Source organism: Macaca nemestrina, chromosome 8 (genome assembly GCF_043159975.1).
Source record: "Macaca nemestrina isolate mMacNem1 chromosome 8, mMacNem.hap1, whole genome shotgun sequence".
Taxonomy (NCBI): Eukaryota; Metazoa; Chordata; class Mammalia; order Primates; family Cercopithecidae; genus Macaca; species Macaca nemestrina.
In genome coordinates, this window is record NC_092132.1 from 50,177,876 (window position 1) to 50,415,657 (window position 237,782).

The 237,782-nt window shown below is 42.4% G+C and overlaps 2 protein-coding genes, 3 long non-coding RNA genes and 1 other non-coding gene across 19 annotated transcripts; 2 read left to right on the forward strand and 4 right to left on the reverse strand.

Moving 5' to 3' along the window:
- Positions 1–12,475: 12,475 nt before the first annotated feature.
- LOC105476115 (uncharacterized) lies at positions 12,476–39,769 on the reverse strand. The gene is made up of 10 exons (XR_983871.3): positions 39,355–39,769; positions 39,091–39,215; positions 36,669–36,807; positions 26,399–26,444; positions 23,640–26,229; positions 21,840–22,336; positions 21,425–21,484; positions 19,397–19,868; positions 19,008–19,060; positions 12,476–17,661 (listed from the first exon to the last, which is right to left on the reverse strand). It is a non-coding gene; the product is annotated as an uncharacterized lncRNA (long non-coding RNA).
- A 25,873-nt stretch (positions 39,770–65,642) lies between these two features.
- Positions 65,643–101,962, reverse strand: LOC105476119 (pleckstrin homology and FYVE domain containing 2). 2 transcript variants are annotated; one of them, XM_011731782.3, is made up of 2 exons: positions 101,862–101,962; positions 65,643–68,301 (listed from the first exon to the last, which is right to left on the reverse strand). In XM_011731782.3, exon 2 carries the CDS (start codon positions 68,285–68,287, stop codon positions 67,538–67,540), a length of 750 nt encoding a protein of 249 aa, XP_011730084.1. In that variant the 5' UTR covers positions 68,288–68,301; positions 101,862–101,962; the 3' UTR covers positions 65,643–67,537. The 2 variants fall into 2 exon arrangements, with proteins under 2 accessions (XP_011730084.1, XP_011730083.1); XM_011731781.2 differs by lacking the exon at positions 101,862–101,962 and adding an exon at positions 89,434–89,677.
- On the reverse strand, positions 93,294–200,295 carry LOC105476118 (NADH:ubiquinone oxidoreductase complex assembly factor 6). 9 transcript variants are annotated; one of them, XM_024791020.2, is made up of 12 exons: positions 199,199–199,334; positions 197,313–197,771; positions 191,619–191,718; positions 188,138–188,260; positions 181,621–181,677; positions 177,572–177,674; positions 176,117–176,250; positions 174,370–174,471; positions 170,668–170,724; positions 101,862–101,983; positions 95,976–96,076; positions 93,294–93,310 (listed from the first exon to the last, which is right to left on the reverse strand). In XM_024791020.2, coding segments are annotated over exons 2-12 (1,098 nt in total). In that variant the 5' UTR covers positions 197,510–197,771; positions 199,199–199,334; the 3' UTR covers positions 93,294–93,308. The 9 variants fall into 9 exon arrangements, with proteins under 9 accessions (XP_024646788.1, XP_070924091.1, XP_024646787.1 ...); XM_071067990.1 differs by lacking the exon at positions 93,294–93,310 and having other exon boundaries at positions 95,850–96,076; positions 199,199–200,295; XM_024791022.2 differs by lacking the exons at positions 93,294–93,310; positions 95,976–96,076 and adding an exon at positions 98,617–100,707.
- LOC139355804 (uncharacterized) lies at positions 130,983–141,576 on the forward strand. 5 transcript variants are annotated; one of them, XR_011606870.1, is made up of 5 exons: positions 130,983–131,058; positions 135,281–135,439; positions 135,725–135,763; positions 136,297–136,458; positions 138,945–141,576. It is a non-coding gene; the product is annotated as an uncharacterized lncRNA (long non-coding RNA). The 5 variants fall into 5 exon arrangements; XR_011606866.1 differs by having other exon boundaries at positions 135,281–135,763; XR_011606867.1 differs by lacking the exon at positions 135,725–135,763.
- On the reverse strand, positions 164,873–164,975 carry LOC112425632 (U6 spliceosomal RNA). Its single transcript, XR_003016753.1, has one exon. It is a non-coding gene; the product is annotated as a U6 spliceosomal RNA (small nuclear RNA).
- On the forward strand, positions 180,975–210,200 carry LOC105476116 (uncharacterized). The gene is made up of 3 exons (XR_011606871.1): positions 180,975–181,098; positions 181,204–181,302; positions 210,036–210,200. It is a non-coding gene; the product is annotated as an uncharacterized lncRNA (long non-coding RNA).
- Positions 210,201–237,782: the final 27,582 nt, after the last annotated feature.

Sequence of the window (237,782 nt, forward strand, 5' to 3'; positions counted from 1 at the left end):
AAAGTGCCTGTAAGGAATCACCCCAAAACTCTGGCCAGGGCAGAAAGGATGGAAAAAAAAGAGGGAGTCAAGAGATGTTTAGGAGGTGATACATAGGGCCTTATGATTAACTACATGTGACAGACAAAAGGAAAGAAGGCTTCAAACTTGACCCAGGGTTCCAGCCTGGGCAGCTGGCTGGCTTGTGGTGTCATTCTGGAGGCTGAGAACAAGAGAGAGAGAAGTTTGCAGAAGAGAAGAGCTCACTTTGGGTTTGAGGTCTGGGATATCTAAGGCAACACGCCCAAGAGGTGTGGATATCAGGAAAGAAAGCCAGTCTGGAGAGAGAGATTGGGAGTCAGCTGACTATAAGAAGGCACATTTCCCAGGCAACAGGAGCCTGGAGTCAAAAATAGCATGACAATGAGTCACTCAGGACAGCCTTTCTCTGCTTCTGCCTCCTCCCACTCTTAGGGAACTCCAGCCCCTCTCAACATATTCCAGGGAATCCTGGCAAACCCTGGTATATGTGGGGGGTGGGGGAGGGGGAACAGGAGGTTACATAAACTTACTTCTTGAACTAGACTTCTGTGCCACCTGCTATCCATGGTTCCCCCTTCCCTGCTCCTGCTCACTGTGGTGGTGTCTTGGACCACCCAAGACTCAGAGCCATGCCTAGGTCCAGATGCTCATTCCAGGAGCCACCACAATTGCCCTGTCTCACTGGGACCAATGTACCCACTGTCGAGGGCATTGCTGTCTGCATTGAAAAGGAACAAATGCACAAAAAGCATGTGAAGTATGACCACAATTAGAAGTAGCTTCTTTGAAAACCAGCAGAACCCAGCCCAACCCTAGTCCCTCACCAGCCAAGCCTTTTCTAGGTCCTGGTCTGCCTCTAGATCAGGACTAATTCGTTCAGCATCCACCCCCACCATCACCAACAACACCAACACCACCATCACCAGGAAGGTCCCCAGCATCTCTGCCCCAGTCCCCACTGATACCCTGGCCCCTATCCAAGCATGCCTCTCCTCCTACCTCAGGATTAACATCTTTCCACAATGACTGACATTGGGAACATCCATTTGCTACAAGGAAAAAAGACCCTAATCCCACACTGTGCAATCTGAAGGCACAGCCCAAGTAGACAATAACACCTACAGACTGGATTACTCTGTCTTAAATAGCATCATCTGTGGATCCACTATGAGCAAATTCTGTTGCTGCTACTGTTTTGTTTTGTTTTTGTTTTTTTGTTTTTTGTTTTTTGTTTTTTGTTTTTGAGACAGAGTCTTACTCTGTCGCCCAGGCTGGAGTGCAGTGGCACGATCTCGGCTCACTGCAAGCTCCGCCTCCCGGGGTCACGCCATTCTCCTGCCTCAGCCTCCAAGTAGCTGGGACTACAGGTGCCCGCCATCATGCCTGGCTAATTTTTTATATTTTTAGTAGAGACAGGGTTTCACCGTGTTAGCCAGGATGGTCTCGATCTCCCGACCTCATGGTCCACCCGCGTTGGCCTCCCAAAGTGCTGGGATTACAGGCATGAGCCACCACCCCGGCCGGTGCTACTCTTAAAAAGGTAGCAGATTCTAGTCTCTTCTTACTACCTCCGTTGCTCCCAGCCCAGACCCAGCCACCATTTTCTCTTGCCTGGATTATTGTCATAGGTCTGTTTCTGCCCTTTGGCGTATTCTCAACAGTGAGCCTTTAAAAACATCAATCAGAACACATCACTCCTCTGCTCAGAACCCTCCCTAGTCTTCCTACCTTAGAGTAAAACCCAAGTTTTTACAAAACCCTAAATTATCAGCCCTAATACCCCCACCCTACACACACACACACACACACACACACACACACACACACACACCCCTCCACCACTATTGGTCTGACTTGTCTTGGGGGTTAGTCTAATTCACTCTGCTTCCTTCAGTTCTCAAGCAAAGAATTTTTGCTGTTCTCTCAGGACTATTATAAAAAATCTTTTTAAAAAAAATTAGTTGAAAGATCTACTTGGCTTTTATTAGCAATTCATGAATCGGGCAGCATCCCATCTACAGATTTAGAACAGGTACTCTGATGCACTGAGGTGGGGGGCGGGGCTTATAGGCAGAAGAGGGCTGAAGAAGCAGAAATGGAGCACAAAGAGGGATGCTCGTTTCAAAGTGACTTTCCTGATAGTGTTAAAACAGTGGGGTTTTCCTTATCATGCCTGCTCAGGTAAGCTGGTGCCCTTCTGATTATTTTCCTATTTTTAAGAAAATGGGCCCATTTTAGAGTTAAGTTTAATTATATAGCAAGCTAGCACAAGTGGCTCCATTCTGGCTTGGTCTGGTCTGTTGGACCTAGTGCAAGAGCTCAGCCCAAAGCAATGGCCTCCTATAAGCTTCATTACACCTGCTGTCCCCCAACCTGGAATACTCTCCATGCACATGATCACACACCAACCCTTCAGTCTCTGCTCAAATGTCACCATCTCAGTGAGTGCCCTATTGTAAATGTCAACATGCACACACAGACAGACAGACAGACACACACACACACACACATCCTATCCCTTCACCCTGCTTTTTCTCCTCGGCATTTCTTGCAATGTGATCTTACTTATCTTGTGTCTGTCTGCCTCCATGAAGACCAGAATTGTGCCTGTTTTGTTCCCTGCTGTACCCCCAGTTTCTAGAAGAGTGTTTATTAATGTGTGTTGAGTTAAATATGTTGATCAGTTGTCACTGAGGAGGCAAAACAACAGGCTGGTTCTTTCCTGGGACACTGCTAGTTCCCTTACAAATAGACCTGGGTGCGTCCGTTCACCAGGTCCCCAGACATGCCCAGACCTGCCTGAGGCCTGGCGAGCTCAGCTCCACTCAAACCAGAAAGCGCTGCTGGGGGTAAGCAGCAGCTGACATCCTGGGTGTGAAAGATTACTGCGGGGAGGAAGATGGGCCCTGCGAAGAGAAGAGCCATGGGCTGCGGGAACGCTGGGAGGACAGCATTCCCAAGACACCCAGATGAAAGGGGCTGGCCTGGGAGACAACAGAGAAAGAGTCGTGCCAGGAAAACTAGGGGAGCAGAGGGGTGGGGTATGGCTGATGGTGTCTCCTGCCCCAGGGAAGTCTGTAAGTAGAGCCCCGGAAAGCCCATCTAAGTAGAAGCCTTCGCCCAGTTTCCAGGAAATTGTGAGAGGAGAAGCCAGAGAGGAAAGAGTGGGAGCCCGAATGGTTGGAGAAGTGGATAAAGGGAGCAAAGACAACTTTCTCAACAAACTTTGCTGCAAAACAATCTATATAGGCCAAGAGAGCAGGATACGCAGAGGACTTTTGTAATTTGAAAGAGATCTTCGTATTCCTTTTCAGGGAGGAAGAAGCCGATGAAGAAGAGGTTGAAGGCACAGGCGATGGAAGGATACTCAAAGGAGTAATAATCCAGAGAAGGCAGGAGGATGAGAGGCTTACCACCTGTGGACGGTTCAGTCTTAGCTCAGCAGACGGACCACCCTTCCTCGGAGAAGGGGACAGAGAGGAGAACACGAGCAGAGAAGTTCGCTGGTGACAGGGCAGGAAGTGGCGGCGGCCACACTGAGGACATCTCTTCCAAAAAACAGGAAGCAGTCATGGATGGGAGGCAGGGAGGCTTGCAGAAAGCACTAGGGTCTGAAAGGGCTGTGAAGGGAAATGGGAGAAGGAGCTGACAGAGTCCATGTGAGAGGCTTTGGGAGCAGCATCTCCCAAAATGAAGCAACAGCAACAAAACATGTAACTTCTGTTTGGGATGCAGCTGCTGACTGAGGCTGTGTGATCTGCGCAGCAGAGGAGGGGGCTCAGCCGGTGAGGGCAAGGGCTGGCTCAGCCAGAAGCAGGAGCAGGGAGTGTGTGCACAAGGACGGGAGACGATGAGGACGCCAGGCCGGCAGGCAGAGGGGCAGAAACAGCAGTGCATTGAGGATGGGCTCTTTTACTTGGTAAGTGGGGAGGAGGCCAGGAACTCAAGATCCCCATGAGATCCTAGAAGAGGTTTCGTGGGAGAGAGGGGCAAGCAGGAAGGAGAAGAGTTCAGTGAGCTGGATACTTCAGAGTTGGGATGACAAGCTCCCTGCTGTGGCCTTGAGGATAGGAGGCTGGATGGAGGGAGAGCTTGGATGGAGGTATCAAGAGATGGCTGATGCAGTGCTGAGGACTCCCAAGATGATGGCACAGTTTGAGGGAAACGAGCAGTGAAGTCCTCAGACCTTGTGAGGGGAGACCTAAGATATGTGGAGGCCAGTAATGAGGGTGATGTGGGAGAGACTGAGACTTCCCTCCCATATCCATCAGCCCCTTCTTCCTTAGCAAGAAGAGGTTAGATTTTTAGCCACAGCCATTGCCACCCAGACTCTTTAAGATCACATGGCTCATCCTAGCCGGTCGCTGGGAGTGGCTGTGTCCCTGCTCTAGGGTGCTCTGGAAGCCCTTCCTGCTCCCTTCTCTCTGTGGCCGACCTGGAGCTCTGACGTGGTGGCTGAGGTGTGAGCCACATCTTGGGCCATAAGACGAGGCTTCCACCTTAAGAATGGGAGAACCATGAGCGGGAAAAAGCGTGGGTCCCTGAAGACTTCATGAAGCCAAATTACCTGCTCGGGACGTTCTGCCTCAGAGACTTCTTTAACGTAAAAAACAAAATCTCGAGTGTTTGAGATACTGTTATTTTGGGTTTTCTGTCAGCAAATGAACTAATTCTAAACATGACAGATGGTCGAGGAGGATGGCACAGATCTCAGCAGAGAAGCGTTTTCTAGAGGAGGGTGAACACATATTTGCCTGTAAACAGCAGTAAGAAGCTTCAAGATGCCAACAGTGGGTTCCAGGCCTTAGGTAAACGGGGGGCAGGAGAATGAGCAGCCTCCACTCGCAAGGGAGTGGAGGACACCCATTGTGTCCTCAGCTCCAGTGAGAAGGAGGAGAGGGCCCTAGCCATGGGGAACTCCCGTCAACGGAACAAGCTTTCCAGAAGGCAAAGCCAAAAGCCTTGAGAGCCAGGGAGTGCTGTAGTAGGAAGAGTTGGGAGCTGTGGAGTCAGAATACTGTATGGCTGAGTATAAGAAGGGTCCGTATTGGAGATAAAGGTCAAAAATGAGGCCCAGGATCTCCGAGACCCAAAATTTCCCAAGAGAGTTTAGCCATTTCCTGCTGTGATTGTCAGACTGAAGCCGACTCCGGTTCCTTCCTGCAGCTGACTCCTGAGGGCAGGAGAGGGAGCTGGCCTGGGCTGGAAGGCAGGAGAGAGGACGTCCCCTCCTGCAGTGGGGGCCAGCATGCCTGGGACCAGGCAGGGGAGCAGCCCAGAGCTGAGAGCTCTTGAGGCTGGGATGGCCATATCCTTTCCAGGGGTCATGATCTTAGTCTCAGGTTTCCCATTTTCTTTCCTCAAGTATTTTAGTCTTGTTTTTCTAATCGAATTTCCGTGTTAACTTCAGAGGAGCCTACTGTATGTTTCTATTTTGATGGGCAAATCCTATTTAACATTGGAAATGTAGATTCTGGACAAGTGTGTGGGCCTTGAAGAGGGACTTTTTTTTGTTTTTGTTTTCTTTGAGACAGAGTCTCACTCTGTCACCCAGGCTGGAGTGCAGTGGCACAATCTCAGCTCACTGCAACCTCCACCTCCCAGGTTCAAGCGACTCTCCCACCTCAGCCTCTAGAGTAGCTGGGATTACAGGCACATGCCACCATGTACAGGTAATTTTGTACTTTTAGTAGAGATGGGGATTTCAACATGTTGGCCAGGCTGGTCTCGAACTCCTGATCTCAGGTGATCCACCCGCCTCAGCTTCCCAAAGTCCTGGGATTACAGGCATGAGCCACTACACCCCACCAAAGAGGGATATTTTATAGGAGGCAGCCTGCCAGGGGGACTGCAATGCAAAACTGGTCTGAGGAAGACCTGCCTAGTCAAGCACGGTGGTGGGAAAGGAATTAAAGACTAAAATAGAAAGGGGCAGCTCCGGGGATCAAAGGCTAACAGGAAGACAAGATTCCCCTTCACTAAGTGAAATGCAGGGGCCACATGTGAGAAGGGAGCCAGGTTCCTGATGAGATCCTAAGCCCGGAGGAGCTGGACAGGCCTGCAGTTACCTTAACCAGCTTCACAGTGCAGACCACAACCTGCTTATAGGATCCCAATGTTGGCGTGGGTGGATTAATAATCAGGAATTCTTGCTGTTGGCACACACTCTTGAGCTACGGCTGCCTTGATTCCCCCCACCCAGGGTGAGAATTGGGCTGTGGGCTTGGGGCAGAATGGGCGAGGTGGGGTGGAACTGGACTGGGACTGAGGTCAGGTTTCCAGCTGTGGGGAAGAAAAGGCCAGCAGAGGCCGAAGATCAGACAGGGCCAGATAGATTGTGCAGGAGCCTGCAGCCACAGCCATTGTCCTGAAACTCATTCGCCTTCTCTCTGTTAACCCCAGATGGAGGAATTTAGCCATGCTGCCAGGGACAGCTACCCAAGTCACAGGGATGGTACCAGGCAAGAAGTAAATAGCCTCTTTAATGTAAACATGGACTCTAGAGCCAGGGTTCTTATTAGAATCCCCTGTGTGCTATGAAAAAAAAACAAAACCCAAAGCTTGTGCTCTGGCTGCACCCCAAAGCAATAAAATCAGACTCTCCAGGGATGGGAACAAGGCAGCAGTGGCTTTTAAAGCTCTCCAGGTAGGCTGGGTGCGGTGGCTCATGCCTGTAATACCAGCACTTTGGGAGGCTGAGGCAAGCGGATCACAAAGTCAGGAGTTTGAGACCAGCCTGACCAACATGGTGACACCTCATCTCTACTAAAAATACAAAACTTACAAAAATTAGCCTGGTGTAGTGGTGCGCACCTGTAATCCCAGCCACTCAGGAGCCTGAGGCAGGAGAATCACTTGAACCCAGGAGGCAGAGGTTGCAGTGAGCCGAGATCCCGCCATTGCACTCCAGCCTGGGCGACAGGCTCATGTGAGCACTGAATGTGCTTAAGCAGGCCCTGGCTCAGAAGAGCTCTTCAGCAAGTGCAAGCTGCCGTTATTTGTGGTAGTAAGGATTCAGTTTGCAAACGCAAACCTGAATAGTGATGGCTCTCCTGTTTAGCTCTTTTGGGATTTGTCAAATCTCACCCTTTTCCGAAGTTGAGTGATTTGTGGGGTGGGGAGCAGTCAGGTTCTGTGGTGCTGATGGGAAACGCATGCTGATGTTTCTAAACAGGACAGGCTCGGAGAGAAAAGCAGGTCCCACACAGGCTGATAATTACATCTTAAAATGAGAAACTACCTTTCCAGGAAATCATCTACTTTTCAGCATTTAATTTTTTTTTTGTAAAAGTTTTGTTGAGATATAATTCACATACCATACAATTCACTCACTTAAAGTGTATAATTCAATGGTTTTTAGTATATTCACAGAATTACACATTTTGTTGTTTTGTTTTCATAAATCGTCTTCTGAGGGCTTGTTACATTTCTACTATATTTGGTGTTCCTGGTGTAGTCCTAGAAAAACACTGTTTATCCAGCACTGATCTGCTCCAAACTTCAACATGCCCAGAATAGATGGTTCTTCAGGATGTGACCTGTGACCATTTGAGCAGGGCACTGCTCTGAGTGTTATTTTCAAGTCCCTGTTACAGAGATCACATCAGAAGACTAAGGCACCACCAGCAGCACCGGGCTGGGTAAGCAAAGCTGCCCCTTGGCAGCCAGCTCCATGGCGGAGACACAAAGAAGGTTTACAGAATCATCCTTAGAAAGACCTGGGAGGGCAGGGGCAAGAACAGCAGCCTCTCCCTAGCTGACATCTCACCAGGGTTGGCTAAGCAGTCCTCCCCTTGCCCCACGAGTGGCAGGACAGCTCCCAACACTTCTTTAGGCTTGAAGCACATGGGGAAGGGCGAGCCTCCCAGGATTCTCAGATGGAAGCAGCCTGCGAGGCTGAACCATCTAGAAGGCGAGAGCTCCACGTGGGGACTGCTGGCTTTCAGTCAGGGGCCTCCCTGACTGAAACTCCCTGACTCAGTTCAGAGTCCCAGAGTTCAGGGACTCTGAACTGAGTCTCCTATTCTCCCCATCTGTCCATGGGACCCCTCCTCATCCTTTGTTTCTATTTAGTGTTAGAGATAAAGTTCCTCTGAGCACTGTGTTGGCCCTTAACTTCTACAGTTTTAGTCAGTTCTTTTTTCCTGCCATCATCGAGGTGGTTTTCAGAAGTGTGAGTCTGTGTGCACGCTTACATGAACACATACACAGACCGACGAAGACTGTGCTTTGCAATCTCCAAACACGACTAGCAGGCTCCACACCATGAGTGACACTTCCCTCCTCGATAGAGGTGGCATCATCACAAGGAATTGTGGGTAACAGGGGAGACGGCCTCGGCTGGTCAGGGTGGCACCAAAACCTCTCTCAACCACAGTGGGTTAAACTCACTTTAAACCAGCGCTTCCTTAATTGCTGAAAAGTTAAGAAGCACCTGATTAAAAATGCAAGTTCCAAGAACCCATCTCCAACACCCAAAGCAGAATTTTCCGGAGAGGCCAGGCCATGTCTTCAAGTGCCCTGGGTGATTCTTGCCATAGGAAAGCTTCCTCTTCTTCAAAAAATTCAGACACCCCCTACTAGAGATTCCTCTGGTTTCACAGGTGGGAGGGAAGGATGGGGAAGGCATAAGACTGGGGAGGGGCCACTAGACTGATGTTTTCCAAACACTCCCCAGGAGGGTCTGATGTGCAGGAGAGCTTCAGCTGGGCTTTGTAATGATGATTTCTGTGAAGTTTTCTTTCTTCAGAATAAGGTTTTCATCATCATACCTTTTTGAAAAAGTTCTGAGTTATCAAACGCTGTGCTATGCACCGATGAGGCATTTCATGCACATGCCGGCATTCAGTCTTCTCAACACTTTTTATTGGTTCTATTTGTGTCCCCATTATCCAGATGAGGAAATCGAGACAGCTTAAATCGTTTGCTTCAGGCCACTTGGCTGAGAAGCAGCAAACCTATTTCCACCGAATCCCAGGCCAGCCGCTGAGTGCCACACTGCTGTGCTCAGCCTGCCCGCGAGGGCCCATGGGGACAGGGATGTTCTGAGAGCTATGGGGCACTATTGGTCATATCCCAAGGCCAGTTCCCCAGGAGAAAATGGGGATCCTTCCAAAAGTGTGCACACCTGCTTTGTACTGGCATGGTGGGCTGTGTTGGAAGTACCTTTAGGCCAGTAATTCTTAGGTGATGATACATCAGCATCATCTGGGATCTTATTAAAAATGCAGATATCTAGGTCCTAGCCACAGAGATTCGAACTCAGTCTGTCTGGGAGGCAGTTCAGGAATCCGCTTTTGTATAAGTATAGCCAGTGATTCTGAGGCAAGCAGTTGGAGGGGACTGTGCTGAAGAGAAGAAAGGAAAGAGAAAGCCCTGAGTGAGGAAACCTCCCCCGCCATCAGGATAAGCACCCCTCTTTGAGGGCGGCAGAGGCTGCATCCTGTGTGATATTTTGTCCTTTCTCCCATATCCGGAGAGTTTTGCTTCTCCTTTAAGACCCGCCTCCCATGTCACTCTTGCTCTGTGCCGTCCTTCTCCACGGCTCCGGAAAGAATTCACCTCAGGAATTTCATAGACCTTTAAATCCAGGCTGTCCCTGGACTTAAAGGCAAAATCCAGGCAAGTGCCTCCTACACCCAAGGAGGATACCAATAATCACCCTCAGTATCCCTTCTGGGGAACCCGGCGCCACCCCGATCCTGCCCACAGAGTCCTCCGGCAGCTGCTGCCACATGACTGGAGCTGCCACACTCCATGCTGTGATTTAGTGCTCACCACGTCCCTAACACTGGACTAGGCTCAGGCAGTTCAGAAAACGGTCTGGCAGGGCCACTATTCTCAAGGGGCCTGGAGTCGGCCTGTGTGGGTGTGGGGCGTGGGCACATCACCTCTGGAGCATGAACAGTGCCTGCCACTCCTTCTTTCTGGAGCCATGGAGAAGGACTGGTGCATTTTCTTTATCCAGTTGGCTCAAATGGTAGTTTTCTCTGCCTAAATCTCTGTGGGTGATTCACCCTAAGGTGAATAAGTTACAAGTCCTAGGCTGCTGTCTGCTGAGCTGCAGCTGGACGGCCCGAAAGCTGGAGAAAGCCCAGTTGCTGAGCTGAGGCTGGGTGGCCTGAGCAGATGTCCAGAGACTGGCAGGCACTGTTCATGCTCCAGAGGTGATGTGCCCACGCCCCACACCCACACAGGCCAAGACTCCAGGCCCCTCGAGAACAGTGGCCCTGCCAGACCCTTTTCTGAACTGCCTGAGCCTAGTCCAGTGTTAGGGACGTGGTGAGCACTAAATCACAGCATGGAGCGTGGCAGCTCCAGTCGTGTGGCAGCAGCTGCCGGAGGGCTCTGTGGGCAGGATCAGGGGTGGCGCCGGGTACCCCAGAAGGGATACCGAGGGTGATTATTGGCATCCTCCTTGGATGTAGGAGGCACTTGCCTGCTACATGTTTGCCAGCTGTGTTCATTCCCTGGGGCTGCGGCAACAAATTACCACAAACTTGGTGGTTCCTAACCACAGAAATTTATTCTGTCACGGTTCTGGAAGCCAGAAGTCCAAAATTAGCATCACTGAGCCAAAATCAAGGTGTTAGGAGGGCCACACTCCCTCCAAAGCCTCTAGGGGAGAAGCTTCCTTGCCTTTTCCAGCTCCTGGGAACCCTAGGCATTCCTGGATTGGTGGCTGCATCACCCCAATCTCTGTCCCCGTTTTCCCATGGCCATCTTCCCCATGTGTCACAGTTCCCTCTTCTTTCTCTTATAAAGACAGTAGATTCAGGCTGGGTGCGGTGGCTCATGTCTGTAATCCCAATACTTTGGGAGGCTGAGATGGGCACAGGAATTAGAGACCAGCCTGGGCAACATGGTGAAACCCCAACTCTACACAAAATACAAAAATTAGCCAGGCCTGGTGGTGCACACCTGTAGTCCCAGCTGCTCAGGAGGCTAAGGTGGGAGGATCTCTTGAGCTCAGGAGGTGGAGGCTGTGGTGAGCTGAGATGGTGCCACTGCACTCCAGCCTGGGCAACAGAGTGACCATGTCTCAAACAAACAAACAAACCAAAAAAAAGAGACACTAGATTTAGAACCACCCTAAATCCAAGATGATTTCATCTCGAGATTCTTAACTACATCTGCAGAGACCCTTTTTCTTTTCCAGATAAGCTCATATTCACAGTTACTGGGACATATTTGGTGGTGGGGGGGACACAATTCAACCCACTGGGCCAGCCTTGCACTAAATAAACGTCAGTGGTTAAGTACTTCCTCCCCCCATCCCTTCCCCACGCAAACCTTTCAACACCTAATGCCAGCACACCTCTGCTTTTACCATGGATGGGCCTGCCTTGGTGTCAGTTTTGCCTCATCACAGGCCTCCTCTCCAGCCATGAGGACAGCAGGGGATGTGGAGGGCCAAGAGGGCCAGAAATCCTCCTGCTCCAAAAGGATGATACAATGAGCACCAAACCAGCTCACTCTGTTGAGTGTGCCCAAGTTTGCGCCAGAGTCGGAAGCCAGTGCATGCACGGAGGCCAAGGCCATGGTCAGGTGCCCTTGCCCCATGGACTCATGTAGTCCCCTGTGAGCAGCATGTGCCACCGGAAGCTAAGCCTCTCCTGCTCAAAGGTCACCCACATCACAAAAGGCAGTTGTGGTATACACCAGGCTGCAAAGGCCTGCCCTTCAATCCCCCTCCACCACCTTTTGTGCAATCCGGCCTGCTACCACTCATTTCACTTCTCTGAACCTCACTGTAAAATCAGCCTGGTAGTAATACCTATAGGCTTAAATCCTTTCTGCAGCCAAGCATCAATAAGTAAATGCATTCTTCCTCCAAGGTTCATGGAGCAGGGTAAATGAGTGAGTGTGAAAACTCCAGGCCCACAGTAGGCATTGCATCAACTTCTCATATGGAATAAAAAGCATTTGACAACACCGCAGGTGTGTCATTCGGTATTCACTGGCTTTGGACACACTCCTTATCTTTAACCTGCACCTGCACACTGGTAACTCCAAAATCTTTATCTGCCTCCTGCGTATCTGACTGCCTGGCCCACCTCCATAGTCAAACGCCTTATCCCCTACCCCTCACCTGCTCCTTCCCCTATCAGCTGGTTCTAAAGGAGTAACACTGCCAGTCCAAACACCTCACTGTCCCATCACCTTTTCCTTCACCCCCAAATCAGTCACCAAGTGCTATTGATTCTTTTTCCTTAATATTCCTCCAACCTCTTTCCACCTCCTTATGTCCACCTTGTCTTCACATGTTTAAGGCCACATCATTTCTCACCTGACATATTGCAACAGCTTCCCTTCTTAGTCCCTTCCCTAACTTATGTTGACAAGACTGACATTTCTAAGATACGGATCTGATCATCTGCCAGGATGGTATAGAGCCTGTGGGCAAAAGCCCAAATTCGTCAGCAGGGCTGCTAGGCCCTTGTGACTAGCCCAGCCTACCCCTCCAGCTGAATCTCCCCTCCTCCCCCTAAACCACAGCCACACTGAGCCCCACCCGCCCTCATTTCTGCATGACTTTGCTAAGCTGTTGCCTTTGCCTAGAACATTGTTTTATCCATTCCTCATGATTAATGTTATTGACCCTTATTCAACCTCTAACACTCAGCTCCTTCAGAAGGCCTTCCTCGCCTTCTCTCTCCAGGCTCCTATAGCATCTCGTTCTGTGCTTCACACAACATTTACCAAATTATGTCAGAAATGCCTATTACTTATCTGCCTCACAAGCCACACATCCCTATCCCCTGCCCCAGAATGTGAGCTCTTGGAAGTTAGAGACTGTGTCTCTTCTCTCTATATTCCCACCAAGCATCTGGCCCAGTATCTGTCAATAGTCAGTGCCTTAATAAATGTTTGCTGAAGTCCTGAATGCCAAGGACAGAGCAACAGGATGTGGCAAGATATAGAGCCTGTGGTTGATTTTTATTTAAAAATACCATGTTATACCATGAACAAAATGTGAGCAACATCCTCAATAATGTTTTATTGGAACATACCAAAGTGTTCTTCTTGTGGCCATCTCTTCCAAGAGCTTAACATGAAACTCAACATAGTGAAGGTCTTCTGCTAGGAGACTGGGCTAATGTAGTCCTTCATAGAACTTTCTGGGATCAGCATCAATACATACAAGAATCATTGCTAAAAAAGTAGTCAAATAGCATACCCTTAGGAAGCCGAGATTTTGATAGGATCTAGATCACTATCAGCTCAAGGTTAAATTTCCTGAGTAGGGCTCAGAGAACACACATCCTGTGTGGTCGGTTAGAGAAGAATCAAGTGTTTTGGATAACAAGTGTACAGGTGGCATGGATACATTCTATTTGGAAGGCTGAGCAGCCTGTTAAAGAGATGAAGCCTGCCCTATCTCCACCTGTAGGTAGGTCACAACCTCCTTTACAGAAACCCTACACTTCAGTTATGCTGGATATTCACTTTCTCTAAATACATCTTGCACCTTTCCTTACCTCTGACATTTTCTGGAAGGCAGCTGAATGCCCTCTCATTCTAATTTTTACTTAGCAAGGCTCTATTTATATGCCAAGGTCCAACTCATTGTGATAGAGTAATGGAGATAATAATACCTATTATCTGTTTCTTCCACATTAAACTTTTGGCTGGGCACTTGGCCACCTGGCTATCGACTACATTTCCCCATCTCCTTTGTAACTAGATGTGCTAAATGACCAACTTCTGGCCAACAGGATATGTGAGCCATTTCTGGGTCCGGGCCTTAAAACACCTATTGTATATTCCTCCATCCTCTCCACCTAGCCCAGAAGCTGGAACACTAATGTGGCAATGACCAAGTTTTAGCCATACAGATGAGGCCAACACCTTGTGGAACACTGGAGCAAAGTAACAAGATAGAGCAGAACTGAGTCCCTGAATGACCTTGTGGAGCTGAGCTATCCCAGCAGCCTCAACTGCCACCTACATCTGCACGATCACAGGAGAGAGAAATACAATTATATCTTAAGATTGATCTTATATAAATCACTGTGTTTTGGGGGTCTCTGCACTTTAACTTAGTTAATTATACATAATTTCCTCTGGGAAGCTTCCCTAAGAGTTCTGTCCGAAGTCCCAATATGCCTGTTTGGTGCTAATGCTTTCACCACACTCCACGTGGCATCACAGTGACCTCCGTGCATGTTGGTATGTCCCTAGTGGACTATAAGATTCCTGAGGGCAAAGGCCACACCAGTTTCATTTTTCATATCCCCCAGAGTAGTTAGCACAGTGTCCTGTGCATGGAAGTCACATTTGTTGAAGAAATGAGAGAATAAACAGTACTTGCCACTCGAATACTCTTTTTAGTGGTGAAACAAAGATAGCAGCAGCAAAGTCAATACACACCATAGTTAAACAGAAACCAGAGAGAAAGCAGCTGGCAAATAAGAGGCCTGGTGCACTGAACTGGGGATGGTAGTTCTCCAAAAATAAATGTATTGTGGCAACAAAGCCTGAGGAGACTTAGGGAAAAATACAGATGGTTACTGCAGCCCTGGATCGGAGTCTTCCTTCCACTCAGTGGCCCTGTGTCCCTCAGAAGACCCAGATGGAGGTGGCCACGTGCTCTCAGCACCTGGGTTATCACTTCTGCAGACTGGACAACCACGCTGTGGGCACTTGTCCATAGAGCCAGATCTGGAAATAGAGTTTCTCGGAGGTACCCGGAGAGGGGCACCAACTGTATTCTCCCAGGCCATCCCAGAAAAGTGGAAGAAGAGAGTATTTCACAGACCATCAGTAAAACACTCAACCATAAGGGTGTGGGGCTTGGGGCCAGACTGTCGGGTTTGAACCCCAGCTCTGCCACTTACCAGCTGAGCAACCTAGGATGAGTGACTTCACCTCTCTAAACCTCCATATCCTCATAGAAATGATAATACTGCCTAGTCGTGAGGTTGTTGCAGGATTGAGTTTATACATTAAGGCACCTTTTGTTCCCAAAATGGGTATTTTGAGTACAAAATACTCAAAATGGGTATTTTGGGTAACCCTTTGTACAATACAGCAAACAAAATACCAATTTTCCAGGTTTTAAAAAAAGAACCCAAGGCTCAAAAAGATTACATGATTTGCCAGAGGTCTCGGTCAGAGAACAGGTTCCAGGCTCTCCCTCTAAACCATGTGCTAATGGGGAGCTCTGCAGCCTTTACCTGGGTGCTCTCATCCTGGGTCCTGGCCTCAGAAGGGAGCAGGCCCAGGAGGCTGAGAGCTGAGGGTGCTGTAATGCCCCCTCCTGTTTCAGTGGTTTCTCAGGAGTCGAGGGTGAGGAGCCCGACCTCTGCGGGCACCACCTACCTGTCGCCCATCCCCAGCAGGCCCCAAGGAGCTGAAACCTCTGTCAGCCTGGGTCTGGACCAAGAGGATGGGATGGGGCACCAGGAAGATGCCTGGATGTTTGCTGATAAAAACGGATGAAAATATGTGAGGGGACCTGAAAGGCACGGATGACATTGTGAGCAAGTGTTAAAGGATGGGATGCATGAGGAAGTGTAAAGGAGAACACGGACAAAGTGTGCTTGGGCAGGGCCGGAGCACAGGTGCTTCCTGAGGTGTCCTGACCCTTCAGCTGAGGTAATAGGAATAAAGCCAGGCTCTCTGTGTGAGAGACAGCAAGAGAGAGAGAGAAGAAGAGACACAGATGTAAGCGGTGGACAGAGAGTCCTGATGTCAAGGAGACATACAGTGAGAAAGGAAGGATGGAGGGAGAAGAGAGAAAGAAGGGAAGGGGAAGAGAGGGGACGAGAAGAAAGAGAGAAACAGAGGAGGGAAGAGAGACAGAGAACCACCCAGCACCCCCAAAGCTGTGGCTGCCTTCGCCATGTCTGACTTTCAAAGTGCCATCCCCTTTGCCCCCACAAACAAACAAAAAGAGAACAGCGGCTTCTCTTCCTGAGGAATGTGCTGGAATGTTCTGATCAATGGGTGCTGACTGGAATCCTCAGCCTTGGGTCCTGGCTAAGGACTTCACTCCCCACTTTCCTTCCTCTTCCTGACAAGACCCCCTCCCTCTTCCCTGAGCTCTGTTTCTTCCATGAGGTTGAAGAAAAATGCCGTCGTGGTCCCCTGTCTGCTTACTCGGTGTGTCAAGCAGGAGTTCTCGGCTCCAGTGTGCCATGGAGGGCCTTGGGGAGAGGTCACATACCATTCCCATCCCCAGGTGAGAGTCACATAAAAACCAAGATCCAGACCACACCGCATGCCCACCAGGGGTGGAGAGGCCTGGAAGCTCCTCTGTCCCTCAGGGACTCCACCATCTTCCAGGGCCCAGCAGACACAGCAGTGACTGCAATCATGGCTCCCCTCTAGCCTGAAAGAGTGCCATCCTGGAAAGGGCTGGCAGCTCTCTGGCCAGCTATTTCCAGTCCCCACTCCACACCCTCGGCTGCAGGTCTCTGAGGCCCCTGGAGCTTGGCAGCTTCACACTTCACCCCATGAACTTCCTTCCGGGTCAGGCTGGACTCCAGGCCAGGTTCCTCCACTGCCCTTGTGTTGAGTACAGGAGAAACTTGAGCCAACACCTGACCTTGGGTTAGCTCCCTCCTCACATCTGCTTTGGAGATTCCAGTCTCCTCCTGCCCAGGCCTGCCTCTTAGCAGGGCCAGCAGGCTGAGCTGGAGAATTCCTGCACCCCAACAGCTGCATCCCCAGCTCAGTACCTGGACAACATGAATCCACCCCCTTCGTCAATAAGGTTCTTTCAGAGCTGCCAGCTCCCTCTGGAGAAGGCCTTTTCCACCCCTGTTCTTTGAGGCCCACAGCTAATTCTGAGTCTTATTATAACTGTATTCCCAACAGGTGTGACACACAGCACGTGCATAATAAAGATTCCTGGATGGATGACTCAATTTCTGACTCCTGGAATTCTATAGACCATTTTTTGAAAGTACTCTTTTTGTGTAACTGCAGTGCAGCTCAGCCTTTTCCTACCATTTCTGCCACAGGCACAGGAGCACTGAGGACCCTCCTTGACCTCCTGGATCAGAAAGGCAGAGGAAATGCTGTGCAGAAGTCAAGGTGTCAGTGGGCTGCCCTCCTTCCAGAGGCTCCAGGGGAGAATCTATTCCTCGCCTCTTCCAATTGCTGGTGGCTGCTGGCACACCTTGGCTTGTGGCCACATTACTCCAATCTCGGCCTCCATGGTCACATTGACTTCATTTCTTCTATGTGCATCAAATCTCTCTCTGCTCCCTCTTATAAAAATACATGTGATTGCATTTAGGGCCCATGGATCAGCAATGTCATAAAAGACCCCAGTTCTTTCCCTGTCTCCTCTCTGCCATCTTTGGTGTGTTGACTTGACCCTGAAACTAATTTTCCTTATGGTCACAAGATAGCTGCCACTGCGCCAAATATTACGTGCAGTCTCAATGAAGGCCAAAGATGAAATAGAATCATCTCATCCTCGCCTCTGCCTTAAGAATAAGGAAACCTTTCTCAGAAGCCCTCTAGAAGAATGCCCCTTTCGTGCTTCCTTGGCCCTAATGGGTCACATGTCTATTCCTCAGCCAGTCCCTGGCAAGGAGAATGGAACAACCACCTTTGGCTTCCATTATGAGGATTCGCACTGTGGAGTGGGAACATCCATGCACTTATGTCAAGGAGAACAGATACCTGTTGGGAAGGAGGAAAGAGGGACATGTGTTGGGCAGGCCACCCAGGGACCCTTCAACAGTCTCTGTGACAGCTTCTCTTCCTGCTTCCTCTGCTACTCTGATCATTGTTTCTTGGTGTTGTCTTTCTCTGAAGGTCTGAATTTTTATTTCCCTGAGTGTTTTATGCCCAGATGTTTTCTGGTCTTACTCCACACGCTCTCCCTGGCAGTCTCATTCACCCCTATCACTTTAATTTCCATGTATAATCAAGTGTTCCTGAATGACAGCAATGGGGATACATTCTGAGAGAGGAGTTGTTAGGTGATTTCACTGCTGTGTGAACATCATAGAGTGAATTTACACAGACCTAGATGTTATAGTTTCCTACACACTAGGCTGTGTGGTGTAGCCTAGTGTTCCTAGGCTACAAACCTGTACAACATGTTACTGAGCTGAATACTGTAGGCAACTTTAACACAGTGGTAAGTTTTTGTGTATCTAAATGGAGATAAACATAGAAATGGCCCAGCAAAAATATGGTAGCATCATCCTATAGGACCATATGCAGTCTGTCATTGAGCAAAATGTTGTTATGTGGCACATAACTGTGTATGTCCCAAAGTCCAAATCTATATCTCCTGCTCTTACTTCTCTTTTGAGCTTTGGTGCCAAATATAAAACTATATGCTTCTGACATGAAGCCCCAAGAGATCCTCAAACTCCATGTGTCTAAAACATAACCGCCTTTCCCTTCCCAATTTTCTCAAAGTTGTTCTTTTTCTGTCTTGTGTCTGTGGTTTGTGTTAGTGGAATCACCTTCCACTCTTGACTACTCCTTCTACCACATCAAATTAGTCATCAAGCCCTGGGACTCACGCCTGAAATCTCGAACTCATCCATCCTCCCTATCCTCATACTGTGCATAGGTTGGAGCCTCATCACGTCTCTCCTGGTGCATCACAACAGCTTCTCACCGGCCACTCTACACAGCCACCAGAACAATATTTCCAAACCACAGGTCACATTAAGCCCCTCCTTACCCACATCCCCTGGCTTCTGAAAACACCCACTGGACCTTCCATGAGCAGGTCACGTTTTGGCCACACCTTCGCCTCACCCCTTGCCCCCCTCACTCTGCATTCCAACAACAGTGAGCTTCCATAAGACGTCGCCTCTCTGAGCCTTTGTGCATGCTGTTTCCACTGCCTGGTATGCCCTGCAAACTTCTATTCTTCCATTAAAACCTGGCTTAGTCAGCACCTCCTCCAGAAAACCTTCCCAGATTCCCCCCTTTTAAGTGAACCAGTGCCTCCTCTGTGCAACAGCTTCTTTCATTCATTCAATAAACATTTCCTGGGTACTTACCATGTGCCAGGCACTGGGTTACAACAAGGAACAAGACTGACACAGTTCCTGCCCTGCAGGAGGGAGAGGAAAAGGAATCACAGGTTTATAAGATTGTCGAACAAGAGCAATTGGCATAATGAAGGGAAGGGCCTCGGGGAAGACTTTCAGGGACACCTGAAGTACAACTAGGAGCTTATCAGAGGAAGGGGAAAAAGGGGTTCAGGCAGAGGGAACAGCAAGTGGCAAGGCCTTGAAGTGGGAAGGAACATGGTACATCTGGGAAATATCAAGATGACAAGTCTGAACCTTGTACACACCTAACTTGTTGGGCTCCTCGTAACGGGTTCACCTGCCCACCTGCCCTACCAGGAGGAAGCCCTAGAGGGTGGGCTTCACATCTGACTCACCTCTGCCTCTTACCAGCCGCAGGACAGTGCCCAGGGAGAGCTCAGGACATTTCTGATGAAGGAAGTGAAAATGGACCTAACAAAAGTATCGCTTGTTGTTACACTCAGGGTTGGGGTCCAGCCCCAGCTGAGGTCCGAAAGGTGTGGGTGGATGAGCAGATAGCTGAAAGAACATTCGGGGGGCTGAAGGCAGGTGAAATGTAATTTTATTCAGGAGCTCTCTCGTCAGCAGCTTACACTAGCTCTTTTACACTGTTCACCTTTATTTTGGCTGCCTGCTCCGGCTCAGCGGTTCCTCTCAGCAGCCAGCTCCCACACACACCTGCGTGGCCAGCTCTCCCTTGCCTTCAGGGTCAGCAGCTGAACTCCTTCTCTCTCTGGGTATGAGTAGGCTAAGCTGTGTCCTGGTTCCCCCTGTCCATCTGCAAAGTCGGACAGCTCTGGCGCTCTCTCTCTCTGGGTGCAAGTGCGCCTGTACGGAGTCAGCAGGCCAATTAAGCTTTTACAGACAATAGTGGCATAGGGCCAAGGCATGGCCTTCGCATGTTATGGCTACATGGCTGTGATAACAAGCAGAGCTATATGCCTGCACTCTAAACTCACTGAGTCATGCAGGCCTGGTTATCCACCTCAGCCTATTCTTAACCAAAGCACATCCATATACCTTACCCATGTAAACTGGGAGGCTCTCTGCCCAGGCAAGCTTATCCTCAGGGAAGGGGTTGGGATGGAACTCCCTTTCCCCAACTCATGTTCATGCCAGACTCCCCAGCAGGCATCCGGCCTCATGGGCAGCGGGAGTGACACTGCCACCACTGACCAGCTCCCTTCAGGTTTCCATCCCCTTGGTGAGTGTGGCAGATAGCCACCTCCTGATCCCCACTACCTGTAGCTGCCACCAATACCGAAAAGAGGGAGGGGCACTTTGCTACTGCATCCAGGATTCTGAAATGAGGAGTTGATCCCGGATTATCCAGGTGGCCCTAATAAGGCGGAGGCACACACAGGAGAGGAGAAGGCGATGTGGCCGTGGGGGCAGAGACTGTGACCACAGCCAAGAAACGCCGCAGCTGCCGCAGCCATCAGAGGCTGGCTCCCCTAGAGCCTCCAGAGGGAGCGCAGCCTGCCAGCACCTTGATTTCAGCCAGCAACACTGATTGTGGACTTCCGGCCTTCAGAACGGTAAGAGAAAAAAATGCATACTGTTATAAGCCACCAGGTTTGCAGTATATGTTACAGGAGCACAGGAAGCTAAGTCAGTGAGTGGCCTCACAGGATTCAACAAACATTTAGCAAGTGCCATACATGGCAGGCACTGTCATAGGTGCCAAGATGCAGCTGTGAACAGGACAGGGCAGGGCCTGCCCCATGGAGCTGCAACCCGGTCAGATTACTTCCTGAAAGAGTGGTGCTTCCAATAATTACGGATGAGCATCACAGGTAAGCAGGAAGCAAAACTGGTAGCTCAAAAAAACCACACAGACCTCCATAAAATAGTGCCAATTCCTGTGCAAATTACATACAAATGCATTTGTTAAGACAGATGTCACCTTCAGAGAAAACACAAGGCTATCTAGATCCCAGCTGCACGCCAGAACGCCCGAGGGAACAGTACAGGTCAGAGGGAGCGGGCAGAGTCCTAGACACACTGCCTTTCTTCCCCTTTAGGGGGTTCAGCCTCCTGCAGAGGAGTCAGGTACAGTCATCACCATTGCAGCTGCAGCCCCACAGAAATGGCCTAACCCCTCAGGGAGGGCCCCTAAAGGAAAGTGCCCTGAAAGAGCGGCTTTCCAATGTTTACACAGAGATTGCATGGAATTTACACCAAACTTCAGGGTGAGGTCATGACCCTGGGCGAAGGCTTGCTTCAGACGAGTCAACACATGTTGGACCTCAGAGACTCCAGCAAACAGCTTGCTTTCCCACAAGTAAGTTGGTTACATCAGGCGGGCAGTGACCTCATGTAATCGCCCAGTGTGGTGAACTCCACAACAACCATCCCCGTACAACCCAGGCATTACCAGATACCTGATGCTGCAAAATATCTGCTGATCTTCTTGGCCACAGGACTCGCTCTGTCTGAACAACCTGGGAGGAGGAGTCAGAGTGGGGCAGGGTGAGGGAAGTGGCCAGGACCCTCCTCATGCTGCTTCTGCTCCCTCATCCCATGACCCTGGTGAGCTCCAACCTCCAGGCCAGGCTTAACAACACCCCTTCTTTCCATCTCTTTTGAGGATTAAATGAGACAACAGATGAAAATACACTGAAAAGTGTTAGGTGCTAAACCCAGGCCGAGTGATGCTTTTAACCTGGAACTACTCAGTTGCCTCTGAAAGCAATGAACTCTATGCTGTCTTTGCAGGTACAAAAAGAAATCTTCCACTAAATTGTGTTTCAGTGGCTACAACTATGTGTTAGCTAATTCTTCCACCCTCTCACCTACCTCCAACTGCTCCAGGTGTGCAGCTCTGTGGCAGTTTCAAGAGTCGGGTACTATGTAGTAAAGAATTGACCTTATCCAGAGATGTCCGGCAATTGCCGGAGGTTCCTGGGAGGTACCTCTAAGCCCTGGGGATGTCCTGCCTGATAAGAGTATCTTTGTTTGCTTGGGGAGTCTTGAACCATATTGAAAAGCCTAACAGCGTGATTTATACTGGGGGTTTTCAGCCACAAAGCATCAGCTTGACCTGCAGAAGGGCTGGAGATGAACGGTCAGTCACATAGGGAGTCCACCATGTCTACCTGCCTGAGACCCAGTAAAAGCTCTGTACACAAAGGCTCGGGTGAGCTCCCTGGGGGGCAGTATTCCACGTGTACTGTCACATATCCTGGCCAGGAAAAGTTGGCGCTGCCCATGAGTCTACTGGGAGAGGACAGCCGGAAGCTTCCCTTTCGGGACTTTCTGCTCCATGCACTTCTTCCTTTGGCCCATTCCTTCCACTGAAATAAAAAATAAGTGTAACAGCTTTCAATTGGGAAGTCCTCCTGCTGATTTATCAGATCTGAGTGTGATCAGACCTGATCCCCTCCCACTCTCACCACCCCTCAACAAACAATTGGTGTCAGAAGTGAGGTGATCCTGGGGACAGCCTTGCACTCTGTAACTTCTTAACTCTTTTTGTACCACGGACGCCTTTGGCAGTCTGGTGAAGCTGTGAACTTTTCTGAAGATGATTATTAAATGCACAAAATAAGATATATAGTATCCAAAAAAAACCAGTTATGTTGAAATGTATCAAAATATGTGCTTCTTTATTAAGATATTAAATAATAAGTTATAGTGGAGATTTACTATCTACCATAATTTTGAAGTAGCAACGAACAGCCAATATTTCGAGATATCTGCAACAACTATAAAGAGATGCAGATTTAAACCAGGCATGGTGGCTCACGCCTGTAATACCAGCACTTTGGGAGGCCAAGGCAGGCAGATCACTTGAGGTCAGGAGTTTGAGACCAGCCTGGCCAACATGGCAGAACCCAGTCTCTACTAAAAACACAAAAATTAGTCAGGCATGGTCATGGGTACCTGTAATTTTAACTATTCGGGAGGGTGAGGCAGGAGAATCGCTTGAACCCAGGAGGCAGAAGTTACAGTGAGCCGAGATGGCACCACCGCACCACTCCAGCCTGGGTGACAGAGTGAGAGACTGTCTCAAAAAAAAAAAAAAAGATGTAGATGTATATTAGTGTCAGCATCACAGGTGATGTATTTTGTTTCCTATATTCATAATTGAAATTAATTCTAAATTTCAATTAGAGGTCAGTGGAAATAAAGGTCTAATGTTTTTTTCTCATCCACAGTCACAAACCCCATAAATTCTATCCCTAGACCACCAACGGGTCCAGGGGCACCAGATTAAGAAGCCTAATCTAGGACTTGGATGATTATCTCACCCTTCCTAGCAGCTTAAGTTGAGCTGTCGTTGTCAATGTTGTTTTTAATGATAATAATTGTAGCTAATCCTCATTGAGCATTTGCTCTATGCCCAGCATAATGAATGTGAAAGTGCCATACACATATGAACCATTATTTTTATGTCATATCACTTAACGAGCTTTCTGATTGAGTTAGGAAAACAAGAGCTATCAATTTCGGCATGCTTAATATGGGTGAGGCACATACCAAGCACTTACAATGCATGCTTTCATTAGGCCTCACAGCAACCTGATGAGGTGGAACTGTCATTCCTCCCATTTTATAGACAAGGAAAGTGAGGCTTTGAGAGTTTAAGCAGCTTACCCAAATGATAAGGCTAGTAATTGGTGGAGCAAGAAATTCAAATCAGGTGTCTGACTCAAGACAGAGCACAGTTCACAAAAGTTAGCAGAATGGCACTCGGCAAACCAGGATGGCCATGGCGGTGCCACTGGATGACCTGACCACAGTGGTCCTGTGTCCAGACAGAAAAGACTGACCACTGAATGGAAATAGAGATAACTCAGCACAAGGTCCTGAACTGCATGGATTAATAAGTCAATGATTACTGAGGCTGTGGGGAAGTTTCTGTGCTAATCATTAGTGTTCCGATTCCAGAACCATAGGGGTCACAAAGATTAACCTGCTCAGTGAAGATCTTCCTGGTTTCTCTAAGGGTGCCCTTGATTGGCACACAAAGGATCCTGTGGGTGCTTCACAGCCTAGCAGCATCCTCAGTATCAGGCCATGTGGTCTTTGCTCTCTCCAAAATCATCATTATCATCATCATCATCATCTCAGAAGGTTCTTACTTGGAATGGACTGCACCTTCTACAGAGCAGCGATTGGCATCCAAGCCCATTCAAGGACCAGGATGCCCTACAAAGGCAAAGGCAGATGGGGAGGGGAGGGCTGAGACAGAGGCAGGGAAAAACAAACCTTACAACAAGACAAAATACAATACAGGAATGGAAATGATGTGGCACCAATGCCACCACTCCCCATTACCGCATTCAGTAGCAGAGATGCTACTCATAGTAACACTCGTAGGACACTATATAATTTCCCCTTAAATGAGCTCGATGCGGCCTCAGAATCCTTCTCAACACAGCTCTCTAGGTAGCTACAACCAATTGGTTGAACTTGACATACAGGTTGCAACCTATTTTTCATTGGATCCATGATACCAAAAGGAAAGAAGAAAAGTTATACTCTTGAAACAATGACATAAAACAAGAGTAGCTAACACTTATTGAGCATTTATTCATGCCAATTCCTGTTCGAAGCACTTTACATGTATTACTCACATTTTCTTCTCACTACAACAATCTTATGATGTGAATACTATTATCAGCCCCATTTTCCATAAGAGAAACCTGAGGCACGAATCGGTTGTTCCATATGACTTGTTCCATGTCACCTAGTGAGAAGGGAGTAAAGTTAGGTTTTGAATCCAGGTGGTCTGGGTCTAAAACTTGCATATTTAATTAGCCACTATGCTGTACTCATCCTGTCCATGTGCTGGGGGTGTTTTTAGCTATTGATCATTGCAAAAGACAAAGATGAAATGGCTTTATAGTTTTGCATCTTGATATAAGCAGAAGTGACATATAACATTCTAAAAGACTGTTCTCTAAAGTTTTCAGAGAGATGCTTTTGTCAGTCAATGCACTTTGCTCTGGTCCTGCTTCTCAATGTGGCCAATCTCTTCACTTTTTACTTCCCCAATGCAGCTCATCTGTACGCCCAGAGCTGGCCATACCAGAGCCCAGCACACAGCATCTACATTGAAGACTCCTGGCTGAGGCAGGGCCTCCCCGCTCTCCCTCCTCACCTTGTCAGGTCCTCCAGTGCCTGTGTATTTTCCCGACCCAACTGCTTGCCTATTTACAGATCCCTGGCACAGTCTAAAGTGGCCCAGCTAGACCTGGAAGCCCCCAGAATCCAGGTATTCTGTTAACATCAGGTGTAGAGGAGAACAGAGGCAGAGAAAGCCAGCTCCACCCCTGCCCATCGTGCTGATGGCAACAAGTCAAACCTCCAAGAAAACAAGTTCAGTGCCAGAATCCAAGCACTTAACTCGGCCACCATATTACATCTTTTATAGACAGAACTGAGGGGAGCTTTAGGAGAGGGATACAACCCGTCTCAGCAACGGAAAAAAACCCATACACGCCCTTGTAGGTAGCTGCTCTTGGCAGCAGAAACAGGTGTGTCCTTTGAGATGGCCCCAAGGTCACTTCCAATCCCCCTCAAGGCTCCAAGCTCAGTGACTGCTGGCCAAGGCAGCCAGCAGGTGGCCGTGGCAGAGCGGGTGAGGTGCTGTCCACTTTGCCTCCGTTTCTGCTCAGACCAAGAGCACGGCCTCTTCTATGGGTGTAGGGGTAGAAATAAGAACTAGACCAGCAGCTCTGCATGATTAGTACTGGCGGTTCTAGTTATGACCCAGATTGGCATGGGGCCCACTAGGCTCCCACACCCAAATCCTGACAGGGAGTGAAGTAGAAGCAGAGTACGGGCGGGTTGGAGGATCTGGCTGGCTCAGTCCATCAAAACCAAGTCAGCATCAGCCACCATTTGGAATTAACTCGACTTCCTCTCTTCCTACCACCCATGCAAAAGGCAAATTTTCAGAAACCCTATTTAAAGCTCTCCAAGCACTTTCAATACATTTTGTAGAGTGCTTTGCAGTATATAATATTTTTCCTTTTGTATGTAGTATTTTATTTATTCTTATATGAAGTCTGAGAGCATGAGGGCAGATCTCTATGAGGAAGACAGAGTGGAAAAGCCACCAGCACACAGCAAGAAAGATAGCAGAAAAAAAATCCTAACCCAGATCGGACCCACTGCACCAAGCCAACTCCCCGCTGTGTTGATACCCCACAGGTGGTTCATTCATCCTGTAGAGTTCCTGGGTGTATAAGAAGCAGACGCAGAATTAGACATGGATCTCTGGGATCCCCTAACCCTTCCCTAATTGGCTGCCTGGCCCTTTGCCTCCCTCTTCCCTCACTCCCTCCACCTCCTCCCATCCTGGTAATTACCACTGGAGCAAATAAGTTAGGCCATTAGACACTCACCAACATTTGGTCAGCTTGCACCTAGCACTGGCAAGGCAGGGAGCAGCTGAAATGAGAGGGTTAGGCAACCCCGTCTCTACTGGGATTATAAATGTATAATTCTCTGCACTTATCTCTAACTTTTTTGTAGAGAAAGCATTTCACAAATAGGTCAGGCTTAGGGTGAGTCAGACAGACAGAAGCCATTCACATCTGCTGAGGTCAAGAAAACCAGGTGGAGAGAAACATTCTCAGCAGTTCCCTGTGGCCAACGTGATCATGGTCATGTGCAATTCTGGTGAACCCCTTGCTTTGGGAAGTTTTCCCAGAAGCTGTCCAGAGGGCTCCAGGCACAGAACTTTGAAAGCACCCCATATTTTTCTTTTTGATGGTAGAACTTGGGATTGGTTCACCAAGCTGCTCAGGTCCAGTCTCAAGAGATGCCCAGGCCCCCAGAGGTCACCAGGTTCATAGGGGTCCTTATTCTTGAGGTGCCCTCCACCCTCACTGTGGTGCCCAACCATTCTCCCTGGCACAGAAAAAAAGCAATACAGTAAAATGATGGCATAGTAAGATGTGGGTGTCACTCTTCCCAGAAATGATGCATCCACTTCAATAGAGGACACAGCAGGGATGGGTAAGAACTGGTAACTGGCTTATTGACCATTCTGGGCTCCTGGTTGTATAACTGGGTATTGCCTTTACCTTTCCTCTCTGCCTTTCAGACCTTCCCTCTCGGTTTTCTCTTCCCCAGCTGGGATGATATCTTGATAAGATTCTGAAACATTTTGGTCACTTTCAGATATTAACCAATGATGTTTATTTTTAGATATTAAAATTTCCAGGCCAATCTAAGTGAAAACTTGAATCACTTGGCCCATGCAAGTTTTATTCCCTCTCCTTCATCTTCCCCCGTTTTCTACCTCCATGCCTGACCCAGAGAGCAAAAACCTGCCATGGGGAGGGTCACAGTCTCTTCTTTGTCTCTCCCCACATTTCTACTCCTCCTCACGTGTTTACCACCCACTTCAGGCTCTCCAGGTTCAGGGCAGGGAGGAGAGATGGAAAACAAAGGATAAAAGTGTTCTTTAAATAAGTTGGTTGGTTTTCTTCTCTCTTCTGGCTTCGAGTTACCAGATTTTGCCAAAAAAAAAAAAAAAAAAAAAATTAAAGGATGTCAAGTTAAATTGGAATGGCAGATAAACAACAAATACTCTTTTAGTATAAGAATGTCCCATGCACTACTTGGGCGTCCTGCGTTTTCTCTAGCAGCGCTCCACAGCTGCTGGCTATCTCCAGAGCAGGGCAGGTGGATTCGTTTCTCATGGCTGCTGAATTGTCTCAAACTCAGATGCATAAAATAACACACATTTGTTTTCTTGTAGTTCTGGAGGTCAGAAGTCTGACACAGGTAAGCAGGGCTGCATTCCTTCCAGAGGCTCCAGGGGGTAATCCCTTGCCTTGCTTTTTTCAGCTTCTAGAAGCCACCTGCATTCTTTGGCTTGTAATCCCTTCTCTATCTTTAAAGCCAGCAGCTTAGCATCTTCTCTCCTCTCTGACTTCTGCCTCCATCCTTGTATCTTATAGCAACCTGTGACTCTTATCACAACTCTTCTCTCTTATAGCAACTCTGTGACTGCACTGGGACCACCCAGATCATTCAGGATAATTTTCTCACCTCCAGATCTTTAACTTAAACACATCAGCAAAGTCCCTCTGGTCAGGTAAAACAGTATATTCAGAGGTTCTGGGATTAAAATTTGAATATCTTTGGGGGGCTGTTGTTCCGTAACTGTCTGGGCAGGCTCTTTCCCTATCCCTCAAGGAGAGGATTTTTGTGGATTTTTGGAGACCTGCTTGCTGGGGATCCCCAGCGTGCCCCATTCTCTGATCTAAGCAGCATGGGCCATACCCTCTCCAGCTGACTGCCTACAATTCCTCAGCTCTTGCTTGTAGGTACCCCCCACCGGGGCTCCTTCTGCTGGGGTCTCCTCTCCTTGGCAGACAGAAATCTTGAGTGGAGTGCTTTCAAGTCCCTGGGGCCTGGATACCACCCAAGGGATCATGTCACCTCGGACCCCAAAGAAACATTCCAGCCCTGGCCCCAACAAATCGTGGATGTGCATGCCACTCCCAAGCGTTTAATGCTCAGATTCGGGAGGGAGCCACAGCGGGGAGCTACAGCAGGGAGTCGACACTCTTTCTCATTAAAGAAGTCTGCTTTGAGCAATCTTTAGCCTTTGATTAAATCTAGACTGGAGGTGGATGAAGTGCCAAGACCAGGACTTGCAGGACCAGTTGGAATACTTCTTAGCAACTTCTGCCTGGATGGTCTAGCACCTGTCTTTAAAATGTGTGTGTTGCAGGAAAAGAGGGGCGTGGCAAGGGAGATTGACTGTTGTTCTAAGCTTTGGGTTTCAGCCAGTACCCCCAGACAACTGGAAAACTCTAGCGTATCCTTCTGGACAAAAAAATTAAAGAAAAAAAAAATCCAAAAGATAAATTTGCAGTAAAGTACAGGTGTTACCTATCCCAGAGGTACTTATGTCTCAAAAAAGGAGAGGGCAATGATTGACTCACATATATGGATTGCTAATGAAAAAACTCCCCACATCAACAATAAATCCTCACAGGAAATGGTGACTCTTTCCCTGCATGCCTATACCTGGCCCTGCCTACCTGAACCAGGCATCAGAATTCTGCAGAGGAGCTGGGCCCTAAAACCCATGTGAGCTGACACAAAGAGCCCAACAACGGCAGGTGGAAGGCAGTATGAATGGTGCTGGGATGGCCCACAGGCTTGGTTTGCATGCCCACTCTTAGTCCATGCAGGCTGCTGCAACCAAATACCATAACACGCTGACTTAAAGACAGCAGAAAAATATTTCTCGCAGTTCTGGAGGCTGGGAGATCCAAGATCAAAGCACCGGTAGGTTGGGTGTCTGGTGAGGGCCCATTTTCTGGTTCATAGATGGTGCTTCTTGCTGTGCGCCAACATGGTAGAAGGGACCAGGGGTCTCTCTGGGGCTCCTTGGATAAGGGCACTAATCCCATTCAGGAGGGCTCCACTCCCATGATCTAATCACCTCCCAAAGCCCCCACCTCCTAATGCCACCTTGGGAGTTAGGATTTCAGCATATGAATTTTGGGGGGAAACAAGTGTTCAGATCACAGCCCCCACCCTGCAGGTTGGTGGTGGCCGGCTATATTTGGAAGAGTACTAAGGCTGCCTCCTGATGCAGCAAGAAAGAGTGCCACAATCAGTGTACAGCATCTGCCACGGCATGGGGGACAGAGCAGTGGCTTGAGGCCCTCTGTGGCCACAGAGTCAGTCTTGGGTATGAATTCTGGCTCCCTCAGTTACAATTGCATGACACTGGGGGAGTTGCTTAACCTCTGAGCACCCATTTCTATAAACTGATAAAACCTGTCTATGATACAGGGTTCTAATGAAGTTTGAACAAAGTGATGTTTACAGAGCACCTGGGGCCTAGTTGCACCCAAGAAATGTCATTTCCCTTCTTTCCACATCTAGGATGCCCACATGTCAGCGTTTTGGGGCACCTTTTCTTGGTGGCTATATATTGGTGGTCACAGAAACAAGAAGGAGTACTTACCATTTAAACTCTACATCACACAGATGCTAACCCATCTGTAACTGAGGACAGAGGCATCATTACATTAATCACTAGCCCTTCCCAGGTGTGACAAAATTCCTCTGGCGTCGTTTTTTGGGTGTGCCGGCTAGTTGGAATTCTGCAGAGACAGGTTTTCAGCTTCTAAAAGTCAGGTGGTGGTTTTGCTGTGAGATAGTATCACCCTGTCCATACTACACACACACACACACACACACACACACTCATACACGCTTCCTGGAGGCCAGGGGGAGGGGAGCAGGAACTGGAGCCCACCCCTCATCCCCCAGGACATCTACACAAAGCATGGCTTCATGGAAATCTTTTCAGCTTACTTAAGAGAAGCCATTTCCACCTGACTCCAGATCAGCCTTTGCCTTCTCTTATTAATATTTGTTTCTAGACTAGGCGGTTCTGTTGCATCTTTTCATTGTATCTTCCAGCAACCCCATGAATTGGGCATTTTATTATACAGATTTGCAGACAGAAAACTGGGGCATAAAGAAGTGCTGATCTGAGGTCACACCGGAGCTGGATCCAGGTCTATACCCCTGGGCGTTTGTTCTCCCCTTGGGAGAGCCACTCAACTATCCACCTACATGTCACCCTGATACAAGTTTGTAAAAAGCTTGACGTACATCGGTAACTTCTCCCCTCCTAAAGGTGACTGAGAGCTTTGCAAGGTGTCTTTCCCTCCAGTTCAAGCACTTCAAAAAGGCAGAAGGAGAGTTCACTTGCACCCATCTGCTGACATCCCACTGTCATCCACTCGGGCAGGTGGGTCATCACTCACCCAGCTGGCGGGTAGGTCTCCCAGCCACAGAGTGAGACCTTCCTTTGCGTCAACAGGCCAGCAAGATCCAGGAGGTAGCGGGTGGACAGTGCAGGTATCTGCAGTCCCTCTCCCTGTTCAGGAGACACAGCAGACACAGCACCCAGGGAATATCTGAAGGTGTGGGCCCGGGCTGCCATCTGCCCTCTCCCTTTATAATTCGGAAGGCCCCAAAAAGGCATCTCCACAAGAGGCAGACAGGAGGGGCTCATGCCTTCAGGGGAGCCAGAATAAAGTGCTGACTCATAGTCAGGTGTGAGGAGAGCTCGAGAGGGGCGCAGGTTGGGGATGCAGCTTTGCAAGCATGGAGGTGCTAATCCCCTGTGCACCACTTGGCCCTCCCAGAGACCCAGAGGAAGGTGACGGATTAAGCTCTACATTAAGCTCCTGAAATGGATCAAACGCCGTCCTGGAGTTTCCAGGCTAAAAGGAGGCCCTGAACCTGAATGGTCACCATAATACCAACAGCTCACAGTTGAACAGCCCTCGACCCTTGCCAGGGTGTTTCATAACACAAGCTCAAGCCCGAAAACTTGGTGAATCTATGTCCTTGGCCTTTGTGCATCTTCTGTACCAGCCCAACAAGCATGTGTTGATTGAATGAGTTCATGGAAATTAATGAGACCCTCACAATGAACCAGAAGATGGTCAGGGTTACAAATTCATGTGTACACATGATAAGCAGGGAAGGAATGATATTTGTTGGAGGCAAGAGTACCAGTTTTAGCAAAGAAAATGATAAGATTTCCAGTAAATTTGAATTTCAGGAAAACAGCAAATAATTTTTTTGTCTTTTTTATGTTAGATTTACTGTGCTCTTCTATCAAAACAAATAATTTTTTTAGTATAAGAATGTTCTGTGAATATTTGGGGTATATTTGTACTAAAAAGGCCCATTGTTTATCTAAAATTGTAAACATTGTTTACAAATTCATGTGTACACATGATAAGCAGGGAAGGAATGATATTTGTTGGAGGCAAGAGTACCAGTTTTAGCAAAGAAAATGATAAGATTTCCAGTAAATTTGAATTTCAGGAAAACAGCAAATAATTTTTTTGTCTTTTTTATGTTAGATTTACTGTGCTCTTCTATCAAAACAAATAATTTTTTTAGTATAAGAATGTTCTGTGAATATTTGGGGTATATTTGTACTAAAAAGGCCCATTGTTTATCTAAAATTCAGATGTAACTGGGTGTCCTGCATTTATCTGGTGACTCCACTTGGGGGGTCTACTGTGCATCAGATGCTGTCTGCACATCTCTCCTTCTGTCCTTATACAGCCCTAGGAGGGAGCGAAAGTTAGTTATGTTGACCCAACTGTGTGGATGAGCGAAAGAATACATTGAGAGGTAACCTGATTTGCTTAAGGTCCCACAGTTCAGGAAGGCTGGGTGGGCACTGGAACCTTGAGCCTCTGATCTCCCTGTCGAGGGCTGCTTCCCCAACCCTTCTTTTTGGTGGGAAGGGGGTTTATAAACCAAGAAGAGACTGTGGTTGGCGCTGAGCTGTGGGGGATCCCACATCACTATGGACAGGAGCGCAGGTACCTGAGCCAAGTCCGCCAGCATTCCCGCGGGCAGCACCACACAGGCAGGTGGGGCACAGGTCCGAGACCCCTGCCACCACAGTTCACAATGAGTGCCTTTGTACCCAAGTGGTTTAGGGTCCTGTGTGGAATGCCTGGATGCTACACTAATAATAACAACCTCAATAATAATAACAATACAGTGACAACAATAACAATAGGTCATATGTGCCAGGCACATAACTCTTTGTATCCATTACCTGTTCAATCCCCACCACCACCAAAAAACATTAATCTTATTAGTATTGCTAATAGCTACCATTTGTTAAGTATGACCATGTGCCAGACCTACACTGATCTTTTGTGTTATTATCTCACTTAACAAAAACAACAATCTTATCAGGGAAGTACCATTATCCATGTCTCAGACGAAGATCAGAGAAGTTAAGAAATGTGCCCAAGATCACACAGCCATCACAAATCAAACCTAGGTCTGCCTCATTCAGAGGCCTATTGCCTTCTGCTTCTCCACCAAACCCTGGTGGGATTTCAAAGAGGCCCGTGGAGCTCTTACCAAGGCAGTTTGTCCCTATCGAGGGCAGGGAGATGGAATAAGGCAATGACAGTTCCAGCCTGCTCTTCCACGCCCCTTCACCCAGACCAAGGGATCTGTGTCAAAACACACCTCACTTCCCCGTGGGCAAATCCATCCTGGAGTAAAACTTCAAAATAAGCCTGTGGCCCATAATGCCACTAGTTTGTAAATTCTCACAGGGAGTGACCCTGCCTCTCATGATTGCTAGCACCTTCCTTACATAAACCAGGATAGTGAGGGCCTGTCATGGGTCTCATGGCCACCTTCCCATTGAGGTCAATTTCCAGCTCCATGCCCTATGGCCTGGTTGGATTAATGAGCAAAATGATATGACCAAGAACCCATAGGTTTCCTGAGAATTAGAAACCAATGTGTCAATCTTCCCAAATTAATTTATGGCTTCATTAATTTCATTTAAAATTCAAATGGGATATTTTTAGTGAAATCTCACAAATTTGGAAGAATAAACAAGAAATGTAGGGAGAAAATAGTATTGATTAGTGACTGGTGCTTCTTCCTTTTAGTATGTATTAAATTAAAACTGCAAGTATAAGCAAGTCATAGGCAGACACATTAACAGAGCAGAATTAAGAATCTAGAATTATATCTTATACAAAGAACTTGACATATGATAAAGGGTACACTTCAGATCAACAGTGAAGTGATGAATTATTTAACAAAAGGTTGCGAGGAAATGAAAACTTGGAAAAATACTAATTTAAAATACCGTGTCACTTCACAATCAAAACCCTTCCAGGTAATTGTCAAAATGTAAAAAAATTAAAAAAGGGAAGAACTACATAAGCATAAAAGAAATCACAAAGAAAATGATCAATTAATTTAACCACCACCAACTTAAAATTCATACATGGCAAAACCATAACAGTAACTCAGAATTTGCGTGCTTGGCCAATTATCTCCTCAGGATGCAGTCAGATGACAGGACTCTCTAGGTCAATGAATACACCTATTTCCATGGTAACACATGCTGGCAAGCTGCCCTCCAGAAAGTCTGAGCCAATTACACCCCCAGCAACAGTTTCTTTGAACCCACTGCTCTTACACCGACCATACCTGATAACTGTGAATCTACCATCACCACCAACTCGGCAGCAAATCGTGGACTACATTGTTTTAATCTGTATTCCCTTAATTATGAGTGAGAATGAATATATTTTCATATACTTATTTCTCATTTGTTTTTTTCTTTTATGAACTGTCTCTTTATGTCTTTTGATCACTTTTTAATTAAATAACTTGTCTTTGTCAAATTAATTTGTAAATTTCTTTTGTATTATCGAGATATTAACCCAGTGTCACATGTATGGTTAACTTTTAAACTTTCTTTAGTTCATCATTTGTATTTCAACTTTGTTCATTCCCTTTTTTTTTTTTTTTTTTTTTTTTGTTGAGATGGAGTCTCGCTCTGCCGCCCAGGCTGGAGCACAGTGGTGCAATCTCAGCTCACTGCAAGCTCTGCCTTCTGGGTTCACGCCATTCTCCTACCTCAGCCTCCTGAGTAGCTGGGACTACAGGTGCCCGCCACCACACCCAGCTAATTTTTTTGTATTTTTAGTAGAGACGGGGTTTCACTGTATTAGCCAGGATGGTCTCAATCTCCTGACCTCGTGATCTGCCCGCTTCGGCCTCCCAAAGTGCTGGGATTACAGGCGTGAGCCACCACGCCTGGCCTGTTCATTACTCTTAATATGCAAAAGGACTTTTAGAAAATGTTGCTTATGTGAATCCATAAAATACTATTTTATAGTTGCTCCCCATTTGGTATCATGACTTACGCACTTTAAGGCTAAAAATAGTCACCTATATTTTAGCATTTTATGGTTTCATTTTTCATATTTGAATTTTTTATTATTTTCCATTTATTTTGGCATAAAAAATGAGATAAGGATCCAGCTTTATGGTTTTCCTATTAATAAACAGTTGCTCTGGCTGGGAGTGGTGGCTCACACTTGTAATCCCAGCACTTTGGGAGGCCAAGGCAGAAGGATGGCTTGAGCTCAGGAGTTTGAGACCAGCCTGGGCAACATGGCAAAACCTCGTATTTACTAAAAAGACAAAAATTAGCGTGTGCCTGTTGTCCCAGCTACTTGGGAGGCAGAGGTGGGAGGATCACTTGAGCCCAGGAGGTCGAGGCTACAATGAGCCAAGCTTACACCACTGCACTCCAGCACAGAGAGACCCCGTTTCAAAAACAAAACCAAAAAAGACAGTTACTCCAAACATTTGAGATGCCCCCTCTATCAGATACTAAATTCTGATATATATATATATATATATTTATATGCAAACGTACCCACACATATACATGCATGCTCACACACTCACTCACTCGGATCTTTCTGAACTAATTTGTTCCGTTGACCTGTCTTTTCCTGTATTAGTATCATACACACTTAGTTACTATAGCTTTGTTTTAATATGTGGTAGTCATTCACTACAATGGCAGGCTTAGAACAAAGAGTAATAATAATGACAATAATAATAACATTTACTGCGAGGAGTACCCCCATTTTACTTGTCTTTTCCATAATGGTCCTGGCTATTCTCATGCTGAGTTTCAGAATTCACTTGGAATCCCTTAGGGATTCCTCTTGAGACTACATAGGATTTAGAGATCTGTTGGAGACTGTGCCTCTTTCTGACACTGGGGCTTCCCATCCAGTAACAAGACTTGTCTGTCAGTTCATTCTAGTCTTATTTCTCTCAGAACGGGTGCATAAAGATTTGATTTGACTTTGTTTTGCTTTTGACTTTGGTTACATGTATTCTTAGGTGTTTTATTTTATTGCTGCTGATTAATGAACAGAATATATTTTTCATTTTACTTTTAAGTGGTTATTGCTGATATATAAGAAACTCTAAATTTTTACATGTGATTTTAAATATATATTAAATATATGATTTTAAATATTTGTTTTACATATTTTTCCAATATTTATTTTATATATTTATTTTGTACAGTCTATTGAACTATGTTATTTCTAATATTTCTTAGGATTCCCTTTGAAAGCAATCATATTATCTTCAAGTGAAGATAATTTGGCCTCTTTCTTGTCAATGTTTAGACATCTTGTTTAATTATCTGGCTCGTTGTGTTGACTAGGATTTTTAGAACAAGAAAATAATGATGACACTCGTCTTTTTAGACTTTAATGTGACTATGTTTAATTAAACATAATGCTGACTATTTGTTTGAGATTTTTTTTAATCACATGAATCTTCATATGACTTTTCAGTATCAGGATGATCATACAGGGTTTTTATATAAGGTTAGTTACATTAACAGATTTCCAAACAAGTTCTAATCTCTGCATTCCTGAAATGAATTTCACCTGGTCATGATACATTTCTTAAACCATATTACTGGATTCTATTGTCAATATTTTGTTTGATATTTTTCATCAAGGTCTATAAGCAAGATTGAGATATAGGACTTATGTGTGTGCTCTGTGTGCTACTGTTTCTGTCTTGTGCAATTAAAGTGTGTGCCATGTTTTTTTGTTCAGGAAAATGCTTACACTGTAATGTAAATTTAGTATTTGACTTTATATGCAAAGCAAAAAAACAAATGGCATCATAATAGCAACACTGGTTATCTGAGTGGTGGCATTAAAAGTGTTTTTCCTTCAATTCTATAATAACTGAGTATTATGTTTATAACAAAATGTTTGAAATACGTACCATTAAAAGAGGCTTGATAGAAATATATTAGCAGTTATCACTAGGAAGGCGAAATGAGGCACGATCTGGACCTTCTTCATCCTCTTGTAGATCTCTTCAGCTATCAGCACTTCCACCTTCCTGCCCATCTCCTGCCCTGCTGAACCCAAAATCAAAGTACATGTTACATAAAATATAATTCCTTTTTTAAATGCTACAAACTCGAGTCTTCTTAAATTATAATAAGCCAGTACAAACAGATCCAAACTAGATACCATGAACAGGAAATTCTGTGGCTACAGAGTCCTAGCAAGATGGAAAAGGCTGTTAACTCTAAACATTGCATTTTGGAAACTAGAGTCAGGTATAAGCCATGCATTTGCTCCTATGAAAGCAGATTATTTGTCTAGGGATCTAAGCAAAACTAGGAGGTATCGCTTCTATAGAAAGTTAGCATTTTAAGTTGTGTGGAACAAGAAGGATTTTAAACAGCCTACAGCCACACTGATGCACCTGCAGCTTCATGCCACACACCTGCAGCCTCGCACGATGTAGCTGTGTCCTCACACAGTGCACCTGAGACCTTACACAATGCACCTGGGCCTTCACGCAGTGCACTAGTACATAGATACTGGCATCTTTTTTCCAAAGTTCCCTAAGCACTTTGACTAACTTCCTTGAGATGTTTAAAAAAATGTTGACATGAGTCATAAAAAGCAAAACTTTTTCTTTCTTTGGCATATTCCACTTTAACCAAATGATAAAGTTGTTCCTCAACCAAAGACAAGGGTAAGGCTTGGTTGGACTAGGAGTGCCCTCCGGCTCCTGAAAACATTTCATCAGCCCGCCAGAGGGCTGCACTGATGATTACAGGAGAAAAATTAATCGCTCACGCCGCAGAGGACTCTGTTTTTTCCCATCTCTATAGGACATCAGAGCTTATCAATTCATTGTTGTTGGGCCAATTACAAAAGGTGCAGCACAACAATTTTTCTTCCCAAGGACGTCACAGTCTGGGGAAGAGACAGATTTTTAAAAGCAATTCCACTGAGATGATGACTCACAGAAAGACTTGTACAGGGAGGGCATGATGAGAGTGCAGAGGACGGGCCCCTCCCCAGCTTCTCCAGAGCCCCTCCCCAGAGGAGCTGGTGTTCATGCTGAAAACAGCACTTGGAGATGGCGAGGCCAGGAAGGCCCAATACAGAGCTCAGAACCCCAGCCCTTGGGGGAACTGCGCCCACTGTATTTCCTCAATTCTAAGATGCTGTGGATTATAAACCATATCGTGGACTTCTCAACCCTTTAGCCTTGTACCGGCACAACCCCAAGAATGCGCATCTCCTTCCTTTTGCACCCCAGGTATCTTGTTCACCTCTCCTGAGTCCTGTCCTTGTTTAACTTATGCATTTTTAAAGACTTTATGTTTTAAAGCATTTTAGGTTCACAGCAAAATTAAGAGGAAGATACAGAGATTTCCCATCTATTCCCTGTCCCCAAACACACATAGCCTTCCCATTATCAACACTCCCCGCCCAACCCCAGAGTGTTACAGTTGTTACAATTGATGAACCTACATTGACACATCATAATTACCTAGTTTACATTAGGGTTCACTCTTTTTGGTGTACCTTCTATGGGTTTGGGCAAATTTATAATGACATGTATCATCCACCATTATTGTATCATACAAAGTAGTTTTATGGCTCTAAAAATCCTCTGTACTCAACTGTCAATAGCATACGTTTATCAAAACACTAACACATCACTTTCTTCTTTAGTATCATAATCAACATTTAAGTCTAAGCCTGCTTTGTATTCTGCGTCTGGAGATCTTTGGGAATAATACTGGATCATCAGTAGCTTTGCAAAACATCCTCAGTGGCATACTGCTTTCCATAACCAGGACTTGTGCCCTTGACCTCTAAAATACTTCCAAAATGTGAATTCAAGGCCTGCTCAAGAATCCCAAGTTTGCCTGCATTTTCTAGTTTCCCTTGAAGTTTCTTCTTTCCTTAGTGGTATTTCACATTATGGAAATTACATGACTTCTCCTGAAAGTCAACCAGAAGTTTTTGACAAACTGTCCATTACTCTAACTTTCTGAATTTTGGAAATTCCGGGATCTATTCTGAGAAATTTGGCCATCTCTACTGCCATCAATTCCACTGCCTGGTGTGTGCAAGCCATCTTCTGAAATTGCATTTCAATGCTACACCATTGTGTGACCTTTTTGAAGATATGAGGTAATAATTAAGATTCTAAATTTAAGTTAAAATATCATTCGGGCCAGGCGAGTTGGCTCACACCTGTAATCTCGGCAATTTGGGAGGCTGAGGCAGGTGGGTTGCTTGAGTTCAGGAGTTTGAGACCAGCCTGGGCAACATGGCGAAACCCCATCTCTAAAAAAAGACAAAAATTAGCCAGGCATGACGGTGTGTACCTGTAGTCTGTAGTCCCAGCTACTTGGGAGGCAGAAGCAGGAGGATCACTTGAGTCTGGTAAGTCATGGCTGCAGTAAGGTGAGATCGTGCCACTGCACTCCAGCCCGGATGACAAAGTAAGATCCTGTCCAAAAAAAAAAAAAATCAGTCATTCAAAATGCTATCTAAACAAATAACTCAGTGAAGTGCACATGGGATAAGCAGATAACCCAAGCCAGGTCAAGGTCACGGGTGTACAGAGGCCAAGCTTTATTAAAACACACTTATTCCCTGGTTCCTGCCTGGACAGGAAAAAGGACGCATCAAAATACTGCCAGTGTAGATCCCCAAGCCACAAACAAGCCATCAAGCTGCATCTCTGGCTCCCAGTTGCAGTGCCTTGCTGGGGTTAGATGTTCTTTGTCAGTGGCCTGAGCCAACTTCCCTTTGCAAAGCAGTCACACCATGAAGCTGGTGGTGCGAGACACCATGTGACTGGGGGCTTGTTTTATTTCCGAGCTGCCACTATCACGAGATCTGCCACTGTTGAATTGCTTCATCTCTTTCATCCCAATTTCGTGCTTTCATGTGAGTGCCACCGTCCTGTCCTCCCCATTGTCTGCTAGAGTACTGAGGAAGAAATGCTCCCTCCAGCTTTGACAAGTCATATCAGAAGGCATAGTCCACGGTTCCCCGAAAGCTGAAGGTGGAGGCATTTATAGACACATCCACTTGGCAGAGGGCCTCTGTTGTGGGCGAGGAGGAAGTGGTAACCCCCGGACAGCTGGGCCCCCTCCATGTGACTCGGCTATCACCTGCCATCAGCCAGTTGGCGGGGATGAGATGCAAACCACCATCCTTTTGGAGAGAAGCCAGGATACAACTTCCCGGCTGCAGCTTTATTTTGATGTCACACTCCAGAGGCCCCCTGGCCACAATAATAGCCCATGTTATCCCAGCAGCTACACTTGGGTACCTCCCAGTGTCGCTGGCGTTTCCCTTTTGCTTGTTTGACCTCTTGGAAATGTTCTTAAATACACTCTTGAACCCCAAGCAAGTCATCGAGTCTCACTGTCTTTGTTTTTCTTTTATTCCATGGCAGGGATATCATTAGTGTTAAAATTCTGAGTTTCTATTTCCTTAGAATCTTTCCTGAGATTCCGCATTTCCTTAGAATCACCCAGTTTCAGTGGTGGAAGGATGTTCGATATCATCTGATTTCCTAAGGGAAAATTTCCACAGGAAAAAGGCTGAAAACTCTGCATAAAAGTCTTAGAATTGGCAGTATAGGTTTTAATGAGGAAGCAGTGCCTTGTGTAGACAAAGCTTTCACCAGGAATAGCGAGGCCCCTGACTGTGGGGCCACAGGCTCTCTGCTCCTGTGTTAACTCACCCGAAAACTAGGAGGTGAGGCAGTCTAGCAGTCAGGAATGTGGGCTTCGGGGTCGGACCAATATGGGTTTAAGACATAGTTCAACCAGTTATAAACCGTGTAAACTTGCATGACTTACTTGACCTTCTTCATCTGTAAAGTGAGGACATAAGGATTTGCACAAGTTACTTAACCCCCTTAAGTCTTCAGTTCCCGCAGATGTAAACTGATTATACCTAACCTCTCTTTCTCTAGCTCTGTCTCTCTTGACTCTCATATAAACACACTTACGCATCTCCTATCTAAAAAATATAAGAAAGGCATCAGCAAATAAACTCCTCTTTGACTTTTATCTCTCTCTAGCTACTGTCCCATCTCTCTGCATCCCTTCTGTCTAAACATCAGAGGAGAGGGTAGATACTTCCCATTCCCTTATCAGTTCCATCCAAAGACATTATTGCTTTTCACACTGAACTATTTCTAAAATTGGACTGTGTATCTTTTGCACTGGTAACAACTCCAAATTTCAGTGGCTGAAAACACAACAGCAGATTTCCTGCTCATGCAACATGCCCATCACAGTCCACCAGGATTCTGCTCTGTGTCATCCCCAGAAGATTACCAGTGACTGCGGCAGAGGAACGGAGCATCCTGGAGGGTCTCGCAACACCCACTGAATGCCCTGGCCCTGGCCCAGAGTGGCACACACCACCATTCCCAGCTCTTTGACCAGAACCAACCAGAATTCCCCTGACCCCACCCAACTGTTTAGTGCAACCCCACCGTGCAGTATTTGGCAAACCACACAAATGGTCTTCAGCTACATTATTATAACAGCAAATAGACTGTAGACCACCAGCTGTATTATAGCTTCAGTATGCTTTTGTGGGCTAGCTTGGAAACCTGACCACTATTCAAAACAGTGTTCCTATGAGAACACACGTGCCAAGATCCAAGCTGCTGACTTATAAAACAAGTTGGAACACAATCTGTTAGTAAGTTGAGGCTTCTTATACTTAAGAAATTATTTTTGAAACATGGCCCCAGAATTTGACAGGCTGGATTGAATTATTCAGCCATAGCTATGAGATCCAGAACCAGCCACATAATTCGTGGGGCCCAATGGTGGGGCTCCTTGTTCAAAAAGCAGGGGGAAAATGCAGTTAAAGGTACTAAAATATAAAGCTTTTTTCTTTCCCCAACAGTTTCTCTCTTGATTTATCATGGTATTTTTTATTTGCTATTTAGACTGGGCATGGTGGCTAATGCCTGTAATCCCAACACTTTGGGAGGCCATGGCAGGAGGATCGCTTCAGCCCAGGAGTTCAAGACCAGCCTGGGAACATAGCAGGATCCTGTCTCAAATATTTTTTAAAAAATAATATGATCAAAAAAATGCTATTTATCGTTGTTCTCAGTAAAGAAAAAGTAAATTTTTAAATGATTAGAATAAACTGTTCTGTTCATTTTTATATTGTGCTATACCAGGTTTCAATGCAAGGATAACAGCATCTTATACACTTCCTATTTCAGAGTTGGTACATGCTTACGTAGTTCATTCTCTTTTTTAAGAGATAAGGTCTCACTCTGTTGCTCAGACTGTAGTGCAGTGGCACAATTTTATCTCACTGCAGCCTCAGACTCCTGGGTTCAAATGATTCTCCTGCCTCAGCCTAAGCAGCTGGAACTACAGGCACCCACCACTGCACTGGGCCAATTTTTTTTTTTTTTTTTTTTTAGAATTGGGGTCTTGCTTCATTGCCCAGGCTGGTCTCGAACTCCTGGCTTCAAGTGATCCTCCCACTTCAGCCTCCCAAAGTGCTGAGATTGTAGGTGTGAACCACTGAACCCAGTCTGCAGTTCATTTTTGTTTTGTTTTTTTTTTTAAGTCTCACTCTGTCACCCAGGCTGGAGTGCAGTGTTGAAATCTCAGCTCACTGCAAGTTCCGCCTCCCAGCTTCACGCCGTTCTCCTGCCTCAGCCTCCTGAGTAGCTGGGACTACAGGTGCCCGCCACCACACCCAGCTAATTTTTTTATATTTTTAGTAGAGAGGGGGTTTCACCACGTTGGCCACGATGGTCTCAATCTCCTGATGTCGTGATCTGCCCGCCTTGGCCTCTCAAAGTGCTGGGATTACAGGAGTGAGCCACCATGCCCAGCCTGTTCATTCTTAATAGAACAGTGGAAATGGTGCACCAAACTAACTCAACTAATTTCAGCTCACTTCCTAATACAAATCAGAGAACTAACATTCTACTTTCAGCTTACTGACAAGTAAGGAAGGGCTAAAGGAAAAGGTATTATTGGTTGCTGTATCTTTCCCTCTCCTTCTATGTCATCATTTTCAGTGTTAGTGGCTAACACAGAAAAGGAACAGGAGTAAGAGCAGATGATAGTGTTCCTTGATCATTTGTGTTTCTTGCTTTATTTCTATGTTCAAAGCAAATTCTGATTCAGACAAAAAGCATGGGCTCTTAGGCTGTGACAGCCCCTGCTGACTCAGGCATAGACACAACACCCTTAAAACAAAAAAAGTAGACAAATTAAATTTGGCAGTGTTTATTTGAGCAAAGAACAATTCATGAATTGAGCAGCAGTCTGAACCAGGAGGGGTTCAGAGAGCTCCACTCAGCAATGCAGGCAGTATCTACAGACACAGAAAGAAAGTGATGTACAGAAACAGTAGATCGATTGGTTACAGCTCTGCATCACGTTATATGGACATGGTCTGATCAGCTGGCAGCCTGTGAGTGGTTGAAGCTCAGCTGCTGTGATTGGCTAAGACTCAGTTATTTGTTATAAGAATATAACAATTAAGTTAGGTTAGGTTAAGTTAGGTTACAATTTGTTTACTTATTAAGTTACATTGCAGTTTGCTACGTATAGATGCAGCTGTAGGTCAAATTTAATTTAACACATTGTACCTGCTTTGAGCCTCACTAAACTCCCACAGATTGTGAGTTCACCAGATTTTTGTGTTCCTGGGGTGTCATGAATGTTGTATGCAAATGGAGTGGCAAAGAATAGAGTTGGACACTCAGATTACATGTGTCTCTCTCTCACCTGTGTGTTTGGTTATCCCATTAGATGTCACTGACAAAGCAGAAGTTCAAAGGAAAAATTATTAAGAATTTTTGGCAGTGACAGCAGAGCATTAAGCCAAGTATGGGACCCTTTTGAGTCCCTCTGCAACTGCACAGCATACCCCCATGAGGACAACTATATCTCCAACAACCCTGCCGTAAAATCAACTAGACCCATATTTAGCAACCGGACCTCTGAGTAACACTGGACTAAGAGGTATGAAGTGGGTTAAGCTATAGGGTCTGCCATTATTCATTCATTCCACAAGTATTTGTTGAGCATCTATGAGGTGCCAGGTAGTGATTTAGGTATTGAGATAAAATAATAAACAACACAGCCTGGGTGCAGTAGCTCATACCTGTAATGCCAGTACTTTGGGAGGCCAAGGCGGGTGGATCACTTGAGGGCAGGAGTTCAAGACCAGCCTAGCCAACATGGTGAAACCCCATCTGTACTAAAAATACTAAAATTGGCCAGGCATGATAGCACATGCCCGTAGTCCCAGCTACTTGGGAGGCTGAGGCAGGAGAATCGCTTGAAACTGGGAGGCAGAGGTTGTAGTGAGCCAAGATTGCACCACTGCACTCCAGCCTGGGTGACAGAGTGAAACACCATCTCAAAAAGAAGAAGAAGAAGAAAGAAGAAAGAAGAAGAAGAAGAGGAAGAAGAAGAAGAAGAAGAAGAAGAAGAAGAAGAAGAAGAAGAAGAAGAAGAAGAAGAAGAAGAAGAAGAAGAAGAGGAGGAGGAGGAGGAGGAGGAGGAGGAGGAGGAGGAGGAGGAGGAGGAGGAGGAGGAGGAGGAAGAGGAAGAGGAAGAAGGAAGAAGGAAGAAGGAAGAAGAAACACAAATGCCCTCAGCCTAATGAAGCTTACTCTCTAGCAGGAGAGAGAGACAATAATAAAGAAAATGTTTAAATAAAATAAATAGTATGTTAGATGGTGATAAGTGGCAAGGAAGAAAAAAATAAACCAGAGAAGGGGTAGAAAGGATTGAATTGGGGGTACAGCTTTAGATGTTAATGTATTTATGTTTTTACAGCCATTTACCAAAACAGATGGTCAATGAAAAGGGTCAAAATCTGTAACATATTTTAAGAGATTTATTCTGAGGCAACTATGAGTAACCAATGGCCTGTGACAGCATCCTCAGGAGGTCCTGAGAACATGTGCCCAAGGTAGTAGGGCCACAACTTGGTTTTATACATTTTAGGATGACTTAGGCATCAATACATGTAAGATATACATTGGTTTGGTCCAGAAAGGTGGGACAACTGGAAGGGGTTGGGGGGCGCGGGGGGCCTTCAAAGTCACAGGCAGATTCAAAGATTTTCTTATTGGCAATTGGTTGAAAGAGTTATCAACAGAAAGGAGAGTCTGGGTTACAATAAGGGGTTGTAGAGACCAGGGTTTTGTAACGCAGATGAAGCCTCCAGGTAGCAGGCTTCAGAGAGAATAGATCATAATTTTTTTTTTTTTTTTTTTGAGATGGAGCCTCACTCTGTCACTCACGCTGGAGTGCAGTGGCATGATCTTGGCTCATTGCAACCTCCGCCTCCTGGGTTCAAGCGATTCTCCTGTCTCAGCCTCCTGAGTAGCTGGGATTACAGGTGTGTGCCACCACGCCTGGCTAACTTGTATTTTTCAGTAGAGGCAGGGTTTCACCATGTTGGCCAGGCTGCTCTTGAACTCCTGACCTCAGGTGATCTGCTCACCTCAGCATCCCAAAGTGCTGGGATTACAGGCATGAGCCACCATGCGTGGCCAGTTTCTCATGAGACTTAAAGGGTCTGTTCTATCAGTAATTCCAAAAGGGAATAGGGCATAATGAGGCATGTCCAGCTCCTCTTTCCCATCATGGCCTGAGCTAGTTTTTCAGGTTAGCTTTGGAATGCCCTTGCCAAGAGGAGGGGTCAATTCAGATGGTCGGGGGCTCTGAATTTGATTTTTGGTTTACAAGGTAAAAGTAGAAAAATTATCACAGGAGAAAGCTGATAGGGAAAATGGAAGATGCTGGTAGTTAGAGAATTGGAAGCTTTCCAGCAGAGGGGGACCCTGTCTGCAATCACACTGGCCCCCTTTCACTGTGGGCCTGCACAGGCAGCCTCCTGCCCTTTCCAGCCAATCTGGTCCCGTTTGTGTAATGTGAAACACGGTTCATTAAAAAAGAGAGTTTCACTGAATGTAATGGTTGAACAAATTATCAGTTCTTGTAGCCCCAGGAAAGTTCAGTAGCCCACATTTAAATAAGCTTTTCAACCTTTCACATTCATGGTTAAATGAGCCAGTTGATGATGAAGCAACATACGGTAAGCCAAAAGCGGTCTAGGTTTTGTGTGCGTGTTTTGTTTCCCAGTTCTGTAAATCAGATGTCCACTTTGCCTAAGTGAAAGGCAGAGGGTGAGGTGTCTTCCGTCTGTTGGGGCTGTTTTATTCTGCCCAGCTGAACACAGACCATCACCAGACCTACAAAAACATCAGGCAGGTAAGTCTGTCTTTTGAAACATCGCTGGAAACTACTCCAGTTATTCTCCAAGAGAATTGCTTCATAAGTTCTGTTTATTTTTTAAAATGAGGTTATAATGCATTTCTTGACAAAATACTTGACAATAGACATGAAGATGGAAAAGTCTAAAAAAATGAAGATTTCCTCTTCATCTTTTGTTTTTATGATGTTTTTCTCCCTCTTTTAGTAAATCAATAGGCAAAAGTTACCAGGAGGCTTTCAGAGACCTTGTTCTTGGCTCATTTTTACATCTCAGGTTCAAATTCCACTTCTATTAACTTTTAAAACATCTGGTTGTTTGGAGAGAAGAAATAATATTATCACTTCTATAACTAATAGCATGGTGACCTTGCAAAAAAGAAATCAACGTGGAATATGCTGACCATCCAGACACGGGTCTGAGAACTCTCTATACCCCGTCCCTCTCTTTAATTTGGGCAGAGCTGAATTTGGAAGTTAATGCTTAGCCACGTCTTCCTGCCTGATTCTACACGCTTGTGCCGGAGTGCTGGCCAGAGGAGTGGGCCCTGGGGCAGCTGGGTTGAGGAAACAATAACTGGAGGTTGGGATCGTTGCAGCCCCAGCATGGTTTATTCTGTGCTATCATGCAGAATGAAGAGGGCTGCTGGGGACACTAGTTACTCATTCACCACTCCCACTGGGACCTCGCTCGGGCTCAATGGACTCTGGTGTGATTATTTGTTGGCGGATTCTGCCCACGTCCCTTCAGCGTAAACACTGGCATCTCTGAAGCTGGCTTTGTCTCCCACCCCATTGTCGGGTTCCTGCTGCATTTCTGCATTTTGAGGCCCTTAAAGAACTTCATAAAGGAGAAGAGACAAGAAAAGGGACAGTCAGACAGGACACACTGGTTATACTATTCTAACCAGTCCATCCAATTCCAAGGAGCTCCTGCATCTTGAAGAGACAATGAAAGGTTAAGATGCGGCTGTGCCCCTTTGACCTGCTACCTTATTCTCAGAGTATTATGATTGAGAAAATAAAAAGCCATTTGTAGGTTCATCGATTGTAAAAATGGACCACTCTTGTGCAGGATATTGATAGTGGGGGAGGAGGGAGGTGGCAGGGACAGGGAGTGTATAGGAAATCTTTGTATTTTCTGCTCGATTTTGCTGGAAACCTAACATTGCTCTGAAAAACAAAGTCCATTAAAGACTAAAAGAAATAAAAAGATATGAGGAAATCTCCCTACTCAAAATAGTTTAGCCCAACCCCAAATGTTCCGTGGGGATGAAATAACATGAGATGATAACTAACAATAAAAATATTCTTTATCTTCAGGCAGCAGCAATTGGCATGTAATTTAGAATGCAAGTATTATGTTAAAAACTGAACATCTGGCCGGGCGCTGTGGTTCACGCCTGTAATCCCAGCACTTTGGGAGGCCGAGGAGGGTGAATCATGAGGTCAGGAGATCGAGACCATCCTGGCTGACACGGTGAAACCCCGTCTCTACTAAAAATGCAAAAATCTAGCCGGGCGAGGCGGCGGGCGCCTGTAGTCCCAGCTACTTGGGAGGTTGAGGCAGGAGAAGGGCATGAACCCGGGAGGTGGAGCTTGCAGTGAGCCGATATCGTGCCACTGCACTCCAGCCTGGGCAACAGAGCGAAATTCCGTCTCAAAAAAAAAAAAAAAACTTAACATCTTAGTAGTTGCCATTAATTAAACATTTGCTGTACTAGATCAGTCTGCTCTGATCGCTTTAATTATTTTATCGACTTCATAAAAACAACTATGAGAAAAGTGCTGTTATCATCCCTCCTTTACAAAAGAGAAGCAGGCTTCAATAAGTTAAGAAAATTGTGTCAGCCAGGAGCGGTGGCTCACACCTGAAATCCCAACACTTTGGAAGGCCAAGGCAGGGGGCATAGCTTGAGCCCAGGAATTCAAGACAAGCCTGGGCAAGCACAGTGAGACCCCATCTCTCCAAAAGATACAAAAATCAACCAGCCACTTGGGAGGCTTCAGTGGGAGGATCGCTTGAACCTAGGAGGAAGAGGCTGCAGTGAGCCATGACTGTGCCACTGCACTCCAGCCTGGGCAACAGAGACTTTGTCTCAAAAAAAAAAAAAAAAAAAAAAAAGTGTCAAAACAAAAAATAAAAAAAAAATTAAACAAAGTGTCAAATCACACTGCCAATAAATGACTGAGCTGGGAAATTAGCATAATTGAATAGAGGAAAAATTGAAGGAGGGGGAAGTCATTAAACATGTTTTATCTAAACACACCTCCAAGATAAACAAGTAAAACAATTTTTTTAATTAAAAAAAAAAGCCCTTACCCTTACCTGTAAAGAGTAAACAAGCTGTAGCCGACAAGCTTAGAGAAGGGAATAGACAAAAACGTAAACAGAAGGACATAGAAAGTGAGTGTCATTTTCTAAACAATATACATTTAGAAGGAGTTAGCGGGTGTTTAAAATAATTCCACTAAAAAAAATAGAAGCTAAGTTTGGCAAAAGTAAGTAAGTGGTGGGAAGAAAGTACATAAAAGAAGAGAGAAGTCTGTTGACAGACTGGGACAATCTCATTTAGATGACTTTTGTATTGGAATTAATTGGTTTCAACAAAATAATAATCTATGGTGGCACTGACCATGCAAATATGCTTTTAAATTATTTAAATACAGTTATCCGATTACAATTTAAAACCTCTAAAGAGTTTTTCGTTTTCATGTAGCATAGATGCCACTGTCTGCCCTGCTCCCTCTGAGCTTAGTCCAGAGTAAGCTGGGATGGAGACTGACCCTACTATCGCCTCAGTTAGCCATGGACCACGGGCCTCTGGAAGGGTGAGCGTCTCATTGCTCAGCGGCAAAAGAGATGTGTGTTTGGGGCACACCATGGCCCCTAAATGCAAACCAGTGACTTCCCCCAGTGCTTCCATGAAGAAACAGTCACCTGTCCTATGTGGGAGGAAATGCTAGCTGTCTTCCTGAGACACTATGCCAGTCTCTTCCTAAAATATTTTCAACGGGAGGCCTTCACTTTGCTACATTTCTGCCTTGTGTGCTATTCTAGAATGTAGCCCCCATGTATGGATGTCACGATGAGGGAGGGTGCCTTTCCCCTCCAGGGCCGATGGCACCCAAACACCAGAAACATCCAGGCCTGTGAGATGAGCCCATAGGAGAAGCTCCACCCAATGCCCAGTTCTTCTGCTGTCTATTCTCTTCCTTAAAATATTTATTTTAAAGGACAAATCTTCATTCCTGCATTCTTTATCAAAATTACAACAGTGTCTCGATTATCCTGATTCACAGATGCAAACCGAGTAACTGTGAGGTCAAGAAATGTGAGTTCTGGTCCTGCTCTGTCTCACTGCCTCTCCATGACTTCGGGCAAGGAGAATAGCATGGATCAGATGACCTAAGGCCCCTCCAGCTACAAACTTTATTATCATGTCTGCATAACACCTCACAGCAGGTGGAAGCTGGAATTACAGAGAACTCTTAGGTTTCAAATTCTGACTTTGAATATTTGACCCAGGACCAGTTCACTCACATGTACAAATACACACACACTGGCATGCAAGCACACAGACACACACGTATATAGATGGTCTGTACTCAATTTGTCATCACGCAGGTTAAGGAACTTAGACCACAGAGATATACAATAAGAAAAACAGTCTCTGTTACTGTATTGGGCTCTAGAATGTAAACAAGTGGCTTCTAGTAAGATGGAATAACAAGACTTTTAAAATGAAAGCAATGAACAAGCAAATGTTCATTCAACTGGAGAGTGACCACTAGTGAAAAATCTTGTAAAATAAAGACGTTTGCTCCAACTTGGAGACAATGGTCATGAAAACATCGTAAGACAAACTAATGATCAGGAGGTCAGCAAAAATAATCTACCTATTATCCATCATGGGACTGAACTTCCCAATCTATACAGACTCCTGTTTTGTTTTGTTTTTTTCTTTTTCTTCTTTTTTTTTTTTTTTTTTTGAGATAGTTTCACTCTTGTTGCCCAGGCTAGAGTGCAATGGCATGATCTCGGCTCACTGCAACCTCCATCTCCCGGGTACAAGCGATTCTCCTGCCTCAGCCTCCCAAATAGTTGGGATTACAGGCATGTGCCACCCCGCCCGGCTAATTGTTAGTAGAGACAGGGTTTCTCTATGTTGGTCAGGCTGGTCTCAAACTCCCGACCTCAGGTGATCCACTCGCCTCAGCCTCCCAAACTGTTGGGATTACAGGCATGAGCCACTATGCCCGGCCAGACTCCTGTTATTATCACAGGAGAACAAAAGGAATAAAATAGTGATGAGTTAATATTAAATAGTTTTGTCAATTTCCATCATGGAGAAACCCAGATAAATTCAGAATGTTTAAACAACCCAAGGATCAACAACTGAGAATTTTGCATCTAATATTCACCGTGTGAATTCATTAATCTCCGTAGTTCTTCAGAGCACTAAATCTTACCTTAGGTCCCTACTTAGACTTTTATTTTAGTTACCTTTTACTTCTCTAGTCTATCCTCGTGATTCTGAATTACTGTTCCCTGGAATCTTTAATTAAAGAAGACATGGCATGAATAAATTTACAAATCAAGAATAATGATGTCTCATTTAAGGATTTTCAGGTGATGTGGTCACTGCAGCATCAATGATGTGCATATATTTGGTTTCTAAGTGATGCAGGATCTGAATCTAAATTGCAGGAGGTTTATGACAGTTGATAATCATTTATTAAAAGGAAGCATAACAAACAGCTACTATACCTACCTGTTCACATCTGATGCAAAAAAGCAAAATGTACAAAAAGATCTGTTCCTTAGTACCTGTGTTACTGTTCAGATGCTCCCATGGTATAAGCCTGGGCAGACCTTAGTGTTCTGAAGTTTTCTCCCTCTTCTCAGCACCTTCTCTCTCTGTCTCTCTCTCTTATGTCTCTCTCTCTCTCTCACCTATCTCTCTACCCCATCCGCTTATTTCTCTCTCTCTCTGTCTCTCTCATTCTCTCCTATCTTTCTTTTCTTCTTTTTTTTTTTTGTTTGTTTTTTGTTTTTTTGGTTTTTTTGAGATAGAGTCTCACTCTGTCGCCCAGGCTGGAGTGCAGTGGTGTGATCTCAGCTCACTGCAGCCTCCACCTCCTGGGTTCAAGCGATTTTCTGCCTTAGCCTCCCGAGTAGCTAGGACTACAGGCGAGCATCACTACAGCTGGCTAACTTTTTTATTTTTTAGTAGAGACGGGATTTTATCATGTTGGCCAGGCTGGTCTTGAATTTCTGACCTCAAGTGATCCGCCCATCTTGGCCTCCCAAAATGCTGGGACTATAGGCATGAGCCTCCACACCTGGCCTCTCTCCTACCTGTCTCTCCTCTCTTCCCCTGCCACTTTGTCTCTCTTTCTCTCTCTGTCATTGGGTATCACTTCTGACTCCTCTGTAGCCCTCATTACTTTATGTCCTCCTGACCAAACCTCCATCCGATGCCAGGAATGTCCATGCTCCTGGTCTCCTGTCTGGTCTGCACTCAGCCCACCCTTCTCACTGGCATCAGGGAACTCTTATTGTGTCACATCTCTGCATAAAGTCTAAAGTCTTGAGTAAGTGCTGCAAGGCCTCTCATAATCTGGCCCCACCTGACAGGCAGGCACTCTTCCACAAACACTGCATCCCAGCGGCACTGACCTACTTAGTTTCTGGACCCGGGTAGCGTGAAACTCCCTCTGTGCCTCTGACCATGCTCTTTGTTCTGTGGGAAAATCGTTCCTCCTCAGTCCAAGGAAGGCTGCCTCCTTCCAGAAGATCTGGAGTCCTCCTCTACCTCCTCCCATGCACTAGAAGACGTCTGGAACTCACTCGTTTAGAAAACTTGTAGCCAGCTAGTGTCTCCAAACACCAAATTCCCATTTTCTTTAGTCAATGGCCAAAATGCAAGCTTCTCAGGTTGTCTCTTTGGCTACACTCTAACCTCCAAAGAGCTCTGATCTTCCTCACCATTGACCATCCTCTCATTGCTCCCTCTCTGCATAACCTTTATCTGAGCCCTCTAGAACCGCATTCCATGGCAAAAATCTCTCATCCACAGTCATGTCACCAATGGATCCTTCTCTCCACCTTGCTCATCCTTGCACAGACATTGTGTCTCCTCTGTTCTCCTCCCAAGGGGATGCCACTTATTCTCCCTCACCCCACAGACTGTACCTAAGAGTTGAGAGGAGAATCATAATGTCAGTTCCAGGTGACAGTTCCTCTATTCATTCAGGCTGATGCTAAATCACCCTTTAAAGTCCACATTGCCAGTGTCAGATGCCAACCTCCAGTCGTTCCTCCTCCTTATTCCGAAGCCTTTGGCACCTTGTCCAGTCTTCCTTTTTACACCAGGTCCTTTATAGCTTCAAGATTTCAGTTATTTGATTTCAAAGGAGTGTCCTCTCAATGACACCTAAACCACCCTTTCTTTCACTACTCCCTGGACCTTGTCACCACCCACAATTTCTCTCTCTGAAGCCTTTAATTCAGCAGTCTACTCAGATCACAAGCTGCCACCTTTCATTCCAATGACTGCTACCACACCTGTATTTTATTTCAGCAAGAGTTTTAATATCTTGACTCCTGTACTGTCTCCTTTTCTATCAGCCCCTTCCTGTTTTTACTTCCTTCCCTATCAGACTCCACAGTGCATCTGTCTTATAAATCTCTTTAACTCCCCTGCCACGTACATTATCTTTACATTGCACTCACCTGGCAAAACCCCAAACCTGGATAACTCCAGCTTCCTCATCCCCAACTCCCACTTCTAAACTTTGGTTCAAAAGGAATCTGCACAAATGCCCCTCCATCTCATGGTTGGGCAGTTACAAGTTCATGGTCTCCAACTGCAAGGGTCCCCAGGGCAGTCCAGCCACCCCTCTGGGTATCCCCATCAGCTCTCCCTGCCAGTCTCCATGGGAGCCAGTTCAAATTCTTCCAATTCCTCAAATCTCTTGTCCCACCACTTCTTTCCAGAGTATGGAAGGAACCACACTCTGTTCCTTCCAAAGAATATCACACTCCCAACTTCACAAGAAATGAGAAGTCATGGGAAGGGAGCTGTTCCTGTCTACATCTATACCCTGGGGGGTCTCCTCCCTCCAGGCACAATGGAAGTGCTGTTTCTCCTCTAGTATTCCCACCTTTCCTGCCTCCTTGGGCTTAAAGACCCATCAGTTACCCCCTACCTCAGTCCCTCTCTCTCCACTGGCAGAGGGGCTCACTTCCAGAGATTTGCCCTCTGACTTTGAGGATGGCATTCCTTAACGAGATTAGTCCACTTCTGTGCTCTATTTTCTGAAATTACCAACTGGTCACAGTCTTGGCCCCTTTGACCCAAAAGCCAACCATAAGCTTTTGGCTTCTCACTTCATAGGAAACATAGTAGATATAAGTAAACAGATTCAAATTGCTCCCAAAGAAAATTTAGTAGAAACATCTTCCCTTCTGAGAGGCAGTGGAAATCAATTTGAAGTTGGCCTAATGTTTAGTATTCTTAGACTTGCCTAGGAAAAAATTGCGAGTAACCAAAGTAAGAGAGCGGGAAAGAGGTGATAAGGAGTGGAAGAAACATTCTTCACCTTTGCTAACACAGTCCATCTGTCACTTGCAAAGCTCACTTTAACAAGGAAAACCCTGCTGACTCTTCTTTTTGAGGATATGTGAAAATCAAGAAATGGCCCTTGCAAGCAAGTGGCTTGGGCAGTTGAGCAAAGGCAGAGCATAGAACAGTGAAGTGGCACAGATGTCTTTTCAAAGGGAAATCCCTACCACTGTGGGCTTGTCCTTCTGGCACTTGGAACACAAGGCCGGTCGGGCCACCCCTCCTGTCACACCCGCAGGGCCCACCCGTTAAGCAGGAGCAGGTGGCCAGGCGTGCCTTGGCACTTGCACTCGGAGAATTGAGTATCAACAAGCAGCAGGGCTTCATTTCTGCTTCCAATGTCTGCTTTAAGAAGATAATGTAGGCCACAGACTCGAAGGCACTTCCTTTCTCCTAAGAGAGTATGCTCAAGTGGACCCTTTGATCAAACTCAATTCCACAAGAAATTATTAAGAACCTACCATATGTCAGGCGCTGTGAGCTGCTGGGGATAACAGGATGGACAAGGCAGCTCCCAGTCCTGAATGGGTCCCAAAGTAGCTTAAGGAGGGGGCACAGATAAAGCAGCACTAATACAACAGGAGCAGAGCTCGCCCAGGGTATGAATGCGGCTCTGCGGGGAGGGGGTGTGGAGGAGGCAAGGGGTGAAGAGGTGAGCGCCCGGAAGGCTCTCAGAAGTGGTAACACTGGAGTTGGGTGTCCTCCAAACTTCCAGTGCCAGGATGCAAACCCCAATCTTTCAAAGTTCATTGTTCTAAGAAGAACTGGCAAAGGCGTGGAAACAGCTACATCTTTAGATACATAACGTCCTAATTAGTGGTTGTCCTCCAACGCCAAACAAAGCAGCCGAGAAGCAGGCTTCAAAGCAGCTCTTCTGATGACAGACTAGGACACAGAATGACTTTAAATGAGAATGAGCCCTGGCTGAGCTACATTTTGGCTAGCTTCCCAATTATCACCATTGCTGGCATGTCTAATTTATTCACTCAGAGAAGTCTTTTTCCCTGTCATCCTAGAGCCAGCTAAATCCTTCTTCAGGTCCCTGAAGGAAAATATTAACAAATTCATTATTTAAAAGATGGGTGTAAACTTGACCCTGAAAACTATCATTCTGTTTTAATTCAGTAAGTGAGCAAGTTCTTGAATTCAAGTCAAATATTTCCTAGCAGGGCTGAGCTTTATCTAGGACTGGAGCCTGACTTTATTTTTAAGCATGAATTACTTTAAAAAATATTCATCCTTCAGAATGGAATTACAACATTATAGTTCATTCTAGTTTGGGACAGTAAACTTGATGTCTATCTTGAGCTTTAACTTTAATTCATTCCAGCTTTTTAAAATATTTTATTTTATTTTATTTTATTTATTTTGAGACAGGGTCTTGCTCAGTCAGCCAGGCTGACGTGTAGTGGTGTGATCTTGGCTCATTGCAACCTCCACCTCCCTGGCTCAAGCCATCCTCCTGCCTCAGCCCCCAAAGTAGCTGGGACTACAGGCGCACACCACCATGCCCAGTTAATTTTTGTATTTTGTGTGGAGACAGGGTTTTGCCATGTTGCCCAGGCTGGTCTCGAACTCCTGGGCTCAGCATTTTTGAGGCACCCAGTATGTACATAGTAGGCAGTCAAAACTGAGCTCTCTCTAGCACTTTCAATCCCCAGCACCCTTCTTCATTTTCTGTCATAGCACTAAGACTACCTGACATTGTATTATAAATTATAACAAGCTTCCCGAGGGCAGACACTTCAAACTGTTTTGATGCCTGCTATAATCCCACCACCTAAAACAGTGCCTGGCAAGGAAGGAAGTACTTGTTCGAGGAAAGCACTTGCTCTTTCACGCAGGTGAGTGAATGAGCCAGGCATTGTGCTGGAATGTAGCTGACATAAGGTTGCAGAATCTAGTAGCATCTACTCATTCCATATAAAAGGAGTTGACAGGTCCCAGTCTAGAATGGGAAGGAATACATTTGCCTAAAAGCTGGTGTGCAAGGCCAGCACATTGTTTCTAGTTAGATCGTGATTTAGGTTGATATGTTGAGAAAAATGGATTCTCAATTCCTGCCCTCCCATGGTCTCACATTTACTAGTCAAGTCCCATTTACTAGGTAGACAGACATGTAAATGGACACATTAGGATCAACATGGTGGATGCAAAACATACATAAATTAAGTGCTAGGCAAGCCCCAGGAAATCAACAACCAAATGGGGAAGACAGATGAGGCCCTTTGAGCTGGTGCTTACTGTAAAAGTAGGAATCTGCCGGTGTTACTCATTTGCTCAAAAATCTTTGGTAGTTCCTTCAAACATACACAGGGACTTTCTTGACTTTGAATACCCTCTTTAACTTACACACTGGTGCATGAACTCTGCAGCCAGACTTCCTGGGTTCACATCCTGGGCCTGCCCCTTATTAAATATGAGACCTACCTCTCTATGCCTGTAAGTGAAGGATAATAATATTATACCTACCACACAGGGTTCACATAAGAATCCAATTGACTTAATAAATGTACTTAGAACAGGGCCTGACATACAGAGTGAAATTAAGTGTTAGTCCAGGCACAGTGGCTCATGCCTGTAATCCCAGTACTTTGGGAGGCCGAGGTGGGTGGATCACTTGAGCTCAGGAATTCAAGACCAGCCTGGGCAACAATGTGAAACTCCATCTCTACAAAAAAATATAAAAATTGCCAGGCATGGTGGCACACGTCTGTAGTCCCATCTACTCAGGAGACTGAGGTGGGAGAATCGCTTAAACCTAGGAGGCAGAGGTTGCAGTAAGCCAAGATTGTGCTACTGCACTGCAGCCTGGGTGACAGAGCGAGACCCTGTCTTAAAAAAAGCAAAGACCAAAAAAATAAAAAATAAAAAATAAAATAAAAAACTACCAACTATGATCTAAAGGTAGTTCTACTTTCCACCATAGGCAGTGAGGGCAACTGGGACTCCAAATAAGGGCCTAACCAGAGAGAAGGCCAATTTTAACAGTGCGAGTAAATCTTGCCCCTAAAACACCAGCACAGCTTTTAATGTAAAGGTAAATCAAATTGAATGATTCTTAAATCCACAGCACGGCAACACAGAAGCAATGAAGGAGCAAGGAATGGACTTTTGGCACTGTGCAAGAAACTTCATAAGGCTCAATAAGTAATAATAATAATAACAAATGTTTTGGTTTTTGAGACGGAGTCTTGCTCTGTTGTTCAGGCTGAAGCACAGTGGCACAAACTTGGCTCACTGCAACCTCCGCCTCCCAGGTTCAAGCGACTCTCCTGCTTCAGCCTCCCAAGTAGCTGGGATTATAAGTATGTGCCACCACACCTAGCTAATTTTTGTATTATTAGTAGAGACAGGGGTTTCACCATGTTGCCCAGGCTGGTATTGAACTCCTAACCTCAAGTGATCCGCCTGCCTCAGTCTCCCAAAGTGCTGGATTACAGGCACAAGCCACCACACCTGACCCACTATTTGTTTATAAAGTGTTTTAGGCAGATCTGACACGGCCTATCACCAACCCATAAATTGGAATGGTCCCCTGTTTTTCTTTCAATATTCTTACTGCCATATTCATTTAATTAAGAATACCCTAAATGTTTGTTATATATCAAAGCACATGAATACTTTAGAGAGAAAAAAATACATAATTTTTTTTTTGGTCCTAAGAAAACAAATGTTTATTCATTTATCCAAATGTTATAAAGCCATTTTTATGTGCAAGCTGCTGGCTTATAAGGTATTTTAATGCACCATACTTTTGTTAAAGGGCTGGCAGCAAGAAGAAATAGTTACAACTGGCCAGGCGCAGTGGCTCACGCCTGTAGCCCCAGGACTTTGGGAGGCCAAGGAGGGCAGATTACCTGAACTCAGGAGTTCGAGACCAGCCTGGCCAACATGGTGAAACCCTGTCTCTATGAAAAATACAAAAAATAAAAATATAAAAAGAAATAGCTACAACTAAGCATAAATTACAAGGTAAGGCAGAACACATTGTCAGAGGGATTATTTCAGCTCTGAAGGAGGGAGGACAGCTTCAAGGAGGTAGTGTCTGAGGAGGGAAAAAATGGGGTAAATACACAAGGGTTGCATAAGCAGTGGCACTGCCATGAGAAGAACAGTGTGAGCAGGAAACAGAGGTGAGAACACTTCAGAGCATATTCAGGGGCAACAATAATTCCAGTTCACCTGAAACCTAGGTGTACAGTGAAGGAAAATACTGTGCAAAATCGGATTCAGGCATAACATCACAAAAACCAAAGTATGAGTTTAAAGATGCAATTCAGCCTTGGCAACATGGTGAAACCCTGTCTCTACAAATACGAAATAAAAAAGGCGGGGCATGGTGGCGCATGCCTGTGGTCCCAGCTACCGGGGAGGCAGAGGTGGAGGATCGCTTGAGCCCAGGAGGTAGAGGCTACAGTGAGCCAAGATCATGCTACTGCATCCAGCCTGGGCAACAGAGTGAGACCCCGTCTCAAAAAAGAAAAAAAAAGCAACGTCAGACATTTTTCCTCATTCACTTTTGCAAACACATATTACCTCTAAACATTTCAAAAAAGTTTTCTATCTTAGGTATAAACAGTTAATTAAATTTTAAAATAACATCTTTACAATGATTACTATAACCAAAATAAGTGTCTATAGCCAGAAAACAGAGACAATATATTCATTACAATAATCACAACTACTTTTATGGAGCTTTTTGTTGATAAAATACAAATTTTCCCTTATCCACCATAGGAAAAATCCACATTAAAAAATGCTTTTAACTTCCTTTTTCTACTTTACAAGTAACCCAAATATCACATTCCTAGCATCTCATGCTTTCTAAACTGAGGTAACTCAATGAAACCTCAGTTACTCTGCACGAAATTAAAACTTCACAAATAGAAGTGAATTTAATTCAGTTACAACACACACATATATATCATGAGCATAGATAATAGTTGTACACATTACATAGAAGAGAAGCTCCTGGTGAAAATAAGGAATTATATTAATCTACCATTTAGCCTAGACTCTACAACTTGCTCTGGTTAAAGTTAATTTGGCATCTTAGCCAAGTGAAAGCTGCTTTTAACATTTTGCCATTGATTCTTTCTGCTTTGAAGACCTTAAAAGCTAGTATTAGGTTGATGCAAAAGTAAATGCAATTTTTGCCATTAAAAGTAATGGAAATTGCTTTTGCACAAACCTAATACGAAAATATTCCAAATCACAGAAGTTATTTCTAAATCACTGGATGTAAAATATTAAATTATCACTGTAAACTTTATGATGTTACCATTGACACTTCCCTATTATGAAACATACACTTCAGATAATCAGTAAAAACTTTCTAAGTCATTTATGTTCACACATGAGGCATGCTTTTCACACTTCTATTCACACAAAGGAACAAGAAAAACCTTGACCTTTATTAGCATAGGCCTCAGCGTCTATGCTCAGAGATTTAGATGTTAAGATATCCCCCAGATTCTTGGAGATATTTTCTTGTAATAAAATATTTTTAAAACTTAAGTTATCCCACAGAAATGCTTTTAAAAGATAGAAGTCTTTGAAATTTGGAGTCGTTACACCTCAAAAACAACCATATCCTTTATTATACCAAGTTAAAAGTAAACTGGTTTTCAAAAAAACAAATTTTTCAAATGTAATCTCTTTTAAACTAATTCTAAGTTTGCTGTTTTTTCTATGCTTCAATGACACTGTATTCTCTGTAATTATTATCACTATGTTTTTGAGACAGGGTCTCAATCTGCTGCCCAGGCTGGAATGCAGTGGCACAATCTTGGCTCACTGCATCCTCAACCTCCTGGGCTTAAGCAATCCTCCTATCTCAGCCTCCCAACCAGCTGGGACTACAGGCATGCCACCACAACTGGCTAATTTCTGTATTTTTTGTAGGGACGGCGTTTCGCCATGTTTCCCAGACTGGTCTCGAACTCCTGGGCTTAAGCAGTCTGTCTGCCTCATCCTCCCAAAGTGCTGGGATTACAGGCATAAGCCACCACATCCAGCCTGTATAATTATTTTAATTTAACTAGCAATATTCCCTTTGTACTTTAACATATGGATAACAAAATTTTTATTTACAGATTTTATTTTTTTGAAATATGCCATGATTTCCCATGCTGGCCCAAACACAAATATAGAATTGTATACAATAGTGGCTACTTTTTTTCACATCACAAAAATTAATTTTCAAATAATTTCTGCAGAGTTATGTACTTGATTTTTGATTCATTTCACTAAAACTCTCTTAAAAATCCAATAAATTCCATTCATGAATTCCTCATCTACCTCAAGATCCTAAGTCTCCTCCTTCTAGCCTACTTTATGTCTAAAAAAATACAAAAATTAGCCAGGTGTGGTGGCAGACACCTGTCATCCCAGCTATTTGGCAGAGGCTGAGGCACGAGAATAGCTTGAACCTGGGAGGCGGAGGTTGCAGTGAGCCGAGATCGCACCACTGCACTCCAGCCTGGTAGACAGAATGAGACTCCACCTCCAAAAAAAAAAAAAAAAAACCTCTCTCCTTTCCTTTACTTCTCTTCCCTTCCTCCCTTCTTCCTTCCCTCCCTCCTCCCAGGTGAATTTGTTTTAAAAATATATTCTCCTGGCCGGGTGTGGTGACTCACACCTGTAATCCCAGCACTTTGGGAGGCCAAGGTGGGCAGATCACTTGAGGTCAGGAGTTCAAGACCAGCCTGGCCAAGATGGTGAAACCCCGTCTCTACTAAAACTTAGCCGGGCTTGGTGGTGGGCACCTGTAATCCCAGCTACTTGGAGGCTGAGGCAGGAGAATCGCTTGAACCTGGGAGGCAGAGGTTGCAGTGAGCTGAGATTGCACCACTGCACTCTAGCCTGGGCAACAGAGCAAGACTCCACCTCAAAAAAATATATATATATAATTATTATAATATATAATATATATAACATATTATATATAATATAGTAATATATTATATATAATTATTATATAATATATGTGTATCTATTATATAATTATAATTATATTTTATTATATACATATATTTATATGTATTTTTATTATATACATATATACATATATTTTTATTATATACATATATACATATATTTTTATTATATACAGACATATATTATATATTATATACTTATATATTTTGAGATAATTATATATGATATGATATATAATTATATTATATAATTTTAATATTATATATTATATATTTATATAATTATATATAATTGTATAATATATAATTACATATAATTGTATAATGTATAATTATATATTATAATTGTATGATACAATTATATGTAATTATATACTATATATACATATTTTTTCTTTCTTCCTTCCTCTCTTGGTTCTCCAATCCTTTCTTCAGGCAGAACAGCCTGAGAGCTCTGGTTTTATCTGTCTTATTTGTTTATGCTGCCAGGTGAGTTTGTTTTAAAAAGATCATCTCTCCCTCCCCCACTCCCAGGTGAGTTTGTTAGAAAAATATATTCTCCTGGCTGGGCGCGGTGGCCCACGCCCGTAATCCTAGCACTTTGGGAGGTCAAGGTGGGTGGATCACCTGAGTTCGGATGTTTGAGACCAGCCTGACCAACATGGAGAAACCCCATCTCTACCAAAAATACAAAATTAGCCTGGCATGGTGGTGCATGCCTGTAATCCCAGCTACCCAGAAGGTGGAGGTTGTAGTGAGCTGAGATTGCGCCACTGCACTCCAGCCTGGGCAACAAAAGTGAAACTCCGTCTCAAAAAAAAAAAAAATATATATATACACACACACACACACACACACACACACACATATACACACACATACTTTTTTTTCTCCTTCCTTCCAGGTGAGTTTGTTTTAAAAAGACATTTTTTCTCCTTTTTTCTCTTTCCTTCTCTCTTTCTAAGACTATTAGGTATATAATATTATGGCCATAACCCTTCCCTTCTCCTTCTGAACAACTCAGCCCTAAAGCCGTTAGGTGGGCCAGACAAAGGCAGGCACCTATGCGGAGACGCAGCATGGTGTGAGGGGTCAGAGCCAGAGCTGGCTGAAGAGAAGAGCAATGGTGACAGGTATAAGGTGGGGGTGGCATTGGGATGGTGCAGCCAGTGTAGAGTCAGAGCCCAAAGAGAGTCAGGTGTCTGCATGGGGGAGCAGCCTGACATGCTGGTTCAAGCCTCAGCAGACGGAATGGGGAGGGCACCCTTCTACGTGGGCAGCTTGGTGCACAGTTCTAGATCCCACACAGAGGACTGTGAGGACATCCACACAGAGGAAAGGCTCAGGGCCTGGTGTCAAGGCTCATGCAGGGTGAGGAGGGCACTCAGATGTGTGGCTGACACAGTGAGAGTAATCAGAGATCAAGCAGGGTAAAATGTGCTCACATGTAGGTAGCCCAGAGTGGTGGGTCAGAGCCAGGCAGGGTGAGGAGAGCATCCCCATGCCACAGAGGAGGTCCAGTGTTGAGTGCTGGAGCCCAAGTGAGGTGTGGAGAGCATCCATCTGTGAGGGCTGCCTAGAATGCAGTACTAGAGAAAAAGATATCCATGGCAGTGTGGGCAAGCCAGCAGAAGGTGTTGGAGCTCAAATAGGATAAAGGGGGCATCTATGATAGAAGCAACCAGGTGTGAAGTGTCAGAGACTTAAGAGTGCAAAGAGGATGTCCATGTGGGAGAGGGGCAGCAGTAGTGATGAGAGATTGGTTACATACAGGGAGATTGATCAAATAATTTAAATATCTTAAAGCTGGTGAGACCCAGTTCCTCAATGTCAAGAAAGAAGCCCTACAGTATTGTTAGAATTGGAGGCATCTGTATGATGTCATGGATTTCAATAGATATAGAAGTTTAAATAGGAACGTGTAGGTATGTATATACTAACGTTCTCTAAATTTATCCCCTGAAAAGGTGTGGGAGTGGTACTTTTCCCAAGGCAATGAGCACACCTGGTGCTCAGATCTTGGCTTCTAAGTACCACTTAGCACTAAAAGAAACCAGGGATCCTTGAAGAAATGGCCAATTCCAGGGTTGGGGCAGGGAAAGTACAAGATGAGCCTGGAACATCTTGCTGTAGCAGAAAAGTAAAGAAGCGTTCAAATAATGATTTGTCAATAGGCCACAGAAGCCAGTTGGCCACTGACCAAATTAGAGACAGTCTGAGCATCAAAATAATGACAATAACAAGTAACAAAATGTGGTCCCTGGACCAGCAGCACTAACAGTACCACTTGGAAACTTGTTCGAAATGCACATTCTCAGGTCTTACTCCATAACTACAGAATCAGGAACTCTAGAGATGGGACCTGGCAGTCTGTTTTAACAAGCCCTCCAAAAGATTCTGATGCACACTCAAGTTTGAGAACCAGTGAATCAGGAAACTGAGTTCATATTGAAAACTAAATGACCTGAAAGTTTGAGGAGGAGCATAATATTTACATAATCTCAAAAGTACCACCTCAAAAATACTATAAAGAGAGTAACTCTACAATGAATTCTGGGATACACCACCTTAATCAAGTGATCAAAGTGAACATAAGCCATGAAACAAATTGAAATTGGGTACCATCTGATGTGATGATACAACCTCTGTGATATTTCTGCTACACAGATGCATAACCTGAATTTACTAATGAGAAGACATCAAATCCTAATCAAGGGTTATTCTACAAAATCGCTGGTGCATGATCTTTAAAAAATATCAAGGTCATGAAAATAAGGGAAAGAACGAATTGCTGTTCTTATTCTAATGATAGTAGACTTATTAAAAGTGTTCAATACGGCCAGGTACTGTGTGGTTTGTGCCTGTAGTCCAAGCTACTCAGGAGACTGAGGTAGGAGGATCGCTTGATGCCAGGATTCTGAAGCTGCAGTATGCTAAGATCACACCTGTGAACAGCCATTGCACTCCAGCCTGGGTGTCAGAGCAAGACTTCATCTCAGGAAAAAAAAAAAAAAAAAAGTACTCAATACATATTTATTGAGTGAAATGGTTTATGTAGCTCTGGAATTTTGGTTTCGAGTCATTAGAATATTTCTGTAAGAAGGCAGGATCTACATCAAAAATCTAAACTTGGCCGGGCACGGTGGCTCACACCTGTAATCCCAGCACTTTGGGAGGCTGAGGCGGGCAGATCACAAGGTCAGGAGATTGAGACCATCCTGGCTAACACGGTGAAACCCCGTCTCTACTAAAAATATAAAAAAAACTAGCTGGGCATGGTGGCGGGCGCCTGTAGTCCCAGCTGCTCAGGAGGCTGAGGCAGGAGAATGGCGTGAACCCGGGAGGCGGAGGTTTCAGTGAGCCGAGATCGTGCCACTGCACTCCAGGCTGGGCGACAGAGCGAGACTCCATCTCAAAAAAAAAAAAAAAAATCTAAACTTACGATTTTACCCTATTACTTTTGTAATGATTTAAGTCAAAATAGTATGAGTCATTCTTTTGAAATGTACTCATTTTGTGAGTCTTGTTCTGTTGCCCAGGCTGGAGTGCAGTGATATGAGCACAGCTCACAGCAGCCTCAACTTCCTGGGCTCAAGCTATCATCCCACCTCAGTCTCCATGTAGCTATGTAGCTGGGACCACAGGTGCATGCCACCATGACCAGTTAATTTTTTATTTTTTGTAGTGTTGGGGTCTTGCCATGTTAGGCTGGTCTTGAACTCCTGGGCTCAAGTGATCCTTCCACCTTGGCCTCCCAAGTGCTGGGATTACAGGTGTGAGCCACTGCATCTGGCCTATTTTTTAAAAAACTGACAAAAATTTATATATATCTAATATGGTACTGTGTAATATATAATTATACATATCATTATACATTTTATATATATGGTACTGTGGATTTGTTTTGAAAGATGGATACACTGCAGAATGGCCAAATTGAGGGAATTAACATCACATACTCATCAGTTTCTGTGGTGAGAATACAAAATCTACTCTGATTTCCAAGGATACACTCTTAGCTATAGAAATCATATTGTACAATAGATTTCTTGAATTTATTTCTCCTAACTGAAATTTTGTCCTTTGGCCAGCATCTCCCACCCCCACACCCTCAACCAGCCCCTGGTAACCATCATTCTACTCCTGGTTCTATGAGCTCAACTTTTTTAGATTCCACATATAAGCAAGATCATGAAGTATTTGTCTTTCTGTGCCTGGCATATTTCACTTAACATAACGTCCATCAGTTCCATCCATGTTGTCACAAGTAACAGGATTTAATTTTTTATGGCTGAATAATATTCCACTGTGTACACAGACCACCTTTTCTTTATCCATTCATTTGCTGATAGACACTTAGGTTGCTTCCATATCTTGGCTACTGTGAATGCTGCTGCAATGAACATGGGAGTGCAGATTCTCTCTTCAATATATTCATTTCGTTTTTTTCAGATATTAATATATACTTAGCAGTGGGATTGCTAGATGCTACAGGTAGTTCTATTTTCACCTTCTGAGGAACCTCTACTGTTTTTCGTAATCGCTGTGCTACTTTACATTCCCACCAACAGTGTGCAAGGGTCTCCTTTTCTGCATCTCCTTGCCAACGCTTCTTTCAACTTTTTGATAACAGCCATTCAACAGGTGTCAGGTATTATTATCTCATTGTGGTTTTAATTTGCATTTCCCTGATGATTAGTGATCTTGGACATTTCTTCACATACCTGTCAGCCACATGTCTGTTTCCTTCTGAGACATGTCAATTCAGGTCAAGTCATTCCTTCTAACAGTAATTAGACAGCAAAGCCAAATTATATTAAGGCACTTCCCCATAACATTAAGCCATATCTTCAGCATTTGGAAGAATGCTTGTTTTCTGGGCCTTCATGCAGTAAATCCAAAGGGGAGTTTTGTTCACTGCTCTAACCTACTGCCTAGAACAATGCCTGGCACACAGCAGGAACTCACAGCTGTTGAATTATTAGGCAAAATATGCATAATATGTTTATTATCTTAGCAAAGGGGGGAAATCCTCAAGTCACAATATACAGAGAACAGAAAGTAAGTTGTAAAATATTTTTTATTGTAAAAACAAAGTCAATAAAGGTTGACAATGTAAATGTTATCTCAGAACATTTCCCCTTGGTTCCTGAATTTGCTAGATTCCTATGTACCAGCAAGTCTCCATTAGCATTTCTCAGGTTTCATGATCCTTTTCAGATATGTTGGTTGATTATATGTATATATTGCTTACAAACAAAAATCCACCTGATATTAAAACAAACCAAAAAAAAAAACCCATAAAAGCAAGCAAACGAACAGAAAACCCTAGTTTTGTTGTGCTTTTCTTTCACATTTCCTACAGGGAGATTTGTATATCTCAGATGCTTTCAAAATCTAATAGGTAAGTAAAATTAGTGCCCTAACTAAACAGTAAGATACCAAAGAATCCTCCATCACAAATTACTGAATCAAACTTCTCATGACATTTGCAGTATATTCAGATTTGAAGATTTTTTTTTATTTAGAATTTAAAACAAACTTTAGACTGCTGATTTTCCATATTTCAAAGACTGTAGCTGTTTGCAGCATATAAATGGAGAGAGTAGTGCAAAACACATCAAGTTTTATATGATAAATATATACTTTCAACCTAATGGCTGCCTCAAAAGTAAAGAGTGAGCAATTACTTGTCAAATAAATCTAGATTGACTTTCAGTTCACAATTTAGAAATAGCAATTGCTACTCTATTTCCATAGATTGCAAACTGATTTCAGATACAGATTACACATACAATTGTTTTACAAAAATAGAAATATTGTTTGGGATTTTACAAAACTTTATAAAATATAACACTATATTTGCAAATTCAAGATAGTTTCACACTGAAATAGATAATACTTCCACGATATGAAGTCTAGCCAGACTTAAAGTGGTCTGCCTTGAGACCATCCTTACACATTATTTCTTCCAAATCTTCAAGCCTAGGTAAACCTGTGCTCTAACACAGGCTTTGTAAAAAAGAGATTGTTTATTTTCAAGGGTTTTATAAGATTTTCAATCCAGAAATAATGTTAAAGCAGATGAATTTATATCTAAAAATATGTCTTACTAAAGGTGGAAGCTAATGCAGTATAATTCTATGTAACTGATAAATTTCAAACCAAATTCCTAAGAATGACAACCTATTATTAATTTAAAATATATATTTGACAATTATAATTTGGGACCTATATAAAACAAATATATAATCACAACTATTTTATGGAAAAATATTTATTCATATAGAGTGAAAATACCTCCAAACTTAGTTATTTGTAGCTGTCGGATGAGAAGTATTTCCTAATTACACCCAATCATAAACACTCACTTTATCACTTCAAAGAGCACCAGTGTATTTTTTCGAAAACCAGAAAGTAAGAAGGTAGGGGGCTTATTTCATGTAACAGTGCTATTATGATAAGGCACCACTAGGTATATGAAAAAGCCAAACAAAGTATTTCCAAATCATGTGTTTTTGTTACTGGTGTTTTAACCATTAGACACGATGGTTAGAAAAAAGCTACTAACATATTAATGAACCACATTATAACCCCTTTCCCACCATTCTGTGCTTTTAGTTTTACCTGTAACAGAAATGAAAACAACACAGTAGTACATGATCTGTTAAACAAACATCTTTTCCCAACCTTCCGAGAAAATAACCTAAAAATAAACAAGAATAAGAAATAAAAAATGTATCTGATATATTCGCAAAAGTCTATCCCTGTAGAAGAGTGCGAGGAGTGGGAGAAGGCAGGGGACCTACTTTCTATGGAATATATTGAGGCACATAGGTTACAAGTTTCTCAGGCAAATTCATGGCTAGAACAAAACAGAGAGCCCAGAATCTTACATTTCCCCCAAAGCTGATTTCTCAGATAGCCACACCTGATTAAATACTCCCAAATGTGTCCTTAGTCACTGCTGTCATCATCATCATCATCATCAGACATATCATTTAAAGGAGACTTCAATGACTGACTGTAAGAGTCTGATCTAGCAGGTTGGCATGTGGCCATGTCCCCAGTAGAAAGCAGGTCATAGCAGAAGTCACAAATCCGCACAGGCTTAGAGGACTGGCTGGGAAGAAGAAATCTCTTTTCAGAGCAGGGCCCACAGACAACAAAACCACATTTGCGGCAATGGTGGCGACGATTAACAGGTGTGAACTTTGCTTTCTGACAACGCATACATACAGTTGCCTCAGAGTCAGGAACCCAGACAGCAGCATGTTCATTACTGGGTGTCTTCCCACTTTTGGAGAGTAAATCAGTAACACATTTATTTATGTGATTCATCCATTCTGATTTCTCCGTAGCAGTGGCAGCATAAACTGCAAAAGATTTAGTTGGTGTCTTGATTAGCCATCCATTCCTTAAGTCTCCCTCATCTTTGATGGAATCAATAGTGACATTTTCCAGGGGAATAATATGTTGTTTGTTATATTTTTTCTTCTGGATGACAATATTGCCATATACAAGAATATCATTAAATAAGAAAAACTGCCTTGCTTTGGGTTTTTTTCTGCACAACTTAGTCAATACTCCTTCTCCAATAAGAACTCGTCCAGGTATAGTTAAAGGTTGACCAGCTGCTCCGAAACAGTTTTCCACTATGCTTATACGTCTAGTATTTGCTTCACTGTTTGCCAAGCGATCCACCATCTTTCACTAATAGCCTTTAAAAAAAGAAAAAGAAAAAGAAATTAGCACATATAAATTATAAATTCCTATAATTATATATAAATTTAAGCTAACAAATCATTGCTTCTACACAAAGGCAAAATGTTCTAAAATTCTTTCCCTCTAAGATAATCACTAAGCACATCAAAAGGGCTAACATTTCTCAATTTTTAAAATCATCAAAAACACTTATTTGTCATCTCCATGTAGCACCACACTAGTTAAGCAGGTATTTGTAAAAGTATAAACTTCCTACAGACATAATTGAAAGATGATTGAATAATTAACATAACTTATCTCTGCAAAATAATGTTCAATGAAATGTAATCTCAATGGGATTCTGAACAATAGAGAACAAAATATTACATAAACTAAGAAAAATGACTACTATTTTCCCAGTAAGCTATTACCACTGAGCTACAGCCTTAATTATCTCACCCGGATTACTAGAACTGTTTCCCAATATGTCTCCTGGCCTTCAGTCTTGTCCCCAAATCATCTTTTGGCGGTGATCTCTAAAATGCTATTTTGACCCCATCACTGCTCAAAATGATCCCTTAGCCTATTAAATACAGGGTGTTCAAGGCCTTTCATTACTTGGTTCTTACTTGTCACTGCAGCCTCACCATAAGTCACTCTTCACCTCAAATGTCACATTCTAAGAACACTCTGCTACTTGTAGTCCATTTCACTGTTGTTCCTTTTACTACTTACTACTGCAGCTAACTCAAACTCATCCTTCAAGACTTAGTTTAGGTTATCGTACCTCTTCCAGGAAGCCTTCTTTAAACTCCCATGCTAGACTAAAACCCTTCCTGTGAGCTATCCATATTCCATGTATATTCTAGCTTCACTTTTACCAAAGGACTGAAATCTGTTCCTCCACAGACCACTGCAGAACCTAAAAAGCAGAGATCATCTGATAGCTATGTTTGAAACTGATATGGTCTGACACAGCAAAGGTACTAAAAAATGTTAATAACATTTTAACAATGTACAAAACACCATATTAATCTAAACATTTAATCTATAAGTCCAATATTAACTTCACTCAAGTCCCAGAGTTGTATCCTATTTCAAACCTACTAAACTAATACTACTATACTATAACCAAGTCATATTAAAGAACAACAAGCCTTGAGAAGAAGAAAATTTAAAGTTTAAAGACTAACAGCATAGTACAAGTTCCAGTATTCAGCTCAAAAACTGACACTCTAACCCTTCTTGGCCTCCATTATAAAGGACACTAGAATTCTGGTTATTCCTGAATTCTGTCTCCCCCCAAATCTTGGGTCTTTATAAAGCCCTTTTGTCCTCCACAAAGGTAGGACGTGGCAGGCCTAAAAGTTGTTCCCAAGAATTAATAGGATAACCCATGGTTCCAAACTGGAAAGGTTTCTCTTTCTAATTAGGACTAATATGCCAGCCAATTAAAAGTCTACTATCCTATGCACAAGTATATCACAGAAAAGGAAATAAAAACAGCTAATAAACAGGAAAAGAGGCTCAATCTCTATCATAAAGAAATGATATTAAACATTAGTATATTTTTCACTTAGATTAATAGAAATTTTTAAACTTAGGTGCAGTACTCATAAAGGTATAGGGAAATAGGTACCCTTGTACACTACAGAGAATATGTGCATTCACCAATCTAAAGAAATTTCACTCACATGCATGAAGATATGTACAAGGATAATCAGTACAGCATTGTTTATAACAGGAAAACAATTGGAAAAGCTGCAAATATCCATCAAGAGGAATTGGTTGAAAAAGTTACGACATACCTTTAATCACATCTCTTGAGAATAAGATAGATCTAAAACTAGTGACAAGGAAAATGCTCAAGATCTTCAGGTGGGGAAAAGAGATGCATATCCTGATCTCATTGTTATTTCAAATAAATACCATATTTCATCATATCTAAGATGCTATAGATTTTAAGACATATTTATGTGCAACTCATAAAGAGAAAAATGTTGCCAATTAAACCACAGCATACCACTGATTATAAGACAGCCCAATTTCAAAGACATAAAATATACTAAAAAATGTTTCTCTTTAGACTCAATGGAATACATATTTCAAAAGCATAATCATAGACATCTGTATATGTAAGCACACACAGAACATAAAGTTAGAAAATATATACTATACTATCAACAATGGTAGTTTATCTCCAGATACTATGGATCATTTTTTCATATTTTACATTATATTCAGGCATTCAACAAGTATTTGTCAGGCACTTAGGATCTAGGTGCAGGAAAAGTAAAAATAAACAACACAGGTGATCATACTTGAGTATGTGACATTAGATAAAGATTTTTAAAAGTAATGAACAATACAGGAAAGGTCCCTGCTCTTCAGGGTTTACATTCTATTTGGGGAGGAGGAAAGAGAAAACAAAATCGAGAATCTAGTACTAATCAATGCTATGATTTTTTTAAAGCAATTTTTAAAAGAAACTGAGAGTCACTATTCAGACTAGATGGTCAGGAAAGGCCTTTCTACAGTGGTGTCATTTCAGCTGTACTAGATGGGCAGACATAAGAAGGAGTAAGGATAGGGGAGAATATTCTAGACAAAAGGAGTAACTGCAAAGGCCCTAAAGCAGGAAAAGATATTGGCACTTTAAAAAAAAAACTCACAGATCTATTTATCTCCACCTGAATCAACTACTGAGTCTACCCATTTCGACATATTAATTAACTCATATACGACACAGATTTCCTATTATTGCTACTATGAAAATTAATACTATCATAAATTTGTAGAGTGCTTTTCATATTATTTTCTGATTTGAACTGTTTGAAATGTCTATAAAGTCACTAGAGAGGTTTTTATTGTCCCCCAAAGAAGCATCTAATAATATTAGCTGAACTGTGAGCTGATGAAGACATTAAGGCACAAAGATATTTAATAATGTAAAAGCAAAACTTAACCTGGAATGAACTCTACTCATAGGGAGTCCAACCAATGTGCTGAGCACTTTGCACTTATTACTGTATTTCCCTCTTGCAGCAACCTTGTGATACATGCACTATTAGCTCCATTTTATGGATGAGTAAACAGACAAAGAGGGGTTAAATAACTTGCCCAAGGCTGTCACAGCAGACCAGGCCTCAAATCTGATTTCTCTGTGATGTTACAGTATATTATGGTACACTAATTGTTCCTTCGAACTCCACTGACTCTACAAGAACTCTAAGGAAGCTATTAACTAACCTGTGGACCTTCACTGCAAACCCTAAAAATACTGAAGATAAGGGAATACTATCTTGAACAAATCACCTGAAAGGATGGATATGTCATGATTTACCCAGCTAGTCTCTTGATAATCTTTTGTTGTCCAAATCTTTCAATATATTAAGTCTAAATCTTTGTTCATAAATCTTTCTCCCTGTTTAAGAATGATGCAACTTAAGCGAGGTTTGGGGCATTATTATTTAGTATATGGCTGCAGCAAAGCAAATAGCTTTCAAAGTTTGACAATGACCAACATAAACACATTTTATATTGCAAGGTTACAAACACTCGTATAATTATTTCAACAATGATCGATGCATTATTTTATCTTCATTTATTTTAATGATTCTGGCAGCCCACTTGATTGATTGATGGGTTGTCACCTATATCGGAAAAACAATGGGCATACACAAAACCTAAGGCCTTTGGCCTTAAGCAGCCTCTTCCATTATCCTCTTTCATTTTCTGTTTGTGTCAGACATAAAAAAAAGATAGTAAGCACTGAACTAAAAAACCCAAGAATACACAAATGCTGCCCTGCACACACACACACACACACACACACACACAAGAGAGAGAAAGAGAGAATGGTGGTAGGGAAATAAGAAGCAGCAAGGAAAGAAAGGAGTGGGGAGAGGTTATCAAAAGGGAAATCAAAGTGCCACTTTTTTCTGGGTTACAGATAGATACCCCAAATGTTCTTTGGTAAACTGGATTAGGGCACTACCATTTGGCTCAGGGCCTAAGCAAGGCCTCCCCCTTCCCCTAAAGCCCAAATCTAAATTTAATTCCAGCACACTCAGGTGCCCCAAGCAGAAAGAATGCTATACTTTTGTGAGAGGACTAGAATACAAGATTACAGGGCCTAGCCAAGGACTGAGTCCTTCCCATATCCTACTCATTGAGGGGCACCAAAAGAGGAAGCAGAAGAGAACTATAAACATGGTTCAATTTGAGTAATGTCTACTTTTCTTGGGAAAGAATATCAGTGAATATAGGAAGAACTAAAAAGAAAGCTTTCCCATCCCTTCGCAGAAGTGGCTTCATAGAACAAATTCTAAGAAGTAAATAAAATTACTGGGTCAAAAGGCAGAAATAAAGAATCTTGCTACCTTTTACAAAATTTCCATTCTGGAAGTAACACCAATTTACCAAGCAGCACAAAGACAGTATCCGTTCCATCTTGTCCTACATATGGTACTTTTCTTTAAAAATTTCAGCAAGCATGACAGATTTTTAAAAGCATCTTGCTTTATTCATTTGACTCACTTTTATTTAGTGTTTATTCATCCAACAATTATTCACTGAGCACTCTCTAGATGCTGGGTATTACGCTTTTCTTCTTAGAGTTTAGAGGCCAGTGGAAGAGCAAGACAATAAATAAATAGGTAATTCCAAAAGATGAAGTACAATGAAGGAAATAAGCCGGTTGTCAAGATACAGGGGGAAACTCATTTAGATTGAGTAGTACAAAAAGGTCTCACTGAGGTAGTATGATAAACTGAGTCTTAAGGGATGAGGAGTCAGCCATGCAAAGGAAATACTATAAACAAAGGTCCTAAGACAGGAAGGAAAAGTACTTTTAATTGAATGTTTTATTCCGTAGCTACCTAACGAGGTCAATGATTTTCTAATGTGTTTATTAATCAATTGCATTTTAAAACTATATATTTAGAGGTTATTAATCTGAGTGTGTTACATATAAAAGCTATTAATCCTTTGTTTTCCTAATATATTAATCTATAGTTTTATGGTATTTGACACGAAGTCAGTTGTATTTCTTAAGCAGTTAAACTTACAGATCTTTTCTTGGTGACTTTTCTTCCATCACTCCTAAGCTTCCCTTTCCAGATATCAGATGCACCTATTTATTATCTATGCTTTATGACACAAACTCTACATTTAATCATTTTATCCACCTAAAATGTATTCTGGCATAGGTAAAAATACTTTTTTGCTTTTCAAATATTTGCATTCTAAAAGAGCTAACTAATTGTTCCAGAAACACCAAGAACTGTGACCTCAGATATCCTTACTTGTAAATGGAAGTAATAGCAGATACATCAAGGAAAAGATTAATGACATAACGCATATAAAATGTTCAGCAAGTAGTCAACGAGTGGTAGCTTGCATTAATGCTATTAGTAATCTAACCTACTGATTGATGTCACTCTCATATTAAATTTTTACCTATTCTAAAATCTGCTTCTGGACTATCTGCTTTAATCCATTAACCTGTTTCATAATTCCTATGTCAGTACCATATATCTGGTAGCTCTATTCTAGACCATTACTCAACTTTCTTAAAAACATTTTAACTAATCTTGTTTATCTGTCCGGATAAAATCTACTTAGAATAGTGGTTCTCAACCTTAGCTTCACATTGGAATCACAAGGCAGATTTAACCTTTGGCATATCAGGAAAAAAAATGTTCAATTCAATTGACTATCTGGGTCCAAAATACCTTTTATTTTTAACATTTTAAGTAATTTTATGACTAATTTACAAAAATAATAAAGTAGTTTTTTTAAAAAACTAAGAGAAAGCTTCATAAAAACTTAAACATAACAGAATTTTTAATTTCATCTTTCTCTGATTTTAAAGGTATATATATCCGAAATAAGAAACATCCTTTGAAAGAAACTTTGAATGCACGAACGTGTATTATTTCCATTTTTTGTCCTTAGAAATATTGTTAATTCTTGAGTTTGAAAAAAACTCATCTAGGAAATCATCATTTGAAGACTCACAGTCTAAGATTTCACTTATACAATTAAATTCACTATCATTATTAAGTGTTGTTTCTTTGCATTTATCTTCTGACTTGTCTAATAGTTTTGAAATGTCTTCCTTTGTCTTTTTTTTGCTATTAAAGACAGAAAATAAAAAATGAAAAAATATGAATTCTCAAATATGTTAAATGAAAGTTTAGAACAAAAACGCTAAAAAGGATGATCTCAAAACTGTTTTCGTATCTTTTTGAGAAATGATACAGTAGTGATGCTATATTTCACCATTGCGTCATCCTTCTTGGCAATTCTATCACTCTTCCATTTTCTTCTTTTTGGCATAATTGGAGGAAATTAATGAATAATGATTAAATAATTCGCAGGATAATGAAATAGCAAAATGCTTCAAGATATAGGAAAAGTAAAATCACTAAGATCCCATAATATATCTTAGATTTATGAATACCCAAAGAAACCATATGGTAACTGCACGCTAGAATAAGTTTTATTTTACTTTTTAAAATAAGTAAATTTTGTTTTTGTTCTTTGGAAGACTTTAAGAAATGAGTTATAGAATATGAATCAATATAATAATTAGAACTACTCAGAAAAGAAACTGAAAACCTAAAATTAAGATTAATGAATTCTGCTGATAAATATCAAGGGTTAAGAAACATCAATACCTAGATTCTTCCCCAGATAGTCTAATTTTATTGGTCCGGGGTATGCAGGGTAAGACCTGTGCACCAGAATATTTTTAAAGCTCCTCAGATAATTGTAACGTGTAGCTAAGCTTTAGAACCATTTTTTAATTACGATAAATAAATAAAAGAATAAAATCCCACTGAAATGTTGATGAAACTTATGTTATATCCATACATTAATTTAGAATTAACATCTTTACAGTTTGGAGCATTTAAGGGTGATAGTATCTCTTCCCAAGGCTTCAAATCTTTTATGGCATAGTAATTTTGTATGCTTCTTCTGTAAGATAGTTACACTTCTTAAATAGGCTCCCAGATTTTGTATACTTTTTGTTGCCACTTTGAATCTAAGCTCTTTTTCACAGCATGTTTTCTAATTAGTTAAAACTGTTAATAGGAAAACTATGGATACTTGTTTCTTTTCACATTCAGGTACTTCATAGAATTCTATTAATTTCAACAGTTTTCCACTTGACTTTTTTTTTTTCTTTTTTTCTTTTTTTTTTACATTGTCTTCTTTTCCAGCGGTGCCTGGCAGTGTTAATTCACAGTTAAAATGTAAAAATTAGAGCAGAAGCATATCTTTTATAAAGCCAGCTTTTATATACCAATTTTTAAAAATAATCAAAGGTTTCAAGTTATCTTCTTCACACTGCAGACAAGAACTGCATTTACATTGTCTAAACTCCATCCTAGTCTTTTGGTAACAACCTGCTTTTAAAGTAGCATGTTCTTCAGTGGGGTGTTTACCACCTGTTAAAAATGTAATTAGAAGAGCAAAAACTCTTTTTTAAAAAAAAAAATGACACAGAATCCTACCTACAATTGAGAAGAAAGACCAACTGTCATAGACTACTATGTCCTAGTTCTCCCTACTGGAAAATCAATACTTCTTATCTCATCCTTACAGGTCAGTTTAAAATGAAAACAAATCTAATTTTATTTCTTACATATACCCATGATATCTGTTATCAGTGAGCTTCAGTATTCAACCGTGCATTATAGTGGAAAACCAATGAACTATGAACTAAAGGACCTGGATTCTAATCTTGGTTCAGACACTAAATAAGTGATTTCATACGAATTACTTACATTTTTTTTTAAAGGAAGAAAACATAATTTTTAAAGCTCTTTCAGTCCTTAAAATAGTGAGTCTTTGATAGTAAATGGGCCATATTTTCTAGTTTACTGTAGACTTACTTGTCTATAAGTTAATTTTTAATCAAATTTATGACTCTTTTAATCTCAATCAAGATTTTAAAATCCGTGTTACTGCTGGACTGAAACTTTACAGAAAATGTAAAAGGAAAGGAAGAAGCTAACAAGCAACTGGAGAATAGAGGTAAAAACAAACAGCAATAAACTATCAGAGGTACATCCTCCTGAGCAAATGTATAATATCAAAGCAAACTTTCTTAATACATCTAAGTCAAATGAACAAATATTCTGAGTACCTACCATCTGCAAGGGACAAGACAGTTCTTACTTTCAAAAGTTCTACAGTTTAGTAACCAGAATAATAATCAGGGAATTCTTGGTAAGAGTCTCAATAAATCAGTAAGATGATAAAGCAAAAAAAGAAATACTTGAAAATTTAGCAAATTGCATTTGGAATTTTAGTAAACTCTACTTATTCCATCAAAAAGAGAGGTCAAGATTTTTTCTGTCCCTTTCCACCAGGATTTCTGCCACCGTGGCCAACCAACTACACAATATGTGTTGTAGAAATTACTAGTGATAAAAGGAAGAGGTTCATTTCTTTGGTAAGACAAAACTTTCATATGTTAATTTTAAATTTATTAAAACTGGATTAAGAAAAATGGAAACTTCAAAATTCTGAATCACATTTAGACAGAGGTCATTTTTTTTTTTCTTTAAATCTCTCATAGGTACCAAATATGCCTATTACGGAAAAGTAGACTTATTCTACAATCTCAGCCAAGAAAGAAAAAAAGGAAGTAACGTTTACTGGGCACCTACACATGTGCATAATAGCACATCCACATTATACTCTTTCATTTAATAATCTCGATTTTGTTGTGATCATTACTTTAATTTTACAAAAAAACTGAGTCATGAACTAACTAGCTAAGCAATTATCAAATGGCCTCACAGTTTTGTTTTTTGTTTTTTTTCCTGTGTTTTTTGTTTTTTGCTTTTTCTTGAGACAGAGTTTCACTTCTATCACCCAGGCTGGATGGAGTGCAATGGCAAAATCTCAGCTCACTGCAACCTCTGCCTCCCGAGTTCAAGCAATTCTCCTGCCTCAGCCTCCCGAGTAGCTGGGATTACAGGCAGCCACCACCATACCCTAATGATTTTTGTATTTTTAGTAGAGACGAGGTTTCACCAAGTTGGCCAGGCTGGTCTTGAACTCCTGACCTCAGGTGATCCATCCGCCTCGCCTCCCACAGTGCGGGGATTACAGGCTGATTGGTGCGTAGTTTGAGTTTAATGCTCACCCTGATCATAAAATGGAGTAGACAGCTAAGCTGGATGTAGCTAGAATAAAAGGCCTAGGCTGAAATTAATTAGGGGGTTGGGAATAGGAAGGGGGGTTCACAGGAGAAGGGCAATAGAAAAGGCTAAGGTTGGGGCAGTAATACAGAGGATAATGGTAGATGTTGAGGGTTTTCAGGGTTCTTTAGTGAAGAGTTTTACTGCGTTGGCGAAGGGTTGTAATAGCCCACAGGGGCCTACAATGTTAGATCCTTTGCGTAGTTGCATGTAGCCTAGTATTTTTCGTTCAATAAGTGTGAGGAATGCTATGGCGGCTAGTACGGGTGCAATAAGAAGTAGAAGGTTTGTTACAGTCATGGTGTTAAGAAGAGGAGTTGAACCTCTGATTATAAAGTTTTAAGTTTTATGCAATTACCAGGCTCTGCCATCTTAACAAACCCTGTTCTTGGATTGGGTGTGTGATATTCTATTAGATTAAGATTATATCATCTATGGAGAGAGGGCGCTTTGTGAAGTGGGCCCTATTTCTCTTATCCTTTCGTACAGGGAGAAATATAGAATAGACAGAAACCGACCTGGATTGCTCCGGTCTGAACTCAGATCACACGGGACTTTAATCGTTGAACAAATGAACCTTTGATACCTGCTGCACCATTAGGATGTCCTGATCCAACATCGAGGTCGTAAACCCTATTGTCGATATGGACTCTAGAATAGGATTGCGCTATTATCCCTAGGGTAACTTGTTTCATTGGTCAAGTTATTGGGTCAGTTGTGCATATTGATTCGCTTTGGCTGGTGTGGCCTTAGCATAGGTTGTTCGGAGGCTGGGTTATGCTCCGAGGTCACCCCAACCAAAATTTTTAATGCAGGTGCAGTAATTTAAAATCCGTAGATTTGTATAGTTTTGATTGCATTAGTAAATTAAAGCTCCATAGGGTCTTCTCGTCTTATTGTTTTATGTCCGCTTCTTCATGGGCAGGTCAATTTCACTGGTTAAAAGTAAGAGACAGTTGAACCCTTGTGGTGCCATTCATACAAGTCCCTATTTAAGGAACAAGTGATTATGCTATCTTTGCATGGTCATGGTACCGCAGCCGTTAAACAAGTGTCACTGGGCAGGCAGTGCCTCTAATACTGGTAATGCTAGAGGTGATGTTTTTGGTAAACAGGCGGGGTGTTAAGTTTGCCGAGTTCCTTTTACTTTTTTTAAACTTTCCTTAAGAGCATGCAGGTGTTGGGTTAACAGTATGAGTAGTATTGGGTTTGTTTTTTGTTTGTTAATATTAGGCTGTGCCACCGTGCCCAGCCTTTTTTTTTTTTTTTTAATGCATATTCTTTCCATTATACCTTCACCTTCAGAAATAAATACGGCAGTATTTTTTGCATATGCACCTATATTATGTATTTGGAATAGCCACTGACAAAATAAGAGGAAAAGAAATTACATATCTACGGTAATAACCATAAGATACACTCAAAATGATTCTTCAAATACTAAAAAGAAGTAAAAGGCAAAGCTATGACTAATTTAGGGTACTAGTAAAGGCAGTTTCATATAGGTAAGATTTGATAGCGAAATAGTATGTAAGAACAAGTAAGTCATAGTTGAAGATTTTAGAAAATGAGTTTGGAAAATCAGAACAGTCACACTGGAGGTTTAAAAACATCTTTAGAGAGGTAGGAGAGAGGGAACGAATATGGATTTCAAGTTCTAAACAAGCCCTTTAAATTTTTACTATTTAAATCTTTTGGCTTCCCTGGGCCACGCTGGAAGAACTGTCTTGGGCCACACATAAAATACACTAACACTAATGATAGCTAATGAGCTAAAGAAAATAAGAAAAGAAAAAAATGAAAAAGAAAAAAAATCACACACACAAAAAATCTCAAAATGTTTTAAGAAAGTTTACGAATTTATATTGGGCACATTCCAAGCTGTGCCCCGTGGGCTGCAGATTGGACAAGTTTGATTTAAATCATCCTACACAAGGCAAGATTTAATATTCTTTAACCATTGCTATAATCAAGTAAGTCTATTCAGAAACCAGATTCCTTGGGCAACAGAATCAAATCTAAAATCCTTAACCTGGTATTCAAGGCCCTTCACAGTCAAGTCCTAACTTGTTGCAATCTATCCTTCCAGTTTTACCTCTTTCTATACATTTTCTTTGTTATAGTCAAATCAGACTACTAACTATTAGCAGAATATGCTCAGGGCTTCCTTCCCTACCTCTAAGCTCGGCATGTCCTCCCTCCTTTGTTCTTCTCTATTTACTGAAATCTCACCAATTCTTTAAGACACTCAGTTCAATCGCCTCACAGCCAAATATTGTGGCTGGGTATATCCTGTGGCCAGGTATATCCTCATACCATTTTATTTGTACCACTTTATAGCACTTATAGTCTATTTGTTTCATAAAAATATGTGTACTTGCTCATTCCCAACAGATGTGGAGGTTCCTTTAAAAAAGATTATTTCCTTCAACTTTGTACTTGCAACAGCACCTAAAAAAATGCTTGTATAAATGGCATCAATGTGCACTGAACTGAATATGATCAGCAGTTAGAAGTGGCAGCAGCTCTCAATCTTGAGTTTGATGAAAATCAAAAACTTCATTTTTAACGTCTACATTAATTTTCACAGAAAACAGGAACCACATCCTACCCATCAACTGCTTCACTAGACCCACAGATTTTAAATTTACAAGCAAATGTTGTGGCCCATTTCAGTACAGTATATAATTAAAAATTCTAAGTATTGAGCAAGGCATATCCTGTTTTTTAAAAAATTTCAATCTCATGATAATATATATAAATGATTTCTTCTTTCTCCAAAAAGCACAGCTGTTTAGTTAGTAAATAAAAAATGATGATTACGTGCATATTTTCATCATCACAAAACTCAGATTCAAAAACTCACATCATTTCTAAAAGTATTTGTACAGGGGCAGCTGTACAGTGCTGACAGCTGTAAAGAAAGTATTGGATAATATCTAAAAAATAGCTTGGGCACAATTGCACAAGCCTGTAATCCAGCACTTTGGGAGGCCGTGGCAGGTAGATCACTTGAGCCCAGGAGTTCAAGACCAGCCCGGCCAACATGGTGAAACCCCATTTCTACCAAAATTACATAAATCAGCCAGGTATGGTAGTGTGCACTTGTGGTCCCAGCTACTCGGGAGGCTGAGGTGGGAGGATAGCTTGAGCCTGGGAGGCCAAGGCTACAGTGAATCATGACTACACCACTGCACTGCAGCCTGGACCACAGAGCGAGAACCTGTCTCAACAAAAAAAAATTAATTAAATAATATCTGAAAAATAAACCTGGTAAAGCTCAACTAAAACACTACTGAGGAATTAGTTATCCTGTCACATCCCTGGCCAATTTTCTTTAGTATCATTCAAAACAGTTACAACCTGTTCACTGCATTCAAGGTTTATATGTTTGGTGGAAAAAAGAACAAAGAAGACACTAGGAAATAAAATATATGCCACAAGGTTTAATACAAAACACAAGGAGGTAAGTATTATAATAAAAATATTAGCAAAGTAGTAAGGAAGCAAAAAAAGCAAAGAGTGAGGGCATGGCACAGAGAATACAGCATTTGAACACTGAAAACAGGTTGTGAAGAATGAGTGGAATTTAAGAAGGCAAAAAAAATGGCTAAATAAAGGCACAAAGCTTTGCAAGTAAAAACCCACATAAAAAGTCACACTGGGCGGGGCGCAGTGGCTCACGCCTGTAACCCCAGCACTTTAGGAGGCTGAGGCAGGTAGATCACTTGAGGTCAGGAGTTCGAGACCAGCCTGGCCAACAGTGAAACCCCATTTCTACCAAATAAAAAATAAAAAAAATTAGTCCGGTGTGGTGGCATGCACCTGTAGTCCCAGCTACTTGAGAGGCTGAGGCAAGAGAATTGCTTGAAACCAGAAGGCAGAAGTTACAGTGAGCCAAGATCATACCACTGCACTCCAGCCTGAGCCACAGAGCAAGACTCCCTCTCAAAAAAAAAAAAAAAGTCACACTGTACAGCTGCAGCAGAAGCTGTAGGGGAGTTATTTAGTGGGAAAAGAGGGGAAAAATAAGACAAAATCTTGTTAATATCTGAGACTTCCTTCTGAAACTTTCGGAAGGAGTGACCTGATCTGATCTGGATTTTTCTAAGATAACTGTAGAAACGATGAAAGATAAATTGAGAAGGAAGAGACTGAAAACAGGATCCGGTTGAAAAGTAACTGCAAAAATAGAGGGGAAAGTTGATGAAGAGTCTGAAGCTTACAATAGGAAAAGAAAGGATGGGTCAGATTCAGAACTGCAGACTGGATATAGAAGAGTAAAGCTTATAAAGATGGCTGAGCTGACAAATAAAGGAAGGTAACGCAACCCAGGAACTGGCAACTGCTGGAAGTCTCCACTTCCACAAACTGCAAGGACATACTGGGGCCTGGAGCCCAGGATCACCAGGTAGAGGCTGCAGTCATAGACTTTGTCTGTCTGCCAGACATGCCTCCTAGGACAGAACTGGAGAGGAAGAAGTAACCGGACTTCTTGGAATCACCTGCTCGCCAGTCCTGAGCCAGTGCTTGCCATAGGCATAACCCAGAGAAAAGTAAGGTGACATGGGAGACAGATACAGAAAACCTCTAGCGTTCAGGCCCCTGAGACACTGAGCAGAGATGAGGAAGGGCAAGGAATAAATAGGAGGCAAACTGACCCCCATGTTAACTGAAATTACAGATAAATCTACTAAGATGAATGCTGAAAAACATTCCATGTACATTACTAGGTATCATAAAAAATAAAAATACTTGAAAATTTGAAAAAAAAAAAAAAAAAAAAAAAAGAAGAGTAAAGCTAAAATTAATCTCCAGGGTTTTAGTCTAAGTGATTAATTCAGAAAAGCAAATGAAACCATTAACTTTTAATGAATTCCAAGTAGCCAAACATTTATTATCACTTGCTCTGTGCAAAGCAGTATTAAAGGACAGAAGATACTCAAAACTGAAAATCTTTGTGGAAGAGAAAGACAGCTATATTCTCATGTTCATATAGACAAGTATATATACTTCAGTTGTATTTCTATAGGAAAGATGATTATGGGAGTATCTGACAAGGAAAAAACCGAAACAAGGAAGGGGTTTGGTATCCCTATAGTGTGCTATAAACTGAGGTATACAATTAACTTAAATCTGTGCAAAGACTAACACAGCAGAGGAAAAACAAGCCCAAAACTTTTTTTTTTAACTTAAAAAAAAAAAAAAACCAACAGTGATGAAGGTCCCAGGGCCAAGGAGTTGAGGTGGGATGTAATTTTGACCAGGTAGAACATCTAGGAACATGTCTTGTAAGAACTAGAAATTCAAGCTGGGCCTTAAAGCAAAAGTAGTAGCTCAAACTATCTGGGGTTTGGGTATGGATAATGGTACACAAGTCTATTCGCCCAGAGAGGAAATAATGGAACCTAGGTCAGAAGAGGCAGGGTCAGGAGAAGGCATAGTGATAAGAAGTCTGGTAAAACAGGAATGAGAAAAACTGCAAAAGAAAGCAAACATCAGATAAAGAGTTTACACTTTATTACACAGGCCATGGGAAGACAAAGGTTTTTAAATAGGAAAATATTAATCAGACACAAAAGCAGTACACAGGATGGACTGAAGAGAATATGGAGAAGAATGAAGACAAAGAAACCAGTCATATGAGGATTACAACAATCTCTAAATGAAAGGTAAGAAAAGCCTGAACCACAATAATTGGCAGATAACGGAGGCATAGCAGACAGGATTTAGGAAATAACTGAATACGTGGATGAAAAGGGACTGTAAGATGACTTCAAAGGCTTAAGGGTAAGCCACTGGGCAGATGCTAGCTTTGTTTCAGGAGAGAGAAGAAATCAGTCTGGGACATATTTGTCTTGAAGTCCTCCAGGGCATCCACAAGATGGCAGGATGGGCAGGGGGCTCCAGGACAGAGAGATTTGGTAGTCACCCACCTAGAGATGCTGGCTGATGCTGGAAGAAAAACAAGGGCGGAGGACTAAACTTTGGGGAACCCCTAGTTTAGAAAGCAGGAGGAAAATTAAGAGAAAAAAGAATGGGACACAAAGGAGCACAAAGCACCTTTTCAACCTGCTCTCACACGTTTCACAACTCTCAGAGACTAAATAACCTGCCAAAAGGTCACAATCAGCAGTGGGACACACGGAAAAAACAAAAACAAAAACAAAAACAAAAAAAAACAAGGATTAATGGCAATGTATAACAATAAAATATTTGAAATTTTTACCCACAAAAATTTATCCTGGAGAAATAAACTGAAGGAAGGGGGTGGAGGGGGTGTGGCATATAAAACGTTTTCCCACTATTAACTCTAATAGTGAAAAACAAAACCTAAATTTCTAGCTGAGGAATAGTTAAATATATCACAAAAAGCTATCATAAAAGAAAAATTTTACTACCTAAACTTTTAAAACTTCATCATTGGGGGAAGAATATTAAAGTAATACGGCAAAGGGTCAACATTTACTGATTGACTGATGGGACAGGGTCTTGCTTTGTCACCCAGGCTGGAGTGCAGCGGCACAATCTCAATTCATTGCAACCTCTACCTCCCAGTCTCAAGTGATCCTCCCACCTCAGCCTCCTGAGTAGTTGGGACTACAGGCGTGCCACCATGCCCAACTAATTTTTGTATATTTTATAGAGACGGGGTTTTGCCATGTTGCCCAGGCTGGTCTCAAACTCCTGGACTCGAGCAATCTGATCTGCCCACCTTGGCCTCCTGAAGTGCTGGGATTACAGGTGTGAGCCACCACACCCAGCCAACATTTTTAATATACAAAGGGCTCCTGTAAATACACAAGAAAAAAGGAAAATATCCCAACAGAAAAATAAGAAACAAATGTCAATTTAAAAAATGAAAATGACCAGAAAATTTTAAAAATGACTCTCAATCCCAATCAAAGAAATAAAAATTAAAATGATATTCATATATTACTCACCTCTCTAAGATGTGGTAAAAATGGGCCCTCATATCCTTGACAATACTGTATACACACTGGAACAACTTTTCTAAATGCCATTTTGGCAATATAAATGCTTTAGAAAGTTTATACAACAGTTCTATTTCCAATAATATATACAAAAATTAAAAGTGTACAAAGTTGTTCACATGAAGTTCACGGTAGCTTTGTCTATAATATGGAAAAGCTGTAAACAATCTAAATATTTAACAATAGGAGACTAATAAATTATAGCACATCCATTAATTTTTAGGCAGTTTTTTTGGAAACATAATATTCAATGTGAAAAATTGTTAAATAAAGCATTTTATTAAATAAAAGTTTCTAAACAGCACATATAGTATAAGCCGATTTGTTATTTAAAAGTGGTTGATATGCACCAAAAAGTTAGTAGTGGTTATCTCTAAGTACTAGACTAATAATATTTTGATGTGCCTAATTATCTTATAATGAACACATTCTCTCATAGACAAAAAAAGCCTTCTAGTTTGGGAAGAAAACACAAAGAAGAATGTGTAGAAAAATATAAGTATAAAAAGCAAAATATAGCTATATGTACATTTAATAAAAATATGAGCAAAGAACACAAAAATCTTTTTCCCCAACTATTGTTTAAATGAAGCAAGTATAAAGAATTAAAAATAGTTCCACTTCTGAAAATGGGGGGGGAAAAAAAGATGAAGTTGGTGCAGAGAAGAAAATAGAAAATTCACATCATAAAATCTTAATCATTTTAGAAGGAAGCAAGGTTAAAGTCAAGTGTTTCAAGACTGGGGTTAGCAACCTGACTCGAGTGAAAAAGCAACAGAGAAAATAAGTCAACTTGGGGATAAGAAAAAGATTAGAAAGTGACTAGTATATAGCAGGTAGAAAACAAGTACATAACAATCACCAAAAGCGTGACTTTGGGAGAGAGTGTGGGGCAGGGACAAAAGTAGAAAACTGACCAGTTATACCCAGCAAAGGTCAAGGAGAGGAGGGACTATGTGGTCTAGTGAGTTCATAGTTAGAACATGAACTACAGAGTTCAAGGTTGAAAAGAAGGAAGACAACTAATGGCCTAGGAGGGAATAGAGGTGACAATAAGGACAAAAAGCTGCTTCACCAGTTATGACAGAAAAAGAGAAACAGACCTTTGCATCGCCATCTGGCCACAAGGTTTAAGACTTGAGGTAGAGTGGTTCTGAATGATGACAAGTAACATGGTCATAACATGCAGGCTGCTGTTGCAGAGTAGCAGTGAGGGTCACTGGAATTAGTGTAGTTCCAAATGTGGCCATTCTGGCCAGAAATGAATGTAACCCTTACTTAACCTCTATGCACTTCGCCTTCCTCAGTTCCAAGTATTTAATACATCCTTTCTAGCCTGACTGATAGGAATGTGGCTGGCAGCTAACCCCTCTGCATTTTATTCAACTACAAAACGAAGAGCATAAGAAAGGAGATGGGAAATGGAGTTAAATAAAAGGTTCTCCACCTGACTGAACACTAAAGTCAGGGGTGCTTTTAAAAAGAGGCAAAATTACCTATGTTCTGTCCCCAAACCCAGTAATTCTGATGTATTTGTCCTGGGGTGGGATCCAGGCAATATTATTTCTAAGTACCTCCTCAGGAGATTTTAATGTGCAGCCAAGGCTGAAAACTGAACTAGGTATTCCTACAGGCTGCTTCCCTTTAAAAGTTTTTAAATTCTATGATTCTATATAATTCACTGTCATTCTGTTCATTTGTTAAAATAATACCTAAAATAATACCTTATCGTATTCCAGGCCCTTCCACAAACATCGAATCTTGGGTGATCCTCACGATAACACTGAGGCAAATATTTCTGTGCCCATTTCACAAATGAGTCCAGAGAAGCTTACAGAAGTGAAGCGGCTTTTTCAAGAGTCACAAGCTAGCAAGGAGCTGAGCCAGGACAAGGTTTATTTCTTCCAGTCCATCCTACATGCAACTTGCTTTCTTTCCAGTGCACTCACAGCAACCATCTGAATGCCTTTTATTCCCTTCCCAGGACCTCCCTAAATCGAGCACATTAGTTTGTGGTTTACAGTTTGACAGGGAAGAAAGTTATCTTGGGTGGGCGCAGGAAATAAACCCCGAATTCTACAGTCTAAATTACAGAATTACAAAACACCTTAACCTAGAGAGGTTTTCCAACTTAAAACAGCACTGTGAAAGTGTATCCATCAAGTATTTTTAATTCAGTTAAGTCAACCCATACATTGCTTTTAAATATAAGCAGGCAGCTCATGTACAAAGCTGGTTCATCAAAGATAAACAACAGAAAAAAAAATTTCATATACTTTCTATTAAGCAGAGCATTCTAAAACTTCTAAGACAATTCCGGCAAAACAATACTTGATAGAGCTATATGGGATTTGTTCCAAGAGCTTAAATGTACAAATATGACCTTTAAAATTTTCAAGCATTAACAATATTTCCATCAAGTTCAAATACATTCAATCACACTTAAAATTATGATTATAATCCTTTTGATGACCCATGGTTTCTCTCTCATACATCAGTAATTATACTTTAATCCATTATCTACTTAGAAATTTCATAAATATTCAAGTTCTGTACTCCCAGGTCAAAATTCACTCAGTTACTGAGGTAAATTATCAACAAAACAACAACAAAACATATATATATATATGTGCGTGTGTGTGTGTATACATATATATAAAATAAACCAATTTGTGGATTTAATGGAGTTGATGGCATGTACTGGGAAAAAGGCTACAAAGAAGATTTAACTATGATGCTCATGGAATTTACAATTTCATAAGAAATTCATGAAGCATATTTACAAGGAACAAACATATGTGTACTCATCCATTCAAACCTTTCCTGAGCATCTGCTATGTTCTTGGCATACAGGGAATGAAGAGGCAAATCAGCCCCGATGTGTTGCCTGCTGTCACGGAGATGTCATGACAGATCTATGCGATATTTACAGTAATACCATGGGAGAAATTAATTGATTTCTGGGGAGAGAAAGGGAGTGGAATGAGAGAACAGAGCAGAAAAGGCTTCAAAGAGTATAGGCTTAAGTATTTTTAAGGAAAAATTTCATCACAAGGATCACCTGTAAATCAGCTCGCTGGGAAATAAGTATACTGAAGAACCAAATTCAAGTCAGAGCAGTGATAAGAGCAAACGAGATCGACAGATTGCTCCAGAAAACTGAGTTATGTATCCTACAAAGTTATGCTATAGGAAAAATGAAAAGGTTTCAGAGTCATAAGATCCCAGTTAAATACCAGCTTGGCTGCTACATTTGTGAAATTAGTTTATTTCATTTCTAAATAAAAAATAAATATTATAATGGCATTTACTTGACAATGAAGCAAAGCTAAAAGAATTCTTAAGAACAACAGAAACTGGCAATAGAGCCTGAGCAACATGGCAAAACCTTGTCTCCACAAAATTCAAACAAAAATTAGCCAGGTGTGGTGATGCGCGCCTGTATTCCTAACTACTCAGGAGGCCGAGGTGGATCACCTGAGCCCCGGAGGTCGAGGCTGCAGTGAGCCGAGATGACACCACTGCACTCCAGCCTGGGCGACAGAGAGACCCTGTCTAGGAAAAGGAAAAGGAAGGGAGAAAAAAGGAAAAAGAAATTGACAATCAAATATGAGCAGAAGCTGTATTTTTAGATCTAAAAAGTAAAATTCTCCAAGAACTTGGGGTTTTAGGGCTTACTGTATTTAAGAGGCTTTTCAGTTCATTTAACAGAATTTTAAAGCAAGATGTCTTCATTTAAAAATCATTTAGATTCAGTTACTGAAGCTGAATCTTTTCTTTTGATGCTTAGTCACTACACCACTTTTATTTAGAGGCCAATTACGTGTGCTTTCCAAATAAATAGCTTAATACCATTCACCCCCTGTGCGGTCGGGACCCAAAGAGATTATAATGAAGCCTTCGTTAATACTGAATTAACGTGAAGACCCCACGAGCTACCAGAGTATTAAAAAAAGGTAAATGCTCAAAACACGGTAGGCATTCACCCTTAAGAAACTAAAGGGAGGGGAAAAAAACTTCAAACTGTCAGGATCACTTCTCCTTATTCTTAAAAGAACACATGCCTTTAAGACTCTCAAAGTTAGTGTCTAAATTTTTCTTTAATGAGTCTCTTCAGCAACGTACTACACAACACGACAAAGAAGGCATTTATCAACAACGTGTTTTGTGAGTCTATGAATTACCAAGGAGGGCTTAGGTATCTGTAACCTTCATACCCACTTCCACCGCACACTCAAGTTATTGCTGGAATGTACGGAGAGCACACAAGGCTATTCAAGCAACACCAGCAGCGCGCTCTCGGCCTTCAATCACGTTTTTAAAAAGAAAAATAAATTCGGCAAAGGATCATAAAACTTTAAAAGGCTCCAAATAAACCATCGCTTCTATCACAGCAAGTTCTGCGGGGCCATTTTTTTCTCCCAATTGACATACAAATACGTAGTTCAGGTCACAATGTCCCCAACATGCAGACCCTGCAAACTTTTCGGACAGAAATTTGTTGCGACCCTGAGACGCCCCCGGCCGTGTCCGGGACCCCCGTCACCAGGCGCCAAAACTTCTCGCCCGACCTCGGGGCTTCTTCCCGCGTCCGCCGGCCCCCGCCCCGCAGACCCGTGGACCGGACCCTCCCCGGCGGCCCCCGTTTCCCCGCGGCGGCGGCGGCGTCCTGCGGGCGGGCGCGGGTTGCTCCCGGGCTGGCGGGACGGCGGCGGCGACTGGCCTGCGGGCCGGCCCCGGCGAGAGGGGAGCGGCTGGGAGCGCCCCGTTTCTCACAGACCCCAACATGGCGTCGGCCGCCACCGCCCGCGACGACGACACCTCCCAGCGCCGCGACGGCTCCGGGACCGCGGGAGGAAGCGCCCGGAAAGTTTCACGTCTCCTCTCCCGGCCAGCCAGAAGCCGGCGGACCACCCACTCGGGCTTCACCTACCCCGACGGCCGCGGGCGGCGGCGGCAACGAAGGCGAAGGTCCGATTCTCCTGGTCGCGGACGCAGGGCGCGGACTCTGCCCGTTCCCCGCCCGGGCCTCCCAGGGTGTGTGCGGTCCGCAGCCCCGCTCAGCCGGCGCGATCCAGACGCGGTGGGCGGGCGGGACGCCAGCGCAGCCGCTCGCAGGTGACTCCCCCGCCCCTCCAGTCGAACCCGACAACGGCTGCCTGGGCTGGCCTCTCCCCTGCGCGCGCACGGGCGCGCCCCCGCCCACACTCCGGGCGCGAGCGCGCGGTCACGAGCACACCCACACCGCTCGCTCCCCGCCCTTTCTTGCCAGTTCCCTCGCCCCGCCCCTCGCGCCCCTCGCGACGCGCTCTAGGGGCGGGGCCTTTGGCGGAGGCCACACCCACCCAGGCCTGCCGCGGGCGGAGCTTGTGCATGTGTGATGTCTGGACGCGCTCCCGCGACGCGTTGAGGTGCACGTGGGGCGCCTTACCTGACTTTCCTGACTCCGACCAGCCCTTAGAAAGTATTGCTCAACTGTCTACCAAGTTCTTAGGGAGACTGGAAGAATAGAAGGAAGACACCTCCCCACCCACAGCAGGCCTCCCCAGGGAACTGAAGATCGAGAAAGGCAGGCTTTGGATTTAGATGCCCAAAGGCGTCGGTACTGGCATTTGCTGCTCCCATTTAGCACAGTAATCCTTCCCGTCACACTTTCCCTTTGCTTTACCTAAAATCCCTCCTCTTGAAACCTAGGGAACTGCGGCGACACACACATACCCCACGTGCTCCAGCCAGCCCTTTCTTTTAAATGCATACTTTAGAATTCTGGTCTTTCCAAAACTTTGACGACACAAAACCCCATCAGCCTACTTCACATACCTAGAAACTGTAATTATAGCATAGTATATAAGGTTAAATGTGCCCTAATTAATCTGATAGCTAATTGCTCTGGTGGGTGCGTGGAGAGGTAAAGAAGTTGCTTAGGGTAGACCAGGGATGGGGGCGAGGTGGGGAGAACAGCATACTTATTTTAAACAAAGTGTGTGTGGTGTGTAGGAGAAAATTGAGTTTTGGTAAATTTTATATTTCTTATTCATCTATTATTTCAGTAAGTTGTTTTAACCTGCGTTTGATTGCTGTTGAATTAGAGTCACTACCAGCCAAGCTGCACGTGGATGAGCACCTAGGGAAGAGAGCAGACTTGGGTTCCGCCCTGCTGTTCCACCTGGGATCCTCCTCCTCCAGGCTTGCTGCCTCCCATCCTCCTCTATTTCAATAGAGTTTGTCTCTGAAACAAGTCTTTTTTTTTCTTTAATTAATAATTAGAACAAAATTGGCAAAGATGAACTTTTTTTAAATGGGGAAAGTTGTATGATCACACACACACAATCTTTCGTGTGTTAGAGTTGTCTCTAGATGAGTACGGAAGTCGCCAGGGCCAGTCGCTTGTCTGTACCATCATTCTACCTCATTCACCTCTACATGCACAGAATATCTATCAGTGGGGAAAAGGCAGGACTAAATAATGCCTAGAGTCCTTTTAAATTTGGAAAGTAGGAATTGCTATGTCTGGTTGTCTAAGGTCAAGCCTAGAGCATTAGTTATCAAATATTTTTGGTCACTCACTCTCATTAGTAAAAATGTTTGCCCCCCTCACTTCTCATGTACTTATTTAGCTCAAATAAAGTGCATAGATAGAAGCCAGAATGACTGTAATCAAACATTGGCTTTGCCTCTAACAACCTTGGCACATCCAAGTATGACTTTGGTTTTTTTCACTTGTAAAATGGAGATAATAAAAGTATATATCACAGAGTCATTATGCAGATTAAATGAATTAATATATGTAAATCATATACCTGGCACACAGTGCTTTACAAGTGTGAAATAAAATTATTACATATATAATATACACACTTATATAGTGTTACATAAGTGTGAAATAAAAATTCTTACATATGGCCAGGTGCGGTGGCTCACGCCTGTAATCCCAGCATTTTGGGAGCAGATCACAAGGTCAGGAGATAGAGACCAACCTGGCAAACACGGTGAAACCCCATCTCTACTAAAAATACACAAAATTAGCCGGGCGTGGTGGTGGGCACCTGTAGTACCAGCTAATTGGGAGGCTGAGGCAGGAGAACAGCGTAAGTAAACCTGGGAGGCGGAGCTTGCAGTGATCCTAGATCACACCACTGCACTCCAGCCTGGGCGACAGAGCGAGACTCCATCTCAAAAAATAAAAAAAAAAAATTTTTTTTAATTGTTACATATGTAATATACCCAGCTACTCAGGAGGCTGAGGCTGGAGGATCACTTGAGGTCAGGAGTTTGAATCCAGCCTGGGCAGCATAGCAAGACCCAGTCACACATACACACAGAATTATATGTATAATATATGTAGGGTATATTTATATACACACATACACCTATTATAATGTACCTAGTATGTTAGGTACATTAAAAAACAACATACACACACAAAAAAATCAGAAATAATGATTTTAAATATATATTATATATATATGTATGTTTTCTTTCTGTACTGTTCATAGTCTGTGCCCTCTCTGGGCTGTATGCACCCCAATTTGGAGACCGTTGATTTAGATCTATGCTAACAAACACAGTAGCCACTAGCCACATGTCTTAATTAAATGTAAATTTATTTGTTAAAAATTTAGTTTCTCAGTCACACTGACCACATTTCAAGTGCTTAATAGCCACGTGACTATTGGACAATGCACATATGAAATATTTCCATCACTGCAGAAAGTTCTATTGGATAGCACTGACCAAGTTGGAACAAAGCAGGGAACTCAAAGTCACTGAAAGGGAGTAAGAGTCACTCCTACTCGACCCTGTAACTGTGGTACCCTTTTCAAGTCAAGTGTTAAGACAGCTCTTTGAGCCTCACATCTCAACTGTAAAATGAAGATAAAAATAGGAATTACTGGCCAGGCACGTGGCTCACGCCCAGCCCCACCCTCCCACCCACCCAGTTTTTTTTCTTTTCTTTTTTTTTTTTTTTTTTTTGAGTCTCACTCTGTTGCCCAGACTGGAGTACAGTGGCATGATCTTGGCTCACTGCAACCTCCACCTCCCAGGTTCAAGTGATTCTCCTGCCTCAGCCTCCCAAGCAGCTGGGATTACAGGCATGTGCCACCATGCCTGGATATGTTTTGTGTTTTCTTTTTAGTAGAGATGAGTTTTCACCATGTTGGCCAGGCTGGTCTCAAACTCCTGACCACAAGTGATCCACCTGCCTCGGCCTCCCAAAGTGTTGGGATTACAGGTGTAAGCCACCACACCCAGCCTGTAATCCCAGCACTTTGGGAGGTTGAGGCAGGAGGATTGCTTGAAGCCAGGAGTTCAAGACCAGCCTGGGCAACATAGTGATACTGTGTCTCTACAAAACAATTTTTTAATTAGCTGGGCACTTGGAGTCGCATCTCCTCAGGAGGCTGACATGGAAAGATTCCTTGAGCCCAGAAGGTCAAGGCTGCAGTGCAGTGCAGTGAACAATGATCCAGTCACTGCACTCCAGCCTGAATGATGGAAGGACACCCTTTCTCTTAGAAAAAAAAAAGGAACTTCCTCATAAACTGCTGAATGGAGGAAATAAGATAATGTGTGAAGTGTATGACATACTGCTAAAACATAGAGGAACTTGAAAAGATTAGTAAAACTTGAGTTTATATTTCCCCAATTTCTTTTTTAATTTTTTACAGTTGAGAATAAAAGATTGGGTCTTGCTTTGCTGCCCACGCTGGATTCAAACTTCTGGGCTCAAGGGATCCTCCCTCTCAGCCTGTTCAGCAGCTGGGATTACAGGCACGCACCGCCAAGACTGACTAACCTGATTTTTAATCCTGAAAGGCAAAAAAGATCACGTTATTGTTCTTGAATCTAATGTGTATTTTGTAAAAGTGAATAGTTTGATTAACTTTTAATTGAAAACAGAACATTCAAGAAGAGATAGGATAGCAAATACCTGGATTTTAATTACTCCTTGATTTCTTTGTCCCCTCCACCTTTAAAGGCTGGTCTTTTCCCAGTTTTGCCCATCTCAGTAAAACGGCACTGCCATCCACAAACCTGATGAGTCACCATCCTGTCATCAATCTCTTTATCTCCAAAATATTGTAGGATCTACCTTCAAAACACTTCATCTCATCTATTCTCCTCTCCTCCTGGCCCCTCCACACAGGAGCCACATAGGATTGTGTCACTCCCTGAAGAAACATTTCCATGGCTCCCCACCAAGGCTGCCATATAGAATTGTACAGTTGTAGTAGAACAACCCTATGGGAGAGTGTGTTCACATTGGAGGCACTGGAAATTTAATATTTATTATGAATATTTTCTGGCAGATTTTAGTGAAGTGATTCATTCTAACAAAATTATCTTACAACAATTTTCCAACAAGATGGACATCTAATTTGCCCAAACATGCCACATAGAATAAGAGAATTTCTCTTTCACTTAGTACAAAATGCCAGCTCATCACCAGGTCCTACAAGGCCCAGCACAATTCAGCCCCTGCCATCCCCTCCAACTTAAAATGATGCTACACTCCATCAACTGCCATTCACATTGACCTTCCGTCATTTCCTAAAATAAATCAAGCTCTTTTCTGCTGTGGGGTTCACTGCCCTGGACATCTCTCTACCTGGATAGACACAACCCCACAGTCTCTGTCCTTCACATAGCTGTGGCTCCTTGTCATGTTTCAGGACTCTGAGAGGCCTTTCCCGGACACTATGTCCGAGAGAGTGCCTCAGTTACTCTCAGTCACAGCCCTTTGCTTGTTTCCCTCCCAAAACTTATAGGTCTCCCTGGAGTCTGAAATCTGCACGAGGCCAGGGACCTCATTGTCCTCTCCCTTCTACCCATAGGTCCCAACAGGAGCATGTGTCAGCTTGTCAGTGATCAACTTGGCATGATTGCCACCCCCTTCTACATTCTCCTCTGCACCTATAGGGAGACAGGCTAGCACTCTATTTTCCACAGAACTTACCCTAAATGTTTCCAGGTTAAATTGTGCCAGTGGAGACACATATATAAGAATTGAAAGGCAGAAGAAAAGCAGAACCCGTCATTCTCCAGTTGCTATGTTCTGAATGTTTGTGTCCCTCTAAAATTCATGTGCTGAAATATAATCCCCAACGGATTGGTTTTAAGAGGTGGGCCTTTGGGATGTGGTTAGTTCGTAAAGATAGAGCTCTAGTGAATGGGATTAGTGCCCTTAAAGAAAAGGCCTGAGAAAGCCTGTGTGCCCTTCCACCATGTGAGAACACAGTGAGAAATGTGCCATCTGTAAGGAACAGGCCCTCAGCAGACACCAATTCTTCTGGGTCATTAATCTTGGATTTCCCAGTCTCCAGAACTGTGAGCAATACATTTCCATTGTTTATAAATTACCCAGTCTAAGACATTTTGTTGTAGCAGTCCAAATGGACTAAGATACTCATATACATTGAACATGCAGCTCAAATCCTAAGGGGCTATTTTCCTGAACTCCTGGAAAAATATTAGATACAAAAAAACACAAAAAGGTGGGCATGCTGGCTCATGCTTATAATCCTACCATTTTGGGAGGCCAAGGTGGGAAGACTGTTTGAGCTCAGGAGTTCAAGACCAGCCTAGGCAACATGGCAAAACCCGGTGTCCACAACAAATACAAAAATTAGCTGGGTGTGATGGCACACACCTGTGTTTCCAGCTACTCGGGAGGCTGAGGTGGGAGAATTGCTTGAGCCCAGGAGGTCAGGGCTGCAGTGAGCCATGATCATGCCACTGTACTCCAGCCTGGGTGACAGTGTGAGACCCTGTCTCAAAAAAAAAAAAAAAAAAAAAGCAAAAAACTGAATATTCTACTTTTTAAAGGGTAGGGGGCTGTATTCTTAAAAAAAAAGCAATACCTGCCCCTAGACTGGACCCTGTACTATAAGAGGAGGGTGCTATAAAGGATGATATCGGGTCAACTGACAAAATTAAACGTGAATGGAAAATTAGATAAAAGTGTTGTGTCAAAGTTAAATTTACTGTTCTGGTTATATAAGAGAATATACCTATTCTTAGGATGTATGCACTAGTGTATTTAGGGGTAAATGATGTGTGTATAAATGTTATATATAACATAATTTAAATATTACATATAAAGGAGAAAACTCACATACATAAAGATAAAGCAAATGGAGTAAAATGTTAGTGGGTAAATCTGGGTAAAGGGTATATGAATGTTCCTTATACTATTTCTACTTTTGCAACCTGTCTGTAAGTTTGAAACTATTTCCCAGAAAAGTTAAAATATATATAAAGCACTAAATAAACTACTCTGAATAATGCAAGACAAACTAAGATAGTTGTCGTAAATATTCAGTCTCAAAATGGACCTAAACTGACTGCTATATGATTAAACAGCAATACGTTGTACACTTTTTTCTAATTCCCCAGAGAACAGAAAGCGAATTTACTGTTCTTACAGAAGACAAGATATTCCCTGGCTATGGGAAAATAACCCATCGTACTCACAGCATCTTTCGGAGCATTTCAATATGCGACATTTGTGACTTTGCTGCCCACTGTGACCTGCAAACCAGTTTGGCACAACCACATTTGCTGCAAATCCTGGACTGCAAGAAGTGGGATCAGATATTATATTCCTTCTAAAATTCATTATGTAAAGAGAATAATTCGACATATAACCTCATCGCCAAATTGCAGCATCACATACTTTTTGCTTTGAAGCAAGAAGACCCTGGGCTTGGAAATACAGTTCTGTGCCCTTTTTTTTTTTTTTTTTTTTTTTTTTTTTTTTTTTTTTGAGACAGAGTCTCGCTCTTTGCCTAGGCTGGAGTGCAGTGGCAGATATTGGCTCACTGCAACTTCCACCTTCCAGGTTCAAGTCTCCCAAGTAGCTGGGATTATAGGTGCTCTCCACAATGCCCAGCTAATTTATTTTTTGTATTTTTAGTAGAGACAGGGTTTCACCATGTTGGCCAGGCTGGTCTCAAACTCCTGACTTAAGTGATCTGCCTGCCTCAGCCTCCCAAAGTGCTGGGATTACAGGTGTGAGTCACAGTGCCCGGCCAGTTCTGTGCCATCTTATCAAAGACCCTTACAGTCAGCTCTTAGAAAACCATTTAGAAAAGCTTCCCAGTTAAATGACATAGAAATTTCCTTTAAATATATTGCGGAGCCAGGCATGGTGGCTTGTACCTGTGATCCCAGCTACTCAGAAGGCTGGGGTGAAGGATCTCTTGAGCCCGGGAGTTCAAGTTCAGCCTGAGCAATGTAAGAGATTCTGTCTCTAAAATATATACGTATTGCAAGACCCTGTCTCTAATATAGATATCTATATTAGATATCTATATTAGATATATATACTATTAGATATTTATAATTATTAGATATATATAATTATATATAATTAGATGTATAGATGTATATATCTAATTATTATTAGATATATACAATTTAGATACATAGATATAGATATCTAAAAATATATATATTACATATCTAATATAGATATATAAAATAGCAAAAAAAATCCTCTGTGCTCTACCTATTCACCTCTCCCTTCCCCCAACACCTCGCAACCACTGATCTTTTCACCGTCTTGCTATATATATAAAATATATATAGGGATATATGTATGCTATACATATATAATATATAGCACCCCTATATATAGCATATATAGCATATATGTACACCCCTATATATAGCATATATATACCCCATATATAAAGCATATATATAGCATATATATACCCCTATATATAAAGCATATATATCCATATATATATATATATATATCAAGACAGTGAAAAGATCAGTGGTTGCCAGGTGTTGGGGGAAGGGAGAGGTGAATAGGCAGAGCACAGAGGATTTTTTTTGTTTTTTTTTTTTTTTTTGAGACAGAGTTCTGCTCTTGTTGCCCAGGCTGGAGTGCAATGGCATAAGCTCGGCTCACCGCAACCTCCACCTCCTGGGTTCAAGCGATTCTCTGGCCTCAGCCTCCCAAGTAGCTGGGATTACAGGCATGCCCCACCACGCCCAGCCAATTTTGTGTTTTTAGTAGAAATGGGGTTTCTCCATGTTGGTCAGGCTGATCTCAAACTCTTGACCTCACGTGATCAGCCCACCTCGGCCTCCCAGAGTGTTGGGATTACAGGCGTGAGCCACCGTGCCCAGCCGCACAGAGGATTTTTAATAAAACAACTCCATATGATACTGTAATGGTAAACACATACCATCAGACATTTGTCCAAACCCACAGAATGTACACTACTAAGAGTGAACCCTAACATAAACTATGGACTTTAGGTAATATTGACTTGTCAGTGTAGATTCATAGATTGTATGAATAACAACTGTATCACTCTGGTGCAGGATGTTGATAGTAGAGGAGGCTGTGTGTGTTAGGGGTCAGGGGATATAATGGGAATTCTGAACTTTCTGCTCAATATTACTGTGAACATAAAACTGCTCCAAAAATAAAATCCATTCAAACAAAAATGCGCATGTCTCTTGGAGAGGTTGAAATTTAAACTGGGAGAGTTATTTGAGAAATTTTTGGCAGGCAATTAAATTCATCTCTTGAAAGATTTATTGTAAATCATTTTCCTTAGGCAACTGCTCTTTTAACCATCTGTCAAGCTATCTCACCTTAGAATCAAAAAGTGATGTTGAGATACTTATCAATATTTTTAAAAATTAAATCTTCTTGGCAGAAATTTGATCTTGATCTTGGGAGTTTTAACATATAAATCTAGTATACATTGCATCCTGTGAATTTTCCCAACAATCAATATAAATTGAGCATTTGCCTTACTGCAAACTAAGTTTATATCTAACAGGGACATCATTTACTTGTCATATTGGAAACTAAGGAACTAGGTTTATAATCACCTCTGTTCTATCAGAAACACAAGGCTTAACACCCTACAATAAAATGCATTCTAAGTAAATTAGTAAATTACATGTAAAATATGTAAACTTGAGTATAAAAAATCCATATAAAACACACTGCTGTATTACTGTTTTTTCTTTGACTAGCATGCTTCTTTTCCTTTTTTCTTCTTTGTATCTAGCCAATCTTCTGTAATAAGTATGTATTGTTCTATTTTTTAGAAAAACACAAGGCACAATCATGGGTACGTTTTGGATCCAATTCAAATACTCATACACAAAAATACACAGTGGTTGCTTTATTAGTCCATTTTCACTTTGCTGATAAAGACATACCCAAGACTGGGAAGAAAAAGAGGTTTGATTGGACTTACAGTTCCACATAGCTGGGGAGGCCTCAGAATCATGGAGGGAGGCAAAAGGCACTTCTTACATGGCAGCAGCAAGAGAAAATGAGGAAAATGCAAAAGCGTAAACCTCTGATAAAACCATCAGATCTCATTAGACTTATTCACTACCACAAAAACAGTATGGAGGAACCACCCCCAGGATTCAAACTATCTCCCACCGGGTTTCTCCTACAATACATGGGAATTCTGGGAGTACAATTCAAGATGATATTTGGGTGGAGACAAAGCCAAACCATATCATTCTGCCCCTGGAACCTCTAAATCTCATGTCCTCACATTTCAAAACCAATCATGCCTTCCCAACGGTCCCTCAAAGTCTTAACTCATTTCAGCCTTAACTCAAAAGTCCTCAGTCCAAAGTCTCATCTGAGACAAGGCAAGTGCCTTCCACCTATGAGCCTGCAAAATCAAAAGCAAGCCAGTTACTTCCTAGATACAATGGGGGTACAACGTTGGGTAAATCTGTTCCAAATGGGAGAAATTGACCAAAACAAAGGGATTACAAAGCCCATGCAAGTCTGAAACCCAGCAGGGCAGTTTAAAGCTTCAGAATGATCTCCTTTGACTCCAGGTCTCACATTCAGGTCATGCTGATGCAAAAGGTGGGTTCCCATCGTCTTTGGCAGCTCCACCCCTGTGGCTTTGCAGGGTAAGCTTCCCTCCTGGCTGCTTTCAGGTGCTGGCATTGAGTGTCTGTGGCTTTTCCAGGTGCATGGTGCAAGCTGCCAGTGGATCTACCATCCTGGGATCTGCAGAATGGTGGCCCTCTTCTCAGAGCTCCACTAGGCAGTGCCCCAGTGGGGACTCTGTGTCGGGGCTCCAATCCCACATTTCCCTTCTGCACTGCCCTAGCAGAGATTCTCCTTGAGGGCCCCTCCCCTGCAGCAAACTTCTGCCTGGGCATCCAAGCATTTCCATAATCCTCTGAAATCTAGGTGGAGGTTCCCAAATCTCAATTCTTGACTTCTGTGCACCCACAGACTCAACACCACATGGAAGCTGCCACAGCTAGGGGCTTCCACCCTCTGAAGCCACAGCCCAAGCTCTACATTGGCCCCTTTCAGTCATGGCTGGAGTGGCTGAAACACAGGGCACCAAGTCCCTAGGCTGCACACAGCATGGGAACCCTGGGCCTGGCCCATGAAACCACATTTTCCTCCTTGGCCTCTGGGCCTGTGATGGGAGGGGCTGCTGTGAAGGTCTCTGACATGGCCTGGAGATATTTTCCCTATGGTCTTGGGGATCGACATTAGGCTCCTTGCTACTTATGCAAATTTCTGCAGCCAGCTTGAATTTTTCCTCAAAAACTGGGTTTTTCTTTTCTACTGCAGCATCAGGCTGCAAATTTTCTGAACTTTTATGCTCTGTTTCCTGTATAAAACTGAATGCCTTTTATAGTATCGAAGTCACCCCTTGTGTGCTTTGCTACTTAGAAATTTCTTCCACCAGACACGCTAAATCATCCCTCTCAAGTTCAAAGTTCCACAAATCTCTAGGGCAGGGGCAAAATGCCACCAGTCTCTTTGCTAAAACATAAGAGTCACCTTTGCTCCAGTTCCCAGCAAGTTTGTCATCTCCATCTGAGGCCACCTCAGCCTGGACCTTACTGTTCGTATCATTATCAGCATTTTGGGCAAAGCCATTCAACAAGTTTCTAGGAAGTTCCAAACTTTCCCACATTTTCCTGTTGTCTTCTGAGCCCTCCAAACTGTTCCAACCCTCTGTCTGTTACCCACTTCCAAAGTCGCTTGCACATTTTCCGGTATCTTTTCAGCAATGCTCCACTCTACTGGTACCAATTTAGTGTATTAGTCCGTTTTCATACTGCTGATAAAGACACACCCGAGACTGGGAAGAAAAAGAGGTTTCATTGGACTCCCAGTTCCACATGGCTGGGGAGGCCTCAGAATCACAGTGGGAGGCAAAAGGCACTTCTTCTATGGCAACGGCAAGAGAAAATGAGAAGGAAGCAAAAGTGAAAACCCCTGATAAACCCATCAGATCTTATGAGACTTATTGACTATCAAGAGAATACCACAGGAAAGACCGGCCCCCGTGATTCAGTTACCTCCCCCTGGGTCCCTCCCACAACACATGGGAATCCTGGGAGATATAATTCAAGTTGAGATTTGGGTGGGAACACAGCCACACCATACCAGCTGCTTTCTTACATAGAAAATTTCTAAATTATTGGAACATTACCTCCCCTGCCATTAGAGGAAAAATATACAGCAAATGCTGTATTCCTCAACATTAAATCCTATAAATGGCAAAACATTAACCTCAACAAGCAGTTATTTAACAAGCTTATGTCCTATGAAACTAGCTCAAAATAAGCATAAAATCTGCAAAGTTAGAACACTGTATTAGGTTTTTAAAAATTGGTGCAAGATTAAACAAAATTCAACAGAAACCTTAAATTCAAACGTTGCCAAGTGAATCTATTTAAAAAGCAAGCCGGGCTGGGTGCGGTGGCTCATGCCTGTAATCCCAGCACTTTGGGAGGCTGGGGTGGGCAAATCATGAGGTCAGGAGATCAAGACCGTCCTGGCCAACATGGTGAAACATGTGCGTGGTGGCACATGCCTGTAATCCCAGCTACTCAGGAGGCTGAGGCAGGAGAATCACTTGAACCCAGGAGGTGGAGGTTGCAGTAAGCCAAGATCGCGCCACTGCACTCCAGCCTGGTGACAGAGCTAGACTCCATCTCAAAAATAATAATAATTCAAAATGAATTATTATTCTGATTCTGTAAGTTTTTAGTTGGCTAACTCTGTGTAAGTGGCTTAATTGCTCTGCACCTCAATTTCTTTCTTTCTTTCTTTTTTTTTTTTTTCAGCCTCCCAAAGTGTTGGGATTACAGGCGTGAGCCACCATGCCCAGCCTGTACCTCAATATCTTTATTTGTAAAATTTATAAAATGAGGAAAACAATCCCTATCCCCTAGGATTATAAAGATTAGTGATAATATTAAGTAAAACACACAGCACGGCACCTAGCAAATAGATGCTCAATAAACAGAGGATGTGTTGGCAATAGTTGTAGCAAATGTTGCTGCTCTTGAAATTACTAAGAAAATATAAATTTTTACCACTCATGTGGAAAGGCAGGAAGTGGTATATTAATCCTTGACACGTCTGATTCACAGGTCCCTGGCCAATTCTTGCAAAGGTCTTTCCACCATCTTTGTGCCTCTTCAATGACTTTATATTCCTGAAATTGAGAACACAAAAGGCCTGTTCACAAACAGGACAAATACCATGTGAACACACTGTCATTCAGTTGCAGCCACCCAGTCCCACTCCTCACCTGGTCTCCCTTTGACTGTATGAAGCTATCTCCTACACTCATCTCCAGCCCTGACTTCTACCCAGATTCGCCCACATGTTTCTCCACTCCTTAGCTCAAGTTCAGCCACCAGGCCTGGTGGGCACCAAGACAGACAGGCATGGCTGGATAGAGGGGAAGGTGGCTGGACCAAGAGTGCCCCAGAGAAGGGTCTGTGCTCCTTGCAGAGCAGTTTCCCCGTTCTACCTCAATTGGGCCTCAGCACATACAATCGCCATTGCATTATGACTCATACATAAGGCAAGTCATCTTTTAGGAAAGGAAACCAAAATTTGGAAATGAAACTAAGGGCAAGGAAGCCAAAAAACAGGGAACAGAGGCAAGAGGCAGAGAGGCTCATAGCCAGAGACCACAGGACTTGGTGCAAAGATCTGTTTCTAAAACGAGGGCCAAAATTCCTAAGTGTTAGAAAGGAAATTTTGATCTGGAAAACACTAAATTAAATAGCTTTCTGATAGCGACGCAAAGTTATGAATGACCTCTTCCCACTATGCAACACTTTCTCCGTTTACTGAACTTTTCTCCTGTTGTTTCTCTCCCGTATCATCTCCAGCGTATCTGCTTTCCTACAAGAAGAGTCCTGACACACATTCAGCTTTCCCAGAAATGGAGTACTGTAGATATAAAGAGAAATAAAAATATGTTCGTCATGGATTTGAAGACCAAAATTATCACGGAAATCTTCCACTGGGGGATAAGGTTGGAGTGGAAAGAAAATATAGAGTGAATTCATCTTGTTTATTTATATATCAATTCCTTCATTTATTTACAAATATCTATTGCCTGCTATTAACTAAGTATTGTTCCTAGAGTTGGGGATGGCCTGGTAGAAGAAACAGACAGAGTCCCTGTCTTCATGGAGCTCACATTCTAGCAAGGAGAAAAAACACAGACAGTGGTGAGTACAATAAAGGAAATAAAGATGATAGGCAGCATGATGTCACAGGAATCAAGAATCATTTGACATACTTAGTTTGAAACATCTATTAGTGATCTCACATAGCAATATCAAGTCTAGAGCAAGGAGAGAGATCAGGACTGAAAATACAAATTTGACCATTGTCTACAAAGAGATGGGGAATGAGAGTAGAGTTAAGGGTGCTTGCAAGAAAATTTTAAGAATAAAATCTTTCAAAATCAAAGATACAAAGATGAACGAATATAATCTGTCTGTTATGAACTGAATGTTTGTGTCACCCCCAAATTCATGTTAGAATCCTAACCCCCAAAGTGATAGAATTAGGAGTTTGAGCCTTTGAGAGTTAATGAGGTCATGAGAATGGAGTACTCATAAATGGGACTAGCGCCCTTAATAAAAGGACCCCAGAGAATTCTCTCAGCCTCTTTCCACGATGGGAGGATACAAGAGGCAGGTAGTGTACAACTCTCACCATAACCCAACTATGCTGGCACCCTGATTTGAGACTTCCAACTTCCAGAAGTGTAAAAATATATTTCTGTTGTTGATAAGCCACCCAGTTCATGGTATTTTGTTATAGGAGCCCAAACTAAGAAACTATTATAAGAAATGGTGCTTTATGCTCAAAGATGTTTATTGCAGTATTCTAATACCATTAATAAGTGGGAAACACTAAACGTCTGTTTGAGAGCAGTTTAATACTTTGTCACAATGAAATATTATTCAATAATTCAAAGTCTTTACTAAGACTTCTTGATAGAAAAGGGATACATTTATATTATAATGCTAAGTGATAAAAACTACAAACCTATCTATATAGCATGATAACAACATATTAAAAATATGTGTAAAAAAGAACAGGACAGCTCCTTGAAAGGCTGAGTCAGAAGAATCACTTGAACCTGGGAGGCAGAGGTTGCAGTGAGCCGAGATTGTGCTACTGCACTCTGAACAGGCGACAGACAGAGACTCTATCTCAAAAAAAAAAAAAAAAAAGAACAGGAGAAATTACATAAAAGGGTAACCATAGTCTTTTTCTTTTCTTTTTTTTTTTTTTAGTCTTTTCTATATTGTCTACAATTCCCATTTTATTAATCAGCTTAGGCTAGGCTGATGGTGAGGCAACAAAAATTGCTGGACATCTCAATGGCTTAACACATAAAATTTATCTCTCACCCAAAGTCAGCTGTAAGTCAGGTGTAGTAGATAATAAAAGATAACCATTATTAATACTTTCCTGCTCTGTGGCATATGCTACTCACTGCACTAATGGTAAAAGTCTAATTCCCCTCCCTTTGAACCTGAACTGGCCTTAGTGACTTGCCTTGACCAACAGAACATGGCAGCAGTGATGTTCCAGGACATCCAGGGGTAGCTTGTAAGAAGCTTTTTGAATCCCATCTAGGTCTCTTGGAATACTCACTCTTGGGATGCATCTGGTAGGAACCCAGAACCCATGCAGTGAAACTCTAAAGCCACATAGGTGCTCCAATTGACAGCTTCCTTATACCCAGTCAATAGCCAGCATTAATTCCAGCCAGATGAGTGAGCCATTTTGGAGATCCAGCTCCGATGAGTTGTTAGGGGGACTGCAGCTCCAGTTAACACCTGACTGCAATCAGATGAAAGACCCAAGCAAGAACCGCCCAGCTTAGCCCAGTCAGCTGACACAGAATCATAAGAGATAATAGTAAATTGTTGCTTGAAACTACTACATTTTTGGGGGGTTGAACACACAGAAATCAATAACCAGAACATCTGCTGGTTCTCCAAAGCAACTGACATTCATGCAGTGACTCAGTGATCCAGGCTGCTTCGTTCTTACACCTCCACCATCTTAATATCCGGCCTCCACTATCACTCTGAAGGAGAAGAGAGAACTGAAAGTTTGCATGGGAATTTTTGCTGCCTTGGCCTGGAAGAGACATATGTCATTTTTGTCCACAGCCAAGTCATACGGCCTAACTGAAAGGCAAGCTAAGAAATGCAGTCTTCCTGCAGTCTTCCTGCACCCAGGAAGGAGAAAAATGATACACTGGTGAACAGTGGTAATGTCTGTCAAGGCTGTGCATTGCTTTCACTTTTTAATTGTGAAATATTCCAAACATAACAAAAGTGCAATGCCTAAAATAACAGGCATTCATCTACTCACTATCCAGACATCTAACTTGTACAACCACACACACAAAAAGCTTTATTTGTAAAAAGATTATTGGATATTAAATATCCCTGGAGAGCTTTCTGTGGATGTTGAGTGATAATTGCTGACTAAAGTCTTTCAAAGATTTCAAGTTCAGACTCTTTAAAATCCACTCTCACTCCTCAGCCCACCTTTCCAGGGACCTCACAGTTTTTCTACCAGTACACTCAATAGATAGTGTTGGTATTTTTTGCCTCCTTGCGTCCATTTACTCTTTCTAAAACAACATCCTAATTTTCCTTTGCATAACCATTCAACCCCACTCTTAGCAAGACAAGCATAATCTGGATGGGATTAATTCCCCCGTAACTCCAGTGATGAGCTGATCTATGCTCTGCAGGGTAACCCATGCTCCTGGATACAGCCACCAGTCCCATTAGCATAAAGCCCAGGAATTTATCTGACATCTGAGAGCAGAGAGTTTCTCTCTCTTGCTGACATGAACAAGGAATCATATGATCCCAGGACTGTTGGCATCTGCTTTGGGACTGTGAAGGAAGACTGCCCTAGGATGCAGTTCATACAGTGGAAGCCAGAACAGAGACAGGAAAAGAAACAAGATCCTTAATCAAGCCTTTAGAGCCTGAACTACCTCCGGACTTTTTAGGTGACACCATGAATTCTTTTCATTGTTTAAGTCAGCGTAAGTTGGGTTTTCTGTTGATTTCAACCAAGGCTTCTAACTAATAAGTGCCAACGCAATAATCCAGTCACACAGTCACTTTCAGTTCTCTTAAATACATGTACTTTTTACTTCAAAATATGGTTAAACTCATCCTTCAATGTGGTTAGGCTGGGCACAGTGGCTCACACCTGTAATTCCAGCACTTTGGAAGGCAGAGGCAGGAGGATCACTTGAGTGCAGAAATTCAAGACCAGCCTGAGCAACACAGCAAGACCCCCTCTCTAAAAAAAGAAAACTTCGCTGGTTGTGTTGGCATGCACCTGTAGTCCCAGCTACTTGGGGAGATGAGGAGGGAGGATCGCTTGAGCCCAGGAGGCTGAGGCTATAGTGAGCCATCATAGCACCACTGAACTCCAGCCTGGATGACAGAGCAAGATCCTGTCTCAAACAAAACAAAACAAAAAAGTAGCGAGTATAGTCACTTGTAAAAAGCATGATCCAGGCCCCGATGATCATGGCTGAAGAATAAATCACCCTCTGCAGAATCTAGAAAAAAAAAAAAAACTTTAAAAACTGAGAATATTCCAGATTTCCAGCTGATGAGCATTCCTTAAGCGTTGACTTGTAGACATCTGTCACTTTTTTTGTTTGTTTTTTGTTTTTTTGAGATGGAGTTTCGCTCTTTCACCCAGGCTGGAGTTCAGTGGTGCCATCTCCGCTCACTGCAACCTCCGCCTGCCGGTTTAAAGCAATTCTTCCGCCTCAGTGTCCCAGGTAGCTGGGATTACAGGCACGTGCCACCACACCTGGCTAATTTGTGCGTTTTTAGTAGAGACGGGTTTTCACCATGTTGGCCAGGCTGGTCTCTAACTTCTGACCTCAGGGGATCCGCCCGCCTCAGCCTCCCAAAGTGCTGGGATTACAGGCGTGAGCCACCGCGCGACGGACATGTGTCATCATAGGGCATCTGCCTGAACAAGTGGGCAGCTCTCATACTCTGAGGTCCAACCTCCTTAGAACTATCTGCCAAGAAGTCATGTCTGGAGCAGCTGAAAAGAAATCTTGAAGCTGCGTAAAGACCCTCATCCGAGGTCTGACAGCTCATATATGTGAAATATGTGGATAGAAAAGCCTCCGCTGAGTCAAAGTTATGCTTGTAACTTCCCGATGCGGTCATTTGAATGGAGAAGTGTGTGTTCCTCTGAGTATGTGCAACAGAACTCCAACCCATGTGGCCGAGTCAACTGGAGAAAGTTTCAAGGATTGAAAAAAAAGAAAAAGAAAAAGAAGGGAAATGGAGAAACAGTTTTCAATCAGAGAAGCAAGACTCTTCCTTCTCCTGTTATAACTCTCTCATCTTCTCACCACATTTGAACAGCTAGAGAAGTCTCCAAGAAATGATAATATAACATTTAAAAGTTGCCAAGGGAATGCCTTCCAGAAATAGCACAGTAAGTGGAACATGTGGTTTGCAGTCATCTCAGTCATACAAATCCATCTTTTCTTGGGTCACTATAATTTTTCCCTCTCTCCTTCCTGAAAAAGACCCTTCAGCCTTCTTGGTGCTGACAAATATTGAGGTGTTCAAGACAAACTTTGTAGACTCCAGTAGAAATAATGAATGAATTAGATTCATTAAACATAAAAAGAATTTTTGAAGAGTTGGCACTTTGCCAAGTTGAGTACATGATTTGCTTGGCCCTTCAAATGCAAGACTATCTCAATAGACACTTTTGTGTGTGTGTGTGTGTGTGTGTGTTTTGTTTTGTTTGTTTGTTTGTTTTTTGAAACAGTCTCGCTCTACCCCAGGCTGGAGTGTAGTGGCGTGATAGCTCACTGCAACCTCCACCTCTCAGATTCAGGTGATTCACCTGCCTAAGCCTCCTGAGTAGCTGGGATTACAAGCACCTGCCACCACGCCTGGCTAATTTTGAGACACTTTCACATATTCTTTTCTGCAGATCTCAGGAGAACATTTATATGAGCTTATTTTTCATTTCAGATCTAATTTGAAGCACTGGTATCAAAGTCCATTTTATAAATCTCAGCGATATGTTAAAGAAAACCATACCTGCCTTTTTTGTTGATGTTGCTATTTTAATCTCACAGAAAGAAAAATGTAGGAAAAGGAAAGAACATAATTATCACCTGTATATACCGGGTGAATGAAAGAGATTATAGAACAGTGGTAGAAAATATATACAGAAAGTCAGCAAGATGACTCATAAGTACAGTCTCTGAAATAGCTCAGCTTTTGTATACAGTGTGACAGATCTGCCAACAACTAACTAATGTAATAGAATAATGAATCACTTGGGACTAAAGTTATTTAAAAGTTCCTGTGAAGTACACCTCCACAGGCAGTTCCAGAAAATGCCATTGACTTTCAGCAAACATGGCTTTTGGCATAAGGGGGGAATCACAAGAAAGTCACCTACTGGTAAACTCACAGCACCAGCTGCTTTTGCAGTCCTGTGGGCCTCCCTCACATTCGCCTCCACCTGCCTGTCAGGGAACCGCTGGAGTTCAGTGATTAAACTCCCGGGACCATGCCTCTGGCTAAGGGTAAGGTACCCACTCCCCATCCTTCTCCTTTCTTCTCTTGTGCAAGCTCAGGCCACTTAGGGCCCTTCTCTCTTTAAAGCCAACACCATTCATTTTTTGTTTGTTTTTGAAACGGAGTCTCTCTGTCCCCCAGGCTGGAGGGCAGTCTTGCCACCTCAGCTCACCACAATCTCTCTGCCTCCTGGGTTCATGTGATTCTTGCCACTGTCACTCATCATATCTCTGGCTTCACTTCTCTAGTCCAAGGGTGGAGGTACAGATTGCTTGTTCAATGCAGTCTTTGCTCTTCCCAAACAAAAGCACTTATTTCCTTTCCCGACTAAGCCTTCACTGCAGATGACCTCAGGAAGGCAAGCAGGGAAAGAAGAGTCAATGCAGGAAGGCTCAGGGCTTAAGAAATCCCACCAAGTTCTCACCTTCCAGGACCTGGATACAATTCCTGACCCCTGGGAGGTCCCGCAGAATTTGTGTAGTCCACACCTCACTGTATCATAAGCTCTGAGGTCTCCTCTCCCTGGGATGGGGATGGGGCAGAGTTGATCATTCCTCCATGAGGCCTCCCTCCCAGCAATTAAACCTGCAGCTCCAGTGGGGACTGAATGGTGAGTCAGCTACTATCTCCTCTGGCACCATTTGTCTGAAGTAAATAATTTAATTTCCGAAGGCCCCTAGACTGGATGACACATCTTTTTTAAGTATTCCCTATTCCATAGAGAAATTATTCTCTCCAGGCTTTTCCTCACACTCCCGACAAAAAATCAGACTAAACTCAGGCCGCCAGGTTTCCAGCCCTTCCTCTGCCACTTGCTTGCAACCTGCGTGACCTCCGGCACATCACTGAACTTCAGTCAGTCTCAGTTTCCTCACCTGTAGGACTGTGGTGGTCTCAAAGAGATCGTTACTCAGCACAGACCCTGGTATACAGTAAGAATTAACACCAGGAGTCTTGTCAATATCTGCTGGCCAGGATCCAGCACCTAAGGGGGCAATGCCTGGCCTGGCAGTGGGCCATCTGGACTTTGCTCCAGCGTGGCAGCTGGCATCCATTCAGATTGGTCAGCCCATGGGACATCCTGGTTGCTAAACATTTTTAATCTTAGTGCTGTTTGTTTTTAATCTTAATGTTTGTACTGTGTGTGCTAAAAGCAAAGTCATACAGAGAAATATATACTAATGGGTCATCAAAGCATTGGGGAGGAGAGAGAGGAATCGGCAGAAGCATGGAGGGATGGGAGGGAGGAGGACGGCAAGGTGTCTTTTGTCTGCAACATGGTAGGCAAACAGGATCTTAATGGCTTATGGTGTAACAGAGAAGTGCAGGGAAGACTGTTGTGTTAGTTTCCTGTGGCTGCCGGAACAGATTGTCACAAACTGAATGGCTTAAAGACAACAGAAATCAACTCTCTCATAGTTTTAGACGCCAGAAGGTTCAAGCTCTCTCTGAAGGCTCCAGGAGAGAATCCTTCCTTGCCTTTCTAGCTTCTGGTGACTCTAGGAGTTCACTGGCTTGTGTCAGTGGAGCTCCAGTCTCCCCTGTGTGTCTCTGCGTCTTCAATGTCCGCTGCCTTTTTCTTATAAGGACACCTGTCACTAGATTAGCGCCCACCCTAAACCCATGATGATCTTATTTTGAGACCTTTCATGTCATTGTATCTGCAAAGAATGGCTTTTGAAGTAAGGTCGAATCACAGGTTCTGGGAGTTCAGACTTGAACATATATTTCTGGGGACCACTATTCAACCCATTACAATTATACACAAAAGCAGAGGCCTTTGCACACTTAATATTAAACTTAAGCACATCAGCAAAACCCCTTTGGCCATGTAAAATAGCACAATCAGGTTCCAAGGATTAGGAGGTGGACATCTTTGAGGGGCCATTATTCTGTCCGCCGTAGTTGGAAGCACGGATTTCTTTCTAAGAGCAGTAGGAATCAATGGGAGGTTTTAAGCAGGGGAGTGAAACCAGCAGAATCAGGATGCAAAAGCAGAAGAATCATACTGGAAGCAGGGACAAAAGGCTTATCCGTAGTTGGAGGATACAAAGTGAACATAGGAGCCCGCTAAATGGTATTTTAAAACTGACGTAATATATGGTCATGTGTATGATAATGGTAAATAATATGTTTTTATTGTTTCATAGTCTGGGCTTGGTCTTTCTCAATTAATCCTCTGAGGTTTTTATAAGGTCCTGAGTTCCAGGACCCCTTTGGTTGTTGTTAGAAGTGGACAGCTGGCCATGATGGATCCCAGATGACTATTTTGGTCAAGATTCTGGTGCCCACAATGAGCAGGCAGGTGTGCGAGTGCCTGAAGGCATGCTGCTTTGGCAGGCACATTTCCACAACACCTTACCAAGGCACTACCTACACGAGCAAGATGCTGGAACCATCTCAAGAACAAGCAAATGGCTAAACAGCAAGAGGAAAGAATGTCATCAAACTATAATCCAGGAATGTGCAGTACGTGGCTTCTTGGAAACACTTTATAAACACCAAGTAAAAAGAGTGCACAGAATCAATCATACTGAGATGACGCATGTATTTAAAGGATACATATGTCAGTAAGGATTTGAATAGAGTTTTATATTTTCTGTGATGTTTGTGAAGTGTATTCCAACCTGTCTGTGCTTCTGGCAACAGCTTCCTGTCTCTGATCTTGCATTGGTTGCTCAGAATTGCCTGGAATGCCTTCCAATTACTCCTTTCGGCTTGCCTCTTTTTGCTCCTGCTGTCTTCACTGGTCTTCTAATCTCATCCCTCCCTGCTTCATCTTTCCCTACCTACCTCAATGCTACTTGTTAAAATAAAAGCCTTGAGTTTGCTGGCTACCCCTGGCTGCACTGGGTGTCTTGGCTTCCCTGTCATAAGTGTGGGTAAGAACCTCTGGCTTCCTGCCCAGGCCTTTAGGGTCAATCGAGCCAGGCCAGCCCACCAGGCTTCACCTCCAAGCAGGGGATCAGAGAGTTGGGATAATAATTCCTTTCTAGCAATGCATCACTTGTAGAAGGTACAAGTGATTTACCAATCAGCATAGGAAAGACTGCATTCAGCCAGAACTTTTCCATAGCAACAGAAATCTTGGAGCTGACTCTGAATTGTGGGGACCGGAAAGGACATTATCCAATAACACCTTGATGGAGCAAAATAAAGGGGGGAGGCAAATTTTCCTTCAGGAGATTGGATAGCAACATGGTTCTAATGTAGAATTATCCATTATATCAATTTAACAGTTACAGAGGAGGCAGAAGAACATAAAAATTTAAAAGCACAGACTCTGGGCCCAGATTTTCCAGATTCAAATCCCAGCTTTGCTACTTACTGGCTGTTGTTTTTGAATCAGTGGCTTAACTTCTCTTTATCTTTGTGGCTGCTACACCTCCACAATCAGGATAAGAATAGTATCTGCCTTATCGGGTTGTTTTGAAGATTATAGAAAGCACTTAGAATAGTGCCTGGAACATAGAAGCACTCAATGTGTGTTAGCTAACTTATTTTTACTGGAATGTGTCCAACACTCCACACCACTGATATTTGCTATGGGTTTTGCTAGCCCATCTGGCTTCTTAAGTAAGTAGCACCCATGAACCATACCTTACAGAGCAACGAAACTGTGCCTGCAGATAAAGAGCTCCACAAAGGCATCTTGACAGTTGCTGGGTAAGAAGCTGAAGCATGTTCTGCCTGGTGCAGTTTGTTGGTTAGGCGAGATGCTAATGAGATCACAGCTGTAGAATCAAATATATTCACTCTGTTCTATGACTCCAAACTAAAGTTTTTCCTCCTCCAACCATCTCTCAGGCAGATGCCACTGCTCGTAAGGACAGCCAGTCACCATCATTGGCTATTATTGGACTAAGAGCACCATTATTGGAGAAACTGCCACAGGTCCACAGATAACACATAATGAGTCATTAGAATATTCCCCCTAAATTAATAAGAATGGTTTTCACCACAATCCAGGGGATTCAATTAAGGTAATTCAAAGATGATAAAGAGGAGAAGGATACTTATAAGGACATACTGGTACGCAACTTTACAAATTTTTTGGAAGTATAGCAAAATAGTCCATAAAAGAGGCAGAAACAGACTCACCTGCATGATCTTGGATAAGTCACTTTCACTTTACCAATCTGAATTTCAGTTTCCTTATCAGGAAAGCAGGCAGGGGCTGGTCTAGGTGACCCAATGTAATCACAAGGGTCCTTATAAGAGAGAGGTAGGAAGTCCAGAGTCAGAGAAGGAAGATGCGACGATAGAAGAAGAGGCCAAAGTGATATGGGGTCATGAGAAGACAAATGATGGACATATGGGTTCGTCATGAAGGCATCTATCTGTCTGTCTATCTATCTATCTATCTATCTATCTATCTATCTATCTATCTATCGCTGCATCTCTATCTATGATTACATTTTCTGAAAAATCCAACCATTTATACATCTTATCATGGAATTGTAAGGCATTCTCTGAAGAGTACAATGATTTCCAGATGCTCTTCCAATGGATAAGCAGCCTGCATGGGAAGAAGTTAGATGAAGCTAAGAAAGAAGTTTGACTCAGGCCGTAAGACCACACAGACCTTAGAGGCGTCTCTGGATATTATTCTGTTGAGCACAAATCCATCAAATGTTTTAAATTTGTTAATCATTTATTTTGCTTTGTGAATTCTAAAAAGGTTATAAAAGGACATGCCTGTACATTATGTTGGACAGATAGACTTTGATTTTTATTGCCCAACTAATTAATATTAAAGTTTTTGGAAGGACATTTTTAACAAGCGAGCTGAGAAGCTTTGGGGGGATTTAGTCTGCGTCGTTTGTTATCCTGAAAGATCTTGGAGCTGGGAAAAAAAACCTGCAAATGGGGTAAACTGTAAATTGTTTCTATATCTAATTCCACCCAAACATCACAAAATTTTTCACATATTGAGAAATATGAAAGAATAGTACAATGAATACCTGTATATTCTCCACTTCAGTACAATGATTAAAATGTTGCTACATCCACTCTATTTATCTATCTATTTTTATTGTGGTAAATTTTAACCATTTAACTAATCAATATTGGAATCCCTGCTTTCAGTTCTTTTGTGTGCATACTCAGAAGTGGAATTACTAGATAAAACTGTAATTCTACATTTAATTTTTTGAGGAACTGCCATACTGTTTTTCATAGTAGCTGTACCACTTTACATCCCACCAGCAAAGCACAAAGCTTCCAGTTTCCCCATATCCATGCCAACACTGGTTGTTAAATGTACAGTTTGGTGGTCTTAAATACAATCACACTGTGTGCAACCATCACCACTATTCATCTCCAGAACTTTTTCACCATCCCAAACAGAAACTTTCTACCCATTAAACAATAACTCCCAATTTGTCCCTTCCCCCAGGCCCTGGTAAGCACTGTTCTACTTTTTGTCTCTACGTATTTGACTATTCTTCATAGCTTATATAGGTGGAACCATACCATATTTGTCCTTTTGTATCTGGCTTATTTTACTTAGTACAATGTCTTCAAGGCTCATCCATAATATGGCATGTATCAGAATTCCATTCCTTTTTAAGGCTAGGAAATATCCCATAGTATGTACGTACCACATTTTATTTAGCCAGTTATTCATCAATAGATATTTGGGTTGTTTCCAAAACATTCCAAATAGTGCTGCTATGAACATGGGTGTAAAATATTTGAGTCCCTGCTTTCAGTTCTTTTGTGTACAGACCCAGAAGTGGAATTACTAGATAAAACTGGAATTCTATATTTAATTTTTTGAGTAACTGCCATACTGCTTTCCATAGCAGTTGTACCATTTTACATCCCACCAGCAAAGTACAAGGATTCCAACTGCCCCATATCCACACCAACACTGGTTATGTTCTGGCTTTTTGTTGTTGTTTTTTTTCTATAACAGCCATCCTAATGGGTGTGAAGTGCCAGCCGATGTTTCCAAGATCATTTGGATGAGAGGACTTGCCAACACAGCCTAACCAAACTCATGCAGCCCAGACGGTTGAATAGCAGGAGCGCATCTTTCTCCATCTACTTCTGGTACTATCCAAGCTCCTAGGTCACAAATCCAAATGACTCCAGGTCATTCAGTTATACCCTCCCAAGCTCCTCTAGCTCCTGAAAGGCAGACTCATTCTGTCCCTTACATATGTCCTTGATGACTTCCTTGGTACCTTTAAAAACTCAATAATCTGTACTTACGTTAACATTTTTAAAAAACTATTTTTAATAATAGCTTTATTCAGATACAATTATCGTAAGATAAAATCCACCTTTTCAGAGTAACACTTTTTTTTATTATACTTTAAGTTCTGGGATACATGTGCAGAATGTGCAGGCTTTTTACATAGGTATACACGTGCCATAGTGGTTTGCTGCACCCATCAACCCGTCATCTACATTAGGTATTTCTCCTAATGCTATCCCTTCCCTGTCCCCCTACTCCCTGACAGGCCCTGTTGTGTGATGTTCCCCTCCCTGTGTCCAGGTGTTCTCATTGTTCAACTCCCACTTATTAGTGAGAACATGCGATGTTTGGTTTTCTTTTCTTGTGTTAGTTTGCTGAGAATGATGGTTTCCAGCTTCATCCATGTCCCTGCAAAGGACATAAACTCATCCTTTTTTATGGCTGCATAGTATTCCATGATGTACATTGCCACATTTTCTTTATCCAGTCTATCATTGACGGGCATTTGGGTTGGTTCCAAGTCTTTGGTATTGTGAACAGTGCTTCAATAAACATATGTGTTCATGTGTCTTTATAGCACAATGATTTATAATCCTTTGGGTATATACCCAGTAATGGATTGCTGGGTCAAATGATATTCCGGTTCTAGATCCTTGAGGAATCACCACACTGTCTTCCACAATGGTTGATCTAATTTATACTCCCACCAACAGTGTAAAAGCGTTCCTATGTCTCCACATCCTCTTCAGCATCTGTTGCTTCCCAACTTTTTAATGATTGCCATCCTAACTGGGATGAGATGGTATCTCATTTTGGTTTTGATTTGCATTTCTCTAATGACCAGTGATGATGAACTTTTTTTCATATGTTTTTTGGCCACATAAGTGTCTTTTTTTGAGAAGTGTCTCTTCATATCCTTTGCCCAGTTTTTGATGGGGTTGTTTTTTTCTTGTAAATTTGTTTAAGTTCCTTGTAGATTCTGGATATTAGCCTTTTTTCAGATGGATAGATTGCAAAAATTTTCTCCCATTCTGTAGGTTGCCTGTTCACTCTGATGATAGTTTCTTTTGCTGTGCAGAAGCTCTTAGGTTTAATTAGATCCTATTTGTCAATTTTGGCTTTTGTTGCCATTGCTTTTGGTGTTTTAGTCATGAAGTCTTTGCCCATGCCTATGTCCTGAATAGTATTGCCGAGGTTTTTCTTCAAGGGTTCTTATGGTTTTAGGTCTTATGTTTAAGTCTTTACTCCATCTTGAGTTAATTTTTGTATAAGGTGTAAGGAAGGGGTCCAGTTTCAGTTTTCTACATATGACTAGCCAGTTTTCCCAACACCGTTTATTAAATAGGAATCCTTTCCCCATTGCTTGTTTTTGTCAGGTTTGTCAAAGATCAGATGGCTGTAGATGTGCAGTGTTATTTCTGAGGCCCCTGTTCTGTTCCATACACTTTTTTTTTTTTTTTTGAGACACAGTCTAGCTCTGTTGCCCAGGCTGGAGTACAGTGGCACAATCTCGGCTCACTGGAAGCTCCGCCTCCCGGGTTCACGCCATTCTCCTGCCTCAGCCTCCCAAGTAGCTGGGACCACAGGTGCTGCCACCATGCCTGGCTAATTTTTTGTATTTTTAGAAGAGACGGGGTTTCACTGTGTTAGCCAGGATGGTCTTGATCTCCTGACCTTGTGATCCACCTGCCTTGGCCTTCCAAAGTGCTGGGATTACAGGCATGAGCCACTGCACCCGGCCCATACACATATTTTTAAAGACAACTTTCTAGTTCCTATGATTAAGATGGTTGCCCTTAGGCCAGGCAAGGTGACTCGTGCCTGTAATCCCCGCACTTCAGGAGGTCAAGGCAGGAGGATCACTTAAGCATAGCAGTTTGAGACCAGCCTGGGCAACATGGCAAAACTCCATCTCTACAAAAAAATACAAAAATTGGCCAGGTGTGATGGCTCACACCTGTAATCCCAGCAATTTGGGAAGCCAAGGCAAGCAGATCACGTAATCAGGAGTTTGAGACCAGCCTGGCCAACATGGTGAAACCCCATCTCTACTAAAAATACAAAAAATTAGCCAAACATGGTGGCGCATGTCTGCAATCCCAGCTACTCGCAAGGCTGAGGCAGGAGAATTGCTTGAACCCAGGAGGCAGAGGTTGCAGTGAGCCAAGATCATGCCACTGCATTCCAGCCTGGGCAATAGAGTGAGACTCCGTCTCAAAAACAAAACAAAACAAGACACAAATTAGCTGGGTGTGGTGGCACGCACCTGTAATCCCAGCTACTTGGGTTGCTGAGATGGGAAGATCGCTGGAGTCCAGAAGGTTGAGGCTGCAGTGAGCCATGATTGCACCACTGCACTCCAGCCTGGGCAACAGAGTGAGACCCTGTCTCAAAAAAAGAAAAAAAAAGCCCCTAAATTCAGGGTCACTTTTTAGAAGAGGAGTATTTTGTGATAGAGCAACAGTGTGCTATATCTCAACTAGACATCTGCTTACAGGCATGGCCAGCTGTCTTGGTCAGGCTCTCTTGGTTGATGGAAACAAAGACTCATTTATTCCTTAGAAAAAGGCCATTTATGATAAAGATCTTTGTGAACAGAAGCTAGGAAGCCATCTGGAACTGAGGCTACTTTTTCTTTCTTTTGGGGTACGTGATCTCTCTCTCTCTCTCTCTCTCTCTCTCTGTCTCTGTGTGTGTATGTGTGTGTGTGTGCGCACGTGTGTTGGTGTGTGTTTCTCATAGCATCATTGCTTCTCTGTGTGCTTCTGTTACACTCAAAAGTTTGACTTGCTCTTACCCTCCATGGCCCCAATTTCTAATCTCCTCTCTTTCTGGGCATCCTTTTTGTTTCCTGATCCTGTCACTAACAACTTTATTCTCTCAGAGAGAAACTCTGGCTGCCACAGCTCATCTTTCCCAGCCAGGCCAGATGATCAGTGCTGACCAGCTGATATAGTGCTGCTCGAGGGCCAGCTGCCCAGCCCGGAACAATCTACCTTGCTGTGAGGGGGCTGCAATCACATAACAAAAGAAACGCAGAGGACAGGGTGAAGAGAGCCCAATGGCAACTGCACACACAATGGAGTGTGTTACAATGGGATGAGGAAGCCGAAGATTAGGAAGCATGACTCTTTTAGAATGGGCAGTTATAATGTAATGCTCTTTGCTCCAGAGGGGACACTGTATCTTCCAAGGCTGTTCACTACATTAACATCCTTAGACGAGGCTGAGAAAGACAGTCCAGAACAAAAGGGAAGTCAGTACCTTTGTGTTTAAGTGCAACTGTAAGATGCCTACTTGCATTTTATTCTTTTAAGTCATAGAAATAGGCCAGCTTTTGCCTGGGCCCTTCTAGGCTCTACTTGGTAAGTGTCCACCAGCCCTACCTAAAAGAGTACAGAAGGATGTCCACCTGGTTGAACCAAGCCATCCAGAATGGTAGGGAAGGCACCAACCATAGGGACATAGCACAGGGAGTTACAAATGTAAATGTGTACAGGGGCCAGGCAGGTAGATGTATGAGCGAGGTGACTAGATATAAGAATTGGGAGTAGTGGGAATTGCACTAGACAGGAGAGGCCATGCTCTATTTGAAACTGGGAGCCAATACTTAGTTCCAGTTGATTATTTCCATGGAAGAACGAGGGTCCCAAGTTGTTTGACCTCTTTTTTCCCAAAAGAACTAGGAAACATGAATTTTTATGTGCTATGTCACCCAGCCTTTAAATGCTGGTAATGAATTAGAATTTAAAATACAGGTGCAATGGCTTACAGCTTAATCCCAGTACTTTGGGAGGTGGAGGCAGGAGGATTGCTTGAAGTCAGGAGTTTGAGACCAGCCTGGGCAACATAGTGAGACCTTGTCTTTATCACATTAAAAAATAAAAATAAGCTGGAAACCATCATTCTCAGCAAACTATCGCAAGAACAGAAAACCAAACACCACATGTTCTCACTCATAGGTGGGAACTGAACAATGAGATCACTTGGACTCGGGAAGGGGAACATCACACACTGGGGCCTATCATGGGGAGGGGGGAGGGGGAGGGATTGCATTGGGAGTTATACCTGATGTAAATGACAAGTTGATGGGTGCTGACGAGTTGATGGGTGCAGCACACCAACATGGCACAAGTATACATATGTAACAAACCTGCATGTTATGCACATGTACCCTAGAACTTAAAGTATAATAATAATAAAATAATAATAATAATAATAAAATAAATAAATAAAAATAAAATAATGTAAGTGGCCAGGAGAAAACCCAAAGAAGCTGTGGTTGGAACTGATGCAGCAGCCTTATAAAGGAAGAAGCAGGCTCTGATAGACACCTGATCTGCCCCCACAAGTGGGTAGTTAAAGCCCTGGTTGATCACAGTCTTAATGGGTAAGCTCATTCAATTAAGAGAACAAAAAGCTAGGGATTGTGGAGAGTACTCTGTTAGAATCACAATCCCGTCCTCTTGCCCTACTCCAACTTCTTCTCCAAGAAAGAAAGAATAGCTTATTTTATTGGGAGTTCAGACAAAAGAACCATGCATGCCTGGACTGGCTCACTCCTATCCTTCTCTTTGAGTTTTGCCTATCTCCAAAGAAAGTTGCTGGATGTCTATGCCGTATGTTTTACAGCAGCCAATCTACATGGCAAGAGGGGCAGGAGGTTGGGGAACAGGATCCTGTGGGCTGTTTAACACTACCAGAGACCATGACACAGGGTCAGCCCCTGAATGTTATTCAATATGAACTTTTCTCAGTAATAAAGCTGACATTTTATTTGCCATCCTACTGATTTTTGAGTCAGTTTCTCAATTGTTTCTAAATTTGGTTAAGAAAAAGGTGTGGCATTTATTTATCTGTTCCAACTCAAACAGGCATTATTATTATTTACACTTTACAGGGGAGAAAACAGTCATTGGTTGATCAAGCTGTATCTGGCCCTATACTCTCTGTTCCTAATAACCACCCATGCAGTAGATTTCTGCCTGCCTATCAGTCATTTCTCTCTCTTCTGGTATCAACAGGTTGATATTCCTTGGAATTTCCTCTGTACATTTGATAGGGGTAAGGTTGACTCACTCCCAAGGGCTGACCAATCGGAGCCACTAAACCACCTGAACACTGTGATTGGCTCAGGAACAAACATGTGACACATGCTTGGCAAAACAGAGTCAAACTTAATCTGGCGTAATGCTGGGGGACAAAAGTACTCTCTTTGCATTGGGGTCACTGAAATGAAGGGTTAAAAGCCTGGAGTTGCCACCCACCATCTTGTCATCATAAGATACATGACTGTAGAGCCTATAGAGAAAAAAAGGAATGCAAAGGTGGTGTGCTGGTCTCAGCCTATTGCCTCTCAGCTCCATATTTACCCTTCATTGTTTGTTGAGCAAAAATCTAGCTGGGCCCTTAAGTATTTCTCTTTTACTATTTGTCATGTTATTAAACTTTTTCAGTAGAGGGCGCTGAAGAGACACTGCAGAAGACATACGGTTTGCTTCCTGGTTCCAGTGTGTTCACTGGGAGCATGGGCTGCTTCTCCAGTGTCCAGCTCTTGCAACACTGACAGCTCCTCTACCACCTGGCTCCTTCAGTACCAGCAGCTTACCAGGGCACCTCCCTCAGGTACCCTCAGTGAAATACTTTCTCATGAATTGCTTTTCTGAGCATCCTAGAAGATGAATTTCCAGCAAGTTCCAGGGAATAGATTTCTAGCAAGTTCCACTGACACTGCATGACAGCAACTTTGTTAGCAACTCTGTCAATCAATGAGACACAGCCATGTGCTCTTTGACAAGTTCTGGGTCTTAACCCAGGGGGTCAGAAGTGGGGGGCCAGGAGTGGCAGATTCTTCCTTAGGTGCTCTATCTCAGCCCTAAGAGAAGTAGTACTCCTTAAATCTGCTATTTGTGCATCCTTTCAAATTCTCTTTATCTCTTACTAGCCAATCCATTGTTGCCCCAGTCCCCTGTTAATAGTTAATAATTCTTTAGATTGGCTGGGTGTGGTGGCTCCTGCCTGTAATCTCAGCACTTTGGGAAGCCAAGGCAGGTGGATCACCTGAAGTCAGGAGTTCGAGACCAGCCCGGTCAACATGGTGAAACCCCAACTCTAGTACAAATACAAAATTAGCTGGTTTGGTGGCAGGCACCTGTAATCCCAACTACTCGGGAAGCTGAGGCAGGAGAATCACGTGAACCCGGGAGGCGGAGGTTGCAGTGAGCTAAGATCGTGCCATTGCATGCCAGCCTGGGCAACAAGAGTGAGACTCCATCTCAAAAAAAAAAAAAAATACTTTTTTAGGTTACGCTTTTCCTAATGTTCAAACAATCGCGTGGCTGCTCACTCTTGATGGAACTGTGAATGACACAGATGGCTGGTGACACCAGGCCCTGATGGCACTGGCTAAACCTGGATCTGGATCCAGCTGGATCAGAAGCTGCCTCTTCCTCTGGACTTTTTCAATTACAGAAGCCAATTTTTTTTTCTTTACTTGAGTCATTTTGAGTTGGGTTTTCTGCCTCTGTTAAACCGAAGAATCCTGATTACAGAAGCCACAAAAGGGGAACGAACAATTGAAATAACAAGAAATGTTTACCCGGGAAGAGTCATCTTCCGAGGGGACAATATGAAAACTATGCATGTGTCCATCACGTGAAAGCAGAATTTCAATGTTAGGGTGCACTTGAATTATATGACTGTAATATAATTTAAATATAATATAAATATGATGACCAAATTAGGGCCAAGGGGTGGAAGTTACAGAGACAGTTCATCATGACAGCATGAGGAAGAGCCTTCTAGTAATTCAGCGTTCAATAATGGAATGAACTGCCCTGCCCAGCTGTGAGTGCCCTGTCTCTGGAAGTTGGGAGACAAGGAGTGCCCACCACCTTCAGGTACGTTGTGGAAGAGATGATTGCATTGGGTGGGAATTGCAACCAAGTAACCTATAAAGTCCCTTCCAAATCTAAGTTTCTACTATTATCCTTGCAGAAATTCCTTAGCCTAAATCCCATTCGATGGTCCCAGCTGAGAGAAAACCAGACAAGGGCAACATTGTGCATTATGTGAATCACTTGGGAACTTAGGGTGCTGCCAGATGTTATCATCAGATGTAAAGAAAATGGACTAAGTCACCAGATAGGGGTGTTTAAATAAAGCCTTCTTTGCCCTGTTAAGAACACAGTGTATTGCCGGAAAGAAATTACTATAAATAAAATCATTCTGAAAATAAGCACATTAAACACTTGGTTTTAATTTGACTCAAGCATATTTACCTAACTCAGATTGCTTAAACAAGTAGGTAAATGAAAAGTGCTCTGAGATTGGCTCAACCCAAGAAATGGAACATTAAGCTGGGAGGCAGCCAACACTGATTCTATTCCCACTTTTTACAGTGACCTTGGGGTGAGGCGGGTCAGGAGGGAAGAGGGCAAAATAACTTGATTTTGCTGAGCTTTGGTTTGTCCAACTGCAAGAACAAACAAAGTAATAGGCACACCTACTTTACAGAGTATGTGAAAGTTAAACAGGAAATGTCTACAAAAATAGAAAACAATGTATTAGTCTATGGACACAATAGATATTTTGAGTCAGAATCTTCATGCAAAGGTTTCTGGGTATAAATCATACTGGAAGTTGCGTCATTTAGCCAATACTTTCCCACCCTTTCTGAATTAATATAACTTCTAAAGATGTCCAATCCAAAACTAAGTTCACTCTGGCATACAGGATAAATTGGTTTAACATAAACAAACATAGAAAGTGAAACTAAGACCTACAGTAAATCAGTATATTCAAAGGCATAATATATTCAGGAAGCAGAGGCAACTTTGCCTCTGACATGGAGTAGCCCTCTAGACCAAACATTTCAGATAATTTCCTTTTCATTATCAAAAATTTTTTCCTCTTCTTTAAGAGGAAAAAAATATAGCCATACCTCCACCACAGTTTTTGTGGAGCAGAGCCTGCTTTCAAGTTATTCACATTGTCTTCTATTTATGGTTGCTCTATTTATTTTTTTGCACGCAGACTGCATCCTGAGGAGGAAATCATTTTTAAAACCTAATTCTTACGGGTATCCTCATTTCAGGAACATTTGTGATTGCTCGTTTATTCCTTACACAGCAAGAACTAAGGCAGGAATTGATTAAGAGAGGAGAAAGGTAGAGAGAGCCCTGGATTGAGTCCCCACTTGGTTTAAATCAATTTCTAGATGAGATAGGCTAATCCATGTTCAACTCACTACAAGCCTCACTTATGATTTAAGGATCATTATCTGTAGCCCAGACCAATACTAAAGAGCCTAGACACGTCTATGCATGTTCTCCCAAAGCCTGGAGCAATGAAAAGGCACCAGAGAAAACATTTAGAAGCTAAACTTCCACTAATGAAGGATTATTTTATAGGCACTTGCAGATGCTGTATTATAGGAAATGATTTAGTGATGAGACAACAGTAGTGGGGTAGTTAGGAATGAGGAGAGCTAAACTTCAAGATGGCTTTGTGCCCCCACCAAGCCCCAGTGAGATGAAGGCTGAGGCTCCAAACCAGGGGTGAGGAGAAAGAAAAAGTAGAACATCCAAGAAGCATCTGGTCTCCAGAAACTACTGCTAGGGGAGCTCTCCTCTCTGCTAGGGACAAGGTAAACACTAGGAATCCTTTGTTTATTCTTTTTCTTTCTTTCTTTTTTTCAATTTTTGAGATAGGCTCTTGCTATGTTGCCTAGGCTGATCTTAAACTCCTGGGCTCAAGGGACCCTCCTGCCTCAGCCTCTTTAGTAGCCGGGATTATACCATACCTGGCATAAGAACTCTTTACACTCAACCCCTTGCATGAACTATTAGCAGTTTTGGCCAGGCAACAGAAGTGGGTACACGCAGAGAATATGGAGGAAGGCACAGAGGAGAGTGGCCGATTTTTTTTCTTTTCTTTTCTTTTCTTTTCTTTTTTTCCAGCTGGAAGCCTGAGATAACTGGTGGTCTCTGGTGGTGGCCCAGAAGAAAGAATGTACTCTGAAAGAGAAACCAGCTTTTGTTTTATTTTGTTTTGTTTTGTTTTGTTTTTTGAGATGGGGTCTTGCTCTGTCACCCAGGCTGGAGTACAGTAGGGCAATCACAGCTCACTGCAGCCTCGACATCCTGGATCAAGCAATTTTCCCACCTCAGCCTCCAGATTAGCTGGGACTACAGCACCTGCCACCACACCCAGCTAATTTTTGTATTTTTAGTAGAGATAGGGTTTCACCATATTGACCAGGTTGGTCTCAAACTCCTGACCTCAGGTGATCTGCCCGCCTCGGCCTCCCAAAGTGCTGGGATTACAGGCATGAGCCACTGCGCCCAGCCTAGCAGCCAGTGTTTTGTTTTTTGATTTTTGTTTTTGAGACAGAGTCTCACTCTGTCGCCCAGGCTGGAGTGCAGTGGTGCAAACTCAACTCGCTGCAACCTCCACCTCCCAGGGTAAAGCGATTCTCCTGCCTCAGCTTCCTGAGTAGCTGGGAGGGATTACAGGTGTGTGCCACCCCACCTCCCCCGGCTAAGTTTTGTATTTTTAGTAGAGACGGGGTTTCACCATGTTGGTCAGGCTGGTGTTAAGCTCCTGACCTTATGATCTGCCCGCCTCAGCCTCCCAAAGTGCTAGGATTACAGGCGTGAGCCACCAGCCCGGCCAGAAGCTAGTTTTTAAAGAAAACGGATCACTCCAGATTGGGGTATCCATTGCTTTAAACATCTTTCCATTAGGAACGCTCCAGATGTAGCAGTAGAGATTCATTTTGCTTACACTGTTAAGAAAATTCACTTTCGGAAAGCAGAAGGGACTCCAGATCAAAACATCACCACCAAGACATGAGCTGCTCTCAACAGAAACCAGTTGCAAATGAGGAGCTATAGAAAATAAGGAAACTCCTCTCACCTCTCTTACCGTTGCGTAGCAACCCCAGACAAAGGGGTCCAGAACCAACCACAAATCTCCCTCAAATGGCTGCATGCTACCCTCTGCTCCAGTAGGCCTAGAGATCCCTCACTAGCCACAGATGAGGAATTTGCAAGGTATCTGATAGTCATCAGATCCTAAGCTGGCCAGTGCCTTTGCATTTTAGAAGTTAGCTCATTTGGGAGCATACCAATTTCTAAATGCTTAATTTCAACTTAAAAGCCAACAATATAGACAGAAGATGGATTCTGTCACTGTATTTTATTTTATTTTATTTTATTTTATTTTATTTATTTTGAGATGGAATTTTGCTCTTGTTGCCCAGGCTGGAGCACAATGGCGTGATCTCGGCTCACTGCAACCTCTGCCTTCCCAGTTCAAGCGATACTCCTAACTCAGCCTCCGGAGTAGCTGAGATTACAGGCATATGCCACCACGCCCGGCTAATTTTCTGTATTTTTAGTAGAGACAGGGTTTCACCACACTGGCCAGACTGGTCTCAAACTCCTGACCTCAGATGATTCACCCGCCTCAGCCTCCCAAAGTCCTGGGATTACAGGCATAAGCCACCACACCCGGCCAACAGTATTTTAATATATACTATTTTACATCTATTGTTGAACATTTAGGTTGTTTCCAATTATCTGCTTTTACCAAATAGGCTGTTACCAATAAGGGGTGTACTTTTGCTACGTGAAGTTGAGATGTCTTGATTTATTCTTTTGTTATTCATTCTTAGTCTCATTTCATTTGTTGTCAAGGAATGAAGGCTATACCGTTCTCCATTTGGAAATTTGAGGCCAGGGGCATCATGTATTTTGGTAATTTCCCATGGACAGTTGACAAGATGGGACGTTCTCTCTAAGTTCATAATGTACATTTCCAGCCAGAGATAAAACTGTACAAATGACTCTGCTCATTGGCCCAGGGGCCCAGAGAGTGCGCTTCTCTCCTTAATTCCCTGTTAGGCCTCGTTAGGTGGGATCCCACCAGCATTGCTACTGATGAGCTGCTAGAAGTCCCTGCCTAGCCCCTGGAGGTCTCCTCTCTGAAATTGTACAACATCACTGCCTCCACTTTGGCAATTACAAGGAAAACGGTAAACACAGAACCAACCCCTTCCTGCTGTTTTTCTTGTGAGAAATTCACAAAATCAGACTTGCATGTTCTCGCCCCACAGAAACTCAGGTAATGAACCTGGTATGGCAGTTTTGAAAAAAGTCAGTGTGGACTAAGGGCTGAGAGAATATGATACAGGTGAAAACATGGCGATATGATCTGCTTTGAATCAGAGCCAATCCTTTTGCAAGATGTTCATAGTTTTTAATAAGACATACATACTGCAAATATTGTCAGAATGAATTCAGTCTCCTCTACTTACTACTTGTGTGGCTTTGAGGTGCAATTTTTACATCCATAAAATGAGAAGAATGATACTAACCTCATCAGGTCATAGGGAGTGCTCAATAATATTAATTCTGTCTTTTATCAGCTATTGTTTCTTGCTGTATTAACTAAGGACTCTTTTTCATCTCCCCATTCATTTTTGTCACTTAGATTGTTTATAAAACCCGAAGGTGGTTTCAGGTCTGGACCTGTGCAGTCCTGGCCAGTGACTTGCCCCAGGCACTGAGTGATGTTGCAGTGGGGCTGAGAAACAGAACTTCTCTGCCTGACCTCCCAAAAAGGCCAATAATTTTGTTGAAGTCCTGTCTCCAGTGCCTCTTGCCCAGCAGTCTCCTGGCTGTCGCTGTCTCTGCTCAGCCAGTGCTCTCTCACTCCAATTTTCCATACCCACTGCCCCCAGTCCCTAAACTTTCATGTCCTTCTAAATAACGGGAACCCTTGCATCTTGATTTGACTCCTTGTCAGCAAATAAACTATTTGTAAATTGGGCTAGGTATCAAAGGCCCCTTAACAGTGATTGCTAAAACCTGCTACACTTAAACAAATTATGTGTAAACTTAAAAACTGAAGGAGCTAGGCTTTAGAAGTTATTATGATAATAAATGGAATATTCATTTGAAACTTCAAAAAAAGCGCTAAATCAGCCGGGCATGTGGCTCACGCCTGTAATCTCAGTACTCCCGGAGGCCAAGGCAGGCGGATTGCTTGAGGCCAGGAGTTCGAGACCAGCCTGGCCAACATTGCAAAATCCCATCTCTACTAAAAATACAAAAATTAGCCAAGCATGGTGACAGGTGCCTGTAATCTCAGCTACTTGGAAGGCTGAGGCACAAGAATCGCTTGAACCCAGGGGGCGGAGGTTGCAGTGAGCTGAGATCATGCCACTGCACTCCAGACTGGGAGATAGAGTGAGACTTGGTCTCCAAAAAGAAAAAAAAAAAGCTAAATGACCTTTTTTAGACCCAAGAAAACTCTTGTATTGGCTAATGGGGGTGGGTGAGCATGGAGTGCACAAAATTTAGGAGAGACTCAGGAGCAATCAGCCCCAGGAGATTTAACAGCCTCAGGCCAGAATGAGAAGGTCTTGGGGGCAGACCTTCCCAGGTGTGCTGGCTGCCCCTGCACTCCACCCTGAGGTTCAGGGTGAATTGCCTTTAGGTTGCACCTTGGTTGAGAGGAGGCCACTGGGCACAGAGAGTGGCCAAGGATTAATGACCTGGATTCCTTTCCCCATTCAGATAACTGTGTCCCACCCAACCCTTACATCCTTCCTTCTCCAGCAGTACTAAGGTAACTATCTTCTCAGCTAGCTTCACCCTCATCTCTGGGTTGGTCAAACCACCAGATTTTCTCCTCACTCACCCCCTGAGGCACATTGTGCAAATTAATCATAGATGCCTGTCTGTGAGAGGGAAGGAATCCTCTACAACCATGGGTCAAACTCAAACCTATGGAGTCCATGCCTTTTTCTTTTTTTAATCTTTCTCCTATCTAACTGCGTGATGGTTAGTATCTGTTCAGTGCCAACAAACAAACTTAGGTGAGGATCAATAGAAAAATGCGGGCCAGGCATGGTGGCCACCTCACTGTGGGAGGAGAGTTTGAGGCCAGTAGTTCAAGACCAGCCTGGGCAACACAGTGAGACCCCCCCCACCCCCAAACTCTGCAAAAAATTAAGAAATTCGCTGGGCGTGGTGGCGTGCACTTGTAGTCTTAGCTACTCAGGAAGCTGATGCAGGAGGATGTCTTGGGCCAAGGAGTTCAAAATTGCTATGAGCTGTGATTATGACACTGCACTTCAGTCTGGGTAACAGACAAAGACCCTATTTCTTAAAAAGAAGGAGAAGAAGAAGAAGAGGAAGAAGAAAAAGAGGAAGAAGAAGAAGGAGAAGAAAGAAGAAGAAAGAAGAAGAAAAAAGAAAAAGAAAGAGGCCGGACGCAGTGACCCACGCCTGTAATCCCAACACTTTGGGAGGCCGAGGTGGGCAGATCACCTACAGTCAGGAGTTCAAGACCAGCCTGGCCAACATGGCGAAAACCTGTCTCTACTGAAAATACAAAAATTAGCCAAGCGTGGTGGTGCATGCCTGTAATCCCAGCTACTAGGGAGGCTGAGGCAGGAGAATCACTTGAACCCAGGAAGCAGAGGTTGCAGTGAGCCAAGATCACGCCACTACACTCCAGTCTGGGCAACAGAGTGAGACTCTGTCTCAAAAAAAACAACAAAAAAAGGAAGTATTTATTTCAGGTCTAAAGAAGGCCTTGAGGAAGAGAAAGCAAAAAAAAAAAAAAAAAAAGAAAAAAGAAAAGAAGGTAGCTAATTAAGTAAGGGAAGAACAACTGTGGACCCTTTGCAGGGAAGATGTGTGGCAACCATACCACCGGCTACCTAACATTAACTGAACACTTAATATGTGTTAATAATTGTTTTAAGGACATTGCCTATATTGTCTCATCTAAGCCTTCTAACTGTTGACCTAAGGAAAGAAACTGAGGCAAAATTAATATAGTTTGTTTGGGCCAGGGTTGAGGACTGTAGCCCAGGACACTTCCAATTTGCCTTGGGGAATGCTGCCTTTGGCCTTTGTTACTTTGTTACAAGCAGGTTTTAAAGACAAAAAGGGAACAGGGAGTGGTCTGATAAAAAATAGTTTGGAATCCTCATTAGTTTACAGAAGTAACACTGACCAGTGATTGGGTATACATTGTTGAACTATAGGGTAAGAGTTATGGTGTCCAGCGTATGCAATTTTATGTGTCTTGGCATCAGATAATCTAGAGCTCACATAAGCAAGTGGCTTCAAGAAGTAATTATTTGGCTCAAGGGGGAGTGAGATATGACTTCTGTCACACATTGTCATGTTTCAGTGCTTCTTTGGGCCTGATAATGAAAGGAGCCTGTATTCCTCAGATAAAAAGTTTCTTTCTGACAATCCCAAAGATAGATAGTATCATTCTGATTTTGCTGATGAGGAACCCAAGACATAGATAAAATAGATTCAAGGTCCTGAAACTAGTGGTGGGTCACAATGCAAATCCACCAAGGCAGACTCTAGAACCCAAGTTACATCTCCACCCCTCCCACCCACCCCTTACACTCCCAAGGGATTAGAAGAGCTACCCAGTGAGAAGCATATGGTGAGCACCATGATAATGAATTCCGCTGAAACTGACTCAGGGAACTCGACATATGTTTTCTGTAATTCAGATTCTTAGGGACAATTGTTCTCATGAAATTGCCGATCAGTAGAGAAACCGGATTTATTTTGGATACTGTTTCTGCAAATGCGAATGGATATAGGACTTTGTATTGCCCTTAAAAGGCTTCAGGAGGCTGGGCACGGTGGCTCGCGCCTATAATCCCAGCACTTTGGGAGGCCGAGGCAGGCAGATCATGAGGTAAGGAGATCAAGACCATCCTGTCTAACACAGTGAAACCTCATCTCTACTAAAAATACAAAAAATTAGCCAAGTGTGGTGGCACACACCTGTAGTCCCAGCTACTCAGGAGGCTGAGGCAGGAGAATCACTTGAACCTGGGAGGTGGAGGTTGCAGTGAGCTGAGATGGTGCCACTGCCCTCCAGCCTGGGTGACAGAGCAAGACTCCATCTCAAAAAAAAAAAAAGGCTTCATGAGATATTAAATAGCTCTAGTGAAAAATGCTGACCAGTTTGGGGTTTGGCCTGAAGACAATTAGTGTGGAATCGAATTATGTCACAGGGGGCCAGGCGCGGTGGCTCATACCTGTAATTCCAGCACTTTGGGAGGCTGAGGCGGGTGGCTCACCTGAGGTCAGGAGTTCAAGGCCAGCCTGATCAACATGGTGAAACCTCATCTCTACTGAAAATACAAAAATTAGCCGGGCATGATGGCAGGTGTCTGTAATCTCAGCTACTCAGGAGGCTGAGGCGGAAGAATCACTTGAACCCGAGAAGCGGAGATTGCAGTGAGCCAAGATTGTGCCTTTGCACTCCAGCCTGGGTGACAGAGCGAGACTTCTATTTAAAAAAAATATATATATATATATATAAAAATATATATATATATATAAATATATATATAAATATATATATATAAATATATATATATATATATATATATATATATATAATGTCAAAGGGGAATTTGAAGTTAACCACATGGTAGATAATTTCATTTAGAGACAGCAGAAGACACACAGGTGTGACTCAAAACTCGGAGTGCAGTGTGAAGTTGGGAACACTAGTCCTGATATAAATAAATGAGAAAGGAGTAAAGTAAAAATGACAGGTAAATGACATCTGCCCTTTACGGTTAACATGCACTTAGGCAGTTTATCCCAGAGCATAATATTATATAATGGAGGTAAACAGTTGGGCTTGCCTTAAAGGAATTCAGAAAGAGGAAAAGGCCTGTAGCAGTCATGGTGGAAGGATCGCTTGAGACCAAGAGTTTGAGTCCAGCCTGAGCAACATAGGAGATCCCTGTCTCTACAAAAAAAAAAAAAATTTAGCCAGGGGCAGTAGCACACACTTGTAGTCCCAGCTACTCAGGAGGCTGAGCTGGGGGGACCGCTGGAGCCCAAGAGGTCAAGGCTGCAGTGAGCCAGGATGGTGCCACTGCACTCCAGCATGGGTGCAGGACTCTGTCTCAAAAGAGAGAGCAAGAGAGAGAGATGAACAATTGAGTTATTTTCTTCTGCTTGAATAAATGCAGGGAAGAGCTTTTTACAGAAAAGAGAGGGTATCATAAGAGACTGAGAAGGTTTTTTTGGAAGAGCTTCAGCACGAACATAAAATAGAGTTCAGCCATGGTGGGTGATATGGTTAGACTCTGTGTCTCCACCCAAATCTCATCTTGAATTGTAACCCCCGTAATGCCCATGTGTCTAGGGAGAGACCTGGTGGGAGGTGATTGTATCATAGAGGCAGTTTCCTCCAGGCTGTTCTCATGACAGTGAATGAGTTCTCATGAGATCCGATAGTTTTGTAACGGGCTCTTCTCCCTTCCCTCCTCACTCTTCTTCCTCCTGCCGCCATATGAGGAGGTCCCCTTCACCTTCCGCCATGATTATAAGTTTCCTGAGGTCTTCCCAGCCATGTGGAACTGTGAGTCAATTAAACTTCTTTCCTTTATAAATTACCCAGTCTCGCGTATTTCTTTATAGCAGTGTGAAAATGGACTAATACAGTGGGTGTTTGGCGAATGGAAAGGTCACCCTCTGTATTAGTCAAGGTTCTCTAGAGGGACAGAATAGGATATATATATATATATGGGAGTTTGTTAAGTATTAACTTACATGATCACAAGGTTCCATAATAGGCTGTCTGCAAGCTTGAGGAGCAAGGAGAGGCAGTCCAAGTCTCAAAACTCAAGACCTTGGACTTCAATGTTAGAGGACAGGAAGCATCCAGCTCGGGAGAAAAGTGTGGGCTGGGAGGCTAGGCCAGTCAGTCTCTCCTTTTTGTGTTTTTCTGACTGCTTTATATTAGCTGGAAGCTGATTAGATTGCGCCCACCATTGATTAAGGGTGGATCTGCCTTCCCCAGTCCACTGACTCAAATGTTAATCTCTTTTGGCAACACCTCACAGACGCAGGATCAATACTTTGCATGCTTCAATCCAATCAAGTTGACTGACACTCACTATTAACCATCACACCTTGCTAGTATTAAACAGTCCACAAGAGGGGACAGTAAGAAACGGCAGGGAGAAGACAGAGGAAATGGGAGAACCATGACTCAACTTTATCTGAAGCTTGTAGAGGAGAAAAGCAGGGAGGGGAGAGCAGAAAGTTCACGGCAAAGAATCTCAAGTCTCCTAGAAAGGAGAAATGTCAGAACATAGAGCTGGAGACAAGGAAAGACATGAGATAAAGGCAGAACCCAAGAAGTCAAAAACAAGAGAAGGGGAGCTCAGACCATGAACTAAAGAATGAAGTAAGCACAATCATACAACTCACGTTATCATACTTAAGTCGCAGATGTGGGCATGCTAGGTAAATGGCCTAGGAATGTGAAATTGTAGAGTTAGAGGGAGGAGAACCCTGATTTGATATACAGAAGCCACTTCCTGTGCACAGAGGCAGCTGTGGGGTTCTCCCCACAACGGGTGATTTGGGAAAGGGGCCACACTGAATAGAACCAGACATAATATGAAATATTTGATAAGGAGCGCCCACCTTAAGGTGTCTCTTAAGAAGAGACACCTGATGAGGTGCAGGGTCCTGGAAACTGTCCCTCCCACCTCTTGCCAGGATGCCAAAAATGTGGGAAGTCATTTGGAGGAGGGGCTTGGAAGAACCTGGGGTAGAGGACTCGCAGGGCAGCAGATATTTACCCAAACAGTAGGAAAGTACAGTAAAACCCATAATAGTGAGGTAAGTGGAGTCTACTATGAAAACACAACACATGGGCCCCACTGTTGTGACGCTAACTAAAAATAGTATTTTTCAACCTCTCTGGGATTTCTCAAAAAGCACATAAGATAGAGAAAGTTAGTCTGCGCCCACTGACTCCACAATGAACTGAGCAAGTGCAAATGACCACTAGGCAGTGAACCAGTGACCTCACCTCACACCCAAGATAGGAATTTGGGTCCACTTGGAAGAGGGGTACCCATTGCCAATTGTGGCATATCCTAGTCTGTGTTATGGAGGGTTTCACTGGGTTTAAGGCAGTGAGTGGCTGATACCACCATACCAGAAACTTCCTGGATAATTACTGCTTCCATCCACTCTGTAAAGCTCTGAGGTCATGGAAAGGAAAATCCTATTTATGAGATGTGAAAAGTAAGAATATTGATAATCTTGTCCTCTCCCTACTATCTATCTATCTATCTATCTATATATATATATATATATATATATAGAGAGAGAGAGAGAGAGAGAGATAGTTTACACTGTGTATATGTATGTCTTCTATATACAGTGATACTGGATGGGAATTTCAAACAAATCTTCAGAAATGTGATTTGGAGGCTGGGTACAGTGGCTGACATCTGTAATCCCAGCACTATGGGAGGCGGAGGCAGAGGCAGAAGGATTGCTTGAGTTCATGAATTCAAGACCAGCCTGGGCAGTGTAGTGAAACCCCATCTCCACACAAGTACAAAAATTAGCTGGACGAGGTGGTGTGTGCCTGTAGTTCCAGCTACTCAGGAGGCTGAGGTAGGAGGATGGCTTGAGCCTTGGAGGCAGAGGTTGCAGTGGCGGAGATTGCACCACTGCACTACAGCCTGGGCGACAGAGCTAGACCTTGTCTCAAAAAAAAAGAAAAAAAGGCTGGTCGTGGTGGTTCACGCCTGTAATCCCAGCACTTTGGGAAGCCAAGACCGGTGAATCATTTGAGGTCAGGAGTTCAAGACCAGCCTGGCCAACATGGTGAAACCCCCGTCTCTACAAAAAAATACAAAAATTAGCCAGGCAGTAGTGGTGCACCTGTAATCCCAGCTACTCAGGAGGCTGAGGCAGGAGAATCACTTGAGCCTCGGAGGCAGAGGTTGCAGTGAGCCGCGATCGTGCCACCGCACTCCAGTCTGTGTGACAGAGTGAGACCCTGTCTCAAAAAATAAAATAAAATAAAATAAAATCAAGAAAAGAAAAAGAAACACACACACATACACACACACACACACACACAACCAAAAAAGTGACTTGGCTGAAATTAACCTAAAATTGACTTCTGAAGCCAAAGCCTGAGATCACTATGTGAGAATACAGGGTCTAATCTCCAGTGTACATGTCAAAAAGGAGAATGGGCTGCAGCATCTAGAGAAGAGACCCTCCTGTAGACCCATCCTGTTGCTTTACAAAGTGTGGGAAACCATTGATGGGGTAGGTATGTTTTGGGTAGAGAAGAAAAGGCAGGGTAGAAGAGAGCAGAATCCAGCCAGGTAACCCCCAATGGAAGAATATTCAACTCTAGCTCATCGTGGGGAAGGTAATGACTTTGATCCTTTCAGTTACCTTCTCTAGAGGGAATATGGAAAAAATCCAGAGTGGACAAGGGCAGCCTCACATTAGGACCCCATCCAATGGGCATATCTGTCACTTTCCAGCGCACCAGGACTCTAGGGGCCCAGGATGGGCGTAGCTGTGGCAGAGGTGAGAGACAGCCTGTGGGAGGCTGTGAGCCCAGGTGGCCGCCTGGGACACTATGGTCCTTATAGCCATGAGGTTTGCAGGCAGTGCCTCAAGCGTGGCAGCAGCTGCAGTGCAGGCACCTGACTGTGGTCGACCTCATGGGGGTGGTGAGCAGCTAGCTGGCCCAAGGTGCCAGGGCCAGCGTGGCATCTGCAGGGTCAGCTAGTCTTCAGCGCTGCCAAGGAGAGTTTATGAGCTGCCCCTCCTCTGCTACCGGGAAACAGCCTGATGGGGCAGGTAGGGGTTGAAGTTTCCACATTTAGCTGGAGGAAGAGGGGATCTTGAGAAACAGTGGGTTTTGCTGTAATTGTATGTGTGCCACTCCCCGGCCCTGAAGGGCAAGAGCAAGAAAGACTGAAAGTTGTGAAATGTACCAGGGAAGACACTGCTGTTCAGCATATAGATGCAAGGAAGCTTGTCGCTCCTCCTGTTGCTGGGTAACAGTGGTGACAGTGGAAATGAAGGTCTCAAAAGCTGGGTGATGGTTCAGCTGGACCCAGCATGTTAGCAACCCCGTGTTTGAACAGAAGGAAATGAAAAATACAGTAGAAGGACAAGGGAGGGAAATTGGGATCTCTTTTCACGGAGGCACAGAATGGTGAGAAATATCGTTAAATGTTTTAAAGTAAAAGTACTTTTGGAAAGGAGGAAACCAAAGAGAAGTTTTATACTGCAAATAGAGTTGGCTGTATGGAAGTTTAAATGAAAGGCATGGATGCAGGAAACAGGTAGAGAAGTGAACCAGCAGCCAGAAAAATGCAAAAGAACAACTGCTACAGCCAAATGATGAGATGAAAAAAAGTCCCAGGAAACTTTGGGGGAAATAAAAGGGGGAACTTCAGTCATGACGAAACAGAGCCTCTTGCTCCAAGAAAGGAAAAAGTACAAAGAATCACAGATACGGGTATAAAAAAATCCTTGGGGATGCCTGTAAATGTATAAGAAGCGGTCAGCGGGTGAGGAGGGAAAACCGTTACAGGAAAGAAAAAACGTAAGATGCAAGTATGAAAAGTTGTATTTGTGGATCTTTCTAGACGTTTCATCTGTTGGCTACTCTTTAAGAACGAGAGCACTGTGTGTGTGTATCCGCCACTATAAGCTTTCTATATTTCTGAAAATTTTAACGATAAATATGCTCCATGCAGAATTTTTAAAAAAAGAAAAAGAAAAGTTGTATTTGGTCACAGGTAACTCACAAACTGCTAATGGTGCACCCAGTGGACAGCTTGCCCCTCCCTCAGATGACGGCACCATCACCTCTGCAGGGACTGGAGGATGTGTTGACCTGATCACACAGAGAGAAGGCACTCAAGAGACAAAAGGAAGGAGGGAAGTGCTTTTGTCAGGTTTGCCTTCCCACTGAGGGATTCTGAGGAGGGTTTAAGGGACGGAGGGTTTAAGGGAAGGAGGTCATTTCTGACGGTTTGCTATTTCCAAGAACAGGATCAGGAAAAGCAGAGATTAACTAGGGACTGGGTGCTGCCATGGGGCTAAGCAATAGATCCACAGTAACAAATGAAAATAGGAAAGTGCGTCTGGGGTGCCATTGGTACAAATCAGTAATCATTCAAAGACAGGATTGTGGCACGTTACAGCCTTGAGGGGAACACTGTTTTCTGTTTATTTTGCAGTTGGCTTTACCTGTCACTATCCTCACAGCCTGATTAAAGGTAGGGCTGCTTTTTTCTTTCTCAGTTTGAGCCGATTTTTATTCTTTCAGTCCTGGTCAGATTTTTCTCTTTCAGTCCCCTGTTTTGGCCATGGGTAGACAGGACGTTATTCTAGATTTTGAGAACACAGCCTATAGATGCAAGGAAGCTTGTCGCTCCTCCTGTTGCTGGGTAAGCTGTGGATCATGTGACAGGACAATGGCTTTGTGTTAACATTTGGGACTCTGGAGGTCACATATTTAAACACTGCAACACAAAAACACTAGGAGAATAGATCACGATCAGAGTTTGTAGTTCGTTTCTAAACCAAGACTCAAGTTTACTCTAATTAACAAAGCCCCATCCCTAATCCGCAGCACCTGCAGAACCAGATATGGGGTATTATGTAAATTATTGAATCTGATTTTCATGTTTATGTCTTGAATCTTTTTAGAAATGTTAAAGAGTCTAGAGAGGTCTGTGGAAATGCAAGCAAAGTCTTCTTTTTTTAAAGTATAGTTTTAAAAATATCTCTTAATTTTTTTTTGTTTTAGGAATGAGGTCTCACCGTATTGCCCAGGCTGGAGTGCAGTGGCTATTCACAGGCACGAGCACAGCACACTACAGTCTCAAGCCTCCCGAGTAGCAAGGACTACAGGCAAGTGCCAACGTGCCTGGCAAAGTGGCATATGCTTTGCCTTAAGAGGCCTTTTCAGGTATCTAGAAGAGTTCTGTTTCTAACCACCACATGTCTAATTTTATGAGTGTCCTGGCTGAGGTTTTCTATGACCATGGTGACATTGACAAGCTCTCCTGCTATTCTTGAACCATGGTACACAGGATTTTCTCATTCTTTAAGCCTTTTGTAAAGTGTAGAATGAAGAGGCATGGGAGGAGGAGGAGACGGCCCACAATTGCTCTTCAGTAGTTAGTTTTTGAACTTAGATCAAGGTCTAACTTTTCTCATCTTGGATCACGTTATCTAAAGGTTTCTTTTTCCAGAACTTTCTTAAACCCTCCCATCCCAACAGCAGCAGCACAGCACCCACCCCATTTCCTACTACCACTACACTATTAGTTTTTCTTTTTTTTTTTTTTTTTTGAAACAGGGTCTTGTCATATTACCCAGGCTGGACTCAAACTCCTGGGCTCAAGCTATCCTCCTGCCTCAGCCTCCCAAAGTGCTGGGATAACAGGCGTGAGCCACCGCACCCAGTCTAATTCTTTTCTGGTTTCTACCACATGCCTCTTATTCCTCTTAATTCAGTTATTTCCACTAGCTTCGGGTCTGTTTCTCTCTTTTTCAGATTTTATCTGCGATAGGAGTTCTTAAACTAAGATGTATGGATAAAATTCAGGGGTTCTGTGATCTTGGATGGGAAAACATTATGCTTTTCTTTTTACTAGACTCTAACTAAAATGTAGCATTTTCATTTGTCTCTTCCCTTCATGTTGATTAATTTCTTTATATTTGTGCTGTTGAGTATTATCAGAGTCTGTGGCTCATTAAACGTTTTCCTCAACCATCATCCTTCCTCACCAAGGCCACCAATCAGGGTATCAGGATAGCCGAGTAAGCTGACAAAGAAGGTGGACTGGGACCTAGATTTTTGGAATGAGGAATGCAAGACTAGCCAGGCACGGTGGCTCAGGCCTGTAATCCCAGTACTTTGGGAGGCAGAGGTGGGCAGATCACCTGAGGTCAGGAGTTAGGGACCAGCCTGGCCAACATGGTAAAACCTCATCTCTACTAAAACTACAAAAATTAACTGGACATGGTGGTGCACTGTAGTCCCAGCGGCTCCAGAGGCTGAGAGGCTGAGGCAGGAGAATCGCTTTAAATCGGGAGGCAGAGGTTGTAGTGAGCTAAGATCGCACCACTGCACTCCAGCCTGGGCGACAGGGAAAGACTCCACCTCAAAAAAAAAAAAAAAAAAAAAAAAAAGATGCAGGACTCAGGACTCCATGTAAACTCCCAGAGGGCAGAACCTGTGCCCACTTTTGTTCACTCTTTTGTTCCCAGAGCCTAAGACAGTGCAGCCACCAACATGCACACTCAGTATTTGTGGAAAAGATGCATGAAGAAGAAGCTGGAAGATTAGCACTCTGTCCTTGAGTACGAGGCTAGGTGGGCTAACGTGGGGTGAGACCACAGTGGGTGAACTGAGACATATTGGCCCAAGGGTCCAGCATCATATCCTGGGACAACACAGCTTGGCCCAAAGCTAAGGCTCTGGTTGCTGTGCTCAAATAGCTTGCTCCAAGAAAAGAAAATAAGTCATTTGGCTGGGCACAGTGGCTCGTGCCTATAATCTCAGCACTTTGGGAGGCCAAAGCGGGAGGATTGCTTGAGCCCAGGAGTTTGAGACCAGAGGGCAACATGATGAAACCCCATCTCTACAAAAAATACAAAAATTAGCCAGGCATGGTGATGGGCACCTGTGGTCCCAGCTACTCGGAAGGCTGAGGTGGGAGGACCACGTGAGCCTGGGAGACGGAGGTTGCAATGGGCTGAGATTGCAGCACTGTACTCCAGCCTGGGCGACAAAGCGAGACCCAGTCTCAAAAAAAAAAAGAAAAGAAAAGTCTAAACAAATTAAAATGAAGTTATTTCTTCTTCCTTCAAGAATCAGTTTTTATTTTCCTCTATTAAGAGTTTGGCCCTATAGTTTAATTATTATCAATAAATTTCCTCCTCCTCCCACCCAGTTTTCTCACTGCATCTTCTTTAGTTCAATGGTTTTCAAACTTTCATCTTTAGAGACTTAGTGATTCCACAAATCGTTGAATGGAATGTCATGGGTACTGAAACCAACTGAAGAGCAAAATCATGGAGCTCTCTGATCAAAGCAACCTCGCTTATCTCCGTGATTTACTTAAAAATAAAGACCTGCTATTCTTGGGGATTTACAAAGTAGATTTAGCCCAATAAGATATCCTTAATGTTTTTTTGTGTATTGCAAATTTTACAAAATGTTTTATTTTAAAAAGAATTTATTGCCCCAAACTGGAAGCAATCAAGATGTCCTTCAATAGGGCCGGGTACAATGGCTCACGGTGACTCCCAGCACTTTGGGAGGTTGAGGCGGGCGGATTACCTGAGGTCGGGAGTTTGAGACCAGTCTGACCAACATGGAGAAATCCGTCTCTACTAAAAATACAAAAATTAGCCGGCCGTGGTGGCACGTGCCTGTAATTCCAGGTGCTCGGGAGGCTGAGGCAGGAGAATTTCTTGAACCCAGGAGATGGAGGTTGCAGTGAGCCAAGATCACACCACTGCAGTTCAGCCTAGTGGACAGAGTGAGACTCCCTCTCAAAAAAAAAAAAAAAAGATGTCCTTCAATAGGTGAGTAGACAGACAAACTGTGCTGCATCCATACAATGGACACCTGCATGTGTTTTTTATTCATCAATAAAAAAGAATGGGCTATCAAGTCACACAAAAACGTGGACAAATCTGAACTGCACACTGCAAAGTGAAAGAAGCCAGGTTTAGAGGCCTGCAAACTTCATGATTCCATTTATATGACATTCTAATTAATGCAAAACTAAAGAAACAGTAAGCAGATGAGTGATTGCCAGAGGTTCTGGGGAAGAGGGGAAGGCTTGAATAGGTGGAGCACAGGTGATTTTTTTTTTTTTTAATAGAGACAGGGTCTCACTGTGTCTCCCAGGGTGGAATGCGGTGGCACAATCATAGCTCACTGCAGCCTGAAACTCCTGGGCTCAAGCAGTCCTCCCCACTGAGCCTCCAGAGTAGCTGGGACCACAGGTATGTGCCATCATGCCCGGCTAATTCTCTTTTTCTTTTTGTAGAGACAGGGTCTCGTTGTGTTGCCCAGGCTGATCTTGAACTTCTGGGCTCAAGCGATCCTCCTGTCCTGGCCTCACAAAGTGCTGGGATCACAAGTATGAGCCACTGGGCCCAGCCTGGGATTTTTTAAAGGCAGTGAAACTATTCTGCATGATTCTGTGGTGGTGGATACATGACATGACGCATTTGCCAAAACCATAGAAGTTGTCCACACCAAGAACCCACACCAAGTTCTCCACACTCAGTGCATGCAAACGTATCAGCTGCAGAGCCACGCCTCAGGGGACCGACCCTGGCCAGAACCCTCTGAAGTTCTCTCCACTCCAGTGGCCCCATGATGCCTGTGGCCTCCATCTCCACCTTTGATTCTCTCCATGGGCTCCTCTGTCCCATGCTGACTACTTATCCCAGCCTCTTCTCTGCCTCCTGGGTCTGCTTAATGAGTGGCCTTATATCTGTGGTCCTGTGGCTGCTGCTCACCGCCTTCCTTCCGCGGCTCTCAGCTTCTTCCCCCACTGCTGGCTCCATCTGCCAAGGCAGATATGATTGGCTTGGTTGGTCCCTCTCCATGAGCTCCATCTCAGGGGGCCGGCCATGCACCTGAAACTGGCTTGCCTTTGGCTCAGGTAGAAGCAGGATGGTGAGATCCACAGCAAGCCCACCCCTATCTAAGGGCTTGCTTCTGGTCACCCTTGCACCTTTGCAGGGACAGGCACTTCTCATGACTTTTACAACCCCGAATAACATCCCCCTGGGAAATGTCCCAACACTCCTCCTCATCTCCCACAATTGAGAGTTCTGTGCTTCTCCTGTCATGGAAGAGTAGTCCCCTCTTGTCCAAGGTTTTGCTTTCTGCAGTGTCAGTTACCCATGGTCAACTGCATCTGAAAGTACTAAATGGAAAATTACAGACATAAAGACTTGGTGAGTTTTAAACTGAGTGCTGTTCTGAGTTCTGAAATCTCCTGCCATTCTGCTCTGTCCTACCTGAGACATGAATCGTCCTTTCATCCAGTATCTCCACATTGTAGATGTTCCCATCCCTTCTTCATTTAGTAGTCATCTCAGTTACCGGATAGAGAAAAACATAGCATATATAGCATTTGGAACTATCCAAGGTTTCAGACATCCACTGGGAGTCTTGGAACGTATTCCCCATGGAGAAGGGGAAATGACTGTGCTTACAAGGCTGTGCTGTTCTTGCTTCTTTTCTTATTTGTCTCCCTCCCCAGACTGTAAGCCCCATGTATTCATTTACTAAGGCTGCCATAACAAAATACCACAGGCTGGGTGGTCTAAACAGAAATTTATTCCTCACAGTTGTGGAAGGTAGAAGTCCAAGATCAAGGTGTCCACAGGGTTGATTTTTTCAAAGGCCTCCCTCCTTGTCTTGTAGATGGCCATCTTCGCCGGGTGTCTTCACATGTGTGCACGTCTGTGGCTTCATCTCCTCTTCTTATGACATCATTCGTAGTAGATTGGGGCCCACCCATATGGTTTCACCTCAATCACTTCTTCAAAGGCTCTGTCTCCAAATATGGTCACACTGTGAGGTAGTGAGGGTTCAGACTTCAACAAAGGCAAAAACCAGATGCTATGAATCTTTTTTTTTTCTTTTTTTTTTTTTGAGAAGGAGTTTCACTCTTGTTGCCCAGGCTGGAGTGCACGATCTTGGCTTACTGCAACTTCTGCCTCCTGGGTTCAAGCGATTCTCCTGCCTCAGCCTCCCGAGGAGCTGGGATTAGAGGCATCGGCCACCACACCTGGCTAATTTTGTATTCTTAGTAGAGATGGGGTTTCTCCATGTTGGTCAGGCTGGTCTCGAACTCCAGACCTCAGGTGATCCGCCTGCCTCAGCCTCCCAAAGTGCTGGGATTATAGGTGTCAGCCACCGTGCCCAGCCTATGAGTCATTTTGTATTCAGCACTCAGGGCTGTGTCTGGCACACAGTGAGCACTCAATTTTTTAAAAGGAAGAAAAAGAAAGACAAAGAGAAAGAACACAGGCAGGAGGGACAGTTCAGGGCAGCTTACACTAAGATGTGGAAAAGGAGTGAGCAGGACTCGTGTAAAGGAAACACAGAGACCGGCATGACCAGGGCAAAGTGTTCATTCTGGAGTGGGAAATGATGTTGATGGCTAAGGTAAGGCCCAATTCTTGAAGCCCTGAGTGCCTGGGTGAGGTGTTTGGAATTTACCCTGTGAGTACCACGGCTGCTCTGAGAGGTCAGGAGCAGAGGAGGAACTTGAGGGAAATTATATGTGAATTTTAGTGAAAAATCTGGCATTGGAGAGCTTCTGCTTAGAGATATGTAATTTTTATTAATAATTCCAGAAAATTGTGAATTGTGTGAGGAAGGAGGGAACTGCCTCTTTCTAGTCAAAGGTTGATTTTTCTAACGATGTAACATTAAGTAAAAAGACCATTGAGACCTCATGTAAAAATTGAACCCTTTTATGATATAACCAGGGCAACTTCTAGGAGAGCTGAGTCACCACTCTTGTTTAGAGATTTCAAAGCCCCGGAGTCCTCTCCTTTCCTGATTTTGATTTTGTGTAGTTACCCAGTCTGGCTCACACTAACATCGACCTGTGTTTGTCAAAGATTCTCCTCTGGTAATTCAAAATAGCACAAGGAGAAGTGTGTGAGTGTTGGAGTGAAGCAAGATTGGCCTAGAGCTAGTTAAGCAAGAAGGTTTCCAAGCTCAAGTACCTGGAGAAGTGGGCATGGCTAGAATCAGAGACTCCAGTTCTTCAAATCTCTCTCCCAGTTGGCTTCATTTTCCCAGGCTGGCTGGCTGTGCAAGACACATGCCCTGACTGTCTGCATCCCTAATTTCCTCCAGAGAGGAAGGAGGACCCTTACTCACCAAGCCAACTAGAAAATTCTAGGGAAACATTGCTTGGGTCATTTACCCACCCCTGTTCCGAGAGATGCTTATCATTGGCCTGGGGAGGATAAAATCCCAGCTCCAAAAAGGGAGTGCTAATCTAGGCTGACAAAATAATAAATGTCTGTTTGGGGGCATCAGAGAAATATTGTTTTCATTCCAAGCATTTTGAGACTGTGTATTTGGCCCTGGTGACCTAACAGACTGAATTTTCCTAGATGGTCCTAATTTTATTTAATGTATTTTTTTCTTAATAAAGATGATTTTAAGTGTATGACTAAAAATGACTTATTATTGGACACCTTTGTAAACTTCATCTGAATGAATAAATTCACATATCTGAAAGTCACGTCATTTGTCACGTCTTTGTCACGTCTCGTGTCCATGGTTTAGAAACCTGGTATATCACATATTTGTCACGTTTCGTGTCCATGGTTTAGAAACCTGGTGTATCGCTCCATTTTAGAGCACGCTAGAAAAATCAGCAGGAATCTCTGGACTGTTCTGTCATTTGAGCTCTTTCATTTGTCTGTTGACCCACATGAATGGGATCCTTATGACCCTGGGTTCTGCTTGTCAACTGTCCAAGTCTGGGCTGTTGTTGACCTACCAACAGTCAGTGAGGGATGTGTTTGCTTAACAATTGAGAAATAATGTTTTTCACTTTAGACTCTATTTGAGGGGTGGGGTTGCTAGATGCCTGATAATCATTCCTGCTTTCTTTGAATGAAATTTTTGAGGTTGTAAGAGAAGGAATTTGAAGTTTGCAAAGCCTAATCATAACATGAGGCCCTTGATCTAAAGGCTCTCCTGTGGGCAGCGGCAGGTGGGATTGCTGGAAGGAGGACTCTAAGGACAGGAAACCAGCGAGGAAGTAAATGTAACAGAGAAAATCCACAACTGGGATTAGACAATAGCAATGAGAGTGGAGAGGAAGAGATGAGTCCGAGAAACAGTGAACAAGGAATCCATAGAACTTGGTGACTAAGTGGAGAGGCAGAGAAAAGAGGAGGGGGAAGTCAAAGATGGCTAGATGTCTTCTAGTCTGTGACAGAGGCAGAGGAAATGCTCTGCTATTCATAGAAATGGGGAAGTTAGGAGGTAGTGCATAAGACTGTACAGTTTTAGACATAGGACATTGGAGGAGATGGAAAGTCATCTTCAGGTGGTTAGAAATCCAGGGCCACTTTTGGTAAGTGTTCAGGAAGGAAAGTGCAGAGAGGTAGAAATCTCAGCCACAGGTCAAACACTTCCCTGGCCCCAGATTAAAGACCAATCCAATTAAGCATGAGAACACACGAGCCACACAAGTCACACAAGTCAGTAACAAAAAGGACTCCCAGGTGATCTTAAGTCACATAATTAACATATTTTCAGGACCCTACTTGTATATGGCCCTGAAAACGTTGAGACTAATCAGCTGGAATATATCCATTTTTTTTCTTTTCTCCTTCTTTTTAAATCATTATAGAGAATTTTAAAAATATACAAGAGTAGAAAGAATTCTAGAATGAGCTCCCATGTTTTCATTACCCAGTCTCAACAATGATCAAATCATAGCCAACCTTGTTCCATCCCAACCCTTACCCACTTCTCCCTGCGTTATTTTGAAGCTAATTCCAGACATAAATATTTCAGTCTGAATTTCTAAAAATAAGGACTCTATCCTTTAAAAATAAGCACAATGCCATTATCATGCCTTAAAAAAAAAACCTATGATTTCTTACATCAAATATCAAGTCAAGTTCAAATTTCCACTAAAGTTTTAAGTTTCCATTAAAAACAGTTGATTTTAATCAGGATTCAAATTAGGACAACAGGTTGGGATTGGTTGGCAGGTTTTTAAGTCTCTTTTACTGTTTGGGTTTCTGCCCTTCATCACACTCTGGTTTTCCCACCCTCTGGAGAGAGCTCCCCACACCCTGGCTTTGCTGATTGCCTTCCTTGGGTGGACTTTCACTTGTGCCTCTGTCCTCTACATGTCCTGTAAGCTGGAAGCCGGGATCAGATTCAGATCCATTTTTATTTTAAATGTTATGCAAAAAGACACCCAGTGAAGGTGTTAGAATGAGCCACTGCAGTGGATGGGGTTCGCAGGAAATGTAAACTGAAAAGGGTCTGTCGGACCCCTGCGGCAGTGGGACGTTTAAGGGGCATGCAGAAAAGGAGACACCTGGAAATGGGGGAGGAGGAGCAGCCGGGCGAGGCGGCGGCGGTGCCGCGTGGGCTGCTAGCCCGGATATACCCTGGGGAGCGCACCTGCGACTTCACCTCCAGTCCCTCCCCGGCTGGTGCAGCGGCGCGCGGGCACGCGGGAGAGGTGGCGCTGCCTACTGGGCCTCATCTTGCTGAGAATGCGACGGGGCGATAGCTTCCTGTCTTTTCCAGTGACTTTTAGCATCCCCAGAGGAAAAAACGGGGAGACACGCTTTGGCCTCGTGAAGCGCAGCAACACTGCGCTGGCTGCGCGCTCAAGGGCGAGAGCCTAGGGGACCCGCCTAAAGCGCCGTTGGGGCTGAGCACCCGACTCGCACAGCCCCGGGCATCGATCCGCGATCCGCGATCCGCGATCCGCGATCCGCGATGCAGCGTCCCTCCGCCCGGTGGGGGCCCTCCTAGCCCTTAGCGCGTCTGTCCCTAGCTTCGGTCCCTGCAGCCACTTATGATAGCAATGACACCCTTGCCCACTCGCCTGCCAGCCTGGCCAGCTCCCTGCAGAGGGCTCACACTTCTCCAGGAGTTGTAAGAAAAGGAGGGAAAGCAGGCCAACGTCCAGGATCTCCCCAGCCTTGGCGTTCAGATGCTGAGAAGATCCTCAAGGTTGGCCTGCTTTCCCCTCACTCCTCCGGCCTTGCTCTTCTCCCAGGTGCCCACTGCCCTCCCGGCTGTGTACCACTTTCTTGCTGCCGGTGAAGGTGTGTGTCCTCACTCTTGTGCTGGTCCTTAAACGATAGAACTTTAGGACTTTCTCATCCAACAGCACCAGCCTGAAAAGGCAGTGACTTGCACCACCACACGCATACCTGGTCTCAGGTGGGTGGATCAGGGCAACTTGGCCACTAGTACCCCAGTAATGCCCATCTGCCCAACCTCAATGCAGGAGCAACAAGTTGCAGGAGCAGCAAGTATTTCTCTGTCTTGGAGAGATCTAGAAAAAGGCTGAACATACCATGAGGGTGTTGCTTCAGAAGAAAATGCTGGTCAGGGCTTCCAAACCATCATAGGAACTTGTGAGTTGAGAAACATGGTCAATTCTTCTCTCTTTCTCTTCTCTACCTACCCAGGCAGCCACAAATCTCAATGTCAGTCACTGCTTTGGTTAGATATCTAAGGGCTCTGTTACAAAGGTAACTAAGATGAGTACCAGTAGATGCCCAATGACACTTGTAAACACCAAAATGTATACCAGTATAAAGGATGTTGCAGCCTCAGCCTTGAAAAGTAAGACTTTTAGGGAATGAAACAAAGGATAGCCAGGTTCTTCTGGGGACAGGGAGGGTTCTGGCATGGGGAGCAGCCCTGGGCAGGTCTGGGGGTGCTGTGAAGTAGGGCACCCCGACATAAAGGCCCTGTGTCTTAGTAGGTGGCCAGCAAGGGAAAGGCAGGAGATACAGGAGGAAAGGAAACTAACATTTTATTGAGACAGGCATTGTGCTGGTCCTGAAGTTTGTGCAAAGATTAATTTCTGGGGGTGAGAAGGTAAAAAATGATGAGGTGGAAACCAGCATCCTCTGTTACTCCAATCTGTGCAGAGCTAAAGAAAACTTGAAAGAAGGGGATGTGAGTGGCAGGAAAATCCCCAGTGACAGGCCCGGAACCTTCTGCCAGCGCAGCTCACCTCCTCCCCAGTGCCTCCCAATAGGATCTCAGCCCTAAACAAGCACGGGGCGTGGGGTGCTACAGATGATGATGTAGCTGCTTCTGAGATGCCCCTGGGCACTGCTGGAGCTGAGCCCTGGGACTGGAATGACTTTTGCCCACTGCCCTCAAGATTCCCACAGGCCACACTGCCACTACCTCTTGGGTAAAGTACCTCCACCACCATCCAAATTCTTACCTAATGAGGAATTTTGCCAGGAACTACTTACAGCCAAATGGAGCCAGGCTGGGTATTTCCAGGACATGAGCCATTTTCTCTGTGCCCACTAAACAGGGTGCAAGTCCCTGAAGCCCTCAGGGAAGCTGCAAAGATTACTGGGGTGGGCTCTAGGGAAACAGCTGACCTCTTAGCTCCCACTGCAGGCCCAGGAACCTCCAGGACAGCCTGTGGGGGTGGTGAGTCTGCAAAGCTGGCTGGCTGATGAGAGTGCAGTGCTGGTAGTGTCTGCCTTATGCTTTAATATAGCCATATGGTATGAACACATGCAAAGCTAGCTGGTTTTACTGTTTAAGGAGGGCAGATTTAATTTCTGTGTGATCTGGGTTATCACCATTATTATTTCCTTGGTATAGAAATTGCTTTTTACTTTTTGTGTTTTTCTAAAATTACATTCTCCCTCTGACCAAGGCAAGTAATAAAGGGCAGATGATTGGGGGAGGGGAGGGGAATAGGAAAAAATCGTGGGAGATAAGCTTTAAAACCAATAGAGAGTTTTTCTGTTTTTAATTTCAGTTGAATGGCACAGCAAAGACCCATAGAAGTGAACTGTGATACCAGAAACTCTCTGCCCAGCTTGAAGCTGTTGATATATTATAATCCTTACGTGTGACGTTAATGGTTTTAGTATATATTAATTATCTGCCATCTAGCCTGTTTATTTCAAATATAGCTCCTGAATTCATTGATTTTTATGTGATTTCTGTTTTGTTTATGTATATCTTTTTAATTTCATAATCCAAAGTGGAAAGAAAACATTGATTTTTAGAAGCTCATTCTCTGAAGTTAGAAGAAGTAAAAATGTGTTTGCTTTCTTAAATTTGTTTGATAACCTGAAATCTTAAAGCATCCAAGATGGAAAATATCAAATTTCAAAGCTTAATGATAGCAAGATTCCAACAGATAAAATCTAATGACCTGTTTTTCTCTGAAAGTGATACGGTATGTATGGAAATAGATTAAAAAGGCAAACACATATGTACACTTAGTTAAGTGGCAGCCACTATTTTCAGCACTTTATGGTTATCAACTAACTTAATCTTCATGATAATTCCAGGAAGTAGGCACTATCCCTAGGCCATTTTACGGATGAGAAAATTTAGGCACGGAGAGGTAAGTATAATAACTTGCTAGTGGTCAATCAGGAGGCAGTAGAGGAGCCAGCATATAAACCCAAGTTGCCCAGTTGCAGAACGACATTCTTGTCCCATATGCTATGCCTCTGAAAAAAGGAGGCCCTCTCCTTGGCACACAAAGGCAATAAAAATGGCTGCCTTGAGCTGTGTCTCTGTCTAGGTACACAGTTCATGAGTGAAGGAGCTCCTGCAGTCATGAATAATGGAAGTCCAGATTGGTCAAGTAACTTGTCCCGGCCCCGGCCCATGCATCTGGTATGTGGTTGGACAGGTTTCTAACTAATTATGTAACATCAAGAACATTTTAAACTGCTTTGAGACATTTGTGAATTAAGATCTTTGGGAAAAAATAGTATTTATATATTTATTTATTTATTTATATATTTATTTATTTATTTATTTATTGACACGGAGTCTCTTGTCACCCAGGCTGGAGTGCAATGGTATGGTCTCGGCTCACTTCAACCTCTGCCTGCCAGGTTCCAGCAATTCTCGTGACTCAGCCTCCTGAGTAGCTGGGATTACAGGCGCCCGCCACCATGCCCAGCTAATTTTTGTATTTTTAGTAGAGATGGGGTTTCACCATGTTGACCAGGCTGGTCTCAAACTCCTGATCTCGGGTAATCCTCCCACCTTGACCTCCCAGAGTGCTGGGATTACAGGCGTGAGCCGCCATGCCAAGCCAATATTTTATATTTTTAATTCAATAGAATTTTTAGAAACCAACTATGCGAAAGCAGAGCTTTAAAACAAACCATCATACGAGTGAATATAAGGTGGTAGCAGTAGTCTTAGGTAGATAATGCAACTCTTACCCTCTGTACTTTTTAAATCTAAGAGATAATTGGGATTATGCATACAAAAGTTTACAAGTGTGATTCATATTGTTGATATGCTATGTGCTCCGTAACTGTTGTTGTGTACCTTTGTGTCTCCTATTAGATATAAGCTCCATGAGAAGAGCCACCTGGTTTACCTTGTTTATGGTTCCAGAACAGTGCCTGGTGCTCAACAAATGAACAGTGAGTGAATAAGTGAGTGTTGAGTCTTCTAAGTGAGCTTAGATGAACTGAGAATGAGACTATGCACAGTGAAGAGAAAGGAGGACTCTTGAGGAATTCCACCAGCTTGAAGATGGCTGGAGAAAGACGACAGAAAGCAATCAGAGGTATGGAGGGCAAACCAAGAAAGCAGAGTCAAGAGCAGGGAGATTGGGAAGTGGTAGACAACATTTGGAAATACTGCAGAAAAACCTAAAAGGATGAGAATTAGGAAAGACACTATTGAATTTGGTCTTTGGGGCTGAAGAAAAAAGGCAGCTGCAGAAAAGAAATTGGAGTGGAATCCCATTTGCACGGAAATTATGGAGTAATTGGGATACCAGGCAGAAAGTTTGGCAATGAATGGAAGGAGACATGACAGCGTTGGGCATTTTCTGGCAGAAGCAAGGACATTCATTCTTAATTCAGTAGAAAAGTGTCGTGTTGTTGCTGTCTCAAGTGGAAGCGCCCTCTCACTCCTTCATTGTCCTAAGAGAACAAAAGGGGCCTTGAATTTCACGACTGCCCCAGTGATGCTTCTGAGAGCTTGAGCTTTGGAATCAGACTGCCCACATTCAAACCCCAGTTCTTCCTATTGCTGGCTGGTGATTTAGGGAAAATTACTTGGTTCCCTAAGCTTTCTCATCTGTGAAACGGGGATTCACTCAGTTAGTGAATATTATTCAGCTCCTACCATGTGCAGACACCGTTCTAGTGGGGGATTCAGCATACCAGCAGTAAACAGATCTCTGTACAATGCCAAAAACATGAAGCCAACTATTAACAGTATTTTTAAGTGACATCCTGGTGCTGCTTCCAGGAAGATGGAGTAGATATACTTTTCCCGAATACTCCCACTGAGTACAACTAAAACCCTGAACATTATGTATAAACATGCATGAGAAGATGCTGAAAGGTAGTAAGAAGGCAGACTGGCCAGCGACTTTGCGATCCAAGAAACAACCTGGTGATGAGTTTCCTGGACCCCAGACTTGGACTAAAGGAGCCGGCAACCCAGAAATGCCAACAGGAGCAAATAAAAAATCCCCAACAAAAGCCTGTTTCTCTAGCCAAAGGACTAGGACAGGGGCAGCCTAATGACAGGAAACTCTTAGTAACCACTTACTCCAGCACAGAAAAAAACTGTGGTCCACTCCCACCCACACCAGCCAGGGTGTGGGAGTCCAGGCTATCACAAGGGGCCTCACCTCCACTGGTGTGGTATCAGCAAAAGCCACAGGGAGCTGGTTCTTTCATCCCCATCTGACAAAAGGCTCCCGCCCCCATGGTGTCAACAGAGACGACACGGGAACCTGAACTTCCACCCACTCATAGCTGTAACAAGGCAGTCCCTCCACCTCCCAGCTGGGGTGGTGTCAGAGGAGGCCAAGTGGAGAGTCAGGACTTTCACCACTGCCCAGTGACAATGAGGCCACCTCCCTATGGTGTCAGTGGAGGCCATAAGGAACAGTAACGAGGCCTAGTGGGAATCCAGAACTGCCACCCTGCCCAGCAGTAACCAGGAGCCCTTCCCCTCCGTATGGACAGAGGCCAAGTGCTGAAGCTGGACTTTGCTCCCCCCGGCCCTGCTAAGTGGCTATTAGAACAGTCAGCTAAAACCAGTTTCACCAAGATAGGTCTAGGAAGACAGTGTCCCGAGCAGGACAAATAGTCCTCCCTGGCACCAGCTCCATCCACATTCAATGAGACTTGAAAACTTCTCTGAATGGATATTAGTTTAGAAGGAGCTAAGTTATTAGTTGGCCTCACATTCCTCAGCTGGGCCCTGGGCCCAGCATGCCACTTCTCCTGGTTATTATGGTTCATGTCTGAGGTAAGCCATCGGGAAACTGGATGGGACAACAAACTAAAAATGTTTTAGTTTGGACCTGTCCAAAACTAAGAGAATAAAAACAAAATGGATAGTCAAGATGATTCAGAGCTATGGAATGTGTCATTTTTTGCTCAGAAGTGTGCTAACTTGCAGTGTGCTTTATCAAAGCCTCGAGTTTATCCTCTTCCTTGTTTCTGCTGCCTTTTCACTGTTAGAAGAGGGAGGAAGAGGAAAACAAAAAAGGAAACGAAAAAGAGAAAATGCCTTATTTTTCTCATTCTCATTAAACACAGTGAAAGAGAAAACTGAAGGGATTGGCTGAAATTTGATTTCTCTAGACTCTACACTATTCCATTTAGACAATGATTTAAAAAAACCTGAATTTATGAAAATGATCAAGTGAAGAGTGACTACCCACTTAAGAGTTTTTATTTTTAATAAAAGGGTCTCAGGAGAACATTTCCTTTAAAAGTGATTGCCTTTAATTTATTTAAAATACCCTCATGCTGGGCACAGTGGCTCATACCCATAATCCCAGCACTTTGAGAGGCCAAGGCAGGGAGATTACCTGAGCCCAGCCCAGGCAACATAGTGAGACCCTCTCTCTCAAAAAAAAAAAAAAAAAAAAAGAAAGAAAGAAAGAAAAAAAGCCGGGCATGATGGCACATGCCTATAGAGCCAGCTACTTGGGAGGCTGAGGTAGGAGGATCATTTGAGCTCAGGAGTTCAAGGTTATAGTGAGCCATGATCACTCCACTGCACTAGAACCTGGGTAACAGAGTGAGACCTCATTTCTCAAAATAAAATAAGTACCCTTCAGACTGAGATACATATAGAAATTGAGTACAGATATATGCTCAGAATGGCTTTTCAAATCTGATGGTATTGGCTTAAGTGGACAACCATCTGTGGATGTATACTTCACACCTTGCTTCAAATTCATTCCGTGTGGATCTAAATGCAAGAAATGAAAACATGAAAGTACTAAAAGAAATCATGGCAGAAAAGGTTTTATAAACTTCAAGGGGACAAATAGAAAGAATTAAATCAAAGGATAAACAAATGGCTTTTAAATATATAAAAGATGCTCAAATTCACCCATAATAAAGGCAAATGAAACTACACCTAGAAGTGACAGAAATATATAAATCCCATGTTCCATCCCACCCTAAGAATCCTTATCAATACTAGCAAAGCTTATGCTTTCTTTTCAGAGAATATTCCATGGGATGGTGGCTTAAGCAACTTTATTTGGTTATTAAAGGAAAGGTAGACCTCACAAGGCTGGAGGCCTTAAGTGCATTTGGATTATAACTGCAAAATAAGAGAAAGAACATACTCCCACTAAATAAAACATCTTCTACAGAAAAATTAAGAATATTTTTCTAATCTCTTCTTTTCTACATTGTATTACTAAATTAAAATGTAGACTGAAAAACAATATGTAAAATGTACTTGTGTGTATGCCAAGGGGAAAGAAAATAGAAGAGGACATAGACCAAAACGTTAATAGTGGTTGTCAGGAGAAATATGTGGAAATTTTTCCCCACCAGCAAGCCATCAGTTCTTCAGCGGACACCAGCCACAGGACCTCCCATTGAATCCCGGCACTATCTACCTAGAGATAGTGTCAGATCCAAGTTGAAGGCTCAGGCCCCGAGACTGCCCCCTACTTCCCATACCAATTGCATGCCTAAGTTTGTTTTACCTGTGCTTCTGACCAAACAGCTATAAATTGGGGTGTCCATGACCCCTTCCTTGGGTTCAACTAATTTGCTACAGCCTAGGCTCACAGAACTCAGGGAAACACATGTTTACTGGCTTATTATAAAGGATATTACAAAGGATACAGATGAAGAGATGCATGGGGTGACATATCGGGGAACGGGCATGAAACTTTCATGCCCTCCCTGGGAGCTCCACCCTCCAGGAACCTCCACATGTTCAGCTATCTGGATGCTCCAAACCCTGTTCTCTTGGCCTTTTATGGAGACTTCATTGGATAGGCATAATGGACAACTGTGTAGAAATGTGAATGAACAAAAAGGGTATGATCTGAGCTCGTAGACTGAGTGAGGAAACCCAGCAAGGCCCATCTGTTGAGATTCTTCTTGGCTTCTCTGAGGAGCATTCCTTCCCCCAGGGTCTGGGGCAGCACCCCTTCCGAAATGGGAATCTGATGACCCACAATCAGAAAGGTGAGGGAAGATTAGGATACGTTCACCCTCCCAAGACTCAACCAGGAAGAAGCTGAATCCCTGAATAGACCAATAACAGGTTCTGAAACTGAGGCAATAATGAATAGCCTACCAACCAAAAAAAGTCCAGGACCAGACGGATTCACAGCTGAATTCTACCAGAGGTACAAAGAGGAGCTGGTTCCATTCCTTCTGAAACTATTCCAATCAATAGAAAAAGAGGGAATCCTCCCTAATTCATTTTATGAAGCCAACATCATCCCGATACCAAAGCCTGGCAGAGACACAACAAAAAAAGAGAATTTTAGACCAATATCCCTGATGAACATCTATGCAAAAATCCTCAATAAAATACTGGCAAACCAAATCCAGCAGCACATCAAAAAGCTTATCCACCACAATCAAGTTGGCTTCATCCCTGGGATGCAAGGCTGGTTCAACATATGCAACTCAATAAACATAATCCATCATATAAACAGAACCAAAGACAAAAACCACATGAGTATCTCAATAGATGCAGAAAAGGCCTTTGACAAAATTCAACAGCCCTTCATGATAAAAACTCTCAATAAACTAGGTATTGATGGGATGTATCTCAAAATAATAAGAGCTATTTATGACAAACCCACAGCCAATATTATACTGAATGGGCAAAAATTGGAAGCATTCCCTTTGAAAACTGGCACGAGACAGGGATGCCCTCTCTCACCACTCCTATTCAACACAGTGTTAGAAGTTCTGGCCAGGGTAATCAGGCAAGAGAAAGAAATAAAGGGTATTCAATTAGGAAAAAAGGAAGTCAAATGGTCCCTGTTTGCAGATGACGTGATTGTATATTTAGAAAACCCCATCGTCTCAGCCCAAAATCTCCTTAAGCTGATAAGCAACTTCAGCAGTCTCAGGATACAAAATCAATGTGCAAAAATCACAAGCATTCCTGTACACCAATAACAGAGAGTCAAATCATGAGTGAAATCCCACTCACAATTGCTTCAAAGAGAATAAAATACCTAGGAATCCAACTTACAAGGGATGTGAAGGACCTCTTCAAGAAGAACTACAAACCACTGCTCAGTGAAATAAAAGAGGACACAAACAAATGGAAAAACATTCCATGCTCATGGATAGGAAGAATCAATATTGTGAAAATGGCCATACTGCCCAAGGTAATTTATAGATTCAGTGCCATCCCCATCAAGCTACCAATGACTTTCTTCACAGAATTGGAAAAAACTACTTTAAAGTTCATATGGAACCAAAAAAGAGCCCACATTGCCAAGAAAATCCTAATTCAGAAGAACAAAGCTGGAGGAATCATGCTACCTGACTTCAAACTATACTACAAGGCTACAGTAACCAAAACAGCATGCTACTGGTACCAAAACATAGAGATATAGACCAATGGAACAGAATAGAGCCCTCAGAAATAATACCACACATCTACAACCATCTGATCTTTGACAAACCTGAGAAAAACAAGAAATGGGGAAAGGATTCCCTATTTAATAAATGGTGCTGGGAAAACTGGCTAGTCATATGTAGAAAGCTGAAACTGGATCCCTTCCTTACACCTTATACAAAAATCAATTCAAGATGGATTAAAGACTTAAATGTTGGACCTAAAACCATAAAAACCCTAGAAGAAAACCTAGGCAATACCATTTAGGACATAGGCATGGGCAAGGACTTCACGACTAAAACACCAAAAGCAATGGTAACAAAAGCCAAAATTGACAAATAGGATCTAATTAAACTAAAGAACTTCTGCATAGCAAAAGAAACTACCATCAGAGTGAACAGGCAACCTACAGAATGGGAGAAAATTTTTACAATCTACCCATCTGACAAAGGGCTAATATTCAGAATCTACAAGGAACTTAAACAAATTTACAAGAAAAAATCAAACCACCCCATCAAAAAGTGGGCAAAGGATATGAACAGACACTTCTCAAAAGAAGACATTTATGCAGCCAACCAACACAGGAACAAATGCTCATCATCTCTGGCCATTACAGAAATGCAAATCAAAACCACAATGAGATACCATCTCACACCAGTTAGAATGGTGATCATTAGAAAGTCAGGAAACAACAGGTGCTGGAGAGGATGTGGAGAAATAGGAACACTTTTACACTGTTGGTGGGACTGTAAACTAGTTCAACCATTGTGGAAGACAGTGTGGCGATTCCTCAGGGATCTAGAACTAGAAGTACCATATGACCCAGCCATCCCATTACTGGGCGTATACCCAAAAGATTATGAATCATGCTGTTATAAAGACACATGCACATGTATGTTTATTGTGGCACTATTCACAATAGCAAAGACTTGGAACTAACCCAAATGTCCATCAATGATAGACTGGATTAAAAAATGTGGCACATATACACCATGGAATACTATGCAGCCATAAAAAAAGGATGAGTTCATGTCCTTTATAGGGACATGGATGCAGCTGGAAACCATCATTCTGAGCAAACTATCGCAAGAACAGAAAACCAAACACCGCATGTTCTCACTCATAGGTGGGAATTGAATGAGAACACATGGACACAGGAAGGGGAACATCACACACCAGGGCCTGCTGGGGGTGGGAGGAGCGGGGAGGGATAGTATTAGGAGATATACCTAATGTAAATGATGAGTTAACAGGTGCAGCACACCAACATGGCACATGTATACATATGTAACAAACATTGTGCACATGTACCCTAGAACTTAAAATAAAATTAAAAAAAAAAAAAAAAGGAGCAGGTGAAGGGAGGGCAGAAGGTCAGAGAGATTGTTTTCCGAGGCCTGCTTCTGAGGCCTAAAGCACTCCAACATTATAGCAAAAGACTGTAACAAGGGTTATGGGAGTTATGAGCCAGAAATCATGAACACACACATGAATGAATGATAATATCACAGTGGCTATGTCTTACCTCGTGAAATTATGGGTGACTTAAAATATTTTCCCTTTACACTTTTGTGTTTATTTTTTTCCTCATGATTTTTACAGTGAGCACTTAGGAGTTAGCTGTGTAAGCAGAAAATAAACATATTCATTTTTCAAATGACCTCTTAAGAAAGAGTGTATTGGCCAGGCGCGGTGGCTCATGTCTGTAATCCCAGCACTTTGGGAGGCCGAGGTGGGTGGATCACGAGGTCAGGAGATCAAGACCATTCTGGCTAACACAGTGAAACCCCATCTCTACTAAAAAAAAAATACAAAATAGTAGCCGGGTGTGGTGGTGGGCGCCTGTAGTCCCAGCTACTCAGGAGGCTGAGGCAGGAGAATGGTGTGAACCCAGGAGGCAAAGCTTTCAGTGAGCCGAGATCACACCATTGCACTCCAGCCTGGGCGACAGAGCGAGACTCCGCCTCAAACAACAACAACAACAACAACAAAAGAGTGTATTACACATTCCCTCAAAGCAAGATTCAAACAGATCTATTTCTAACATCTTAAATAGAATAGCTTACAAGAAAGGGGTGCAGGCAGCGTCTTTATGTTGATTAACTTGAGAAATGTCTTAATCAATTTAGAAAACTGTCATCATATAAAACTGCAGCAAGAAACAAATATAGGACATAGTGAAATAGCTTCTCAAATCAATGTTGTGTTCCTAAAGAATCCTTGTGGTGCCCATGAAAGAGATCCTGTGGTTTTAAAAAAAAGCTCCTGAACTTACTCTCTGAGAAATTCATTATGTAGGCTTGTGTTTAAACACACAGGATATTATTATATAACTAAGCAGCTGGGAAGATTAATCGTGATTAAAAATAAAAGGGAAAACACAGTACATCATGGCAGGACTGTTTTTCTTTTTTTTTGGTTTGGTTTGGTTTTGAGACAAAGTCTCGCTGTGTCACCCAGGCTGGAGTACAGTGGCACAATCTCAGCTCACTGCAACCTCTGCCTCCTGGGTTCAAGCGATTCTCCTGCCTCAGCCTCCTGAGTAGCTGGGACCACAGGCGCCCGCCACCACACCTGGCTAATTTGTGTATTTTCAGTAGAGACGTGGTTTCACCATGTTAGCCAGGCTGGTCTTGAACTCCTGACCTTGTGATCCACCCGCCTCAGGCTTCCAAAGTGTTGGGACTACAGGTGTGAGCCACTGCAGGAAAACAGTATTTGTGGAGGGGAATAAAATGTCAACCCACAGACTTATCAAATAACAAAAAGACATTTTATCTCATATCTGATTCAAAAGGCACTGCTTATCTAAAGATATGATTACATTAGAAACATTGTAGATAATCTCCATTAGGATATACACAAAATACATGTTATGGACCATCTGTGGATAAGTACTTGTTTTCAAATCTCATGTCACTCTTAAAATCCCAACACCTTAATGTGGCCTATGATTTCCTTATCCGTCCAGCCTCACTTCCTCCTCACTCTGCTTTCCAGCTGTACTCAACAACCCAGTTTCTTGAACATCCCATGTGTTGCCCAGACACCACAGCTTTGACACAGACTTCCAGTTCCATCTTTCTGATATCCAGTTTGTCCTTCACATATCAGACAGAACCCCAATTTACATTTCCTGAGAGCCCCCAGCCCACATTATACTACAGCATGTTCATTCGAACCACAAAGATTTTCAGAGTGGCAACAGGATCTACTTTAGGTTCTGGGTATACAAAGATAAATAAAACATTGTCCTACACTCAAGTAATATGGCTAAGTGAGGGAGAAATGTGTAAACAGTTAAAAGACAACAGGCATTTTGGGAGAAAGCACGGCTGTGCTTTGTGAAGTCAGCCTCAAATTTCAGATCCCTTGTTATTAATCTACCATCCACCGATTCTCCTGAACCATTGGTCACAAGCACAAGTATTTAGAGTAAGCAAGTAACATGAATGTTTGAGTCAGGCTGAGTCTGAGATAATAGCTCATGCCTGGACCTGTGGCCAACTGGAGAGGACACATCCTGTCTAAAACATTCAGTTTCTCATTCTTTTTCAAATGCCATGCTTGCAAAACAAAATGTGCCTGCAGGCCTCATTTGGTTCAGGCTGCCAGTCTGTCTTTTGTACAATAATATTAACGTGTGTTGTTTACTACATGTAGGTCACTATTCTAAGCACTTTACATGGAGAAATTCATTTATTCCTCACAACCACCACTGAGGTTGGTATGATTTTGCCTGTTTTACAAATGGAGCAAGAGGCTTGGGGTAATTTGCTGAGGTTACACAACTCTTAGGGTGGCAGAGCTGGGACTGAACCCACACAGACAAGCTACTCTGGAGTTCACACACACTTTTTTTTTTTTTTTTTTTTTGAGTCAGGGTCTCTCTGTCGCCCAGGCTGCAGTGCAGTGGCGCGATCCTGCTTGGCTCACTGCAACCTCCACCTCCTGTGCTCAAACAATCCTCCCACCTCAGCCATTGGAGTAGCTGGGACTACAGGCATTCGCCATTATGCCTGGCTAATTTTTATATTTTTTGTAGAGATGGGGTCTCGCCATGTTGCCCAGGCTGGTCTTGAACTCCTGGGCTCAAGAGATTCACCTGCCTTGGCCTCCTAAAGTGCTGGGATTACAGGCATGAGCCACTGCGTCCAGCCCACACTCTTAGAAGTACTTCACATCACTGTACAATACTCTACTGCCCTGTAGCTAATAACTGTATTTTTCACCTTATACTACAGAATGAGTTACATATTTAATAATTTATTGTGCCAAATATTCCTTTTTGCTGTTGAACAAACTCTTAACTAGTATATACTGATATGATACAAAAATGTATGTCTACCTATCTATTTATTGTTCCATAAATTTAATCACCTTCCCATTCTACAAGCATCTTTCTCATTTGGAGAGTCTTAACTTTTAAGAAATAACTTTGTACTTACCCAAAAAATACACATTCATTATAGAAAAAAGTAGGTAAAATGAAGTATCAAAATTATTTTAATGCATTCCCTGACTGACTCTTCTCCCCTTCTTCTGACCCATTTCCAACACCCTTCCCAATTTTGGACCTGTGTTCCTTGCAGGAACAAACAGTAGGACGTTTTGTTTTATTTTCAGTAAGGAACCATATAATGTTTACAACTCTAAGGATCTTTCTGGACAAGGCAATTGATTAAGCCAATGTCTTCAGAAAAGTCCGATTTATATGAGCTAAAACAAATCCAAGGGCACTTAGGGATTTGCTGAAATGGAAAAAATATAAACTCCCAAGTCTTTGATCTTAATTCAGTGTTTCAGTAGATCAGGGGATGTGGTCACTTTATTCACAAACTATCCTAAGAACTCTGGACATTCTGTTCTTTTTACATAAGTAAGTTGAAGGCAAAAAAAATCAAGAGTCTTGACATAGACCATCCATTCTGTTTCCTGGCCTTTGTACACACTGTTTCTTCAGCCAGGACCTCCCCACAAAAACGTCAACACTCCCTCCCCAAGCCCTGGGTCCTACCCAATCTTCCTGACACTATTTCTCCTCTGGGAAACCTTCTTTGACTGCCAAGCCAGTGAAGTATCCCCCCACAGTCCCCCACCATATACACCCGTGACCAGCACCTGACACCTATTTCAATTGTCTGTTTCTCTCTCACCTAATTTGCAGTTGGAATTTATGTAGTAATTACCTTTTTTAACCTACTTTGTATCTGAAATTTAAGCAGTAATACTTATTTCTAAAAAATGTGTGCCTTTGAGCTTTTAAACTTGGCAGTTTATTTTATAATCTCAAGAATGGTAAAAATAATAATAATAATAATAATAGGCTTTGGCATTGAACTAATGTGGATCTGGCAACCAGCTCTAGTACTAATGCCTCCATGACCTTGAACTTAACATCTCTGAGACGTTTTATCATTTGGAAAATAAAGGCCTACTTCACTATGAGGGTTAAAGCACAAAAGTGCAAAGTACACCACCTGTTCAAGTTTGTGTTCAATAAGTGTTAGCTACAGTTACATTTCTCAAGAATTCAATTTCATCAACAGGAGAGATTCAACCACAAGCAAAGAATATTGCCAATTGATTGAGAACTACCCAAAACTTATTTCATAATGATATGCAACTTTACCTACATTGAGAATAACCTGTAATTTATACTTAATATGTTATCTGCTATCCACTTATTCAAGTACATCTAAAATCGTTTGAAAATGTATCTGACTCCTTTAAAATACTCTAATAAAAACCCTGAGATTTGAAAAATCAAAAAGAATGCCAGCATCATCTAAGGGAGTATCTTTTACACCAGGAAATCAATAGTACAGTAAATTTCACTGATAAAGACTCCACTTGAACCTCTACATTGGTAACTTTAGTTCATCCAAATCTGTAAGCATCAAATTTAAAATGGTTTAGAAAGTATTTTGAAATTATTTACTTAATAATAAATCGGCTTCTGAGCCAGTAAAGAATCCACTAATCCAGTCACGTAATTAAACCCTCCTTTTAAGACCCTTAGAAAGGAAGCAAGAAGCTTAGATGACTGCTGCCAAATTTAACCTGGGAAGACCTGCAGATAATGCTTCCTAACAAACTCTCTGATGAACTTTTCAACCCTGGATCGTTCAGAATCCCAAGAGGAAACATGTCCCATTTCCTTGTATTTTCTTTTCTTTTTTATTTTTTTTGAGATGGAATCTTGCTCTGTCACCCAGGCTTGAGTACAGTGGTGTGATCTCAGCTCACTGCAACCTCCACCTCCTGGGTTCACACGATTCTTCTGCCTCAGCCTCCTGAGTAGCTGGGATTACAGGCACCCGCCACAACACCAGGCTGACTGTTGTATTTTAAGTAGGGATGGGGTTTCACCATGTTGGCCAGGCTGGTCTCGAACTCGTGACCTCAGGTGATCCACCTGCCTCGGCTGGGATTACAGGTGTGAGCCACCACGCCTGGCCCCATTTCCTTGTATTTTCATTTGAAGATAAGCTGAATGGCTCTCAAAAGCCATAGAATTAAAGAAGAGGATATACTTTCAGCATCAGTACCAACTAAGAGTCTACTAACATACAAAACCACATTGCACATTCATTCAACTATACGTTTATTAATTTCTACTTGCTCTCAATCAGAAGCCATTGTAGGTGTGTGGTGGGGGTGATGTCAAGATGATTGAAACAGTGTATTCTTTTGTTCCAAAAGCTGTTTGAATTTGCAAAAATGTAACATTTTAAGCCACTCACAATTTCAGTAGGCACTAATTCATAGCTGATACCGAAGACTTAAATTGAGATAGAGCCGAATGGGGCAGGAGACAAGGCTACTGAAAATACAGGAAAAAGGAAACTGTGGCATAATCCTGGTCCTGAGAGTGAGATTCATTTAGAGTCAGATCGACCAGTTACCAGCAATGTAAAAAATTTTGGTTTTTCCAATTGGTAGATATTTTATAAAAGTTTTATATTATTAATTATTATTCATTTCTCTTTGAGACAGGGTCTTGCTCTGTCACCCAAGATGGAGTACATTCATGTGTCACTGCGGCCTCACCCTCCTGGGCTCAAGTAATCCTCCCACCTCAGCCTTCCTAGTAGCTGGGCGTGCACCACCACACCTGGCTAGTTTATGTATTTTTGGTCGAGATGGGGTTTTCGATGTTGCCCAGGTTGGTCTCAAACAATTTAAAAGTTTGATGAACAAAAATGTGCCTTATTTCATAGGCTTTTAGGAAAACCAAATGAGAACACTGATGAAAGTATACAGCACAGTGCTCATCACTGGGAAGCACAATGTATAGTGCAGAATGTACAGTATAAAGTGTAGCAACCCTTAAATGGATGTTCAATACAATACTGTTAATATCACTTATACAAAGTTTGTCAATACAGTTTTGTTCACGATCATAATGCTGAATGACAGAGTGAGGCAGTGGGATTAATAAAAAAGTAAAAGCTTCCAGACCAGCCAGAGCTAAAATCAAATTAAGGCTCTAGCTCTTGCCAGCCACTCTGACCTTAAAGAAGTCACATTATTATAATGGATAAATTTTTACACAAGATTGTAAAAATTAAATGTTAGGGATATAAAGCCCACAACACGTGACTGATCCTCCTCAAATATTAATTTCACTCTTTATGACTCCTAAATAAATGCATCTTCCAGCTATTCTGAACACCTAGGTTATAGCTGCTCAGCATGTAAGCCCCTATGATAACTTGAGCCCTTTCCCCTTTCCTTCCCCAGTGGTGAAGGGAGGATGACATTCCCTCTCCCTGCCCGCTGGCTCAAGTGTGGCTTATGGCCTATGTACAGCTAAACCGATATTCCTGTTGGAGCTCCAGCTTCCAGGGACAGCACAGCAGCCAATGGCAGTGCCTCTGCCAGAATCTCAGCAGTCTTGGCACCCTAGTCCCACGGCAACTTCTCATCAATTTTGTGAGCTACTTGACATCCCATGCAATAAATTCATTTTCTCCTTAACAGTCACTTCCTGTTGTTCCTAAATAAGAACCCTAACTTTTATAAAACTAATAGACTAGAATTAACATCAGTGCCATGAAATTATTTTAATATATTTTTCTCCATGACTGCATATACAAATATAATGGAAGTAATGTATTCTTCTGCTGTAAAGATGGGTGGAATATATCAAAATCCACTCGCCGAATTTTCTTTAGAAAGTCCTCTAGAGAAACCTGGAAAAAAGAGAATAGTAATCACCAGATCATAAAATGATTAAGACTTAAAAAAAAAAAAACTAAAGAATAAACACAAGTGTTTAGGCTATGTTAGTTTCCCTGAGATGGTTTTCTATATAATAAGAATTTAAGTGAGAATTTTTAAAGAGAGAAAGAAAACAAAAAGGCATCTAAGAAGCTTCTACTAGACCAGTAAAAGGGTATCACAGATCTAGTACTAGAAAAACCAAGCCTCTTCTGCTCATAATATAAAAAGCTTTGGTCAAGACATAAAGGATTAGCAAAATCATGTTTCCCTGGACTTATTACTAAATTCAGTGGAATGCAAACAGGCTGTTTCAATCAGGGAAAACGAAACATCCCCACCTCGAACCCCCAAATGTAGTGTACTATGAGGGGTAGCTCAAGTTGTCTTTTAAGACATTATTTTGTGAAGAAGCCGACCAGGTGTCCACATTGTTGCTAGAGCACATGATTTTCAACCAGGCAAAATTATCACCCCATCCTTTCCCCACCACAAAAAACCTGACAAAGTTTCCACAAGGATAACAGCAGGATAGAAAACACCAATGATGTGCAGTATCTTTGCATTTTGGTTTTCAATTGTCATGATTAATTTATAAATTTTTATTTTACTTTAATAACATTTTTGTTAAACAGGCAGGTCACTTAATTTTGTGCTCCACCTTTCTAAGAGGCACCAGACCTCCTCAGGCCACATAAGCAGCGCCCCCTAGAGTTCTGCAGCACAGAACCTGGGTGATCAATGCAGGGATTATGCCTATAGATTCTGTAGAATATGCAGACAAAAACGAAGAAAACAAAAAATATTTTCTTCCAGACTTTTTTCCCATACTTTTATAAATATAGGAGTGAAATACAAACAAATTCATTATCTACTTTTTAAAACCCTAAACTTACATATATAGACAACAGGAGACATATGCATCAATGTGCCCAGTTGCCTTTATATTAGCAAGAAACTTAGAAACAATCCAGAGACCAGGTGCGGTGGCTCACACCTGTAATCCCAGCACTTTGGGAGACCAAGGCAGGTGGACTGCTTGAGCTCAAGAGTTCAAGACTCGTCTGGGCAACATGGCAAAACCCCATCTCTCAAAAAATACAAAAACAATTAGCTGGCTGTGGTGGTGCACACCTGTAGTCCCAGCTACTTGGAAGGCTGAGGTGGGAGGATGGCTTGAGCCTGGGAGGTCAAGGCTGCAGTGAGCCTGCACTCTAGCCTGGGTGACAAAGACCCCATCTCAAAAAAAGAGAAACAATCGAGAAATTCTTTGATCTAAAAAAAGAGGAATCATTTGTACAATGAAATATTAATATTATACTGCAGTGAAGTGAGTGTACTATAGGTAGATGCAGTAATATGCACTAATATGCACAAATCTCAGAAACATTAAGAGTGTACACATGTCCTAGAAGACATAAATAGAAAATGATCCTTTTTTATAAAGCTCAAAAACAAAACTAAGCAGTATGTTGTTCAGGAATATATAAAATGATGAAAGTCTTCTTGGAATGAAAGGAAGAAAATAATACACACAAAATTGAGGAGAGCTACCTAAAAATAAAGGCAGTGGGCCGGGCACGGTGGCTCATGCCTGTAATCCCAGCACTTTGGGAGGACGAGGTCAGGATCATGAGGTCAGGAGATCGAGACCATCCTGGCCAACACGGTGAAACCCCATCTCTACTAAAAATACAAAAAATTAGCCAGGAGTGGTGGTGGGCGCCTGTAGTCCCAGCTACTCGGGAGGCTGAGGCAGGAGAATGGCGTGAATCCAGGAGGCAGAGCTTGCAGTGAGCCGAGATCGCGCCACTGCACTCCAGCCTGGGCGACAGAGCAAGACTCCGTCTCAAAAAAAAAAAAAAGAAAAATTAAGGCATTGGCAGGGGAATGAAATGGGAAAAACATGAGTGCAATTTAATGGTGACATGCTAGTTCCTGGCTTGAGTGGTGAGTTCATGGTGTTTATTACGCTATACATTGCAATATATACACCTAGACAGATATATTCATTTTTAATATATAGCAAATATTAACAATTTTAAAAGAGAATAAAAGAAAAAACTTTGAAAATATTTCAGTGCACTTTCTTTCACATGTTCTCTTGGTTTTGAAAATATTTTAGTGTACTTCCTTTCAGATGCTCTCTTTTTTTTTGTAAAAAAAAAAAAAGCTCATGCTATTTCATGTTCTATAACTTGTTTTTTTATCCCTTAATATACTGTGATCAACTTGCTATCTGTAAGAATGTTAATTTTAATAGCGTTATTATATTAATTATAAGGAATAGTTAATAAAATTAAGGTACAGACACACAATAGAATATTATATAGCCATTAAGCGTTAGATTTATAAATTTTTTAAATGATTCAAAAAATGCTCAACAAACAGTACACTAACATATGAAGTATAATTTCAACTATACACAAAAATTAATTTCCAAAAACCCCAGAATGACTAGCAGTTCTCTTTTGGTGTTAGAATTATAGGTAATTTCTTTTTAATGGAATGCTTCATGAATTTGCGTGTCATCCTTGCGCAGGGGCCATGCTAATCTTCTCTGTATCATTCCAAAGTTAGTATATGTGCTGCTGAAGCAAGCATGGGTGATTGCTATTTTCTCCTAATACTGTTTATATTGTCCAAATCTTTACTATGAAATGTATTGCTTTTAGGATTAGGAGAAAATTCCATTAGAATACAGAGGAAATGTGACCTCAAAATCAGACAGAACTCAAGTGGATATTTTTACATCAGGCTTTGGTTCAAAGGAAAGTCTGGCTAATGGTAAATAAACTGAGTAACAAATTGATTGTGAAACTCTCAAAGACACTACAAATTTCTGAATATGAATTCTTGAAACCTCATCTATGAAGAATACACCATACCTAGATTAGTCATGTTCAAAGAGTTTTAAACTGCAAATCCTTTCCTTGAACAAAATAATTAACAGATGCCCCAAATATAAAACAAGTAAGAGGCCCTGTCCAAGCTGGAATGAGGGTGTATGACAGAAGCAGTTCCTCAGGAATTGCCATGTTGCCACTCTAGTCTCTCTTGGCACAGGATAGAAACTGAGCGCTGGGGCTGACCACGGTGGCTCACGCCTATAATCCCAGCACTGTGGGAGGCCAAGGCGGGTGGATCACCTAAAGTCAGGCATTCGAGACCAGCCTGGCCAACACAGTGAAACCCCTCCTCTACTGAAAATATAAAAATTAGCAGGGCATGGTGGCGCATGCCTGTAATCCCAGCTGCTCGGGAGGCTGAGGCAGGAGAATTGCTTGAACCCCAGAGGTAGAGGCTGCAGTGAGGAGAGATCATGCCATTGCACTCCAACCTGAGCAACAGAGCAAGACTCTGTCTCAAAAAAACCCAAAAAAACAAAAAAACAGAAGCTGAGAGCTGGGCCCCACCCCCAGAGTTTCTGATTCAGCAGGTCAGTGGTGGAGCCCAAGATCTGCATTTCTAACAAGTTCCCCAGTGAGGTGGATATTGCTGGTCCAGGGACCACATTTTGGGAACCACTGGTCTATGACAGTGGTTTTTACCCCTGGCCGTACCTTACAATTAAAACTAAAGGGGGCTGGGCACAGTGTTTTATGCCTGTAATCCCAATACTTTGAGAGGCCAAGGCTGGAGGATTGCTTGGGTTCAGAAGTTCAAGACCAGCCTGGACAACATAGTGAGATTTCATCTCTTCCAAAAGTAAGTTTTAAAATTAGCTGGTGTGTTGGTACACGCCTGTGCTCCTAACTATTTGGGAGGCTGAGGTGGGAGGATCACTTGAGCCTAAGAGTTTGAGACTGTAATGGGCCATGACTCCACCACTGCACTCCAACCTGGGCAACAGAGTGAGATTTTGTCTCAAAAAAAAAAAAAAAAAAAGGCCAGGCATGGTGGCTCACACCTGTAATCCCAGCACTTTGGGAGGCCAAGGCAGGCAGATCACTTGAGGCCAGGAGATCAAGACCAGCCTGGCCAACATGGCGAAACCTGTCTCTACTGAAAATACAAAAAAATCAGCCAGGCGTGGTGGTACACGTCTGTAATCCCAGCTACTCGGGAGACTGAGGCCTGAGAATCACTTGAACCTGGGAGGCAGAGGCTGCAGTAAGCCAAGATCATAACCAGTGCACTCTAGCCTGGGCAATGGAGTGAGAATCTGCCTCCAAAAAGAAAGAAAAGTAAAAAGGGAAGCTTTTAAAAAGTATCAATGCCTGGGTCCACAATTGGTCTGGGGCGGGGCAGCCAAGCATTGTTTAGGTCTTTTTAAAGCTCTCCAAGTGATTATAAGGGGCATACAGGGTTGAGAACAACCTTTTTCTACAAAAGTTAATGAAACAAAGTCCTTAACCTTTATGAAGCTTACTTAGTATGTTAAACAGCTGATGGTATATCCATCAACCACTAAACAGGGTGATACAGAATAATGTGTTGACGTACACAAAATACACATATGATTATATGTATATGAAAGGTTCAGAAAGATGAACAGACATTCTCCCCAGATAGGGTGGAATTGTGTGAACTCTAATTTCTTCTTTTGTATCTCTTACACTTTGAAAATTTAAAATATTAATGTACTACTTTTATAATTAGCAAGGTCAATTAAGAAACAAAATGATTTCAAACACACAGACCTGAAAACTAAGATAGAGGATGTGAAGGGATCGAAATTAATCTCTAAGTATATTTTAGAGGGAAAAGGTAGATATGTTTGGTATTACAGAAAATGTGTAAGTTTACAATTTTCAAATATTACATATCTTTGAACCTTGGTTTCTATCTATAAAATGAAGTAACCATATTTTTGCTAGGAAGACTAGGAATAATGATGGAATGACCTAACCCAGGGCCTGTCTCATAAAAGGTTCTAAGTAACTGGTAGCAATTATCACTTCTCTATGGAGATTTAGAACAACAGTTCCCAAACCTGTCTATGCATCAGAATCACCTAGGGAACTTTTTTGTTGTTGTTGTTATACTTTAAGTTCTAGGGTACATGTGCACAACGTGCAGGTTTTTTACATATGTATACTTGTGCCATGTTGGTGTGTTGCACCCATCAACTCATCAGCACCCATCAACTCGTCATTTACATCAGGTATAACTCCCAGTGCAACCCCTCCTCCCTCCCCCCTCCCCATAATAGGTCCCGGTGTGTGATGTTCCCCTTCCCAAGTCCAAGTGATCTCATTGTTCAATTCCCACCTATGAGTGAGAACATGCGGTGTTTGGTTTTCTGTTCTTGCGATAGTTTGCTGAGAAGGATGGTTTCCAGCTGCATCCATGTCCCTACAAAGGACACAAACTCATCCTTTTTTATGGCTGCATAGTATTCCATGGTGTACATGTGCCACATTTTCTTAATCCAGTCTGTCATTGATGGACATTTGGGTTGATTCCAAGTCTTTGCTATTGTGAATAGTGCCGCAATAAACATACGTGTGCATTTGTCTTTATAACAGCATGATTTATAATCCTTTGGGTATATACCCAGTAATGGGATGGCTGGGTCATATGGTATTTCTAGTTCTAGATCCTTGAGGAATCGCCATACTGTTTTCCACAATGGTTGAACTAGTTTACAATCCCACCAACAGCGTAAAAGTGTTCCTATTTCTCCACATCCTCTCCAGCACCTGTTGTTTCCTGACTTTTTAATGATCGCCATTCTAACTGGCGTGAGATGGTATCTCATTGTGGTTTTGATTTGCATTTCTCTGATGGCCAGTGATGACAAGCAGTTTTTCATGTGTCTATTGGCTACATGCATGTCTTCTTTTGAGAAATGTCTGTTCATATCCTTTGCCCACTTTTTGATGGGGTTGTTTTTTTTCCTGTAAATTTGTTTGAGTTCTTTGTAGGTTCTGGATATTAGCCCTTTGTCAGATGAGTAGATTGCAAAAATTTTCTCCCATTCTGTAGGCTGCCTATTCACTCTGATGGTAGTTTCTTTTGCTGTGAAGAAGTTCTTTAGTTTAACTAGATCCCATTTGTCAATTTTGGCTTTTGTTGCTGTTGCTTTTGGTGTTTTAGACATGAAGTCCTTGCCCATGCCTATATCCTGAATGGTATTACCTAGGTTTTCTTCTAGGGTTTTTATGGTATTAGGGCTAACATTTAAGTCTCTAATCCATCTTGAATTAATTTTTGTATAAGGAGTAAGGAAAGGATCCAGTTTCAGCTTTCTACTTATGGGTAGCCAATTATCCCGGCACCATTTATTAAATATGGAATCCTTTCCCCATTTCTTGTTTTTCTCAGGTTTGTCAAAGATCAGATGGCTGTAGATGTGTGGTATTATTTCTGAGGGCTCTGTTCTGTTCCATTGGTCTATATCTCTGTTTTGGTACCAGTACCATGCTGTTTTGGTTACTGTAGCCTTGTAGTATAGTTTGAAGTCAGGTAGCGTGATGCCTCCAGCTTTGTTCTTTTGACTTAGGATTGTCTTGGCAATGCAGGCTCTTTTTTGGTTCCATATGAACTTTAAAGCAGTTTTTTCCAATTCTGTGAAGAAAGTCATTGGTAGCTTGATGGGGATGGCGCTGAATCTATAAATTACCTTGGGCAGTATGGCCATTTTCACGATATTGATTCTTGCTATCCATGAGCATGGCATGTTCTTCCATTTGTTTGTGTCCTCTTTTATTTCACTGAGCAGTGGTTTGTAGTTCTCCTTGAAGAGGTCCTTTACATCCCTTGTAAGTTGGATTCCTAGGTGTTTTATTCTCTTTGAAGCAATTGTGAATGGAAGTTCATTCATGATTTGGCTCTCTGTTTGTCTGTTACTGGTGTATAAGAATACTTGTGATTTTGAGACCCTGAAGGAAGCACTAAACATGGAAAGGGGCCGGGCGCGGTGGCTCAAGCCTGTAATCCCAGCACTTTGGGAGGCCGAGACGGGTGGATCACGAGGTCAGGAGATCAAGACTATTCTGGCTAACACGGTGAAACTCCGTCTCTACTAATAAATACAAAAAACTAGCCGGGCGAGGTGGCAGGCGCCTGCAGTCCCAGCTACTCGGGAGGCTGAGGCAGGAGAATGGCGTGAACCCGGGAGGCGGAGCTTGCAGTGAGCTGAGATCCGGCCACTGCACTCCAGCCTGGGTGACAGAGCGAGACTCCGTCTCAAAAAAACAAAACAAAACAAAACAAAACAAAACAAAAAAAAAAAACATGGAAAGGAACAACCAGTACCAGCCATTGCAAAAACATGCCAAAATGTAAAGACCATCGATGCTAGGAAGAAACTGCATCAACTAACGAGCAAAATAACCAGCTAATATCACAATGACAGGATCAAATTCATACATAACAATATTTACCTTAAATGTAAATGGACTAAATGGTCCAATTAAAAGACAAAGACTGGCAAATTGGATAAAGAGTCAAGACCCATCAGTTTGCTGTATTCAGGAGACCCATCTCACATGCAGAGACACACATAGGCTCAAAATAAACGGATGGAGGAAGATCTACCAAGCAAATGGAGAACAAAAAAAAGCAGGGGTTGCAATCCTAGTCTCTGATAAAACAGACTTTAAACCATCAAAGATCAAAAGAGACAAAGAAGGCCATTACATAATGGTAAAGGGATCAATTCAACAGGAAGAGCTAACTATCCTAATATATATGCACCCAATACAGGAGCACCCAGATTCATAAAGCAAGTCCTTAGAGACTTACAAAGGAACTTCTTAAAATCACAGATTCTCCTAGGAACTGGCTTCCTCCTCAATCCCAAAAGTCTTACTTAGTAAGAAGACTCCAGGAATCTATATTTTTAAAAAGTTTTCCAGGTTACCCCACTGCAACCAGCTCCGCAGTGGGCTATGAACCACTGTTCTGGAACCACTGCTACCATATGGTCAGGTCACAATGGAGAAAAAAATGAACAGAAGAGTAAGTAATACTTATATAGCTATAAGCAGCCTAACAATCCTACAAGGTAGTTTCTCCTATTATTCCCATTTCACCTAAGAGTAAACTGAGGAATGTGGTTATTAAGGAACTTAAGGTCTCATTGCTAGTAAGGGGCAAAACAGATTCAAGCCAATACAATCTGGCTGCAAAGTCAGTGCTAAAAACTCAGCTCACGTGCCTCTGAGAAATACAGAAATGACCCTCAGCAAAAGCATCAATAACTAATGAAAGCCACCATGAGGGAGGGAAATAAAAACAAAGGCTCCAAACTAAAGAAGTGCATTGGGAACTTTATAAAATATAAAAACAGATCATACACATCTGCTTCATTAATTATACAGCCTTCTCTGTTAATCTACTTACCGTCTGAAGAAAAGCAGGAAATGCTTTCACAGGAACACTTTTGTGAAAGGACCTAGCCTAAAAAGGAAGAGGAAAGGAAGCTGGTCAAAATTAAGCAAATAAACACTCTCGCTCTGAAAGCAACACCAGCAGTTTAACAATATTGATAGGGCCTCTCTAAAATGCAAGAAAACAGCTCATCTCCTGTAGATTAAGATTAGTTTCCTAAGCCTAAAGGACTCAGAAAAAAGTAAATACTGTAGTAAAAATTCCATCCTTTCTTAGCTCTAGCATCCTTCTTAGCTTTAGCATCTTCCAGCTATCTTACAATATCTCATAATAACTTTGACTCCCCAGCTCTGTGGTAAGTGGGAAATGAAGAAATACTTGCATTACCAAGTCCTGTGCACCCCTAGCTTAGACTGACTTTATCTCCTGTTTAAATGAGTAAGATCCTCCTAGGTGATCTCCCTGTGTTCCCTGACCTTTAATTCGTTCCACACAGCCAGACAAATTAATGTCCTTACACCATCATTTCATTTTTATCTTCTTTAATTCCCTGATAGGTCGTTTCAACAATTCATCCAGGAATTCAAAGGCCTCCACATCTTGACTCTAACCTCGTCCATCTAACCTAACTCCCTATCACTCTGGGCTACGAACACCTGGTCACTCAGGCTGATGCCCATCATCCTGTATTCGCCAAGCCCACTCTTGTCTCCATGTCTTCATTTATATTTTCCCTAACACCAGGAAGAGCCCTCTACTTCCTGACTCACTTCTTAACCCATTACACTCCAGTTTGACCCCCAGCCATTCTCTAAAATTACTCGATGATCATCCATGATTTACTAATCACCATATCTATCTTTTCTCTTTAATCTCTCTGCAGCATATAAAACTCTGATATTCCCCTTTCTTAAATCTTCTCCCTTGATTTTCAAGACACTGGCTCTCAGTTCTATTTCTCTGAACATTCTTTCCTTCCTCTTCTTCCTAATAAATGGCCTTTCTCCTTCACCTTGTAAACAGAGGTAGGCCTCGGGGTTCTGTCCCTGGTCCTCTGTACATTCTTTTTCAGCAACACCATCCAAACTTGGAGCTTTAATTATAAGCCTTTTATGTGGATGACTCTCAAATATATCATCTTTAGTCCTGACTTCCTTTAAAAGTCACAGTCCTGCATTCTTCAATAGCCCATCTCTCTCTAATCCCCTCAAATTCAATTATGTCCAGCAGCTAGTCCAAAGTCTAATGATCCACACCAAACATAGCATTAGTTTCTGCTGTCATTGTAGCTTTTGAATGGCACCATCAAAGTGCCATACTTGAATTCTTCATGCAACCTTCAACTTTCCCTCTATCTGATCTTGCCACAATCCAATTAGTTATCAAGCCTAGTTGATTCTACTTGTTATGTGTGGGCACATATGTATACATATATATATAAATGTACATACACATACATAAACATCTACTGTCTCTAAATCATACTCTTTCTCTCTCTCCTAAGTCTCCTAACTGATCACCCAACTTCTAAACTCTCTTGTGTCAAACACTGCTAGCAGGGTTTCCTACTCCGCAACACTAATATCACTGCTTTATTTGATGATGATGATGAAAACTAACATATTTCATGTACAATATGCCGCACTACGTTATAAACTCTTCATATATGTTAACTCATTTATCCAAATAACCCTGTAAGCTGGGTGCTAAAATGATCCTCTACTACAGATGAGGAAACTGAAGCACAAAGAGGTTAAGATTACATGATTAGTAAATGGCAGAATTAGGATTTAAAGTCAGGCTTCTGGTTCCAGAGTTTGCACTCTCATCCACAATACTCTAATGTCTCTCAAAAGCCTCTAAAACTCCATAATCTTTCTTCAATCCGCCATTCCAAACCTATCTTCCAGGACCACATTTCACATAACCTATACACCAGTGGTGTTCAAACCTGGCTGTTTAATTAGAAATTTAGAAATTTTAATTCCTGGCCCCATCCCAGATTTACTACCCCAATCTCCAGGGAGTGATGCCTGGGAATCGGTATTTCTCAGGTGCCTTATGTGTCCATTGACTGGGACTGCTCAGGTTCCACACAAAGCTTTCCTGCCTTTCATGATTCTGCAGTGTGCTCAGATCTTACCCAAAACTCTGCTAGTTAGTCCTAAGTAATTTCTCATCTAAAGTTCCATGTATTTTATCTATACCTCTGTCAGGGCTGAGAACTGTCTTAGATATTCATGAAATCATGAAATTAAAAAGAAGCTGAAGATAGTCTTTGCCCTCAAAGAGCTTACAATCTGATTACTTACATATTTAATATTTCACAAATATTTACTGAGTGCTCATAATGTACCAGGTACTTTAGATGCTGAAGAATATACAATAGAATCAAACAAAGTCACTTACATTCCAATGAAGTGGGAGGCAATAAGCAAACTTTTAATGTCAGGTAGTGAAAAGCGCTAAGCCAGGTAAGGAGACTGAGGGTGATGGAAAAGGAAGATGTTATTTTAGGTAAGACGGCCAGGGAAGACTTTTCTGATAGGGTGACATTTGAGCACTAACTGGAGTGGAGGTGGGGTACAGGGGAAGAAGCAGGAAAAACAGCAAGTGCAAAAGCCCTGTGGTATGCAGGTACGTGTCCAACTCTAGAATCTACTGAAGCCTAAGAAAAAAAAAAAAAAGGTTCACAAGAAGTACTGGGAAAAATTAGCATTATGGGAGCTAAGGAAATAGAAAGTTTCCACCAAGTCTTCAAGAGCCACTGAAATCAAGAAACACTTCAAGGAGAACCAGAAAGGAACAACACCATGGAGATGAATGACAGACAATTTCAAGAAAGAGGAGCACAGTCAACAGTGTCAAATTCCAAACAAAAGTCCTGGAAAAGTTTGAGAGATGAAGAACTAACTCTTAGGGAACAACTAAAGTGACAGGCAGGAGAAATCAGGAACCAGTCCAGGAGCCAAGTCCGAGAATCAATGGAAGAAAAGTCAGAAAGTGACACAGAGAAAAAGAAGTCTATGGTGTCAAAAAAAAGAAGAAAAGTTCACAAAAACAAATTGTAAGTGACCATTGAATTTGGCAATAAGGAGAGTTGCCAAACTTGCGATTGTTTATTAGAATGGGCAGGATAGGAACCAAATCACAGCATGATGGGCAGTGCCAAGGTGGAAAGGGCCTGAGGTAACAGTGAATGCGGACCACTTCCTTCCAACAGTTCACCTAGGAGAGAAAAATACCAACAGAAGGATCTACAGGCTGCCTGTAAATTCAGAAGGCAGCAGCAACAAACCAGAAGATAAAAGAGGCCACCTATCAGAGAAGCAAACTGAAAACACCAGCTGGGAGTGGCTGAGGGTGCAGCCCCTGGGAGCGGGAGGAGAGGCTTCGGCCTTGGGAGGCAGAAAGACACCTTGTCTTCCAAGAGAGAAGTGGATGGAGCACAGAGGAGCCCACATGAGAAAGCTTGGGCTTGATTTACTCAGTAAAGAACGCATTCATATGCTGTGAGGTGGGGGAAGGGACTTTTTTAAGTGAGAAAAGTTTACAACAGACTCTGAGATAAATCTACTGGGAAACCAATGAAAACTGGAATAAAGACGGCCAAGTTAGGAATACCATAACCATGTTCTAAGAATAGCCACATCTAGATATGATTATTCCCTAAATGATTTGGCAAAAAAAGAAAAAAAAAAAAAGCCGACTTACATGCTTTAGGTGCAAATGTGCCTGACTGGCAATGTCATATATTACATCTCTCACGTTTTTATCTCGGTTCCTCCGTAGAAAGTCCTCTTGTGAAACACCATGCTGTGTGGGGAAATATACATTATATTAGGAATCTAAAAGCACTTCCTTCCAACAGTTCACCTAGGAAAGAAAAATTATGCCGGGCGCGGTGGCTCAAGCCTGTAATCCCAGCACTTTGGGAGGCCGAGGCGGGCGGATCACAAGGTCAGGAGATCGAGACCACAGTGAAACCCCGTCTCTACTAAAAATACAAAAAATTAGCTGGGCGCGGTGGCGGGCGCCTGTAGTCCTAGCTACTCAGGAGGCTGAGGCAGGAGAATGGCGTGAACCCAGGAGGTGGAGCTTGCAGTGAGCCGAGATCGCGCCACTGCACTCCAGCCTGGGCAACAGCGTGAGACTCCGTCTCAAAAAAAAAAAAAAAAAAAAAAAAAAAAAAAAAAAAAAAAAGAAAAATTAAATTGACAATTAAAACTAACTTAGCACAAGAGAACACATGACAGAACAGTACGTACAGTTTAATGCCTGTTTTGTCTTTAAAAATGTGTGTGTGCATGTGCGTGTGTGTGCATGTGTGGAGAGAGAGAAAAAAACAAGAATGAGAGAGTGACACTTGGAACATGCAACAAGATTTTTTGTTTTTTGAGACAGGGTCTTAATCTGTCACCCAGGCTGGAGTGCAGTGGTACAATCATGGCTCATTATAGCCTCAACCTCCCAGGCTCAAGGGATTCTCCCACCTTAGCCACCTGAATAGCTGGGACTACAGGTGTGCACCAACACATCCAGCTAATTTTTGTATTTTTGGTAGAGATGGGGTTTCCCTATATTGCCCAGGCTGGTCTCAACCTCCTGGACTCAAGCGAGTCTCCCAAAGTGCTGGGATTACAGGCATCAGTCACTGCGCCTGGCCACAACAAGATGTTAATTAACAAGTTGTAGGTAAAACGAAAATATACAAGCAAGAAAACAAACATACAAAAAGTTTGAAAGAACAGATAATAATGAATCTCATATAGAAAACAAAGTTCTCGCCAGGTGCAGTGGCTCATGCCTGTAATCCCAGCACTTTGGGAGACCGAGGCGGGCGAATCACAAGGTCAGAAGATCAAGACCATCCTGGCTAACACGGTGAAACCCCGTCCCCACTAAAAATGCAAAAAATTAGCTGGGTGTGGTAGCATGTGCCTGTAGTCCCAGCTACTTGAGCGGCTGAGGCAGAAGAATCACTTGAACCCAGGAGGCGGAGGTTGCAGTGAGCTGAGATCACGCCACTGAACTCCAGCCTGGGCGACAGAGCAAGACCCTGTTTCAAAAAAAAAAAAAAAAAGAAAGAAAACAAAGGTCTCATAAACAGATATTTAAAATGGATTACTTACTCCAATAAAATTAAATAAGGAACAGGCTAAGGTGAACACTAGGAATAATTACTGCAGTTGCTTGGAAGGGAGGAAGGCATCAACATGAAGCTATACCAAAAGAGGTTCTCTAGACCTTCCTACTCAAAGCTCCTCTAGAGACCTAAAATGCCTGATGGACACAATTCTGACTTGATAACTCTGGGATAAAAAGAGGAAGAGCATTTTTAGTAAGCAATAAGCATTTCTTTCAAAGCAATTACTTGAATAGACTAAGCAAAAAAGCAAAAGATAACTTCCTTCCCCATATTCCTGAGGTAAATATTCAAAGGTACAAATTACAACCTTACCAGCATACAGATATCCATGGGAAGGAACACCTTTCTTCTGCTCCCATGATATGGTGTTGCTCTCAAGCAAGTGACAATGCCTTGCGCTTTTCCAATATGACTTGCAGCATGATCTGCATGAACGTCCTTTATACCTACGATTTCAGAAATTATACAGGGCTGCTCTATTCTAAGTGCATAATAAATCAATAGAAATAGCACAGAGAAATCAGCTAAACATGTAAAAATAGACATATATCCTATGTTTTATATCTGAAAAAAACAGGATTTATGAGTGAAAAACTGGGCACAAAAACAAGTTGACCATTTACCACTAGCAGATATCTAAATCTCAATCTCAACTTTTAAACGAGAGTTTTCCTCAGACTACAGCACACTAAGAACACATTTAGAATTTTAATCAGCTATCATGGAAAAACTTTACAAGTCTTCCATTTCTTCTCCTCTGTGCAATTTCCATATGACCTCATTTTAAGAATATGCTTAACAAACATTCTGCTCTTTGCTCCCTCCTTTCATTGTGACGGTAAACATGTCACCAGAGCTGTGGGCCAGAACAGGCCTGGGAGATGCAATGGGGACTTGTATTATTCTTTTAGGGAGGTATAAAGATATGTATTACCTTCTTCAAATGAGATGGTATTGTCCTTGGCCCAAATAATTTCCTCATTTCAATAAGACCTCACTAACTGGCAACAAAGTCAGAGGAGAAATCCTACCATCAAAATTTTGTTTTTAAAAAAGCAGAGAAAGAAAAATCTCAAAAACTTTTATAAATGCAGTTTTAGGCCGGGCACGGTGGCTCATGCCTGTAATCCCAGCACTTTGGGAGGCTGAGGCAGGCAGATCATGAGGTCAAGAGATCGATACCATTCTGGCCTTGTCTATACTAAAAGTACAAAATTTAGCTGGGTGTGGTGGCACGCACCTGTAGTCCCAGCTACTCGGGAGGCTGATGCAGGAGAATCACTTGAATCTGGGAGGCGGAAGTTGCAGTGAGCCGAGATTACGCCACTGCACTCCAGCCTGGGGACAGAGCGAGACTACGTCTCAAAATAAAATAAAATAAAATGTGTTTTACTTCTTCTACTTTTCTTTTTCCATGGATAAGTATTATTAACAGGAAAGGAAGAATCAGGTTATAGGCCTTCCAAACTGTAGGAGATGCTATAGTAAAAAAGTAAAGCCACCTGCAATTACCAGAGTATTAATTTCAACATTCCCATGAGGAAAGTAGCTGTGTGAGAGCCTGAGTCTTGGATTACTCTGCATTACAAAGAAAGAGATATAAATTCCTCTTCTTGCTAACAACCACCACCACAAAAACTGTTCCTTTACAGATAGTACAAAGGAAGACTTCAGTGCTAAACTGGTGAGACTGCCAAATTATGAAAACGTGAAATCTCAAAGGTATTTTACTGGAAAAAAGAAGTATGAAACAGAAAAACAACTTACCCAATATTTCCAGTGTTAAGTAAAGAAGAGAGCTCTGTGTGTTTTCAGCATAATTTTCCAATTCCTTGATATTACGATATGCTTTATCATCTAGATTTTTTTCCTACATCAAATAAAATGCAAATAAAGTCTGTTGAACTGTATTTTATAAAGAAAAGGTGCTTTTTTTTTGCCCCAAAGAACTGAATAATAATGAATAAAAATATTTAGTATATGTTATTTAGTACAGAATAAAACACTACAATATTAAAGTTCTACATATTCAATACTTTCAAATCCACCACCTCAAAATAAGACATCAGGAATAATATCAATGTACAAATCACCATGGACATGGCATTGTTTTTTAATTTCATCTGAAGCCCAAGTTATCAAAATAAACTGACTTTACTGAGCTCTTATGTAAGCACTTTAGACATTATCTTCTTAACCCGAACAATCCCCCCACCAAGAGATAAGGAATTCATACTTTCCCCATTTTACAAATGAAGAAACTGAGGCATGGATCCAAGGACACACAGTTAATAAATAAATAAATGGTGGGGACAGGAACCCACATATGTGACTCGTGAATCTACACAGTCAATGAGGAAAAGGTACCTAGAAAAAGAAAACAGAAACCAGTGCCTACCCCATCCCCCAAAAAGAAACCATGCTCAATAAAATAACAGGGTTGATCCCTAAATACACTATATGCAAGAAACAGAAAAATGAGAATCTAATAGCAAGAACACTTAGCCACTTTTATAATAATACATTTACGAAGATTATTATTAGGGCAAAATATTATCCCCTATTTCACCCTCTTTAAAATCAGAAGAAACTAACACCAGCATCAAATGCCACATGCAGGGTTTTAAAAAAAAGAGGCCGGGCGGGGTGGCTCATGCCTGTAATCCCAGTACTTTGGGAGGCCAAGGTGGGCAGATCACCTGAGGTCAGGAGTTCAAGACCAGCCTGGCCAACATGGTAAAACCCTGTCTCTACCAAAAATACAAAAGAAGTCAGCTGGGCATTGTGGCGGGTGCCTGTAATCCCAGCTACTCGGGAAGCTGAGGCAGGAGAATCTCTTGAACCTGGGAGGCAGAGGTTGCAGGGAGCCGAGATCATGCCATTGCACTCCAGCCTGGGCAACAAGAGTGAGACTCCATCTCCAAAAAAAAAAAAAGAAAGAAAGAAAGAAAGGAAAAAGAAAAGAAAATGACACCAGCAATGATTCCAAAAAAAAAAATGCATCCTTTATGGTTTGCTAAATTCAGACATAACTAACATACCATAAAATTTATCCCTTCAAATAATACAATTCAGTGGTTTTTAGTATGTACACAAAGTTGTGCGGCTATCACTATTATCTAATTCCAGAATATTTTAATGACCCCCAAAAGAAAACTTGCATCCATTAAGCAGACACTTCCCATTTCCCCCTCCCCTCAGCCCTGGCAAACCACTAATCTACTTTTTGTCTTCATGGATTTGTCTATTCTGGGCACTTCATAAAAATGGAATTGTATAATATGTAGCTTTTTGTGCCTGGCTTCTTTTAATTAGCATAATGTTTTCTTCATCTACTGGTACTTCATTTTTTTTAGTTGAATAAATTATTAATAATATTCTATTGTATGGATATACAATATTTTGTTTAACAACTAATTAACAGACTATGAGTTCTTTCTACTTTTGGGCTATCATGAATAATGTTGCCACAAACATTCATATACAAGTTCTGGGTGGACGTATGTTTTCATTTCTCTTGGGTATAAATCTAGGGATAGAATTTCTGGCTCTATGGTAACTCCTATGTTCAACTCTTTGAAGAAAAAGTAGGCAAACTATTTTTCCAAAGCAGCTGCACCATTTCACATTCCCGCCAGCAATGTATGAAAGGTTTTAACATCTCCCTGTTCTCACCAATATTTGTTAACGTGCATCTTTTTTTATCACAGCCATCCCAACAGCTGTGAAGTGATGTTTCTTTGTTTTAATAAGCATTTCTCTAATGAAAAGATGTGAAACACCTTTTCAGAAGCTTATTGGTCATTTGTATACCTTATTTGTAGAAATGTCTACTCAAAGTCTTTCCCCATTTTTAAATTGAGATTTTTTTATTATTGAGTTGTAAGTTTCTTGCATATTTTAGATCATTGTCCCTTATCAGATATATAACTGGCAAATATTTTTTTCTTTTAGTACAATTTATCTATTTTTTCTTTTCTTGCTTGTGCCTTTGGTATCACATCTAAAAAACCATTGCCTAGCTAGGTGCAGTGGCTCACACCTGCAATCCCAGCACTTTGGGAGGCTGAGGCGGGTAGATCACAAGGTCAGGAGATCAAGACCATTCTGGCCAACATGGTGAAACCCTATCTCTACTAAAACACACACACAAAGCTGAGTAGTAGTCCCAGCTACTCAGAAGGCTGAGGCAGGGGAATTGCTTGAACCCAGGAGGTGGAGATTGCAGTGAGCCGAGATGGTATCACTGCACTCCAGCCTGGCAACAGAGCGAAACTCCATCTCAAAAAAAAAAAAGAAAAAAAAAAGAAACTACTGCCTAACCTACAAATCACTAAGATTTACACCTATGCTTTCCCCTAAGAGTTTCAGTTTTAGCTCTTACATCTAGGTCTTTTAATCTAGTTTGAGTTCATTTTTGTATATGGTGTGAGGCAGGGGTCAAAACTTATTATTTTGCAAGAGGTATCCAATTGTCCCAGCATCATTTGTTGCAAAGACTGTTCTTTCCCAAGTGAAATGTCTTGACACCCTTGTCACTCAACTGACTATAAATATATGGGTTTATATCTGGACTCTCATTTCTATTCCATTGATCTATATGTCTACCCTATATCAGTAACACACAATTTGATTACTGTAGCTTTGTAGTTAAGTTCTGAAATCAGGAAATGTGAGCCCTCTAACTTTGTTCTTCTTTGTTAAGATTATTCTGGCTATTCTGGGTCCCTTGCATTTCCATATGAATTTTAGGACCAGTTTGTCAATTTCTGCAAAAAAGAAAGCTGGAATTTTGATAAAGATTGCACTGAATCTATAGATCAATGTTTGCTCACAGTTCTTTACTTTTAAATATCCCCCCTTCAAAAGCCAAGTGTTATTTTTCATTAAACTAAAACAGTGTCTCTGTCTTGGGTTCTCTAATTTTCTTTACCTTGTAAAAACAGAAAAGATGACACCTGAAAATAGGTCTTCTTAGCTAATATCTCTTTTTGGCTTCTTCTGATTATTAATACAGCCTATAGCTAGCAAACTGTATCTAAATAAACTAAGTAAACTTACATTTCCATGACAACAGCATGTAATTAATATCAGGCCAAGGGGAACACTGACCTAACAATGCATCAGAAAGGTCACACATGTTAGGCCATGTCACACAGCAATTCACTGACTTGGCTGGACCTAGAACTAAGTTCTAAGAATTTAGTACAGGATTCCATTCACTGGAACTGTCAGACTTTCTTTATGCCCTCTACTATTTAGACACAGATCCAAGTACTAGGGTATACATAAAGGTATGTGCATGACTAGTCAAGTATCTGATGATATTAAGGAATAATTAGTAATTTTTAAGGTATGATAATCATATTATGGTTATTTTTTGTCTTTATCTTTTTAAGATACATATGCATTTATAAATCAGATGATAAGATGTCTGGGATTTTCTTTAACATGTCACCAGATATTCTACACATGCAGAGTATTCTCTCTACTTTTATGTAAGTATGAAAATTTCCTTTTAAAAACAAAATTGTGGAGTGTGGTTGTGCATACGCATGCCTCTGCCTGGGTGCCTGTCTCAATGTGAGGGTATGGGGGGTTGATGTGAGTAGCATGCAAGGGTAAAGTATGAATAAAATGACATGGTTCTCTAAAATTTTCCATCCTCTAAAATATTAATATACAATCAAAATATTTACTTCCTGAAGAATTAGCTTAAGAATTAAACAGGAAGAAAGAAAGAAAGAAAAAAATAAAATAAAACAAAATAATTAAACAGGAAGAAAAAGCTTAAAACTTGAACAATTTCGACTTACTCTTTCATCAATGATTTTCATAAGCCATCTTTTAGTCAGATTATGTCTTTTAACAGCCTAAAAGACAAAGAGTATTATAAGTTTTCAGAAAGTACTAGAAATGACTTCTGTAGAACTGAATAAAATAAACAAACCAAATACAAAACTAGGTAAGGAAACATTTGTAATAACTCATCACCAGATAGACAGCTATGTTAAAGAAATATCAAGGAAAAAGAAAACGTCCCTAGAAAATATTTCAAAACATTTACAAGATTATATTTCTAATATTTTTCTACTAACTTGTCTTTTTTTCCTATACTGCTAATAATTTAACAATTCCACTTTCAAACAAAAACAAAACAAGAATTATGCATCAAATACTGAACTTCTCTATTATGTGATATACCCCGACATTTTATTTTATTTTTTAATTTTTTTTTTTTTTGAGACGGAGTCTCGCTCTGCCGCCCAGGCTGGAGTGCAGTGGCCGGATCTCAGCTCACTGCAAGCTCCGCCTCCCGGGTTTACGCCATTCTCCTGCCTCAGCCTCCCGAGTAGCTGGGACTACAGGCGCCCGCCACCTCGCCCGGCTAGTTTTTTGTATTTTTTAGTAGAGACGGGGTTTCACCATGTTAGCCAGGATGGTCTCGATCTCCCGACCTCGTGATCCGCCCGTCTCGGCCTCCCAAAGTGCTGGGATTACAGGCTTGAGCCACCGCGCCCGGCCTCGACATTTTATTTTTTTAATTGTAGAGACAGGGTCTCACTATGTTGCTGGTCTTGAACTCCCGGGTTCAAATTATCCTCCCGCCTCAGCCTCCCAAAGTGTTGGGATTATAGGCATGAGCCACTGTGCCTAGCCACCCTGACTTCTATGCTTACTCATTACACGCAAATTTTTTTCCACAGGGTAAAGATTCTATTTAGCAAAAGTAACCACTCCTCCAAAAACACAGTAACTAAAACTCCAACAAAAATAATCCACATGGTAAATTGTTACCTTAGCAAGTAAAGACACTCCAGTAGGAAAGAGCTCACCTAGTGCTCAGACACTTGTCTCTACTACAATTCTCCTAAAAGGAATCAGGGCTCTCGAGAAATGGGTGATTCCAAAGGTGAGGCAAGGGAGAGATTCAAGAGGATCCTAGAGTATCTTACTGTGTCAGAAAATAAGAAAGTGCTCCAAAAAATGATGGAAGCATGTCACAAGGACATAGCAGCCACTGTGAACGAGTTCCCCGTCCAAAGCTGATTTGAACACCCAAATCAGTACATGAGTGAATTATAAACTGTAAAAAACAAGAAATCATGTGTCGACACCAATAATTAATAAACAAATAAATAAAGGAAAATAAGAGCTCATTCTTATAGCAGAATGCTAAGTGCCAACTGGTAAATGTGGACCAAGCGCTGAGGTTGAGAAGTTATCATTTTGCAACCACAAGAGTAAAGACTGAATCAGACAAGAAAATTAATGGCTACTAAGTTTAGGGAGAAATTCTGATGAGGAGGAGGATATTTACAGTCTTAAAGTCTCTCCTCAAAAACTGTTGATTACTGCAAGTGGAATTACAGTGGGAAAACCAGGCAAAATTGTGACTAAGTAATAAAAATTAACAACGCCATAAAGGACAGGTGGACGAAGTGTGCCCCTACATGTGATACTCTGAGAAGGACGTACCACCTATGAAGTATGCTGCCAGCTAAGAATCCATAACTTCAATCTAATCATGACAAAACATCAGACAAATCAAAAATTAGTGTTCTATTTTAAAAAGATGAGGTGGGGGGATACTCTTCAAAAATATCAGTGTCACAAAAGGCTAAAAAAAAGGCCGTGGAAATGTTTCAGATTAAAAGAAACTACAGAGACATGACAGTTAAGTACTTGACCCAAGATCAGATCCTCCACTGGAAGGGAAAATGATATTGTGGACATTATTAGGTCATCTGACAAAATTGGAATATGAATGGAAAATTAAATAAAATTGTTCTATCAAATTTAAATTTACTAAAGCCAGTAACTGTTCTGGCCACGCACAGTGACTCACGCCTATAATCCCAACACTTTGGGAGGCCAAGGCAGGAGGATCACTTGAGTTCAGGAGTTCAAGACCAGCCTGGGCAACATAGCAACCTCATCTCTACAAAACATTTAAAAATTAGCTGAGCATGCTGGTATGTGCTTGTAGTTCCAGCTACTCAGGAGGTTGAAGGAGGAGGATAAAGCCCAGGAATTCAAGGTTGCAGTGAGCTATGATCACCCCACTGCACTCCAGCCTGGGCAACACAGCGAGATCCTATCTCTAGGAAAAAAAATAGAAATTAAAAAAATAACTGTCCTTATTATATGTATCATTATTCTTAGAAAATATTAGGCCAGGCGCAGTGGCTAATACCTGTAATACCAGCACTTTGGGAGGACAAGGTGGGAGGATAGTTTGAGCTCAGGAGTTTGAGACCAGCCTGGGCAACACGGTGAAACCCCTTTTATTTATTTATTTATTTTTTGGGATGGAGTCTTGCTCTGTCGCCAGACTGGAGTGCAATGGCACGATCTCAGCTCACTGCAACCTCCACCTCCCCAGTTCAAGCAATTCTTCTGCCTTAGCCTCCCAAGTAGCTGGGACTACAGGTGTACACCACTACGCCCAGCTAATTTTTGTTTTTTGTTTTTTTTTTTGAGACGTAGTCTCGCTCTGTCCCCCTGGCTGGAGTGCAGTGGCGCGATCTTGGCTCACTGCAAGCTCCGCCTCCCGGGTTCCTGCCATTCTCCTGCCTCAGCCTTCCAAGTAGCTGGGACCACAGGTGCCTACCACCGCGCCCGGCTAATTTTTTGTATTTTTAGTAGAGACGGGGTTTCACCATGTTGGCCTGGATGGTCTCAATCTCTTGACCTCATGATCCACCCGCCTTGGCCTCCCAAAGTGCTGGGATTACAGGTGTGAGCCACCGCATGTGGCCATGAAACCCCATTTCTACAACAACAACAAAAAATTAGCCAGGCATGGTGGCGGGTGCCTGTAGTCCCAGCTACTTGGAAGGCTGAGATAGGAGGATGGCTTGAGCCCAGCAGGTGAAAGTTGCAGTGAGCTGAGATCACAACACTCCACTCCAGCCTGGGCAACAGAGCGACACCCTGTCTCAAAAAAACACAAAAAATAGGCCAGGTACGTAGCTTACACCTGTAATCCCAGCACTTTGGGAGGCCGAGGTAGGCGGATCATGAAGTCAAGGGATTGAGAGCATCCTGGTCAACCCCCGTCTCTACTAAAAATACAAAAATTAGCTGGGAGTTGTGGCACACACTTGTAATCCCAGCTACTCAGGAGGCTGAGGCAGGAGAATTGCTTGAACCCAGGAAGCAGAGGTTGCAGTGAGCTGAGATCACACCACTGCATTCCAGTCTGGTGACAGAGCAAAGCTCCATCTCAAACAAGAAAAAAAGAAATTATTTACCGAGGCCAGGCATGGTAAAGACTGAATCAGACAATTCGCTCACGCTTGTAATCCCAGCACTTTGGGAGGCCAAGGTGAGTGGATCACTTTAGCTCAGGAGTTCAAAACCAGCCTCGGCAACAAAGTGAGATCTCATCTGTACTAAAAATTCAAAAAAACATCAGCTGGGTGTGGTAGCATGTGTCTGTAGCCCCAGCTACTCAGGCCTGGGAGATCAAAGCTACAGTGAGCCAAGACTGTGCCACTGTATTTCAGCCTGGGCGACAGAGTGAGACCCTGTCTCAAAAAAAAAAAAAAAAAAGAAAAAAAAGAAAATATTCACCAAATTGTTTAGGTTAGGATTATGATGTATATAACTTACAATCAAATAAAATTTATCACAAAAAAATTATGAATGTGAATACACATATAGGGGAATAGGAGAAGGAGGAGGAACGAGAAACTGCATATGTGAGTGAGGAAAAATGATTAAACAAATGGGATAAAATATTAACAATAAGTGGGCCAGGCACAGTGGCTCACACCTGTAATCTCAACACTTTGAGAGGCCAAGGTGGGAGGATGGCCGGAGCCCAGGAGGCCAGGAGAGGCAACATAGTGAGACCTCATCTCTAGAAAAAAATTATTTAAATTAGCCAGGTGTGGAGGCACATGCCTGTGGTCCCAGCTACTCAGGAGGCTGAGGCAAGAGGATCGCCTGAGCCCAGGAAGTTGAGGCTGCAGTGAGCCATGTTTGCACCACTGCACTCCAGACTGCTGAATCTGGGTAAAGGATATGGAGGTGTTTGTCCTGCTTTGAATTTCATAACTTTCTGAAAGTTTGGAATAATTTCCAAGTAAGTTTTTAAAATGTTTTTTTTCTGCCATGTCAACATTAAGCATAACATATTTTCACAATAAATAAATATAGTAGTGAAACATAAAATCTAGGGACATGCTACACTTCAACTAAGACTCCCAGATGTCACTGATACTAAATGTAAAGGCCAGCATGCTCATCAATATGTATTACATGACAAAGGTGTATGTATGGAGAACAGAGCCCACTTTGCCTGGCAGGAATCTAACAGAAGCTAAAAGGGTTACATGGCATTAGTTCCTAAGCGTTCTCGGCACTACTACTACTACATGGCAGGACTCTCCCCATAGGCCCCTCTTCCAAATCCCAGGAATCAGCCAATCAGTCATTACGGATTCCTGCTCTTGTTTTATTTTACACTTGTCTGGGCTGATGGGCATGTTTGATTTTGTAGACCTTCAAGCACCATTCCTAGCATGTAAAAGTACTCAATAAATATTTAATAAATGAAAACGCCAAACTCCTATTTACTCAAGGCTGATGCTATAATGGCTGTAGATTCTTGATTATAAAATACAGCTCTGATTCTGAAGGAAATCAGAGACTAAGGTAAAAAAGCAAATACTTTAAAGAAGTTAGAAATCTGCTGAATGAAGTTTGAACTCTGGAAACTGAAGCCAAATAGAATAAAGACCTTGGTTACAAACATAAATTCAAACTGCAGCTAAAATTCATACACAGAGAAATGGGGAACCCATGTAGAATGGATAAGAAATTATAAATACTCAACTATCTTGTACCCTAAAAATAACAATGAAACAGTGCAACAGAAAAGTGCTCTCTGGATAACACATTGTCATTGTTCCATCTATTTAATCTCAAGAACCCAACACTTCAAATACCCAATATGCCCCATATGCTCCAGCAGGATGGGGAAGGATAGAGAACATGCAACAAGGACAACTGCACTGAACAAGACCTGCATCTTTCAGATATTCACATTTAGCATCAACACTGGTCACATCAGAAAGCCAGCCAACATTAACCATCAAAATTCAAGCACCTATTAAAATTGGACAATTTACCAACCCTAAATTGGCACACATGTAAACATTTTGTAATTCAGATGTATCTTCTGGTTTTTTAAGAGAAGCCAAGGAAAGATAAATTTGCATCAAAGGACTCTCTAATCTTCCACATATTTCCTGACAAAGGCTAGAACCTTTTATGCAAGTCTTAACATAAACCTCGACCTCCACTATACTCCGGTTTACATGTAAAATAATAAATAGAAAGGGTTTCTGGATTTTAGGATAACTTTTTAGTGAGTCACCTAGGTTGAGCTTCTTGAAGTGGGATGAACAGAGGTAAAGAACTAATCTAATACTCACAGCTTCCCATCCACTTTTTCTTCTCAATCCCTAGTTGTGGGGGTCTGGCTTTCCATCTTTACTGGGGCTCTGTGAAGTCAATCTGGGGCCCAGAAACTGGGCCTGCCTCTGCTGGTGCGCAGATCTGAGAAGAGGTGTACCACTGTCAGGTCTGTGGGTGGCTCCTGTTACAGAAACCCCCTTTTGGCAATCATTGCATTACAACAGGGACACAGATTGGAGATGAAAGGTACCTAATTCCCTTCCTCCTCTCATAGTTTAGAATATTTCTAAGCCATGTGTGGCTGCTTATGAGTGAGGGATCCATACAGCTGCTTTATTATAAAACCATTTACGACATAAATTTAGCTATACAAATAATACTCTAGCCCATAGGTTTCCATTCTCTAACACCTAAAACTCAACAATGGATAGGTAATTCTATCAAACTAGACAAGGCAAGTTTTAGATTTGTATCTGGACAACACTGAGAGTAAGTCTCCCATCACAAAAGATTAACACGTGTTCTACAGCCCAGAACCTGGATTAAAACACTGGTATAAGGAGCTGCTGTTAGGCAGAGAGAACAGAAAATTTTACTTGCTATTGCATCAAAATGTGCAGGATTTAAATTCTGCAGGCAAATATGGAAATGTGGAAAATACAAGTTATAATATAGAGACTAATTCTTCCTTTTTCCTTTAATAAACGAATACACAAAAGACCTTTGTAAATTATTAGTGGGTGATTTTAAATTTCTGTGCCAAAACTATAACAGCTCTGAATACATAAGCCTAAGAATATTTTCAGAATAGATTCCACTATAATCACCAGTACCCAAATTGTATCCATCAAAAAGTAGACTCGAATAATATTCTTACAAATCAAAAGTAGTAATTTTTTTTACCTTCCATAGTTCAATGGCCACAGGCTGTTGTGGTGGTTTGTCACAGTATATATCTTCCACAGTTTTTTTCCAAAACTGTATTCGCATCAGTCCAATAGTTTTCTCAGAGACTGAGTCTTTAACCTACAAATAGGGTTTTAAAACTTTAGCAAATGCATTCTACTGTCTAAAAAATCAGTATATTTGAGGGAATTTTTTGAGTTAATATAACTGTTCTATATTATGACTATGGTGGCAAATACATGACTACATTTTTTAAAACCTATAGAAGACAACGAAGAGAGAATTTTACTGCATGTACTTTCAAATAAATTCATTTATTCATTCTTTAATCTTTTTTTTAAAAAAGAAGATTATTAGATTGTCTCCCTCACTCACTACTAAGAATGGCCTTCTGGCCAGACGCAGTGACTCACATCTATAAACCCTACACTTTGGGAGGCCGAGGTGGGTGGATCACCTGAGGTCAGGAGTTCAAGACCAACCTGGCCAAAATGATGAAACCCTGTCTCTACTAAAAATACAAAAAATTAGCCGGGCGTGGTAGTGGGTGCCTGTAATCCCAACCACTCAGGAGGCTGAGGCAGGAGAATCGCTTGAACCCGGGAGGCAGAGGTTGCAGTGAGCCAAGATCACACCACTGCACTCCAGCCTTGGCGACAAGAGCAAAATTCCGTCCAAAAAAAAAAAAAAAAAAGAATGGCCTTCTTAGGTTGAGGCAAGAATCACCAACACAAGCTAAATCTAGGAGGTAAATTTGGATGAGGAATATGGTCTTAAAAGGTCTCCTCACAGGCTGCTTATTAGTAGCAAGGGAAAAAGGATTAACATCTTGACTCAGTGACTAAAATTAACATTACTGCTGGGAGTCAGATAGATATTTCATGCCTCCTTGTGACTCTAAAGAGGACACAGACCACTTACGTAACATTACTCTAGGAATCCGTAAGTTTAATATGATCCTGATGAAAAATAAACCCCAAATGAGAACCATTTTAATTCTTAAAAGGAGCAATATTATTTAAAATATGTCAATGTCACAAAACGCAAAGAAAGGCTATGGAAATGTTCCAGAATAAAGGAGGCTAAAGAGACAGAAAACCAAATGTAATACGTGATCCTAGATTAGATCCCATAGAGAAGGGGAAAAAAATGCCATAAAGGACCTTACTGGGTCAATTGACAAAACTGGAAACCAGATGGTAAATCAAATAAAAGTATTGCATCAATGTTAAGTTTATTTTCTCGTAAGTGACCTGTGGTTATGTAAGAGATTATCCTTATTCTTATGAGATACACACTCAAGTTTATAGGGATAAGGGTCATGGTATAGTCAAGTTACTCTAAAATGATTCATAAAAAGAGAAATGTACATATACACATATGTGGATACAATGATAATGCAAATGGGACAAAATATTCACAACAGGGTCTGAGTATTGTTTGTACTACTCTTACTTTTCCATATGTGAAATTACTTCCAAATACTCTGGTGGTGGGTGGGTTTCTTAGCAATGTTTAGTGTTCAGATCCCAGTGGCATACAGTACAGCAGCAAGAGTAATCCTTTCAAAATATAACCAAGAGGTGATGGCTCTCTGCTCAGAACCCTCCAGTGGCTTCCCATCTCACTCAGTCAAAGTGATTTTAATGGTGTCTCCAAGACCTTACCTTTCTGACCCAGGTGCCCCTAACTGAATCTCCTCCCACGCACCCCGCCCTGCTCTGCTGGACCACCTGCCTTCTTCTGTTCTTTGAGCAGGCACACTTGCACGAGACTGCACTTGCTGTTCCTTCTGCCTAGAAAACTCTCTGTCCACATATCTGTACAGCTCACTCCCTCACCTCCTTCAAATCTCTGCTCCAATGCCACCTTGCCTGTGAGGTTTCTCCTAACCATCCTACATAAAACAGGAACCCCTGGTGTACCCAGCCTTCACAGCCTCCTTATCCTGCTTTATTTTTCTCCATCTGACACGTTACACAATGATTTATTTGTTCATTGAGTGCAGACCCTGTTTCATGTCATGTGCATATAGCATTGAATACAGTCTATATAAAGTGCCTGCATTCAGTCAACACTTGTTGAATGAGTGAATAAACAAGACTCTGTGTGCAAAGAAGTAGCAAGATGTACAAAGTGTATAAAGAAGTACAAAGTGACAGAATTCAGAAGGACCTCTGGGGGTTTATTAAAAATAAAATTGTATTGACTGGGTGCAGTGGCTTATGCCTGTAATCCCAGCCAGCACTTTGGGAGGCTGAGGCAGGAGAATCACTTGAGGCCAAGAATTTGAGACCAGCCTGGACAAAATAGCAAGACTCTGTCTCTAAAAAAAAAAAAAAAAAAACAAAAAAAAAACTGTTTTTAATTAGCCAGGTATAGTGGCACATCTACAGTTCCAGCTACTTGGTAGGCTGAGGTGGGAGGATCGCTTAAAGCCCAGGAGTTCAAGGTTACAATAAGCTGTGATCATGCCACTGCACTCCAGCCTGGGTGACCTGTCTGTAAAATTAAAAATTAAAAAATTAAATTTTAATCATTTAAAAAGGATAATAAAGACCAAGGTGGGAACTATTTATGGCTAAACGGTGACTGATTTAACATGCTGATGTACAGTTTACACTTGAAAAAGCATGAGGTGAAAAATCATAACCCATGACTTCCAGGGAGATACCAGAGGAAAAAAGAGCCAGTCTATTAGACTTTCTGCAGACTCATAGTTGTGAATCTCAGTTGTGCCTCGGTGCCATATTCACATCCTTTTATTTGTTCCTTGTTCATTTCCTACTATATTCCCTGAGAATCTGTGTCAAAATTTGCTACTCTCTTTAAGACTCTGAACCCTCTCCTGCTCCCTCACTCCCAATATCTGACCTCTCAATTTATGACTAAGAAGATTAAGGCTGTTTCAGTTTTCACTCTCTCATCTCCATCCACCATTTCAATTTATTTTGTATTTGCACATACTCTTTCCATTCTAAAGAAGAAAAAAGGATCTCTCCTTCCTTTGGAATTCTTAGACAAAAGTGAATTAATATGATCTAAGGTCCTGGTTTGCTACAATTGCTTTCATTCCCTACTCACATTAAAGCTAAAACCTCAATTTAAAAAGTGCTTTGAAAAACTGCTATATACATGTAAATTATGCAATTGTTGGAAAGAATAAGCAGTAATTCTCTGACTAACCTATTTAATTAACAGACAAATGTGCAACGTTAATGGCACAGTTTTATAATATCCTCAGGAAGAGAAATAAAAAATTCCAGAATGGCATTTATAGAACCATTAAGTTCATTAGATAGTTTTATTTTTGGTATTGAATTATTAAGCCTAAACAGTTAGCAGGGAAAAGAAATCACTAGCAGAGACCTTAAACACATCTAACATATAAATTACAACTATATTTCTTTATTGTTCAGCATTAAACACATTATATCACCATTTTCCAATTAATATTTTAAGGTATCTTAATACCAGCCTGAGCCAGTTCCACATTAAAAGCCCTCAGTGCAAAAACAGAGCTTCGGGATTCTGCAGGGAGCAGCAGGGAGCATAAATAACCTTCATAATCCCGTTTCCTGTAACAGACAGAAAAAAAAGACAGTTACTCTTCACTTTCCAAGTTGCACATAAAAATACTGACCAAAATTAACTGAAAACAAAAAGGCTTCAGGTTGGGCGCAGTGGTTCGTGCCTGCAATCCCAGCACTTTGGGAGGCCAAGGCGGGCGGATCACTTGAAGCCAGGAGTTCAAGGCTAGCCTGGTGAAACCTCATCTCTACTGAAAATACAAAAATTAGTTGGGCATGGTGGCATGTGCCTCTAATCCCAGCTACTTGAGAGGCTGAGGCCCGAGAACTGCTTGAGCCCAGGAGGCAGAGGTTGCAGTGAGCCCAGATTGTACCACTGTACTCCAGCCTGGGTGACAGAGCAAGACTCTATCTCAAAAAAACAACAACAATGTGAGGCTTCAGTTCAGAAAGGGCCTGACATGTCTTATTTTTTATATCTGTTCCTTAAAAATTATGAAAAATGTACCCCAATGCCACCTAATCTCTATTAATTTACTTTGACTTATGTAGTACTTATAATTTTAACAGTTTCAGAATCACTTTTGTTTTAGTAAGAATTCAAATGAGCTTCAAAAGTACAAATCAAGTTAAAATAGTTCCAGCAAATATTGGGGTGAATGTATGGTTTTTAAGACACATAGATACATAGAAAGGCAGAGATAAGACATAGAAATTCATGGAGGACTGTGTGCACACATACGTTTCCTTGCAACACCTGCTGAAAGAGCCTAGAAATAACAATACCCCCAGCCTCCACCCCATATTTCCAGTATTGGTGAACACACCTAGCACCCAGATCTTGGTTTCTGAAACCATTCTCCACTGAAAGAAACTAGGGCTCTGATATTTGGATATTTGTCTCCTCCAAATCTCATATTGAAATGTGACCCCCACAACGTTAGAGGTGGGGCCTAGTGGGAGGTATTTGGGTTACAGGGGTGGATCCCTTGTGAATGGCTTGGTGCCATCCCCTTGGGGATAAGTGAGTTCTCTATTAGTTCATGCTAGAGCTGGTTGTTTAAAAGAGCCTGGCACCTCCTCCCTTCTCTCTTTTGCTTCCTCTCTTGCCATGTGATACGCCTGCTCCCCTTCATCTTCTGCCGCAAGTAAAAGCTTCCTGAGGCCTCGCCAGAAGCTGAGCAGACACTGTGCATGCTTCTTGTACAGCCTGCAGAACCATGAGTCAAAGAAACCTCTTTTCTTTATAAATTACCAAGTCTCAGATATTCCTTTATAGTAATGCAAAACAGACTAACACAGGCGCCTGGAAGGAATGACTGACTTCATTCCTAGGGCAGGGAAAATACAAGGTAAGTCTGAAACATCTTCTTGAGCAATAAGTAAAGAAATGTTTAAAGAATGGAGGAAACTTCTCAAAAGAACACAGAAACTGGCTTAACAGAGCTCTCACTGGCCAAGTCCAGAGCAATTTCAGGATCAAAAAATAATGATAGGGCCAGGCATGGTGGCTCATGCCCATAATCTAGCACTGTGGGAGGCAGAGCAGGGAGGATGCCTTGAGGCCAGGAGTTCAAGACCAGCTTGGACAACATAGTGAGACGCTGTCTTTACAAAACACTTAAAAAATAAAAAAATTAGCTAGGCATGGTGGCATGGGCCTATGGTCCTAGCTACTTAGGAAGCTGAGGTGGGAGGATTACTTGAGCCCAGGAGTTCAAGGTTACAATGAGCTATGATCATGCCACTGCACTCCAGTCTACAGGAGATTCTGTCTCTAAAATAAATAAATAAATAAATAATAGTAACAATTTGAAACAGGACTCTATGAGCCTGTACCAATAAAAATTAATAAATAGGAAGAGAAGGAAAAACCTGACAACCAATACAATGACTACTATTAAATTTAGAAGACATGATGGAATTTTTAAAAATCACCATTTGATAACTATCATGGTATTAACTGATTCAGATAAAAATCATCAATAAATGCCCGAAAATATTAAAGGGGTAAAAGTTTGATGGAAACAGAATATTTACATAGTACTGAAGTATCTCTCCACAAAGTGTGCATTTCTTGCTTATAATTAACATTTTTAATTAAGTTTACAAAAAAAAAAATCTGGAAGTCACCTTTGCAACCACAGGTTAATATCATAGTAATAGGACAAATCAATGTCATGTGCTTCCTGATACGATATGGAGAGAAAAGCTGAGTGTCCCTTCTGTGATATTCCTGCCGAAAATGCATGTCATGAGAAAATATTAAAAACCCAAATCAAAGGAGATTTCTACAAAGGAACTGGCCTATTCTCTTCAAAAAAAATATCAAGCTCATGAAAGCTAAGACTTAAAGAACTGTTCCAGATTGGAGAAGACGAGAGAGATATAACTAAATGGAGCACATGATTTTGGATGTATGAAAAACCTAATAAGATAACCAGCAAAACTTGAATGGGGCCTGTGGATTAAATGGTAATATTGGATCAATATTAATTTCCTGATTTTGATGGCTGTACGGTGATTCTACGGGACAGCATCCTTGTACTTATGATATATAGACCAAAGTATTAAGGGCAGATAACGGAGTATCATGTCTGCATCTTATCCTGAAATGTTTCAGAGTGTTAAAAATGAGGGAATCTGCTAAAGAGTATATTGGATCTCTGTGTACTATTTCTGTAATTTTTATGTAAATTTACAATTACTTCAAAATAGACCTTACCATATTCACTCCAGGAAAGATGACTTAAATATAAGGTACTTACCAGACTACTTACCTACTTTAACACACTGGAACCTTCTTACAAAACAATATTTAATATGAGTCTAACCTGGGTCTCACCCCATAGAGTTTAGGTACTAAAATTCACATTGTTTCCACTTTTCAACTGGTTCACATTTTGTCAGGTTCCTAACAGAGAACTTAAACTGCTTCTAGTCATTCCCTTGACAATCTCCCCCAATTGCCACACAAACCAAAAGAAGAGGTCACAAACGGTAACCTTGCTATCTCAAGAGTACTACTAAAAAGATCTCACCCTAAGCAGTTTCACCTACAAAATGGTTCCCCAAAAGTTTCTAAGGACAGCGAAGGCAAAGCAGCTCTATAATTGACATTTTAAAATTGTATTTTAACATAAAAAGTCTCTGAATTTCAGAAGTGGTTTAAAACACTTGAAGTTGGCCGGGCGCGGTGGCTCAAGCCTGTAATCCCAGCACTTTGGGAGGCCAAGACGGGCGGATCACGAGGTCAGGAGATCGAGACCATCCCGGCTAACACGGTGAAACCTGTCTCTACTAAAAAAGTACAAAAAACTAGCCAGGCGAGGTGGCAGGTGCCTGTAGTCCCAGCTACTCGGGAGGCTGAGGCAGGAGAATGGCTTAAACCTGGGAGGCGGAGCTTGCAGTGAGCTGAGATCCGGCCACTGCACGCCAGCCTGGGCAACAGAGTGAGACTCCATCTCAAAAAATAAAATAAAATAAAACACTTGAAGTTAACATGAAACAGTGAGAAAAACACTGAATGGGAATCAAACTACAATCTTAACTTCCATCACCAACTGATTATTAATAGAAATGACACCAATGGCTCCTATTTCCCAATTTCTAAATGAAGCTTATTAACCTATCAAAGTTATCTCCTAAAAATAAGCAGTATGTGAAGTACTTCAAGCTTCTTAGAGGGAAATGAAAAATGAAATGAAGATATAATAGAACTGTAGCAACATTTGGAAAATAAATCTTCCACACAGCTAAGGATTTGCCCTATTAACAAGTTTATTTTTTAATTTTGAATGGAAATTTTTCTAAACAATATTACCTCCTTCAACACATTAAACAGGATATACTGATTAGCCATTTCTTCATCACTTAGATCATTGTTATAAATATGAATTATTGAACTATGGATATACAAGGATGTCCTAAGCATCTAACCAAGATCCAGTTACCTGAGAGCTATCCCAGACAATGAGAAATGCCATATTATGGATGTATATATAAGAGCTTTATGTGGCAATAGGGCCAATAACCTCTCATTCATTCTAACATTTATGCAGTGCCTACTATGTGCCAGGCACTGTTCCAGACACTGAAGATGGGTACTGACTTGAATTTAGTTAAGAGAGACAGATGTATGAGAAACAAGCACATGGGGTATTAGGATTGTTGTGCATTAGTACCATGGACCTGTGCCCCTGAGGCACAAAGGAAGTGATTCTCTGGTGAGACTGCAGTAAAGAACATTACTGCACTTCAGCTCCACCAGTAGTACCTCCTCACCTTCTCACTACAGCCTGAGGCTCTGCGTTTATCCTCCTCAAAGTCAAAGTCAGAGAAGCCTATGTAAATTAGGCTTGAGATTTTCCCAAGAAAATCTTGTTTTGACACTGTCCTCCAGGCTAGAGTGCAGTGGAGTGATCTTGGCTCACTGCAACCTCCACCTCCCAGGCTGAAGCGATCCTCCCAGGTCAGCCTCTGGAGAAGCTGGGACCACAAGCGCGGGACACAAGGCCCAGCTAATTTTTGTATTTTTTTGTAGGGATGGGGGTTCACCATGTTGGCCAGCCTGGTCTCAGACAGCTAGGCTCAAGCAATCCGCCTATCTCAGCCCCTAAAGCGCGGAGATTACAGGCGTGAGCCACTGCGGCTGGCCCACAATTTTTAAAAAGTGATTATAAACAAAACACTCAAATGCATGTATTTTGTTGTGTTATGCTACTTTTCTCTAAAATGGAATTTTTTAAAAAAAGGTTTTATTTGCATAATCAACTTCAAGGTAGTTCAGTTATTCGAGTACTTTTGATAAGTCCTTGAGACCAAGTACTTCGAGACCTTACCCCACTCTTTCAAATGAGATGCAGAAGGGCATCGGGGCTTAAGCCACTGGTGTCAGCAGTCAGGCCTAGATTCCCAGGGGCCCCTGCCGCATGAACCAGGTGACCTGATTTATCCAACCCACCTCCACAAATGATTAAGGAGCGACACCCAAGTGCCAGGCCTTCCTAGCGCGCCGCCCAACAAACAAAACACTTCAGGGTTCTGACTTTATGAGGCTATTCTTGTGAACCTCTGGCAAATTATCTACTCACTATAAAAACCCCGCTTCCTTGTATGTTAAATGAGATAATAATGACTTCCACTCACTGTGCCCTTACTATATGCCAGGCATTGTTCTAAATTCTTTATTACTCACAACCTTAAATGATAGGTCTACATTTGTCCGTCGCAACTTGTAACGAAGACTAATTACTCGTAATCTACTTTGCATAATGCCAGGCACACAGAACTCAAAGTTGGCTACTGTTGTCATTAAAATTAATAGACGTTCTGTGAATTAAAAAGGTTATTCATGCAAAAACGCTGAATTCGGTTAAAATTAAGGTTCGGATAAGGCGACAAGCGTGGGCAGTCGAAAGAATTTTGCCATAATTTTGTGACCCATGTGAATGTTCCTGTGGGCTCGCTGCCTCCGCACACCCACACGCGGCGCCCACTAGAACGCACACCCAGAAAGGCACGAGGAAGGCGCCGGTCCGCTCTCTCAAACGTCAGGTCGAACGCGAGGCGCAGCTGCTCCCACCGCAGGACCCCGCTTCCCGACCACCCCCGCCCTCCCCGGGAAGGTCGCGTTCGCTCACCGCAGCAGCTCCAGGCAGTAGTGGTCAGTGCCCCAGGTGCCCGGTCCGCTGGCCGCAGCCACGCTCCGCCCAGACACCTCCGGCCCGGGCAGCCGCCGCACGCGCGCGTACAGACCCAGAGGCGGCCGGCGGCAGCACAAGCCGGGGATGCCAAGCCGCAACGGTCCCCAGGCAGAGCCTTGCACGGAGGCCGCCATGACGCCGGCACTGCGTGCCCTTCGACCTCACGCAGTCGGCGCGCAGCTACGCCCCCGCCACACCTCCAGCTCCTTTGAGTCGCTGGAAGGCCGCCTCCGGACGCCGCTTGAAGAAGAGCCAGGTGTCGCTGTGGTCCTCTGCATCTGGGCCGCCGCTGCGACTCTTTGGCCCTCGTTCCAGGAAAGACCCGCCCAAGTCCGTCCGACCCCTCCTGGACTCTTCTCCTTCCCCGACGTGTATCCACAAGCGACCTCAGAGCACCTACAAGAAGGGATGGGTGCTGCTGGTGAAAGAAGTAGCTGTCAGAATCACACCCCACCTCCCCTAAACCCTAAATCCACCATGAGGACAGAACACCTTGCATCGTTTCTCAACAGCTGTGCCCTTGGCACTTTGGGCGCAATAGCGCTGTCCCGCTCGTTGCTGAAAGTTTGCCATACGTGAATGCCCAGGCTTGGTGACCACCAAACGCCCACACGCCCCCAAAGTCCTCTGGAAATGTCGCCCTGTTTGGGAACTATTGGCCACCTAACACCTCCAGGAGAAAAGCACACACATCTCTGAGAGAAGCCACACAGTAGGCCATTATCAACCACTACCTATAGCTCACCTGTTTGCTGACTTTTTTCTCCCACTATCCTCTGGGTTCCATATGGGCAGAGCCATTATTTTGTTTCCTGCTTTATCCCCAATGGCTGTCACTTGAAAATTGTGGAAGCTGAAGTGCCTCAGTTCACATAAATAGTAAGTAGTCAGGTAAGATCCAAACATTCCAAATATCTGTGTTATTCCACAGTCTTATTTGGACAGGGAAGGGAAGTGAGGAAGGCCGTAGACCAGAGCTTGCTTTTCTGGGGCTCCAAGGTCCAGCATGGAACTCCAAGGAGTCAAACTTCTCAACGTAAACCTGACCTTTCAGGTCCTTAGGAAGATGTATTTATCAAGGCAGGAAAACAGAGCTTTTGACAGTTTACTAGCTTGATTTATAACTTTTTTTTCTTTTTTTTTTGAGACAGAGTCTCACCCTCTCCAGGCTGGAGTGCAGTGGCGAGATCTCGGCTCACTGCAACTTCCACCTCCCGGGTTCATGCGATTCTCCCGCCTTAGCCTCCAGAGTAGCTGGGACTACAGGCACACGCCACCACATCCAGCTAATTTTTGTATTTTTAGTAGAGATGAGGTTTCACCATGTTGGCCAGGATGGTCTCGATCTCCTGAGCTCGTGATCCACCCACCTCAGCCTCCCATAGCGGTGGGATTAACTTTGAATATTTGTTCGCATGGTATGTTGGCCTCCTTTGGTACTCTTACCTTCAGGCCCCTCAAATATTACAGGTGGGTCTAGCTGCTACCAACTAGCTGATCCCAGCCAGCAGTTGCCTACACTTGAATCCCAGTGACACCTCTTGCCTCCAGATTTGCCTAGACTTTTCTTGCTGTGGCCAGACTGGTTCTTTCTAAAATGTCCATCTGATCATGGCGTTTCCCTACTTGGCAGCATTTACTGTGTACGTATTCAGTCCCTCCATGATGTAGCCTCAGTTTACCTTTCTGCCGCAACTCTGGCCACTTGCCTTTGTGACTCCAAGTTAATGTTTCTGTTTAAACCCAAGGGAAAGCACCTTGTCCTCTAGACCTAAGAACTCTAACCAATTCATGCAACTTTGGTTTTTACTCTCTGAGATTACCTCTCTTCATCCTGTGTAGCAGCAGAACCCCGGTGGCAGGTCCTTTCATCACCAGTGATTGGTTCAGGACAGTGCATATTTCCCTGATCTGGCCAATCAGACTTGAGAACAAGTCTACTGTGGTGCTTCTGAGAAAGTTGCTTCACTAATAAAAGGAAACATAAAATTCAATATTCTACATATGAAATATTCTTGGCAAAAAGGCTTAACATCAAGTTAATTAAGCTTCTAAATCTAATTTTAAAGTTTCTAAGAAAAAGACAAGAAACAAGATAAATGATACCACGGGGAAACAAATCAGAAAAATTCGAAAGAAAAACCCAATATCACTCCTGAGATCAGGTTATAACAGGTCTGCACCTTCCATATTTCATCTTGGGTTCTCTCTCTCGCCACTAACTCTGTGGGAAGCTAGCTGCCGTGACACATGAGGGAGATTAGTCCTTTGTGTGTAATATAGATCATTATTATTTTCCCCAGTTTGGTTTAGTTTTGTCTTTGCTTGTGGAATCTTTGCCATGCAGAAATTTTGCAATATATTTTTATGTAGTCAAATTTACAATATTTACTTTTATGGCTTCTGGATTTTGCACAGTCTTTGGAAAGGCCTTCCACTTTTAAAATGTGTTAAAAGAATCCCTTGCTTTCTTCTAGTCCTTCTGGTTTCTCTTGTAGTACTTGTAGATTTCACTTTTTTACATTTTCATTTTTTTGTTTTTGGAGGAGTAAATATTAGGAAGATATGGATCCAACTTTTTTCTTTATATCTAGTAGTTGTCTTACTATCATTTATTCAGTATTCCACCTTTTCCTCCTTTGATTTGAGATGCTTCCTTTTTCACAGAATAAACTCATGCATATATTTTGTGTCTATAGTGTTCCATTTGTCTATTAACGTTCTAGTAGTAAGCTCTTTTAACTATTGCGTCTTTACAATATGTTTTCATAGATATCTAATAGGGCTAGTCCTTCTTCATTACTCTTTTTCTCTTCCCCGGTCTTCCTGGCCATTCTTGTTTATTTTCCCATTCGACTTTTAGGATCAGCTTTTCGATTAAAAGAATTCTGAAGGTAGTTTTATTACAGCTATGTTAAATTTATACCTAGGAAAACTGGTATTTTTATTATATTGAACCTTCATCAACATTTTTTATTACAGCATGATAGTTAATCTTATTGATATATGTAACACATTAACTATGCCCTTATTCAATCCTTGTATTTTCCACAGTTAAATAAATTTAGATGAACCACTATTAAAAAGGAAAAACAATTTTTCTATACTTATGCAACACTTCTGACACTAAATGTATAGATCTTCCACACCAAGGATTTTCAGGACTACACAGTTAGGACAGAATCCACAGGTTCAGAGCTCAGCCTCACAAGGCTGCCCCCTACTTTGGACACCAGTAGCAATTAGTGAGTCCTCAGATTACCCATGCTTTTGTTTGACTTGGCTACAAATCAGGAATTTTCAGGACCTTCCTCCTCAGGTTTGATAATTTGCTATGATGGCTCCCAGATATCAGGGAAACACATATATATATTTACTGGTTTATTATAAAGGATATAGATGAAGGTCAAAGAACAAATATAACACATTTATAACAAAAGATGCTTCTCTCACCCCTATCAGTCAGGAAATTATAAGGCTTTTAGGAGCTCTGGGTTAGGAACCAGGGGTAGAGACCAAATATATATTTCTTACTGTTACAATTATGGTTAAATTTTTGCTCATATCTGTGATTATTACCTTATAATATATTCCTAGAAATAGAATCACTAATCAAAACTGTGAATCTTTGAGATATCTAGCATTGAAAAATTTCTTACCAAATAAATTATATACTCCCACAAACTGTGGATAAAATACTAGATTTATTAAATTTTTAAAAATAGCCTTGCTACTCTAATAGGCAAAAAGTGATATCTCACTTTTCTTCTTTCTTTTCTTTCACTAGTTTAAACTTGTCACTAGATATATCACTTTTAATTTGTACTTATTTGACTATTAATGAGACATTTTTTATTTATTACATGTTTGTACTCAGTTTTGAGCATTTTGTTAACATCTTTACCCATTTTTTAAAGTTAAAAACTTAGTCATTTATTTCAAAGTATAAATTTTTTCTTACCCATTTTTATTTTAATGGTCTTTTCCTTTTGATCTGTATGAGCTTCTGTATATTAAGGCTATTAAGTCTCTTGTCATATTTGTGTCAAATAATCAGTGCGCTTATTTTTAATTGTTTTTAACAATGTTTCATTGTATGTGTTTTTATTTTAAAAGATGCACATAGTCGATGAATAAATTAAATAATACGAAGCATGTATAATAAAAAGTAAAAGTTCTCTCTTCCCTTGCCCCTTGTTCCTACTGGTAAGAAATATATGTGGTGATGTTTTGGACTTTTTTTTTTCTTTTTTTTTTTTTTGAGATGGTGTCTCGCTCTGTTGCCCAGGCTGGAGTGCAGTCACGCAATCTCAGCTCACTGCAACCTCCGCCTCCCAGGTTCACGCCATTCTCCTGCCTCAACCTCCTGAGTAGCTGGGACTACAGGTGCCTGCCACCACGCCCAGCTAATTTTTTGTATTTTAGTAGAGACGGGGTTTCACAGTGTTAGCCAGGATGGTCTCGATCTCCTGACCTCGCGATCTGCCCGCCTCGGCCTCCCAAAGTGCTGGGATTACAGGCGTGAGCCACTGCACCCGGCCTTGACTTCCAAAATTTTCAGCTTTTTATGTTGTCAAATCTATAGAACTTTTTCTTTGTTAATATCTATTGTTTGTTTATGTTTACAAAGACCTTTCCCATACAGAATTAGGGGTATTGGGGAGCCAACGTGAATATGGAGAAACTAGCAGGTAGGCTATTCAGGTTGTCCAGGCAAGAGATTCTTGAGGCTTGGACTGGGATGATGGCAGTGGAGATATAAAGAGGTGGATGGTTCAGTATATAACTTAGAGGTTGGCTTGCTGATTGATTGAGTGATTGATTGGTTGGTTGATTGATGGGGGAGGAAGGAAATAAAAGGGAGAAATAAATGATGGTTTCTAAATTTTTGACATAAGCAACTGGGGAATGGGGAATCTTTTCCTGAGCTGAGGAATGTGAAGGCTTTAAGGGTGAATGAGGATAGTTTGATGCATGATACTTTCCTGCATGCTCTTTGTTGATACATGACTCTCTTTAGCAGGACCCCTAAATACAGGGTGACACTTCAACTCTTTGCTGCCGCTCTTGATCTTTATTCTTTGACCTACTCTGTTCTTTTGAGTTTACAAAGTGTTCTTGAGTTTGTCTCGTGTTGTCTTGGATGACTCCTTCCTGGGTACTAATGTGGGCTGGGTTTTTCATTACCTAGTCTGTGGTGTGATTCAGAAGGAGGACTGGAGGGTCATAATAATCAGGGAGGTACTCCTGCGTGATTTCTTCTTTATCGTATTGCTGCAATGAGGGCCCTGGGGCAGGTTCCTGAAGGCTGGTGCTGCCTCTCAGCACCACCTCATCAAAGGAGAACCAGGCTAATCAGTGTGTGGCCTGAAATGGACAGTTGGAGCTAATCAGTAAAAACATAGTGAGTTTGTTGTTGTTGATGATGTTGTTACTGCGTAGAATAGTGCCCAATGAAACTTCTAGTCTGTCTTGAACTCCACAAACAGGTTCAGAGGACACCATTATTTCAAAACATCAAAGCAAGATCAGAGTGCCTACACTAGGGAAAGAATAAGTCATTCCCCACCCCTGCCCCGTGCAATCAGTTCAATGCTGGCATATGACTGCTGTCTCTTAATGGTCCAGAGAACATGTCTCTGACTTCCTGCCAAAAGGACGCATACTGAATGTTTTTCTGAGAATGGCTGTGACTTGTGAGGAGCTGTTCTATGCACATACTGCCTCCTGATTCATCTAGCAACCAGTAGCACGTGCCAAGAAGGGAAAAGGCTCACAAGAGTTGGAAATACAGTCTGTTGCCTTGGGATAGTGTTTCTGGACAAAACATTCTAGGGAAATAAGAAATTTCATCCTAGCTGATCCACAATTCTATTACATAACTGAAGGTCACACCTGGTGCTAAGTTAAATATTTGTCACTAAAGATATTTCCATTTGGCAAACAAAATATTGTGGGATTATGCTGTTCCCTCTTTCTGGAATGTGCTTGTGTGCTGTATCTTCAAGGAGGCCATTTGGTGATAATCCCAAATCCCTAGCCTTTAACCAGCCACCTATGGCTGCCTCTACAGACTCCCAAGAGAGCTACACAGAGGACAGTCCTGGCAAATAAGCGCTGTTTATTACACTGTTTTTATAAACCCCACTGCTAAGCTTGTCTGGATCACTTCAAAGGCAGAAAGACATGTAGAAAGACAAACCCAACAAAAATGGTGTGATTCAAGACCTAAATCAAAGTAACTAAGCTGCAACTCAAGGCGTTCCTGAGATTTGGGGTTATAGGAGGAGAGCTCGAATTTTGTCACTGTCACCACAAAAGTTCTAATGCCCTTTTCCCATTTCATGAACTTCTACTCATCCTATGAACACCTATTTAAATGCCTCTTCCTTTCTGAATTTTCCTTGACCATAACCCCATCCAAGAAAAAAAGAGTTGTTCCCTCAGTTTTGATCCTATAACAATTTGTGTTCGTGTTTGATCACTTTGCCAGGGCTTATTGTGGTGATCTGTTTATATGGCCCTCTTCCCAGACTGCCAAAGGTATATGTTTCTTACTCCTCTTTTTATCTCCAGTGCCTGGCCAAGTGCCTGGCATTGGGAGGTGTTTAGTGTATTGTTCTGAAGACCAAGTGTTTTGGCACCGGAAATAAGACACCAGGTTATGCAGTGTGTGCACTGCACAAACATGCCTGGCTGAGGGAGCAAGAGGGGCTGGTGTGGGCTGGTGTGGGATTGTCTCTGCTCAGAGGAAGGGCAGCCTTTCTCTTCACACAGAGAGGCATGTGCCTGCAGGGCTGCCTCAGCCCAGATGGGGACCTTCTCATTTACAACAAGGCACCATATAGGCTTGCAGTCTTAGCAACTGAAAGAGCAAATCAGACTCAGCAAGTTTAAGAAGGGCAGAATATGAAGAAAATACAAAATTGAAAGGAATATTTCCCCTTGTGAAGGGTTTCCACTATTCGTTTAATAGTCAAGCCTTACAGTTATCTGATTTTAAGGAACCTATCGTCAGCTATGAAAAAGAGAAACTTGAATGCATCATGCTTTTTGGGTAGTTTCCTTATCCTCAATTACCTTTGTTTTTTGGAGATGGAGCTTCACTCTTGTCACCCAGGCTGGAGTGCAATGGCGTGATCTCAGCTCAGTGCAACCTCTGCCTCCCAGGTTCAAGCAATTCTCCTGCCTCAGCCTCCCAAGTAGCTGGGATTACAGGCACCCACCACCACACCCAGCTAATTTTTGTATTTTTAGTAGAGATGGGGTTTCACCATGTTGGCCAGGCTGGTCTCAAACTCCTGATCTCAGGCGATCCTCCCGCCTCGGCCTCCCAAAGTACTGGGATTACAGGCATGAGCCTCCATGCTGCCCGGCCCTCAATTACCATTTTTTTAAAAAATATAGAATTGTACAATTTTGGATTTGAAAGAAAGTCATCTATCAATTCAATGGTTTTTGAGCATTTAGTACTAGTTACACACTTAGTATGGAAGGGGCACTAGAAACGAACAAAATTAGCCAATGTCAAATACCTATTAGGTGGCAGATTTTTCATTTGCTAAAAGGATACCTACACACTATTCTCTCAGAAACAAGAAGAGGCAAAGTGGTCACTATGTTATGCAATTGCAGTTTTATTCGTTTCACTCTTTGGTTTCCACTATGATCTTATATTGCCAATTTTTCAATACCATAGCTGTCATTTCTTTAGGTTTTTTTTTCTCTGTTCACACCTAATGGACCATCAGCCATTCTGGGGCATACCTGCTAAATGTTCCAGAGATTTAAGGCACACAAAATCACAGGTAGGAAGAGGAAGATTGATGACCCCTACATAAGACACAGACAAGACTTGTCATAGTTGTCACATGGGTATGGTGGGTTGTTTCTGCACAAGTTGTTTCTAATTAGAATAAATAACTAAAGTTTGAAAATACTATCATTTGCTTTGTGTATATATTAGAGATGAGGAGGGGTGCAGTGGCTCATGCCTGTAATCCCAGCACTTTGGGAGGCCAAGGCAGGCAGATCACTTGAGGCCAGGAGTTTGAGACCAGCCTGGCCAACATGGCAGAACCCCGTCTCTACTAAAAATACAAAAATTAACTGGGCATGGTGGTGCACACCTATAGTCCCAGCTACTTAGGAGGCTGAGGCAGGAGAACTACTTGAACCTGGGAGGTGGAGGTTGCAATGATCCAGATCATGCCATCACACTCCAGCCAGGGCCTCAGAGCGAGACTCTGTCTCTAAAAAAACAAAACAAAACAAAACAAAAACCATATATATATATATATATATATATATATATATATATATATATATATATGAGATTACTTCAGGTTATCCTGGGGATAATGTCATTTTCAACATGGGAGAGAAAAGGGTGGAGTTACAGCTATGTACCAGAAACCACAAATATCTTGTCTATGCCATAGCCCCTAAGTCAAGTACCCAGGGAATATAGCATATCTGTGAACATCACCCCATCACCCATTGTGTGTATTGTAGGGGGAAGTGGTTAGGAGCCTAAAGGCATATGATGTAATTTCTTCTTTCTTCATCTTGTCCTGTTCCTTCTCTTTCTCATTTCTCTTTTGGCACCTGCATTGGGTTGCTGTCCACTAATGTACCAAGATCAGTTCAATCAGTTCAATACAATTTGTGTTTAATGGGCATCTTTATGTTTGTGTTTTTATCCCAATGTCTGGGTTGCAAACCCTTTCTTCCCACCCCCACCTGTCTTCTCAGATGTTTTCCTGTCTGTCCCCACAAAACAGATTGGGAGCACCTTGAGGAAAGGGAACAAGACTTAAGCTTATTTGTATTTATCCCCTGACTTTATAGTCTAGTGAGTAGTTGCTCAAACATTTTTCTGACATGAAAGTTAATGGATGAATGAATGAATGAATGAATGAATAGGAGGTACTGGGAGGTAAAAAGAAACCCTCACTGTATTGGTGATATTTATTTAAAAATTCTAAAAAAAAAAAAATTCTAAAGCAGGCCAGGTGTGGTAGCTCACACCTGTAATCACAGCACTGGGGGAGGCCAAGGTGGGAGGATTGCTTGAACCCAGGAGTTCAAGACCAGCCTGGGCAACATAGGGAGACCCCATCTCTACAAAAAAAAAAAAGCAAAGCATGGTGATGCATACCTGGGGTCCTAGATACTCAAAGGCTGAGTTGGGAGGATCTTTCAAGCCCTGGAGGTTAAGACAGCAATGAGCCATGATCACTGCACCCAGCCTGGGTGACAGAGTGACCCTCTGTCTCAGAAAAAAAAATTCTGAAGCAAACATGTCAAATTATTAAAATTGTCTAAATCAGGATGGCAGACATATGAATATACATTATCTTATTTTCCATATTTTTCATGTTTGGAAACTTCTGTAATACTGAAAAACCAAGATAAGCAGTGGAGGTGATAGCAGTATGACAAAATGTCTTTCTTCAAAGGATGTCATCATTTAATTAGGGACTTGTTCCAAGGCACATGATTGCAGAAGTCTGTTGGATTGTACATTTTTCGGAGTTGACTAGCTAGATGTCAGAACAACAACAAAAAAACCCCACAGTAAATAACTCTGAAACTAGAAAAGCAGGAGTTGACACTACCTATCCAATTTGTAGGGTATCCTAGGAATCAGCAGATAAACCCTTTTGTTATTTTCTAATACACACCCAGCCTCTATGAACTATGAAATATTATCAGGAAAAACTGGATAGAACTAGACAACCAGCTACTGGCTAGTTAAACACCTAAGGGTTGGTAGAAGGTCTGTGGACATTTATGGCAAAATATGTTTGCCTCTTTAAGTCAGATTTACTCTTCCTCTTTATCCTATTTTCTACCTGGAGGGCTGAACTGTATGGACCACATGGATGGATGCTCGTGACTTCTGGCTTCTAATTGCGTTCATATAGAATCAAAGACAGGGAGGGAGAGATGAAGGAAAGGAAAGTCAGGTTGCTTAATCCCCTTGTTCCCTTCCTATAAGGTTGTCTCCATGACTCTACATGACTCCACATGCCTCTGTATGACCCCTCACTTCAGTCTCCTCATCCCATTGTGCCTACAGCTCATTAAGAAGCACCAGATGGGTGGGGCGTGGTGGCACACACCTGTAGTCCCAGCACTTTGGGAGGCCACGGCAGGCAGATCAACTGAGCTGAGGAGTTTGAGGCCAGCCTGGAAACATGGTGAAACCCGTGGCCACACACACAAACACAAAAATTAGCTGGGCATGGCGGTGTACACCTGTGGTCCTACCTACTCGGGAGGCTGAGGCAAGAGAATTACTTGAGCCCAGAAGCTTGAGGCCACAGTGAGCCATGATTGTGCTGCTGCACTCCAGCCTGGGCAACAGAGCAAGACCTTGTCTCAAAAAAAAAAGAAGAGGAAGAGGAGGAGGAGGAGGAAGCACCAGATGCCTGCATACATAGACCTGTGAAAATAGTCCCTTTGTATATAAAGCACCCCAAATTATTTTCTTCTGTCTCCTGTCGGGACTCTGATTGATGAAGGACTTGGACCATGACGTTCAAGTTTTGTTTTTTGTTTTTCGTGTTTTTGAGATGGAGTCTGGCTCTGTCGCCAGGCTGGTGTGCAATGGCACAATCTCAGCTCACTGCAACCTCCACCTCCCGGGTTCAAGTGATTCTCCTGCCTCAGCCTCCCAAGTAGCTGGGACTACAGGCATGCACCACATGCCCAGCTGATTTTTGTATTTTTAGTAGAGACAGAGTTTCACCATGTTGGCCAGGATGCTCTCGATCTCTTGACCTTGTGATATGCTCGCCTCAGCCTCCCAAAGTGCTAGGATTACAGGCATGAGCCATCGCGCCTGGCCAAATGTTCAAGTTTTAACTGCTCACCAGTAGTTAGGACCCAGGTCTCCATCCTTCACTTAGCAGATGCCAGAAGAGAACTTCCGAGAATTAACTTTAAATGTGAAATTCCTGTCTACACATGGTGTCTCCAGCTCTTTCTAACTCATTTCATCCTCTTTTTCTTACCATGAAGTTATAAAAACAGAAATGTTAAAAGATTGCAAAGCAATTGAAGACATATTGTCAACATGAAATAAGTATATAATCATCCTTTAATAAATTCTACCTTTTGAACACTTTTATCACTTTGTGATCTTCATATATTAATACACTAATATATGTAAGGCACAATCACAGGGGAGAATCTAAACATTCAGTCTACCAGGTAATGATGAAAAGAGGATGTATATGATTTAGTTCACTTGAAATATTATGGACGTCAATAAACAATGGAAATGGTAAGCATCTGGGATAACAGTGGGCCTAGCCAGGAATGTCTGGTGATATCTTAAGCTCTTTAAAGCCTTTGCCTGTGTCAGTTCCTCTGCCTGGGATATTCTTCCTCTCTTTCTCACTCTTGATCTGGCTAATTTCTATTTATCCCTCACCACTCTTCTTAAATGTCACAAGTTCAGGTAAGTCCCTGATCCCAGTCTAAATCAGCTCCGCACTTCCTACTAATTTTTCTGATAGAACCCAGTTCTTTTCCTTCTTGATACTTATCACTATATAAAAGTATGTATTGTAGGCCGGGCGCGGTGGCTCAAGCCTGTAATCCCAGCACTTTGGGAGGCTGAGATGGGCGGATCACAAGGTCAGGAGATCGAGACCATCCTGGCTAACACGGTGAAACCCCGTCTCTACTAAAAAATACAAAAAACTAGCCGGGCGCGGTGGCGGGCGCCTGTAGTCCCAGCTACTTGGGAGGCTGAGGCAGGAGAATGGCGTGAACCCGGGAGGCGGAGCTTGCAGTGAGCTGAGATCCGGCCACTGCACTCCAGCCTGGGCGACAGAGCGAGACTCCGTCTCAACAAAAAAATAAAATAAATAAATAAATAAATAAATAAATAAAAGTATGTATTGTATGTTCATTGCCAAATGTCCATCTCACTCTTGAGGAAGGGAACCAAGTTTGTTTGGTTCTTCTACTATATTTGCAATTTCCAACACAGTACCTATCAATATTAATGGTTATCAAATAAGCGAATGCTCAAAGTTCTTAGAAGGAAGAACCATTGCATTTATGAATTATAACTCCATTTATACTATTGCTGTCAAAGGTGAATTATCTGCTTGTCCTAAGTTTAAAAGTGTGCCTCAGTTAGAACTATTAGGTATTATTCCCTGGGTAAATTAAAACAAATGTATTTACATATCTACTGTAGATTTGAATTTTATGTCATATTTTGTTCCAGGAAGCCAGAAGTCCAGCCAATACCTTGTCATAAATAGTCTTTTCTTTAAAAAGTCCTTTCTTAAAGTTACAAATGATTAACTTTGTAATTAGATACAGTAGGGGATGCCTGCTGTTTGGGCTGCCCAGCTTCCTTTCCTCCTTATTTAGGTTATAAAACCAAGAACCCCTGTGTATGGCCTCTCAGGTTGTACACTGCACAACTCCAGGAGGTCCCAAACAGATGGACTATAAAATGGATTAGAGTCTGGAGCTGTGCAACACCACCTTGACAGAACTCTTTTCTTTTGGTAAATGCTCATCCACCCAGACAGTCCAGCCTGTGGGTCTGCTCTCTTTCCACAGTAGTAGACATGATCCAGGCCAGCCAATTGGAGTATTATCTCTAGAAATTATCATTGATTACTGCAGGTGTCGGCACATGACCTGAGGAAGTCAACCAGCACTTTGAGGGGGATTATATAGATGGTGAAGAAGACAGAACATTGCCTGATACTTCCTACACTGAGAAGCATGAAACTCTAGAGCTGGTGGGGGTTCTTTTGCTGCAATACTGTAAGAGCCTGCCTGCAAATGAAGTCAACAGAGAAAAAGCAGAGCTGAAGAAGAATAAAAGGAGACAGATTCTTGACAATATGGGTTGATCCCCAAATTCTAGCTGTGCCTAAAGTATTCATAGGCTTGTTGTTGGTTATGTGAGCTAGTAAATTCTTTCCCTTGCTTGGGAGAGTTTGAGTTGGATCTTTGTCACTTGCAACCCAAGAGTCCTGGCTAACTCAGATGCACAAGCAAAACCATAAACCAGGAACTTGGAACTTATTTTCTGCTTAACCGAAAACTGAATTCTCTACTTGTGACAATGGGGGTGTCACTTCTCTGCTCACAACCCTCCAGTACCTTCTCATCTTACCAGAGAAAAGGCCAGATGTCCACACATGGCCACAGGTCCCAACATGGTCTAGCCTGTCCCCTCCCTTTTCCCCCCACTTTGTTCATTATACATCAGGTATCCTGACTTGGTGTTCCTTACACACGCCAAGCATGCTCCCACCAGAGGGCCTTCCTTCGCATGTGCTGTTCCCTCTACCTAATGTATGCGACTCACAGTGAACTGTTTGACCCAATTCAGGTATGTGTTCACATGTCAACTTTCCTCACCCCCCATCTAAAATCTTCCTTTCCCTCTCTGTATTAGTCCCATAGGGCTACAATAATAAAGCACCACAAACTGAGTGTCTTGAACAACAGAAATTTGTTGTCTCACAGTTCTGGTGGCGAGAAGTCTGAGATCAGATTGTCAGCTGAGTTGTTTTGTTCAGCAGGCTACGAGGAAGAATCTGTGCTGTGCCTCTTTGCTAGCTTCTGGTGGTTTGGTGACGGTCTTCAGTGTTCCTTGGCTTGCAGAAGCATTGCCCTGATCTCTGCCTTTTTCTTTACATGGCATTCTCCCTGTGTGCATGTCTGTGTCCAGATTTCCCTATTGTATAAGGACACTAGTCATCTGAGATTAGGGTCCATCCTAGTGCTCTCGTTTTGACCTGATCATCTTCAAAGAACCTCTTTCCAAATAATATCACATTCCCAGTACTGGAGGTTGGAATTTGGTGGGGGGAACACAATTCATCTTGTAGCCCCCCACTTATGCTGCCCTATTTTTTTCTTTGCAGTATATATCACCATCTGATATATTATATACTTATGTTTTTACTAGCTTAATGTCACTCTTCCCCCAGACTAGGATGTAAGTTCCAGGAACACATGGATGTCATGTTACACCCACAGCACTTAAAACAGTGCCTAGTATATGGAGGTATGCAATCAATATCTGTTAAGTGAGTGAATACTAAACAGGGAAATAGGCTCTCCGATTTTAAGATACTAAAATTTGAAACTTCTTTTTGCATAATCAACTATTTGAAGAAAGTAAGACTTCTCAGATGTCATTTATGTATCTATTTAGAGTTTAAAGGCACAGTGGTGATCAATGCAAAATCTCCATCTGGGTGCAGTAGCTCACACCTGCAATCCCAGAACTTTGGGAGGCCATGGTGGGAGGATCCCTTGAGGCTATGAGTTTAAGACTAGCCTGGACAGCATAGCAGCCCCCTGTCTCACAAAAAATAATTTTAAAACATTAGCCAGGTGTGGTGGTGTGCACCTGTACTTCCTAGCTACTCAGGAGGCTGAAGTCGGGGGATCATTTGAGCCCAGGAGTTTGAGGCTGCAGTGAGCTATGATGGTAGCTCACTACACTATAGTTTGGGTTGGAGAGCAAGACCCTGTCTCTAGAAAAAAAAAGGAGAAGAAGAAAAAGAAACAACATCTCTATCACAAACTTACAAGTACCAATCTTTTGAAAAGAGAAGAGTAGAAAGAAACATTCTGAGGAAGAATGGAATTTGGGAGTGGTAGGTTGATAAGGGACATGCGAGAAGAGATAGAAGTTGAATGAGGTTAAAAGAGGTCAAACTCTGGCAAAACTAAAAGTACTGATCTTTTCTCTCACTTAATAATGACAGTATGCCAGTAACCTTCTATGGAGTTACATTATTTTTATTACCCATTAAAAAGGGGGTTTTTTGTTGTTTTTTTGAGACAGTGTCTTACTCTGTTGCCCAGGCAGGAATGCAGTGGTGCGATCATAACTCATTGCAGCCTCTACCTCTTGTGCTCAAGCAATTTTCCCACCTCCCAAGTAGCTGGGACCACAGGCATGTACCACCATACCTGGCTTATTTATTTATTTATTTATTTTTTGTAGAGACAGAGTCTTTACAGCACTTGCTGTTGCCTCCCAAAGTGCTGGGATTACAGGCATGAGCCACTGTAACCAGCCTAAAGGTACTTTTAATGAGAAAACAAATTTAGCCTTCAAATATTAGAAGTGCCCCATCTGACATTTATTGAGATGTATTATCTGTGTGTAACTTTATCAGGTTATCTGTCTTTCCTCTGATCCTCTAACTGGAATATGAGCTGAGGGGCAGGGGACTGTGTCCCTGCTAGCCTACAGATAGTCAAAAGACAAATGGTAAATTAAATCAGCATATACACACAGAAAAGAGTTAAGAGCCCTTACTTACATAAGGGTTTTACAAAGCAGTAAGAAGACAAATGATCCAGTGGATCAAAGGAAGTACACATGCTATAAGCATATAAAACAGTGCTCAATCTTGCCAGTAGCCAGGGAAATGCAAATTAAAATAAAAACAAAATGGAATTTTTACCTATCTGCAGTTGAAAAGATTGATGACTTTCAGGCCAGTGATGTGTAGGTAATCAGAAACACACTTTTAAGGATGAGTCAGTATGTGGAACTATATATTCAAATTCAAAATACACTTACCCTTTGACCTGAAAATTCCATGTTTAGGAACCTATCCTATGGAAAAGACAGTCTTCATAATGATGCATATCCATAAGGCTCCAGAATTTCAGTACAGGAAAGAGATAGGCATGCCCATTTGGTTTTAAACAAATACTCAGAAATATAAGATACTTCTTATACTTCTGAGTTTATAGAGTAAAATTTCTTCTTTGTACAGAATTAACTATTAATTAAACATCCCTATCAACACTTATCAAATGTCAACTAGAGGCAAGGGGTGGTGTCTGAATCTCTAATATTCTATTTTAGGAGTTAAGTCATGAATATTGAATGAAGTAACTCTTTAGCTTCTATACCACTCCCACCCTAAACCCAAATCTGATCTGTGTAAAACTTTAAGCCCCAAAAGTGAGCTTAGAAGGTGAGAGGTCAAAAGAGTGTACCCCAGGAGGGCACCCCCTGCATCTAGGGCAGTAACATTCTCATCTTCAGCTCTCAAATGTCACTCTCTGTTCTCACCATGCCCAGTTATTTCCCTCTGAAATAAAAGGGGAAAGTGCCACGTAAAGAATTTCCCACAACCATTTTATCAGATTAAGGGACTGACATGTTCATATCCAGGGAAAATACTCTTTGAAGATGACTGTCCACTGGGAAAGAAGGATTATTTCGATTGTGCTAAATTGCTCTGCATAACAAAGTGAGAGGAACCTAGACTTGTCTCTTTGGGAAAGGGAGAAGGTGAGGGGCAGGGAAATGGATAAGACTTGAAGATTTTTGAGAATGAAAGGTAGCGACTCCTCCAGAAATGTAGTAAAAGTGTGGCTAGCACGTGTCACTGAAGGCCCTGGCGCTTCTCTGATACTCCCACGACACATGGAGCCCAGCTGGAAGCAGCGTGGCTGGTGACGGGTGGCCCGTAGCAGTGATGGAGGCAGGCAGTAGACAAGGGCATAGACATTTCCGCCGCACAGAAGACTCTTTTAATGTACTATCTGTGCTCAGGGCTCTCCTGGCTTTGCCACAGTCTTCGTCAAGTCTGATTGGGTCCGCTGGCTCCTCCTGCCCAAGCCTGCTTCCTTCCCCTTCGTCTTGGCAGACTTTACTTCCCCACAAAATCTTTTCCACCCCTACCCTGTCTCAGCATCTGCTTCCCAGAGAGCCCAACCAGCACCACTAGAGACCTCTCATTTGAAACTGCTGAAGTTTAACACTAGTGGGATTTTTTTTTTAAGAGTCTGAAAGGAACTATTTATCATATTCAAGTGTGGAAATTAAAACTGAATAGCTGCCAGTTGTTTTCTGCAGCATAGTCACTATTTAACTTAGTTGATGACTGACTTTGTCTTAATGAACAATCACAAATTCTCTCAGGAACATAATCCTTTTCTTTTTTGCTCTTAAAGAGAAAGAAAAGGAAAAAAAAACATAAATATTGCTACAGCACTTTCTAACTTTTATGAACAATAGATTCCAATTTTAAAATTAGAAAAGATCTTGACATTTATTCTGATTAAAGCCTAACAGCACATGTCCATAGAGCCCTTGAAAATCGTGGTCTGGGCCAGGTGCAGTGGCTCACACACACCTGTAATCCCAGTACTTTGGGAGTCTGAGGCCTCCTCCACTTGAGGTCAGGAGTTCGAGACCAGGCTGGCCAACATGGCAAAACCCCATCTCTAGTAAAACTACAAAAATTAGCCAGGCATGGCAGCACACTCCTGTACTCCCAGCTACTGGTAAGGCTGAGGCAGGAGAATTGCTTGAACTCGGGAGGCAGAGGTTACAGTGAGCTGAGATGGAGCCACTGCACTCCAGCCCAGGTGACAGAGTGAAACTCCATCTCAAAAAAAAAAAAAAAAAGAAAAAGCACAACTAAGCTTTTTGTGTTTGTTTTCAGAAAAGCAGCATCCCTCACATAGGGCCACTTGGCACTTGACCTTCCCAAACTGTGCTGGGGAATTTTGCAATCACATTAATTTGATACAGTGTACTTGGGGGAGGGCATTCTGTATTTTGTTAAGAAGAAAAAATACTTTAAAAATGTGTAACTGTTAAAAGAAACAATAATCATTACTTCTTTAATAAACTTTTAAACATATGAAGGAGGAAACTGACATTCAAACGAGTATTTTGTGTGATCGATAGAGGAATATATTTGTAAATTCCCTTTATTCTCTAAATACTCCTTTCTCTGCCCTCTTTTGAGATCTCTGCTGAAATTACATCTCTGCTTGGCTTTTTCTCCTTTACAAAAAGGAGAAGCTCAACTTTCTATCCAGACTGCTTAACCTTCATTAATCTACTTTCTGTCCGGGCTGGCCTGGAGCAGATGAGGTTATGTGAGATTTCTCAGCCTCTTAGGAAGACCATGGCCCCTAAACCTTTCTCTGTTGCTGTTATGGGAATCTCTTCAGTGACATCCACCCTCTCTCCCATAACCCACTGACCCAGATGGCTGAGGATCTAAATACAAGTATATCTGGTTTCTATCAACACCATGGAACAGCCAATTTGTCTACACAAAAGGGTAGTTTCAGCTACAAATTACATGCAGATGGCTGAGCATCTCTTCTGTGACTAAAGTTGAAACGGTATTTTCAAATCAAAGGCAATTATGTGAGTGAGTGATATTTGCTTACGTATGGATGGATATATGTATTATGTGCTGGCTGACAGTGGCAGTGTCTGTGTTCACAAGTGTGGAGTTCAGGATATTTCCACATCTATAAATTTTTTTTATTTTTTGTTTTTTATTTTTTTAGAGATAGGGTCTTGCTCTGTGGCCCAGGCTGGAATGCAGTGGTGTGATCATGGCTCACTGCAGCCTCAACCCCCTGAGCACAAGCGATCCTCCCTCCTTAGCCTCCCAAGTAGCTGGAACTACAGGCAAGTGCCACCAAGCCAGGCTAATTTTTCTTTCTTTTTTTGTAGAGATGGGATCTCCCTATATTGCTCAGGCTGGTCTGAAACTCCAGGTCTCAACTGATCCTCCCACTTCAGCCTCCCAAAGTGCTATGACTATAGGCGTGAGCCACCATGCCCAGCCCATATCTACAAATACAAATTTGTAAATGTATTACAAAATTATAATGAAATGTACATGAAATGAAATGTCAGTGAAAATTGTTTTTCAGTTTAAATATTAAAACAAATAGTTTAGCCAGGCACAGTGGTTCATGCCTGTAATCCCAGCACTTTGGGAGGCTGAGGCGGGCAGATCACCTGAGGTCAGGAATTCAAGACCAGCCTGGCCAACATTGTGAAACCCTGTCTCTACTAAAAATACAAAGAAATTACCTGGGCGTAGTGGGATGTACTTGTAATCCTAGCTACTCGAGAGGCTGAGTCAGAAGAATCGTTTGAACCCAGGAGGCGGAGGTTGCAGTGAGTCAAGATTGTGCCACTGCACTCCAACCTGGGCAACAAGAGCAAAAACCCCATCTCAAAAAAACAGTTTAAATGGGTATTAACTAATAATATTAATTACTGTTTTTAGTACTAGCTCTGGATAGAATTCCTTTGTAAGGAGCTTGTGATCTAAACAAGACATATCAAACCGACACGAATAAAAATTAGCTAAGGAAAAGCTAGGCTTTACCATTTCGGGGAGAGACTGATCTTAGACTCTGCCCTTTGCTGCACTTACCCAAGCTGGGATTATTCAGAGTTTTTCTTTATACAGTTGAAATGGGTAAGAGTTGATGATGATCATCTTTAATTCATTACATATTATTAAATAATAATGTGCTTTCCCCAAATCAACTAAATATTCTTGGCTTGTGGTAAGGGAGAGAAGGAGGATGAGTGAGCACAGAGCTGAAAGCCATCTGGCCTGTTCTTTTAGGATTTAGGCTTTTAACACTGTCTCCAGGGGAAGTTACACAAAGATACTTCGGTAGAATTGAAAGAAGACACTCTCCTTCCAAGTTTAAAATTGAGATCCAAGGCTGGGTGCAGTGGCTTATGCCTGTAATCCCAGCATTTTGAGAGGCCAAAGCAGGAGGATTGCTTGAGATCAGGAGCTCGAAGTCAGCCTGGGCAACATAGTGAGACCCCGTCTCTACCAAAAATTCAAAAATTAGCTGTGCGTGGTGGTGTGTGCCTGTAGTGCCAGCTACTTGGGAGGCTGAGGTGGGAGAATGGCTCGAGCCTAGGAGGCAGAGTTTGCAGTGAGCCTAGATCAAACTACTCCAGCCTGGGCAACAGAGGAGACCCTGACTTAAATAAATAAATACATAAAATTGAGATCCATGACTAAACTACATGATCTTTAGTATACCACAGATTTAAAAAAAAAAAAAAAAAAAAAAAACAGAGCCTCACACTGTTGCCCAGGCTGGAGTGCAGTGGCGTGGTCATGGCTCACTATAGCCTCAACTTCCCAGGCTCAAGTGATCCTCCTACCTCAGCCTCCCAAGTAGCTGGGACTACAGGCATGTACCACTATGCCCGGCTAATTTTTGTATTTTTTGTAGAAATGGGGTCTCACTATGTTTCCCAGGCTAGTCTTGACTCCTGAGCTCAAGTGATCTTCCTGCCTTGGTCTCCCAAAGTATTGGGATTATAAGCATGAGTCATGGTGCCTGGCCCATGGATTTTTGAAAGTAAATATTTTAACTATCTTCTTATTGGCACAACTATGTTGTGCTGTAAATTTTTGTTTGTTTGTTTTACAGGCATTAGTTTGTTAAAATGTAAACACTTGAAACATCACAATTTTTAAAACCTTATTTTATCATTTAAAAAAATGTTAATATACAAGGAGCCTCATAAAAAAGAAGGCAGCTTGGGTCTCTCTCAGCCTTTGAGAAGCTCTGAAATCAACTGGTTAGAGTGCAAATATTTCCATGAGGTAGTAGGAGCGTTTTTGTATAAGCCAAAGGAACTACAGTATAAGAAACCTGGAAAGAAGGAAATGATAAGTTAAGAATAAGTTGTATGTTTGAAATGAAAACTCAGTGTATGCTTTTTTGTTGCCTTTATATTAGATTGTATGGACTCCAAGAAGTCTTTCGGTCTTACTCTCCCAACATGTTAATGCATACTTAAAATATACAATATTGCACCTTTAAAGCATGCTTTTTTTTTTGAGACAAGTCTGGTTCTGTTACCCAGGATGGAGTGCAGTGGCATGATCTCGGTTCATTGCAACCTCCTCCGCCTCCTGGGCTCAAGCCATCCTCCCACCTCAGCCTCCTGAGTAGCTGGGAATGCAGGCGTGCACCACCACACCCAGCTAGTTTTTGTATTTTTTGTAGAGACAGAGTTTCGCCATGTTGCCAGGCTGTTCTCGAACTCGTTAGCTCAAGCGATCCACCCGCCTCAGCCTCCCAAAGTACTAGGGTTACAGGTTTGAACCACTGTGCCTGGCCTGAAGCATGCTTTCTTTATCTGAAGTTACTAGCTTGCCTTGGTAAATTTACAACAATAGCATCTCTGTGACGTTGTAAATGTTCAACCAGAGTAAACTACATGATGATGAACAAGTGTTCTTGGACACCAAGTCCTGGAGTCTGAAAATAAAACCTGATACACAGAGATTCTTTGAAAGATAAGTCTTACAGAGATGTCTTTTTTTCTTTTTTCTTTTCTTTTCTTTCTTTTCTTTTTTTTTTTTTTTTGAGATGGAGTCTTGCTCTTGTTGCCTAGACTGGAGTGCAGTGGCATGATCTTGGCTCACTGCTACCTCCGCCTCCCAAGTTCAAGCAATTCTACTGCCTCAGCCTCCCGAGTAGCTGGGATTACAGGCACCCACCATTACGCCCGGCTAATTTTTACATTTTTATTTATTTATTTATTTATTTATTTATTTATTTATTTATTTTTGAGACAGAGTCTCGCTCTGCCGCCCAGGCTGGAGTGCAGTGGCCGGATCTCAGCTCACTGCAAGCTCCGCCTCCCGGGTTCACACCATTCTCCTGCCTCAACTTCCCGAGTAGCTGGGACTACAGGCGCCTGCCACGTCACCCGGCTAGTTTTTTGTATTTTTTAGTAGAGACAGGGTTTCACCGTGTTAGCCAGGATGGTCTCGATCTCCTGACCTCGTGATCCGCCCACCTCGGCCTCCCAAAGTGCTGGGATTACAGGCTTGAGCCACCGCGCCCGGCCTAATTTTTACATTTTTAGTAGAGACGGGGTTTCACCATGTTGGCCAGGCTGGTCTTGAACTCCTGACCTCAAGTGATCTGCCCACCTTGGCCTCCCAAAGTGCTGGGATTACAGGCGTGAGCCACCGCGCCCAGCCTTACAGAGATATCTTAAAGAGAAAGGAGCGACAACAGAAACAATAGGAAAGTCAACTCTCACAAGTTAGAAGGGAAAATTAATTCTGGGTGTAGGTCAATAGAAGTCATCATTTGAATTAAAAATGTCTTGAAAGGGAAGTTCTTCCTCTCTTCTGCCCAGTTCCTGGAATGGCATTGCCTCTTAGGGAAGCATGCGTAGTTACTCAGCAAAACCATTTTGGTCCCTCTTAACAGACTAAAATATGAAGCCAGCTGTCCAGCTGGGATGGAGACATTCTATCTTTGAGACCAAAAGGAATTGGTCTAATTAAAGGCATTTAGAGAAGGATAGGGGAGAAAAGATACAAAGGGCACCAAAGGTGGAAGAGAGCTTAAGTCTGAATTCCATCTCTGCTACAGAGTTCATGTATTCCTAACAGTCTCATTCAAGTGCTTAAAACAAAGGCACAACAAAAGGATGCGGGCTCATAATAATAAAAATAATAAATAATAAATATATTATTTATTTAATATATTTGTTATATATTATATTAATATATTATGTGTGTGTATATATTTTAAAAGACAAGTCCTCCCCTGAGGAGCTCAGAGTTCTAAAGTAAAATCCAATCTGTTGAATAATGATGGCACAAGTTGTAAATTTCTAGGATTCCACAAAATGGAGGGTTGAAGGAAGATAAAAAAATCTGCTGTGGTATTCCAGGAAGGGGTGTAAGAGACACAGGTAACCAATGGCTTGTGTCATGGTAATAAGAAATGTACTTCAAAGAAACCCTTATGAACGGTTCCTGATGCCTTTCAGTCTCTGTGTCACATCTCAAGATACCTAGCTTGGTGGGGGTCTCTCTCAGAGTGACTGTATGTTCGGCTTATATCATCTCGGTTACTCCTGACAGCAACACTATGAGTTGGAGATTTTTTCTCCCATTTATGAAGAAGGAAACTGACCTCAAAGAAAAGTGTCAAGTCATTTACTCAAGATTGGATGGGAAAGTTGGGATTTTAGATCAGTCTGACCCTAAAAATCCTGCTATTTATTTACTTATTTATTTATTATTTATCTATTTATTTATTTTAGAGATGGAGTCTTGCTCTGTCGCCCAGGCTGGAGTGCAGTGGCACTATCTTGGCTCACTGCAAGCTCCGCCTCCCAGGTTCATGCCATTCTCCTGCCTCAGCCTCCCGAGTAGCTGGGACTACAGGTGCCCGCCACCATACCCCGCTAATTTTTTTTGTATTTTTAGTAGAGACGGGTTTCACTGTGTTAGCCAGGATGGTCTTGATCTCCTTACCTCGTGATCCACCCGCCTCGGCTTCCCAAAGTGCTGGGATTACAGGCGTGAGCCACCAAGCCCGGCCAAAATCCTGCTATTTCTTTTTTTTTTTTTTTTTTTTGAGATGGACTCTTGCTCTGTCGCCCAGGCTGGAGTGCAGTGGCCGGATCTCAGCTCACTGCAAGCTCTGCCTCCTGGGTTTACGCCATTGTCCTGCCTCAGCCTCCCGAGTAGCTGGGACTACAGGCGCCCGCCACCTCGCCCGGCTAGTTTTTTGTATTTTTAGTAGAGACAGGGTTTCACCATGTTAGCCAGGATGGTCTCGATCTCCTGACCTTGTGATCCGCCCGTCTCGGCCTCCCAAAGTGCTGGGATTACAGGCTTGAGCCACCGCGCCCGGCCAATCCTGCTATTTCTATACTGTCATTCTGTGTCATTGTTACCAACTTTAATCACTACTTGCACGTTAACCTGACTCCCCTCTTACTTGAGCCTACACACTTGAACCTCAGAATTATCTTTGACCCTTCCAAACCATTTCAGCAATATTTATTGAGTACCTACTAAGAACTAGCTATTGAGGATAAAGAATGAATGAAATACAATTCCTGCCCTCACAGAACAGACAGATCATGTGGGGAATCAGTTGCTAAATCTTGTAAGGTTCACTTATTATACATCTATCCTCACTTCTCTTTTCTGACTGTTTTTCCCTGGTGCAAGCCCTCACTACCTTCGTTTGTCTCTGTTATTAGTCAGGATCACAGAAGAACTAATTACAGACTTGTGGGTAGAGTTAAGAATTCAAAAAAGTGGGCCGGGTGTGGTGGCTCACACCTGTAATCCCTGAACTTTGGGAGGCCAAGGCAGGAGGATTGCTTCAGCCCAGGAGCGAAAGACCAGCCTGGGCAACACAGCAAGACTCCATTTCTACAAAATATAAAAAATTAGCTAGGCATGGTGTCATGCACCTGTAGTCCCAGTTATTTGGTAGGCTGAGGTGGGAGGCTTGAGCCCAGGAGGTTGAGGCTACAGTGAGCTGTGATTGGGCCACTGCAGTCCAGCTTGGGTGACAGAGCAAGACCCTGTCTCAAAAAAAAAAAAAAAGTAATAGTGAGACACCCAGAAAATACCAGCAGTGGGAAACCATGGCCATGCCACGGGCCAAAGTGCTCCTGGAGCCCATAGTGAGCTGGAGACGTGCAAAAGCTGGTGCCCTTAGGAGTTATAGTCATGAAGGGAGGCAGCTCAGAAACTCAGCTTCTCTCTCCTCTTGCCGTCTGATCAGCTGGCATCCTCCTCTGCTCAAACTCAATCAGAAGTCCCCCAGCCAGGAAGCCAGGTCTGCAGAGGTCAGCCTCTTCAGGCAGAGAAGTCAGGGAATGGATCAGGCAACGTAGATGGAAAACAACCAACACTCTCTCAACTCGTTCCTCAACAAATACACACGGAACGTGTAGCCTGTGACAGGCACAGTGGCTACAGTGGCAAGCAGAATAGAGCTCCTTCTTTCCTTTCTGGAGGTTACAGCTTGGAGGAGACCACTGGAAGAAACCCAATAAAGCACTAATTATCCCAATTTAGACAGCATGAATGTAATTAATGCCAGTGAATTGCACACTTAAAAATGGTTAAAATCACAAATTTTATGTTCTATGTATTTTACCACAATAAAAAACTCAGTAGCTAGAGAGTTTGGAAGGAAGCAAGAGAGTGTGGCATTGAGGAAACCCAGGGAAAAGAATTTTGCAGGAGAAAGGAGCTAAGGATGTTAAGAAAGGTGAACAAGAACTCCTTAGCCAGAACTCGCCAATGGAAAGATGGTAGTGAAGCCAGACATAAAGCGGTGAAGGGTAAGAGAAAGAAGAAAAAATGTGGCTGAGTTTCTGTTATGACAAATCCTACCCAGTAGGGCCCTGAAATAGCATTTTAGACTTGTCTCTAAATTCTCCTCTGTCTCCTTTTGCTCCTCTCAGTATACCTACTCAGTGCTGAGCCAGATTGGACCACAAATAGCTCCATTGCTTTCCTGTCTCTGTGTCCTTACTTATATATTTTGCTATCCCAGGAACGCCCTCTCCATGACATAAGTCACTCCTTTATCGGTGTTCTGATGGCACTTAATACATATCTCTTTTAGAGCCTTTGTCATATTTTATTGTAATTTTTTGTTTTCCTTCAGAGGGACTCTTCTGCTCATCTGCCCAACATCTCTTCCTCCACGGCCCCACCTTCCTTTGGTATCAGGTGCACCCTGTAGTTAGAGAATTGCCCCTCCTTCATTCACTGTGGATCTGCTATGGCTTCTGAATACGACTCCAGGGCCCTCTGGCTATAACTGTAGGCACATGACCCAAGCCAGGCCTACAAGCATCTCTTCTCAGGGTCCTATACATGAAAGGTGAAAAGATCTCTCTTTCTTTGGTTCTAACAGCTGAGATGATGTAAGCCAGAAGTTGTCTGTGGCCAATTTCCACACAATGCCTTCAAACCACTACCACATAGAGGAAGTCCAATTGTAAAGGGAGAAAAAAGAGGAGACCTAAGCAACAATCACATTATTTGAGTTCCCGGATCCACTTATGCCTGACACCACCTCCCCTCCTGGACTTGTCAATTGTATGTGCCAACCAGGTGCCTTTTATGCTTAAGCCAGCAGGGTCTCGACAAATACATGTGTTGTATTCCCTACTAGTCTCTAAGTACTCTATGGTTGCAGAGACTTTGCATCCCAGCACCTAGCATAACAGGTACTCAATAATGTTAAGTAACGGTTGAAATCTTAACAGTCATCTAGATCCAATTCAAATTTCATTTACTAAAGAAAGTTTTACTGAACCCTCAAACAAGATCACTCAAATGTCTGTGATTCCTGGTAGCACTTTATAGATTCTGCTTCTTATTTTAATTGTTTGTGTTCTTGGGCCTCTCTCCCTATCAAATGATACATAAGTTGGATGCAAGGCTTACGTCTGCATAGTAGGTGTTCACTAAAAGTTAACTGTTCTAAATTGAACTTGTATGTGTTAGTTTTTGTACAGAGGAAAAAAACAGACAGGTGAGACTCATTTCTGCTCTTGAGGGCTCATAGCATGTGTTCAACAAATAATGTTGTGACTTGCCTTGGCCTGAATGGAAAATGAATAATAGAGAAGAAAGAAAGTAACATATATATTCTTTATGGAGAAACAAAGCTCTAGATTGACAGCAAAAGATATTTTTATCAGGAAGTGTCCAAAGAATGGGGAACAAGATCAGAAACATTTTATAAGTAGATCAGGAACCAAATATTCTGGAAATATAAAACCACTCATAAATAAAGTCAGAGGCAGCATTCCACTGAACATAATTTAACAACTACCATAAAAGTCACTAAATCTTTTTTTTTCATTGTCTTCAAACTTCTTTCCAACTAAATAAGTGCAGGTTAATTTGATCCTCTGTGTGTCTAATCCTGGGTGAACACAATGGCTGTAAAATGCTCTGCTTCTCCAAAGAATGTTCCATGAAGCTTACAATGTTCTAGCTGTTCTAGCTCTCTGTTAAATATGGTGGAGAACTTTGTTCAACTTGGAGGACCCCAAGGCTCCTCACATAGAAATCTGCAATCTATAGATGCTCTGGGAATATCTGTGAATGACTCAAACCAAATGTTTTCCTCCAATGCATGATTGTATCCAACTTCCCCACGCTATTTCCTCTTTAGCCTGCTTCAGAGGTTTAAGAGTCCAGCCCTGGACAGCCACATTGAAGCAGAAGTTTATGCAAGAATCCAGAAATCTTGGTCTAGTTTTTGGATAATCTTGGGGGGATTCAGGCAAAAAATACCTGGGCAAAAAATACCAAAAGTGATGATACCATCTTAGCAGTAATGGCATTGTTCAATATCCTCAGTCACCTGGAAGCTTTCCTGTTGCAATTAACATATGGACAGGCCAATTTGTTGGCCTCTAAGCAGAATGTCATTGAAATATAGCATTGTCAAGGTGAGGCACCAAAGGTTCAGGGCCTGGTGCTCAACTCTCCTGGATTCAACTAACTATCTCGAGGTGGGGATGATGAAGCTCTGGGAAGCAGAGTCACACTCCTCCAAAAGATTTCCCAGGGGGTAGAAATTCAAACAGAAATTCAGTCCTTCTGTTCTAATAAAATAAATACAGAACTTTATCCACAAAAAGATAAGGAGGGCCAGGCACAGTGGCTCACTCCTGTAATCCCAGCACTGTGGGAGGCCAAGTGGGGAGGATCACTTGAGTTCAGGAGTTCAAAACCAACCTGGGCAACATAGCGAGACCTCGACCCTACTAAAAAGTTTTTAAAAATTAGCCACACATGGTGGTGCTCCTGGAGTCCCAGTTACTCTGGAGGCTGAGATGGGAAGATCACTTGGGCCTGGGAAATCAAGACTACGGTGAGCCATGATTGTGTCACTGTACTCCACCCTGGGAGACAGAGCGAGACTCCGTCTCAAAAAAAAAAAAAAAAAAAAAGTAAAGGGGAAGGGGAAGCAATTTGGAGACAGGGCCTCACTCTGTTGCCCAAGCTGGAGTACAGTGGCGCAATCTTGGCTTGTTGCAACCTCTGCCTCATGGGTTCAAGCCATTCTTGTGCCTCAGCCTCCCTAAGTAGCTGGGAGTACAGATGTGTGCCTCCACCCCTGAACAATTTTTGTAATTTTAGTAGTGACAGGGTTTCACCATGTTGGCCAGGCTGGTCTCCAGCTCCTCACCTCAAGCGATCTGACTGCCTCAGCCTCTCAAAGTGCTGAGATTAAGGTATGAGCCACCACACCCAGCCTGAATTGTTGGTTTTTTTTTTTTTTTTGCTTACTATGTTACAGTTTTTTACATAGTTTGAAATTTTTTTACAGTAAGCATATTTTACTTTTAGATTAAAATATGCATTTTTGCATATCTCATCTGATTCTAATAAAAAGATTAGAATATGCATTTTTAATTATTGCAAATAATTCATTCAGGACACTAATTTTTGGTTCTATGAGGGTAGGGGCCAAGTTTCGTTTTCCCTTCCCACTGTATCTCTAGCATGTATCATAGTGTCTAAGACATTGTAGCTGCTGAATAAGTATTTCTGAATGAATGTTCAAATAGGCTTTCATTTTTTATTTTATTTTTTATTTTTATTATTATTTTTTTTATTGAGATGGGATCTTGCTCTGTCGCCCAGGCTGGAGGTGCAGTGACGCGATCTTGGCTCACTGCAAGCTCCGCCTCCCAGATTCACGCCATTCTCCTGCCTCAGCCTCCTGAGTAGCTGGGACTACAGGCGCCCGCCACCACGCCTGGCTAATTTTTTATATTTTTAGTAGAGACGGGGTTTCACCATGTTGGCCAGGATGGTCTTGATCTCCTGACCTCGTGATACAGGGTTTCATTCCCGTCACCCAGGCTGGAGTGCAATGGTACAGTCTCGGGTCATTGCAACCTCTGCCTCCCAGACTCAAGTGATTCTCCTGCCTTAGCCTCCAGAGTAGCTGCGACTATAGGTATGCACCACCACACCCAGCTAATTATTGTATTTTTTGTAGAGACAGGGTTTCGGCATGTTGCCCAGGCTGGTCTTGAATTCCTGAGCTTAAGTGATCCATCTACCTCAGCCTCTCAAAGTTCTGGTATTACCGTGCCCAGCTAAGCTTCTTTAAAACAACAACAACAACAACAAATATATATATATAGAGAGAGAGAGAGCCAGGTCTCACTATGTTGTCCAGGTTGATCTCCAATGCCTGGCCTCAAGTGATCCTCCCCCATCGGCCTGTCAAAGTGCTGGGATTACAGGTATGAGCCACCACATCTGGCCCCCAAATAAGCTTCTTGATTCCTGTCAATATCTTCTAATTCAAAAAGTGGTCATGGTCATATAAATCAGCAAGAGGCTGACTAGGTTATAGAATATTAGTGTCTGTAGACACAATGTAGTCCAAAATTTTTCAACTCACAGATAGCGCCTATTAGTAGTTTGCAAAATCAAGGTAGAAAGTTATGACTAGCATTTTAAAAAATAAGTAGAATGGGCCCAGTGTGGTGGCTCACGCCTGTAATCCCAGCACTTTGGGAGACCGAGGCAGGTGGATCACCTAAGGTCAGGAGTTCGAGACCAGCCTGGCCAATATGGCAAAACCCTGTCTCTACTGAAAATATAAAAATTAGCTGGGTATGATGGCATGCACCTGTAAACCCAGCTACTTCGGAGGCTGAGACGGGAGAATTGCTCGAACCCAGGAGGTGGAGGTTGCAGTGAGCCAAGATGGCACCACTGCACTCCAGCCTGGGTAACAGAGCAAGATTCCATCTCAAAAAAAAAAAAAAAAAAAGAAGCCAGGCGCGGTGGCTCATGCCTGTAATCCCAACACTTTAGGAGGCCAAGGTGGGCAGATCACGAGGTCAAGAGACCGAGACCATCCTGGCCAACATGATGAAACCCCATCTCTACTAAAAACACAAAAATTAGCTGGGCGTGGTGGCACGCACCTGTAGTCCCAGCTACTTGGGAAGCTGAGGCAGGAGAATCGCTTGAACCAGGGAGGTGGAGGTTGCAGTGAGCCAAGATCGTGCCACTGCACTCCAGCCTAGTGACAGAGTGAGACTCTGTCTCCAAAAAAAAAAAGTAGAATGAAATTTAGTAGAAAAATACTGGAGTACATTTAATAAGGGTATTGTTTTATGACATTTTGTGTCTGTTTTACACACACACAAACACACATATACATTGTGTGGCAGTGTAAAATATATTTCTTAACTGGATTGTGGTCAAGAAGTCTGAAAACCACTGATCTAATTTCACACACACACACACTCACACACACACACACCCTGCTCGCCAACCCTAACAAACCCAACCAAACCTTCAATTCCCCAAAACACCCTGCTGTTTTATAATCTATAAGACTTGGCACTTATTGCTTCCTTTACCAGGAATAAACTTGCCCTCCTTTTCTACCTGCAAGTCCCTGGTTTACCCTTCAAGATGCTGCTCAAGCAGCATCTGAACAAAGCCAGACTCCCTCCTGTGTGCATCCACTTGACTTACTCATAGCACTGTGCACTGGGCAGCAGCCGCTTCCAAAGGTGTCTGCCTCTTCTACTCATGTGGGCTTCTGAGAGCAGGGGCTCTGTGGTCCTCACCTTGATGTTGCTAGGGCCCCACACCATGTCTGTAGCACTCAGTACATGATTGCTAAATAATTACAGGGAAAAGCTCTTATAAAGAACAAGGCAGCTCTTTACGTAATGAAATAGAATGGCACCCAACTTTCAGTAGTAGGTGGGGAAAAAAAGTTACCATACAGTATCCTTAACATGCTGTCATTGTGTGTGTGTGTGTGTGTGTGTGTGTGTGTGTGTGTGTGCATTTGATTGCAGAGAATACAACTTTAGAAGAATACAAAGGAAACGGGTAACAATGGTTGTCCTCTGGGGACAAGGATAGAAGGGAGACTAATATTTCACTGAATGCCTCTTGATTTTTGTGCTTTGTGCACGGGTCATCCGTCATTAAAATTAATTAATAAATATTCCTCCAAAATATTTTATATGCAAAGAATATAAGAAAGACAAGATTTATGCCTTCCAAATATTCCTTAATATAGAAAGGCATAATTGTTTTTCTCAAGTAATTTTTTAAAAAGAGTATTTTCTGTGAAGCTTAAGGTAAATCTAGTCTTTCTCTGATTGACAGCAAGGAGAAGCTGCATTCCCTGTAACTCAAGAGCAGCCCAGGTGTAAGAGGGAGATGAGATTAAACAGCATATCATTTTCTAAGGAATAAGAAAACTTCAATCTTTATGGAAAACCGCAGATCTTCAGGGAGGTCTGACTAATGAACACTCAGTAGCTGTCAAAGAAGGCAATTGTAACAAAGGACAATCTAAGCTAATTTTGTAACTGTTTAGAGAACAACGTTCTTCCGCCAGACCTCTGGCTAGGCTCTCCAAATTCCTCACCTCATTAAAATATTCTTTTCTATAAGCCTAATTGTCAGAACTGAAAGAACCCTTATTACAGACCTGGGTTCCTATGGCAACAGTAAATAAATGCCAAATTATCTAAAGCATTGAGAAAAATAATATACACTAATAATAGGTAGCCCTGTGATTCCTTTTAATAAGACAGCTAATTGAGAGCCAGCTATTCCTACATGTTGGAACAAGAATGGCTGTGGAGATCTTCAGACTTTTTAAAACCCAGTAAAATGTCCTCTATTAAAGTCACTGAAATGATACTGAGTCAAAAATACGTTCATGGCTACTTTAGGGACATCATCGTGATGTTCTAAGCGTATCTGCTAGTGGAAGAAAAAATCATTTTTCCTTTTTACATTAAATACTCAAAGTCTGTCTCTTATATTCTGTGTGTGTGTGTGTGTGTGTGTGTGTGTGTGTGTGTGTGTGTCTTTATTCTTGCTTAAGTGCCTGCTGAAATCCTGGCAGGGTGAGGTTGGCCCCAGGCCATTGCCTGCACCGTGGCTTCACAAGCCAGCCGGAAAACACAGGTTGCTCTCCCCATTCTACCGCATCTGTCACATTCCTCTCCACAGAATGAAGGATAAACTCCAAACAGGAGGACCCTGAGATGAGACCTTTCCATTTCATATTTTCTGAACATAAGTTCTTTTCCAAAATCACCTCTTTCCTTGACTTACGGTGGCAAGTGACATAACCCTTTGTAGTAGTCAGCTCAGGCTGCCATAACAAAACACCAGCTACTGGGGCTTAAACAACAGAAATTTATTTTCTCACAGTTCTGGAGGCTGGAGGTCCAAGATCAAGGTGCTGATTTCTCCTGAGGCCTCTCTCCTTGGCTTTCGGGGAACCATCTTCTCCCTGCGTCTTCACGTGTTCTTCCTTCTGTACCTGTTGGTGTCCTACTCTCTTCTTAGAATGACGCAGCCATGTTAGATGAGGGCCCACCCTAATGATGTCATTTTAGCTTACTTACCTCTATGAAGACCCTATCTCCAAATCCAGCCACATCATGAGGTACTGGTGGTTAAGACTTCGACTTATGAATTGGGGGGCGGTGGTGGGGGCACAATTCAACCCAAACAGCCTTTCTACTTTCTCTGCACGGTGAGCAGACATTGTATTTACCAGCCCAGGTCACTGGAACCCAGGCTCCATCACTGCAAGATCAACTATCCAATTATCTAATTCTATTTAGATAAGAGGCAATAATGATTATCCCCTAGGTAACAAAGAGAAATGAAGAATTCTCATTCAGATGTCCCATTTTAATACTTATGTGTCAGTTAAATACATGAAAATGTTGTTATAGACAACCCAACAGCAATAAGAGACTCAGGTATAAGTTATGGAGGGCGTGATTAATTTTGAGGGTATAAGGAAAGTATCTTAGAGAAGATGTGTGATTCTTGACCTCGTTCCTGGGCATAGAAGGGGCAGAAGGAGAGAGGGCATTTCCGGAAAAAGAGAGTAGCATTTAATTCATTGTACTAAGCTGGTTGTTGTGTCTGTCAGGAGACCCTGGAGGCTTGGGATTGCTATATTGAATCCAGAGTGCCTGACCCAGGGTGAGTTTAACTTAACGTGATACATTAATGTCATGCACTATTTTGACTATCTAGGAAGAAACAGCTTAAAGGGAATAAGTGGCTGGGTGCAGTGGCTCACGCCTGTAATCCAGCACTTTGGGAGGCCGAGGTGGATGGATCACCAGAGGTCAGGAGTTTGAGACCAACCTGACCAATATGGTGAAACCCTGTCTCTACTAAAAGTAAAAAAATTATCTGGGCATGGTGGCATGCACCTGTAGTCCCAGCTACTTGGGAGGCTGAGACAGGAGAATTGCTTGAACCCAGGAGGTGGAGGTTGCAGTGAGCGCTCCAGCCCGGGCGACAGAGTGAGACTCCGTCTCAAAAAAAGGGAGTAAGCAATGTAGCCTGGAACACTGAGGGAAGTCAGGGCCAGCCAAATTTGAGAGTAGACTTGGTAACTGAAACTGGAATGGTGGATGAGTTATTGAAGGCAAGGATATACTGAGCAAGCCACTGCCCTGTTTAAAACCCTGAATTGGTTTCTCAGTGCTTTTAGAATAAAGTTGGCCTTTTTTTTTCAAGTTTTATTTTATTTTTAAAGATGGGGGCTCAAATTTCTGGCCTCAAGCAATCCTCCTGCCTTAGCCTCTCAAGTAGCTAGGATTACAGGTGCAAGCCACCATGCCTGGCTCAAATTTTATTTTTAATTGTGGTTACAAACACTTAACACTAACCATTTTAAAGTGTGTAATTCAGGAATGTTAAGTATATGCATGTTATTGTGCAAGAGATCTTTAGAATTTTTTCATTTTGCAAACAAAACTCTATGCCCATTAAACACTAATTGCCCCTCCTTCCTCCCAGCCCTTAGCAACTACCTTTCTACTTTCTGTTTCTATCATTCTAACTCCTTTAGATACCTCATATGAGTGGAGCCACAGTATTTGCACTTTTATTAATTTTTATCACTTAGCACAATATTCTTGAGGTTCATCTGTTTTGTAGCATGTGACAGGTTCTCCTTTTAAAGGCTGCATAATATTCCACTGTATGTATAGCTCACATTTTGTTTATCCATTCACCTGTCAATGGACAATTGGATTGTTTCCACCTCTTGGCTATTATGAATAATGCTGCAATGAACATGGATCTCTTTGAGATCCTGCTTTGAATCCTTTTGGATATATACCCAGAAGTGGAATTGTACTACTTTTTAACTTTTTTGAGGAAGCTTCATGCTGGTTTCCATAGCGGCTGCATCATTTTACACAGAATAAGGGTCCATAGTGTTTTTTTGTCTTGTCTTGTTTGGTTTGTTTGGTTTGGTTTTTTGAGACAGGGTCTCCACCCAGGCTGGGGTGCAGTGGCATCATGATAGCCCACTGTAACTTCAATTTCCTGAGCTCAAGTGATCCTCCTGCCTTGGCCTCCCTAGTAGCTAGGATACAGGTACATGCCATCATGCCTAGCTAATTTGTTAATTTTTGTAGAGACAGAGTCTCACTGTGTTGTCCAGGCTGCTCTTGAACTCCTGACCTCAAGCAATCATTCCACCTTGGCTTCCAAAGTGCTGGAATTACAGGCATGAGCCACCGAAGTCTATCTTTTTTTTTTTTTTTTCAAGATGGAGTTGCACTCTTGACGTAATCTCGGCTCACTGCAACTTCTGCCTCCCAGGTTGAAGCGATTCTCCTGCCTCAGCCTCCCTAGTAGCTGGGATTACAGGCGCCAGCCACCATGCCCAGCTAATTTTTGTATTTTTAGAAGAGATGGGGTTTCACCGTGTTGGCCAGGTTGGTCTCAAACTCCTGACCTCAGGTGATCCGCTCACCTCAGCCTCCCAAAGTGCTGGGGTTACAGGTGTGAGCCACCACGCCCAGGCCATCATTTTTAACATGGCTTTCAAGGCCCTGAATGACTGGAAGCTCCCAGAGGCCAGTAGACCCACACATTGGTCATTTCTAACCATGAACCACTGGCTCAAGAAAACCACACGGCCAAGCCCAACATAAATGGGGCAGGGAAACATATTCTTCCCATAGAGCACAGGGCAGGGGAAAGAGTGAGTGTTTGAATAGAATCTGACCTACACTTTCTCCTCCTACCCTTTACTCTCCCAAATTTTCCTCACTACTCCTACTCATCATAAACATCTCAACTTAAACATCCCTTTCCCAGAAGACCTTCTCCCCTTCCCACATGAATTTGGCTCCCACTATTTGCCTCAACATGTATTTTTCCTTTTATGAAACTTAATGTGTTGATAGTTATTTATATAACTTCTCTATCTCCTCCAATATCAACGACTGTTGTATGTAAAAATAGTGATTTATAACAATAATCATGTTTTAGTGGCTAAAAACAACTACTGTGTATTCTTTCTCGTTATTTTTGTGGGCTGGATGGGCACTTCTTCAGCTTGTCTTACCTGGGCTTACTCATGTAATTGCAGTCAGATGATGGCAAGAACAGCTGGATGGTCCAAGCTGACCTCACTCAAATGATTGGCAGTCAGTGCTGATTGATGGCTGGGATGCATTAGCTCTCCTTCTCCATGCCCACTTATCCTCCAGGAGGTTATAGCAACATCCATCCCTACATGGTGGTCTCAGGGCAGTGTTTCAAGAAAGCATAAGTAGAAACTGCAAGTCTAGACTTGAAAGTTGTTCAACATCACTTCTGCCACATTTTATTGGTCACATCAAGTCACAAGGCCAACCTAGCTTAGGAAGTGAAGAAAGAGATTAAACCCCTTACTGGGAAAGACAGCAAAATCATACTGTAAAGGGCATGCTTAAGGAATGGGCGGAATTGTTCCTCCCAACACATATGTTGAAGTCCTAACTTTTGGTGCCTCCGGATGTGACTGTATTTGGAGATAGGGTCTTTGAAGAGGTAAATAGGTTCAAAATGAGCCTGTTAGAGTGGGCATAATCCAACATGACTGGTATCCTTATAAGAAGAGGAGATGAGGTTGCTGACAGGTACAGAGGGAAGACGATGTGAAGACAAAGGAGAGGATGGCCGTCTCTAATCCTCAGAAAAGAGGCTCCAGAAGAAACCAGCCCTTCAAACACCTTGATCTTGGACTTCTAACCTCCAGGATTGTGAGCAAATAGGTTTCTGTTGTTTAAGTTATGCAGTTTGTGGTATTTTGTCACAGCAACCTTAGCAAACTAATACACTTACAGAGGCAGGAGGAATTATCTCAACCGCCTTTGCAAACAATCCGCCACACCCCTAAGACCTTAAACTCCTTGTGGTTTGGGGTTCTGTTTTTCTTGTACATCACTGGCATTCAGCAAATATTGCCCATTATTAGGCCTGTTTTTTACGGCAAGAGAAGAAAGAGAAGCCAGAGAAGATGGTAAAGGATCACAGAATTATGAGCGAACCAAAAGAATGTTTGTGTCGTGAACATCAAAGGAAGAGAGAATCTTGGGAATAGATCTTTAGATACCTCAAGGAGGACAGAAACTGAGAAATGGCCACTGGATTTGACAATTATTAATTGACACACCAAACAATTCACAACATGGGAAAGACTGGGATTGGCTGAAGGGAAGAAGAGTGTCAACCAAGGGGCACTTTAAATTCTTACCACATTTTACCATAAGAATATAGACCTATATGTAAACTTTTTTAACATGTCTTTTTTTTTTTTTTTTTTTTTTTTTTGAGATGGAGTCTTGCTCTGTCATCCAGGCTGGAGTGCAGTGGCACGATCTTGGCTCACTGGAACCTCCACCTCCCAGGTTCATGGGATTCTCTTGCCTTAGCTTACCGAGTAGCTGGGACTACAGGCACACACCACCACGCCCAGCTGATTTTTGTATTTTTAGTAGAGATGGGGTTTCACCACGTTGGCCTGGCTGGTCTCAAACTGCTGACCTCAGGTGATCTACCCCCTTGGCCTCCCAAAGTGCTGGGATTACAGGTGTGAACCACTGTGCCCAGCCACATGTCATATTTTTAAAGACAGTTGAAATTCTCTCTGGGCCCACCTATCCTACCTTCTGTAAGTGCCCACTTCTAATAGTTTACTGTACACCCTCATACATTGCTGGGTAGTACAAAATGGTACAACCCCTTTGGAGGGCAATTTGGCAAAAGCCATCAAATTACAACTGTAATAAATTTTATGTTAATAAAGTTGTTTTTAAAAAGTTCAAATGTATAAACCCTTTAGTTATACTCACATACATGCAAAATGACACTATGTATAAGAATATTCACTGCAGCTTTATTTGTTATAGGAAATGTTTGGAAATAATCCAAATGTCTTCCAATAAAGAATGGTTAAATAAACTGTGCTACAGCCACACAATGAAATCTCGTGCTGCTTTAAAAAAAAAAAAAAAGGAAAATTAAAAAAAAAAAAGAATGAGGAAGCTCTCCTTGTACTGATATGGAAAGATTTCCAAGATAGATTAAGAGAAAAAAACAAGGCACAGAGCAGTTATATGCTCCGTTTATGTAAGCAAGAAGGTAAAAGAAGGAAATATATTTAATTTGCTTATATTTCCGTAAAGAATCTCTGGAATAATAAGAAACAAATAAAATTGATTATCTAGAGAAAAGGGAGTAGATAGGGACAGGTATGGGATTATTCTAGATTATGTTCTCATTTACATACATAAGCTGATTAGATTCATATAGCAAATCTGAGGCTATTATTATTATCCCTGTTTTACAGATGAAAATTAGAAACCGCTAAGTCACTGCCCCAGTTTACCAATTTAGACAGCTGGTACACATGGAGTCTGATTCTAGCCTACCTCTGCCTGACTCCAGAGTTCATGCTGCAGCATCACCCAAACTGTGGCCTGAGCAAACACAAGCCCCTGGTCTTCAGATTTATGATCTAAAGTAAATAACATCACAGGCAGAATAATGAAAAGTCATAGCCAAACATATTTTAAGGTGTTTATCAAATCAGGGAGCTGGAGATTGGAAGATATTTTTTATTAAGGGAGCTGCTTTTACTAGTGGTTTGTGTTTGTTTCTTTCTTGGTTTCCTGGCTTTTCAGATGTCTGTTTTGGAAGAAATCAGTGAAGGAGGAGAGGGAAAGATGATCTACTTTGTGTGTATATACAGTTCCCTTAGACAAGTTATTTTTTATAGAGGTTTCTGAAGTTTACAGTATACTGCTGTTTAGCTCCAGGACATGATGTCCAAGTAAGTGACTGGAAGTAGAGGGAGGAAAATAAAAGGTTAAGAAAAGTCCCTTCACAAATAAGCCTTCTGCTGTCACTGCTGTCAGGTCTCCTGCATAGGAAGGGCTTATTGTCTGAGCATAAATGGGGAAACCTGGAGTTATCTATCTGTGAGGAAGCTTTGGCATCCAGTTAAATTTCACTCTTTCAAACTCCCCTTGTGTGTCCTAGAGCTTTTCTTTACTAGTTGTCATGAGGAAGTCTCATTTGTCAAGCTGACCAACTGTCCATTTTTTCCCTGTCATGAGGAAATCCTTTCTTAAGCCAGATTTATTTTCTAAATGGAAATTTCCAGGCCTTGAATGCAGTAGCGGTTGCTCTGGGCAGTCCAGGTCCTAAAGTTCAGTTTTTCAACCACGTTTCCATGGCTGTTACTCACACACAAGACATGAGTGGTCCTTCAGAGGGGTTCCAGTTAGAGTTTTTGGGTGACAAGGATTTATTTTTATTTTTTATTTTTGGAAAGCTTTAATGAAAAGAGAGCAAGGAACTCAAGAACCCATCAGAGGAAGTGGAGTGTTCTCCCCTAGAATTACTCTCCTTTTGATTTCAGCTTTTCAGATGTAAATGGCACTCGTTTGCCACGATGTCAATTTGGTCCCAAACCCACAAGTCTTTTCCCAAATGGCAAAAATAGAGAAATAGAGAATGGTTGATTATCCCCAAGGCTGATGATTGCTGTCCCACCACAGTGACCTACAATGACAGGACCACACAAAATTGTTGCCCTAGTTCCAAACCACCCTATGAATGTGTTGTACTTGTCTTTCAGCAAAGTAGACCTCTCAGCTTGCTCCACAGTCACTCAGGACTCCTGGCATGACTAGACCAAGTCATCATTTTGTTCTGGAGGCCAACCCTCTCCTTGACTCATAACAACTAATAGAAGAATGAATCTTAGCCACAACACTGATGAAGTTTTTTACATTAAAACTTTTGGCCAGGCATGGTGGCTCACACCTGTAATCCCAGCATTCTGAGAAGCCAAGACAGGCAGATTGCATGAGCCCAGCAGTTCAAGACCACCCTGGGCAACACAGTGAGAGCCTATCTCTACAAAATAATAAAATAACAAATTATTTGGGAGATGGTGCGCACCTGTAGTCCCAGCTACTCAGGAGGCTGATGTGGGAGGATCGCTTGAGTACAGGAGGTTGAGGCTGCAGTGAGCCATGATCATGCTACTGCACTCCAGCTTGGGTAACAGAGAGAGGCCATTGTGATGTGCAACACGTGAAAGAGAATTATCACTCTCTTAGCAAAGGAATAGGTAAAATCCGCAAAAGCCCAAGTCACTGTCAACATTAAAATAAGAATCTGAATTTATTGGCTGGTAAAAGTTTATTGACTGAGTGAAAGTGCCTCATCATTTTCAGTCAGACCCCTCGTTCATTAGTTTGACCATTGATTCATTATTCGCTCATTCACATTTATTGAGTCAGGCATTGTACTAGGCACTGGGATTATAAAAGAGAACAGGATAAAAATAATCCCTGACCTCAAGGATCTGACAAGCCAGCCATTTGTTCCCTCCCCTCAACACTCTCACCAACTTTAAACTGCTCCTCCTCCCTGATCTTCATCCACAGAGCTGTAAGCAGAGGTACAATTCTGATCTATAGAAATGCTAATTGTCACTGGAAAAATTCCTTCAGTATATCAGCCTCGAATTTAAGGAATAATTAAGTCTAAAAATAACTTTCATTGTATAGTTTTCAAGTGGTTTTCTTATTTGTAAAAACAATTCATTTGAGCCTCACAATATATCTGGGCTGGGTAGAAATCACTGTTTCATTTTTTTCTCTTTTTTTTTTGAAAAACTTTATCGAGATATAATTCACATATCATACAATTCACTCATTTAAAATGTACAATTAAATGGTTTTCAGTATATGCAGAGTTTTAAATACAACCATCAGCACAATCAATTTTGGAACGTTTCATCAACCCAGAAAGAAACATGTACCCATTAGCTAACCTACTTTATGTCCTTAGATTTAGCTATTCTGTACATTTCATGTAAGTGAAATCATGAAATGTATGGTCTTTGTGTCTGGCTTCTTTCACTTAGCATCATATCTTTAAGGCACAGCCACGTTGTAGCACATGTCCATACTTCATTCCTTCTTACGGCTGAACAATATTCCCTTCTGTGGATATATCATATTTTGTTTATCCATTCATCAGTAGATGGTGTATTTAATTTTATAAGTGAAGAAACTAAAGTAATTAAGTGCTTGGGTTGGGACCATTCAAAGCCAGGTCCCCTGGCTCCCAATCAGGGCTCATTCTATTAAATCTACTAGGTCCTATAATTTTAAAGTGCATGTTCATTCCCACTGTCAAAATACATTTGCCTACAACATTTTTAAATAGGGAATGAAACTAAGAAATGCAAATGCAGTGCAGACTAAGCTGCTTTCTTGGTTTGCTGTTGTTATTTGAGAATTTTTCCCACTTTTGAGGGAAAAAAAAGAATTTCAAGAGAGAAAAATAATTCAATTAAAAATGGTTCTTTGTAAGACACAGTCCTCACTGTTGCCCCTGCTCGTTTATCTAATTCTATTTTTCTTTTCTC

Excerpts from the sequence above, each read along its gene's own strand:
- LOC105476119 (XM_011731782.3), bottom strand. The coding sequence starts at position 68,287 with ATGGTGGATCGCTTGGCAAACAGTGAAGCAAATACTAGACGTATAAGC.
- LOC105476118 (XM_071067990.1), bottom strand. The coding sequence starts at position 197,509 with ATGGCGGCCTCCGTGCAAGGCTCTGCCTGGGGACCGTTGCGGCTTGGC. Across the intron at positions 176,251-177,571 it reads CTTAACACTGGAAATATTGG|GTATAAAGGACGTTCATGCA; the intron begins GTAAGTTGTTTT and ends CTGAAATCGTAG. Across the intron at positions 174,472-176,116 it reads CCATGGATATCTGTATGCTG|CATGGTGTTTCACAAGAGGA; the intron begins GTAAGGTTGTAA and ends TTCCCCACACAG.